The sequence below is a fragment of the Coffea arabica genome, chromosome 2e (genome assembly GCF_036785885.1).
Source record: "Coffea arabica cultivar ET-39 chromosome 2e, Coffea Arabica ET-39 HiFi, whole genome shotgun sequence".
In the NCBI taxonomy this organism is placed as follows: domain Eukaryota; kingdom Viridiplantae; phylum Streptophyta; class Magnoliopsida; order Gentianales; family Rubiaceae; genus Coffea; species Coffea arabica.
Window position 1 is genome coordinate 57,981,199 of NC_092313.1, and position 288,358 is coordinate 58,269,556.

Consider the following 288,358-nt stretch of genomic DNA (forward strand, 5'->3'; position numbering starts at 1 on the left):
CCAAATCTGCGTTTTTAGGATGGTTAAGGTTGTATTTGTGCTGATTTCCTTTAGTCGAGCAAGGTTAATGTTTTGTTTTTTGTTAATCTGCTTCTTCGTTGGAAAGCCAAGTCATAATGGTTTGTTGTGTCTTGAATGGTTTGCACTAGCTATCGGTGAGATTGTTAAAGTGTCTAAGCATCAGAAAAGCTTCAGAAAATAGCCAAAGTTTGCATATTTTTCTTCGGATTTTCTGGGTTCAAATCTAGGGTTTCATGTTGAAAAGAATGCAGAATGTTTGATGATTCTGTTGTCGGGTTTTAGATTGCGTGTGGCTGAGATTTGATGCATAAAAATCTGCTGCAACAAGCTCGAAGCTCTCGGCTTGTTGCAGCAGCGTGGACAGATCCTTTCTCTTTCCTTGGATTGCTGAAGTTTTGGCTTGCTTAAAATGCTTAATTTGTTTGATGTTTGGCTGAGATGTCATGGGCATGTTTGAGAGCTTAGTGGTAAAGGCCATCAGTGTTCATTATCTTGTTTTGGGTTTGTTTTTTCCTTGGAAGTCTGATTCGAATTTTCAGCAAAATGATCATAGCATTCCGTTGTGTTTTTATCTTCCTCTCCCCTTTATCCCAAGTTTTTTTTTTTCATTTGAGTTGAGTTATCAAAGCCGTTCGCAATTTCTTGGGTTGCTTTGCATGGATGTGTCTCGGCAAAAGGGAAAGAAAGTTGCGGCTGGAATGGTGCAGAAAGAAAGCTTCTTCTACGTAGCTTGCATGCAAATCAAAAAGAAAAACTGCCTTTTAACCCCTTGGTATGCATTTAATGCTATTATGGCCCGGAAAAATTGGGAAAACTAGTCAATTTGGTCCCATTAAAACGTTATTTTGATTGGCATGCTGTAATGTGGTCGTTGGACAAATTATTCACGAATTTTAGGATGAAACTTTGAGGTTTAATAGTTTTTGAGAGATTTATAATTTCAATTTGGATTTTTAGTGAAATTTTGACTATTTTGTTGTTTAATTGTAACAAGTGTTTTTTTTATATTTATTTTTTGTGAATTTTAGTTTAGTTTTGATAGGTTTCATCTTAAATCATTAATTTTAATTTATTTCAATTTAGACCCCTAATACTTATAATAATAATAATTTTGATCCCTTAAATTCTTTAATTCCTTCAATTGGACACTTGTTAGTTTTAATTTATTGAATATGGTTTGTTTATTGTTATTTGAATGCTTTAATTTTGTGTTTATTTCCATTTTTGTGATTATTTATTAATTAAAGTGATGCCTTGACCTTTTCTTTGTTTTTGGAGGGTAAATAAGAAAATTTCATTTCATTAGGGTACCAATCTAAGAGAGGTACACTCTATCCCTTATTTTGATTTTACTCGACCCTATGTGCTCCTATGTGACTTTATGTGTTTAATTGCATGCCTTTTGCATGTTTTCATTTTATTTATTTATTTATTCGCTTTATTTGTTTTAATTTTTCTATAGTTATTTTAGTTCAATTTTTATTATTTGAAAGGCATTTAAATACCAAGTTGTAATAGTTAGGGGGTTCAAGACCTGTATTTAGATAGAATATGTAATAGTTAGGGATTTATTTATTTATTTATTTATTTTATTCCTTTTCCCCTCTTAGATTGTAGTTAGGGCCCCAAGTGCAATAGTTAGGGCTTTATTTGCTTTAATTGCTTGTGTGTTTTGCATGTTTATGTGTTACGTGTTATCCGCTTTCTTAGAATCTTGCATCTAGATATCATGATTATGTGTTATGTGTTTATGTGATATTATGTGTTTACATGCTTTTATTATGTTTTACATGATTAGTTAGTTATAATTAATGTGTGATGTCACCACATTAGTCCAACGCTAATTGTGGCCCCTTTTCTCGACTCCACACTAGTCCAACGCTAGTTGTGGCCTCTTTTTCCGATTTCTCACTAGTTCAACGCTAGTGAGAACTCGCAGACATGGGTTAGTCCAACACTAGACCCTTAACAACCAGTCACACGCCAGATCATGTTTGTGTGACTACACTACATTTTCATGTATATTTTTCACTTTCTAGGGTGTTTTTTATCATTTTTGCATGACATCCCCCCTTATACGTATATCCCTTACCCCATGTTCCCCCTTATATGTATATCCCTTATCCCATATTCCCCCCTATATTTTTATTCCCTATCCCTATGTGTGAGATATGACATTAGACTTGTATTTCATACAAGAAAATTAGAGACAGGTTAGTGCATTTGCTTGATTAGATTAGGAAATACCCCTCTAATATGGGATATGGACGAGTGTGGCTTTTCTAACTTTAGCACGCTCATATTCCCTCTATTAAAGGAAAAATTGAAGTCACGAACATTAGATGTCCGGGCCCGTTATGATGCATTCCTTTAGATCATGTATTCGTATATAATTATTTTTAATTTTCTTTTCTTTTTACTTTTCTTTGAGTCTCATATTTCTGCACAATTCGTGACTTCTTCGAAAGTTTACTTTTGGGCATCGCAGTTGATGCGATTTGCATCAAATAGCTTCGAAGAGATATTCTGACCCCGATAATTAGGTCTAGATTTGCATTCATGTAAATACCTCCAAAATGTGATAAATTTTTAGGTTAAATTAAGAAAACTTTTGACTAAATTACGCAACTAGCTTTGGCTAGATTGAAAGGGTGCTTGTGATTTTATCCTGGCCTTCCCTTTCTTCAAATGTGACTCCCGATCCTTTTTCTCTTAATTTTCGAAGACCTGGAATCGTTTAAAAAGGGTTTTTCTACTTTTTATTCAAAATTCATTTTAGGTGACTTGGTACACTTTAACTCAATACCAAGTGGCGACTCCTATTTTTTTATTAAAAAACCTTTTTAAACTGTATTTTGGGCCAAAATTGTCGCACTTTTAAACCCCATTTTAGGCCCATTTACCTTTATTTATTTTCTCTTTAAATCAAAAACTCATTTTTTCTCAAATAAACCAAAAATTCATTTTCATAAACTCGTTATTTATTTTCCTTTAAAAATGGGGCACGACAGTCCACATATAAACTGATAAACAAGTTATAATTGTCAAACGAATGATGACAATCAATTTCTGCTTAATTATCGATAACTAAGGTACGACCGTTAGCTATTGCTCTAATTGCAAAGTAATTCTAGGTACGACCATGGAATTGAATTTCACAATTACTTTAAGATTTAGAGAAACCCTGTTCTAACCAAACAACATGCTACGAGGGTTGCTTACAAATTAGCCCGTATATTTCCCTGACATAACCCCGATTATGTCAATTGCCACTAATTTAGAACAATCAAACAATTACAGATTTAATTATTCTAATTGGCTTCAGATCATTGAATTAATTTAACAATCAGCCCCAGGATAATGAAATAATACAATAACCATACGAAAATAATGCTGGCAATATATGAATACCAGAAAATAATAGGAAAACTAAAATCAGTTAGATCTCACAATTTAAGTCAAATCAAATCTTCTGTTGTTCCTTAACTAGAAAAGGAGATTAGTTCATCCCCGTTGAGAAAAACCCATGCGTAATTGTAGAAATACTTGCGGCGTACATCGTCCCCAACCGAGATGATTCAATTCGTTGGAATCAGGAAAAGAAAAGCAAAGACGACAAAGAATGGCTAATTGTTTTCTCCTTGAGTGTCTGCCATATGATGGAAAAGCTAGCTACCAAAAAGTGCAAAAGTCAATAGTCAAGAAGGAGTCAAAATTGACGGCTACTTTTTCTCTCTAATTTCCTATATAATCTCTACTCCTATTTGGCTAGCAATAAGGAGTAAAAGGAAGACTCCTCGTCTCGTTTTACTTCCTCCTTTTTGGAAACCGCCAACAAGAAGAAGAGTGGTCTAGTCTTCCAAAATTGCCCCTGACTGCCGCATATCTTCCACTCAACAAGGAAACAAAATCGAATCAGCCTCCACCTTGTTGACTGCTACTCAAACTCTTATGCTGGTTACTGTCAGATTGACACCTTTTTATAGTATTTTGTTCCACTCCCTGCAATAATCACAAATTTTTAAAAGTGAGTGGAATCTGACAATTATAAAATAAATGACAAATTTGTGACTTATCATCAGGATCCTATTTTGCTTCTACCACTGATTTGATGTGCAAATATCTCAATGAAGAAGGCCAAATCAGCTCTTGTGCAAAATACAAAAGTTGTAGCCCATTGATTTAAATTTCCAATGCATCAAGAATCAAGTTATTTGGAGATCGTAGGCTAACAAATGATCAAAATATCCTCAACTATTTAGAAGATAAAATGTGTCAACTTTGAGGATCTTTTTGGTTTCTTCATTGCACTTCTTTTCTTCATCATTTGCACTTCATGTACACTTGAAAACCACTTCAATTCATCAAAATTCATCCAAACACATACTTTACTCCATTTGATGATTGAATCCATCAAACCTATAAAACATGAAGTTTTGATCATTTAAATTCATAAAAATGCAATGTTTCTCATTTTAATCATAAAATGCAAAACTTAACTAAAACCTAGTTGTTTAACTCCTAAAACAACTAAACATTAGTTGCCTAGTTGTTTGACTCCTAAAACAACTAAAACCTAGTTGTTTAATTCCTAAAACAACTCCAAAAACTTAGTTGTTTTGAAATTGTGTCCAAACATGGCTTGTATATTAGTCTGCCAAATTGCCAAGCTTTTTTTTTTTGTTGAACTCAAATATATTGGATTTTCTACATAAATTCCAAATTTCAAAATGAGCAAACTAAACTCAAATTGAGTTTAGAATATAATGAACTTTTTAACTAACAAAACTCAAATGATCTCTTACAAATTTGAAGCCCCGTTTGGGATTATAGTGTGTTTACAAAAAGAAAAGGCGCTTTTAAATACTAAAAGTATTTTTAAGGTGTTTCGTAACTAAATTTTTGTAATTTAAAGAACCCAATTTTTAGTAACTTAAAAGCACTTTTGTTAAGAATAATTGTGTTAGAGGTGCTTCTTTATAAACCACCCCTAAACAGGGCCAGAATCTCATTTGAACCTTAATTGTTAGGGACTATTTGGGCTTCAAACTTTAACAATCTTACACTTTTAGCCCTCTAGTTATTGTTTTTGTCTTTTAGCTCTTGAATTGTTAAAAATGTGTATTTATAATCCTATCAATCTGAACTATTAATCTTAAAGGAATTTTACTTCAACACCCAATAGATGTCAACTTTTTCAATAGTTTTAACCAATAAACTCCTCACGTTATGAAAATTTTGGAAATATAACTTATTTGGCATAATTTTTGCTGCATTAAAAATCCCAATGTTGGACTACTTCATTTAAGATTTTGATAAAATAGCTTTCTAATTTTGCTTGTATGTTGCAAATTATACTTTTCCATCAACTTTAACACCTCAAACTAATGTAACGGCTACAAGCTTATAAGTATATGTTTTCAACATCAAGGGCCAAAAAGGCTATGGCTAAAAGTATAAGATCATTAAAGTTTGAGGGCTAATTATGTTTTTCTCCTAATTTTTATTAGCTTTATTTGTGTTTCTAATCGATCAAACTGAACTATGCCAAATCATTAGGGACACCAACTAGTCTTTTCACTTCCGCAATAGTTGGTCCTGCATCTTAGTCAGACGACGGTTAACAATTTGATTAGACCGCACTTTCTAACTAAAATTACGATGTTTCAACCGCCCTTTGAAGCACAGCTCTTCTCTTCCCGACATTATTTTCCTTCTCCTTGCACTTGCTCGTTCTTGTTTTTTCCCATGCATAATTGCTCATCCGACCATCTACTGTATATTTACGCATCAGGACTTCTACTGTTATCACTTACCCATATCAATTGCACCGTGCAATATAAATAGTAGCACAATTAATGTAAATACTAATATATTTCATATTTTTTTTATTTTAAAATGTCTTAAAATATTTGTTATATTGAAAAAGTCAAAGTACCTTTTAATCTCTTTTTTTAAGATAATATTTCTTTCTAATCATATATATAAGTTATCATTTAAATTTAAATTTTAAATTTATGGGGGTAAAATTAAAAAAGAAAGTACAAACATCACAATCAAACCATTATTATTAAAAAAATTAAATTCTTCAAACACGACTAAATAAATGGGACGGAGGGAGTAATAATATAAATATTAATACAATAAAATAAAAAATACAACAAAATTTGTTATAAAATTTATATTTTATATTTAATCTTCTCCATCCAATTTCAAAGTAGTCTATCTCCCACCTTTAACTGTAACTTACAGCGCGTACGACTATAGAGGATCTCAATCCTATATATACCACCATTACTCCAAACAGATCAAACCACTATCAAATCTACCTCCAAAGTCCCATAAACAACATTTCCTCACAAATTTTCGCAATGCCGAAAGGCACTAAACCATCCCTTTTCTTTCTTCTTCTCTCTTTGCTTTTATCACCAAAAATCTTTGCCCGAAACCCTCTTCCTCTTCAGCCTCAATCACCTTACACTGCATGCAAATCCACCCTTTATCCCAAGCTATGCCGTTCCATTCTTTCATCTTTTCAGCATTCACCTACAAACTTAGATGGCTATGGAAAATTCTCTGTAAAATGGTGCCTAAAACATGCCCAGAAAATATCTGACCTTACTAACCATTTGCTATCACAGCAAAAACAAAGCAGATTTCTTAGTAGTAAAGAGCTTAATGCATTGCATGATTGTGCTCAGCTATCGGAGCTGACGGTGGATTACTTGGAATCCATATCTGTAGAGCTCAAATCAGATAATTCCTCTTCCGGGAGCGACAGTTTGGTTGGTAGAGTGCAGGCTTTGTTGAGTGCTGTTGTGACGAATCAACAAACATGCTATGATGGCCTTGTTGACAGGTAAAACGTTCCTTTTTCTTGTGGATATTTTTTTCTTTTTTTTTTTTGAAAATTTTTGTAGATATTCTTAATTAATTAATACTCATTTTTTAACCATCTGTTAAATATTGTTGGATTAATTAAACTTGTACATAGGTTGGATGCATATAGTGTAGAATTTTGATATACCATACTCACATATTAATTACAATAATATATTGTAATAACAAAAATTGATGAAAGGAGCACAACTGAGAAGTTTTGATATATTTTGGGTTATTTGTTTTAAAAGATATAGTTGATAATAAGTTTTCTACTATTTTTTTTTTTCGGGGGTTAGCAATACAGCTTACAAAAATCTTAGCAAAAAAGTCCTTTGTATTTCAAATTCATATAAAGTGCATTTAAACTTTAAAATACATTTCTGTTGCCAATGTAGAGCAAATTGATTCTACATCAAATGCATGAAAAAATTTAAACCTTATTCGCATTGTTAGTTTTCTAAAAAAATTTTATGCATTAATTTTAATTTTTATCTTAAATATTATATTAAATTTTTATAGTATATTTTTCTAAAAACAGTAATTCAAACGGGACCTAAGCTTCTGCAATGCCCTAGTGCCTTCCCTATATGCAAAAGTGTACCTAAATTTTCACAATTGACTTGTGTGCTCAAATCTCTGTTTGAGTGACACAGCGGCAGCAACTTGGTGGGTGCACTGATTGCACCGCTGTCTGCTGCCTCGGAGTTGTATAGCGTTTCGCTGGGCTTAGTAACACATGCATTGGGACGCGTTCGGAAAGCTGGAAAAGTAAGCCGACTGTCGGCCTATCGTGGGTTGTTAGAATTGGACTGGACTCGAAAATCAAGTACAAGGATTAACAGAGTAATATCCCTCGGAGGCTCCAAAAGATACCGGCTTTTGGAGTTCTCCTGGGATTAGGTTTATCTGTCAAAATTTTCGTTTCTCGAAAAAAATGCAAGAAAGAAACTTCCGCTTGGGTCGTCATTCTCTGGGCTTGTGGGGGGTATTTACTTCTTAGTAGCAGCGGTCCAATAGGCTTGGCCCCTGTCGGGGTTTCTATCCCACATCGGCTTTGGGGGGTTGGGAATTTGGGTAGTTAAGTCCCTGGGAGGCTCCAAAAGATACCGGCTTTTGGAGTTCTCCTGGAATTAGATTTATCTGTCAAAATTTTCGTTTCTCGAAAAAAAAAAAGATTAACAGAGTAATAATTGATCTTGTGCAATGCTGCAAATTTTTTAGGGATAATTTCAGAAACCTCCCTTGAGGTTACTAATCCTTTACAAATTCAGTCCAAATGATTAAAATATTGTTTTAGAGAGTGAAATTAGAATTTTGTACCTGATTTGCCCTTTGTGCTACATGTCCAATGAATGACAAAGTATTACAAATTAATTAATAATTAATAAATTTTAAGGAGCGTAGTTTATAGGCAAATACGTATTACTTATTTAAAGTACCAGCTCTTTACGGGTATTTTACTTTCAAACATTTACTTTATTACAAATATTTATTCTCAAATACAGATTTGTATTTACTCTCAAATATTTAATTTTTGTTAAATAAAAAACCTACCAGTTTTTCTTCCGTAGAAATATTAATATAACACTTTTTCAATTTTAGTTATAAATATTTATGTATTTAGCATAAATTAAATGATTCAGGATAAAATACTCATAAAGAGCTAATACTTTACTCATGCAATGGATGAAAATCATAAAAAAAATTAATACTTTATGGGCCATTTCTTTTTTTAAAAAATATTTAATTTATATGAAATAGATAACCTACTGATTTTCTTTTTGCGAGAATGTTACTGTAACACTTTTTAATTTTTAATCACAAACGTTAATATATTTAAAGTACCCGCCCTTTACAGATATTTTATTTTCAAATATTTAATTTATGATAAATATATTAACGTTTGTGATTAAAAATTAAAAAGTGTTACAGTAACATTCTCGCAAAAAGAAAATCAATAGGTTATCTATTTCATATAAATTAAATATTTTTTAAAAAAGAAATGGTTCATAAAGTATTAATTTTTTTATGATTTTCATCCATTACATGAGTAAAGTATTAGCTCTTTATGAGTATTTTATCCTGAATCATTTAATTTATACTAAATACATAAATATTTATAACTAAAATTGAAAAAGTGTTATATTAATATTTTTACGGAAGAAAAACTGGTAGGTTTTTTATTTAACAAAAATTAAATATTTGAGAGTAAATACAAATCTGTATTTGAGAATAAATATTTGTAATAAAGTAAATGTTTGAAAGTAAAATACCCGTAAAGAGCTGATACTTTAAATAAGTAATACGTATTTGCCTATAAACTACGCTCCTTAAAATTTATTAATTATTAATTAATTTGTAATACTTTGTCATTCATTGGACATGTAGCACAAAGGGCAAATCAGGTACAAAATTCTAATTTCACTCTCTAAAACAATATTTTAATCATTTGGACGGAATTTGTAAAGGATTAGTAATCTCAGGGGAGGTGAGTGTAAATGTCAGAAACCTCAAGGGAGGTTTCTGAAATTATCCCAATTTTTTATTTGGCCAATTTTTGTGTCGAAAGTTTAGACAGCCGTTTAAATTGCTTTCATTCTTTCAGCTGTAGACATTAATAGATGTAGTACTGGTAGTGATCAACATAAAATTAATAAAATTAAAATATTTGTGAAATTTAATTTTCTTCAGAATTGAAGTGTTAAAAAGTGAAATAATTGCATGGATTGAGATGATTATAAAAAAAAAGTAAAAAAAGGAAAGACGAAAAATATGTGTAATTCGAAAGTGTGTCAGCCTTATATAAACATGAAAAATTTGTACGCAAGGACGGAGAACTTTAAAATGTGAAAGACGGGAAGATAAGAAATTATGGTAAATTTTTTGGGTTTGTTTTTCTCTTTTTGGGTTAGATATTGGAAGTTTGGAACCTTTTAAACCCTTGTCATTACTCATAAGGGTGAAATGTCAAAACACAAAATTTTAGAATCTGAGTTTTTTGGGAGTTTGTCTAAAACTTTACTTTAGTGCACTGTAGAAGTTTTTGAAAAATTTTTGTAGAAGTTTTTGTAAGGTAAAAAACTTTTTTATAGAAGTTTTTGTAATGTGAAAAATTTTGTAGAAGTTTTTGTAAAGTGAAATTTTTTTTTTTCCTTTTCTTTCTTTTTCTCTTTCTCTTTCTTTTTCTTTTTCTTTATTTCCTTTTTCTTTTCTTTCCTCTCTTCTTCTTCTTCTTCTTCTTCTTCTTCTTCTTTCCCCCTCCCCCTTCCCCGTTACCTCTGCCTCCCACCTCTAGCACCTCCGCCAGCACCACCTCTCTTCTTTTTCTTTTTTTTTTCTTTTCTCCTCTTCCCCCTCCCTCTCCCTCCCCCGCTACCCCTTTCCTCCCCTCTCCCCCTCCACCCCTTTCCCACTCCCTTCCCCGTTCCTCCTCCCTTTGTCCGCCACCCTCCTGGGGCCGCCACCCCTCCCACTCCCTCCCCTGCCACCCCCTATGCCCACCATCCCTTTCCTCCCCTCTGCCCCTTCCCCCTCTCCCCCTGCCACCCTCTTTGTCCCTTCCCCCTCCCCTGTTCCCCTTCTCGCTTCTCACCTTCCCTCTGCCACTTTTTTTTTCACATTTTCCCTCTCCCTCTCCTCCCGTCTCCTCTCTTTACTCTTGTGGGCAAATGAAGCAGCAAATGAAAATTTTTTTTTTTGGGCAATTTTCCTTCTCTCCCCTCCTCCCCTTCCCCCGCCACCCTCACCCTCCCCCGTGATATCTGGTCTAGCGACCAGATGGGCCAGAGGGGAAGGGGAAGGGTGGTGGGGGAGGAGTGGGGAGACGCAGAGAGAAAAAAAAAGACAGAGGGGATGATGGTAGGGGAGAGGGAAAAAGGGCAAAAAAAAAAAAAGACCGGCACCAGAAGAGGTGATCGGCGCCGAAACCGGCGGCAGAGGTGGTGGCCGGCGACGAAGGTGGTGGTGGGGGAGGAAGAAGAAGAAGAGAAGGGGAAGGGAATTTTTTAATTTTTTTTGTGTTTTGGATATTTTAAGTGTAGGTAAAAAATTTTGAGAAGTTTTTTGGGGTTTCTGTAGCAAAAGTTGTTAAAAAACTAGTAGGTAAAAAACTTGTCAAAAAACATGGCTTCCAAACAGGCCCGTAGGAACCTTTAGTTTAGATATGGTATTGATAAAAATGAAAATGTTCGGGCAAATTGCAATGATAGTCCCTCATATTTGAGTTTTATATTTTTTAGTTTCTCACTTTTAAAATGATGCATTTTAATCTCTTATATTTGAGGTTTTTTCACTTCATAGTCATCCACTTTTGACATGCCAAGTTTGGCTACTTTGCATTGCTAGTCAAAGTACATAGTGAAGTTCTTAGTGAAGTTTCCATCTAAGTTGTGATAATCCTTAGTAAAGATACTGAATCACCAGGTTCTGCATGGATTAAATGATTCCCAAAGGTGGGGAAGAAATCTAGCCGAATTGGTGGATAAAGGACTAAAGGAGTTAATATCAGAGAGGCAGTTACAGTTAGAAATTATGGGGGTAGCAACTTCACCTCAATAGGAGATGCCATAGCATTTGCACCAGATAACTTGAGGACTGAAGATGGTTATTTTGTGATCTTTGCGAAGCAAGGATTCTATGAAGAGTACGTTGTTGTGCCTAAACACAAGAAAAGTGTAATGTTGATTGGAGATGGAATCAATCGCACTGTGATATCTGGGAATCGGAATGTCGTAGATGGCTGGACAACCTTCAATTCTTCAACATTTGGTAAGTTACTCGTTTAGCTTTCTTGTCTGAAGTTTACAGCAGTTTCATCTCGATCATCTGTAAAACCTTCAAGTGTTACTATCAAGTCTGGAATCATTTGATTCAGCTTTAGAACCTCTTGTCAAACTACTTCTATCTAACAATGATATTCTTCAAACATTAGGCATGATTAAGTTAAGTGGTTAAACTTAATTGTATCGCTACAGTATCTAGAGAAGGTATGTATTTTGAATTACTGGAAGAACCAATGTCTCGAAACTCGAAGAGAGGGCAACTCGGCCAAGTTCAGTCAGGTCAATGGATACAATTGGTAAGTTGGGACTAAAAAATAGAACTATAGAAGACCAGATTACATCATGATTATAATTTAATGTTATGAGTGTGTGTATCTCTCTCTCTCTCTCTCTATTTATACACATGCACACACACACACACACATAAAAATATTTCATATGGTATTTACAAAATTTAAATGAAATCTTTCTGCATTTATAACTAAATTTATAATATTTATTTGAAAACATATAGAAATTAAGATTGTAATTGAAATTTAAAAAATTTCATAAGAGCATTTATAATTGTTTCAAATGATACAAAATTAAAAATAAATACTATAAAAGTTTCAACAACAAATTGAAGTGAAGAGAAATTAAGAAAATTTATAAAAATAAAAAAAGAGAGCATTAAAAAGAAATAATAAAAAACTTAAGGATTCGTTCTTCTCCTCCCATCAAACTGAATTTTTTACCGGGTCAGCTGCCACATGGTGTTATTTATTAAATCATTGCTTTTCGATTCAACCCCTTCATGTGACGGCCCCACCTCCCCCTAAGGCGAACCAGAGGGTTCGGCGGGTCACCTGCCCAGCTCTCGCCGGGACTCAGTCGTTCACTACAATCCTCAAACATATTACAAGATAAGACACAAAAATTACATCAAATTCTCCAATAATTACATGTCAAAAGCAAAGCGGAAATAATTCCCAACTATACATCAAATGATTCCAAATCCAAACTGTACAAGATATAAGCCATCCAGCCACGTGAATAAGTACTACCAGCCTTCCTTTGCCACGAGCCCTGTGGAGGGGAATAAAATATTTTTGGGGTGAGCTAAAAGCTCAGCGAGTAACCAGGAAAATCATTAAACAAATATATTTCACAATGTTGCATTTCGATGATTTCGATGATGTCATGATTCAGAGATCAAATGTACGTCTTTTGCTCTCGTGAGCCAGTGAAATCATAGTACTTGAACACCCAACGCTCAAATAGATCATTTAACATTAACATTAAGAGGGAGCCCTTTTTTGAGCTCCAGATAAACATGAATTTGCTAACTTTCCCAGCCATCATGGCTTCATTATTTCCTCAGCCAGTCCCAAAGGTACACACACAACAACAAGTTCATCCAATAGTCATTCAGCAAGTTCCAAGTAGTACTAGTACAAGTCAAACTAGGGAAAAGTCCGGAAATGAAAGTTAAGTTCAAAACCAGAAAAACAGCTTTTGACGTCATTTTGTGGTAATGGAACCAAAGGCGCTACGATTGTCGGATGAAGGTGAAAGATACACCGTTTCGAAGCTAAGAGACAGCGCTACAACATCGCAGAAGGTCACTCAACCCATTTTTGAGTACAAACAGGTCAAAAATGCAAGATACTACATCAAAAACGTAAAACCGATTCACCAAAACGCATTCTAGCGGAAACATCATAACTCAGGCTCTCCAAGTCCAAATCCAGAAATTCCAAAACCAGATGAAAGCTAAGAAAAAGGGTTAAACTTCATCAGAAGGCCTCAACAACCAATTCGGAAGCAATTCCAGCCAAAACAACCCATTACAGACGTACTTCTCAATTTCGGGTGAAACCAGAACAGCAATAGTAATTTCGACTTATCTCATCCTACACTGCTCAGATTGACCTGAAATTTCGTAGGAGCCTCTAAAATGTCATTCCCTACAACTTTTATGTTTTGAGCTAAGGCCAATTCGGCCTCTATCTAGGACATAAAAATTCGGACAGAATGAAGAACATTGAAACCTAGTTTTCCATTTTCCTTCCAAAACAGAAATTGATTGTAATTAATCACTTTTTCCACCTCCTAGAGTCATTAAACATCATTTCCAATCATCATACATTACCCCATAATCATATCCATAGGAAAACAGAAAAATCCCCAATAATTATAAACTTCACCAATTCAACCAAAATCAAGATATAATCCATAAAAGTGCATCTTATACCACCACCAATCATGAATTGAACATCATTAGAGGAAGGAGAGGGGTCCTTCACAACTCACCTTAGCAATACAAGAGATAGAGCAACAAACCACCTTAGCTTTCCAAACAACTTCACAACCAAGCTCAACTCCACCAAACTAAGAGGTTTTATGGAGTAATTGGAAGATTAATCGGTTTAATTGAAAGATTGGGCAAGATTGGAGACTAGAAAATTGAGAGCTTTTATTTCTTTCTTGCTTGATAAGGGCCGGCCAAGAAGCTTGTAAAATGAAGCTTATTTTGGTCAAATTTTGGTATTTATTTAGTAAAGGTAAAGGTAAAGTTAAATGGTCAAAGTCCAAGATTAAATCACAAGGTGACACTTGTCACCTTTTTGGTTTAAAACTTATCTTTTTGTCTCTCCAATACAAATATCTTAACACCTTGTAAAATAATATCACTTAATACAAAATTCCAACAAGTTGTCAAAAATATAATGCATTTACCGCACTTGCGGGTCCCACGTTCAAAATACGCTTTTAATTTCTCAAAAACTAACCGATACTAGAAAAATCATTTTAAAACTATCTTTGCTCATAAACTTTATCTGGGAAATTTTTCTAATAAAGAAAATGTAGAAAAGGCGGACGATTAAATAAAATAAACACTAGAAAATTAGAAAATTTTCGGGTTCTCACACTCATTCTTTTCGGGGCGTCACAAACTCCCCTCCTTAAAAGAATGTCGTCCTCGACATTCCATCTTGTACCAATCAAGTCAAGACATCCCAGACATCCCGCAAGAATCACTCAAGCATTCCAAGTAAACACTAAGAGTCAAATCAAACCCACAGTCCGGCATCCTAAACTTCAAGCCTAGGATACACTACAGAGATCTGAAACCTAAGCTCTGATACCAACTGTGACAGCCCCACCTCCCCCTAAGGCGAACCAGAGGGTTCGGCGGGTCGCCTGCCCAGCTCTCGCCGGGACTCAGTCGTTCACTACAATCCTCAAACAGATTACAAGATAAGACACAAAAATTACATCAAATTCTCCAATAATTACATGTCAAAAGCAAAGCGGAAATAATTCCCAACTATACATCAAATGATTCCAAATCCAAACTGTACAAGATATAAGCCATCCAGCCACGTGAATAAGTACTACCAGCCTTCCTTTGCCACGAGCCCTGTGGAGGGGAATAAAATATTTTTGGGGTGAGCTAAAAGCTCAGCGAGTAACCAGGAAAATCATTAAACAAATATATTTCACAATGTTGCATTTCGATGATTTCGATGATGTCATGATTCAGAGATCAAATGTACGTCTTTTGCTCTCGTGAGCCAGTGAAATCATAGTACTGGAACACCCAACGCTCAAATAGATCATTTAACATTAACATTAAGAGCGAGCCCCTTTTTGAGCTCCAGATAAACATGAACATGAACCGTGAACAGAGGTGGAGACGTTGGTGTCCAGCACAAGACTTTCCCAGAACTCATTGAAGCCAAATCATGTCATGAATCCACATGCAAGCACGCATGATATGCGATCGAATAAATAAAGCAAGAAATATTTCACAAGTACTTCGGAAATAGTTTAGGGTCACTCACCTCCACGGCTCAGAAATCATCCAGCATATAACATTGCCTTGCTCAAATCCAAGTCTTAGATCACAAACTCAATGCAAACAAGTCCCTTCAAAGTTCGGACAGCACTTCCCCTGAATTTGCTAACTTTCCCAGCCATCATGGCTTCATTATTTCCTCAGCCAGTCCCAAAGGTACACACACAACAACAAGTTCATCCAATAGTCATTCAGCAAGTTCCAAGTAGTACTAGTACAAGTCAAACTAGGGAAAAGTCCGGAAATGAAAGTTAAGCTCAAAACCAGAAAAACAGCTTTTGACGTCATTTTGTGGTAATGGCACCAAAGGCGCTACGATTATCGGATGAAGGTGCAAGATACACCGTTTCGAAGCTAAGAGACAGGGTTACAACATCGTAGAAGGTCACTCAACCCAGTTTTGAGTGCAAACAGGTCAAAAATGCAAGATACTACATCAAAAATGTAAAACCGATTCACCAAAACGCATTCTAGCGGAAACATCATAACTCAGGCTCTCCGAGTCCAAATCCAGAAATTCCAAAACCAGATGAAAGCTAAGAAAAAGGGTTAAACTTCATCAGAAGGCCTCAACAACCAATTCGGAAGCAATTCCAGCCAAAACAACCCATTACAGACGCACTTCTCAATTTCGGGTGAAACCAGAACAGCAATAGTAATTTCGACTTATCTCATTCTACACTGCTCAGATTGACCTGAAATTTTGTAGGAGCCTCTAAAATGTCATTCCCTACAACTTTTATGTTTTGAGCTAAGGCCAATTCGGCCTCTATCTAGGACCTAAAAATTCGGACAGAATGAAGAACATTGAAACCTAGTTTTCCACTTTTCCTTCCAAAACAGAAATTGATTGTAATTAATCACTTTTTCCACCTCCTAGAGTCATTAAACATCATTTCCAATCATCATACATGACCCCATAATCATATCCATATGAAAACAGAAAAATCCCCAATAAATATAAACTTCACCAATTCAACCAAAATCAAGATATAATCCATAAAAGTGCATCTTATACCACCACCAATCATGAATTGAACATCATTAGAGGAAGGAGAGGGGTCCTTCACAACTCACCTTAGCAATACAAGAGATAGAGCAACAAACCACCTTAGCTTTCCAAACAACTTCACAACCAAGCTCAACTCCACCAAACTAAGAGGTTTTATGGAGTAATTGGAAGATTAATCGGTTTAATTGAAAGATTGGGCAAGATTGGAGACTAGAAAATTGAGAGCTTTTCTTTCTTTCTTGCTTGATAAGGGCCGGCCAAGAAGCTTGTAAAATGAAGCTTATTTTGGTCAAATTTTGGTATTTATTTAGTAAAGGTAAAGGTAAAGTTAAATGGTCAAAGTCCAAGATTAAATCACAAGGTGACACTTGTCACCTTTTTGGTTTAAAACTTATCTTTTTGTCTCTCCAATACAAATATCTTAACACCTTGTAAAATAATATCACTTAATACAAAATTCCAACAAGTTGTCAAAAATATAATGCATTTACCGCACTTGCGGTTCCCACGTTCAAAATACGCTTTTAATTTCTCAAAAACTAACCGATACTAGAAAAATCATTTTAAAACTATCTTTGCTCATAAACTTTATCTGGGAAATTTTTCTAATAAAGAAAATGTAGAAAATGCGGACGATTAAATAAAATAAACACTAGAAAATTAGAAAATTTTCGGGTTCTCACACTCATTCTTTTCGGGGCGTCACAAACTCCCCTCCTTAAAAGAATGTCGTCCTCGACATTCCATCTTGTACCAATCAAGTCAAGACATCCCAGACATCCCGCAAGAATCACTCAAGCATTCCAAGTAAACACTAAGAGTCAAATCAAACCCACAGTCCGGCATCCTAAACTTCAAGCCTAGGATACACTACAGAGATCTGAAACCTAAACTCTGATACCAACTGTGACAGCCCCACCTCCCCCTAAGGCGAACCAGAGGGTTCGGCGGGTCGCCTGCCCAGCTCTCGCCGGGACTCAGTCGTTCACTACAATCCTCAAACAGATTACAAGATAAGACACAAAAATTACATCAAATTCTCCAATAATTAGATGTCAAAAGCAAAGCGGAAATAATTCCCAACTATACATCAAATGATTCCAAATCCAAACTGTACAAGATATAAGCCATCCAGCCACGTGAATAAGTACTACCAGCCTTCCTTTGCCACGAGCCCTGTGGAGGGGAATAAAATATTTTTGGGGTGAGCTAAAAGCTCAGCGAGTAACCAGGAAAATCATTAAACAAATATATTTCACAATGTTGCATTTCGATGATTTCGATGATGTCATGATTCAGAGATCAAATGTACGTCTTTTGCTCTCGTGAGCCAGTGAAATCATAGTACTTGAACACCCAACGCTCAAATAGATCATTTAACATTAACATTAAGAGGGAGCCCCTTTTTGAGCTCCAGATAAACATGAACATGAACCGTGAACAGAGGTGGAGACGTTGGTGTCCAGCACAAGACTTTCCCAGAACTCATTGAAGCCAAATCATGTCATGAATCCACATGCAAGCACGCATGATATGCAATCGAATAAATAATGCAAGAAATATTTCACAAGTACTTCGGAAATAGTTTAGGATCACTCACCTCCACGGCTCAGAAATCATCCAGCATATAACATTGCCTTGCTCAAATCCAAGTCTTAGATCACAAACTCAATGCAAACAAGTCCCTTCAAAGTTCGGACAGCACTTCCCCTGAATTTGCTAACTTTCCCAGCCATCATGGCTTCATTATTTCCTCAGCCAGTCCCAAAGGTACACACACAACAACAAGTTCATCCAATAGTCATTCAGCAAGTTCCAAGTAGTACTAGTACAAGTCAAACTAGGGAAAAGTCCGGAAATGAAAGTTAAGCTCAAAACCAGAAAAACAGCTTTTGACGTCATTTTGTGGTAATGGCAACAAAGGCACTGCGATTATCGGATGAAGGTGAAAGATACACCGTTTCGAAGCTAAGAGACAGGGCTACAACATCGCAGAAGGTCACTCAACCCAGTTTTGAGTGCAAACAGGTCAAAAATGCAAGATACTACATCAAAAACGTAAAACCGATTCACCAAAACGCATTCTAGCGGAAACATCATAACTCAGGCTCTCCGAGTCAAAATCCAGAAATTCCAAAACCAGATGAAAGCTAAGAAAAAGGGTTAAACTTCATCAGAAGGCCTCAACAACCAATTCGGAAGCAATTCCAGCCAAAACAACCCATTACAGACGCACTTCTCAATTTCGGGTGAAACCAGAACAGTAATAGTAATTTTGACTTATCTCATTATACACTGCTCAGATTGACCTGAAATTTTGTAGGAGCCTCTAAAATGTCATTCCCTACAACTTTTATGTTTTGAGCTAAGGCCAATTCGGCCTCTATCTAGGACCTAAAAATTCGGACAGAATGAAGAACATTGAAACCTAGTTTTCCACTTTTCCTTCCAAAACAGAAATTGATTGTAATTAATCACTTTTTCCACCTCCTAGAGTCATTAAACATCATTTCCAATCATCATACATGACCCCATAATCATATCCATATGAAAACAGAAAAATCCCCAATAAATATAAACTTCACCAATTCAACCAAAATCAAGATATAATCCATAAAAGTGCATCTTATACCACCACCAATCATGAATTGAACATCATTAGAGGAAGGAGAGGGGTCCTTCACAACTCACCTTAGCAATACAAGAGATAGAGCAACAAACCACCTTAGCTTTCCAAACAACTTCACAACCAAGCTCAACTCCACCAAACTAAGAGGTTTTATGGAGTAATTGGAAGATTAATCGGTTTAATTGAAAGATTGGGCAAGATTGGAGACTAGAAAATTGAGAGCTTTTCTTTCTTTCTTGCTTGATAAGGGCCGGCCAAGAAGCTTGTAAAATGAAGCTTATTTTGGTCAAATTTTGGTATTTATTTAGTAAAGGTAAAGGTAAAGTTAAATGGTCAAAGTCCAAGATTAAATCACAAGGTGACACTTGTCACCTTTTTGGTTTAAAACTTATCTTTTTGTCTCTCCAATACAAATATCTTAACACCTTGTAAAATAATATCACTTAATACAAAATTCCAACAAGTTGTCAAAAATATAATGCATTTACCGCACTTGCGGGTCCCACGTTCAAAATACGCTTTTAATTTCTCAAAAACTAACCGATACTAGAAAAATCATTTTAAAACTATCTTTGCTCATAAACTTTATCTGGGAAATTTTTCTAATAAAGAAAATGTAGAAAAGGCGGACGATTAAATAAAATAAACACTAGAAAATTAGAAAATTTTCGGGTTCTCACACTCATTCTTTTCGGGGCGTCACAAACTCCCCTCCTTAAAAGAATGTCGTCCTCGACATTCCATCTTGTACCAATCAAGTCAAGACATCCCAGACATCCCGCAAGAATCACTCAAGCATTCCAAGTAAACACTAAGAGTCAAATCAAACCCACAGTCCGGCATCCTAAACTTCAAGCCTAGGATACACTACAGAGATCTGAAACCTAAGCTCTGATACCAACTGTGACAGCCCCACCTCCCCCTAAGGCGAACCAGAGGGTTCGGCGGGTCGCCTGCCCAGCTCTCGCCGGGACTCAGTCGTTCACTACAATCCTCAAACAGATTACAAGATAAGACACAAAAATTACATCAAATTCTCCAATAATTACATGTCAAAAGCAAAGCGGAAATAATTCCCAACTATACATCAAATGATTCCAAATCCAAACTGTACAAGATATAAGCCATCCAGCCACGTGAATAAGTACTACCAGCCTTCCTTTGCCACGAGCCCTGTGGAGGGGAATAAAATATTTTTGGGGTGAGCTAAAAGCTCAGCGAGTAACCAGGAAAATCATTAAACAAATATATTTCACAATGTTGCATTTCGATGATTTCGATGATGTCATGATTCAGAGATCAAATGTACGTCTTTTGCTCTCGTGAGCCAGTGAAATCATAGTACTGGAACACCCAACGCTCAAATAGATCATTTAACATTAACATTAAGAGGGAGCCCCTTTTTGAGCTCCAGATAAACATGAACATGAACCGTGAACAGAGGTGGAGACGTTGGTGTCCAGCACAAGACTTTCCCAGAACTCATTGAAGCCAAATCATGTCATGAATCCACATGCAAGCACGCATGATATGCGATCGAATAAATAAAGCAAGAAATATTTCACAAGTAATTCGGAAATAGTTTAGGGTCACTCACCTCCACGGCTCAGAAATCATCCAGCATATAACATTGCCTTGCTCAAATCCAAGTCTTAGATCACAAACTCAATGCAAACAAGTCCCTTCAAAGTTCGGACAGCACTTCCCCTGAATTTGCTAACTTTCCCAGCCATCATGGCTTCATTATTTCCTCAGCCAGTCCCAAAGGTACACACACAACAACAAGTTCATCCAATAGTCATTCAGCAAGTTCCAAGTAGTACTAGTACAAGTCAAACTAGGGAAAAGTCTGGAAATGAAAGTTAAGCTCAAAACCAGAAAAACAGCTTTTGACGTCATTTTGTGGTAATGGCACCAAAGGCGCTACGATTATCGGATGAAGGTGCAAGATACACCGTTTCGAAGCTAAGAGACAGGGTTACAACATCGTAGAAGGTCACTCAACCCAGTTTTGAGTGCAAACAGGTCAAAAATGCAAGATACTACATCAAAAATGTAAAACCGATTCACCAAAACGCATTCTAGCGGAAACATCATAACTCAGGCTCTCCGAGTCCAAATCCAGAAATTCCAAAACCAGATGAAAGCTAAGAAAAAGGGTTAAACTTCATCAGAAGGCCTCAACAACCAATTCGGAAGCAATTCCTGCCAAAACAACCCATTACAGACGCACTTCTCAATTTCGGGTGAAACCAGAACAGCAATAGTAATTTCGACTTATCTCATTCTACACTGCTCAGATTCACCTGAAATTTTGTAGGAGCCTCTAAAATGTCATTCCCTACAACTTTTATGTTTTGAGCTAAGCCCAATTCGGCCTCTATCTAGGACCTAAAAATTCGGACAGAATGACGAACATTGAAACCTAGTTTTCGACTTTTCCTTCCAAAACAGAAATTGATTGTAATTAATCACTTTTTCCACCTCCTAGAGTCATTAAACATCATTTCCAATCATCATACATGACCCCATAATCATATCCATATGAAAACAGAAAAATCCCCAATAAATATAAACTTCACCAATTCAACCAAAATCAAGATATAATCCATAAAAGTGCATCTTATACCACCACCAATCATGAATTGAACATCATTAGAGGAAGGAGAGGGGTCCTTCACAACTCACCTTAGCAATACAAGAGATAGAGCAACAAACCACCTTAGCTTTCCAAACAACTTCACAACCAAGCTCAACTCCACCAAACTAAGAGGTTTTATGGAGTAATTGGAAGATTAATCGGTTTAATTGAAAGATTGGGCAAGATTGGAGACTAGAAAATTGAGAGCTTTTATTTCTTTCTTGCTTGATAAGGGCCGGCCAAGAAGCTTGTAAAATGAAGCTTATTTTGGTCAAATTTTGGTATTTATTTAGTAAAGGTAAAGGTAAAGTTAAATGGTCAAAGTCCAAGATTAAATCACAAGGTGACACTTGTCACCTTTTTGGTTTAAAACTTATCTTTTTGTCTCTCCAATACAAATATCTTAACACCTTGTAAAATAATATCACTTAATACAAAATTCCAACAAGTTGTCAAAAATATAATGCATTTACCGCACTTGCGGGTCCCACGTTCAAAATACGCTTTTAATTTCTCAAAAACTAACCGATACTAGAAAAATCATTTTAAAACTATCTTTGCTCATAAACTTTATCTGGGAAATTTTTCTAATAAAGAAAATGTAGAAAAGGCGGACTATTAAATAAAATAAACACTAGAAAATTAGAAAATTTTCGGGTTCTCACACTCATTCTTTTCGGGGCGTCACAAACTCCCCTCCTTAAAAGAATGTCGTCCTCGACATTCCATCTTGTACCAATCAAGTCAAGACATCCCAGACATCCCGCAAGAATCACTCAAGCATTCCAAGTAAACACTAAGAGTCAAATCAAACCCACAGTCCGGCATCCTAAACTTCAAGCCTAGGATACACTACAGAGATCTGAAACCTAAGCTCTGATACCAACTGTGACAGCCCTACCTCCCCCTAAGGCGAACCAGAGGGTTCGGCGGGTCGCCTGCCCAGCTCTCGCCGGGACTCAGTCGTTCACTACAATCCTCAAACAGATTACAAGATAAGACACAAAAATTACATCAAATTCTCCAATAAATACATGTCAAAAGCAAAGCGGAAATAATTCCCAACTATACATCAAATGATTCCAAATCCAAACTGTACAAGATATAAGCCATCCAGCCACGTGAATAAGTACTACCAGCCTTCCTTTGCCACGAGCCCTGTGGAGGGGAATAAAATATTTTTGGGGTGAGCTAAAAGCTCAGCGAGTAACCAGGAAAATCATTAAACAAATATATTTCACAATGTTGCATTTCGATGATTTCGATGATGTCATGATTCAGAGATCAAATGTACGTCTTTTGCTCTCGTGAGCCAGTGAAATCATAGTACTTGAACACCCAACGCTCAAATAGATCATTTAACATTAACATTAAGAGGGAGCCCTTTTTTGAGCTCCAGATAAACATGAATTTGCTAACTTTCCCAGCCATCATGGCTTCATTATTTCCTCAGCCAGTCCCAAAGGTACACACACAACAACAAGTTCATCCAATAGTCATTCAGCAAGTTCCAAGTAGTACTAGTACAAGTCAAACTAGGGAAAAGTCCGGAAATGAAAGTTAAGTTCAAAACCAGAAAAACAGCTTTTGACGTCATTTTGTGGTAATGGAACCAAAGGCGCTACGATTGTCGGATGAAGGTGAAAGATACACCGTTTCGAAGCTAAGAGACAGCGCTACAACATCGCAGAAGGTCACTCAACCCATTTTTGAGTGCAAACAGGTCAAAAATGCAAGATACTACATCAAAAACGTAAAACCGATTCACCAAAACGCATTCTAGCGGAAACATCATAACTCAGGCTCTCCAAGTCCAAATCCAGAAATTCCAAAACCAGATGAAAGCTAAGAAAAAGGGTTAAACTTCATCAGAAGGCCTCAACAACCAATTCGGAAGCAATTCCAGCCAAAACAACCCATTACAGACGTACTTCTCAATTTCGGGTGAAACCAGAACAGCAATAGTAATTTCGACTTATCTCATCCTACACTGCTCAGATTGACCTGAAATTTCGTAGGAGCCTCTAAAATGTCATTCCCTACAACTTTTATGTTTTGAGCTAAGGCCAATTCGGCCTCTATCTAGGACATAAAAATTCGGACAGAATGAAGAACATTGAAACCTAGTTTTCCATTTTCCTTCCAAAACAGAAATTGATTGTAATTAATCACTTTTTCCACCTCCTAGAGTCATTAAACATCATTTCCAATCATCATACATTACCCCATAATCATATCCATAGGAAAACAGAAAAATCCCCAATAATTATAAACTTCACCAATTCAACCAAAATCAAGATATAATCCATAAAAGTGCATCTTATACCACCACCAATCATGAATTGAACATCATTAGAGGAAGGAGAGGGGTCCTTCACAACTCACCTTAGCAATACAAGAGATAGAGCAACAAACCACCTTAGCTTTCCAAACAACTTCACAACCAAGCTCAACTCCACCAAACTAAGAGGTTTTATGGAGTAATTGAAAGATTAATCGGTTTAATTGAAAGATTGGACAAGATTGGAGACTAGAAAATTGAGAGCTTTTCTTTCTTTCTTGCTTGATAAGGGCCGGCCAAGAAGCTTGTAAAATGAAGCTTATTTTGGTCAAATTTTGGTATTTATTTAGTAAAGGTAAAGGTAAAGTTAAATGGTCAAAGTCCAAGATTAAATCACAAGGTGACACTTCTCACCTTTTTGGTTTAAATCTTATCTTTTTGTCTCTCCAATACAAATATCTTAACACCTTGTAAAATAATATCAGTTAATACAAAATTTCAACAAGTTGTCAAAAATATAATGCATTTACCGCACTTGCGGGTCCCACGTTCAAAATACGCTTTTAATTTCTCAAAAACTAACCGATACTAGAAAAATCATTTTAAAACTATCTTTGCTCATAAACTTTATCTGGAAAATTTTTCTAATAAAGAAAATGTAGAAAAGGCGGACGATTAAATAAAATGAACACTAGAAAATTAGAAAATTTTCGGCTTCTCACACTCATTCTTTTCGGGGCGTCACAAACTCCCCTCCTTAAAAGAATGTCGTCCTCGACATTCCATCTTGTACCAATCAAGTCAAGACATCCCAGACATCCCGCAAGAATCACTCAAGCATTCCAAGTAAACACTAAGAGTCAAATCAAACCCACAGTCTGGCATCCTAAACTTCAAGCCTAGGATACACTACAGAGATCTGAAACCTAAGCTCTGATACCAACTGTGACAGCCCCACCTCCCCCTAAGGCGAACCAGAGGGTTCGACGGGTCGCCTGCCCAGCTCTCGCCGGGACTCAGTCGTTCACTACAATCCTCAAACAGATTACAAGATAAGACACAAAAATTACATCAAATTCTCCAATAATTACATGTCAAAAGCAAAGCGGAAATAATTCCCAACTATACATCAAATGATTCCAAATCCAAACTGTACAAGATATAAGCCATCCAGCCACGTGAATAAGTACTACCAGCCTTCCTTTGCCACGAGCCCTGTGGAGGGGAATAAAATATTTTTGGGGTGAGCTAAAAGCTCAGCGATTAACCAGGAAAATCATTAAACAAATATATTTCACAATGTTGCATTTCGATGATTTCGATGATGTCATGATTCAGAGATCAAATGTACGTCTTTTGCTCTCGTGAGCCAGTGAAATCATAGTACTGGAACACCCAACGCTCAAATAGATCATTTAACATTAACATTAAGAGGGAGCCCCTTTTTGAGCTCCAGATAAACATGAACATGAACCGTGAACAGAGGTGGAGACGTTGGCGTTCAGCACAAGACTTTCCCAGAACTCATTGAAGCCAAATCATGTCATGAATCCACATGCAAGCACGCATGATATGCAATCGAATAAATAATGCAAGAAATATTTCACAAGTACTTCGGAAATAGTTTAGGGTCACTCACCTCCACGGCTCAGAAATCATCCAGCATATAACATTGCTTTGCTCAAATCCAAGTCTTAGATCACAAACTCAATGCAAACAAGTCCCTTCAAAGTTCGGACAGCACTTCCCCTGAATTTGCTAACTTTCCCAGCCATCATGGCTTCATTATTTCCTCAGCCAGTCCCAAAGGTACACACACAACAACAAGTTCATCCAATAGTCATTCAGCAAGTTCCAAGTAGTACTAGTACAAGTCAAACTAGGAAAAAGTCCGGAAATGAAAGTTAAGCTCTAAACCAGAAAAACAGCTTTTGACGTCATTTTGTGGTAATGGCACCAAAGGCGCTACGATTGTCGGATGAAGGTGAAAGATACACCGTTTCGAAGCTAAGAGACAGGGCTACAACATCGCAGAAGGTCACTCAACCCAGTTTTGAGTGAAAACAGGTCAAAAATGCAAGATACTACATCAAAAACGTAAAACCGATTCACCAAAACGCATTCTAGCGGAAACATCATAACTCAGGCTCTCCGAGTCCAAATCCAGAAATTCCAAAACCAGATGAAAGCTAAGAAAAAGGGTTAAACTTCATCAGAAGGCCTCAACAACCAATTCGGAAGCAATTCCAGCCAAAATAACCCATTACAGACGCACTTCTCAATTTCGGGTGAAACCAGAACAGCAATAGTAATTTCGACTTATCTCATTCTACACTACTCAGATTGACCTGAAATTTTGTAGGAGCCTCTAAAATGTCATTCCCTACAACTTTTATGTTTTGATCTAAGGCCAATTCGGCCTCTATCTAGGACCTAAAAATTCGGACAGAATGAAGAACATTGAAACCTAGTTTTCCACTTTTCCTTCCAAAACAGAAATTGATTGTAATTAATCACTTTTTCCACCTCCTAGAGTCATTAAACATCATTTCCAATCATCATACATGACCCCATAATCATATCCATATGAAAACAGAAAAATCCCCAATAAATATAAACTTCACCAATTCAACCAAAATCAAGATATAATCCATAAAAGTGCATCTTATACCACCACCAATCATGAATTGAACATCATTAGAGGAAGGAGAGGGGTCCTTCACAACTCACCTTAGCAATACAAGAGATAGAGCAACAAACCACCTTAGCTTTCCAAACAACTTCACAACCAAGCTCAACTCCACCAAACTAAGAGGTTTTATGGAGTAATTGGAAGATTAATCGGTTTAATTGAAAGATTGGGCAAGATTGGAGACTAGAAAATTGAGAGCTTTTCTTTCTTTCTTGCTTGATAAGGGCCGGCCAAGAAGCTTGTAAAATGAAGCTTATTTTGGTCAAATTTTGGTATTTATTTAGTAAAGGTAAAGGTAAAGTTAAATGGTCAAAGTCCAAGATTAAATCACAAGGTGACACTTGTCACCTTTTTGGTTTAAAACTTATCTTTTTGTCTCTCCAATACAAATATCTTAACACCTTGTAAAATAATATCACTTAATACAAAATTCCAACAAGTTGTCAAAAATATAATGCATTTAACGCACTTGCGGGTCCCACGTTCAAAATACGCTTTTAATTTCTCAAAAACTAACCGATACTAGAAAAATCATTTTAAAACTATCTTTGCTCATAAACTTTATCTGAAAAATTTTTCTAATAAAGAAAATGTAGAAAAGGCGGACGATTAAATTAAATAAACACTAGAAAATTAGAAAATTTTCGGGTTCTCACGCTCATTCTTTTCGGGGCGTCACAAACTCCCCTCCTTAAAAGAATGTCGTCCTCGACATTCCATCTTGTACCAATCAAGTCAAGACATCCCAGACATCCCGCAAGAATCACTCAAGCATTCCAAGTAAACACTAAGAGTCAAATCAAACCCACAGTCCGGCATCCTAAACTTCAAGCCTAGGATACACTACAGAGATCTGAAACCTAAGCTCTGATACCAACTGTGACAGCCCCACCTCCCCCTAAGGCGAACCAGAGGGTTCGGCGGGTCGCCTGCCCAGCTCTCGCCGGGACTCAGTCGTTCACTACAATCCTCAAACAGATTACAAGATAAGACACAAAAATTACATCAAATTCTCCAATAATTACATGTCAAAAGCAAAGCGGAAATAATTCCCAACTATACATCAAATGATTCCAAATCCAAACTGTACAAGATATAAGCCATCCAGCCACGTGAATAAGTACTACCAGCCTTCCTTTGCCACGAGCCCTGTGGAGGGGAATAAAATATTTTTGGGGTGAGCTAAAAGCTCAGCGAGTAACCAGGAAAATCATTAAACAAATATATTTCACAATGTTGCATTTCGATGATTTCGATGATGTCATGATTCAGAGATCAAATGTACGTCTTTTGCTCTCGTGAGCCAGTGAAATCATAGTACTGGAACACCCAACGCTCAAATAGATCATTTAACATTAACATTAAGAGCGAGCCCCTTTTTGAGCTCCAGATAAACATGAACATGAACCGTGAACAGAGGTGGAGACGTTGGTGTCCAGCACAAGACTTTCCCAGAACTCATTGAAGCCAAATCATGTCATGAATCCACATGCAAGCACGCATGATATGCGATCGAATAAATAAAGCAAGAAATATTTCACAAGTACTTCGGAAATAGTTTAGGGTCACTCACCTCCACGGCTCAGAAATCATCCAGCATATAACATTGCCTTGCTCAAATCCAAGTCTTAGATCACAAACTCAATGCAAACAAGTCCCTTCAAAGTTCGGACAGCACTTCCCCTGAATTTGCTAACTTTCCCAGCCATCATGGCTTCATTATTTCCTCAGCCAGTCCCAAAGGTACACACACAACAACAAGTTCATCCAATAGTCATTCAGCAAGTTCCAAGTAGTACTAGTACAAGTCAAACTAGGGAAAAGTCCGGAAATGAAAGTTAAGCTCAAAACCAGAAAAACAGCTTTTGACGTCATTTTGTGGTAATGGCACCAAAGGCGCTACGATTATCGGATGAAGGTGAAAGATACACCGTTTCGAAGCTAAGAGACAGGGTTACAACATCGTAGAAGGTCACTCAACCCAGTTTTGAGTGCAAATAGGTCAAAAATGCAAGATACTACATCAAAAACGTAAAACCGATTCACCAAAACGCATTCTAGCGGAAACATCATAACTCAGGCTCTCCAAGTCCAAATCCAGAAATTCCAAAACCAGATGAAAGCTAAGAAAAAGGGTTAAACTTCATCAGAAGGCCTCAACAACCAATTCGGAAGCAATTCCAGCCAAAACAACCCATTACAGACGCACTTCTCAATTTCGGGTGAAACCAGAACAGCAATAGTAATTTCGACTTATCTCATTCTACACTGCTCAGATTGACCTGAAATTTTGTAGGAGCCTCTAAAATGTCATTCCCTACAACTTTTATGTTTTGAGCTAAGGCCAATTCGGCCTCTATCTAGGACCTAAAAATTCGGACAGAATGAAGAACATTGAAACCTAGTTTTCCACTTTTCCTTCCAAAACAGAAATTGATTGTAATTAATCACTTTTTCCACCTCCTAGAGTCATTAAACATCATTTCCAATCATCATACATGACCCCATAATCATATCCATATGAAAACAGAAAAATCACCAATAAATATAAACTTCACCAATTCAACCAAAATCAAGATATAATCCATAAAAGTGCATCTTATACCACCACCAATCATGAATTGAACATCATTAGAGGAAGGAGAGGGGTCCTTCACAACTCACCTTAGCAATACAAGAGATAGAGCAACAAACCACCTTAGCTTTCCAAACAACTTCACAACCAAGCTCAACTCCACCAAACTAAGAGGTTTTATGGAGTAATTGGAAGATTAATCGGTTTAATTGAAAGATTGGGCAAGATTGGAGACTAGAAAATTGAGAGCTTTTCTTTCTTTCTTGCTTGATAAGGGCCGGCCAAGAAGCTTGTAAAATGAAGCTTATTTTGGTCAAATTTTGGTATTTATTTAGTAAAGGTAAAGGTAAAGTTAAATGGTCAAAGTCCAAAATTAAATCACAAGGTGACACTTGTCACCTTTTTGGTTTAAAACTTATCTTTTTGTCTCTCCAATACAAATATCTTAACACCTTGTAAAATAATATCACTTAATACAAAATTCCAACAAGTTGTCAAAAATATAATGCATTTAACGCACTTGCGGGTCCCACGTTCAAAATACGCTTTTAATTTCTCAAAAACTAACCGATACTAGAAAAATCATTTTAAAACTATCTTTGCTCATAAACTTTATCTGAAAAATTTTTCTAATAAAGAAAATGTAGAAAAGGCGGACGATTAAATTAAATAAACACTAGAAAATTAGAAAATTTTCGGGTTCTCACACTCATTCTTTTCGGGGCGTCACAAACTCCCCTCCTTAAAAGAATGTCGTCCTCGACATTCCATCTTGTACCAATCAAGTCAAGACATCCCAGACATCCCGCAAGAATCACTCAAGCATTCCAAGTAAACACTAAGAGTCAAATCAAACCCACAGTCCGGCATCCTAAACTTCAAGCCTAGGATACACTACAGAGATCTGAAACCTAAGCTCTGATACCAACTGTGACAGCCCCACCTCCCCCTAAGGCGAACCAGAGGGTTCGGCGGGTCGCCTGCACAGCTCTCGCCGGGACTCAGTCGTTCACTACAATCCACAAACAGATTACAAGATAAGACACAAAAATTACATCAAATTCTCCAATAATTACATGTCAAAAGCAAAGCGGAAATAATTCCCAACTATACATCAAATGATTCCAAATCCAAACTGTACAAGATATAAGCCATCCAGCCACGTGAATAAGTACTACCAGCCTTCCTTTGCCACGAGCCCTGTGGAGGGGAATAAAATATTTTTGGGGTGAGCTAAAAGCTCAGCGAGTAACCAGGAAAATCATTAAACAAATATATTTCACAATGTTGCATTTCGATGATTTCGATGATGTCATGATTCAGAGATCAAATGTACGTCTTTTGCTCTCGTGAGCCAGTGAAATCATAGTACTGGAACACCCAACGCTCAAATAGATCATTTAACATTAACATTAAGAGGGAGCCCCTTTTTGAGCTCCAGATAAACATGAACATGAACCGTGAACAGAGGTGGAGACGTTGGTGTCCAGCACAAGACTTTCCCAGAACTCATTGAAGCCAAATCATGTCATGAATCCACATGCAAGCACGCATGATATGCGATCGAATAAATAATGCAAGAAATATTTCACAAGTACTTCGGAAATAGTTTAGGGTCACTCACCTCCACGGCTCAGAAATCATCCAGCATATAACATTGCCTTGCTCAAATCCAAGTCTTAGATCACAAACTCAATGCAAACAAGTCCCTTCAAAGTTCGGACAGCACTTCCCCTGAATTTGCTAACTTTCCCAGCCATCATGGCTTCATTATTTCCTCAGCCAGTCCCAAAGGTACACACACAACAACAAGTTCATCCAATAGTCATTCAGCAAGTTCCAAGTAGTACTAGTACAAGTCAAACTAGGGAAAAGTCCGGAAATGAAAGTTAAGCTCAAAACCAGAAAAACAGCTTTTGACGTCATTTTGTGGTAATGGCACCAAAGGCGCTACGATTATCGGATGAAGGTGCAAGATACACCGTTTCGAAGCTAAGAGACAGGGTTACAACATCGTAGAAGGTCACTCAACCCAGTTTTGAGTGCAAACAGGTCAAAAATGCAAGATACTACATCAAAAACGTAAAACCGATTCACCAAAACGCATTCTAGCGGAAACATCATAACTCAGGCTCTCCAAGTCCAAATCCAGAAATTCCAAAACCAGATGAAAGCTAAGAAAAAGGGTTAAACTTCATCAGAAGGCCTCAACAACCAATTCGGAAGCAATTCCAGCCAAAACAACCCATTACAGACGCACTTCTCAATTTCGGGTGAAACCAGAACAGCAATAGTAATTTCGACTTATCTCATTCTACACTGCTCAGATTGACCTGAAATTTTGTAGGAGCCTCTAAAATGTCATTCCCTACAACTTTTATGTTTTGAGCTAAGGCCAATTCGGCCTCTATCTAGGACCTAAAAATTCGGACAGAATGAAGAACATTGAAACCTAGTTTTCCACTTTTCCTTCCAAAACAGAAATTGATTGTAATTAATCACTTTTTCCACCTCCTAGAGTCATTAAACATCATTTCCAATCATCATACATGACCCCATAATCATATCCATATGAAAACAGAAAAATCCCCAATAAATATAAACTTCACCAATTCAACCAAAATCAAGATATAATCCATAAAAGTGCATCTTATACCACCACCAATCATGAATTGAACATCATTAGAGGAAGGAGAGGGGTCCTTCACAACTCACCTTAGCAATACAAGAGATAGAGCAACAAACCACCTTAGCTTTCCAAACAACTTCACAACCAAGCTCAACTCCACCAAACTAAGAGGTTTTATGGAGTAATTGGAAGATTAATCGGTTTAATTGAAAGATTGGGCAAGATTGGAGACTAGAAAATTGAGAGCTTTTCTTTCTTTCTTGCTTGATAAGGGCCGGCCAAGAAGCTTGTAAAATGAAGCTTATTTTGGTCAAATTTTGGTATTTATTTAGTAAAGGTAAAGGTAAAGTTAAATGGTCAAAGTCCAAGATTAAATCACAAGGTGACACTTGTCACCTTTTTGGTTTAAAACTTATCTTTTTGTCTCTCCAATACAAATATCTTAACACCTTGTAAAATAATATCACTTAATACAAAATTCCAACAAGTTGTCAAAAATATAATGCATTTACCGCACTTGCGGTTCCCACGTTCAAAATACGCTTTTAATTTCTCAAAAACTAACCGATACTAGAAAAATCATTTTAAAACTATCTTTGCTCATAAACTTTATTTGGGAAATTTTTCTAATAAAGAAAATGTAGAAAATGCGGACGATTAAATAAAATAAACACTAGAAAATTAGAAAATTTTCGGGTTCTCACACTCATTCTTTTCGGGGCGTCACAAACTCCCCTCCTTAAAAGAATGTCGTCCTCGACATTCCATCTTGTACCAATCAAGTCAAGACATCCCAGACATCCCGCAAGAATCACTCAAGCATTCCAAGTAAACACTAAGAGTCAAATCAAACCCACAGTCCGGCATCCTAAACTTCAAGCCTAGGATACACTACAGAGATCTGAAACCTAAACTCTGATACCAACTGTGACAGTCCCACCTCCCCCTAAGGCGAACCAGAGGGTTCGGCGGGTCGCCTGCCCAGCTCTCGCCGGGACTCAGTCGTTCACTACAATCCTCAAACAGATTACAAGATAAGACACAAAAATTACATCAAATTCTCCAATAATTAGATGTCAAAAGCAAAGCGGAAATAATTCCCAACTATACATCAAATGATTCCAAATCCAAACTGTACAAGATATAAGCCATCCAGCCACGTGAATAAGTACTACCAGCCTTCCTTTGCCACGAGCCCTGTGGAGGGGAATAAAATATTTTTGGGGTGAGCTAAAAGCTCAGCGAGTAACCAGGAAAATCATTAAACAAATATATTTCACAATGTTGCATTTCGATGATTTCGATGATGTCATGATTCAGAGATCAAATGTACGTCTTTTGCTCTCGTGAGCCAGTGAAATCATAGTACTTGAACACCCAACGCTCAAATAGATCATTTAACATTAACATTAAGAGGGAGCCCCTTTTTGAGCTCCAGATAAACATGAACATGAACCGTGAACAGAGGTGGAGACGTTGGTGTCCAGCACAAGACTTTCCCAGAACTCATTGAAGCCAAATCATGTCATGAATCCACATGCAAGCACGCATGATATGCAATCGAATAAATAATGCAAGAAATATTTCACAAGTACTTCGGAAATAGTTTAGGATCACTCACCTCCACGGCTCAGAAATCATCCAGCATATAACATTGCCTTGCTCAAATCCAAGTCTTAGATCACAAACTCAATGCAAACAAGTCCCTTCAAAGTTCGGACAGCACTTCCCCTGAATTTGCTAACTTTCCCAGCCATCATGGCTTCATTATTTCCTCAGCCAGTCCCAAAGGTACACACACAACAACAAGTTCATCCAATAGTCATTCAGCAAGTTCCAAGTAGTACTAGTACAAGTCAAACTAGGGAAAAGTCCGGAAATGAAAGTTAAGCTCAAAACCAGAAAAACAGCTTTTGACGTCATTTTGTGGTAATGGCAACAAAGGCACTGCGATTATCGGATGAAGGTGAAAGATACACCGTTTCGAAGCTAAGAGACAGGGCTACAACATCGCAGAAGGTCACTCAACCCAGTTTTGAGTGCAAACAGGTCAAAAATGCAAGATACTACATCAAAAACGTAAAACCGATTCACCAAAACGCATTCTAGCGGAAACATCATAACTCAGGCTCTCCGAGTCCAAATCCAGAAATTCCAAAACCAGATGAAAGCTAAGAAAAAGGGTTAAACTTCATCAGAAGGCCTCAACAACCAATTCGGAAGCAATTCCAGCCAAAACAACCCATTACAGACGCACTTCTCAATTTCGGGTGAAACCAGAACAGTAATAGTAATTTCGACTTATCTCATTCTACACTGCTCAGATTGACCTGAAATTTTGTAGGAGCCTCTAAAATGTCATTCCCTACAACTTTTATGTTTTGAGCTAAGGCCAATTCGGCCTCTATCTAGGACCTAAAAATTCGGACAGAATGAAGAACATTGAAACCTAGTTTTCCACTTTTCCTTCCAAAACAGAAATTGATTGTAATTAATCACTTTTTCCACCTCCTAGAGTCATTAAACATCATTTCCAATCATCATACATGACCCCATAATCATATCCATATGAAAACAGAAAAATCCCCAATAAATATAAACTTCACCAATTCAACCAAAATCAAGATATAATCCATAAAAGTGCATCTTATACCACCACCAATCATGAATTGAACATCATTAGAGGAAGGAGAGGGGTCCTTCACAACTCACCTTAGCAATACAAGAGATAGAGCAACAAACCACCTTAGCTTTCCAAACAACTTCACAACCAAGCTCAACTCCACCAAACTAAGAGGTTTTATGGAGTAATTGGAAGATTAATCGGTTTAATTGAAAGATTGGGCAAGATTGGAGACTAGAAAATTGAGAGCTTTTCTTTCTTTCTTGCTTGATAAGGGCCGGCCAAGAAGCTTGTAAAATGAAGCTTATTTTGGTCAAATTTTGGTATTTATTTAGTAAAGGTAAAGGTAAAGTTAAATGGTCAAAGTCCAAGATTAAATCACAAGGTGACACTTGTCACCTTTTTGGTTTAAAACTTATCTTTTTGTCTCTCCAATACAAATATCTTAACACCTTGTAAAATAATATCACTTAATACAAAATTCCAACAAGTTGTCAAAAATATAATGCATTTACCGCACTTGCGGGTCCCACGTTCAAAATACGCTTTTAATTTCTCAAAAACTAACCGATACTAGAAAAATCATTTTAAAACTATCTTTGCTCATAAACTTTATCTGGGAAATTTTTCTAATAAAGAAAATGTAGAAAAGGCGGACGATTAAATAAAATAAACACTAGAAAATTAGAAAATTTTCGGGTTCTCACACTCATTCTTTTCGGGGCGTCACAAACTCCCCTCCTTAAAAGAATGTCGTCCTCGACATTCCATCTTGTACCAATCAAGTCAAGACATCCCAGACATCCCGCAAGAATCACTCAAGCATTCCAAGTAAACACTAAGAGTCAAATCAAACCCACAGTCCGGCATCCTAAACTTCAAGCCTATGATACACTACAGAGATCTGAAACCTAAGCTCTGATACCAACTGTGACAGCCCCACCTCCCCCTAAGGCGAACCAGAGGGTTCGGCGGGTCGCCTGCCCAGCTCTCGCCGGGACTCAGTCGTTCACTACAATCCTCAAACAGATTACAAGATAAGACACAAAAATTACATCAAATTCTCCAATAATTACATGTCAAAAGCAAAGCGGAAATAATTCCCAACTATACATCAAATGATTCCAAATCCAAACTGTACAAGATATAAGCCATCCAGCCACGTGAATAAGTACTACCAGCCTTCCTTTGCCACGAGCCCTGTGGAGGGGAATAAAATATTTTTGGGGTGAGCTAAAAGCTCAGCGAGTAACCAGGAAAATCATTAAACAAATATATTTCACAATGTTGCATTTCGATGATTTCGATGATGTCATGATTCAGAGATCAAATGTACGTCTTTTGCTCTCGTGAGCCAGTGAAATCATAGTACTGGAACACCCAACGCTCAAATAGATCATTTAACATTAACATTAAGAGGGAGCCCCTTTTTGAGCTCCAGATAAACATGAACATGAACCGTGAACAGAGGTGGAGACGTTGGTGTCCAGCACAAGACTTTCCCAGAACTCATTGAAGCCAAATCATGTCATGAATCCACATGCAAGCACGCATGATATGCGATCGAATAAATAAAGCAAGAAATATTTCACAAGTAATTCGGAAATAGTTTAGGGTCACTCACCTCCACGGCTCAGAAATCATCCAGCATATAACATTGCCTTGCTCAAATCCAAGTCTTAGATCACAAACTCAATGCAAACAAGTCCCTTCAAAGTTCGGACAGCACTTCCCCTGAATTTGCTAACTTTCCCAGCCATCATGGCTTCATTATTTCCTCAGCCAGTCCCAAAGGTACACACACAACAACAAGTTCATCCAATAGTCATTCAGTAAGTTCCAAGTAGTACTAGTACAAGTCAAACTAGGGAAAAGTCCGGAAATGAAAGTTAAGCTCAAAACCAGAAAAACAGCTTTTGACGTCATTTTGTGGTAATGGCACCAAAGGCGCTACGATTATCGGATGAAGGTGCAAGATACACCGTTTCGAAGCTAAGAGACAGGGTTACAACATCGTAGAAGGTCACTCAACCCAGTTTTGAGTGCAAACAGGTCAAAAATGCAAGATACTACATCAAAAATGTAAAACCGATTCACCAAAACGCATTCTAGCGGAAACATCATAACTCAGGCTCTCCGAGTCCAAATCCAGAAATTCCAAAACCAGATGAAAGCTAAGAAAAAGGGTTAAACTTCATCAGAAGGCCTCAACAACCAATTCGGAAGCAATTCCTGCCAAAACAACCCATTACAGACGCACTTCTCAATTTCGGGTGAAACCAGAACAGCAATAGTAATTTCGACTTATCTCATTCTACACTGCTCAGATTCACCTGAAATTTTGTAGGAGCCTCTAAAATGTCATTCCCTACAACTTTTATGTTTTGAGCTAAGCCCAATTCGGCCTCTATCTAGGACCTAAAAATTCGGACAGAATGACGAACATTGAAACCTAGTTTTCCACTTTTCCTTCCAAAACAGAAATTGATTGTAATTAATCACTTTTTCCACCTCCTAGAGTCATTAAACATCATTTCCAATCATCATACATGACCCCATAATCATATCCATATGAAAACAGAAAAATCCCCAATAAATATAAACTTCACCAATTCAACCAAAATCAAGATATAATCCATAAAAGTGCATCTTATACCACCACCAATCATGAATTGAACATCATTAGAGGAAGGAGAGGGGTCCTTCACAACTCACCTTAGCAATACAAGAGATAGAGCAACAAACCACCTTAGCTTTCCAAACAACTTCACAACCAAGCTCAACTCCACCAAACTAAGAGGTTTTATGGAGTAATTGGAAGATTAATCGGTTTAATTGAAAGATTGGGCAAGATTGGAGACTAGAAAATTGAGAGCTTTTCTTTCTTTCTTGCTTGATAAGGGCCGGCCAAGAAGCTTGTAAAATGAAGCTTATTTTGGTCAAATTTTGGTATTTATTTAGTAAAGGTAAAGGTAAAGTTAAATGGTCAAAGTCCAAGATTAAATCACAAGGTGACACTTGTCACCTTTTTGGTTTAAAACTTATCTTTTTGTCTCTCCAATACAAATATCTTAACACCTTGTAAAATAATATCACTTAATACAAAATTCCAACAAGTTGTCAAAAATATAATGCATTTACCGCACTTGCGGGTCCCACGTTCAAAATACGCTTTTAATTTCTCAAAAACTAACCAATACTAGAAAAATCATTTTAAAACTATCTTTGCTCATAAACTTTATCTGGGAAATTTTTCTAATAAAGAAAATGTAGAAAAGGCGGACGATTAAATAAAATAAACACTAGAAAATTAGAAAATTTTCGGGTTCTCACACTCATTCTTTTCGGGGCGTCACAAACTCCCCTCCTTAAAAGAATGTCGTCTTCGACATTCCATCTTGTACCAATCAAGTCAAGACATCCCAGACATCCCGCAAGAATCACTCAAGCATTCCAAGTAAACACTAAGAGTCAAATCAAACCCACAGTCCGGCATCCTAAACTTCAAGCCTAAGATACATTACAGAGATCTGAAACCTAAGCTCTGATACCAACTGTGACAGCCCCACCTCCCCCTAAGGCGAACCAGAGGGTTCGGCGGGTTGCCTGCCCAGCTCTCGCCGGGACTCAGTCGTTCACTACAATCCTCAAACAGATTACAAGATAAGACACAAAAATTACATCAAATTCTCCAATAATTACATGTCAAAAGCAAAGCGGAAATAATTCCCAACTATACATCAAATGATTCCAAATCCAAACTGTACAAGATATAAGCCATCCAGCCACGTGAATAAGTACTACCAGCCTTCCTTTGCCACGAGCCCTGTGGAGGGGAATAAAATATTTTTGGGGTGAGCTAAAAGCTCAGCGAGTAACCAGGAAAATCATTAAACAAATATATTTCACAATGTTGCATTTCGATGATTTCGATGATGTCATGATTCAGAGATCAAATGTACGTCTTTTGCTCTCGTGAGCCAGTGAAATCATAGTACTGGAACACCCAACGCTCAAATAGATCATTTAACATTAACATTAAGAGGGAGCCCCTTTTTGAGCTCCAGATAAACATGAACATGAACCGTGAACAGAGGTGGAGACGTTGGTGTCCAGCACAAGACTTTCCCAGAACTCATTGAAGCCAAATCATGTCATGAATCCACATGCAAGCACGCATGATATGCGATCGAATAAATAATGCAAGAAATATTTCACAAGTACTTCGGAAATAGTTTAGGGTCACTCACCTCCACGGCTCAGAAATCATCCAGCATATAACATTGCCTTGCTCAAATCCAAGTCTTAGATCACAAACTCAATGCAAACAAGTCCCTTCAAAGTTCGGACAGCACTTCCCCTGAATTTGCTAACTTTCCCAGCCATCATGGCTTCATTATTTCCTCAGCCAGTCCCAAAGGTATACACACAACAACAAGTTCATCCAATAGTCATTCAGCAAGTTCCAAGTAGTACTAGTACAAGTCAAACTAGGGAAAAGTCCGGAAATGAAAGTTAAGCTCAAAACCAGAAAAATAGCTTTTGATGTCATTTTGTGGTAATGGCACCAAAGGCGCTACGATTGTCGGATGAAGGTGCAAGATACACCGTTTCGAAGCTAAGAGACAGGGCTACAACATCGTAGAAGGTTACTCAACCCAGTTTTGAGGGCAAACAGGTCAAAAATGCAAGATACTACATCAAAAACGTAAAACAGATTCACCAAAATGCATTCTAGCGGAAACATCATAACTCAGGCTCTCCAAGTCCAAATCCAGAAATTCCAAAACCAGATGAAAGCTAAGAAAAAGGGTTAAACTTCATCAGAAGGCCTCAACAACCAATTCGGAAGCAATTCCAGCCAAAACAACCCATTACAGACGCACTTCTCAATTTCGGGTGAAACCAGAACAGCAATAGTAATTTCGACTTATCTCATTCTACACTGCTCAGATTGACCTGAAATTTTGTAGGAGCCTCTAAAATGTCATTCCCTACAACTTTTATGTTTTGAGCTAAGGCCAATTCGGCCTCTATCTAGGACCTAAAAATTCGGACAGAATGAAGAACATTGAAACCTAGTTTTCCACTTTTCCTTCCAAAACAGAAATTGATTGTAATTAATCACTTTTTCCACCTCCTAGAGTCATTAAACATCATTTCCAATCATCATACATGACCCCATAATCATATCCATATGAAAACAGAAAAATCCCCAATAAATATAAACTTCACCAATTCAACCAAAATCAAGATATAATCCATAAAAGTGCATCTTATACCACCACCAATCATGAATTGAACATCATTAGAGGAAGGAGAGGGGTCCTTCACAACTCACCTTAGCAATACAAGAGATAGAGCAACAAACCACCTTAGCTTTCCAAACAACTTCACAACCAAGCTCAACTCCACCAAACTAAGAGGTTTTATGGAGTAATTGGAAGATTAATCGGTTTAATTGAAAGATTGGGCAAGATTGGAGACTAGAAAATTGAGAGCTTTTCTTTCTTTCTTGCTTGATAAGGGCCGGCCAAGAAGCTTGTAAAATGAAGCTTATTTTGGTCAAATTTTGGTATTTATTTAGTAAAGGTAAAGGTAAAGTTAAATGGTCAAAGTCCAAGATTAAATCACAAGATGACACTTGTCACCTTTTTGGTTTAAAACTTATCTTTTTGTCTCTCCAATACAAATATCTTAACACCTTGTAAAATAATATCACTTAATACAAAATTCCAACAAGTTGTCAAAAATATAATGCATTTACCGCACTTGCGGGTCCCACGTTCAAAATACGCTTTTAATTTCTCAAAAACTAACCGATACTAGAAAAATCATTTTAAAACTATCTTTGCTCATAAACTTTATCTGGGAAATTTTTCTAATAAAGAAAATGTAGAAAAGACGGACGATTAAATAAAATAAACACTAGAAAATTAGAAAATTTTCGGGTTCTCACACTCATTCTTTTCGGGGCGTCACAAACTCCCCTCCTTAAAAGAATGTCGTCCTCGACATTCCATCTTGTACCAATCAAGTCAAGACATCCCAGACATCCCGCAAGAATCACTCAAGCATTCCAAGTAAACACTAAGAGTCAAATCAAACCCACAGTCCGGCATCCTAAACTTCAAGCCTAGGATACACTACAGAGATCTGAAACCTAAGCTCTGATACCAACTGTGACAGCCCCACCTCCCCCTAAGGCGAACCAGAGGGTTCGGCGGGTCGCCTGCCCAGCTCTCGCCGGGACTCAGTCGTTCACTACAATCCTCAAACAGATTACAAGATAAGACACAAAAATTACATCAAATTCTCCAATAATTACATGTCAAAAGCAAAGCGGAAATAATTCCCAACTATACATCAAATGATTCCAAATCCAAACTGTACAAGATATAAGCCATCCAGCCACGTGAATAAGTACTACCAGCCTTCCTTTGCCACAAGCCCTGTGGAGGGGAATAAAATATTTTTGGGGTGAGCTAAAAGCTCAGCGAGTAACCAGGAAAATCATTAAACAAATATATTTCACAATGTTGCATTTCGATGATTTCGATGATGTCATGATTCAGAGATCAAATGTACGTCTTTTGCTCTCGTGAGCCAGTGAAATCATAGTACTTGAACACCCAACGCTCAAATAGATCATTTAACATTAACATTAAGAGGGAGCCCCTTTTTGAGCTCCAGATAAACATGAACATGAACCGTGAACAGAGGTGGAGACGTTGGTGTCCAGCACAAGACTTTCCCAGAACTCATTGAAGCCAAATCATGTCATGAATCCACATGCAAGCACGCATGATATGCGATCGAATAAATAATGCAAGAAATATTTCACAAGTACTTCGGAAATAGTTTAGGGTCACTCACCTCCACGGCTCAGAAATCATCCAGCATATAACATTGCCTTGCTCAAATCCAAGTCTTAGATCACAAACTCAATGCAAACAAGTCCCTTCAAAGTTCGGACAACACTTCCCCTGAATTTGCTAACTTTCCCAGCCATCATGGCTTCATTATTTCCTCAGCCAGTCCCAAAGGTACACACACAACAACAAGTTCATCCAATATTCATTCAGCAAGTTCCAAGTAGTACTAGTACAAGTCAAACTAGGGAAAAGTCCGGAAATGAAAGTTAAGCTCAAAACCAGAAAAACAGCTTTTGACGTCATTTTGTGGTAATGGCACCAAAGGCGCTACGATTGTCGGATGAAGGTGCAAGATACACCGTTTCGAAGCTAAGAGACAGGGATACAGCATCGTAGAAGGTCACTCAACCCAGTTTTGAGTGCAAACAGGTCAAAAATGCAAGATACTACTTCAAAAATGTAAAACAGATTCACCAAAACGCATTCTAGCGGAAACATCATAACTCAGGCTCTCCAAGTCCAAATCCAGAAATTCCAAAACCAGATGAAAGCTAAGAAAAAGGGTTAAACTTCATCAGAAGGCCTCAACAACCAATTCGGAAGCAATTCCAGCCAAAACAACCCATTACAGACGCACTTCTCAATTTCGGGTGAAACCAGAACAGCAATAGTAATTTCGACTTATCTCATTCTACACTTTTCAGATTCACTTGAAATTTTGTAGGAACCTCTAAAATTTCATTCCCTACAACTTTTATGTTTTGAGCTAAGGCCAATTCGGCCTCTATCTAGGACCTAAAAATTCAGACAGAATGAAGAACATTGAAACCTAGTTTTCCACTTTTCCTTCCAAAACAGAAATTGATTGTAATTAATCACTTTTTCCACCTCCCAGAGTAATTAAACATCATTTCCAATCATCATACATGACCCCATAATCATATCCATATGAAAACAGAAAAATCCCCAATAATTATAAACTTCACCAATTCAACCAAAATCAAGATATAATCCATAAAAGTGCATCTTATACCACCACCAATCATGAATTGAACATCATTAGAGGAAGGAGAGGGGTCCTTCACAACTCACCTTAGCAATACAAGAGATAGAGCAACAAACCACCTTAGCTTTCCAAACAACTTCACAACCAAGCTCAACTCCACCAAACTAAGAGGTTTTATGGAGTAATTGAAAGATTAATCGGTTTAATTGAAAGATTGGACAAGATTGGAGACTAGAAAATTGAGAGCTTTTCTTTCTTTCTTGCTTGATAAGGGCCGGCCAAGAAGCTTGTAAAATGAAGCTTATTTTGGTCAAATTTTGGTATTTATTTAGTAAAGGTAAAGGTAAAGTTAAATGGTCAAAGTCCAAGATTAAATCACAAGGTGACACTTCTCACCTTTTTGGTTTAAATCTTATCTTTTTGTCTCTCCAATACAAATATCTTAACACCTTGTAAAATAATATCAGTTAATACAAAATTTCAACAAGTTGTCAAAAATATAATGCATTTACCGCACTTGCGGGTCCCACGTTCAAAATACGCTTTTAATTTCTCAAAAACTAACCGATACTAGAAAAATCATTTTAAAACTATCTTTGCTCATAAACTTTATCTGGAAAATTTTTCTAATAAAGAAAATGTAGAAAAGGCGGACGATTAAATAAAATGAACACTAGAAAATTAGAAAATTTTCGGCTTCTCACACTCATTCTTTTCGGGGCGTCACAAACTCCCCTCCTTAAAAGAATGTCGTCCTCGACATTCCATCTTGTACCAATCAAGTCAAGACATCCCAGACATCCCGCAAGAATCACTCAAGCATTCCAAGTAAACACTAAGAGTCAAATCAAACCCACAGTCTGGCATCCTAAACTTCAAGCCTAGGATACACTACAGAGATCTGAAACCTAAGCTCTGATACCAACTGTGACAGCCCCACCTCCCCCTAAGGCGAACCAGAGGGTTCGACGGGTCGCCTGCCCAGCTCTCGCCGGGACTCAGTCGTTCACTACAATCCTCAAACAGATTACAAGATAAGACACAAAAATTACATCAAATTCTCCAATAATTACATGTCAAAAGCAAAGCGGAAATAATTCCCAACTATACATCAAATGATTCCAAATCCAAACTGTACAAGATATAAGCCATCCAGCCACGTGAATAAGTACTACCAGCCTTCCTTTGCCACGAGCCCTGTGGAGGGGAATAAAATATTTTTGGGGTGAGCTAAAAGCTCAGCGATTAACCAGGAAAATCATTAAACAAATATATTTCACAATGTTGCATTTCGATGATTTCGATGATGTCATGATTCAGAGATCAAATGTACGTATTTTGCTCTCGTGAGCCAGTGAAATCATAGTACTTGAACACCCAACGCTCAAATAGATCATTTAACATTAACATTAAGAGGGAGCCCCTTTTTGAGCTCCAGATAAACATGAACATGAACCGTGAACAGAGGTGGAGACGTTGGCGTTCAGCACAAGACTTTCCCAGAACTCATTGAAGCCAAATCATGTCATGAATCCACATGCAAGCACGCATGATATGCAATCGAATAAATAATGCAAGAAATATTTCACAAGTACTTCGGAAATAGTTTAGGGTCACTCACCTCCACGGCTCAGAAATCATCCAGCATATAACATTGCCTTGCTCAAATCCAAGTCTTAGATCACAAACTCAATGCAAACAAGTCCCTTCAAAGTTCGGACAGCACTTCCCCTGAATTTGCTAACTTTCCCAGCCATCATGGCTTCATAATTTCCTCAGCCAGTCCCAAAGGTACACACACAACAACAAGTTCATCCAATAGTCATTCAGCAAGTTCCAAGTAGTACTAGTACAAGTCAAACTAGGAAAAAGTCCGGAAATGAAAGTTAAGCTCAAAACCAGAAAAATAGCTTTTGACGTCATTTTGTGGTAATGGCACCAAAGGCGTTACGATTGTCGGATGAAGGTGAAAGATACACCGTTTCGAAGCTAAGAGACAGGGATACAACATCGTAGAAGGTCACTCAACCCAGTTTTGAGTGCAAACAGGTCAAAAATGCAAGATACTACATCATAAACGTAAAACCGATTCACCAAAACGCATTCTAGCGGAAACATCATAACTCAGGCTCTCCAAGTCCAAATCCAGAAATTCCAAAACCAGATGAAAGCTAAGAGAAAGGGTTAAACTTCATCAGAAGGCCTCAACAACCAATTCGGAAGCAATTCCTGCCAAAACAACCCATTACAGACGCACTTCTCAATTTCGGGTGAAACCAGAACAGCAATAGTAATTTCGACTTATCTCATTCTACACCACTCAGATTGACCTGAAATTTTGTAGGAACCTGTAAAATGTCATTCCCTACAACTTTTATGTTTTGAGCTAAGGCCAATTCGGCCTCTATATAGGACCTAAAAATTCGGACAGAATGAAGAACATTGAAACCTAGTTTTCCACTTTTCTTTCCAAAACAGAAATTGATTGTAATTAATCACTTTTTCCACCTCCTAGGGTCATTAAACATCATTTCCAATCATCATACATGACCCCATAATCATATCCATATGAAAACAGAAAAATCCCCAATAATTATAAACTTCACCAATTCAACCAAAATCAAGATATAATCCATAAAAGTGCATCTTATACCACCACCAATCATGAATTGAAAATCATTAGAGGAAGGAGAGGGGTCCTTCACAACTCACCTTAGCAATACAAGAGATAGAGCAACAAACCACCTTAGCTTTCCAAACAACTTCACAACGAAGCTCAACTCCACCAAACTAAGAGGTTTTATGGAGTAATTGGAAGATTAATCGGTTTAATTGAAAGATTGGGCAAGATTGGAGACTAGAAAATTGAGAGCTTTTCTTTCTTTCTTGCTTGATAAGGGCCGGCCAAGAAGCTTGTAAAATGAAGCTTATTTTGGTCAAATTTTGGTATTTATTTAGTAAAGGTAAAGGTAAAGTTAAATGGTCAAAGTCCAAGATTAAATCACAAGATGACACTTGTCACCTTTTTGGTTTAAAACTTATCTTTTTGTCTCTCCAATACAAATATCTTAACACCTTGTAAAATAATATCACTTAATACAAAATTCCAACAAGTTGTCAAAAATATAATGCATTTACCGCACTTGCGGGTCCCACGTTCAAAATACGCTTTTAATTTCTCAAAAACTAACCGATACTAGAAAAATCATTTTAAAACTATCTTTGCTCATAAACTTTATCTGGGAAATTTTTCTAATAAAGAAAATGTAGAAAAGACGGACGATTAAATAAAATAAACACTAGAAAATTAGAAAATTTTCGGGTTCTCACACTCATTCTTTTCGGGGCGTCACAAACTCCCCTCCTTAAAAGAATGTCGTCCTCGACATTCCATCTTGTACCAATCAAGTCAAGACATCCCAGACATCCCGCAAGAATCACTCAAGCATTCCAAGTAAACACTAAGAGTCAAATCAAACCCACAGTCCGGCATCCTAAACTTCAAGCCTAGGATACACTACAGAGATCTGAAACCTAAGCTCTGATACCAACTGTGACAGCCCCACCTCCCCCTAAGGCGAACCAGAGGGTTCGGCGGGTCGCCTGCCCAGCTCTCGCCGGGACTCAGTCGTTCACTACAATCCTCAAACAGATTACAAGATAAGACACAAAAATTACATCAAATTCTCCAATAATTACATGTCAAAAGCAAAGCGGAAATAATTCCCAACTATACATCAAATGATTCCAAATCCAAACTGTACAAGATATAAGCCATCCAGCCACGTGAATAAGTACTACCAGCCTTCCTTTGCCACAAGCCCTGTGGAGGGGAATAAAATATTTTTGGGGTGAGCTAAAAGCTCAGCGAGTAACCAGGAAAATCATTAAACAAATATATTTCACAATGTTGCATTTCGATGATTTCGATGATGTCATGATTCAGAGATCAAATGTACGTCTTTTGCTCTCGTGAGCCAGTGAAATCATAGTACTTGAACACCCAACGCTCAAATAGATCATTTAACATTAACATTAAGAGGGAGCCCCTTTTTGAGCTCCAGATAAACATGAACATGAACCGTGAACAGAGGTGGAGACGTTGGTGTCCAGCACAAGACTTTCCCAGAACTCATTGAAGCCAAATCATGTCATGAATCCACATGCAAGCACGCATGATATGCGATCGAATAAATAATGCAAGAAATATTTCACAAGTACTTCGGAAATAGTTTAGGGTCACTCACCTCCACGGCTCAGAAATCATCCAGCATATAACATTGCCTTGCTCAAATCCAAGTCTTAGATCACAAACTCAATGCAAACAAGTCCCTTCAAAGTTCGGACAACACTTCCCCTGAATTTGCTAACTTTCCCAGCCATCATGGCTTCATTATTTCCTCAGCCAGTCCCAAAGGTACACACACAACAACAAGTTCATCCAATATTCATTCAGCAAGTTCCAAGTAGTACTAGTACAAGTCAAACTAGGGAAAAGTCCGGAAATGAAAGTTAAGCTCAAAACCAGAAAAACAGCTTTTGACGTCATTTTGTGGTAATGGCACCAAAGGCGCTACGATTGTCGGATGAAGGTGCAAGATACACCGTTTCGAAGCTAAGAGACAGGGATACAGCATCGTAGAAGGTCACTCAACCCAGTTTTGAGTGCAAACAGGTCAAAAATGCAAGATACTACTTCAAAAATGTAAAACAGATTCACCAAAACGCATTCTAGCGGAAACATCATAACTCAGGCTCTCCAAGTCCAAATCCAGAAATTCCAAAACCAGATGAAAGCTAAGAAAAAGGGTTAAACTTCATCAGAAGGCCTCAACAACCAATTCGGAAGCAATTCCAGCCAAAACAACCCATTACAGACGCACTTCTCAATTTCGGGTGAAACCAGAACAGCAATAGTAATTTCGACTTATCTCATTCTACACTTTTCAGATTCACTTGAAATTTTGTAGGAACCTCTAAAATTTCATTCCCTACAACTTTTATGTTTTGAGCTAAGGCCAATTCGGCCTCTATCTAGGACCTAAAAATTCAGACAGAATGAAGAACATTGAAACCTAGTTTTCCACTTTTCCTTCCAAAACAGAAATTGATTGTAATTAATCACTTTTTCCACCTCCCAGAGTAATTAAACATCATTTCCAATCATCATACATGACCCCATAATCATATCCATATGAAAACAGAAAAATCCCCAATAATTATAAACTTCACCAATTCAACCAAAATCAAGATATAATCCATAAAAGTGCATCTTATACCACCACCAATCATGAATTGAACATCATTAGAGGAAGGAGAGGGGTCCTTCACAACTCACCTTAGCAATACAAGAGATAGAGCAACAAACCACCTTAGCTTTCCAAACAACTTCACAACCAAGCTCAACTCCACCAAACTAAGAGGTTTTATGGAGTAATTGAAAGATTAATCGGTTTAATTGAAAGATTGGACAAGATTGGAGACTAGAAAATTGAGAGCTTTTCTTTCTTTCTTGCTTGATAAGGGCCGGCCAAGAAGCTTGTAAAATGAAGCTTATTTTGGTCAAATTTTGGTATTTATTTAGTAAAGGTAAAGGTAAAGTTAAATGGTCAAAGTCCAAGATTAAATCACAAGGTGACACTTCTCACCTTTTTGGTTTAAATCTTATCTTTTTGTCTCTCCAATACAAATATCTTAACACCTTGTAAAATAATATCAGTTAATACAAAATTTCAACAAGTTGTCAAAAATATAATGCATTTACCGCACTTGCGGGTCCCACGTTCAAAATACGCTTTTAATTTCTCAAAAACTAACCGATACTAGAAAAATCATTTTAAAACTATCTTTGCTCATAAACTTTATCTGGAAAATTTTTCTAATAAAGAAAATGTAGAAAAGGCGGACGATTAAATAAAATGAACACTAGAAAATTAGAAAATTTTCGGCTTCTCACACTCATTCTTTTCGGGGCGTCACAAACTCCCCTCCTTAAAAGAATGTCGTCCTCGACATTCCATCTTGTACCAATCAAGTCAAGACATCCCAGACATCCCGCAAGAATCACTCAAGCATTCCAAGTAAACACTAAGAGTCAAATCAAACCCACAGTCTGGCATCCTAAACTTCAAGCCTAGGATACACTACAGAGATCTGAAACCTAAGCTCTGATACCAACTGTGACAGCCCCACCTCCCCCTAAGGCGAACCAGAGGGTTCGACGGGTCGCCTGCCCAGCTCTCGCCGGGACTCAGTCGTTCACTACAATCCTCAAACAGATTACAAGATAAGACACAAAAATTACATCAAATTCTCCAATAATTACATGTCAAAAGCAAAGCGGAAATAATTCCCAACTATACATCAAATGATTCCAAATCCAAACTGTACAAGATATAAGCCATCCAGCCACGTGAATAAGTACTACCAGCCTTCCTTTGCCACGAGCCCTGTGGAGGGGAATAAAATATTTTTGGGGTGAGCTAAAAGCTCAGCGATTAACCAGGAAAATCATTAAACAAATATATTTCACAATGTTGCATTTCGATGATTTCGATGATGTCATGATTCAGAGATCAAATGTACGTATTTTGCTCTCGTGAGCCAGTGAAATCATAGTACTTGAACACCCAACGCTCAAATAGATCATTTAACATTAACATTAAGAGGGAGCCCCTTTTTGAGCTCCAGATAAACATGAACATGAACCGTGAACAGAGGTGGAGACGTTGGCGTTCAGCACAAGACTTTCCCAGAACTCATTGAAGCCAAATCATGTCATGAATCCACATGCAAGCACGCATGATATGCAATCGAATAAATAATGCAAGAAATATTTCACAAGTACTTCGGAAATAGTTTAGGGTCACTCACCTCCACGGCTCAGAAATCATCCAGCATATAACATTGCCTTGCTCAAATCCAAGTCTTAGATCACAAACTCAATGCAAACAAGTCCCTTCAAAGTTCGGACAGCACTTCCCCTGAATTTGCTAACTTTCCCAGCCATCATGGCTTCATAATTTCCTCAGCCAGTCCCAAAGGTACACACACAACAACAAGTTCATCCAATAGTCATTCAGCAAGTTCCAAGTAGTACTAGTACAAGTCAAACTAGGAAAAAGTCCGGAAATGAAAGTTAAGCTCAAAACCAGAAAAATAGCTTTTGACGTCATTTTGTGGTAATGGCACCAAAGGCGTTACGATTGTCGGATGAAGGTGAAAGATACACCGTTTCGAAGCTAAGAGACAGGGATACAACATCGTAGAAGGTCACTCAACCCAGTTTTGAGTGCAAACAGGTCAAAAATGCAAGATACTACATCATAAACGTAAAACCGATTCACCAAAACGCATTCTAGCGGAAACATCATAACTCAGGCTCTCCAAGTCCAAATCCAGAAATTCCAAAACCAGATGAAAGCTAAGAGAAAGGGTTAAACTTCATCAGAAGGCCTCAACAACCAATTCGGAAGCAATTCCTGCCAAAACAACCCATTACAGACGCACTTCTCAATTTCGGGTGAAACCAGAACAGCAATAGTAATTTCGACTTATCTCATTCTACACCACTCAGATTGACCTGAAATTTTGTAGGAACCTGTAAAATGTCATTCCCTACAACTTTTATGTTTTGAGCTAAGGCCAATTCGGCCTCTATATAGGACCTAAAAATTCGGACAGAATGAAGAACATTGAAACCTAGTTTTCCACTTTTCTTTCCAAAACAGAAATTGATTGTAATTAATCACTTTTTCCACCTCCTAGGGTCATTAAACATCATTTCCAATCATCATACATGACCCCATAATCATATCCATATGAAAACAGAAAAATCCCCAATAATTATAAACTTCACCAATTCAACCAAAATCAAGATATAATCCATAAAAGTGCATCTTATACCACCACCAATCATGAATTGAAAATCATTAGAGGAAGGAGAGGGGTCCTTCACAACTCACCTTAGCAATACAAGAGATAGAGCAACAAACCACCTTAGCTTTCCAAACAACTTCACAACGAAGCTCAACTCCACCAAACTAAGAGGTTTTATGGAGTAATTGGAAGATTAATCGGTTTAATTGAAAGATTGGGCAAGATTGGAGACTAGAAAATTGAGAGCTTTTCTTTCTTTCTTGCTTGATAAGGGCCGGCCAAGAAGCTTGTAAAATGAAGCTTATTTTGGTCAAATTTTGGTATTTATTTAGTAAAGGTAAAGGTAAAGTTAAATGGTCAAAGTCCAAGATTAAATCACAAGATGACACTTGTCACCTTTTTGGTTTAAAACTTATCTTTTTGTCTCTCCAATACAAATATCTTAACACCTTGTAAAATAATATCACTTAATACAAAATTCCAACAAGTTGTCAAAAATATAATGCATTTACCGCACTTGCGGGTCCCACGTTCAAAATACGCTTTTAATTTCTCAAAAACTAACCGATACTAGAAAAATCATTTTAAAACTATCTTTGCTCATAAACTTTATCTGGGAAATTTTTCTAATAAAGAAAATGTAGAAAAGACGGACGATTAAATAAAATAAACACTAGAAAATTAGAAAATTTTCGGGTTCTCACACTCATTCTTTTCGGGGCGTCACAAACTCCCCTCCTTAAAAGAATGTCGTCCTCGACATTCCATCTTGTACCAATCAAGTCAAGACATCCCAGACATCCCGCAAGAATCACTCAAGCATTCCAAGTAAACACTAAGAGTCAAATCAAACCCACAGTCCGGCATCCTAAACTTCAAGCCTAGGATACACTACAGAGATCTGAAACCTAAGCTCTGATACCAACTGTGACAGCCCCACCTCCCCCTAAGGCGAACCAGAGGGTTCGGCGGGTCGCCTGCCCAGCTCTCGCCGGGACTCAGTCGTTCACTACAATCCTCAAACAGATTACAAGATAAGACACAAAAATTACATCAAATTCTCCAATAATTACATGTCAAAAGCAAAGCGGAAATAATTCCCAACTATACATCAAATGATTCCAAATCCAAACTGTACAAGATATAAGCCATCCAGCCACGTGAATAAGTACTACCAGCCTTCCTTTGCCACGAGCCCTGTGGAGGGGAATAAAATATTTTTGGGGTGAGCTAAAAGCTCAGCGATTAACCAGGAAAATCATTAAACAAATATATTTCACAATGTTGCATTTCGATGATTTCGATGATGTCATGATTCAGAGATCAAATGTACGTATTTTGCTCTCGTGAGCCAGTGAAATCATAGTACTTGAACACCCAACGCTCAAATAGATCATTTAACATTAACATTAAGAGGGAGCCCCTTTTTGAGCTCCAGATAAACATGAACATGAACCGTGAACAGAGGTGGAGACGTTGGCGTTCAGCACAAGACTTTCCCAGAACTCATTGAAGCCAAATCATGTCATGAATCCACATGCAAGCACGCATGATATGCAATCGAATAAATAATGCAAGAAATATTTCACAAGTACTTCGGAAATAGTTTAGGGTCACTCACCTCCACGGCTCAGAAATCATCCAGCATATAACATTGCCTTGCTCAAATCCAAGTCTTAGATCACAAACTCAATGCAAACAAGTCCCTTCAAAGTTCGGACAGCACTTCCCCTGAATTTGCTAACTTTCCCAGCCATCATGGCTTCATAATTTCCTCAGCCAGTCCCAAAGGTACACACACAACAACAAGTTCATCCAATAGTCATTCAGCAAGTTCCAAGTAGTACTAGTACAAGTCAAACTAGGAAAAAGTCCGGAAATGAAAGTTAAGCTCAAAACCAGAAAAATAGCTTTTGACGTCATTTTGTGGTAATGGCACCAAAGGCGTTACGATTGTCGGATGAAGGTGAAAGATACACCGTTTCGAAGCTAAGAGACAGGGATACAACATCGTAGAAGGTCACTCAACCCAGTTTTGAGTGCAAACAGGTCAAAAATGCAAGATACTACATCATAAACGTAAAACCGATTCACCAAAACGCATTCTAGCGGAAACATCATAACTCAGGCTCTCCAAGTCCAAATCCAGAAATTCCAAAACCAGATGAAAGCTAAGAGAAAGGGTTAAACTTCATCAGAAGGCCTCAACAACCAATTCGGAAGCAATTCCTGCCAAAACAACCCATTACAGACGCACTTCTCAATTTCGGGTGAAACCAGAACAGCAATAGTAATTTCGACTTATCTCATTCTACACCACTCAGATTGACCTGAAATTTTGTAGGAACCTGTAAAATGTCATTCCCTACAACTTTTATGTTTTGAGCTAAGGCCAATTCGGCCTCTATATAGGACCTAAAAATTCGGACAGAATGAAGAACATTGAAACCTAGTTTTCCACTTTTCTTTCCAAAACAGAAATTGATTGTAATTAATCACTTTTTCCACCTCCTAGGGTCATTAAACATCATTTCCAATCATCATACATGACCCCATAATCATATCCATATGAAAACAGAAAAATCCCCAATAATTATAAACTTCACCAATTCAACCAAAATCAAGATATAATCCATAAAAGTGCATCTTATACCACCACCAATCATGAATTGAAAATCATTAGAGGAAGGAGAGGGGTCCTTCACAACTCACCTTAGCAATACAAGAGATAGAGCAACAAACCACCTTAGCTTTCCAAACAACTTCACAACCAAGCTCAACTCCACCAAACTAAGAGGTTTTATGGAGTAATTGGAAGATTAATCGGTTTAATTGAAAGATTGGGCAAGATTGGAGACTAGAAAATTGAGAGCTTTTCTTTCTTTCTTGCTTGATAAGGGCCGGCCAAGAAGCTTGTAAAATGAAGCTTATTTTGGTCAAATTTTGGTATTTATTTAGTAAAGGTAAAGGTAAAGTTAAATGGTCAAAGTCCAAGATTAAATCACAAGATGACACTTGTCACCTTTTTGGTTTAAAACTTATCTTTTTGTCTCTCCAATACAAATATCTTAACACCTTGTAAAATAATATCACTTAATACAAAATTCCAACAAGTTGTCAAAAATATAATGCATTTACCGCACTTGCGGGTCCCACGTTCAAAATACGCTTTTAATTTCTCAAAAACTAACCGATACTAGAAAAATCATTTTAAAACTATCTTTGCTCATAAACTTTATCTGGGAAATTTTTCTAATAAAGAAAATGTAGAAAAGACGGACGATTAAATAAAATAAACACTAGAAAATTAGAAAATTTTCGGGTTCTCACACTCATTCTTTTCGGGGCGTCACAAACTCCCCTCCTTAAAAGAATGTCGTCCTCGACATTCCATCTTGTACCAATCAAGTCAAGACATCCCAGACATCCCGCAAGAATCACTCAAGCATTCCAAGTAAACACTAAGAGTCAAATCAAACCCACAGTCCGGCATCCTAAACTTCAAGCCTAGGATACACTACAGAGATCTGAAACCTAAGCTCTGATACCAACTGTGACAGCCCCACCTCCCCCTAAGGCGAACCAGAGGGTTCGGCGGGTCGCCTGCCCAGCTCTCGCCGGGACTCAGTCGTTCACTACAATCCTCAAACAGATTACAAGATAAGACACAAAAATTACATCAAATTCTCCAATAATTACATGTCAAAAGCAAAGCGGAAATAATTCCCAACTATACATCAAATGATTCCAAATCCAAACTGTACAAGATATAAGCCATCCAGCCACGTGAATAAGTACTACCAGCCTTCCTTTGCCACAAGCCCTGTGGAGGGGAATAAAATATTTTTGGGGTGAGCTAAAAGCTCAGCGAGTAACCAGGAAAATCATTAAACAAATATATTTCACAATGTTGCATTTCGATGATTTCGATGATGTCATGATTCAGAGATCAAATGTACGTCTTTTGCTCTCGTGAGCCAGTGAAATCATAGTACTTGAACACCCAACGCTCAAATAGATCATTTAACATTAACATTAAGAGGGAGCCCCTTTTTGAGCTCCAGATAAACATGAACATGAACCGTGAACAGAGGTGGAGACGTTGGTGTCCAGCACAAGACTTTCCCAGAACTCATTGAAGCCAAATCATGTCATGAATCCACATGCAAGCACGCATGATATGCGATCGAATAAATAATGCAAGAAATATTTCACAAGTACTTCGGAAATAGTTTAGGGTCACTCACCTCCACGGCTCAGAAATCATCCAGCATATAACATTGCCTTGCTCAAATCCAAGTCTTAGATCACAAACTCAATGCAAACAAGTCCCTTCAAAGTTCGGACAACACTTCCCCTGAATTTGCTAACTTTCCCAGCCATCATGGCTTCATTATTTCCTCAGCCAGTCCCAAAGGTACACACACAACAACAAGTTCATCCAATATTCATTCAGCAAGTTCCAAGTAGTACTAGTACAAGTCAAACTAGGGAAAAGTCCGGAAATGAAAGTTAAGCTCAAAACCAGAAAAACAGCTTTTGACGTCATTTTGTGGTAATGGCACCAAAGGCGCTACGATTGTCGGATGAAGGTGCAAGATACACCGTTTCGAAGCTAAGAGACAGGGATACAGCATCGTAGAAGGTCACTCAACCCAGTTTTGAGTGCAAACAGGTCAAAAATGCAAGATACTACTTCAAAAATGTAAAACAGATTCACCAAAACGCATTCTAGCGGAAACATCATAACTCAGGCTCTCCAAGTCCAAATCCAGAAATTCCAAAACCAGATGAAAGCTAAGAAAAAGGGTTAAACTTCATCAGAAGGCCTCAACAACCAATTCGGAAGCAATTCCAGCCAAAACAACCCATTACAGACGCACTTCTCAATTTCGGGTGAAACCAGAACAGCAATAGTAATTTCGACTTATCTCATTCTACACTTTTCAGATTCACTTGAAATTTTGTAGGAACCTCTAAAATTTCATTCCCTACAACTTTTATGTTTTGAGCTAAGGCCAATTCGGCCTCTATCTAGGACCTAAAAATTCAGACAGAATGAAGAACATTGAAACCTAGTTTTCCACTTTTCCTTCCAAAACAGAAATTGATTGTAATTAATCACTTTTTCCACCTCCCAGAGTAATTAAACATCATTTCCAATCATCATACATGACCCCATAATCATATCCATATGAAAACAGAAAAATCCCCAATAATTATAAACTTCACCAATTCAACCAAAATCAAGATATAATCCATAAAAGTGCATCTTATACCACCACCAATCATGAATTGAACATCATTAGAGGAAGGAGAGGGGTCCTTCACAACTCACCTTAGCAATACAAGAGATAGAGCAACAAACCACCTTAGCTTTCCAAACAACTTCACAACCAAGCTCAACTCCACCAAACTAAGAGGTTTTATGGAGTAATTGAAAGATTAATCGGTTTAATTGAAAGATTGGACAAGATTGGAGACTAGAAAATTGAGAGCTTTTCTTTCTTTCTTGCTTGATAAGGGCCGGCCAAGAAGCTTGTAAAATGAAGCTTATTTTGGTCAAATTTTGGTATTTATTTAGTAAAGGTAAAGGTAAAGTTAAATGGTCAAAGTCCAAGATTAAATCACAAGGTGACACTTCTCACCTTTTTGGTTTAAATCTTATCTTTTTGTCTCTCCAATACAAATATCTTAACACCTTGTAAAATAATATCAGTTAATACAAAATTTCAACAAGTTGTCAAAAATATAATGCATTTACCGCACTTGCGGGTCCCACGTTCAAAATACGCTTTTAATTTCTCAAAAACTAACCGATACTAGAAAAATCATTTTAAAACTATCTTTGCTCATAAACTTTATCTGGAAAATTTTTCTAATAAAGAAAATGTAGAAAAGGCGGACGATTAAATAAAATGAACACTAGAAAATTAGAAAATTTTCGGCTTCTCACACTCATTCTTTTCGGGGCGTCACAAACTCCCCTCCTTAAAAGAATGTCGTCCTCGACATTCCATCTTGTACCAATCAAGTCAAGACATCCCAGACATCCCGCAAGAATCACTCAAGCATTCCAAGTAAACACTAAGAGTCAAATCAAACCCACAGTCTGGCATCCTAAACTTCAAGCCTAGGATACACTACAGAGATCTGAAACCTAAGCTCTGATACCAACTGTGACAGCCCCACCTCCCCCTAAGGCGAACCAGAGGGTTCGACGGGTCGCCTGCCCAGCTCTCGCCGGGACTCAGTCGTTCACTACAATCCTCAAACAGATTACAAGATAAGACACAAAAATTACATCAAATTCTCCAATAATTACATGTCAAAAGCAAAGCGGAAATAATTCCCAACTATACATCAAATGATTCCAAATCCAAACTGTACAAGATATAAGCCATCCAGCCACGTGAATAAGTACTACCAGCCTTCCTTTGCCACGAGCCCTGTGGAGGGGAATAAAATATTTTTGGGGTGAGCTAAAAGCTCAGCGATTAACCAGGAAAATCATTAAACAAATATATTTCACAATGTTGCATTTCGATGATTTCGATGATGTCATGATTCAGAGATCAAATGTACGTATTTTGCTCTCGTGAGCCAGTGAAATCATAGTACTTGAACACCCAACGCTCAAATAGATCATTTAACATTAACATTAAGAGGGAGCCCCTTTTTGAGCTCCAGATAAACATGAACATGAACCGTGAACAGAGGTGGAGACGTTGGCGTTCAGCACAAGACTTTCCCAGAACTCATTGAAGCCAAATCATGTCATGAATCCACATGCAAGCACGCATGATATGCAATCGAATAAATAATGCAAGAAATATTTCACAAGTACTTCGGAAATAGTTTAGGGTCACTCACCTCCACGGCTCAGAAATCATCCAGCATATAACATTGCCTTGCTCAAATCCAAGTCTTAGATCACAAACTCAATGCAAACAAGTCCCTTCAAAGTTCGGACAGCACTTCCCCTGAATTTGCTAACTTTCCCAGCCATCATGGCTTCATTATTTCCTCAGCCAGTCCCAAAGGTACACACACAACAACAAGTTCATCCAATAGTCATTCAGCAAGTTCCAAGTAGTACTAGTACAAGTCAAACTAGGAAAAAGTCCGGAAATGAAAGTTAAGCTCAAAACCAGAAAAATAGCTTTTGACGTCATTTTGTGGTAATGGCACCAAAGGCGTTACGATTGTCGGATGAAGGTGAAAGATACACCGTTTCGAAGCTAAGAGACAGGGATACAACATCGTAGAAGGTCACTCAACCCAGTTTTGAGTGCAAACAGGTCAAAAATGCAAGATACTACATCATAAACGTAAAACCGATTCACCAAAACGCATTCTAGCGGAAACATCATAACTCAGGCTCTCCAAGTCCAAATCCAGAAATTCCAAAACCAGATGAAAGCTAAGAGAAAGGGTTAAACTTCATCAGAAGGCCTCAACAACCAATTCGGAAGCAATTCCTGCCAAAACAACCCATTACAGACGCACTTCTCAATTTCGGGTGAAACCAGAACAGCAATAGTAATTTCGACTTATCTCATTCTACACCACTCAGATTGACCTGAAATTTTGTAGGAACCTGTAAAATGTCATTCCCTACAACTTTTATGTTTTGAGCTAAGGCCAATTCGGCCTCTATATAGGACCTAAAAATTCGGACAGAATGAAGAACATTGAAACCTAGTTTTCCACTTTTCTTTCCAAAACAGAAATTGATTGTAATTAATCACTTTTTCCACCTCCTAGGGTCATTAAACATCAATTCCAATCATCATACATGACCCCATAATCATATCCATATGAAAACAGAAAAATCCCCAATAATTATAAACTTCACCAATTCAACCAAAATCAAGATATAATCCATAAAAGTGCATCTTATACCACCACCAATCATGAATTGAAAATCATTAGAGGAAGGAGAGGGGTCCTTCACAACTCACCTTAGCAATACAAGAGATAGAGCAACAAACCACCTTAGCTTTCCAAACAACTTCACAACCAAGCTCAACTCCACCAAACTAAGAGGTTTTATGGAGTAATTGGAAGATTAATCGGTTTAATTGAAAGATTGGGCAAGATTGGAGACTAGAAAATTGAGAGCTTTTCTTTCTTTCTTGCTTGATAAGGGCCGGCCAAGAAGCTTGTAAAATGAAGCTTATTTTGGTCAAATTTTGGTATTTATTTAGTAAAGGTAAAGGTAAAGTTAAATGGTCAAAGTCCAAGATTAAATCACAAGGTGACACTTGTCACCTTTTTGGTTTAAATCTTATCTTTTTGTCTCTCCAATACAAATATCTTAACACCTTGTAAAATAATATCACTTAATACAAAATTCCAACAAGTTGTCAAAAATATAATGCATTTACCGCACTTGCGGGTCCCACGTTCAAAATACGCTTTTAATTTCTCAAAAACTAACCAATACTAGAAAAATCATTTTAAAACTATCTTTGCTCATAAACTTTATCTGGGAAATTTTTCTAATAAAGAAAATGTAGAAAAGGCGGACGATTAAATAAAATAAACACTAGAAAATTAGAAAATTTTCGGGTTCTCACACTCATTCTTTTCGGGGCGTCACAAACTCCCCTCCTTAAAAGAATGTCGTCTTCGACATTCCATCTTATACCAATCAAGTCAAGACATCCCAGACATCCCGCAAGAATCACTCAAGCATTCCAAGTAAACACTAAGAGTCAAATCAAACCCACAGTCCGGCATCCTAAACTTCAAGCCTAGGATACATTACAGAGATCTGAAACCTAAGCTCTGATACCAACTGTGACAGCCCCACCTCCCCCTAAGGCGAACCAGAGGGTTCGGCGGGTTGCCTGCCCAGCTCTCGCCGGGACTCAGTCGTTCATTACAATCCTCAAACAGATTACAAGATAAGACACAAAAATTACATCAAATTCTCCAATAATTACATGTCAAAAGCAAAGCGGAAATAATTCCCAACTATACATCAAATGATTCCAAATCCAAACTGTACAAGATATAAGCCATCCAGCCACGTGAATAAGTACTACCAGCCTTCCTTTGCCACGAGCCCTGTGGAGGGGAATAAAATATTTTTGGGGTGAGCTAAAAGCTCAGCGAGTAACCAGGAAAATCATTAAACAAATATATTTCACAATGTTGCATTTCGATGATTTCGATGATGTCATGATTCAGAGATCAAATGTACGTCTTTTGCTCTCGTGAGCCAGTGAAATCATAGTACTGGAACACCCAACGCTCAAATAGATCATTTAACATTAACATTAAGAGGGAGCCCCTTTTTGAGCTCCAGATAAACATGAACATGAACCGTGAACAGAGGTGGAGACGTTGGTGTCCAGCACAAGACTTTCCCAGAACTCATTGAAGCCAAATCATGTCATGAATCCACATGCAAGCACGCATGATATGCGATCGAATAAATAATGCAAGAAATATTTCACAAGTACTTCGGAAATAGTTTAGGGTCACTCACCTCCACGGCTCAGAAATCATCCAGCATATAACATTGCCTTGCTCAAATCCAAGTCTTAGATCACAAACTCAATGCAAACAAGTCCCTTCAAAGTTCGGACAGCACTTCCCCTGAATTTGCTAACTTTCCCAGCCATCATGGCTTCATTATTTCCTCAGCCAGTCCCAAAGGTATACACACAACAACAAGTTCATCCAATAGTCATTCAGCAAGTTCCAAGTAGTACTAGTACAAGTCAAACTAGGGAAAAGTCCGGAAATGAAAGTTAAGCTCAAAACCAGAAAAATAGCTTTTGATGTCATTTTGTGGTAATGGCACCAAATGCGCTACGATTGTCGGATGAAGGTGCAAGATACACCGTTTCGAAGCTAAGAGACAGGGCTACAACATCGTAGAAGGTTACTCAACCCAGTTTTGAGGGCAAACAGGTCAAAAATGCAAGATACTACATCAAAAACGTAAAACAGATTCACCAAAATGCATTCTAGCGGAAACATCATAACTCAGGCTCTCCAAGTCCAAATCCAGAAATTCCAAAACCAGATGAAAGCTAAGAAAAAGGGTTAAACTTCATCAGAAGGCCTCAACAACCAATTCGGAAGCAATTCCAGCCAAAACAACCCATTACAGACGCACTTCTCAATTTCGGGTGAAACCAGAACAGCAATAGTAATTTCGACTTATCTCATTCTACACTGCTCAGATTGACCTGAAATTTTGTAGGAGCCTCTAAAATGTCATTCCCTACAACTTTTATGTTTTGAGCTAAGGTCAATTCGGCCTCTATCTAGGACCTAAAAATTCGGACAGAATGAAGAACATTGAAACCTAGTTTTCCACTTTTCCTTCCAAAACAGAAATTGATTGTAATTAATCACTTTTTCCACCTCCTAGAGTCATTAAACATCATTTCCAATCATCATACATGACCCCATAATCATATCCATATGAAAACAGAAAAATCCCCAATAAATATAAACTTCACCAATTCAACCAAAATCAAGATATAATCCATAAAAGTGCATCTTATACCACCACCAATCATGAATTGAACATCATTAGAGGAAGGAGAGGGGTCCTTCACAACTCACCTTAGCAATACAAGAGATAGAGCAACAAACCACCTTAGCTTTCCAAACAACTTCACAACCAAGCTCAACTCCACCAAACTAAGAGGTTTTATGGAGTAATTGGAAGATTAATCGGTTTAATTGAAAGATTGGGCAAGATTGGAGACTAGAAAATTGAGAGCTTTTCTTTCTTTCTTGCTTGATAAGGGCCGGCCAAGAAGCTTGTAAAATGAAGCTTATTTTGGTCAAATTTTGGTATTTATTTAGTAAAGGTAAAGGTAAAGTTAAATGGTCAAAGTCCAAGATTAAATCACAAGATGACACTTGTCACCTTTTTGGTTTAAAACTTATCTTTTTGTCTCTCCAATACAAATATCTTAACACCTTGTAAAATAATATCACTTAATACAAAATTCCAACAAGTTGTCAAAAATATAATGCATTTACCGCACTTGCGGGTCCCACGTTCAAAATACGCTTTTAATTTCTCAAAAACTAACCGATACTAGAAAAATCATTTTAAAACTATCTTTGCTCATAAACTTTATCTGGGAAATTTTTCTAATAAAGAAAATGTAGAAAAGACGGACGATTAAATAAAATAAACACTAGAAAATTAGAAAATTTTCGGGTTCTCACACTCATTCTTTTCGGGGCGTCACAAACTCCCCTCCTTAAAAGAATGTCGTCCTCGACATTCCATCTTGTACCAATCAAGTCAAGACATCCCAGACATCCCGCAAGAATCACTCAAGCATTCCAAGTAAACACTAAGAGTCAAATCAAACCCACAGTCCGGCATCCTAAACTTCAAGCCTAGGATACACTACAGAGATCTGAAACCTAAGCTCTGATACCAACTGTGACAGCCCCACCTCCCCCTAAGGCGAACCAGAGGGTTCGGCGGGTCGCCTGCCCAGCTCTCGCCGGGACTCAGTCGTTCACTACAATCCTCAAACAGATTACAAGATAAGACACAAAAATTACATCAAATTCTCCAATAATTACATGTCAAAAGCAAAGCGGAAATAATTCCCAACTATACATCAAATGATTCCAAATCCAAACTGTACAAGATATAAGCCATCCAGCCACGTGAATAAGTACTACCAGCCTTCCTTTGCCACGAGCCCTGTGGAGGGGAATAAAATATTTTTGGGGTGAGCTAAAAGCTCAGCGAGTAACCAGGAAAATCATTAAACAAATATATTTCACAATGTTGCATTTCGATGATTTCGATGATGTCATGATTCAGAGATCAAATGTACGTCTTTTGCTCTCGTGAGCCAGTGAAATCATAGTACTTGAACACCCAACGCTCAAATAGATCATTTAACATTAACATTAAGAGGGAGCCCCTTTTTGAGCTCCAGATAAACATGAACATGAACCGTGAACAGAGGTGGAGACGTTGGCGTTCAGCACAAGACTTTCCCAGAACTCATTGAAGCCAAATCATGTCATGAATCCACATGCAAGCACGCATGATATGCAATCGAATAAATAATGCAAGAAATATTTCACAAGTACTTCGGAAATAGTTTAGGGTCACTCACCTCCACGGCTCAGAAATCATCCAGCATATAACATTGCCTTGCTCAAATCCAAGTCTTAGATCACAAACTCAATGCAAACAAGTCCCTTCAAAGTTCGGACAGCACTTCCCCTGAATTTGCTAACTTTCCCAGCCATCATGGCTTCATTATTTCCTCAGCCAGTCCCAAAGGTACACACACAACAACAAGTTCATCCAATAGTCATTCAGCAAGTTCCAAGTAGTACTAGTACAAGTCAAACTAGGGAAAAGTCCGGAAATGAAAGTTAAGCTCAAAACCAGAAAAATAGCTTTTGAAGTCATTTTGTGGTAATGGCACCAAAGGCGTTACGATTGTCAGATGAAGGTGCAAGATACACCGTTTCGAAGCTAAGAGACAGGGATACAACATCGTAGAAGGTCACTCAACCCAGTTTTGAGTGCAAACAGGTCAAAAATGCAAGATACTACATCAAAAACGTAAAACAGATTCACCAAAACGCATTCTAGCGGAAACATGATAACTCAGGCTCTCCAAGTCCAAATCCAGAAATTCCAAAACCAGATGAAAGCTAAGAGAAAGGGTTAAACTTCATCAGAAGGCCTCAACAACCAATTCGGAAGCAATTCCTGCCAAAACAACCCATTACAGACGCACTTCTCAATTTCGGGTGAAACCAGAACAGCAATAGTAATTTCGACTTATCTCATTCTACACCACTCAGATTGACCTGAAATTTTGTAGGAACCTCTAAAATGTCATTCCCTACAACTTTTATTTTTTGAGCTAAGGCCAATTCGGCCTCTATCTAGGACCTAAAAATTCGGACAGAATGAAGAACATTGAAACCTAGTTTTCCACTTTTCCTTCCAAAACAGAAATTGATTGTAATTAATCACTTTTTCCACCTCCTAGGGTCATTAAACATCATTTCCAATCATCATACATGACCCCATAATCATATCCATATGAAAACAGAAAAATCCCCAATAATTATAAACTTCACCAATTCAACCAAAATCAAGATATAATCCATAAAAGTGCATCTTATACCACCACCAATCATGAATTGAACATCATTAGAGGAAGGAGAGGGGTCCTTCACAACTCACCTTAGCAATACAAGAGATAGAGCAACAAACCACCTTAGCTTTCCAAACAACTTCACAACCAAGCTCAACTCCACCAAACTAAGAGGTTTTATGGAGTAATTGGAAGATTAATCGGTTTAATTGAAAGATTGGGCAAGATTGGAGACTAGAAAATTGAGAGCTTTTCTTTCTTTCTTGCTTGATAAGGGCCGGCCAAGAAGCTTGTAAAATGAAGCTTATTTTGGTCAAATTTTGGTATTTATTTAGTAAAGGTAAAGGTAAAGTTAAATGGTCAAAGTCCAAGATTAAATCACAAGGTGACACTTGTCACCTTTTTGGTTTAAAACTTATCTTTTTGTCTCTCCAATACAAATATCTTAACACCTTGTAAAATAATATCACTTAATACAAAATTCCAACAAGTTGTCAAAAATATAATGCATTTACCGCACTTGCGGGTCCCACGTTCAAAATACGCTTTTAATTTCTCAAAAACTAACCGATACTAGAAAAATCATTTTAAAACTATCTTTGCTCATAAACTTTATCTGGGAAATTTTTCTAATAAAGAAAATGTAGAAAAGGCGGACGATTAAATAAAATAAACACTAGAAAATTAGAAAATTTTCGGGTTCTCACACTCATTATTTTCGGGGCGTCACACTTGAGCTTAGGGATGGCAACGGGGCGGGGTTGGGGCAGGGGACCCCTCCCCCATCCCCCGCCCCCCACCCCGTCCCCCGCCTCCCACTCCCCCCGCCCCGACCCGCGGGGTTAATAAAATTTTTCCCGCTGGGTTAATAAAATTTTATTATAGTTAAAATTTAATAAATAATCAAGTACTAAAATATCAACACATCATCAAGTTATTATTCATTTTAATTTTACAATTGAAACTCATAAAAACAATCAAACAAAAATTATTTGAATACAATCCAACATGATGAAATAAATACAACTAAAATAGTTAAGTTTTCACTTTTGGTACAAATACAATCACTAAGTCTTTATTGTGTTTGTGCTTTTTTTTTTGAGAAAAAAGTGTTATTCTATTAAGTGTAATTAGAAATTTAGTATAAATGTATTAGTAAATTTAGTATAACTAATTAATAAATTCTATTAGTAGACATGTCTAATTATTCGTATAATTGATAATATTAATTATATTACATACACTAATATACATTATATAATACATCTAACTAATAATATCATTATCATAAGTTTATAACTAATTAAATTACATATTATATATAATTATATATATAATTTTTTTTTTGCGGGTGGCGGGGTGGGGGTTGGGCCGGGGTATACTCCCCGGCCCCCGCCCCGTTTCTAAACGGGGGAAAAATACCCCCCCCCGCCCCCGCCCCATCCCCCGCCCCGAGAGCCCCCCGCGGGCACCCGCTCCCATTGCCATCCCTACTTGAGCTGGCTAGTCCGATTTGAGTTTCAAAACACTTGAAGAAACATCTCGAGTTATTGCACGTTGAAAGAAGCCTTATTTAGCCTGGAAAAATCAAATTGAAAGTTATATGTATCCCATTAATATCACATTACACTGTAGCCTTTCATTGTCGAAACAAATTTTGTTGGGGATAATACAGGAGAAAATGGTTAAAAGTCACAAAGCAAATGATACAAAAAGACTTCAAATCATGATTCAAAATCACTTTCCTTTAAACTTTATTTATTTGGAATTTTGCGTGCAAAAATTTTGGACAAATATCCTTTAAAATAATTTGAAGGGTGTTTGTCTTAACTTTTGCACAAAATTAGACAAACTTACTTGAGTTATGGTGTGTTTTTGTAGAGAATTCTAGTAGTAGGAAAATAATCTTGTACAGCAAACCATCTTACTAGACCTTTATAGAGTTGAAATTAAAAATGATCAAGAGTTGCAACTTTTCACCATTCATTTGTGTATTTGTGTTGGTCAAAAAGTTCCTCAATATCAATGCAAGTATTCAGATAGTTTTTGAACATCATTTGGATGGTAATTAACTGTCAAAATATTAAAAGGTGCCAAGTAGATTTGAACAACTTCTGAGCATTACAAGAATCAGGCAGTGATGCGTCTTATGTTAGGTCCTAAGACGGGACCCCATCTTGCAACTGATCAAATTTTGAAAATATTCAAAAATCCCCTGCCATTTTCAAAATTTAGAAAATAGACTTCCAAATGTCACAGAATAATTTGACATTCATATGCATAAATAATGGTGTCTTTCAATTGAACCACTATCTTAGTGAATGTTCTTTGAAACTAATCAATACAAAATAATAGACCAACTTTGAAACATTTGTACATTATATTAGTCTCATTAACACATAACACATAAATTTGTACATAACCATATGTTCTTTGATGATGCATTTTACGGCCTCGTATCACTATCTCTTCATGAATGTTTCAAAACAAAGTCCTTAACTTTGTAGTTTGTCAAGCTTACATTCATATGGGTGACATCTTAATGCTCCTGCTATTAATGGCACTTTCAAGATTCATTAAGAGACAATAACTCAATCTAACTATGATTAGGCGAGAATAAATGCACTATTTTACCTTGCGATGAAAAATGTTATAGTGCTCCAACCATTAGAATGATGTACTTTCACTCATCGAATTCAAAACTAGACGTTGTATCTAGCATTGAATTAAGATTCCATCATTAATACTCATTAAGTTTGGACTTTAAATTCATCTTTCTTGATATCTTTAACACCAAGTCTCTTGATATTCCTTTCGTTAAAGGATCACTCATGTTTTCACTAGACCTCACAAAGTCAATTGATATGACTCTATTTGTGATCAAATCTTTCACATAATTATATCTCAAATCAATATGTCTTGATTTGCCATTATACATTTGATTATATACCTTAGCAAGTGTAGCTGTATTATCGCAATGTATGGAGCTAGATGACAATGGTTTTTGCCATAATGGTATATCATAAAATAAATTTCGTAGCTACTCAATTTTTTTTCAAGCTGAAGCAAGTGCTACAAAATTCAGCTACCATTGTTGAATCAGTGATACAGTTTGCTTCTTAGATCCCCAATAAAATAAATTTCGTAGCTACTCAATTTTTTTACAAGCTGAAGCAAGTGATACAAAATTCAGCTACCATTGTTGAATCAGTGATACAGTTTGCTTCTTAGATCCCCAAGAAATCACACCACCACCTAACACAAAAATTCAACCACTCGTTGATGGGTGATCATCTCTGTTAGTGATCCAATTAGTATTTGAAAAACCTTCTAAAATCGAAGGATAATTGGTATAACATATACCATAGTTTTTAGTGGCTTTCAAGTACTTTAAAATTCTGATTACACCTTGCCAATATAATCTATTAGGATTGCTTGTAAATTTACTTAATATACCAACAGCATATGTAATATTCGGTTTAGCACATGTCATTGCATACATTAAGCATCCTATAACTTTGCCATATTCTAATTGAGAAATTGGATTCCTTCATTTTTCACATAACTTATTTTGGGATCCAACGGCATTGAAACTGGCACACAATCATTTTGATTGAACTTGTTAAAAATCTTTTCAACGTAATGTGATTCAGACAACAATATATTGTTTTTGTCTTTTGAGATTCTTATGCCAAGGATGACATCTGTCTCACCCATGTCTTTTATATCAAACTTGCTAGAAAGCAAAACTTTTGTGACTTTGACTTGCTCTAAGTCAGTCCCAAAAACTAACATGTCATCCACATATAAATAAATTATGACACCTTTACCTTCATTAAACTTGCTATAAATACACTTATCGGATTTATTAATCTTGAATCCACTACCAAGTATAATTTGGTCAAATTTCTGGTGCTATTGCTTAGGTGCTTGTTTTAATCCATATAAGGATTTAACAAATTTACACACCTTGTGCTCTTGTCCAAGTACCACCAACCCTTCGACTTGTTGCATGTACACTTCTTCATCCAAATCACCATTCAAAATTGTTGTTTTTACATCCATTTGGTATATGACTAAATTTGGATTGAAACTAGAGCAAGCAGAACCCGAATTGTAGCAATTCTTGCTACTGGAGAATATGTGTCAAAGTAGTCTACACCATGCCTTTGTGTGAATCCTTTTGCAACTAACGTGGTTTTGAACTTATCAATAGTTCCATCAACTTTCATTTTCTTTTTGAAAATTCACTTATAACCTATCGATTTTGAACCAAGTGATAAGTCTACCAATTTTCGGGTTTTAGTACCCATAATTGAGTCCATTTTATCATTTATTGCTTTCTTCCAAAAGGAAACATCTTGTGATTTCATTGTTTTTTCAAAGGTCTTAGGATCAGGTTCAGTATTGAAGTAATAACGGATTTGATTATTCAATGTATCTCTAGTTCCTTTGACTAGATACATATAAAAATCCGAGCAAAATCTTTCGACCTTGTAGCTCTTTTGCTCCTTAATTCAATGGATTTATTTCCATCATCTTTTGTTTATTCACTTGACTTTGAAATATCATCCTATATTTTAGAAATGGAGGTGAATCTATTTTCTTCAAAAATAGCATCCCTAGATTTAATTATGGTATTACTCGAAGTTGAATCATTAGGTTCAATTACCATGAACCTATAAGTTTTGCTATTATGTGCATATCCTAAGAATATGCACTCAACACCTCTTCTGCCAATTTTCTTTTTTTAAGTTCTAGGAGTTTCACAATAACCCTACAACCCCAAACTCTCAAATAGTTGAGATTAAGTTTCCTTTTATTCCAAAGTTTATAAGGGGTGATAGAATTCCTTTTATTTGGAACTCTATTTAGAATGTGACAAACTGTGAATAAAACTTCACCTCAAAACCTTTACTATGGCCAAAATTTGACAAAAGTGTATTAACCATTTCTGTTAATACATGATTTTTTTTTTCAACTATACCATTTTGTTGTGGTGTATAAGGAGCAGTAATGTCATGTTTAATCCTTTTTGACTAAAAATAGTTGATATCATTGTACTCTCGACCTCTATCGGACCTTAATCACTTCACAAATGTTTCAAGATGAAGTTCAATTTCATTTTTATATATTTTAAATTTATGCATGACTTCATCTTTTGAATGTAACAAATAGACATAACAATATCTAGAGAAATTATCTATAAATGTGACAAAATACTTATTTCCTCCTAAATTAGGTGTGCCATATAAGTCACATATATCACTATGAATCAAATCCAACACTTTGGAAGTTCTTTCAATCTTAGGAAATGGATTTCTTGTGATCTTTGTTAACATGGATGTGTTATATTTTCCTTCATTTTTATCATATTATGGCAAAATATCAAGTTTCATCATTTCATGCATTCTTTTATAATTAACATGATTAAGTTTATTATGCCATAAACTAGAGAATGATTCAACCAAATATGCAGGAATAACATTATTCTTATTATTAGTAATAACAAGTACATTCAACTTGAACATACCATTACAAAGATAATCCTTACCTACATATATACCACCCTTGGATAAAACAAACTCGTTAGTCTCAAAAACAAGTCTAAAGCCAAATTTGTTCAATAAACCACGCGACACTAAGTTCTTCCTAACTTCCGGTACATAGAGAACATTCGTTAAAGTTACAACATTTCCGAAAGTGAACTTTAATTCTACTTCACCAACTCCTTGAACCGAAATGGTGGTAGAATTTTTCATGTATACCACGGTGCCTTCATTTGCCGGCTTCATAGATTTGAAGAACTCCTTGTTGTTGCAAATGTGTCGCATTGCACCAGAATCAACATACCAAGCAAAATCATCTTTTATTAAGTTCACTTCAGAAATTATAGTAACTAGATTTTTGCTTGTATTGTTGCAAGAGTCTTGCTTCTCCTTCTTGTTTTGAAGGATTTTGCATTCGAACTTGTAGTGACCTTTCTTTTTGCAATAGAAGCATTTGCCCTTCTTCTTTTTTTTTGTTGTTTTTCGATTGACTCTTTAGTTGTTGGCTTCTCTTGCTACCTTGAGACTTGCTTGATTGTCCTTCTTCAATCACATTCACTTTTATAGTAGAGTCTTTATTCTCTTCAAAGTTCTAATTATCCTTTTTTTTCCTGCATGCGAATTCAAAGTCTAAAGATTGTTGGGGATAATATAGGAGAAAATGGCTAGAAGTTACAAAACAAATGATACAAAAAGACTTTAAAACGTGATTTAAGATCACTTTACTTTAGACTTTATTTGTCCAAAATTTTGTGTGCAAAGACTTTGGACAAATATCCTTTAGGATTATTTGAAGGGTGTTTGACTTAACTCTTGCACAAAGTTAGACAAACCTATTTGAACTATGGTGTGTTTTTACAGAGAATTCTAGTAGTAGGAAAATGATTTTCTGCTGCAAACCATCTCTACTAGACTTGAATAGAGTTGAGATTGAAAATGATCAAGAGTTGCAACCTTTCACCACTGATTTGTATATTTGCGTTGGTCAAAAGGTTCCTCAACATCAATGCGAGTGTTCAGATAGTTTTTGGATATTTAAATACCATTTAGATGGTAATTAAAAATATGAAAAGGTGCCAAGTAAATTTGAACAACTTCTCAGCATTACAGGAACCAGACAGTGATGAGTCTTATGTCGGGTCTTAAGACTGGTCCCGTCTTGCAATTGATCAAAATTTGAAAATATTCAACAAATTTATCCTATTGAGAAGTCTAAAACGTCCTTGAAATTGTCTGAAAAAGACATTAATCATTGTTGTTCCGACGTCCTCTTGTTTTTTAGCCCCTCAAAGAAATCTAGTAAAAGTATGTTGGAAAGAACTTCAAGCACGCAGGACCTTTATCAAATCAAAGGATAACTGCCATCTTGAGATATGGACTTCCAAAGTTTTGTAGACTAATATTTTAGTAGTCTCAGTAATTATACATTGCTTCTACAACATGTGATTATTAACTCATTTCAATGTATGCTGGATCATGGATGCAGCTGTTTCCGGAGAGAGATTTGTAGCCATAGGAATAACGTTCATGAATATAGCTGGTCCTGGAAAGCACCAAGCTGTTGCCGTTCGGAACAACGCAGATCTTTCCACATTCTATCGCTGTAGTTTTGAAGGCTATCAAGATACTTTATATGTACATTCTCTGAGGCAATTCTACCGAGAATGCGACATATATGGAACCGTAGATTTCATCTTTGGCAATTCTGCAGCTGTTTTTCAGAACTGCAATCTTTTTGCAAGAAAGCCAATGCCAAACCAAAAGAATGCAGTCACTGCCCAAGGTAGAACTGATCCGAACCAAAATACTGGCATATCAATTCAGAATTGCTCAGTTCAGGCAGCACCAAACTTGTCACTGGACTTGAACTCTACCTCAACTTACTTAGGTCGGCCGTGGAAAAAGTACTCAAAAACAGTTGTTATGCAGTCCTTCGTTGGTGATTTGATCAATCCTCAAGGATGGTTAGAATGGAATGCCAATATGGGATTAGACAAAATTTACTATGGTGAATATGAGAACTGTGGACCAGGTGCTAACACATCCAGGAGAGTTCGATGGCCTGGTTATAGTCATATGAACGATTTAGACGCTTTGAACTTCACAGTGTATAATTTTACAATGGGAGATACTTGGTTGCCTTACACAAACATACCTTTCTCCAGAGGTTTGCATAAATGAGATCATTATATGTCTATAGTCATTTCTGTATTATTTTGTTATCCAATCTTCATTTAGCTCCTCAACACATTTTTAGTTTCCAAAACTATTGAGGTAGCAATAATTGACCTGATTTTTTTTTATTGGGTTCCCTTCTTAGTTTTTCAATACTTGAATCCACACACACACACACACCCCCAAACACACACACACCGGATAAATTGTTTGATTTGATGGATCTGGAATTTGGATGGAATTCATACAAATTGACGGAAGTATCTAAAATCTGTACTGCCCTTTCGCTGTTATTTTTAATACAATTTATCTTTTCCTTTCGTATTAACTTTTCTTTATCATAATGATTTATTTCTTTTCTTTTTCCCTTCAATTTTTAACACTTTTTTTTTTCATTAATCTTAGCATCTCAATCACATTCTTCCTAACATTATTTTCCAATCACTTAGCCCCTTGGACTAAAAGGGACTAACCATCAATGCTTAAGGTGTGTACTTTGTGAGTAAAAAGCCACAATTGCCCTTCAATTAACAAAACTTTTTATGTTTAACCCTTAATATTTAGTGCCTCTATCACTTTAGTTGCTAGCATCATTTTCGTGTCAACTAAAGTTGAGAAAATTAAGAAAACATTATGAACGAATTGTAAATTGTGTTGGGAAAATTCAGAACCAAAGCCGATACAGCATTAAAATCCTTGCATCATGAAAAATCATTTGATATACAGATACCCAAAACTGGATTTTGAAAATCGAATCTAGATTGAAAACCCATTCAGCTTTCTATTTGCAATTTTGTCAAATTCTTTGTTAAGAGTTCGATTTTACCCTTATTTTCAATTTTTAAACCTATGAAGCCCTTCAACTTAATTTTGCCAAAAATTTTTGAGGCACCCATAATTAAAACCTCTATAAATTAATGACTTAGGACCATACAAATTCTATTAATTTAAAGAGGCATTAATGAATCAATAAATTAATAATTTATTAATGTATTGAGTGTACTTATAATTCAAAAAACACACAATTAATCAACTAAAGTTTTATTTTATTTTATAAAAATTTGAATTATTTTATTAATTAAAGGGGTTATGGAATATAAACCAATCCAAGTTTAGAGGTCTCAAATCTAGAATAAATTATTGCTAGCATTACTGAAAATCCTGCCAATGATGAAGCTGAGGATGATATAGTAGTTTTGGAGCCTATTACAAGGAAGAAAGCACTCAAAACATCAATAAATCTTCGTGATTTCTTATTGCAATAAAAGAATTCAAGTCCAGAACTTTTAGATGCAATAAGAAAAATTAGGTATGAGATTTAGGTACATTTATTTTTTAAAAAAAACAGATTTATATTTTAAAAAATATATGATATATAATTTTAGTGAATTATTAATTTATGATATGATTAGAACCAAAGCGTCATGTAAGGTTTTTAAAAAATTATTATCTTATTATTTTATCAAAATTATTAATTTAGCTCCTTAGCCCAATTTGGGATCAGGAAAAAATTATTATTTAATAAAGGTTATTAATTTATAGAGATGCTACTATTACAAAGCACAAGACCCAAGGTCAAGGCCCACTTCTAAACTGGAGGGCGTGTCTAACCTGGAACCGGTATAAGAGACTTCCTTGTGAATAGCATCAAGGGGTAATTTCAGAAACCTCCCCTAAGATTTCTAATAATTTTGTTGTCCTCCCATGAATTTTTAGAAATATTACTTACCTCTTCCATCAATCATTTGGAATCCAATACTTACCTCATTGATGGTCAAATGACTTTATTACCCTTAAAACTTAGAAAATTTTATGTAGTGATATGGAGAGAAACACTTGAGTCACTTGTACTAAATTAACTATGGAATGTAAAATCTTTGAAAATCTTGAATACTAAATTTTATAATGATAATTGTTAACATTCTAAAATTCTTTTTCTATATCTTAGTAATTCTTGTAATTATTATTTAATAAAGGTTATTAATTTATAGAGATGCTACTATTACAAAGCACAAGACCCAAGGTCAAGGCCCACTTCTAAACTGGAGGGCGTGTCTAACCTGGAACCGGTATAAGAGACTTCCTTGTGAATAGCATCAAGGGGTAATTTCAGAAACCTCCCCTAAGATTTCTAATAATTTTGTTGTCCTCCCATGAATTTTTAGAAATATTACTTACCTCTTCCATCAATCATTTGGAATCCAATACTTACCTCATTGATGGTCAAATGACTTTATTACCCTTAAAACTTAGAAAATTTTATGTAGTGATATGGAGAGAAACACTTGAGTCACTTGTACTAAATTAACTATGGAATGTAAAATCTTTGAAAATCTTGAATACTAAATTTTATAATGATAATTGTTAACATTCTAAAATTCTTTTTCTATATCTTAGTAATTCTTGTAATTTCTTCCCCCAAAAAGATTAAAATCCTATTGAGATATTATTATTTCATAAGAATAACAAGATGAATATGAAAGTACATAAAAAAGAGGGTAAAGTATTAAAATAAGTTTATAAATATATTTTATAAGTTATAGATAAAATGTAACTATACATATTAATCCAAACATTGCCCAAGACTTGTTATTTTTCTTGCAAATGATGTTAATTTCTTAGTAATCATGTGAAATAATGGATTCCATAAGTGAAAGAAATAATTCAAAAAAACATAACATATTTTAGCATATTTTATTTTTTTAAATCTATTGTGGTGTTTTTTCTTGAAGAGGCCATACGTTGTCTTGTCAAATTCTTATTCAAAATCTTCTAAAGCCCAATACTAAGAATTTAGGAATTCTATGTGTAAATCTTGATTCCAAAATAATAAAATTTCCTCTCCAATTCTTTGATTTTGCTATTTTATATAGTTCTATGGAAAGTAGCCGTTATTACTGGATTCCACTGTGGTCATGCTAGTGTTGCAATTTACCTCACTTACACGGACGCTCCCTAACTTTAGGTCTCCTTTGGATTGTAACTTTTTGAAATTTTTGTAGAAAAATATACTGTACTGATATGATATATACGAAGTCAAATGTAATTGAACAATGTGTAAGGAAAATTTTTACATGAAAAATAGCAACCCAAACATGTTTTCAATCTTTATGTTCTATTTTTAACTAATATTCATTTTTTATTCTAACTCAATCAACTAGTAACAACTTGAGGGTCACTTTTGGTATGAAATATTTTTCTCACTCTTGAAATCATTTTTTATTGTTGATTTTTTCTGAATTGGGCTAAATTGTTACAAGAAATTTAGTTTTAAAGGAAGTTAGTGATATTTTTAAAATCATAGCAAAGGACAATAAAACTGTCGGAAACCTCAAGAGAGGTATTTGAAATTATCCAAAAAAAAAAAATTAGCACCGTTGTGGTACTTTTTTAAAATGACGTAGTGTATGGTTATGTTACACTGTTATGTACATCAATTTTCTTCATGTTTAACGTAAGAACAGTACGTAAGATCACAAAATCTTGAAAGAAATACAACCACCCATTCAAGTGTATCAACGGCCAATAGTACCTATCTCCCAATATGCATTTTAGAATCTTTAAAAAGCATCTGAATGAAATACTATACTAAATCTTTAAAGAAATACAACAAATTCAAGTGTCTCAAAGGCTAGCCGTACCTATACCCGAATCCTGTTTCCAATTGTAAGAAAAAAATCTGAGTGAACTACCATTCCAACTCCTAACACCGATTGATTAATTATCCTTCATATGTCTATTTAGACGCTCTCGACTGACCACTTCCAACTCTGTTGCTACTTCCTTTGTCCCTTTTCCTCTATCCTCTTGATGGAGCTATTCTCTTTACCCTCTATATCCACTTTATCTTCCTCATATCGCTTTACCTTTACATGTTTTTTCTCAAGCCAATATGCAAACAAACCACCAAAACAGGCTTCAAAATCTACCCTCTAGTAGGTACTCTACCAAAATTCCTCCTAAACCGCCACAATTTTCGTGATTGGATCACTGAAATCCTCTCAAATTGCCCCTTCAACACCACGCCATCTGCCACCCAGGATAATAGCCAACGCACAAGTTGTTGAACACATGCTCAAAGCCAACTTTGAGAACTACCCGAAGGAAACTCGATTCATTGGCCTTATTGAAGACTTTCTTGGGAAAGGCATATTCAATTCAGATGGTGAATTATGGAAAGTTCTGTTGGTTCTGAACCAAAATAATCATATAAATAGCAATATTTTTCTAAAACAATTTGACACTGAAATTAATGAAAATCTCATACCTCAACATTGCATTAAAAAATACAAATCATTTGTACCATAAAGTTAGTTTAGCATGGGTTGAGGCTGTGAGGCCCCGAAATTTTACTTTTCTTTATAACCCTTATGTGAACTCACTTACCTTTGATTCTTGGTTGCTTTAATGGTTGAATTTGAGTCAAGGGAGTGAATTTTGTTAAGAAAAGTTTCATAATCTCAAGTTGTTAGAAAATCTAGAATTTTCGCAGGAGGCTCTGCGCAGCTTTGGGAAATTGGCTATAACTTCGTATAGGAAAGTCGGAATTGAGTTCCGTTTGTTGCGTTTGAAACTAGACTCAGAGGGCTTCCTACGGTGTAAAATTTAGAGTTTGATTCAATGTCTATAAATTCTAAAAAATTGGTAAAGTTGACTGAAAATTCTGCCCTGCACAAGTAAACATAGGAATGTTGTAGTAGCTTATGGCTCAATTTGGACAAACTTATGAACTAAATCTCTTTGAGGTGTCTTCGAAAGATTCTTAGTATTTGAAGTCTAGTTTTTAACAAGCCAAGTTATATAAATTTTTGATATTTATAACTCAAGTTATAATTTTTCAAAAGGAAGGGCATAAGTTAGGGTTTTTGTGCATACTAGTCTTTTGGTGTGTGTTTTTGTGTGCATTTTGGTAGTGTGATTGTAAGGACTTGCAAAATCCCTCATATTTTCTTAAAAATTTCCTTTTATTTGGAATCCATTATTTTACAATAGCTTTACTACTCATTCACTTCCTCAATAGTTACAATTAATCATAGAACCAAGGGTTTTCCCTTTACTTTCATCGTTAAGGTAAACTAGGGTTTTTACGTCCTTTGGTAGTGTGATTAATCGGTGTGGAGTGTGTACTCAATTTGGTGATTAAGAGTGAGTTTTAGATAAGAGAAAGTGTGTGATTAAAATTGATAATAATAAGTTAGTGAATCATAAGTTAAAACCCTAGTACGCGCGATTTACAGAAAATCGGTTTGAACCGACGGGTACCGTTCGTTACAGATTGAGTGCACCACTTGAACACTACTTTATTACCTTAATCTATTTACTTTTATTTCAGAAAAATTAGCCCTAAATATCTCCTCTAATCAGCAGAAATTATTGACTAATAAAAGAGAGGAAAAGAAAAAAATTTGGGATTGAAGCTTGAGGCGACACTTGGCAACCATCCAAGGGTTGTTTGACCAACCAATTTCCTTCATTTTTATCACCAACTTTACTTCATTTCTTCTTCATTTCTGCATCTTGTGGCCGAGCTTGAGGGAGGAGAAAAACCAAGAGAGAAAAGTTCCACTCTAACCTTGAATCCTTCTTGTTTGAGTGAAATCTCAAAACCTAAACCAATTAAACTTACCTTGTGGTGTTTGGCAAGCTTTGTGTGGAAAAATTTTTGGAAGAAAGGTGTTTGGTTCTTACTTACAAGCACTTTTGGGAAGGTATTATGGCTGCCTATCCTTTTTCTATTCCTTAATCTTGTTTAAGTTGGATAGAATCTTATATTCTTGGCTTGAGACGGTTAATTTGTTAGTTTGGCATGATATGTTGGATTGTTGAGCTAGGGTTTGGAATTTTCAGTGTGTTTATTGTTATTTATATAGTATATGATGTGGAGGAGCTTGGATAGGGACTTGGATAGTGATTCAAGATATGAATGTGACTAGTAAGCATTAAATTTCCAGCTTTAAAGAGAAATCTGTCCTGCTTCTGATCTGTTTAATTCGTTCATGTTAGAGGCCGAATCAGGCTTAGGTCAAAACATGAAAGTTGTAGGAAATGATGTTAAATAGCTGCCTGAAAAATTCAGCTCAATCGGACCTAAGCTATTTAACACCATTTGACTGCCAAATGTACTGTTTTGCGGACAGTTTTCTGTTTTCTCTGAGATTGCACCTTTTGACCTTGAAAATGAATGAAATGGCTGTCGATGTCTTCATAAGACTTGTAGTTCTCTGTCTTAGGTTCGAAACAGTATAAAGTGTACCCCAAACCGATAGGCATAGCTTCGGTTGTGACCGAAACGCCAAGAGACGTCAAACCTGTTATTGTGTTATTTGTCTTGAACATTAGTTCCGGTCGCATTGTAAACATTGATTTGTAATTGAATGACTTTGAGCCTAGTGAACGGCTATTGTGGTAAGATTATTTATGTGTGACTTTCGGGCTGAATTGAGAAAAATAATGAAGCCATAAATGGCTGGAAAAATAGCTAAATACAAAGGGCGTGTAGCCCAAATTTTCACTCGAGGATTAAGCGTGTGTACTGGCGATTTGAACGAAGATTTGACGTCGCATTGAACTTGGATTGTCCATGGTATTTGAGTCTTCTTTCATAAAGGTATATAAGCTGAATTTTGGCCGAAACTCGTACCCTTGGAAAAATGTAAGTAGTGACCACTCGGAATATGTTTTCCTTGTCTTTTGGACTTAAATGCGAATTCCAAAGTTTTAGTTGCTTCTTTAGCAACGCCAAAAGAGCGAGCATGAATTTTCTAGAGTTTGATACATAACATGAATTCTATCTAAACGAGTTTCATTTACTTGATCTGTTTAAAGCGAAACTCTTAAGTTTCGAACCCTAGTTAATTTCAAGCTTTTAAATGATATTGTATCGCAGATTTGGACTCCAACCAAGGAGTTACACCTGAATGTGATTTTGACAAGCACTAAATCTTTGGTGAGTGTTCCTTGTGTGTCTGTACAATAAGTAACTATGTGACTATTTGTGAATGTTTGCTTGAATGTTAAATGTTTTCTAAGGATTACTAAATGGATTTTCGATGGGCGAGTGTGTACTTTATCGCACTCGACTCAAGCACTTTATCGCACTCGACTCAAGCCAAAGTGAATTTTCAATGATTGAATGCTACTTGTGCATGAATGTAAGCCTTTTGGTTGAATTGGGCCCTTGCCCTTCTTTGCTAGCCGACTCGAGCCAGAAGCGGACTCGGTTGGGCGGTTGGTGACCCTGGGACAGTGTTTTGGTATACTCGAGTATGACCATGAAGATTAGTGGAGACTGGCCAGTGAATTGGCTAGTGGCGGGAAATGAAATGAATGAATGAATGTCAAGAATTGGAGGAGTTTTCACTTGCAAATGTTTTCTAATGTCGAAGGGATAAGGAAAATGATTGGCGAATGAATGAATGAATGACTTGAATGAATGGCTCCAAGTGAGCACGTATCCTTCCAATGATTGAGTGTTTATATCTTGAATGACTGGATATTACTATGCAAAATATGCAAATTATTAAAAAATGTAACGTTTCCCTGATTTCTATACCTGATTATTTGTTTGGGAACCTCACTGGGCTTTTAGCTCATTCCACGCCATTTGTTTTCCTTACAGGGGGTACGAGCGAGGCGTGAGACTGGTACAGGTTAGCATAGTCTAATTTTTGAAATTTTGCGATTGTACTTGCGCTAGTGCTCGGTTAGGGTTGAATGTATCTAGAATTCACAACTTTTGTTATATTTGGGATTGTATGAATGTTTGGGAAAGATATGAATGTAAGTACACGTTCCAAGTTTGGGAACTGTTATTTCACTTATTCTTGAGGTTATATCTTATTTTATTTGTTAAGAGTGAACGAGTCCTGGCGAGAGCTGGGCAGGCGGTCCGCCAAATCCTAAGGTACGCCCTAGGGGGAGGTGGGGTCGTCACAGAGGCATGGATTAGGTCGCTCACTTTAAAATAATTCGCACCCTTATGGAATATCCTCTACTGTAGTAAGTCTCATCATGTTGCCCTCAAGATATAACAGGTCAGTTTATATCATTGTAGTCTACTCCAATCTATACTATTGGAGTAAGACAGAAATCTCACGCAATATTATTCTTTGTCTTATAAACTCTAATAGAAGTGAGAGGAAAAAAAGTAGAAGATAGTCTAAAGATAGTAAAGTATAAATGTGACTTGTTGATAGAACCTCTATTTATAGGATGAGAAAATAGGAGTACTAAAGTATAAACATTAAGTGGAATAAATATCTCATATTTTTAGTTACAAATTGAAAAGATTTAGGTTCATTGTGTGACGATCCCACCTCCCTCCAGGGCGTACCCTAAGGGTTAGCGGACCTCCTGTCTAACTCTCGTCAGGATTCACTTACTCACATTAACTTGAGAGATAACATTTCCTATTAAACATCTCAACATTCATTCTTAAGTACATCACCAACTAGGTTGGAATATAAATTGTCCATTAAAAGAAACAAAATACAAGTTTTAACATCGAGATACACAATGGACCTTCCAAAACCATCTATCTCTACTCGACGCTTCTTCCAACCTCAACTCCTGTAAGGAAAACAAAACTAAGGGGTTGAACTAGAGGTCAGGGAGGTTCAAAAGGGACAAGTAACGAATTAGCAATATAAAACATCCACTAAACATAGCAATTCAAGATATCAATTTCAATAAAAGTAATCAATTAATTCAAAGGATATAGATTCTGCTCACTCTGCCATTCCTTCTCCTTATAACCTCCAAAACAATAAATAATCCCCAACGTTCGTTAAACAGTTCCATAATCTCCAAACTTTAGGATAAAACTCGAGTTTGTCGTACAATTGTCCAAGATGGCTGATCTAATCGACCCAGTCCATCACTAGCTCGACTAGGTCAACTTGCCAAGGGCATAGGTCCCAATTTGGCCAACATGATAAAGTACACAACGGCTTACAGCCATGCACATTCCATTTAACAATTGCTGTGATAACTATTTCAATTCAATAAGGCAAGCGGCGATAAAGTACGCCTTAGCCTTTTAACAACAATTTCAATAACATGGTAATAACCTCATCTCTCTTTCAGTCGTTACATTTACCAATATGTAAACAAATCATCAAAACCAAACAACCAAATAAACAAGTATTAGTAACTTAAGAACACTCACTCAAATCAAGTGGGCTACACCTTAGTCTTGGGGTTGCTTTCACGCCCACTAGTAGTTCCTGAGACAAATTACAAGTACTATAGTTATGGTATAATTACAGGAATAATCACTAAGTGTAGTTACTTCCATTCCCAAACCCGATTCTAAGTTGATTATACCAAGTTCAACAAAACTCCTGGCAACAAAATCGAAAATTTCAAGCTTTAGTGTTTCCTCCCAAAATCAGTCTTCTCTAACTTTTAACTCAACACATATGACATGCATGTCTAGTTTTAGATGTTAAGAGGTATATGAAGCAAAGATATATTTATTAATAACTAAAGTTATGGAGTTAAAACTGAAAATTCCCAGCTCTCTCTCTCCTCGGCCCTCAACAAAATTTCCAGCAATTTCCTTAAGTTTTCTCTTAAAACAACTAACTTTTCACTAGAACCTAAAGTGAAACACATGATACGACATATATACAACAAGGAGTAAGCACATAACAAGAATTCTCCTAGCCAAACTCCTAAAAATTTGAATATAAGTTTGGGAAACCAAACTCTCTTTCCTCTCGGCCAAAGCTGGAAAATTCCAGCAAGTAAACAGTTCGAAAATAAATTTTCTCCAATAAAACTCTTCATTTTATACTCAAATCCATCATGCATGTTAAGATTTATGTGATATAAGGCATATTGAACCATAATATGAAAGTTTGCAGCCAAAATTCACATAGGAAAAACTAGAAAATTCTTCCTCTCCCTCTCGGCCATCTCAATAGAATTCCAGCAAGGTCCTTCAACATTTTCAACCAAGTTCACCAACGTTTCACTAGTTTAAAAGATGAATATCATATAAGACAAGAGATAAAACATATATCATGCATTCCTAGTGAAATTTCCTCCAAAATTTTGAACGAAAAGCTATGAGACTCAAGCTCTCTTCCTCTTGCCCAACATAGAGAATTTCCAGCATGTAGCAGAGTTCTCCTTCAAGTTTTACACTGATCCTTCTTTGCTTCAAGTGAAATTCTACATGCATGACAAGATAGAAGAGTTGGGGTTGTGTGTGTTGCAAACAAATACAACTTAACAGATTTTTTTAGTGAAACAACCATAGCTTTACAGACCGACAACATGCAGTAGTTTCAGTGGAATATTTCTAGCTTTGAGGTATTTTTCCTTGGTTAAGCTTCTCTTTCCTTGATGGTAGTTCAAGTTAAGACATTATAGAACCAAAATGGTAACGAAATAAGGGAAATTTATCAGGTTTTGCCTCTTGCTTCCTCACAAATGAAAGCTGGAAAAATTGCAGACTGTTTCACCTTTCTTCTCCCTAGGATTCTCAAAGACAAATGCTCCAATTTTCTCCCTCAATACGGCTGGTTTGGACACCAAGAAGCTGCAATCTCGTCCTCACTCTCAATTCTCTTTCTTGTATTGAACTAATAAAAGGAAAATGGTGTAACTCTCTCCCTCACTCCCTCAATTGCAGGCTGGAGAAATAAGGGACCAGAAATGTGTTTGCTTTCTTAGTTAAAATTGCTTTTGTACGTCAAGAAACGAATGAGCTGGCATAGACTTGGTTTAGTGGTTGGACAAGTATCAAACTCATGCCAAGTGTCTAATGCATGGACAAACAAAAATTTCAACCTTGCACTTTCATTCCATCTCACTATTACCCCACTAGTTTTTTGTCAAATTCATATTAAATTTCCATGAATGTGAATCATGCATGAATTTAACATATTCTAATACACTTAAGTATAAGGCAATCAATTAAACACTCCGAGTAGTTGATAATCCAACAAGATTGCACGATCAAAATTTCTAATGGTAGGGTACGCAATTAGATTTAAAATTTTGAATTCTCACACTCTCTCTCCCTTCAAAGAATTTCATCCTCGAAATTTGTACCTTCATTTGGGAATAGTTTGGGGTCGCATCTTTTCTTCCAACTCCCACTAGAATAATATGAGCCCTGCTACTTCCCTCCTTTGCCATTCTTACGGCCTTTTCTTAAAATTTCAAACATTTTGATTTTGACCCCATGCAAGTTTTTTAAAATTTATTTTATGACAAATGATGTCCAATTGGGTTATCATTAAACATTGATCCCTTTTCAGATTGTTGGTAACTTTTTTTTAAAAAAAAATGGGTTATCGCATTGCAGATCCAAGTTTCAATTTCAGAGATGATCACCAATTATTAGGCACCACAATGAACTATTCTAAAAATTTTGAAGGATTATGATACCTAGATACTAGAAATAGTATAATATGGAATAAGATTGATGATATTAAGACTTGACTCAGGTTAAACCTTGTATGTTAGGTCATAACATCTACTTATTTGTAGTTGAATGTTTGGATTGTTTCATTTCTTTTGAGCATTTTTGAACTTGATTTGTATGGTGAATGATCTTGTTTTGTCATATACTCTTGACTAATTGTGACCTTGTTTTGTATTAATGGTACAAGTATGTTTTGGTGTTTAATTGAGTAATATTACATGAATGAATATTTAATCAATATATATGTACACATATATAGAGATTATAGTGAGAAAATATGGAACCAGGGGGAAAAATGCTGCGGATGGCCTAGGCAGGACCATAACCAAGAGAGAAATCGGGAATCTACCGCCAATCAAAATCCTGGACCAGGAACCGATGCAAGGGACCTAATAGCAAACATTTTAAATCGAATAACAAACCTTTTAGAACATATAGCCGCCTGTCAAGACTAAGAGGCGGAGCCCAGTCCTGCAAACAAATATAGAAATTGGGATATAGGAAAGGACAGAACCTTAGAACGATTTTAAAAGTTTTCTCCACCTAAGTTTACCTGATTCAAAGATAGTGAAAAATTGGTTAGAAAACATTACCAATATTTTTGAGACCCTAAGATATGTGAAAGAGAGACAATTGACTTTTCTGACGTTCTTGAGAAAGTCCAAAGGATAAAAAATGCAAAATCCTAACTTAGAACCTTTCAAGCAAGAAAAATGAGCGTACTTAATTGTAACCAAGAAAAACTTAAAGGAGATACCCTACCTTTCAAAGTTGGAAGTGGATCGGGTGGTGTGAGATTTGTACCGAGAACATAAGGTAGACTAGAGGGAGGCCCAAATGACGGGATTGATGGTTAAGGAAAGGGACATGTTAGAAAAAATTTGTAGGTGAAATACCTGTAAGCATAGTTTCAGACGTAGTTGCCTGATTTATTGGGATGAAGTAGAAGAGAGAAAATTTTTGGATCTCGAGAAAGTACTTTCGGTTGAGAAGGCATATGAAAAGTTGAAAATAATTCTCAAAGAATCCAAACAGCTCAGAGTCGGCAAAAGATTTATGTAGATAATCAGAGAAAGGATTTAAAATTTGAAGTGGGGGATAAGGTGTTTCTTAAGGTCATTCCATTAAAAGGGAGTGTCAAGCCGAGAGAAAGAAAAGAAACTCAAACCTAGATGTGGGACCCTTTAAGATTCTCCAACGAGTAGGAAGGGTGGCATATCAATTAAATTTGCCGCAAATCTGTCTAGGATCCATGACATTTTCCACGTCTCATTATTGAAAAGGTATTATCTAGATCCGACTCAAGTGCTCCAACTCGAAGAAATTGAGATAGACGAATCTTTGACCTATCAAGAGCAGCCTGTACAACTCTTAGATTGGAAGATGAAAGCATTAAGAAACAAACAAATACCTTTAGTTAAAGTTCTAAGGAAACATCAAGGATTGGGGGAAGTGATGTGGGAGCTGGAAGAAAAGATATGGAAGGAGTATCCCAAACTTTTGTAAATGAAGGTACAAATTTCAAGGATGAAATTCTTTTAAGGTGAGAGAGTGTGAGAGCTCGAAAATTTATACCTAATTGCGTACACTATCATTAGAAAATTTGATCATGCAATCTTGTTGGATTATTGACTACTTGGAGTGTTTAATTGATTGCCTTATACTTAAGTGTATTAGAATATTTTAAATTCAAGCATGATTCATATTCATGAAAATTTAATACAAATTAGACAAGAACTAGTGGGGTAATAGTGAGAGGGAATGAAAGTGCAAGGCCTAAATTTTTATTTGTTCATGCATTTGACACATGGCATGAGTTGGACACTTGTCCAACTACTAAACCAAGCCTGCACCAGCTCATTTTTCTCTTCATACAAAAGCAACTTTTGACCGAGAGAGCAAACACATTTCTGGTTCTTTTGTTTTCCAGCCTGCAACCGAGAGAGTGCGTGAGAGAGTTAGTCCATTTTCCTCTTATCACTTCAACACAAGAGAGAGAATTGAGAGTAAGGAAGAGATTGTAGCTTCTTGGTGTCCAAACCAGCTACATTGAGGGGAGAAAATTGGAGCATTTTGTCTTTGAGAAACCGAGGGAGGAGGAGTGACGAAACAAGAGTTAAAAACCTGATAAATCTCCCTTATTTCCTTTCTACCTTGGGTCTATAATGTCTTAATTTGAACTACCCTCAAGAAAAGAGAAGCTTAACCAAGGAATTCTATTGAACTTACTGCATGTTGTTCGTCTGCAATGTTGTGGTTGTTTTTCTCAAAATCTATTAAGTTGAATTTGTATACAACACACACACACCCTAGCTCTTCTACCTTGTCACGCATGCAACATTTAACTTGAAACAAAGAAGGATTAGTGTAAAACCTGAAGGAAAACTCTGTTTAAAACTGATTACCTGCTAGAAAATTCTCTGTGTGGCCGACAGGAAGAGAGCTTGAGTCTCACAGCTTTTCATTCGAAATCTTGGAAGAAATTTTACTAGGAATGCATGATATATGTTTTCTCTCTTGCCTTATATGATATATAGTATGTTTTATCTTTGAAACTAGTGAAAAGTTGGTGAACTTGGCTGAAATGTTGAAGGACCTTGTTGGAAATTCTGTTGAGATGGCTGAGAGAGAAAGAAAGAACTTTTCCAGTTTTTCTCCATGAATTTTGGCTTTAAAATTGCATATTGTTGTTCAATACACTTTATAACACATTAATCTTGACATGCATGTAGGATTTGAATGAAAAATAAAGAGTTTTATTGGAGAAAATTCATTTTTCATACTGTTTTGCTGGAATTTTTCCAGCTTTGAGCCGAAGGGAAAGATTGAATCTTCTAACTTTATCTTCCAATTCTTGGCTGAAATATTAACATATCTTTGCTCCATATGCCTCTTAATACTTAATCCTTAGCATGCATGTGGTAAATTACTCGGATTAAACAAGGAATTTGGGTAAGTTGCAAGAGAATGAGAAAATGAAATTTCTGGAAATTTATTTGCACAATTTTGGCTAAGCATGTTGTATTTCTGGCATTTCATACCCTCCAAACATATTGACCATAGAATTGCATGAGAGTTTTCACTTGATTTGAACAAGAAATTTAATGTTCTGCGCAAGGTAAATGAAAGAGGCTAACCTGGAAAATTATTTTAGCTTTAAGACCAAACTTTAGCCCTAATTATTTCTGGGTTTTAACTCGAATTGTTGGGTAGATTTTAATACAATATTGTTGTTCTTGAGCTTAACTATAATTATACTAGAATGAACGTTATATATATTTTGAGTGTCTTTTAATGATTAAACCTAGTATAATCAACTTAGAATTGGGTTGGGGATGAAAGAAATTGCACTTAGTATTTATTCCTAGAATGATATCCCTCAAAAGTAAATAACTATGGTACATGTAATACGTTTCAGGAGCCACTAGTGAGCGCAAAAGCAATCCCGAGGCTGAGGTGTAACCCGCTTGACTTGAGTGAGTGTTCTATATTTGTTTGTAATGATTGAATGCATGATGAATGATAAATGTTATGTGCTTAGTTGATTAATACTTGTTGGATTATTGATGTTGAATTGTTAGAGTGGAGTTTGACAATTTCTATTGTTTTACTGAAAGGCGAGTGCATACTTTTTTGCACTCGACCTAAGTGAAGTTTGGAAATATTATTAGTGATTTATTGTAAAGTGTACCTCAATTGTCCCTCGCCTTCTAACTTGGTGGTGTACTTTATTGCACTTGATTTAGTTGAGGTTGAAGGTTGATAATTGACTAATTGATACTGCAACTGTGCATGACGTTATTGGGTCCAAACCCCATCGACGATCGACCTATTCAAGCCAACAACGAGCTTGGTCGAGTAGGTCGATAGTTCTTGGGTATTGTTTATTAGTATACTCAAGTATTACTCCTTTACTGAGGCGCCTATTGGAGTGATGAAATGATTAATGATTGAAGGGGACTGTTTACTATTTTGGAGGATATAACGAGGAGTTTGGTGGAGTGTGAAGTGATTGCAGGGAGTTGTGCAATGAATTACTGAACGGAGCTAAGTGCTACGTCTAGAAACAAATGGGAACCACCTCTAGAGTCCATATCAATACCGTCTCCTTTGATATTGATTGTGCTATTGTTAAGAATTGTTTCACGAATTATCCTATTATTAATTGGTTTGTTATTCCTGTTATATTACTGAAAGTGTTAAATTGTATGTTTAAGGTTACCCGTTTTCTTAGAACCTCACTGGGTATAAGCTCACCTCTTTAGTTTGTTTTCCTTAACAGGGGTTGAAAACGTGGAATTAGGGAGTAGTAAGTTCGAGAGTTGAAGTCTTCGCTTTAAGTAAATTATCATCCTATTTGTACTTAGTGAATTGATTGAACAACTTATATTTTGATCCGTTTGGTTGTACATATAAGAATGGATGATTTGGAATGTTGGATGGTTTGTAATGTTTAATTGTGGGGTTTTAATGCTTACTTTAGAGTTAATGCTAGTGATTGGAAGATTTTGAATGAGTTCTGACAAGAGATAGGCAGACAGTCCACTAAATCTTGGGGTACGCCCTGAGGGGTGGGGTCATCACAGATGGTATTAGAGCTCTTGACTTAATCAGTAAGTAAAGGTTATGGTTACCTTTAAGTGATGTTTTCTAATAAACTCAGAGTATGGGGTAATAGTGGGGAAAGCTTTCTAAACATCAACCATTTAGGATACCAAGATACCACCTCACTGGCATGATACTAAATATGAAAGTTTGCATTTGAGGTATCAGTGTGTTATTGTCAGGATCAAGCGCTTACCATTACACCAAAAGCTATAGCTATTTAGCGAAGGCGCAACTTTATTTTCTTAACCACAATGGCAGCGCAAAGCACCGTACCACGCTCGGCCAGCATGAGGGGCTGCACCCCTGGGTGCCACGGGCTGGGCGGTTAGTCCCTTCGAGCCGGGATCTGAGGGATGTTGCTGATTAGGCCAACAATCCCTCCCCCAGCAACAGCCAGAGAGACTCGAACCCGCGACCTCGCTCTGATACCACTTGTCAGGATCAAGCGCTTACCATTACACCAAAAGCTATAGCTATTTAGCGAAGGCGCAACTTTATTTCCTTAACCACAATGGCAGCGCAAAGCACCGTACCACGCTCGGCCAGCATGAGGGGCTGCACCCCTGGGTGTCACGGGCTGGGCGGTTAGTCCCTTCGAGCCGGGATCTGAGGGATGTTGCTGATTAGGCCAACAGTTATAGTTTACAAGTTTTATGTCGTATACTAGAGCCCATGTAAACTACTGTCTTATTGAAACAATTACGCCTTTTGTGAGAACTCAAAAAATATTGTCATTTTACCCATTTTAATTGCATTGCATTTTATTCATTTAATTACTTATTTATTTGTTTATTGATTCGGCAATGATTTTTTTTAATTGTTACATGTAGGAGTTAGTAAGTGGGGTGACTATGACTTTGAGTGAGGTGTGTGAGGAAACTTTAGTTAAAAGAGGGAGTTTTTGTGCAAAAGACAGATTTTTGGGGACAAAGATATTTGGAGCAAGACGCCATGAGAATTGGACAAGTGGCACACTAGGAACCAAGCACTTTATAAGATTTCACCTACCAAACTCTTTTCTTTCCATTTTCAATTTCTTGTCTTCCAAGAGAGAGAGAGAGAGACCAAGAACTCTTAGGAAGAAAAGGGGAGGAAAAACTTCTCCAACTCAAGTTCCAATCTTGCTTGGAATTGTGGGAAAAATGAAGGGAAGACCTTGATTACTTCACCCATCCTTGGTTTAAGCTCAGAAGGAAGAAGGTTTGGTAGGTTTGTGGGTTGATTTCATCTTGTTTGGTGGATCAAAAAAGGTAAACATGCTAGATTACCTTTCTTTTTTTTTTTTCCTTATGTTTAAGATAAGTTGATCTTGTGGGCTTAAAGACTAGATCTTGGGAAGAATCCTAGAAGTTTCGCAAGTTGTTGATTTTGAATTTGATGTTTGACTTCTTGAGATGACAACTTAGGGTTTGGATGATTATATGTAACTTTTGTGGCTTTACTTGTTAAGATTTATGGTTATATATATCTATTAACATGATGGGGATGAAGCCTTGTGGATTTGTTAGGAATTTTTGGTTAAAAATTGAATGATTAGTTGGATAAATGTGGGAAAAAATTTGAAAAAAATTTCTGCTTGCTGGTCGAAAAAGGGATTGGAAATTTCAGCTTCAATTTTAAATTTTTCATGATGATTTTAAGCTAAATTTTTCTCAAATACTCTATAAGACTTTAAACTACAAGTGTGTGTTGGATTTGAACCAAAATCATGGACTTTAAGTGATTTAAACTCCATTTTCTCATTGTTTTCTTGGCTGAAATTCCGCTCAAGCTGGCTGAAGAGAGAGAGAGAGAGAGAGAGTGTGTGTGTGGTTTTGTGCATCTTTTCTCTTGAAGTTGTGGGGTGAAATTGTCATATTAATGCCTTATACACTTGATTATATCTTAACCCTGACATGGATGATGGATTTGAGCTAAATATGATAAGTCTAAGAGGTGAAAAGCCTCACTTTTCCCTGTTTTAAGTGCTGGATTTCTAGCCTAGAAACAAAACTATTTTGGGCAGTTTTAAGCCCTAATTGGTGGATGATGAGATATTTTTGCACTACTTTTTACTTGAATCATTGACCTAACATGTACATGGATTTCCCCCTTGAATTGAACAAGAAACCATTCGTTTTTGGGGAGAGTTTGTGAGTGAGAAAAATCCGAAAACTTGAGACTTCTTAGCTGGGTCTTGGAGGTAGTTTAGTTTAAATGTTATGGCTTGGAGTAATGGATCTTATTGTACTTTATTTACTTAATTCTAGGACTTGGAAGTGAGCTCAAAGTTGCACCCGAGACGGACATTTGAACTTTGATTTAAGTTGTGAGTGTTCTAAGTGCTTATGAAGAAGTGCTTATGTGCCATGTTTCCTTACTTGAATGACATGCTTTCTTGATGGGGATTGTGAGGACTCGTAAAAACTATTATTTTTAAGCCTAATTTATGGCTTAATAAATTATTTAATTGGATTTTTACCACAAGGAATATTTTCTAGTCTTATTAGACCTAAATACATGATAATATAACTTCGTTATATTTTCAAAGTGACTCGTCTCAAAAAATTAATTTCCTGGAGTGCGTTTAGTAAAAATAGTGAATAGTGCTCGGAGATTTTACCGCGTAGGAGCACAATAAGTTTGGAATATTGGAGACTTGTACTATGGTCCTAAAATAGGTAATCTTATGTATAAATACTCAAGTGATAGTTAGTAGTGCAATCGTTATAAGAATTTATCGGAAGTTTCGCGTTATAGCGTTAAAATTGACGGTACGCGTTTTCATACGCGCGACTTTATTTGAGGGACTTTAGACCCATATTTCGAGACAATTAAGAGTGAATAATATTTATATGAACATAAGTATATTAGAGGTTTAGTGCACTAGTGAACCAAACGCGAGAGAAATCGAGCCCTAAACGCACCAAACGAGCCCTAATAAGGGTTGACTTTGGAGTGATTGTACACCACTCATTTAATCTTCTTTTGGAAGCTAACTTTGATCAAAATTTCACTCTTCCTTCTCTCACCAACAGCCGGCCAGCCTTCCCTCTCTCTCACTCCCTTGCTTCACAAATTTCTTCATCAAATTAACCACAAAACTTCAACCAATCTTCACCAAACTTGAAGACCATCTAGCAAACTACTTGGAGGTTGGATCAAGCTAACTAAAGGGCTGCATTTCACGGTTTCTTGGAGCCTCTTGAGGACCGAAAATTTCTGGTTTAAAGCTCTAAGGAGGTATAACCTCATCTTACACCTTAAACTTGGATTATGATGGTAGAAATACATCTTTAAGCTATTGCATGTGTATGGATGGCTTGATATTGTTGGAAAATTTGAAAAGTGGGCTCTTTGAATTCCGACATTTGGGTTGTTGCTGATTAGAGGATTAATGTTGGATTTAATGGTAGTTTAGTGGTTAAAATGATGGATTTATGGAGTATTATTGTTGGAAACTCAAAGTTGAAGTCATGACAAGAAACTTCCGAAACTGCCCCTGTTTTGTTCGGCCATGATTAGGCCAATTTTTGGTGATTTATTGGTGTGAACCTGATGTTTATATGTTATGTTATATGTGTAAAAATTTTCATTGGAAAACGTTAACGTTTAGATGGGCAAATGAATTTATTCGAGAACTAGGCAAGCTGGAAATTATTTTCGGATAACCCTGTCCAGCGGTAGTATTTTGACCATAATTCTGTCCTCCGATGTCGAAATTGAGTGCCGTTGGTGGCATTCGAAACTAGACATCCATACCTTTCCAACGGTGTAAAATACGTATTCTGATTCCATGTGTAGGAGCCGAACCATTCGTTTTAAGATAGCTGTCCTGTCTCTCGGATCTGCTGGAATGGTTTGTAGAGGCAGCAACTTGAGGCTCAATTTCGAGCTGGTTGCTTGCCAAATTTCAGAACGTTTCCTTCTGTGAACTTTTAGTCCTATGAATTTATTTTCCAACGCCATAAACCATGCTCAATGCCGAGTTAAATTGACTGAGTTGTGACCAAAACAATATGACTGCCCTGTTTTGGAAAAACGTAATATTTAGACTGGTTTGGGACAAAACCCGGGAGTGATCTTATTAATTGAATTTTTGATGCTAAACCATCACCAAAAGGTATTATGGATGTATCTTAGACCTTTATTTCACAAATGCACCATGGTTGGATAGCTTTCTTGGTTAAACGATTTGAATTGGGAAAATGAAAGTCAAAAGGCAGATTGCCTTAGAAATTTTCCTGAACTTTGGATGACTAGTTAACTACCTTCCCGAGGGTATTTTTCCCTGAAATTTGGTAGAGAAATACCTTTCACCTAAGAGTAATATACTGCCAATTTTGGTACTAATCCAAGCTCGTTTCGATACCTAATTAAATTTCTAGTGTTGGAGGTTCAAATCTGGAAATTCTTCTCCAGTCTTGAATTTCCCTAACTTTGAGCTACCGTATCTCGGTACTCGAAACTCCGATTCTTGATCCGCCTGCTTTTCTATAAACCTCACTTGCAACTCTAATTGAGTTACAAATTTCAGAGGCCGGTTTGCAACGTGTGAATCGTGCCGAATTTTCAAAGTTGGCCGAAATCCAACTTAATTCTGCCTTGAAAACCAAGTCTGTACCTTCAAGCTCATTTTTGAGCACTTTCCACTTCGATTCGTGGAAAAATGTCTTCTAGGAACTTATAGTAATTTCTACGAGGTTTCCAACGGTATAAAGTTTTCCAATTCTCGACTAGTGCCGAGTGAGTTACGATTTTTCTAAGATTCATAATAAAACTGAAATTTTCCAATTTCAAGGAAAAAGAGTTTGTCAAGAACTCTTTATTCTTTTGATATTATCTAAACGTTTTATCCCCGATTTCCTAGATAAAGACTTAAATACTTTTGAACGTTATCAAACCCCACTCGAACCTCGATTTACGAGCAATTGAGGTTCATTTTCACGGAATTTCCTCGATTAATGCTAGTGAACGAATTATTCCTCGATATTTGGGATGTGAATGATAAATTCACTATTATTTGCTCAGGCACACACGAGGACCTTCAAGAGGATTCCCCGGTGGACGCTTGAACTTCCCTTGACTTTACTCACACCTAATACTTGGTGAGTGTCAGGTGTATGTAACCTTGTTACATGTTTAATTGTTATTGATAATTGGAAATCTTGAAAGTGGAGTCGAGTGTGTACTTTACCACACTCGTTCTCATTAGAAATGAAATTTTAATGATTGAAATGCATTGAATGAATGATTGAAATGCATTGAATGAATGAAATGTATTGGTATGCTAGCTGCATACGTCGTTGGAGTGAATCTCCTCGACGCAAAAGTGTACATGGGGGACGCCCAAATCTCATTGGCCGACCTTGGACTCGAGCCGGCATGGGCTTGGTCGGGAACCTTGGCGAGCCATGAGATATATAAGCTTGACCTAATGAGAGGTCTTGCTTGGCATACTCGAGTAGTATCGCCACCAACAAATGACAGGCGGGCCCGATACAGGGGTATGTAAGGTGAAAGGGGACAGGTTAAGTGGAGTTCTACGGACTAAACCTACCCAATTGACGGAGTGTCAATTCGTGGAGGTTATTGAATGTGCAAGTGGAATATAGCTCCTGAGAGCTCCAGTATCCTTGAATTGTTTCTGGTTATATTTCCAGTAAATTGTTAATTACTAAAATATGATTGCTTGACTTGTAAATTGAGATTGTTATTTGAGCAATGTGCTTGCATGTGTGTTCTTGGCCTCACGAGCGTTTTGCTCACCCTGTAGATTTGTTTTACTTAACAGGACCGAATCTCGGAGAAGTATGGAGAAACCCTTCGTTGTACTTTTATTTAAGGTTCCTACTATATTTTGGCTAGGCCCTGGTTTGGGTTGAACTTTTGGGAATTGAAATGTAAAAATTTGGGCCCTGACGTGTATTTTGAATTTAAGTCGTATTATGATTATCGATGTAATGGTTACATGTTAAGTGACTTGTTAAGCTTGAACGCTTCCGCATTATTTGTATTCATGTTGCTCTCTTCGAAATGTTTAGTTCGGTTTTAATTTGAACGGAATTGCTTGAGTCCTGGCGAGAGCTGGGCAGGCGTCCGCGGATACCCTTTGGTCCGCCTTAGGGAGATGTGGGGCGTCACAGTTGGTATCAGAGCGCTAGGTTAGCGCTAGGTTAGAGATCTACATGGGAGATATATTGGATACTCTACCCTTAGAACCTGAGACCGGATAGTTAAGTTATATTTTAAAGGGTATTTGGGACATACTAGTGATCGGGTTAGGCATGCATAAACGACGTTCGAACTAGATAGTGATTTAAATTTCTAACCCGAAAAGTGCTATTATTTTGCAGGAATGGAAAACGGAAATGGAGTTCCGGCAGCTAACGGGGATGGCCATGCGAATGGTCATGTAGTGCCTCCTAGGCCTATCTATTACCGAGCTTTAGCTGGGGGAGCTCGTGTGCGCTACTCGCCTGATCCTCGATACCCCCGATGTGCTTGTAGGGTGACTTTTGCTTACCCAAATCATGTTGTACTGGCCTTGGACGACGAGCGTCGTCAGTTGGTGACTGCCAACTTGGACTTACAGGCTGAGGTGGACGAGCTACGACAGATGGTGAGCGCTCAGGGTGAGAGGGTCGCCGAGCTTGAGGAGGTGATTGAGGGCGAGGTTGCCACATCTGCTGTGGTTAATGAGGAGCTCCGTAGCACTAGAGCTCAGCTTACTAGGCTGAGAGAGGAGGTCCGTAGTCGGGCTTCCGATATTGTAGCTGATGCCACTAGGCTAGTCGATGAGGCTATGGGGGTAGCCCAGGACTCTGAGGAGGATCCGGAGGAGGATCCTGGGGAGGAGGTTCCTCCTGATAGTCCTACTGTGGACTAGGTCTAGGCAGTTTGACTACTCTTTTGACTCTTTTGACCAGTATAGCTAGAATTAGCTGGGGTGATGCTAAGTGCTGAGGCCATTGTATTTTGCATGACTGTGTGGCTTATTTTGACGCACTTGCTCTTACTTTAGTCTTCTGTGACTAAAAGTACTTCTGCGGCACCTGTGTGCTATATTTTTGTGACTACCCCATGACTTGCTGATTGTATGAACTTGATATGTTAATGAATGTAAATTATTATTAATTTCAATATTTTCTTGATCGGCTCTTGCTCTTTACTTTGCACCGCATAATTTATTTATTTATTTCTTGCAATAGGCACGCCTAAGTTATGGAAGGGCTAAGAAGGGGTCGAGGCCGTGGGCGGGGGACTAGACCGGCCCAACCTCAGGGGAATGACCAGGGATCGGCAACTGGACCGACCCAGGGCCAGGAAAATATAGAGGGTAATCAAGTGGCTACTGCCATTAACAGGATGACAGATATCCTAGAACGTTTAGCTGATAGACAAGGACCTGGACCGTTTAACCAGCCTGGGGGTCAGGAAAGAGGAGAGGATAGAGCCCTAGAGAGATTCTTAAAATTTAACCCGCCTAAGTTCCTTGGCGAGCCTGATCCTGAGGTCGCGGAGAATTGGTTAGAAAGAATGACCAACATATTCGCTGCTTTAGATTACACTGAGGATAGGCGAGTGAACTTTGCTGCTTTCCAATTTGAGGAAGTAGCCCGTGCTTGGTGGGATTTGATAAAAGGAAAATGGGAAAGGGCTCAAACCCCTTGGACTTGGGAGAATTTCACAAGGGAGTTTAATGAAAAGTTTCTTCCGCCCTTAATCCAAGAGAAAAGGGAGGATGAATTTATTAAGTTGAAACAAGGAACCCTTACTGTAGCAGAGTATGAAGGGAAGTTCACTAAACTTTCCAAATACGCTCCCGAGTTAGTAGCCAATGAGCGGAGGAGGATTAGAAGGTTTGTACAGGGACTTAATGTGGAACTTCAGGAGGGCCTGGCTGCAGCCCAAATCTCTACCTTTACTGAGGCTTTAGAGAAAGCGCAAAGGGTTGAGAATGCAAGATCTCAAGTGAGGGATTTCCACAACAGAAAAAGGAATTTTCCTAGTCGCACTTCTGGGCAGACCAGTAAGAATGTACACCCTTCTAAAATGGGAAGAGGAGAAGGAGGAACGAGAACTGCTGGAGCTTCTAGGGGAGCTCTATCTAGAGGAGGTCGTAGCGGGACGACTCAACTTAGGGGGGCACCTTCTGTTGGATCGACTGTAACCCCTCAAGTTACATGTGGGTATTGTGGTAAACCCAACCATTCTGAGAACGATTGCTGGAGAAAGTTGGGGAAATGTTTATTTTGTGGGAGTACGGAACATCAAGTCGCCAGTTGTCCAAAATCACCAAAGACAGGGGGAAATGCTCAAAGGCCAGAAAAGTCAACTTCTAAGCAGACCAGTGCCGGAGGGAGCCGACCGAAAGTACCGGCCAGGGTTTATGCACTGGATTATCAACAAGTTTCGGAGGCAACTGAGGTGGTAGAAGGTAGAATCCCAATCTTTCATCGTTTAGCTAGGGTTTTAATTGATCCAGGTGCAACTCATTCCTTTGTAAACCCTAACTTCATGAATGGGATAGACTTGAAGCCAATTAAGTTACCATATGACTTGGAGGTTAAAACACCTACTGGAGACAAAAGCTTAATTGCTAATCTGGAGTACAGAAATAGTGAAATCTATGTAGGGGAACGGAAATTATGGGCCGATTTGATCGGTTTGACGATTAAGGGATATGATGTAATCTTGGGAATGGATTGGTTAGCCCGTTATAATGCTCAGTTAAACTGTAGGACGAAAATTGTAGAGTTGCATATTCCAGGAGAAGCAACCCTGAGACTGGATGTAAGGGGTAGATTAGCTTCGTCTGCACTTATTTCAGGAATTCGGGCTAGAAAATTATTAAGTAAAGGAGCTCAAGGGTATTTGGCTTTTCTTATTAACACTCCTAGTGATAAGGTGAATTTGGAAGACACACCAGTAGTAAAGGATTTTCCAGATGTTTTTCCGGAAGAATTGGAGTCTCTACCCCCGGAACGGGAAATAGCTTTTAAAATTGATATAGCTCCGGGAACAGCACCTATCTCAAGGACACCATATAGGATGGCTCCCGCTGAATTGAAGGAATTGAAGTTACAATTACAGGATTTGTTGGAACGGGATTTTATACGAGAGAGTGATTCCCCGTGGGGAGCCCCAGTTTTGTTTGTAAAGAAGAAAGATGGGAGTTTGAGGTTATGTATAGATTTTCGAGGCTTAAATGATATTACGATTAAGAATAAATAACCACTGCCCCACAATGATGAGTTGTTTGACCAATTGCAAGGAGCTGTAGTATTTTCAAAATTGGATTTGAGACAGGGTTATTACCAGTTAAGGATTTCGGAGAAGGACATACCCAAGACTGCTTTTAACTCGAGATATGGGCATTTTGAGTTTGCCGTAATACCATTTGGGTTAACAAATGCTCCTGTTGCTTTTATGGATTTAATGCATAGGGTTTTTAAGCCCTATTTGGATCAATTTGTAGTGGTATTCATTGATGATATTTTGGTATATTCTAAGAATGTGGAGGATCGTGAAAAGCATTTGAGAATTGTTTTGCAAACTTTAAGGAAACATCAACTATACGCTAAATTTAGTAAGTGTGAGTTCTGGTTACAAGAAGTGACTTTCTTGGGACACATAATTTCTGAGAATGGGATTAAAGTGGATCCAGCTAAAGTTGAAGCTGTTTCGAAATGGAAACGACCGGAAAACCCTACCGAGGTTCGGAGTTTTATTGGATTAGCAGGGTATTACCAGAGATTCATTCAAGATTTTTCAAAAATTGCTGGACCCATGACTGAATTGACCAAGAAAAATGGGAAGTTTATATGGAATTCTAAGTGTGAGGATAGTTTTCAGGAATTGAAAGGACGGCTGACAAGGGCACCTGTGTTAGCCTTGCCAAATGGAAAGGATAGTTTTGTGGTTTACACAGATGCTTATAAGGAAGGATTGGGGTGTGTTCTAATGCAAAATGACAGAGTGATAGCATACGTCTCTTGGAAATTGAAACCGCATGAAGGAAATTACCCGACTCATGATTTGGAGTTAGTAGCTGTGGTCTTTGCTTTAAAGAAATGGAGACATTACCTGTATGGAGTGACATTTGAGGTTTTTACAGACCACAAAAGCCTTAAGTACTTATTCTCTCAAAAGGAACTGAATTTGAGGCAGCGTAGATGGATGGAATTTTTGGAAGACTATGATTGTACGATTAAATACCATCCAGGAAAAGCTAATGTAGTGGCTGATGCTTTGAGTCGTCAAGTACAGATAGCTGGATTGATGATTAAGGAATTTGAATTGTTGAAAGAAGTTAGTCAGTGGAATCCTCGATTGGAACCGAGGAAAGTAATTCTGGGGAACATTGTATTGAATTCTCCTTTGATGGAACGTATCAAGGAATCCCAAGGAAATGACACTGAAGTACAGAAATGGTCGGAAAAGATTAAAAAGGGGGACAAATCGGATTTTAACTTGGGACCAAACGGTGTATTGAGATTTCGGAATCGGGTAGTTGTGCCAAAAGATGAAGGACTTAGAAAGGAAATTTTAGAAGAGGCACACCGATCAAAGTTTACAGTACATCCAGGAGGGAATAAAATGTACCAGGACTTGAAGAGTCTTTATTGGTGGAAAAATATGAAGAAGGAGATTGTCCAATTTGTCCAAACGTGCTTAATTTGTCAACAGGTTAAAGCCGAACATCAGAAACCATCAGGGCTTTTGCAACCTCTAGAAATACCTGAGTGGAAATGGGAGAATATCACTATGGATTTTGTATCGGGGTTACCAAGAACACAGAAAGGCCATGATGCGATTTGGGTAATCGTAGATAGATTGACCAAATTAGCTCATTTTCTGCCGATTAATATGAAATATCCATTGGAGAAGTTGGCCAGGTTGTATTTGGATGAGATCATTTGGTTGCATGGAATACCTGTCAGTATCGTATCGGATAGAGATCCAAGATTTGTTTCGAGGTTCTGGCAAAAGATGCAAGAAGTATTAGGGACTAAATTGAACTTTAGTACCACTTACCATCCCCAGACGGATGGACAGTCGGAGAGGACAATTCAAACTCTTGAGGACATGTTACGGACTTGTGTTCTGGACTTTGGAGAGAGTTGGAGTAAGTTTTTGACTTTAGTGGAATTTGCCTACAATAATAGTTTCCACTCTTCTATTCAGATGGCCCCGTATGAGGCACTTTATGGTCGGAGATGTAGGTCTCCAATTTGTTGGGATGAAGTAGGTGAACGAAAAATTTTAGACCCGACTACCGTATCTTGGATTGAGGAGGCTAATGAAAAGGTAAAATTGGTACGGCAAAGGATTCAAACTGCTCAGAGTAGACAAAAAAGTTATGCCGACAATCGGAGAAAGGATTTGGAGTTCACTGTTGGAGATATGGTATTTCTCAAGATTACGCCTTTAAAAGCAAGCTTGATGTCCGGAAAAGGGAAGAAACTACAACCAAGGTTTGTAGGGCCTTATAAGATTATTCAACGAGTTGGAAATGTAGCCTATAAGCTGGAATTACCACTGAGCTTATCTCGAATTCATAACGTGTTCCATGTGTCCATGCTTAAGAAATATCATCCAGACCCCTCTCATGTTTTACAACCGGAGAATATTGAGATCGATGAAACCCTGACCTATGAGGAGAGACCGGTAAAACTTCTGGATCGAAAGGTGAAGGAATTGAGGAACAAACAGATACCACTAGTGAAAGTTCTATGGAAGAACCACGGAGTAGAGGAAGCAACATGGGAAGTTGAAGAGACAATCAGAGAGAAGTATCCAGACTTGTTCATCAACCAAGGTAAATTTCGAGAACGAAATTTTCTTAAGGGGGAGAGGATGTGAGGACTCGTAAAAACTATTATTTTTAAGCCTAATTTATGGCTTAATAAATTATTTAATTGGATTTTTACCACAAGGAATATTTTCTAGTCTTATTAGACCTAAATACATGATAATATAACTTCGTTATATTTTCAAAGTGACTCGTCTCAAAAAATTAATTTCCTGGAGTGCGTTTAGTAAAAATAGTGAATAGTGCTCGGAGATTTTACCGCGTAGGAGCACAATAAGTTTGGAATATTGGAGACTTGTACTATGGTCCTAAAATAGGTAATCTTATGTATAAATACTCAAGTGATAGTTAGTAGTGTAATCGTTATAAGAATTTATCGGAAGTTTCGCGTTATAGCGTTAAAATTGACGGTACGCGTTTTCATACGCGCGACTTTATTTGAGGGACTTTAGACCCATATTTCGAGACAATTAAGAGTGAATAATATTTATATGAACATAAGTACATTAGAGGTTTAGTGCACTAGTGAACCAAACGCGAGAGAAATCGAGCCCTAAACGCACCAAACGAGCCCTAATAAGGGTTGACTTTGGAGTGATTGTACACCATTCATTTAATCTTCTTTTGGAAGCTAACTTTGATCAAAATTTCACTCTTCCTTCTCTCACCAACAGCCGGCCAGCCTTCCCTCTCTCTCACTCCCTTGTTTCACAAATTTCTTCATCAAATTAACCACAAAACTTCAACCAATCTTCACCAAACTTGAAGACCATCTGGCAAACTACTTGGAGGTTGGATCAAGCTAACTAAAGGGCTGCATTTCACGGTTTCTTGGAGCCTCTTGAGGACCGAAAATTTCTGGTTTAAAGCTCTAAGGAGGTATAACCTCATCTTACACCTTAAACTTGGATTATGATGGTAGAAATACATCTTTAAGCTATTGCATGTGTATGGATGGGTTGTTGCTGATTAGAGGATTAATTTTGGATTTAATGGTAGTTTAGTGGTTAAAATGATGGATTTATGGAGTATTATTGTTGGAAACTCAAAGTTGAAGTCATGACAAGAAACTTCCGAAACTGCCCCTGTTTTGTTCGGCCATGATTAGGCCAATTTTTGGTGATTTATTGGTGTGAACCTGATGTTTATATGTTATGTTATATGTGTAAAAATTTTCATTGGAAAACGTTAACGTTTAGATGGGCAAATGAATTTATTCGAGAACTAGGCAAGCTGGAAATTATTTTCGCATAACCCTGTCCAGCGGTAGCATTTTGACCATAACTCTGTCCTCCGATGTTGAAATTGAGTTCCGTTGGTGGCATTCGAAACTAGACATCCATACCTTTCCAACGGTGTAAAATACGTATTCTGATTCCATGTGTAGGAGCCGAACCATTCGTTTTAAGATAGCTGTCCTGTCTCTCGGATCTGCTGGAATGGTTTGTAGAGGCAGCAACTTGAGGCTCAATTTCGAGCTGGTTTCTTGCCCAATTTCAGAACATTTCCTTCTGTGAACTTTTAGTCCTATGAATTTATTTTCCAACGCCATAAACCATACTCAATTCCGAGCTAAATTGACTGAGTTGTGACCAAAACAATATGACTGCCCTGTTTTGGAAAAACGTAATATTTAGACTGGTTTGGGACAAAACCCGGGAGTGATCTTATTAATTGAATTTTTGATGCTAAACCATCACCAAAAGGTATTATGGATGTATCTTAGACCTTTATTTCACAAATGAACCATGGTTGGATAGCTTTCTTGGTTAAACGATTTGAATTGGGAAAATGAAAGTCAAAAGGCAGATTGCCTTAGAAATTTTCCTGAACTTTGGATGACTAGTTAACTACCTTCCCGAGGGTATTTTTCCCTGAAATTTGGTAGAGAAATACCTTTCACCTAAGAGTAATATACTACCAATTTTGGTACTAATCCAAGCTCGTTTCGATACCTAATTAAATTTCTAGTGTTGGAGGTTCAAATCTGGAAATTCTTCTCCAGTCTTGAATTTCCCTAACTTTGAGCTACCGTATCTCGGTACTCGAAACTCCGATTCTTGATCCGCCTACTTTGTTATAAACCTCACTTGTAACTCTAATTGAGTTACAAATTTCAGAGGCCGGTTTGCAACGTGTGAATCGTGCCGAATTTTCAAAGTTGGCCGAAATCCAACTTAATTCTGCCTTGAAAACCAAGTCTGTACCTTCAAGCTCATTTTTGAGCACTTTCCACTTCGATTCGTGGAAAAATGTCTTCTAGGAACTTATAGTACTTTCTACGAGGTTTCCAACGGTATAAAGTTTTCCAATTCTCGACTAGTACCGAGTGAGTTACGATTTTTCTAAGATTCATAATAAAACTGAAATTTTCCAATTTCAAGGAAAAAGAGTTTTTCAAGAACTCTTTATTCTTTTGATATTATCTAAACGTTTTATCCCCGATTTCCTAGATAAAGACTTAAATACTTTTGAACGTTATCAAACCCCACTCGAACCTCGATTTACGAGCAATTGAGGTTCATTTTCACGGAATTTCCTCGATTAATGCTAGTGAACGAATTATTCCTCGATATTTGGGATGTGAATGATAAATTCACTATTATTTGCTCAGGCACACACGAGGACCTTCAAGAGGATTCCCCGGTGGACGCTTGAACTTCCCTTGACTTTACTCACACCTAATACTTGGTGAGTGTCAGGTGTATGTAACCTTGTTACATGTTTAATTGTTATTGATAATTGGAAATCTTGAAAGTGGAGTCGAGTGTGTACTTTACCACACTCGTTCTCATTAGAAATGAAATTTTAATGATTGAAATGCATTGAATGAATGATTGAAATGCATTGAATGAATGAAATGTATTGGTATGCTAGCTGCATACGTCGTTGGAGTGAATCTCCTCGACGCAAAAGTGTACATGGGGGACGCCCAAATCTCATTGGCCGACCTTGGACTCGAGCCGGCATGGGCTTGGTCGGGAACCTTGGCGAGCCATGAGATATATAAGCTTGACCTAATGAGAGGTCTTGCTTGGCATACTCGAGTAGTATCGCCACCAACAAATGACAGGCGGGCCCGATACAGGGGTATGTAAGGTGAAAGGGGACAGGTTAAGTGGAGTTCTACGGACTAAACCTACCCGATTGACGGAGTGTCAATTCGTGGAGGTTATTGAATGTGCAAGTGGAATATAGCTCCTGAGAGCTCCAGTATCCTTGAATTGTTTCTGGTTATATTTCCAGTAAATTGTTAATTACTAAAATATGATTGCTTGACTTGTAAATTGAGATTGTTATTTGAGCAATGTGCTTGCATGTGTGTTCTTGGCCTCACGAGCGTTTTGCTCACCCTGTAGATTTGTTTTCCTTAACAGGACCGAATCTCGGAGAAGTATGGAGAAACCCTTCGTTGTACTTTTGTTTAAGGTTCCTACTATATTTTGGCTAGGCCCTGGTTTGGGGTGAACTTTTGGGAATTGAAATGTAAAAATTTGGGCCCTGACGTGTATTTTGAATTTAAGTCGTATTATGATTATCGATGTAATGGTTAACATGTTAAGTGACTTGTTAAGCTTGAACGCTTCCGCATTATTTGTATTCATGTTGCTCTCTTCTAAATGTTTAGTTCGGTTTTAATTTGAACGGAATTGCTTGAGTCCTGGCGAGAGCTGGGCAGGCGTCCGCGGATACCCTTTGGTCCGCCTTAGGGAGATGTGGGGCGTCACAGGGATACTTGTACTTGAATTGATATTGCCTGGGCGAGTATGTACCTTATCATACTCGACCCTTCTTGACTAGATTCTCGATGTTTGTATTAAATGAATTGCTTTACCTGTGCTTGACTTGATGGTCGTTTGGGTTGTTGTTATCCCATCGACTCCATTGCGTGCTTGGGGCACTAAACCCCATCGGCTAGGTGGTCGAGTCGAGTCGGCAAGGACTTGGTCGATGAAATCAATGAACCATGGGTCTTGTCACTTGGACTTGAACTTGAACTTGCACTTGAGCTCTTGAACTTGAACTTGAACCAGTATACTCGTGTATTACCCTTCTTGAATTTGACGTGAGGGCCCGGTAGGGGATTGAACGGTGGTTGGGGAATGATGTGTGAAGTGGTGAATTACTTGATAGTATTATGGAATAAAGTTGACGGAGTGTCAATGGAAATCTTGAATCTTTATCAATCTACTTGAACAAGCTCATGACAGCCCCGTATGCTTTTAAATGAATGTGCTATTCCTTAATTGAAGTGTAATTGCTCTATCTTGTGGTGGTTTACATTCTTTGTGGCTTGTGTGTTATATTATTGATTGCATGACCGTCTTGGAACCTCATTGAGTGAAAACTCACCCTTTTAGTTTGTTTTCCTTACAGGGGGCGAGAATTTGGACAATTGTTTGCTAAGGGCCGAGTTTTGTCTAAATCTTTTGCTTTTGTGTAATAGTATCAACTCTCTAGTTTTGTTTATGACTTGTAAGTTTGAAAACTCAACTTTTGTAAGTTTGAGCTAGTGATGTACCTTAAGATTGAAGTGATCACTATCTCATGTATTTATTGAAGAATGGTTCTTGTTATTGTCATTTGGAGAAGCGATTCTTGTTTTTTTTGAGGTGGTTGCACTTGTAACCAAGGTTTGTGAGTAAATTAGTGATTGAATTCTGACGAGAGTTGGATAGGCGACCCGTTAAACCCTTTGGTTTGCCTTAGGGGGAGGTGGGGTCGTCACACCTTTCAACTAGGCAAACCAGAAAAGTTCGAGTATATTACGCCTAGTGACTTATGCCCAGCGGTGTACTTTACCGAACCTCACTTATGGACATCACAGGACCTTCCCCTTATAACCTCCAAAACAATAAACAATTCCCAACATTCGTTAAACTGTTCTATAATCTCCAAACTTCAGGGTAAAATTCGAGTTTACCTCACAATTGCCCAAGGTAGTTGACCTAATTGACCAAGTCCACCACTGGCTCGACTAGGTCAACTTGCCAAGGGCTTAGGGTCCAATTTGGCCAATGTGATAAAGTACACAATGGCCTACAGTCATGCACATTCCATTCAATAATTGCGGTGATAACTATTTCAATTCAATAAGGCAAGTGTCAATAAAGTATGCCTTAGCCTTTTAACAACAATTTTAATAACATGGCAATAACCTCATATCTCTTTCATTCATATCATTCATCAACATGCAAACAAACCACCAAATAAACAAGTATTAGTAACTTAAGAACACTCACTCAAATCAAGTGGGTTACACCTCAATCTCGGAGTTACTTTCACGCCCACTTGTAGTTCCCGACACAAATTACAAGTACTATAGTTATGGTATAATTTTAGGAATAATTAGTAAGTGCAGTTACTTCCATTCCCAAACCCGATTCTAAGTTGATTATACCAAGTTCAACAAAACTCTTGGCAAGAAAACCAAAATTTTCAGTTTTAGTGTTTCCTCCCAAAATCAGTCTTCTCTAACTTTTAACTCAACACATACCACATGCATGTCTAGTTTTAGATGTTAAGAGGTATATGAAGCAAAGATATATTTATTAATAACCAAAGTTAGGGAGTTAAAGCTGAAAATTCCCAGCTTTCCCTCTCCTCGGCCCTCAACAAAATTTCCAACAATTTCCTTAAGTTTTCTCTTAAAACAACCAACTTTTAACTAGAACCAAAAGTGAAACACATGATACGACATATATACAACAAAGAGCAGGCATATAACAGGAATTCTCCGAGCCAAACTCCTAAAAATTCGAATATAACTTTGGGAAACCAAACTCCCTTTCCTCTTGGCCAAAGCTGTAAAATTCTAACAAGTAAACAGTTTGAAAATAAATTTTCTCCAATAAAACTCTTCAATTTATACTCAAATCCAACATGCATGTTAAGATTTATGTATAAGGTATATTGAACCACAATATGAAAGTTTGCAGCCAAAATTCATAGAGGAAAAATTAAAAAATTCTCCCACTCTCTCTCGACCATCTCAACAGAATTCCAGCAAGGTCCTTCAAAATTTTCAGTCAAGTTCACTAACTTTTCACTTGTTTCAAAGATGGATATCATATAAGAAAAGAGATAAAAACATATATCATGCATTCCTAGTGAAATTTCTTCCAAAATTTCGAACGAAAAGTTGTGAGACTCAAGCTCTTTTCCTCTCAACGAACATAGAGAATTTCTAGCAGGTAATCAGTTTTTAAGCAGAGTTTTCCTTCAAGTTTTACACTGATCCTTCTTTGCTTCAAGTGAAATTTTGCATGCATGACAAGATAGAAGAGATGGGGTGTAAGGACCTGAAAATTATTTTATATTTTATTTTATTTCTTTGAATACATTTTCTTTACTTTAATTTATTACCTTAATTTTGCTAATTATTTTTATAAGTGAGTCAAGATTTTTATCATTTTTCTTCTATATGCTAGTGCATGTTAAATTCGTAGTGCGTTTTAGAAGTGGGACCCACTAGTGAGGTGTGTATTAAATTTAGTGGACAAACGGGTATTTTTACAAGATAATTTACGTGATTAGAAGTGCTAAGAGTGAATTAGAGAAAAACAATATAGATTATCCACTAGAGACAAAGAAAAGACAAAGGGATAAGTTTTGAACCCTAAGCCGACACTTGTCGGCCATCCAAGAAGTCTTGCCAAGACTTTGACCAAGACTTTTCCTTAGTCTTTATCTTGCATTTTCACCAAAATTCCTTCATTTGTTCCTTCATCTTGGCCGAAAAAGAGAGAGAGAGAGAAAATGGAGGAAAACTCTTTCAATTTTACCTTGAAATCTTGCTAGATTTTGTGGAAAATCCAACCTAAAACCCTAATCCAATCCGTAGGAAGTTGCATCAAGGAAGGAGGGAAGCTTGTGTGGAGTGATTTGGGGAAAAAGAAGCTCTTGTTTGCATTTCTCCTTAGAGTTTGAAGGCATTCATGTCAAGAAACTACCTTTTTCTCTTTTATCTTGCATTTGAATGGATTTATGACTTGATTATGGTAGGTTTGATGGAGAATTTCATAGTTTTGTGAAGTACTTTGTAATTTCCACTTTATTTGTGAATTTTCAGCCTTGAAATGTTAGTTTCAGCTTTGCTATGACCTGTTAGCCTTGCCATGTGATTTTTCTAGCTTTTATATGTTCTTTTAGCTTCATTATAGAAATTTCCAGCTTGTGGTTATGAATTTAAGCTTAGGGTTTATATTTTTCCAGCCTTGGTATGATGGTATAAGAGCTAGTTTTATGTCCAATTTGGTTAGCTTTGTGGCCTAAAATAAGTACCTCTTATAGCTTATAACTCGAGGTCTTGTTTAAGATGGATTTGCCAAGAAGATAAGTGTTGAATTTGGAGGAAAATTTAAGGAGAAATAGGGGAAATGCTGTCCAATTTGGAATCATCTTGGTTTCCTTGGATTGTTGATGTGTGCACGGATGGCCGCCTTGACTCCAGGCATCCATAGGCACATTGAAGGCTTGGAAGATACTAAGCAAGTTATCTACACTTTGATTCAAGCCGACGAAGCTTAACATTCTGGTCACGCATGTTCTTCATTTGTTGAGACCGATTATTAAGTTGTTAGTAGTAGTGGTTATTTGTTTCGATTTTGTTTATTTTGGTTGATTCAATAAGTTGGTCCACTCATGACTAAGAGTGGCCCGAATACGTGTCTTAGGTTAGGAAAGAGTCGAGGCCCATCAATCCTTACTCCAATCGATTTTCTTTAGTTTGCTAGTCTACAAAAAGGCACCCTTTGTACGGTTGGAAGGGTAGACACTTTGATAATAAAATTTCCATTTGTTTCTCTTCCAATTTTCGAGAGTTACATCTTTACTTGCTTGGCAAAGATTATTTGAGCAATCTCACATGACGTCCTTGGTTGTTCATCTGGCCTATCTACTTGAGTAACCACCTCAATTGGAGTCGCCGTTCTACCACCTTGAATCGAGTTGTGTCGTCCCTCTTGGTTCTAGGTCCCGCAACATCCAAACGGTTGAGTATCCCCTCTAGATCCTTGAGCGATCGTGCTACGTGTCTCGGAACGAGTTGAGCGAGGAGCGTATCAGTTGGCTTCAGAGCTGGTTGAAGTATCAATTCGTTATATCCGTTTTCTGGTTCATCTAGTTCGTTCTAGGGTTTGTTATATCTGCTGCATTGTTACAAAAACAAAAGAAAAAAAAAATCTGTCCGTAGTGTCAAATCTGTTCGCCGTTTGTTTCTTTGTTGCTTTACAATTCAGTCGTGTGTTTGGTCAGAAATTCTGGCCGTAGTTGCTTACTTGTTGCGTCTCATAATCTATCTGAAGTTTTGTGTTTCTTGTGTCACAAATCTGTCCATAATTTTATTCCTTTGTGGCGTCAAATTCTGACCGTGTTATACCTTGTCGCAAGTCTTCAATTTCTGTCCGTCCTTGTGTTACTTCGTTGTATTGATTCTGTCCATAATAGTGTCGTCAATTCTGTCAGTGTTCCAACTAAAACTCTGTCTTTTGATCCATCATTTGCTTGTGTCTTGCTGCCCGTAATTTCTGGTACCCTTGTCCTTGTGTTATCCAACTTGTTAACTAGTTTTCAAATCTGGAATTTTGACAAACTTGTTGGTAATTTGTGAATCTTGAGAGAACCTACAAGAATCTTGAGTTTCTTGACCACAATCTTGAAAATCTTGAAGTTCTTGATAACTTTTTGGAAAGTTCTTGACGAATCTTGATGAACTTGAGGGTTTCTTGTTGGGTGGATTAGCTGAAACAAATCTATAATATTAGTCCATTCGGCCAAACTTGTGTTGTGTTTATTCGTTGTAGTCAAAAAAAAAAAAGAAACAAAAAAGAAATGAAAAAAAAAAGAAGAAGAAGAAGGAAGAATCGGTTGACAAGAAAACAAAACAAGAGAAAAAGAAAGAAAGGAAGCAATCGAGTTGTTTTGGAATTGGAACCAAATCTGATTTGTGCAATCCTTCTTGGAGTAGAATTTGGAAGTTCCTAAAAGTTGTTACAAGAAGAAAAGGTTTCCCAAAAGGTTTCCAAAAACTAACTTGTTTCCAAATTCAATTAGGAAACTAGTGGACAGCTTGGATAACTCTCCTAATTCCACTCGGATAAGTCCACTCATCTTAGGAAAATAGGGTTTGTTTGTTTCCTTTTCCATTTTCGCACACTTTCCTAATCTGTCCGCCCTAGGAAACAATCCAAACTACCCTCTATCGCGTCCACATTGCTTCCAAAATTGTGTCTTGCTCTTGGTTACTCTTGTGGGAAGTTTGGCGAACAAATTGAGGACCTTGTGCAGCATTTCTCAAACTACTCAAACCAGTAAGGTAAGGAAGCTTGGTAATGTCATTCGAGTGCTTGGGAGTGAAAACACGAGTGTGAGTGAAACACTTAGGGAGTGAAGTGGGGTTCTATTTGTATTATTTTCTTGGTCACTAACGTTGCAGGGTAAAACGAAAGACATAGAGCAAACTAACCAAACCGCCGACTACACGTTGATGTTCAATGCTATGAAATCCGAACTAAAGTGGATTAGTGAGCAACAAATGGAGGAAATGCACAACCGATTTGATGAACTCTCCAAGAGCTTCACGAGGGGCTCTCGATCCAGATCTCACAACCGAAATCACCATGGTACAAAAGGGGCAAATTATTAGGATTATTCGGCAAGTGACGATGAAGATAGAGCCGAGAGGCTTAAAAGGGACGCTACCAAAGATGCACTTAAGAGACTTAAAATCAAAATTCCCACATTCCAAGGTAGAAATGATCCTGAGGCGTACTTGGAATGGGAAGGCTGAATTGAGATGGTTTTCGATTGCTATGACTATAGCGAGGAAGAAAAGGTGACGGTCGCCACTGTTGAGTTCACCGACTATGCACTCGTTTGGTGGGAATACGGACAGGAAGGAGGAGAAATGGTAAACCACAAGTCTGAACTTGGCGTGAACTCAAGGCCATGATGCGTAAGAGGTTTGTTCCAAGCTACTACAACAGCAATCTCCATTCAAAACTGCAAACCCTCACTCAAGGCAACATGAGTGTGGAGGACTATTACAAGGAGATCGAGATGGCCATGATGAGGGCTAATGTCCAAGAAGATAGTGAGACCACAATGGCAAGATTTCTTCGGGGTTTAAACCCTGAACTTCAAGAGGTCTTGGAGCTTCAACATTATTTGGATATGAGTGACCTTCTTGAGTTAGCCGTCAAGGCCGAAAGAGGGAGGAAATTGAGGAGAGGTGGCCGACCCTACCAAACCTCAAATCTGAATGTATGGAAGGGAAACCAGCCGAGAAGAACATCACATGGAGTTGGACAATCGGTGACACCACCCACTCCTAGCCGAACACAAGGTAACTTACCTAACCGAAATTCCATTTCTATCTCTAATAAGTTTGTTGATGCATCTAGGTCCACTTCAAAGCCCGCTCAAGAGACTCCTAAGCTCAGGAGTAGGGACACTAAGTGGTTCAAATGCCAAGGATTCGGACATATCCAATCTCAATGTCCGAATCAAAGGGTCATGCTCATTACTCACAATGGAGAAGTCGTATCTGATGATGACGATTGTGAGGAGATGCCCGGATTGACCACGGAGGAAGGCGAATGAGACTCAGCCGAGGAAGAATGTTCGCCAATCCAGGGTGAAATTGGTTGCTTGGTCGCGAGAAGAGTGCTAACCGCTCGTGTTAAAGAGGATGAGCAATTACAGCGTGAAAATTTGTTTTACACTAGGTGTAAAATAAATGACAAAGTGTGTAGTCTCATCATCGATGGCGAAAGTTGCACTAATGTTGCAAGTTTGATCATGGTGGAGAGCTTACGGCTGCCCACAACCAAACATCCGCATCCCTATCAACATCAAGGGTTAAGTGAAGACGGCGAAGTCCGTGTCTACAAGCAGGTACGCCTTCCTTTCTCGATTGGTCAGTACTGTGATTAAGTCATATGCGATATTGTACCTATGCATGCTACTCATGTGATACTAGGAAGGCCATGGCAATTTGATAAGCATGTCACATTTGATGGTAGGTCTAATAAGTACACTCTATTGCACAATGGTAAACGCATGGTCCTAACACCCCTCACACCTGCACAAGTGTGTGAGGACTAACTTAAATTGCAAAGAGAATATGACTTAGACCGACAAAAGAGAAGACAAAAAGGGGCCGAATCTGGAAATTGTTCAACCTCTACGTTTGAGCAATCGGCCCAAGGGTAGAATGTTATCACTAGTGTTACAAATGAACAAGCATTAGTTAAGTCAAACACTAGGAAACAAAACATGGTAATAAAGGCTAAGCACATTAGGAAAGTTGCGCAATCTAATGAGCCTTTGTTACTTGTGCTCTGTAAACATGTGCTCTTGAATGCTGATGAACTCGACATGGCATTTTCTTTGAGTGTAGTTGCTTTGTCGCAGGTTAAACAAGGAGAGATTGTGTTGATTAAGGCATGTTCCATCCCTAAATCCATTGTTTCAAAGGGAGTTCCTTGCACTGGAATCTGGTCCTATGCCTTCTTACCATTTTGCAACAAGTGTTCCAAGTGATGATCAGTTTGATGAAGTTGAACGTGTTCAAAGTGTTCTTCATTCTCTCAGTTGCATTTTGGAAGAACCAAGAAGATATAACCTTGCTGCCAATGAACCATACATTCTACATTGCATCATGGAACTGAGGCTATATACGTTATCTTCGAGGAGTCATTGGAGTAAAGCCATGAGTTTTTCATGGCTGGTTGTTAGCATTTTCAAGCTGACCAATAGACATGTGCACCGAATTATAGTAATCATGACGTATGCAAGTATCATTCAATCTAAGAGGGCCAATATGTGGTAGCGTTACATTTGAGGTTTCAAACTACCAACTCTTGTTAGCATCATTCATTTCCATCCAGATTTCAGGACAAATCCTTCTCAAGTGGAGGGGACTGATATGTGCACGGATGGTTGCCTTAACTCCAGGCTTCCATAGGCACATTGAAGGTTTGGAAGATACTAAGCAAGTTATCTACACTTTGATTCAAGCCGATGAAGTTAAACATTCTGGTCATGCATGTTCTTCATTTGTTGAGATCGATTATTAAGTTGTTAGTAGTAGAGGTTATTTGTTTCGATTCTGTTTGTTTTGGTTGGTTCAATAAGTCAGCCCACACATGACTAAGAGTGGCCCGAATACGTGTCTTAGGTTAGGAAAGAGTCAAGGCCTATCAATCCTTATTCCAATCAATTTTCTTTAGTTTGCTAGCCTGTAAAAAGGCACCCTTTGTACGGTTGGAAGGGTAGACACTTTGATAATAAAATTTCCATTTGTTTCTCTTCCAATTTTCGAGAGTTACATCTTTACTTGCTTGGCAAGGGTTATTTGAGCAATCTCGCGTGACGTCCTTGGTTGTTCATCTGGCCTATATACTTGAGTAACCACCTCAATTGGAGTCGTTGTTCTATCACCTTGAATCGAGTTGTGTCGTCCCTCTTGGTTCTAGGTCCCGCAACATCTAAACAGTTGAGTATCCCCTCTAGATCCTTGGGCGATTGTGCTACGTGTCTCGAAACGAGTTGACTGACGAGCGTATCAGTTGACTGATGTGTGCACGGATGGCGGCCTTGACTCCATGCTTCCATAGGCACATTGAAGGCTTGAAAAATACCAAGCAAGTTATCTACACTTTGATTCAAGCCGATGAAGCTTAACATTCTGGTCACGCATGTTCTTCATTTGTTGAGATCGATTATTAAGTTGTTAGTAGTAGTGGTTATTTGTTTCGGTTCTGTTTGTTTTGGTTGGTTCAATAAGTCGGTCCACTCATAACTAAGAGTGGCCCAAATACGTGTCTTAGGTCAGGAATGAGTCGAGACCCATCAATCCTTACTCCAATCGGTTTTATTTGGTTTGCTAGCCGATAAAAAGACACCCTTTGTAAGGTTGGATGGGTAGACACTTTGATAATAAAATTTCCATTTGTTTCTCTTCCAATTTTCGAGAGTTACATCTTTACTTGCTTGGCAAGGGTTATTTGAGCAATCTCGCGTGACGTCCTTGGTTGTTCATCTGGCCTATATACTTGAGTAAACACCTCAATTGGAGTCGCCGTTCTATCACCTTGAATCGAGTTATGTCATCCCTCTTGATTCTAGGTCCCGCAACATCCAAACGGTTGAGTATCCCCTATAGATCCTTGAGCGATCGTGCTACGTGCCTCGGAACGAGTTGACCGAGGAGCGTATCAGTTGGCTTCGGAGCTGGTTGAGATATCAATTCGTTATATCCGTTTTCTTGTTCATCTAGTTCGTTCTAGGGTTTGTTTTTTCTGCTACATTGTCACAAAAACAAAACAAAAAAAAATTCTGTCTGTAGTGTCAAATCTGTCCGTCGTTTGTTTCTTCGTTGCTTTACAATTCAGTCGTGTGTTTGGTCAGAAATTCTGGCCGTAGTTGCTTACTTGTTGCGTCTCATAATCTGTCCGAAGTTTTGTGTTTCTTGTGTCACAAATCTGTCCATAATTTTGTTCCTTCGTGGCGTCAAATTCTGACCGTGTTGTACCTTGTCGCAAGTCTTCAATTTCTGTCCGTCCTTGTGTTACTTCGTTGTCTTGATTCTGTCCATAATTGTGTCGTCAATTCTGTCCGTAGTTGCAACTAAAACTCTGTCCTTTGATCCATTGTTTGCTTGTGTCTTGTTGCCCGTAATTTCTGGTACCCTTGTCCTTGTATTATCCAACTTGCAAACTAGTTTTCAAATCTGGAATTTTGGCAAACTTGTTGGTAATTTGTGAATCTTGAGAGAACCTACAAGAATCTTGAGTTTCTTGACCACAATTTTGAAAATCTTGAAGTTCTGGATAACTTTCTTGAATGTTCTTGACGAATCTTGATGATTTTGAGGGTCTCTTGTTGGGTGGATTAGCCGAAACAAATCTGGAACATAAGTCCATTCAGCCAAACTTGTGTTGTGTTATTCGTTGTAGTAAAAAAAAAAAGGAAACAAAACAGAAATGAAAAAAAAAAAAGAAGGAAGAATCGGTTGGCAGGAAAACAAAACAAGAGAAACAGAAAGAAAGGAAGCAACCGAGTTGTTTTGGAATTGGAACCAAATCTGATTTGTGCAATCCTTCTTGGAGTAGAATTTGAAAGTTCCGAAATGTTGTTACAAGAAGAAAAGGTTTCCCAAAAGGTTTCCAAAAACTAACTTGTTTTCAAATTCAATTAGGAAACTAGTGGACAGCTTGGATAACTCTCCTAATTCCACTTGGATAAGTCTACTCAAATTAGGAAACTAGGGTTTGTTTGTTTCATTTTCCATTTTCGCACACATTCCTAATCTGTCCACCCTAGGAAATAGTCCAAACTACCCTCTATCGCGTGCACATTGTTTCCAAAATTGTGTCTTGCTCTTGGTTACTCTTGTGGGAAGTTTGGCGAACAAATTGAGGACCTTGTGCGGCAATTCTCAAACTACTCAAACCAGTAAGGTAAGGAAGTTTGGTAATGTCATTCGAGTGCTTGGGAGTGAAAACATGAGTGTGAGTGAAACACATAGGGAGTGAAGTGGGGTTCTATTTGTATTATTTTCTTGGTCACTAACGTTGCAGGGCAAAACGAAAGACATAGAACAAACTAACCAAACCGCCGACTACACGTTGATGTTCAATGCTATGAAATCCGAACTAAAGTGGATTAGTGAGCAACAAATGTAGGAAATGCACAACCGATTTGATGAACTCTCCAAGAGCTTCACGAGGGGCTCTTGATCCAGATCTCACAACCGAAACCACCATGGCACAAAAGAGGCAATTTATGAGGATTATTCGACAAGTGACGATGAAGAGAGAGCCGAGAGGTCTAAAAGGGACACTACCAAAGATGCACTTAAGGGACTAAAAATCAAAATTCTCACCTTCCAAGGTAGAAATGATCCTGAGGCGTACTTGGAATGGGAAGGCCGAATTAAGATGGTTTTCGATTGCTATGACTCTAGCGAGGGACAAAAGGTGAAGGTCGCCACTGTTGAATTCACCGACTACGCACTTGTTTGGTGGGATCAAGTACGGACTGGAAGGAGGAGAAATGGTGAACCACAAGTCCGAACTTGGCGTGAACTCAAGGCCATGATGTGTAAGAGGTTTGTTCCAAGCTACTACAACCGCGATCTCCATTCAAAACTGCAAACCCTCACTCAAGGCAACATGAGTGTGGAGGACTATTACAAGGAGATCGAGATGGCCATGATGAGGGTTAAAATCCAAGAAGATAGTGAGGCCACAATGGTAAGATTTCTTCGGGGTTTAAACCCTGAACTTCAAGAGGTCTTGGAGCTTCAACATTATTTGGATATGAGTGACCTTCTTGAGTTAGCCATCAAGGCCGAAAGAGGGAGGAAATTGAGGAGAGGTGAACGACCCTACCAAACCTCAAATCCGAATGTATGGAAGGGAAACCAGCCGAGAAGAACATCACATGAAGTTGGACAATCGGTGACACCACCCACTCTTAGCCGAACACAAGGTAACTTCCCTGATCGAAATTCCATTTCTATCTCTAATAAGTTTGTTGATGCATCTAGGTCCACTTCAAAGCCCGCTCAAGAGACTCCTAAGCTCAGGAGTAGGGATATTAAGTGGTTCAAATGCCAAGGATTCGGACATATCCAATCTCAATGTCCGAATCAAAGGGTCATGCTCATTACTCACAATAGAGAAGTCGTATCTGATGATAACGATTGTGAAGAGATGCCCGGATTCACCACGGAGGAAGGCGAATGAGACTCAACCGAGGAAGAATGTTCGCCAATCCAGGGTGAAATTGGTTGCTTGGTCGGGAGAAGAGTGCTAACCGTCCGTGTTAAGGAGGATGTGCAATTACAGTGTGAAAATTTGTTTTACACTAGGTGTAAAATAAATGACAAGGTGTGTAGTCTCATCATTGATGGCGAAAGTTGCACTAATGTTGCAAGTTTGATCATGGTGGAGAGCTTAGGGCTGCCCACAACCAAACATCTGCATCCCTAACGACATCAAGGGTTAAGTGAAGACGGCGAAGTCTGTGTCTACAAGCAGGTACGCCTTTCTTTCTCGATTGGTCAGTACTATGATGAAGTCGTATGCGATATTGTACCTATGCATGTTACTCATGTGATACTAGGAAGGCTATGGCAATTTGATAAGCATGTCACATTTGATGGTAGGTCTAATAAGTACACTCTATTGCACAATGGTAAACGCATGGTCCTAACACCCCTCACACCTGCACAAGTGTATGAGGACTAACTTAAATTGCAAAGAGAATATGACTTAAACCGACAAAAAAGATGACAAAAAGGGGCCGAATCTGGAAATTGTTCAATCTCTACGTTTGAGCAATCGGCCCAAGGGAAAAATGTTATCACTAGTGTTGCAAATGAACAAGCATTGGTTAAGTCAAACACTCGGAAACAAAACATGGTAATAAAGGCTAAGGACAGTAGGAAAGTTGCGCAATCTAACGAGCCTTTGTTATTTGTGCTCCGCAAACATGTGCTCTTGAATGCTGATGAACTCGACAAGGCATTGTCTTTGAGTGTAGTTGCTTGGTCGCAGGTTAAGCAAGGAGAGATTGAGTTGATCATGGCATGTTCCATCCCTAAATCCATTGTTTTAAAGGGAGTTCTTGCACTGGAATCTGGTCCTATGCCTTCTTACCATTTTGCAACAAGTGTTCCAAGTGATGATCAGTTTGATGAAGTTAAACGTGTTCAAAGTGTTCTTCATTCTCTCAGTTGCATTTTGGAGGAACCAAGAAGATATAAACTTGCAGCCAATGAACCATACATTCTACATTGCATCATGGAACCGAGGCTATATGCGTTATCTTCGAGGAGTCATTTGAGCAAAGCCATGAGTTTTTCTTGGCTGGTTGTGAGCATTTTCAAGCTGACAAAGAGACATGTGCACCGAATTATAGTAATCATGACGTATGCAAGTATCATTCAATCTAAGAGGGCCAATATGTGGTAGCGTTACATTTGAGGTTTCATACTACCAACTCTTGTTAGTATCATTCATTTCCATCAAGATTTCAGGATAAATCCATCTCAAGTGGAGGGGACTAATGTGTGCACGGATGGCGGCCTTGACTCCAGGCTTCCATAGGCACATTGAAGGTTTGGAAGATACTAAGCAAGTTATCTACACTTTGATTCAAGCCGATGAAGCTTAACATTCTGGTCATGCATGTTCTTCATTTGTTGAGATCGATTATTAAGTTGTTAGCAATAGTGGTTATTTGTTTCGATTTTGTTTGTTTTGGTTGGTTCAATAAGTCAGCCCACTCATGACTAAGAGTGGCCCGAATACGTGTCTTAGGTTAGGAAAGAGTCAAGGCCTATCAATCCTTATTCCAATCAATTTTCTTTAGTTTGCTAGCCTGTAAAAAGGCACCCTTTGTACGGTTGGAAGGGTAGACACTTTGATAATAAAATTTTCATTTGTTTCTCTTCCAATTTTCGAAAGTTACATCTTTACTTGCTTGGCAAGGGTTATTTGAGCAATCTCATGTGACGTCCTTGGTTGTTCATCCGACCTATATACTTGAGTAACCACCTCAATTGGAGTCGCCGTTCTATCACCTTGAATCGAGTTATGTCGTCCCTCTTAATTCTAGGTCCCGCAACATCCAAACGGTTGAGTATCCCCTTTAGATCCTTGAGCGATCGTTCTACGTGCCTCGGAACGAGTTGACCGAGGAGCGTATCAGTTGGCTTCGGAGCTGGTTGAGGTATCAATTCGTTATATCCGTTTTCTTGTTCATCTAGTTCGTTCTACGGTTTGTTATTTCTGCTACATTGTTACCAAAACAGAACAAAAAAACATTCTGTCCGTAGTGTCAAATCTGTCCATCGTTTGTTTCTTCGTTGCTTTACAATTCAGTCGTGTGTTTGGTCAGAAATTCTGGCCGTAGTTGCTTACTTGTTGCGTCTCATAATCTGTCCGAAGTTTTGTGTTTCTTGTGTCACAAATCTGTCCATAATTTTGTTCCTTCGTGGCGTCAAATTCTGACCGTGTTATACCTTGTCGCAAGTCTTCAATTTCTGTCCGTCCTTGTGTTACTTCGTTGTCTTGATTCTGTCCATAATTATGTCGTCAATTCTGTCCGTAGTTGCAACTAAAACTCTGTCCTTTGATCCATTGTTTGCTTGTGTCTTGTTGCCCGTAATTTCTGGTACCCTTGTCCTTGTATTATCCAACTTGTTAACTAGTTTTCAAATCTGGAATTTTGGCAAACTTGTTGGTAATTTGTGAATCTTGAGAGAACCTACCAGAATCTTGAGTTTCTTGACCACAATTTTGAAAATCTTGAAGTTTTGGATAACTTTCTTGAATGTTCTTGACGAATCTTGATGATTTTGAGGGTCTCTTGTTGGGTGGATTAGCCGAAACAAATCTGGAACATAAGTCCATTCAGCCAAACTTGTGTTGTGTTATTCGTTGTAGTAAAAAAAAAAAAGGAAACAAAACAGAAATGAAAAAAAAAGAAGAAGGAAGAATCGGTTGGCAGGAAAACAAAACAAGAGAAAAAGAAAGAAAGGAAGCAACCGAGTTGTTTTGGAATTGGAACCAAATCTGATTCGTGCAATCCTTCTTGGAGTAGAATTTGAAAGTTCCTAAAAATTGTTACAAGAAGAAAAGGTTTCCCAAAAGGTTTCCAAAAACTAACTTGTTTCCAAATCCAATTAGAAAACTAGTGGACAGCTTGTATAACTCTCCTAATTCCACTTGGATAAGTCTACTCAAATTAGGAAACTAGGGTTTGTTTGTTTCATTTTCCATTTTCGCACACTTTCCTAATCTGTCCGCCCTAGGAAATAGTCCAAACTACCCTCTATCGTGTCCACATTGCTTCCAAAATTGTGTCTTGCTCTTGGTTACTCTTGTGGGAAGTTTGGTGAACAAATTGAGGACCTTGTGCGGCATTTCTCAAACTACTCAAACCGGTAAGGTAAGGAAGTTTGGTAATGTCATTCGAGTGCTTGGGAGTGAAAACATGAGTGTGAGTGAAACACATAGGGAGTGAAGTGGGGTTCTATTTGTATTATTTTCTTGGTCACTAACGTTGCAGGGCAAAAACGAAAGACATAGAACAAACTAACCAAACCGCCGACTACACGTTGATGTTCAATGCTATGAAATCCGAACTAAAGTGGATTAGTGAGCAACAAATGGAGGAAATGCACAACCGATTTGATGAACTCTCCAAGAACTTCACGACGGGCTCTCGATCCGGATCTCGCAACCGAAACCACCATGGTACAAAAGGGGCAAATTATGAGGATTATTCGGCAAGTGACGATGAAGAGAGAGCCGAGAGGTCTAAAAGGGACTCTACCAAAGATGCCCTTAAGGGATTTACAATCAAAATTCTCACCTTCCAAGGTAGAAATGATCCTGAGGCGTACTTGGAATGGGAAGGCCGAATTAAGATGGTTTTCGATTGCTAAGACTATATTGAGGAACAAAAGGTGAAGGTCGGTACTGTTGAGTTCACCGACTACGCACTCGTTTCGTGGGATCAAGTACGGACTGGAAGGAGGAGAAATGGTGATCCATAAGTCCGAACTTGGCGTGAACTCGAGGCCATGATGCGTAAGAGGTTTGTTCCAAACTATTACAACTGCGATCTCTACTCAAAACTGTGAACCCTCACTCAAGGCAACATGAGTGTGGAGGACTATTACAAGGAGATCGAGATGGCCATGATGATGGCTAATATCCAAGAAGATAGTGAGGCCATAATGGCAAGATTTCTTCGGGGTTTAAACCCTGAACTTCAAGAGGTCTTGGAGCTTCAACATTATTTGGATATGAGTGACCTTCTTGAGTTAGCCATCAAGGCCAAAAGAGGGAGAAAATTGAGGAGAGATGGCCGACCCAACCAAACCTCAAATCCGAATGTATGGAAGGGAAACCAGCCGAGAAGAACATCACATGAAGTTGGACAATCGGTGACACCACCCACCCCTAGCCGAACACAAGGTAACTTCCCTAACGAAAATTTCATTTCCATCTTTAATAAGTTTGTTGATGCATCTAGGTCCACTTCAAAGCCCGCTCAAGAGACTCCTAAGCTCAGGAGTAGGGACATTAAGTGGTTCAAATGCCAGGGATTCGGACATATCCAATCTCAATGTCCGAATGAAAGGGTCATGCTCATCACTCACAATGGAGAAGTCGTATCTGATGATGACGATTGTGAGGAGATGCCCGGATTGACCACGGAGGAAGGCGAATGAGACTCAGCCGAGGAAGAATGTTCGCCAATCCAGGGTGAAATTGGTTGCTTGGTCGGGAGAAGAGTCCTAACCACCCGTGTTAAGGAGGATGAGGAATTACAGCATGAAAATTTGTTTTACACTAGGTGTAAAATAAATGACAAGGTGTGTAGTCTCATCATCGATGGTGAAAGTTGCACTAATGTTGGAAGTTTGATCATGGTGGAGAGCTTAGGGCTGCCCACAACCAAACATCCGCATCCCTATCGACATCAAGGGTTAAGTGAAGACGGCGAAGTCCGTGTCTACAAGCAGGTACGCCTTCCTTTCTCGATTGGTCAGTACTGTGATGAAGTCATATGCGATATTGTTCCTATGCGCGCCATTCATGTGATACTAGAAAGGCCATGGAAATTTGATAAGCATGTCACATTTGATGGTAGGTCTAATAAGTACACTCTATTGCACAATGGTAAAGGCATGGTCCTAACACCCCTCACACCCACACATGTGTGTGGGGACTAACTTAAATTGCAAAGAGAATATAACTTAGACCGACAAAAGAGAAGACAAAAAGGGGCCGAATCTGGAAATTGTTCAACCTCTACGTTTGAGCAATCGGCCCAAGGGAAGAATGTTATCACTAGTGTTACAAATGAACAAGCATTTGTTAAATCAATCACTGGGAAGCAAAACATGGTAATAAAGACTAAGGACATTAGGAAAGTTGAGCAATCTAATGAGCCTTTGTTACGTGTGCTCTGTAAACATGTGCTCTTGAATGCTGATGAACTCGACAAGGCATTGTCTTCGAGTGTAGTTGCTTTGTCGCAGGTTAAGCAAGGAGAGATTGAGTCGATCATGGCATGTTCCATCCCTAAATCCATTGTTTTAAAGGGAGTTCTTGCACTGGAATCTGGTCCTATGCCTTCTTACCATTTTGCAACAAGTGTTCCAAGTGATGATCAGTTTGATGAAGTTGAACGTGTTCAAAGTGTTCTTCATTCTCTCAGTTGCATTTTGGAGGAACCAAGAAGATATAACCTTGCTGCCAATGAACCATACATTCTACATTGCATCATGGAACCGAGGCTATATGCGTTATCTTCGAGGAGTCATTGGAGTAAAGCCATGAGTTTTTCTTGGCTGGTTGTGAGCATTTTCATGCTGACCAAGAGACATGTGCACCGAATTATAGTAATCATGACGTATGCAAGTATCATTCAATCTAAGAGGGCCAATATGTGGTAGCGTTACATTTAAGGTTTCATACTACCAACTTTTGTTAGTATCATTCATTTCCATCCAGATTTCGGGACAAATCCTTCTCGAGTGGAGAGGACTGATTTGTGCATGGATGGCGGCCTTGACTCCAGGCTTCCATAGGCACATTGAAGGTTTGGAAGATACTAAGCAAGTTATCTACACTTTGATTCAAGCCGATGAGGCTTAACATTCTGGTCATGCATGTTCTTCATTTGTTGAGATCGATTATTAAGTTGTTAGTAGTAGTGGTTATTTGTTTCGATTCTATTTGTTTTGGATGGTTGAATAAGTCGGCCCACTCATGACTAAGAGTGGCCCGAATACGTGTCTTAGGTTAGGAAAGAGTCAAGGCCTATCAATCCTTATTCCAATCAATTTTCTTTAGTTTGCTAGCCTGTAAAAAGGCACCCTTTGTACGGTTGGAAGGGTAGATACTTTGATAATAAAATTTTCATTTGTTTCTCTTCCAATTTTCGAGAGTTACATCTTTCCTTGCTTGGCAAGGGTTATTTGAGCAATCTCGCGTGATGTCCTTGGTTGTTCATCTGGCCTATATACTTGAGTAACCACCTCAATTGGAGTCGCCGTTCTACCACTTTGAATCGAGTTGTGTCGTCCCTCTTGGTTCTAGGTCCCGCAACATCCAAACAATTGAGTATCCCCTCTAGATCCTTGGGCGATCGTGCTACGTGTCTCTGAACGAGTTGACCGACGAGCGTATCAGTGGACTGATGTGTGCACGAATGGCGGCCTTGACTCCATGCTTGTACAAATGGAGGAAATGCACAACCGATTTGATGAACTCTCCAAGAGCTTCACGAGGGGCTCTTGATCCAGATCTCGCAACCGAAACCACCATGGTACAAAAGGGGCAAATTATGAGGATTATTCGGCAAGTAACGATGAAGAGAGAGCCGAGAGGCCTAAAATGGACACTACCAAAGATGCACTTAAGGGTTTTAAAATCAAAATTCTCACCTTCCAAGGTAGAAATGATCCTGAGGTGTACTTGGAATGGGAAGGCCAAATTAAGATAGTTTTCGATTGCTATGACTATAGCGAGGAACAAAAGGTGAAGGTCGCCACTATTGAGTTCACGGACTACGCACTCGTTTGGTGGGATCAAGTACGGACTGGAAGGAGGAGAAATGGTGAACCACAAGTCCGAACTTGGCGTGAACTCAAGGCCATGATGCGTAAGAGGTTTGTTCCAAGCTACTACAACCGCGATCTCCATTCAAAACTGCAAACCCTCACTCCAGGCACCATGAGTGTGGAGGATTATTACAAGGAGATCGAGATAGCCATGATGAGGGCTAATATCCAAGAAGATAGTGAGGCCACAATGGCAAGATTTCTATGGGGTTTAAACACTGAGCTTCAAGAGGTCTTGGAGCTTCAACATTATTTGGATATGAGTGACCTTCTTGAGTTAGCCATCAAGGCCGAAAGAGGGTGGAAATTGAGGAGAGGTGGCCGACCCTACCAAACCTCAAATCCGAATGTATGGAAGGGAATCCAGCCGAGAAGAACATCACATGAAGTTGGACAATCGGTGACACCACCCACTCCTAGCCGAACACAAGATAACTTCCCTAACCGAAATTCCATTTCTATCTCTAATAAGTTTGTTGATGCATCTAGGTCCACTTCAAAGCCTGCTCAAGAGACTCCTAAACTCAGGAGTAGGGACATTAAGTGCTTCAAATGCCAAGGATTGGGACATATCCAATCTCAATGTCCGAATCAAAGGGTCATGCTCATCACTCACAATGGAGAAGTTGTATCTGATGATGACGATTGTGAGGAGATGCCCGGATTGACCACAGAGGAAGGAGAATGTGACTCAGCCGAGGAAGAATGTTCGCCAATCTAGGGTGAAATTGTTTGCTTGGTCGCGAGAAGAGTGCTAATCGCCTATGTTAAGGAGGATGAGCAGTTACAGCGTGAAAATTTGTTTTACATTAGGTGTAAAATAAATGACAAGTGTGCAGTCTCATCATCGATGGTGAAAGTTGCACTAATGTTGCATGTTTGATCATGGTGGAGAGCTTAGGGCTGCCCACAACCAAACATCCGCATCCCTATCGACATCAAGGGTTAAGTGATGACGGCGAAACCCGTGTCTACAAGCAGGTACCTCTTCCTTTCTCGATTGGTCATTACTGTGTTGAAATCATATGCGATATTGCACCTATGCATGCTACTCATGTGATACTAGGAAGGCTATGGCAATTTGATACGCATCTCACATTTGATGGTAGGTCTAATAAGTACACTCTATTGCACAATGGTAAACGCATGGTCCTAACACCCCTCACACCTGTAAACATGTGCTCTTGAATGCTGATGAACTCGACAAGGCATTGCCTTCGAATGTAGTTGCTTTGTCGCAGGTTAAGCTAAGAGAGATTGAGTTGATCATGGCATGTTCCATCCCTAAATCCATTGTTTCAAAGGGAGTTCTTGCACTGGAATCTGGTCCTATGCCTTCTTACCATTTTGCAACAAGTGTTCCAAGTGATGATCAGTTTGATGAAGTTGAACGTGTTCAAAGTGTTCTTCATTCTGTTAGTTGCATTTTGGAGGAACCAAGAAGATGTCACCTTGTTGCCAATGAACCATACATGCTACATTGCATCAAGGAACCGTGGCTATATGTGTTATGTTCGAGGAGTCATTGGAGTAAAGGCATGAGTTTTTCTTGGCTGGTTGTGAGCATTTTCAAGCTGACCAAGAGACATGTGCACCGAATTATAGTAATCATGACGTATGCAAGTATCATTCAATCTAAGAGGGCCAATATGTGGTGGCGTTACATTTGAGGTTTCATACTATCAACTCTTGTTAGTATCATTCATTTCCATCCAGATTTGAGGACAAATCCTTCTCAAGTGGAGGGGACTGATATGTGCACGGATGGCGGCCTTGACTCCAGGCTTCCATAGGCACATTGAAGGCTTGGAAGTTACTAAGCAAGTTATCTACACTTTGATTCAAGCCGATGAAGTTTAACATTCTGGTCACGTATGTTCTTCATTTGTTGAGACCGATTATTAAGTTGTTAGTAGTAGTGGTTATTTGTTTCGATTCTGTTTGTTTTGGTTGGTTCAATAAGTCGGTCCACTTATGACTAAGAGTGGCCCGAATATGTGTCTTAGGTTAGGAAAGAGTCAAGGCCCATCAATCGTTACTCCAATCGATTTTCTTTAGTTTGCTAGCCTGTAAAAAGGCACCCTTTGTACGGTTGGAAGGGCAGACACTTTGATAATAAAATTTCAATTTGTTTCTCTTCCAATTTTCGAGAGTTACATCTTAACTTGCTTGGCAAGGGTTATTTGAGCAATCTCGCGTGATGTCCTTGGTTGTTCATCCGGCCTATCTACTTGAGTAACCACCTCAATTGGAGTCGCCGTTCTACCACCTTGAATCGAGTTGTGTCGTCCCTCTTGATTCTAGGTCCCGCAACATCCAAACGGTTGAGTATCCCCTCTAGATCCTTGGGCAATCATGCTATGTGTCTCGGAACGAGTTGACCGATGAGCGTATCAGTGGACTGATGTGTGCACGGATGGTTGCCTTGACTCCAACTTCCATAGGCACGTTGAAAGCTTGGAAAATACTAAGCAAGTTATCTACACTTTGATTCAAGCCGATGAAACTTAACATTCTGGTCATGCATGTTCTTCATTTGTTGAGACCGATTATTAAGTTGTTAGTAGTAGTGGTTATTTGTTTCGGTTCTGTTTGTTTTGGTTGGTTCAATAAGTCGGTCCACTCATGACTAAGAGTGGCCTGAATACATGTCTTAGGTTAGGAAAGAGTCGAGACCTATCAATCCCTACTTCAATCGGTTTTCTTTGGTTTGCTAGCCTATAAAAAGACACCCTTTGTAAGGTTGGAAGGGTAGACACTTTGATAATAAAATTTTCATTTGTTTCTCTTCCAATTTTCGAGAGTTACATCTTTACTTGCTTGGCAAGGCTTATTTGAGTAATCTCACGTGACGTCCTTGGTTGTTCATCCGGCCTATCTACTTGAGTAATCACCTCAATTGGAGTCATCGTTCTACCACCTTCTACCAAGTTGAGTCGTCCCTCTTAGTTCTAGGTTCCGCCAATCCAAACGGTTGATCGTGCTTCTAGATCCTTGGACAAACGTGCTACGTGTCTCGGAACAAGTTGACCGAGGAGCGTATCAATTGTAGAGTGACTCGAGGTCTTGTTTAAGATGGATTTGCCATGAAGTTAAGTGTTGAATTTGGAGGAAAATTTAAGGAGAAATAGGGAAAATGCTGTCCAATTTGGAATCATCTTGGTTTCCTTTGATTGTGGAGTGATTTTGTGGTAAATTTGCCTAAGATACTTGGTAAACCTTTAACCTTTACTTATGCGTTGAATTTTAGATGAAATGGAGGGCTTTCGTTGGTGATTTTCTCCAATTTTTAGGGTTGCAATTTTGCTTGTTGGCCGACTTGATAGTGATGCAATTTACCTTGTTTTTCCTCAATCTTTTCATGATGAGTTTTGGCCAAATCTTGTCCAAACACTGGTTAAGACTTTTGTATGTTGAACTTGGGTAAAAACCATGCTTTTTGGAAGGTGAAAACCTCATGATTGTGCTTGTTTCAAAGCTGGAAATTTTTGGTAGGTAGGGTAGTTGTATACCCTACTGTCTTTTAGCCTTAAAGTCCTTTGGTTTGGTGGTCTTTTGGACTCAATTTTGCTCATTTCACTTGCTAAAACCTTGAACTGCAATAGAGGGTTGAATTGGAGCAAATATCATAACTTAAAGAGGTGAACTACCTTGTTTTTCTTCACTATTTTGTTGCTGGTATTTCCCAGCACTGAAATGAAATGTGTAACTCTTTGGTTGCCCATGTTTTTTGGTCCAAATGTTTTCCTTTCGCTCCAAAACCATACTTGAATCACTGCCCTAGTATGTACTTGGATTTTCCTTGAATTGCACTTTCAAATTTGTCTTTAAACCCTTGTGATTTTAGGAGGCTTACTTGGATAGGTGTATGGATCATAGCTAAGTCTAAAATGTGAATTTGGTTCACCTAAGCTTTGGATGGTTGGACATAATATTTTTGTCTTGGTTGCTCTTAGGGTTTGGCAGTGAACACGAGCATAATTCGGAGACGAGCGTTTAACATGCTCTGCTTTGAACTGGTGAGTGTTCCAACTACATGTTCCATGCTACTTGTTGCTAAAATTGCTAGACGCTTGATTTGTCATTTCTTAGACAAGTGTGTACTTTAACGCACTTGATCTAACTCGACTAAACTTTTGATATCTTGTTCATGCATGTACAAACAATTTGATTTACAAGTGACCTGTATCTTGAATTTGAAATACTTGATCTTGTGTGCGGACTGGCATGTACATGTGCATGATTGTAGATCGGCTGTATATCTTCTTGCAGCGGTTGAACTAGACCCTTGGACCCTTACCCGAGATGTCGGCTATGTGGGAACTTGGGTTATTTATGCGTATGCGTGAATGTAGGTCGGTAATGGCTGAACTAAGCCCTCATTGGACCTCTTACTTGAGACCAGCCTTAGAGCAGTCGGGTAAGTTGGGCAACCTTGGGTAAAGAACGAAATTCCTAACCTGTTTACTCGTAGCTTGAATTAATGACTTGAACTCAAGACATGCTTGAATACGGAGCGTTAGGTAATAACCAACGTCTCCAATCTTTACTTGCATGAGCGTTGGGTCACAGCCAACGACTCCACTTGTGAATACTTGAATACTTGGAGTTTTAAACCCAAATCATGGATACTTGACTACTTAGGGTTGTAAGCCCAACCCAGGGCTAGTTGGTCGAATCGAGCCGGCAAGGTTTTGGTCGAGGAGATTGACGAACACTGGGTACTTGATTGGTGTTTGGGCCTGATAGGGGAATGATTGGTGGACGGAGATCGATGTTTAATGGTGATCTACCGACATTATAATTCCATGCTTGATGGTGTGAGACCCCATAAATTTTCTTATTTTCTAGGTTTTATTCTATTTAATTGCATGCTTTTCTGCATTTTCTTTATTAGGAAAATTTTTCAGATAATTTTTATGAGTAAATATAGTTTTTAAGTGATTTTTCTAGTATCGGTTCGTTTTTGAGAAATTAAGAGCGTATACCGAACATGGGACCTGCTAGTGCGGAAAGTTCGGTAAAATTCGGCCAGTTAAGTTAAGTGTTGGATACCGGGTTTATTTTAGCAGGTGTTAAGAGATAATTAGAGGATACCCAATGGATGAGAGTTGGAGAGACAAAAGGATAGCCAAGCATTAATGGTAGTGACAAGTGTCATTTGGTGGTTAATTCTTGACTTTGACCACTATTCACTACTTTACCAATTAAATAAGAAATTACCCAAAAATCATCCTCATTTGCAAGCTTCTTGGCCGGCTATCTTCAAGGGGAAAAGAAGAAAAAACTCCAAACTTTCTTGCTTCTAATCTTGCTCAATCCTCAAGTTCAACCGATTAAACTTGGATTTCCTCCATAAAACCTCTTAGTTTAGTGGTATTAAGGTTGGTTGTGAAGTGGTTTGGGAGACCAAGGTACTAAGTGCTTCCTTTCTTGAGTTGGTAAGGTGAGTAGCTAAGGAACCTCTCTTTTCTTCTCAATAATGTGTAATTAGTGGCTTATGTGAGTTAAAGAGATGGTTTGAGGTGCTATTTCTTGACTTTTGGTAGAAATTGGTGAATTTTATATTTATCCATGATTTTTTCTATTTTTATATGTTTAGTATTGGTTGTCCATGGATGATGGTTGGGAATGGTTTAGAATGAAGCTATAGTGCGTAAATTGTGGCTATTTGCGGAAAATTTCCGCTTTGAAAGGAAATTTCGAAATTAGGGTTTCAATTAATCCCATTCTGTCCAGTACTGTTTCTCCTAGTTAGAGGCCGAATTAGCCTTGGGTTAAAACATGAAAGTTGTATATAATGATGTTTTATAGTTGCCTACAAAATTTCAACTCAATCGGAGTAGTGTAGTCTATGAAAAGACCGAAATACCCCAGCTGCCCTGTTTCTGTCCGAAACTGATAATCCGCTTCTGTAATTGGTTAGTTTGACCAGGAATACTACTGATTTGGTTGTCGATGTCTTCTTAAGAAATATAGCCTGGTATCTTAGCTTTCAGATGGCTTTGGAAAAACTTGAATTGGAGTTGTATATGATTGAATGAATCAGGACTGCTAGATGAATTTCGCCGTAAACTTCGAACTAGAAAATCTGGGGTTGTTTTGGTAAATTTGACCTAGATACATTGTAAACTGGACTGAGTAGCCTTCATCAAAGTTGTAGCCCTCTGTCTTAGGTTCGAAGCAGTATAAATTTCACATCCATCCGATAATCGTAACGCCGGTTGTGTCCAATACGCTAAACGACGTCAAAACAGTTTTTGGGCTTTAGGGCTTAACTTTCATTTCCGGACTTTCCCTAGCTTACTTTGGTATTTATATGTTCTAATGGAGCCTTATTTTTGGTAGTATGTGGATTCGGTTTATGACTCGTATTCGAGTCTCATTGTGCTTGTTTGAATGTTTTAGGGCGTGACGGTGATTCAAGACGCTCTTTGGGCGGAAGTGTATGAAATTTCATTTGCTTGCTTGGTGAGTGTACCACTCACTTGCTTGTTACTATGTGGCTTTGTTACACTTGAAATTGATGCCTTGAATGCTTATTTGCAACGTTGAAATTGGTTCAAGCGAGGGTGTACTTGATCACTCTCACCCTTTATGTCTTACACACGACTGTTTACTGTGTTACTTGAATGGTATATGAAATATTGGAATTGGTGTCGTTTGGACGAGTATCCAACGGCCATCACTGTTCTCACTGAGCTCAACCCCATTGGTGGTCAATTGAATCGAGCCGGCAAGGGCTTGGTCGTGAAAATTGACGAGCCATGGGAACTGTTATATGGAATCTTGTAGTATGAGACTCTCGATTCCGGTATACTCGAGTATTACCAATTTTTCACTTTTTGGAGTTCGAGCCCGGTAGGGGTATGTTGGGTGGAAGGAATGGAAGTAAAGTGGAGTCTACGTTTGGTTATACTTTGTACATTGACGGAGGGTCAATGAGATACGATCAAGTATGGCGAGCGAGGAAAGGGGCTCTTGAGAGCCGTCCGTATCCTTTTACCATTGTTATTGATATGTGACTTTATTTAGCTTTCTTCTTGAATGATTTGGGATTGATCAACTCCATGCATAATTGAACTTCCTTGCTTGAGTGAAAGTATCTCACTGGGCGTAAGCTCACTCCATTATATTTTGTTTTCCTTACAGGGAACCACTTTTGAGGACTATGATGTTTTGAAGCACGAGTTGAGCTAGTTTTAATATATTTTGTAAAGCTCCTCGATAGTTGGAAAAACCCTAAATGTATTTTGATCTAATTATCTTTTTTTTTTGTAAACTACAAACGTATGTGTATAACACTGTTTAACCCTGTTTATGTGTCCTATTTGGTTTGGAAATATTTTTCCGAGTTATATGACATGGCACCCACTATTCATCGACGATTTTGATTTTCGTTTGGCTATTTTACGATTTTGACTTGTTTGAGCGCATTTTTATTTTTCCGGAACGTTTTAGATCGTGTTTAACTGCACCATTAGTCCTGGCGAGTGTTGGGCAGGCAGTCCGCTAACCTCTTTAGTTCGCCTTAGGGGAAGGTGGGGCTGTCACAGGTGGTATCAGAGCCTAGGTTTGAATTGGTCTGGACGTGTTAGAAATGCTCGACTTGAGGATTATTTTGATTGTGTCCCTTAAGATTATTTATGATTATTTACTCTTTTGGTGTAGGATGGACGGGCATAGTGGGCCTAGTGGTAGCCCTACTGGTAAGCGACCCCGTGGAGTGCTTCCGATGATTAAGTACCAGATTCGGCCAAGAGGGGCCGTCGTACGTTGGAGTCCGGCTAACCGCCTCCGACGTTGTGAGTGCCGTCACACTTACGCCTACCCTAACACCTTAGTGTTGGCTGTGGTAGAGGAACGAAAGGAGTTGGCGAAGGATAACGCTAGGCTTGAGGCCGAAGTGAACCAACTAAGAGCAGCTAACGAGAAACAAGCCGAGCAAATCAAGGAGCTAGAGTACGACGTGATCGAAGGTCAAGATAGGGTGGACGACCTTTGCGCCCAACTTGGAGAGGCACGTGAGCGTATGACTAAGAGAGCTAGGAAGGTTAGGGTTCGAGCCGAGTCGATCTTGAACCTTTGCGACGATTTGCTCGAGGAGGAGAGTGACGAGGCTTCGTGTGCGGGGGGCGAGGTTGGAGGTGAATCCACCCCGTCGGATGAGTCCACTAGCCCGACGACGGACTGAGCCGTTAGTCTTAGGGTTTTGGATGGTTTTGACTATTGTGTATAGGATGGATAGGGAATGGTAGACCTGGAAAAGAACTTTAGCTAGCCATTTTTGTACGTTTGGACTAGCGATGTATATACTACTGTTGATGATGCCGTTCCCTTGTGGATTGTCTTTGTTGTACTTGACTGACTGTTATTATGTGCCTTGTTTGACTTTGTTTTGGTGACTTTACTTTGGAATGCGTATATGCTTTATTGTAAAAGCTTTTGGTTTCTTATGTACATGTATTGTTATTTTATTGTTCTAGTTACATTTGTCTAGATTGAATAGATTCTATGGAAGGCACACGTAGTGGAAGGGGACGTGGGCGCGGGAGTAGGCAACCCACGTCGGATGGGGGCACTGGGGAAACTTCGTTTGGGCCCAACCCTGAACCTAGGGTTGACCCCAACGTTCAAATAGCTGCTGCTATGCAGCAAATGACTAATTTATTGGCCCAAGTGGTACAACAACAGGGTCAAAACCCTAACCCCAACCCTGGGAACCCTGGCAACCACGTGGAGAGCGAGGACAGGGCTCTCGAGAGATTTCAGAAGTTTGCCCCACCAAAGTTCATTGGGGGGCCCGATCCAGATATAGCCGAAAGATGATTAGAGAAAATGGTGGATATTTTTGCTGCCTTGCACTACACCGAGGAAAGGCAGGTGACCTTCGCCGTCTTCCAGCTAGAAGGGGCGGCCCGTTCCTGGTGGAACGTCATCCGGCAGAAGTGGGAACCGGAGCAAACGCCCCGGACTTGGGTCAATTTCATGCGAGAGTTCAACGCTAAATTCTTCCCTCCTCCAGTCCAGGAACAGAAGGAAGATGAGTTTATCCGATTTCGCCAAGGGGCCCAGTCTGTAGCGGAATACGAGAGTCAGTTCACCCGCCTATCCAAATTTGCCCCCGAGCTGATCATGATCGAGCAGCGGCGAATAAGGTGTTTTATCCAGGGCTTGAACGTAGAAATTCAGAAGGACCTCGCGGTGGCCCAAATTAATGCTTTTAGCGAGGCCGTGGAGAAAACCCAACGGGTGGAGAGCGTTAGGCTCCAAGTAAGGAACTTCAGGCAAAGAAGCAAGGCTTTCCTGGGAGCAGTTCAGGACAGGGGGATAAGGGTACCCCTCCCAAGTTCAGGACGGGGAGCCGGAGGTGGACGACAGTCGGGAGTAGGCAGAGGGGCTCCGTCCAGGGGTGGCCCAGCTGGGAGAGGCCAGGGAGGAAATTTCCAGAGGGGTTCAGGTTCGGCGTCCCGTGGACCTTGTGGGTACTGCGGGAAGCCAAATCATTCTAAGGACAACTGCTGGAAGAAAGATGGGAAATGTCTGCGTTGCGGAAGTGCAGACCACCAGCTTGCCACCTGCCCAATCCTAAAGCAAGATGGAAAGGGAAGTCAACCACCGTCAAAGACCAACGCTGGACCAGCTAAAGGAGATGGGACGAAACCCAAGGTGCCTGCTCGAGTGTACTCGTTAGAGCCTCAACAGGTCCCAGATTCCTTTGAGGTCGTAGAAGGTACGATCCCTGTATTCCACCGCTTTGCAAAGGTTTTAGTAGATCCCGGTGCCACCCATTCCTTTGTTAACCCTAATTTCATGTGTGGCATTGACGTAAAACCTGCTAGTTTACCTTACGACCTAGAAGTTAGTATGCCTACGGGGGATCATTGCTTGGTTACTAGTATGGTGTATAAGGACTGCGAGGTTTGGGTAGGAGAGAGGAAGTTGTTAGGGGATTTGATTAGCCTGTCCATTAAGGGGTATGATGTAATCTTGGGCATGGACTGGTTAGCCAGGTATAATGCGCAACTGGATTGTAAGAAGAAGGTGGTAGAATTCCGCATTCCTGGGGAGGCGACCCTAAGGTTAGATATAAGGGGAAGGTTAGCTTCATCTGCCCTGATCTCAGGCATTCGGGCTAGAAAACTGCTAAATAGAGGGGCGCAAGGATTTTTAGCCTTTCTAATCAACACCCCCACGGATAAATTGAAGGTAGAGGATGTGCACATAGTACGGGAATTTTCGGATGTATTCCCTGATGAGTTAGTAGCCCTACCTCCGGAGAGAGAGATAGAATTCAAGATCGACATGTTACCGGGAACCTCGCCTATCTCAAAAACTCCGTATCGGATGGCCCCTGCTGAACTTAAGGAATTGAAATTATAGTTACAAGACCTTTTGGAGAGGGGGTTCATTCAAGAGAGTTGGTCTCCTTGGGGAGCCCTTGTGTTCTTTGTAAAGAAAAAGGACGGACGTTTGAGGATGTGTATCGACTATCGGGGCCTGAACAATATCACGGTTAAAAATAAGTATCCACTGCCCCACATTGATGAGTTGTTCGACCAGTTGCAAGGAGCAGTGGTCTTTTCGAAACTAGACTTTCACCAAGGGTATTATCAGTTGTTGATTAGGAAAGAGGATATTCCGAAAACTGCTTTCAATTCGAGATATGGGCATTACGAGTTCGCAGTTATGCCCTTTGGACTAACCAATGCTCCTGCCGCCTTCATGGACTTAATGCATAAGGTTTTCAAGCCCTACTTGGATCGATTTGTCGTAGTCTTTATCGATGACATTCTGGTTTACTCCAAGACACGTGAGGAGCATGAGCAGCACCTAAGAATTGTTTTGCAAACCCTAAGACAGCATCGGTTATACGCCAAGTTCAGTAAGTGCGAGTTTTGGCTGGAGAAAATGTGACAGCCCCACCTCCCCCTAGGGCGTACCCCAGGGTTCGGCGGACCGCCTGCCCAGCTCTCGCCGAGACTCAGTCGTTCACTACAACCCTCAATTAAAAATCGAAATAAATCACGAGAATAAATATAACGACGATCCAAAACTTAACGCAAAACTTATGTACATTACTATCTCAAAAGGGAGTACAAACATCGAATATACAAAGGTTCTCAGTTCACCACACATCCAGCCCGTGCCAAGCACTAGGGCGAGAACCATTACAAAACCAAAAACTAGTCTAGGCTAGTCTAAACTGAGCTCTCGTCCTTGCTCGCCTTCCCCTGTTAAGGAAAACAAACTAAAGGGGTGAGCTAAAAGCTCAGTGAGATTCTATATACAAAAACAAGTAATTGAACAAGGACATTAATCATGTAATAACAAATAATCCAGAAAACATGTCCAATATAAAGCAATCATAATACATTCATTAAAAGGATACAGGCTCACAAGGAGCAATTCGTTGTTCGTTTCCCATTCATTTCCTTATTCCTCCAATTATTTAAAATTGCATCTTTGTAAGTAAACCCCTCATTTTTTTTTGACGTTCGTTTGTTTATTCTTGTTTACCTCCTCCTGGACGTTGGCCAGGCTTTTCCCCCCATCCGGACGTTGACCGGACTACAAGGTAATACTCAAGTATACCAAATGTGCACCCAGGTTACCAAATCGCCCGACCGAGTCCGCTTCTGGCTCGAGTCGATCGGTAACAAAGGCAAGGGCCCAGTTCAGCCAAAAGGCTTACATTCATGCGCAACTAATATTTCAACATTTAAACACCAAAAATCTCATATTTATTTAGGTCGAGTGCGATAAAGTACACACTTACCTAGCAAAAGTTCATTTTAGAAATCGTAGAAAACAATTAACATTTAATCAAATGTTCACAAATAACCACATAGTCACAAAAATCCACATAGTCATAGAAACAAAACATATATAGAACACTCACTAAGCTCGCAAATGTGGTTTCATTCACTTCCGTCAAAAGAACGTTGTGCACAACGGTCACGTCTTAAAACATGCAAACAAATACCATGAGACTCGATAACGAGTCATAAACCAAGGCCAAACATGACCCCAATAGGGTTCCGTAAGTATATACAACCATTAAAGGAAACCAGAAATTTCGGAAATGTAACTAGCTTTGGCCCTGAAAAGAAAAGAGTTTTTGTCCTCATTTTGCGGTAATGGCACCAATTTCACTACGATTATCGGATGAGGGTGAAAGACCCACCATTTCGAAGCTAAGAGACAGGGCTACAATATCACAGAAGGTCACTCAACCCAGTTTTGAGTGAACACAGGTCGAAAATGCAAGATACTACATCAAAAACGTAAAACAGATTCACCAAAACGCATTCTAGCGGAAACATCATAACTCAGGTTCTACAAGTCCAAATCCAGAAATTCCAAAACCAGCTAAAAGCTAAGAAACAGGGATAAATTTCATCAGAAGGCCTCAACAACCAATTTGGAAGCAATTCCAGCCAAAACAACCAATTACAGGCGCAATTCTTACATTCGGGTAAAACCAGAACAGCAATAGTAATTTCGACTTATATCATTCTACACTACTCCGATTTACATGAAATTTTGTAGAAACCTATAAAATGTCATTCCCTACAACTTTAATGTTTTAAGACAAGGCCAATTCGGCCTCTATCTAGGACCTAAAATTTCAGACAGAATGCTCCCTCAAGAACCCTAGTTTTCTGAAATTTCTTCCAAACCAGAAATTTGTTGCAATTAATCACTTTTCCCACCTCCTTAAGTCATTATAGACCATTTCCAATCATCATAGATAGCCACACAATCATGCTTATATTAAAACAGAAAAATCCCCAAAAATAATAAAACTTGATCATTTCAACCACAAATCAAGAATTAATCCATAAACTTGCATCTTCTACTACCACTAAGCATGATTTAAGCATCAATTAAGGGAGGAGTGTGGTTCTTCACAACTTACCTTAAAACAAGAGAGAGAGAGCTATTGGTCACCTTAGCTTTCCAAATAATTCCACACAACAACTCACCAACACTTCCTTAAGTGGTTTTATGGAGCAAAATCAAGGTTGGATGGTTGAGTAAGTTGATTGAAGCAAGATGGAAGCCAAAATCTTGAAGAGTTTTCTTTCTTTCCTTGCTTAAGAGATTCGACCAAGAGGAAGAGAAGAATGAGGAATTTTTGGTGAATTTTAAGATATTTAAGTCAATTGGTAAGACATGCAATAGTAGTCAAATGGTCCAACCAATAGCCAAGTGACACTTGTCACCTTTTATTAAATACCTACCTAACTTGTCTCTCTCATATCAATCCAAATTGCAACCTCTACTTATCTCTTAACACCCGATAAATTAACTCCAGTATCTAAAACTTAACCTAGTTGGTCGAATTTTTCTGAACTTTTCGCACTAGTGGGTCCCACGTCCGGTATACGCTCTTAATTTCTCAAAATCCATTCGATACTAGAAAAAACATCTAAAAATTATATCTGCTCCTTAAATTCATCTAGAATTTTTTCTAATCACGAAAATGCAGAAAACAAGCCATGAAAAATATATAACCTAGAAAATGAAAAATACGGGTTCTCACAGAAAATTTCTTTCTTAGGGCACGTAATTTCTCATGAGGGCATCTCGGTTGACCCGGCGAAAGTAGAGGCCGTGACGAATTGGAAACGACCAGAAAACCCCACGGAGATTCGTAGTTTTCTAGGGCTGGCTGGGTACTACCGGCGTTTCATTAAAGATTTCTCCAAACTAGCCGATCCTTTAACCGACTTGACAAAGAAGCATGGACGGTTTGTGTGGGATGCCAAATGCGAAATGAGTTTTCAGGAGTTAAAGAAAAGATTAACTATGGCACCAGTTCTTGTCTTGCCCAACGGAGTAGACAGGTTTACCGTCTATACCGACGTGTCGCAGGAAGGTCTGGGGTGTGTGCTGATGCAGAACCAGAATGTGAAATCTTTTGCCTCTAGGAAATTGAAACCCTACGAGCAGAACTACCCAACCCACGATCTTGAGTTAGCCGCGGTTGTTTTCGCTCTGAAGAAGTGGAGACACTACCTTTACGGGGTGACCTTCGAGGTTTACTCAGACCACAAGAGCCTTAGGTATCTCTTTTCACAAAAGGAATTGAATATGAGGCAGCGACGGTGGATGGAATTTCTAGAGGATTACGACTGCACTATCAACTACCATCCGAGGAAGGCAAACGTGGTGGCTGATGCCTTAAGTCGCAAGGTTCATGTAGCAGGGTTAATGATCAAAGAGTGGGATTTGTTAGAATCCGTTTGCGAGTGGAAACCCTGCCTTGGGAGTTATAAGGTGGTTTTTGGTAATATTAAGGTAACATCCACCCTACTGGAGCGAATTAAAGAAGTACAAAAAGAGGATTCGATGGTGCGAAAGTGGGGAGTGAATGTGAAAAAGGGGGAATCAACCGACTTCAACTTCAGTCCCGAGGGTATTCTAAAATACCGAAACCGAGTGGTGTTGCCTAAAGATGAAGCGGTGAGAACGGAGATCTTAGAGGAAGCTCATCGATCCAGATACACAATCCATCCGGGTAGTAGCAAGATGTATCAAGACCTAAAAGGAACATATTGGTGGGATAACATGAAGAAGGAAATCGCTCTGTACGTGCAAAAATGTCTCGTTTGCCAACAAGTTAAGACGGAGCATCAAAAACCATCGGGTTTGTTACAACCCCTTGAGATACCCGAGTGGAAGTGGGAAAACATCACAATGGACTTCGTTTCAGGTTTGCTGCTAACGCAACGAGGACACGATGCCGTTTGGGTGATCGTCGATCGATTAACCAAATCGGCCCATTTCTTACCGGTAAACATGAAGTACTCCATGGAGAAATTGGCTCAGGTGTACATGGACGAGATCGTAAGGCTACACAGCGTTCCTGTGAGCATCGTTTCAGACAGAGATCCCCGCTTCGTATCTAGGTTTTGGCAGAAATTCCAAGAGACTCTGGGGACCAAACTCAACTTAAGCACCACCTATCACCCGCAGACGGATGGACAATCGGAGCGAACAATCCAAACTCTTGAGGACATGTTAAGGACCTGTATTCTGGATTTTGGGGGTAACTGGGGTCAATACATGACCTTAGTGGAGTTTGCGTACAATAACAGCTACCATTCATCAATTCAAATGGCTCCATACGAAGCACTCTATGGGAGGAAATGTCGGTCACCGATCTACTGGGATGAAGTCGGCGAGAGGAAAGCCCTAGATCCAACGACTATCCCATGGATGGAGGAGGCACGAGAAAAAGTCAAGTTGATACGACAAAGGCTCCAAACAGCTCAAAACCGGCAAAAGAGCTATGCGGACAATCGAAGGAAAGACTTGGAGTTCGAAGTCGGGGACCGTATTTTCCTCAAGATCACACCGTTACGGAGCGTCACAGCAGGTAGAGGAAAGAAGCTCCAACCGAGGTTCGTTGGACCTTTCAAGATTCTCCAAAGGGTTGGTAAAGTAGCGTATCGCCTGGAACTACCGTCCAGTCTCTCTCGAATTCACGACGTCTTCCACATCTCGATGCTTAAGAAGTACTATCCCGACGCATCCCATATCTTATAGCCAGAGGAAATCGAAATAGATGAATCGCTAACTTACGAAGAGAAACATGTACAATTGCTTGACCGGAAAGTTAAAGAGCTGAGAAACAAGCAGATTTCGTTGGTTAAGATACTGTGGAGGAATCATGGGGTGGAGGAAGCTACCTGGGAGGTGGAGGAAGAAATGCAAAAGAAATACCCTGAATTTTTCGTGAGTCAAGGTGAGAAATTTCGAGGGTGAAATTCTTCTAAGGGGGAGAGGGTGTGAGACCCCATAAATTTTCTTATTTTCTAGGTTTTATTCTATTTAATTGCATGCTTTTCTGCATTTTCTTTATTAGGAAAATTTTTCAGATAATTTTTATGAGTAAATATAGTTTTTAAATGATTTTTCTAGTATCGGTTAGTTTTTGAGAAATTAAGAGCGTATACCAAACGTGGGACCCGCTAGTGCGGAAAATTCGGTAAAATTCGGCCAGTTAGGTTAAGTGTTGGATACCGGGTTTATTTTAGCAGGTGTTAAGAGATAATTAGAGGATACCCAATGGATGAGAGTTGGAGAGACAAAAGGATAGCCATGCATTAATGGTAGTGACAAGTGTCACTTGGTGGTTAATTCTTGACTTTGACCACTATTCACTACTTTACCAATTAAATCAAAAATTACCCAAAAATCATCCTCATTTGCAAGCTTCTTGGCCGGCTATCTTCAAGGGGAAAAGAAGAAAAAACTCCCAACTTTCTTGCTTCTAATCTTGCTCAATCCTCAAGTTCAACCGACTAAACTTGGATTTACTCCATAAAACCTCTTAGTTTAGTGGTATTAAGGTTGGTTGTGAAGTGGTTTGGGAGACCAAGGTGCTAAGTGCTTCCTTTCTTGAGTTGGTAAGGTGAGTAGCTAAGGAACCTCTCTTTTCTTCTCAATAATGTGTAATTAGTGGCTTATGTGAGTTAAAGAGATGGTTTGAGGTGTTATTTCTTGACTTTTGGTAGAAATTGGTGAATTTTATATTTATCCATGATTTTTTCTGTTTTCATATGTTTAGTATTGGTTGGCCATGGATGATGGTTGGGAATGGTTTAGAATGAAGCTATAGTGCGTAAATTGTGGCTATTTGCGGAAAATTTCTGCTTTGAAAGGAAATTTCGGAATTAGGGTTTCAATTAACCCCATTCTGCCTGGTACTGTTTCTCCTAGTTAGAGGCTGAATTAGCTTTGGGTTAAAACATGAAAGTTGTATAGAATAATTTTTTATAGTTTCCTAAAAAATTTTAGCTCCATCGGAGTAGCGTAACCTGTGAAACGACCGAAATACCCCTGCTGCCCTGTTTCTGTCGAAACTGATAATCCGCTTCTGTAATTGGTTAGTTTGACCGGGAATACTACTGATTTGGTTGTCGATGTCTTCTTAAGAAATATAGCCTGGTATCTTAGCTTTCAGATGGCTTTGGAATCACTTGAATTGGAGTTGTATATGATTGAATGAATCAGGACTGCTAGATGAATTTCGCCGTAAACTTCGAACTAGAAAATCTGGGGTTGTTTTGGTAAATTTGACCTAGATACATTGTAAACTGGACTGAGTATCCTTCATCAAAGTTGTAGCCCTCTGTCTTAGCTTCGAAGCGGTATAAATTTCACATCCATCCGATAATCGTAACACCGGTTGTGTCCAATACGCTAAATGACGTCAAAACAGTTTTTGGGCTTTAGGGCTTAACTTTCATTTCCGGACTTTCCCTAGCTTACTTTGGTATTTATATGTTCTAATGGAGCCTTATTTTTGGTAGTATGTGGATTCGGTTTATGACTCGTATTCGAGTCTCATTGTGCTTGTTTGAATGTTTTAGGGCGTGACGGTGATTCAAGACGCTCTTTGGGCGGAAGTGTATGAAATTTCATTTGCTTGCTTGGTGAGTGTACCACTCACTTGCTTGTTACTATGTGGCCTTGTTACACTTGAAATTGATGCCTTGAATGCTTATTTGCAACGTTGAAATTGGTTCAAGCGAGGGTGTACTTGATCACTCTCACCCTTTATGTCTTACATATGACTGTTTACTGTGTTACTTGAATGGTATATGAAATATTGGAATTGGTGTCGTTTGGACGAGTATCCAACGGCCATCACTTTTCTCACTGAGCTCAACCCCATTGGTGGTCAATTGAATCGAGCCGGCAAGGGCTTGGTCGTGAAAATTGACGAGCCATGGGGACTGTTATATGGAATCTTGTAGTATGAGACTCTCGATTCCGGTATACTCGAGTATTACCAATTTTTCACTGTTTGGAGTTCGAGCCCGGTAGGGGTATGTTGGGTGGAAGGAATGGAAGTAAAGTGGAGTCTACGTTCGATTATACTTTGTACATTGACGGAGGGTCAATGAGATACGATCAAGTATGGCGAGCGAGGAAAGGGACTCTTGAGAGCCGTCCGTATCCTTTTACCATTGTTATTGATATGTGACTTTATTTAGCTTTCTTCTTGAATGATTTGGGATTGATCAACTCCATGCATAATTGAACTTCCTTGCTTGAGTGAACCACTGGGCGTAAGCTCACTCCATTATATTTTGTTTTCCTTACAGGGAACCACTTTTGGGGACTATGATGTTTTGAAGCACGAGTTGAGCTAGTTTTAATATATTTTGTAAAGCTCCTCGATAGTTGGAAAAACCCTAAATGTATTTTGATCTAATTATCTTTCTTTTGTTTTGTAAACTACAAACGTATGTGTATAACACTGTTTAACCCTGTTTATGTGTCCTATTTGGTTTGGAAATGTTTTTCCGAGTTATATGACATGGCGCCCACTATTCATCGACGGTTTTGATTTTCGTTTGGCTATTTTGCGATTTTGACTTGTTTGAGCGCGCTTTTATTTTTCCGGAACGTTTTAGATCGTGTTTAACTGCACCGTTAGTCCTGGCGAGAGTTGGGCAGGCAGTCCGCTAACATCTTTGGTTCGCCTTAGGGGAAGGTGGGGCTGTCACAGATGGAGAGCCAACGGACCCTGGACAAGCTGCCGTGGAACCTGCTCCTGAGAATAGACTATATCCTTTGATATGAACGTGTTCCTTATCGCACACTATTGCATGATCTATCTGGTTACCTACTTTACTATACATTTGGTCATGATCGATTTAGGTTTGACTTGTTTTTTGATATCCTGTGAATGGTATCATGCTGCTAATTTACCTGCCTGTTTACTTGGAACCACACTGGGTTTCTTGCTCATTCCATAAACTTGTTTTCCTTACAAGGGTAAGAACGTGAGAGTGGGAATTAGAGAAGACATAGACTTTGTCTAGGTTTTGTTAGTTGCTCGCGTAGACACTCCTTAGCTCTCTAGCGGACTTGTTTGATTTTATTTTGTAAGTTTAACTCCTCGGCTGTATTTAGAGATTGTATGGGCATTTGATGTCCACGATTGTATATGTTTAGGGTTGTAATTGATATTGCCCTTATTATTGACGTTGTTACTTTGTAAATTTCGTGACGGCGTGATAGTTGGGCAGATAGTCCGCCAAACTCTTGGGTACGCCCTAGGGAGAGGTGGTGTCATCACATGGAGTGTGTGTGTGTTGCATAAAAATGCAACTTAATAGATTTTTGAGTGAAACAACCATAGCTTTGCAGATGGACAACATGCAGTAGGTTCAACAGAATATTTCCAGCTTTGAGGCATTTTTCCTTGGTTAAATTTCTCTTTTCTTGATGGTAGTTCAAGTTAGGACATTATAGAACCAAAGTAGAAAGGAAATAAGGGAAATTTATCAGGTTTTAGCTCTTGCTTTCTCACGAATAGAAGCTGGAAAAATTGCAGAATGTTTCACCTTTCTTCTTCCTTAGTTTCTCAAAGACAAATGTTCCAATTTTCTCCCTCAATACGACTGGTTTGGACACCAAGAAGCTGCAATCTCCTCCTCACTCTTAACTCTCTTTCTTGTGTTGAAGTGACAAAAGGAAAATGGTTTAACTCTCTCCCTCACTCTCTCAGTTGCATGCTGGAGAAATAAGGAACCAGAAATGTGTTTGCTTTCTTGGTCAAAATTGCTTTTGTATGTCAAGAAACAAATGAGCTGGCATAGACTTGGTTTAGTGGTTGGACAAGTGTTGAACTCATGCCAAGTGTCTAATGCATGGACAAATAAAAATTTAGGTCTTATACTTTCATTCCATCTCACTATTACTCCACTAGTTTTTTGTCGAATTCGTATTAAATTTACATGAATGTGAATCATGCATGAATTAAAAATATTCTAATACACTTAATTATAAGGCAATCAATTAAACACTCCAAGTAGTCAATAATCCAACAAGATTGCATGATCAAAATTTCTAATGGTAGTGTATGCAATTAGAATTAAAATTTCGAGCTCTCACACATTGTATAACGTTAAAAAATTCACTAAATGAATTCATAACCTAATCATTACATAGGTTACACAATTCAAGATATAAATCTCATTCTAAAGACATAAGTTATGCTTTTGAATGATTAAATTTGTAACTGAAAATTCATTAAAGAATTTGCAATTTATTGCGTTTGAATTCATAATGAACGTTGTTTATTAAAATATCCAACAATCTCTCACTTATTTTAATAAAAAATATAATATTCAAAACTTAACACTTAATAGGGCAAAGATCAAAAGTTCATGCATAATGAAGGTGGCAATGTTCTTAAACCTTCACTTAGTGTTCAACAATTTCTATACTAGAGTCAATGTGGAATTTGCCTTTAAACGTTGACTACATGAGAGCACGTGGATTTGTGTTACACACATGAATCTTTCAGTGTTCTAAAACAGATTTCATAAACCAGCATATTTATGGCCTTGTGTTTTATCTTGGTTTTCATGAGTGCTCTAAAGAATCAGCCCAAATTCTCATTGGAAGTGACCCAACTTCCACACTCATATAGGTGAGTCTATTAAGGATGCTCCCATGATTTAGACATCCTACCCATAAAGGTTATAGAACTCATTAAGGGATTAAAAATCCCAACCTCACTTAGCGTCGTAGGATCACAAATGCACTTACACCATATGGATAGAGAATATAATCAAAGTATTGCATATTAATCAATCAAACCACTCCATGATTCTTTTGTTTCCAACCTAGCTCTTGGGATCTCTAGTCCATAGGCGGTTGTATCCTCATAGGTGATTTTTAACATGTATTGGATTTTTGTCTTACCCCCCTCAAAGTATATCATATCCTTGACTCAAACTTGAGATTTATCTTTTACACAAATAAAATAGCAAAGATATGACGTTCTCAAAATTTTTCAAATAAACTCTCTTAGTGGTCCAAATATATTGAACCAATCTTTGGTGAGAAAATTTCTCATCCACTTATATTTGCCAAATAGTATAGGCATATATTTCCTCATATTCAATTTTTTTAATTTTTTCTCAATGGCCAGTAGTCTAATAGCGCACTAGAAGCCATTCTCAAAAAACTCCATGATTATTTTTGCTTTTGCAAAAGTACTAAGAAAATATTTCAAATACCTTCACATTAGGTCATGCTTTTCAGTGAGTGCTAGTCTGCACAACTCAAAATAAGAGTTAAAATAAATCCAAAAACAATAATAATATTTTACACATAGATTAAGCAAATAAAATAACATCACACTATTTTTTCACCACTTCCACTACCAGGGTGTTTTGTTTCAAAACACATTTATTAAGAGTTGCACATGAGACATCAAAATCAACTTGCATCAAAATATGCGATGTGACTCGAAAATGTATTGAGCAAATTTACGGATGGGTTCTTTTTTTCTTTCTCATCTATTGATTAGGCATTTTAACAGTTACAAAACATCGGTATACTTCATCTGAAGCTGCGAATGAATGCAAGGTAAAATTAGCTTCATTTGAAGTTAATGCATCTTTACCTACAAAAAACCACTAACCCCCACTATTTATCATACTTATATGATATATATTTTCGCCTAGTACCAAATTTAGGGATTCAAATAAATTAGACAAGCCTATGCCTTCCGTGATATCATACTAATAGCGATTATAGATCTAACAATATTAGACAAAATGTAATTCAGAAATGAATGCATCAAAATGTTGAAACGTTCCTTGGAAGCTAGAGATAAACCAACCGCAATGCAATTTATACCATCTGAGCTAACCATATGATACAAGTGCCATTTCTATTAAGATTATCAACTACTGATAATAGATATTTTTATCACTAAATTATAAAAATTGAACATGCAACATTATTAGCTACCAATTAACTAAAGCAATTGTGAATCAATTCATTATGTTGAAGGAAAGCTCCTGTCCACTTTTGTCACAAGTTCATACAAATAAACTAAGATAAACCACATCCTACAAATCAATGAATTTTGTTCCAGACTTACCACCCCTCAAATATGATATTAATCTCCATAAATATTTGACGTAATAAAGTGTGACACCTTGGCCTTTTGGCATGTTGTCAGAAGATAATGAATATATATGTCTCATGCTATGCCTTTCGTACGAATTCAAAACTCTCAAGCATGAAGTTTCAGTGCTTCAAATAATAAAAGATCCATGCACTTGTTCTTAAGTCCATATAGTATTAACAGGTTCCTTCACTATAACCTTTTGGCTTACGGGTAATTCGGCGAAAGGCCACGGTCCAAGTATCAACCAATAAACACTAGTGTATTAAGCAGTGGATAAAATGCACACCCTAGAACAAGTAAGAAAATTTCATACTAAAAGTCAACCATCCAATTAGTTTGAACCATATTAATTAAACTTGACTAGGTCCGGGGGTTGAACCGATCGGCCCGATGACCCGGGCATTAGATCGGTTGCCGATCGGTTCAGGACTCTAGTTTGATCGGACAAGAAATTGACTTGATCAAATTCGGACAACCCCGGTTGATCCGGTGGTTTAATCGGGAATCCGCCCTGTTTTCCAATTGACCTGGTTTACCTTTTTTTTAAAATTGTGGATCTTTGTTTTTGAAATATATATATATATATATATATATATATATATATATATGTTTTTGATAAGATTTGTACATTAGATCTTCATTTAAATAAATATAGACTTTACCACTTGCTTAGTTTTATTTGATAACTAAATACTTTTTTAATAAACTTATTTTTTTTATTATACAATTAATCCTTTTAACTTTTAAACTGACAATATTTGATTAGTTAGAAAATTACTTGTTTTTAAATAAAAAATAAAATAATGCTATATTTTTTAAAACAAGCCATATAAATTTTGTTTTATACTTGACTATATTAGTTATTTATTTAAAAGTACGATAAATGAAATCAAATCTTCTATTAATATTTATATATTATTATATATCTTTCTAAGTATAATAATTAGTATCTAAAAGCACTTTATTATATATTTTATGTCTATTAAAATTATATTTATAAATATTAAATTAATACTCACTGGTTTAACCAGTGACCCAATCCCTCCGTTGGGTACCCTACTGGGCCGGGTTCAATAACTCTATAGTTAAAATATTGACAAAAGCTGGTCTCACAGTATAGCAAATTCCATATCTTCATATTCATACAATATGGTAGATGGCGATAATATTTTTTTTCTTAACAAGAGACTAATCGTCTTAAAATTGTTGGTTTTGAGCCAAAAAAAATCATATAAATAACAATAATTTTAACAATGAAATTAACGAAAATCTCGTACCTCAATATTGCATTAAAAATGCAAATAATTTGTACCATAAAGTTAGTTTGGCATGAGTTGAGGTGCAAACTAGGTCGCTTTCTTTAAAACAATTCATGTCCCTACGGAGTATCCTCCAGTGTAGTAGGTCTCGGCACGTTGCCTCTAGGATACAACAACCAACCTATCTTACTGTAGTTTACTCCAATCTACACTACTGGAGTAAGACGGAAACCTCACACAACACCGTTATTTGCCTTATAAACTCTAATAGTAGTGAGAGGAAGAAAAGTAGGAGATAGTCTAGAGATAGCAAAGTATATATGTGATTTGGTTGATTGAAGCCTCTATTTATAGAATAAGGAAATATGAGTACTAAAATATCTCATATTTTCAGCTACAAATTAAAAAGATTTAGGTTCATTGCATAACGGTAAAAAAATTCACTAAATGAATTGGTAAACCTAATCATTACATCGGTTACACAATTCAAGACATAAATCCCATTTAAAGACATAAGTTACATTTATGAATGATTGAATTTGTAGCTGAAAATTCATTAAAAAATTTGTAATTTATTGTGTTTGTATTCAAAATAAACATGTGACATTTTTTTATTAAAATATCCAGCAAATTCAAAGGAAAACTGCTAGCTACGAGTTCAACACGATATCCCTCGTAAATGTCATTATTGAAAACGTTAAAGTCAAGCCGCAAGCTGATTTAATTCCATTATTTGAAGAGGCAACCAAAGTTGATAGGGTTTTTATTTGCAAGACGTTCTGGAACGTTTTGCATTTGATAATATCTGCAAACTTGCATTCAATGTTGATCCAGGATGTCTAGGAGGGGATGGAACCAGTAGCAGCGAGTTCATGCAAGCTTTTGCGGATGCTGCAACTCTTAACTCAGGTAGATTCTTGTATGCTTTTCCAGCTTTTTATTATTTCAAGAAATTCTTCAACATAGGATCAAAGAAAAGGTTTTAGAAATCAATTGCTATGGTCCATGAATTTGCTGATAAGATCATAAAATCAAGACTTGAAGAGAAAATTGAGAGAAAAGGCAGAAATTTGCTGTCAAGATTTATTGGGAATTCTAAAAATTCAGCTGAATTTCTCAGGTATATTATAATAGTTTATTTTAGTTAGATGAGATACAACTTCATCAGCTTTTAGTTGGTTCTTTTGGCTGCTATCTACATGGCCGGAAATTGAGAGAAAAATACTTCAAGAATTGGATTTGAGTCAAAATCGGAATGGTAAAAAAATTGGTAATGATTATTGATTTTGATGAATTAAAGGAAATGCATTATCTTCATGCGGCATTATCAGAGACAATGCGACTATACCTGTTAAGAAGGAGGAGTTTTGGTGGAAATATTTTCTCTACATTTCACATACAAATGTTATAATGGTATGAGGCCAATATATAGGCTTACAACAAGGTAAGACATAGTGAATCTAGACAATCATCTTGATAGCAACTATCCTAATCAAATCTATAATTGATATACATCAAAACCAAGAAGTTATTCACAACTACCTCCTAGCAGCCAATAGCCAACAATTCACTCTAACACTCTCTCTCAAGTTGGTGCAAAAACATTATGCATGCCCAACTTGCCAAGTGAGTTGTAAAATCTTTTAGTTAGCATCGCCTTCATAAGTATATTTGCCTGTTTATCTTCAATTTAACAAATGGGAACTATATCACTCTATTTTCAAGATTTTGTTTGATAAAGTGCTAATCCACTTCAATGTGTTTTGTGTGATCATATTGAATGGGATTATGACTAATATTGATAGCAATTTTATTATCACAAAACACAATCATTTCTGACTTTGTAGTAAAGCCAATATCGGTCATCAGCCTCTTAAATCATAGACGTTCGCATACATGCTTAGCCATTCCCCTAAACTTAGCCTCCATACTCAATAATGCCACATTCTCTTACTCCTCCAAATAATCAAATTACCGTCAACAAAGGTGAAGTAGCCTAAAGTTGATTTTCAATTGGTAGTGTTTCCTACCCAATTAGCATTAGTGTAACCATCAAGAAAGGATGGGCAAGGGAAAGTCTGAGTCATTGTGCTATCTCTATGATTCTATTACCTAAAAAGGATGGTCATTGAGGATGTGCACATATTGCAAATCTGTTAGCGCCATCACGGTAAAGTATTGTCATCCTATCCCTAGGTTAGATGATATGCTTGATGAGTTACGTGGTGTTGTAATTTTTACAAAGATTTATTTTAAAAGTGATTACCATCAAATTAGAATGAAAGAAGATAATGAATGGTAAACTGCACTTAAAACTAAACATGGATTGTATGAATGGTTGGTTATGCCTTTTGAATTATCTGATGCACCTAGTACATTTATGAGATTGATGAACCATATGTTATGGCCTTTCTTGGGAAAATTTGGAAAATTTGTTGTTGCGTATTTTGATGACATTTTGATTTATAGTAGAAACTTTGAAGAGCAAGTTGAACACTTGCAATGTTTTTGATATACTTCGTTGAGAGAGATTATACACAAATATCAAGAAGTACAATTTTGGTACTAACTAACTTGTGTTTTTAGGATTTGTTGTAAGTGCACGGGGCATATAGGTTGATGAAAATAAGGTGAAATCAATCCAAGAGTGGCCTACACCAAGGACAGTTGGAGAAGTTAGAAACTTCCATGAGTTAGCTAGTTTCTATCATCGATTTAGTAAGGATTTTAGCACTATTGCAGCCCCATTAACTGCTATAATTAAGAAGAATGAGTCATTTAAGTTGGGAGATGAGCAAGATAAGGCATTCCAATTGCTTAAACACAAGCTCACACATGAACCTCTACTTTCTTTACCTAATTTTGATAAGACTCTTGACATTGAGTATGATGCTTCAGGTGTAGGAATCGGTATTGTTCTAATTCAAGATGGAAGCCTATTGCATACTTTAGTGAGAAATTGAGTGAAGCTGCCTTGAACTATTTGACATGCGACAAGGAGTTGTATGTATTGGGTAAGTGCTTTGGAGACATGGCATCATTACTTGAGATCTTGTGAGTTTGTTATCAACACTGATCATGAGTCCTTAAAGTACTTGTGTAACAGCCCCACCTTTCCCTATGGCGAACCAAAGGGGTTAGCGGACTGCCTGCCCAGCTCTCGCCAGGACTACGGATCCGTTTACGTCAATCTAATACGTTCCGGAACTTACCAATGCGCGCAACCAAGTCAAAATGGCAACATAACCCAAAATAAGAAAATGAAATCCGGAGTCGGCCATGATAGTAACCGACCCGTCAGAACCCAACCGAAAGAGCACGCAAACATTCACATCTGAACTTTAGCGATTACAATCCAAAATGACATACAAAAGTTTTCAAAAGTTAATACATATACACGGTTTGCCAAATCAAAAGAGAAAACGCCCCAAAAGTACACTTAGGGTTTTACTACATGAGCTATACAAAAGATATGTTCAACTAGCTCAATTTGGCAGCCATTTGTCAAATCCAGACCAAAAGGGTTTATTTTCCTGTAAGGAAAACAAAAGGGAACAGAAAGGGGTGAGCTTGCGCTCAATGAGGTACCAAACAGATAGCAATAAAATCATGGCATTTCACGTTTAGCAAATCAAGTACACATGCCAGATGTAAAGCAAAGGAACCAATGATTCAAATCAGAAGGATACGGGTGGCTCTCAGGAGCCAAATTTCCAGCGCAGTACTTGATCCAAACCGGTTGACTCTCCGTCAACGTATATAGAACCAACGCGTCCGTAGACCCCTCTTTACACCGAATTCCGTCCACCAAACACCCCTTTATCGGGCCCGCTCACCGTAACAGAACAGAAATGGTAATACTCGAGTATACCCGAAATCAAGGGTCTCAATACCCAAAATCCCCGAACAGACTACCGTGGTTCGTTATCTAATCGTCCAGGCCCTTGCCGGCCCGACTCGAATAACTTAGCCATAGGACTGAGCTCATAGGTCATAGAAATCCGAACAGATGCAGACACAGATAACAGATTCAAATTTTGCATAGTAAATTGGCATATGAACAGACAAGAGAACGAGTGTGATAAAGTACACCCTCGTCTCAAACAAATAAACAGATTGCAGAGCAGAAATCAAGTTAAACAGCAATGGAGGGGAGTGGTACACTCACCGGCTCAACTTCAAAAGTTTTCACTTCAGATTGGCCTTAATCGCCAAGAAACCCTAAAATAATCAAAGTAAACTAATTGAAGGTTTCATATCCAAAATCGAGTAAACGGAATGCACAAGTGAGGCTCGACTACACGTCGTATGCCTTGCCAAATAAATACTAATGCAAGGGTGGAAAACATGATTTTCTTGGAAACGAAAAGGTAACATGGAGACCTAGGCGCAAACAACCCAAAAGCCCTTTGCTCAAATCACAAGTAAATCCAACTAGCCTTCAAGTAAAATTTCGACAGCATATCCCTTGTTTTTACCTATTTTCCAGCCATTATGGCTTCATTATTTCCTCAAATCAGTCCCAACATCTCACACAAAATTCATCTCATTTCCCAAAAGCCGTTCACTAGGCTCAAAGTAGTACAAGTACAAAAGTTAGCTAGGAAATGACCGGAATAAGAGTAAGTCTTAAAACATGTAAACAAGTACAATGAGACTCGATAACTAATCATAAATCAGTGCCAAATATGACCCCAATAGGGTTCCATAAGCATATATAATCATTAGAGAAAACCAGAAATTCAGAAATGCAATTAGCTTTGGCCCTGAAAAAAAACAGTTTTTGACTTCTTTTTGCGGTAATGGCACCGAATGCCCTAGAATTATCGTATGAAGGTGTAAGACCCACCATCTCGAAGCTAAAAGACAGGGCTACAACATTACAGAAGGTCACTCAACCCAGTTTTGAGTGCAAACAGGTCAAAAATACAAGATACTATATCAAAAACGTAAAACAGATTCACCAAAACGCATTCTAGCGGAAACATCATAAATCAGGCTCTCCAAGTCCAAATCCAGAAATTCCAAAACCAGCTGAAATTTAAGAAACAGGGCTAAATTTCATCAGAAGGCCTCAACAACCAATTCGGAAGCATTCCAGACCAAAACAACCAATTACAGTCGCAATTCCCAACTTCGGGTAAAACCAGAACAGCAATAGTAATTTCAACTTATCTCACTATACACTACTCCGATTGACCTGAACTTTTGTAGGCACCTCTAAAATGTCATTCCCTACAACTTTCATGTTTTAATCCAAGGCCAATTCGGCCTCTAACTAGGACCTAAAATTTCGGACAGAATGAAGAACAAGGAACCCTAGTTTTTTCAATTTTCTTCCAAAACAGAAATTTCTTGCAATTAATCACTTTTTCCACCTCCTAGCTTCCTCAAATATCATTTCCAAACATCATACATAACCACATAATAATAATCATATGAAAACAGAAAAATCCTAATTAAATAGAAAGTGTCATCAATCTCAACCAAAATCATGAAATAACACCAAAGATCATCACTTTAACTCACTTAGGTTGCTCATTAAGCATTATTGGAAAGAGAAAAGGAGTTTCTTCACTACTCACCTTGATACCCAAAGGAATGGAGCAACCTTGCACTTAAATCTTCCAAATTACTTCACAAAACAACTCACTATCACTCCCTTAAGGGTTTCTATGGAACAAAAACAAGATTAAACGGTTGATTGGTTGAATTTGAGCAAGATTGAAGCAAGAGTTTGGAGAGTTTTCTTTCCCTTTTGTTGCTTGAAGAGAATCGGCCAAGGAGAGAAGAAAATAAGGAAATTTTTGGTCAATTTTGATATTAATTTGGTAAAGACATGAATAGTGGTCATACAAGTCAATCCAACCAAATGGTGACACTTGTCACCTAATTAATGAATCTCTATCTCTTTGTTCCCTCTCACACCAATCCAAATAACATCCTCTACTTATCCCTTAACACCTGGTAAATTAAATCCAGTATCCAAAACTTAACCTAGTTGGCCGAAAATTGCCGAACTTTTCGCACTAGTGGGTCCCACGTCCGGTATTCACTCTTAATTTCTCAAAACCTAGTCAATACTAGAAAAATCATCTAAAAATTATATTTACTCATAAAATTCACCAGAAAAATTTCCTAAGCCAGAAAATACAGAAAACATGCCATTAAAGGGGATAAACCCTAGGAAAATTATTAAGAGGAATTTACGGGTTCTCACAACTTGAAAGTTCAACACAAGCTTAGCAAACACCATGCTAGGTAGTTTGCATTCATAGAGACTTTTCCATATGTAATCAAGTACAAAATAGATAAGATCAATGTTACTGCTGATGCATTGTCTCACAGGTATATTTTACTTACAATTTTAGATGTTAAATTACTTGGTTTTGAGCTTATTAAAGAACTTTATTCTAATAATTTTGATTTTGGAGATAAATTTCATTCTTGTGAAAAATCCGCTCAAGGTAAGTTTTACATTCATGATGATTTCTTGTTTTACCTTGATAAGTTATGTGTTTCTAATTGCTCTATTCGAGACCTATCGATTAAGGAATCACATGGAGAAGATCATATGGGATACTTTAGTGTTGCAAAAACCTTTGCTATTTTGCAAGAGTATTTTCATTGGCCACACATGAAGAAGGATGTGGAACGTGTAGTGCAGGGATGTGGAACTTGCAATTGAGCAAAATCAAAGGTTAACCCTTATGGTTTGTATACTCCTTTGCGTATACCTAGTGCACCTTGGGTTGACTTGTCTATGAATTTTGTTTTAGGTTTGCCTAGATCTAGGAAAAACAATGATTCAATGGCACACTTTATACCATGTCATAAAACTAACAATGTATCTCATGTTGTTCATTTGTTTTTTAGAGAAATTGTTTGTTTACATGGTATGGTTAGAACTATTGTGTTTGATAAAGATGTCAAGTTTTAAATTACTTTTAAAAGATCTTATGGGGTAAGTTAGGTACTAAATTGTTATTTTCTACTGTTAGCCACTCCCAAATCGAAGTCATGAATCGAATTTTGTTTACTTTGTTGCAAGTTATAATTAAAAATAATCTTAAAATTTGAGAAGATTACTTGCCACATTTAGAGTTTGCTTATAATGGAACTGTGTGCAGTGCTACTCAATTTTCGCCCTTTAAGATTGTATATGATTTTAACCCACTAACTCCTTTGAATTTGTTGCCTTTGTGTTTGAATGAAAGAGTTAACATGGATGGTACGAAAAGGCTGATTTTGTGCAAAAATTGCATAAGCAAGTTCATTTAAACATTGAGAAAAGAACTACTCAATATGTTAAGCATGCCAACAAAGGGCGTCGACAAATGATTTTTGAACTAGGTGATTGGGTTTGGTTGCATCTCTACAAAGAAAGATTCCTAGCATAATATCGCAACAACTTGTCACCAAGAGGTGATGGTCCTTTTCAAATTATGAAGCGAGTGAATGATAATGTTTACCAAGCTTGGTCTACGGAGTGAGTATAATGGTAGTGTTACTTTTTAATATGACTGATTTAAATCCCTTTTTACAAATGATGAACATGATTTGAGTGCAATCCTTCTCAAGAGGAGGGAAATGATGTGGTTGATCAAGTTGATGTTCCGAATTTAAGTGTTGAGTCAGTGAAAGTTCCAACAGGTCCAGTTACGCATGCGAGATCTAAGAAGTTTAAAGAATCACATCAAACCTTGGTTCGTGCCATTCAAGATCAATTTGGACCATACTAAATGCATAGAAGGTGTTGGACTTGCTTGGAATAAGCATTACATGAAGATTTAGGTCGAGGAAGAGCATCGTTGACGAATCTGCGCTTGAATCTGCCTACAGATCAGGTTGCAGATCCACTTTCTATGTGCGAATCAAATTGGTTTTTCTTTTGTTGCTTTTTGCCTCGAATCCACGCGGGAATCTGGTCAGAAATCCTACACAAATTCGAGTCGGATCAATTTTTAATTTTTTCCTTTTTTTACATATTTTGTTAGATTTTTACATAATTAGTTAATTGTTGGTTATTAAAAATAAATGACAAGCTAAATTAGCTAGTTGTGCCATTACATTAGTCGTTTTATTGCAATAAGTGATGTAATCCACATCTAATTCAGATTTGGACTAGTTTAGAACTTTGACTATAAATAGCCAACTTTTACATTGCAATGGTTAGACAATTCTTTCCAGCAAATAATAATGAGAGAGAGTTCATTTTGACTTTTTTCATGAGCTACCTTTTTTTTTTGGTTGCCTGCCACGGTATCCAGGGTTTTGCCCTGACTAATCCGTTGGTCGACCCGGGTCGCACACCTGGCTGTGGTGGGTGAGTCTCCCAACAAAGGTAGCTGCATATGCCAGGTTTCGAACCCGAGACCTGCTTAAGCGGAACCAAGCTGCTTACCACTTGGCCCAACCCCAGTTGGTCATGAGCTACCTTTGAACACCTTAGTGTTGTTTCTAAGGTATTTCTTGACTTATTAATCAAGAATCACTTTGTAGAGTCATTATACCTATTTCTACTGTCCAAACTTGAGTGCCATTAATCTAGATTCTTTGGAGCTTGTCAAATTATGGGTTACATTTGAAATAGCGCGTAGATTGTATCATAGTCATAGCTTCCTCTACAGGGTGACTTTAAAGCTTTGCGGCGTTCCACGTCCATCCATTCCGTTGTATCTCAATTCAATCCATAATTTCCTGCCGCTTGGACCACATTTTTATGATCACACATCTAGCAACGACACCACCGCATAATTAATACATTGCACCTTAACACTTTGATAAACAGTTACCAATTTTTTTATTCACACCACTAGAGGCGGGGTTGGGGCGGGGGATCCTTCCCCCAGCCCCGCCCCGTTGTCAAATAACTCCCCCCTCCCCACCCCCGCCCCTACGGTCCCCCGCGGGAAAAGAAATCAACTTATCATAAATATTTATTTGCAATAATATAATTATAAACAATATTAAATAAGATTAAAAAACTGTCAAGATGGAAATAAAGCATAATAAGTCAAGTTACATTTAGTGCGGAGGAAAGGAACCGATCGAAATCAAAAAAAAGGTTAGGAGCAAAACAAGTTGGAATTCGATAGCTTAGTCTTTGGGGGAGGGGGCGTTACTAACAAATCAACAATAGTCCAAGAAATTTCTTCAATTGTTGCGGCGGCCGTTGACGCTGACTAACGTTGTACTTGCAAGTAAGGGTGCAACTTTAAGAAATTTAAGATTGCATTATATATGTATATATCTATTTATTTATTTATTGTATGCGGGGGACGGGGCAAGAGATGGGGCGGGTATATATTTCCCCACCCCCCACCCCGTTTTAAGGCGGGAGGACATATTTTGCCCCCGCCCTCCCTCCCCCCATTTCTACCCCTGCAGTGCGGGTGCCTGTGCCCCATTGCCATCCTTACACACCACTAAATGCTGTACGCACTTGAGAAGCTTCCATAAATACAATGGAGAGCAACAATGATTCGTATACCATATAAATGATAAGTTGTATGAAATTTAAACCTTGACCGTCAGTTGAGCATCAAATTTAAATTTATTCAGAAAATCATAATGTTGTCAGATATTCTTTCTGCCCCCTGTAGACACCAAATTTTGGGTAATTTTATGTGGCATCTATTTCATGATTTTCATTTTAGATTGCTTGCATTCGTTGTTTACTTTTAGTTTTAATTTTTAGTTTTAGCTTTTAAGTTTAAAATTAGCGTAGAGTTTTTAGAAAAAAAAAAGAAGAAAAGGAAAACATCAAAAATATGTTGTAGTCATTTTGTTTTTATTCAATGCTTTCTTGAAAAGAAAAATTCAAAAAAAGAGGAAAGGAAAGAAAAATCATTAAAAAAAAAAAAGGGAAATTTGTTCATTTCTTTAAATTCAACCCTTTTGCATTTTAGTTATTTTTATTAAGTTATTTTGAGGAAAAGAAAATGATGGAAAAATGAAAAATTGGAAATTTTTAAAATAGCCATTTTTGTTTAGTTTCTTTTGTTTAAAATTATTTTTGTTTTGTTATTATTATTATTACCTGGTTTGTGTAATTTTGTTATTATTGTTATTGTTATTTTATTATTCATATTTTCTGTAATCTTCAAGTTGTTTTCAAAAAAAAAAAAAAAACAAAAACAAAAAACAAAAAACAAAAAACAAAAGAGAATGATCGCAGCCTGCAAGCTGCATTTTTGGCAGCTTGCAAAGGGCTAGTTTCGTGCGTGCCACTGAAGGGCAGGATGAAGGCAGAGGTTGGCCTTCATCCTGACCATTCAGTGGAGGGTTTAAGGATCTTTGGGTTCCATATAAAAGGGGACAAGAAGCAGCAGCCGGAAGGAGAGGGTTTTTGGAAGAGAAACAACGGCTGAAAGCTAGAAAGAGAGTCGGGGGGGGGGAGTGAATGAAAAGAGAACAAAAAAGAGAGAGAGCAGGGAGAGTTTGAGAGCTTCCTGAACGGCAAAAGAAAAACCAGAAAAGGCTAGGTAGCGACTAGGATACGAGAGTTGGCGGCTGGGCTAGGTAGAAGGAGAACAGAGGAAAGAAACGAGCGCGGAGGGGTTTCCATCGGAGAGTTTGAGAAAGCTAAAGGAGAAAGAAAAAACTGAAAAGGGGAGCACTGGAAAAGGCGAGGAAGACGCAAGGGAGGATCTGGAATCGCAAAAAGGTGACGGGCTGAAAGAAAGGAAGAAGGGACTGCAACGGGAAGGAAGAGTAGCAAAATTTTTCCAGAAAATTCGCTAAAAGGCCGATTGTTCAGCCATCTTCGGGAAGGGTTTTCTCCTTTGTTACGGGTTCTTTTGAGGACCTTTTGATTGCTGCATCTTTTCTACTATTAGGAGAGCAATTTTGGTTTTTGAACCTTTTGGGAAAGAACGATGAAATAGCCTTCAAATTCGGGTCTAAAGTTCGAGTCTTCAAAGTTCTTCATCAAAAGTTGCGACCTGGATTTTGATGTTTTGCGAATCTGGTTCATCTGCGGATGTTCACGCTGATTTGACCACCCAAAGCAGCGAAGAAAGGTTAGAAATGGCTCTAACTTGGTTTACTTTCCTTGACCAGTTTCTTCTTTGTTTTGTTCATGGATCTTGTGGCTGCAACTTCTTTGCTCTTCCTCAGCTTCTTTGCGATTGTTTTGTTTCATGTTTCACTGGTGTTAGGTTCCTTTCTTTTTTTGTGTTTCTCTCGTGTTGGGTTATAAAATGCATAAATTATGAGATCTTGCTTGGTTGGAATGGTATTTTCTGGTGGTTTCTGGGAATGAAAGCTCAAATGGCCGAAGAATTTCCAAATTGCCGCACGCTTTCTCTTTCCAAATTTCGGTTTCTGGAAATGTTTTTTTTAGTTTTTGCGAATCTGTTGAGGAGAAAGGATTTTGATCTTGTGTCATTGTATGATTCGCAGCCGGCATTCTAGCTGCAGAAAGCTTTAAAATGCAGAAATTCAGAAATTATGGTCATTTGATGCTTGCTAGATTTCTGTTTCGTATGAATTTCTGGAGCTTAAACGTAAACTTTTATGTTGAAAAGTTAAAAGAAAGCTTGGTTATCTTGTTACTTTGATCTATAGAGACGTGAGTTGCATTTGAATGAAAAGGAGATTGCATCTAGAACTTAGTCGCAGAAAATTCTGGAATGAATGTTGCAACAGAAATTTTGTTTCAGTCACTTGGCAGAATCCATATTGGTTTTGACTGATTTAGTTGCATCAAGAAAGCTGCGTTCCATCTTTACGTTTGCTGTCTCCCATGCTCCCCGCGGCAGTTCACCAAGACTGATTTAGGCATCTATCTTGCTAGTTTCAGTTTGACAACATGAGTTAGGAAGAATAAACCAAAGTTGCTGGATTTTGTTTTAGCATTTGAATGTTCTTGTTTTTCTGATTTTTGTGTTCCGAAGAGGGGGGGGGAAGAATGTTTGATCCCCTTACAAATTTCCTTGCTTGTTTGGATTGTGTTAGCTTAGGTGTTTCATTGCTTGGCCTGGAAATATGAAAATGCATCGAGTTTGTTGCAGAAATGTTTTGAAAGCTTGGCATGAAGTTGTTTGAGTTGTTCAGATTTGCATCTACGAGTTTCATTATGCAAAGTGAGAGGGTTGTGTGATTTTTTGCTTGGATTTAATTATGTTTAAAAGCTGATTTTGGTGAAGTGCGGATTGCAGAAGCCTTGTCTGTCTAAAATTGCAGAAGTTAAAACTCCTACGTATGCATGCATGAAACTATTTTCTAAAATTGCATTTTGACCCCTTGGCTTCTAACCAATGCTACTATGACCCAACCGATTGAATGATGTCTTCAAATTGGTCCTTGACATTTTTAATTTGGGCAACTTCATTGCTTGTTTGTTTCAATTAACTACCATGCTTTGTTTCAATTGCACTTAATTCATGATTTTAGGGACTTTATGACTAAGTGAGCCTTGTTTTGCCCATTTCTTCTAATTTTTCTTAAATAAAGTGGTGCCTTGACCCTTTTATTATTTTGGAGGGTAATTGAGTAATTTCATTTCATTGGGACGTCAATTCAAGGGAGGTACACTCTATCCCTCATTTGCATTATATTTGACCTTACGTGCTCCTACGTGTTATGTGAACATGCATGTCTACTTCGCTTCCCTTACCTCCTTGCATGCGTTTACTTGCTTTTACTTTTATTTAAGTTTTATGGGGTATGTGTACACCTCTTGGCTTGTAATAGATAGGGCTCGGAGAGCATCTGGTCCATTTCCCTTTCCCCTTTATGCTTTCATGGGGTATGTGTACACCTCTTGGCTTGTAATAGATAGGGCTCGGAGAGCATCTGGTCCACTTCCCCTTCCCCTTGTTTGTTTTTGTTGCTACATGTTTAATTGCTTTATTAGGCTCTTGCATCTAGTCGAGCATGCTAAGTGCTATGTGCTATGTGTTTACGAGTATTTTGGCATGTCTACTTGCTTTCATAGCCATGAATGAATGGAATGGATGAATGTACGTTTCCGCTAGTCCAACGCTAGTCGGAATTCATAGAATGGGCTAGTCCAACGCTAGACCCTTAGGGATTTCCCCTCATTAGCATATCATTTGCTTGTTCACCACATATCATGCATTTTTCTTAGTTTTATCACTTGGCATGCTCCTCGAACCCCCTTTCCCTTCACTTTAGGTTTTGCATCCCATACTAGTTATAGGGTTCATTTTGCTTGAGTGTCCCCCTCCGATAAGGGAAACGAGCGAGTGTGGCTACTCGATAGCCTTAGCACGCTAGTTTCGCCTTCTAATCAAAGGGAAAATCAAGTCACGATTTAGGTCTCCCCGTACCCGTCTTGCTTGCATTCCCTAGGCTCATGCATTCTCACTCCACTCTATCATTACACTTTCACTTTTGTCTCATTTGCACACATGCACCTTTTTCTCACTTTCATTTGCACACGAACACTCTTTTGTCTCCACTTGCACACGAACCCTTTTATCTTCACTTGCACACGAACACTTTTATCTTCACTCGCACACGAGTACTTTCATCTTCATTTGCACACCGACACTTTTGCACTTTTCTTTAAATTTCATACATGCATTTTTGCCCACTTGCACTTGGAGTATATATTTGCATTCAAAGACATTTGCACACCCTCACTTGTATTTTATTACTTTTATCATTTTTCTCACTTCACACAAACTCACACTTTCACATGGCATGCATTCCACTCATTTTTTTTACGTCATTTAGGTCTAGGTGTGACCTCTCCAAAAGGGTCATTATTGGGCTTCACAATTAATGTGATTGGCACCACTCAACTTTTGAAGAGAAATTTCCCCCAATCCCCCTAGGTCTAGGTTTTTGCATTCATATAGACATATCCAATACGCGATACATACCTTGGGTAGAAAAATTAGGAAAAATTGGTTTGAGTCGCGCAACTAGCCTTGGCTAGGTCAAAGGGGTGCCTTGGATTCTATCCTTGCCTTCCCCTTTGTCAAACGTGACCCCCGAACCTTTTTCTTTGGCTTACGTGGACTAGGAGTCGTTTTAAAAAGGGTTTTACTACTTTGTCTTTAAAAAAACACTTTTTGGGTGACTTGGTACACCCCAAATCTATACCAAGTGGCGACTCCGTTTTCATATTTAAAAAAACCCTTTTTAAAATTTCATTTGGCCAAATCGTCGCTTTCCAAAGTCCCATGGCCTTTTTACTTTTCATTTTGCACACGTTCACACCACACTTCACACACATCACATTCACACATTTATTTTTCCATTCGAAAAGTGGGGCGCGACAGTTGGCGACTCCACTGGGGATTTTTCCTAAGTGGGTCCGAGCATTTGACTTAGCCATTCGTTTCCTTTTTCTACCCTTTTTATGCATTGCATTTGGATATTAGGGTTGCATTTTCCATTTTTAGGGCCTTTTGCCTCGCGCGCGTATCCAACTAGTCCCTCACTCACGTACGTGTGATTGGTTGATTGGATGTATGTTTACTTGTTTATCTCGCGCTTGCATTGCATTTGGGGTGTGTCACCTTTAGAGCCTCGCGTGGTTCTCAACCCCTTCCCTCAAATTAGGGGAACACTTCATACGTGCATATTTACTTGCTTTATCCCATTTTATTTGTATTTTCGTGGGCGCCATCCCACACCGCCTTGTAGGATTAGGATCGATTGCCTTGGGTAGGCGGCTGGTGTGCTCTGCGCCCATAGCGCTACCTAAGGGATCACTCGAGCCACCGATCGAAGGCCCTGGGAGTGATGACCCTTCGCCTTTAGGTCTGAAGGCTTGGGAACCGAAGCTTTATCGAGTCTAGGCATTAGTGAACCCCAGCCTCATGCATCCATATTAGCATTTTCCTAGGCTAGAGTCAGCCTCACCCTATTTTAAGCACATTAGGCACGAGGGAGAGGGTTCCACCCCTTTTACCTGCTTTATTGTTTTTCTTTTCTTAATTGCTCCCAATGTGTTATGTGTACTATCAACTGCACTAACCATTTCTTTTGTTTTCTTGGCTTGCATTCATGTGCCTTAGCAATAAGAGGCCTCTTGGGCACTCTTTTAGTGACTCACCCACTAGATAGCTCACATGTCTAAATTTCAGTCTTTGCACTTACTTTTCAGTGAATACATTTCATGTTTAGACCTTTTCCCCCGTTGCATTATTTATGTCCTTTAGCTCACATTTCGTGTTTGTCACATATTTACATAGCTTTAATAAATGGCATCATGCATAAACCCTAGAAAGGGAATGCCATTTAGGGGATCCCGTGTTAGGAATAAACCACCCCATGTCTCGGATATATAATCCAAATGAGACTTGCACGTTTACCTTTCTCGTACCGTCCGAAGGGGTAGTGCACAAGGTAAGGTAAAGATCCGATCATTTTCATGAAGCAATTTTTTGGAATATGAGCATCTAATAATCACTTTTTGGCCATTTTCTCAAAATTGGTAAAATTCCCTTGCGTAAAAGGACGTTAATTCGAAGAAATGATTCCTCATTGTTGAGACGATAAATATAGAGGCCAAATTTTGATTTTAGAAGCTCATAGACCAAGGCATTGTAATGATTTCTTGAAACCACCCAGTGGGCGAATAATTCAATCGATTTTTGAACAAATCATTTTCCAATTCATTCAATTTTAGTTCAATCTAGTCATTTTTGAATAAATTCATTTCATCTAATCCATTTGACCAATGTACCCTTTTTAGGGTCATCCGGTCGATTCATTCAATAAATCATCAATGCATTTAACCAATTTACCCTTCTTAGGGTCATCCGGTCGATTTTGAATAAATCATTAATTCATTTGACCAATTTACCCTTCTTAGGGTCATCCGGTCGATTTTGAATGAATCGTCAATTCATTTGACCAAATTACCCTTTTTAGGGTCTTTTGACCAATTTACCCTTTTTAGGGTCATTCGGCCGATTTTTGAATAAATCCCTAATTCAATTTCATGCATTTGACCAATTTACCCATTTTTAGGGCAACCGAGCCGATTTTGAATAAAACAAGTTTCGTTCAATCTATTTGATCAATTTACCCTTTTTAGGGTGATCTGATTAATTTCGGATAAATTTCATTCAATTCATTTGACTTTGATAGGAAGTTCGTCAAGGTCAAACCCGTGCGTTTTTGCAAAATCTTGTTTCGATCAAAAGTGACCAATCCCTGCGGACGAGGTCCTTATTTTGACAAACGTCCCTTCTCATTCCAATTGACCAAATTTTTTCAAATTATTTTTCACTCAATGAGTTGATCGGATCCGTCAGGTATGGTATAGTGCCTACCCTAGAGGATTGCATTTTCATGCTAGGCCTACCCTTGGCATAAAAGGGTTCCCCCATAGGACATGCATACCGATTTTTTTATTCTTACTTACTGACTCTGGGTATTTTTCTTTTTGTTTTCCCCTCCCCTGCATTCATAAAAATGGTTCAATAAGGCGAGAATATTCTTCTATATCTGATAATTTTGATCCAATAAAGCTTGAAGATTACAAGTATTACTTGATTCTTGGGCAGACATTGCCGCGAAAGCAAAAAGGGGAAATTCTATTTATTTGATTTGGTAATACATTTTGTTCCAAAAGAAAAGGAGACAAAAGGTGTATGTGTTGAGCTCTTTACGAGTTTCTCTCTTCTCATTTGTATCATAATTGATTGAGAAATTTTGTTTCAAACTTTTCACCAATAAAATTTTTTGGATAATTTTTGTTTTGTGTATATTTATGTACATTTCATTCTTTATTCTTACTCATTGGAGATTTCATGATGAATTTTGAGAAATAAGACCCAATTTGAGATTTTTCAACCTATAGCCTGAATTTCACAAGTGTATGCTTCCTAAAATCCTTACACTCGATTGGTGTTCCAACCTGTACAATAAGAGTGCTCAGAAAGAAAGAGAGTGAACGGTCACTCAAAAGGCCCTATGAGATACCTTTCTCTTCACTTAATTCCAAAATAAAATCAGTCACATTGATTGATAAATTGTAAATTGGGGCAACTTTTGCTTGAAAATGTTCAAGGTGTCCAATCTGGTTCAATCACATCTAAGTGAAAGCAAAAATGTGCATTGTCCTTATTTGTTTGGGAAAATTGGAATGATACTTCAAGCATTCGTTTCATTACCTATACAGATTTTTATCATTTGCTCTCCCATTTGAGCCTCTAAAAGAATAATTTCGTTTCAAATAAGGGTCTTAATGATCACTACCCTTCATTGGAAAGTTTTCAAATATCTAAAAGGGGAATGGATTTTTAATAACCATTTCGTTACTCTGGTTGTCATGAAGTGTAAGAATGATACTTTGGCCATCGCTTCTACAATCCTAAACACTGTTTATCCCTTGCATCCCCATTTGAGCAAAAATTGGAGGTTCTTTTCAAAGCATCTATGATCGCACCCCACATTGGGGAGGGAGATTGGAAAATTTTTCAAAAAAAAAAAAAAAAAAAAAAAAAAAAGCAAAAATGCCAAAAGAAAAGAAAAGAGGGAATCACAAATTGGAGAAATTTGAATCTATCTGGGTTTCCATTTTTGGAAAAAGAAAGGGAAGAGATTTGTCCGCGTGGATCGCCAACGTTTCACAAATATGGATGAACAAGGGTCCTCCTCAATCAGTTAATTCAGATACATGCCAAAATTTCCCATTAATAAAAGTTTCCTTTCGGAGTTATTGTAAGGAACGGAATAACGGTCAGGCCCCCTTCTTTTCCGATCAAGCATCTATCCCTAGTTATCCCTTTTGAGCCATCAGAATGGATAATTTCGTTTGACAACCCCTGAGAATCGCAAACCCCACACTAGGGGCGAGTTTGTGTTGAAAAGAAAAAGTTTCAAGAAGTGAAAAGTGAAAAGCAACAAAATCCAAATCAAAAGAAGAAAAGAGAACCTCAGTTCAAAAATAAACTGGGGCAAATTTCAAAGAATGGCAAAAAGCCGAAAAGTCAAAAGAAGAAAGAAAATGAAAGTGAAAAGCCTCAGTTGAGCATAAACTGGGGCAAATTCTGATTTAACCCTAAAATAGGGTTGACGCAACAATGCGATCTCAGATTTTTCAAACCGCTTTTGAAATCCGTTTTCAAGCCTTAACTTTTCTAAGCACCCCACCTGACCCCATTACAAAAGCCGAAAGCCCTGACTTCTGTTCTTTGCACTGGCTTTGTCAAGGAAATCTCTGATGTCGAAAATTTTAGCTGTATTCTGAATTGATTAGGTGTGAGGTTGACACTGCTCTTCATGTGAAACCCCGCGAGGGCATTTTTGGGGAAAAGGAAAAACGAGCGAAATGAATGCAAAAGAAAGATGCAAAAAAGATTTGATGCTGAAAGTCCCTGCTGGGTGATGATAAAAAGTCAAACAAAGTCCAAGAATCTGAAGTCCAGATGAGGGCAATGTTGAAAAATGCGATCTTTGGTGCAATGTCCTTTGGAAATTATTTCTTTAACTATCGTCTTCAAGTCACATTACAAGCTAATAAAGTCCATCGTTGACTTATTCCTTCATGACAATCCAAAGTGAGGATTATGCTCATAAAAATCCATCGATCACTCATGATCATAAGGGTATAACCAGATTTCGCATGTTTAGCTATCATTTCTACCCAAAATTTTGCAAACCCTTGAGCTTATACGTTGACTAAGTTTTCTTAAGAAATAAGGGTGACAAACTCTTTGCTTTCACTGAGATGTGGTATTGAAGGGATTACATACCATCTGAGCACGAAATGAGGCAAATCTTGACCTCCCATTTTCCTTTAGCCATTTCCAAATCAAAAATAAAGTCACTTGATTGGTCCTGACAGATGAGCCAATTGGAAAGGGTGACCCATTACCCAAAGCATCGATGCCAAGGTGAGGAAGAATTCTTTTGTAATTTGGCATTATTTTAAAAAAATTCATCATGAAATTTTCTGTGTAATTCTAAGCAAGACGTTCAATTTTCTTCACATTATACAGAAAACACAGTTTCTTACTTTGTTCAAATAAATGGAAGGGCATCCAAACCAATTTTTGCAATCAAATGGGCCCATACTGGGGCAAAATTTTTATTAGCCAGATTTCGCAAAACAAGCCCACACTGGGGCAAATTTTTTATAGCTTGTTTGAGGAATTCATCAAAGGGTCAAGCAAGACTTTCAAATCAATCACGCTGCCCTTTTCATGAAAAGTTAGGTGCATGTAAGCCCCTGTGCAGGTATTCACAGTTGAAGTCGACGAAAAGCTTCTGAGTTGTGGAAGGCCGATGCCGAAGAGAAAGAAGAAAGAAGGGGAAAAGGGCCCTACACTGGGGCAAATTATTCTTGAAAAGGATTCTCTTGAAAAATCAGAAAAATTCAGAAGTCAAAAATCAAAAAATCAAAGGTCAAACTCTTGCTTCTTGGAAAATCAAATTCAATTTCTTGTATCTTGACAAATCAAAACCAAATTTCTTGACCATTGGATGGCAGGATTGGGTCTTATCCCACTGAACATTCCAAAAATCTCGTTGGGCCTGAGTTTCGTGCCGCCAACAGTTCAAATGTCACGTTGGGCCTGGATTTAGTGCCGCCAACATCACATTATCACGTTGGGCCTGAGTTTCGTGCCGCCAACAGTTCAAATGTCACGTTGGGCCTGGATTTAGTGCCGCCAACATCACATTATCACGTTGGGCCTGATTTCGTGCCGCCAACAGTTCAAATGTCACGTTGGGCCTGGATTTAGTGCCGCCAACATCACATTATCACGTTGGGCCTGGACTAGGTGCCGCCAACCTCACATCATCACGTTGGGCCTGGATTTTGTGCCGCCAACTTCACTTTATCACGTTGGGCTTGGTTTTCGTGCCACCAACTTCACTTCATCACGTTGGGCCTGGACTTGGTGCCGCCAACATCAATCACGTTGGGCCTGGACTAGGTGCCGCCAACATCACAAATGTCACGTTGGGCTTGGTTTTCGTGCCACCAACTTCACATCACCACGTTGGGCTTGGATTTAGTGCCACCAACATCACAAAAATCACGTTGGGCCTGGATTTCGTGCCGCCAACATTCTAAAAATCAGTTGGGCCTGGATTTCGTGCCGCCAACCTCACAAATGTCACGTTGGGCTTGGTTTTCGTGCCTGGATTTCGTGCCGCCAACTTCACATCACCACGTTGGGCCTGGATTTTGTGCCGCCAACATTTCAAACATCAAGTTGGGCCTGGATTTCGTGCCGCCAACATTCTAAAAATCAAGTTGGGCCTGGATTTCGTGCCGCCAACATTCCAAAAATTCTGTTGGGCCTGGATTTTGTGCCGCCAACGTTCCAAACATCAAGTTGGGCCTGGATTTCGTGCCGCCAACCTCACAAACATCAAGTTGGGCCTGGGTTTCGTGCCGCCAACATTCCAAAAATCACGTTGGGCCTGGATTTCGTGCCGCCAACTTCACAACATCCCGCGGGTCTATCCCAATTTTAAATTTCTGTTCGGGTCTATCCCGTGGGTCTATCCCAATTTTAAATTTCTGTTCGGGTCAGTCCCGATTTTAAATTTTCTGTTTGGGTCAATCCCATTTTAAATTTTGTCAAAGGGGTCAGTCCCCATTTCTAAAGCGTCCATCATTCGAGACGCTCGCAGCCGAATAACACAGGTAAGTATTTGGTGTCCACTTCTTTGTCTCAAGTTTTTTCAAAACTCGGACAAAGAGGGGCAAACTGTAGACACCAAATTTTGGGTAATTTTATGTGGCATCTATTTCATGATTTTCATTTTAGATTGCTTGCATTCGTTGTTTACTTTTAGTTTTAATTTTTAGTTTTAGCTTTTAAGTTTAAAATTAGCGTAGAGTTTTTAGAAAAAAAAAAGAAGAAAAGGAAAACATCAAAAATATGTTGTAGTCATTTTGTTTTTATTCAATGCTTTCTTGAAAAGAAAAATTCAAAAAAAGAGGAAAGGAAAGAAAAATCATTAAAAAAAAAAGAAAAGGGAAATTTGTTCACAAAAATATTTTTTATTTCTTTAAATTCAACCCTTTTGCATTTTAGTTATTTTTATTAAGTTATTTTGAGGAAAAGAAAATGATGGAAAAATGAAAAATTGGAAATTTTTAAAATAGCCATTTTTGTTTAGTTTCTTTTGTTTAAAATTATTTTTGTTTTGTTATTATTATTATTACCTGGTTTGTGTAATTTTGTTATTATTGTTATTGTTATTTTATTATTCATATTTTCTGTAATCTTCAAGTTGTTTTCAAAAAAAAAAAAAAAAAAAAAAAAAAAAAAAAAAAAAAAAACAAAAGAGAATGATCGCAGCCTGCAAGCTGCATTTTTGGCAGCTTGCAAAGGGCTAGTTTCGTGCGTGCCACTGAAGGGCAGGATGAAGGCAGAGGCTGGCCTTCATCCTGACCATTCAGTGGAGGGTTTAAGGATCTTTGGGTTCCATATAAAAGGGGACAAGAAGCAGCAGCCGGAAGGAGAGGGTTTTTGGAAGAGAAACAACGGCTGAAAGCTAGAAAGAGAGTCGGGGGGGGAGTGAATGAAAAGAGAACAAAAAAGAGAGAGAGCAGGGAGAGTTTGAGAGCTTCCTGAACGGCAAAAGAAAAACCAGGAAAGGCTAGGTAGCGACTAGGATACGAGAGTTGGCGGCTGGGCTAGGTAGAAGGAGAACAGAGGAAAGAAACGAGCGCGGAGGGGTTTCCATCGGAGAGTTTGAGAAAGCTAAAGGAGAAAGAAAAAACTGAAAAGGGGAGCACTGGAAAAGGCGAGGAAGACGCAAGGGAGGATCTGGAATCGCAAAAAGGTGACGGGCTGAAAGAAAGGAAGAAGGGACTGCAACGGGAAGGAAGAGTAGCAAAATTTTTCCAGAAAATTCGCTAAAAGGCCGATTGTTCAGCCATCTTCGGGAAGGGTTTTCTCCTTTGTTACGGGTTCTTTTGAGGACCTTTTGATTGCTGCATCTTTTCTACTATTAGGAGAGCAATTTTGGTTTTTGAACCTTTTGGGAAAGAACGATGAAATAGCCTTCAAATTCGGGTCTAAAGTTCGAGTCTTCAAAGTTCTTCATCAAAAGTTGCGACCTGGATTTTGATGTTTTGCGAATCTGGTTCATCTGCGGATGTTCACGCTGATTTGACCACCCAAAGCAGCGAAGAAAGGTTAGAAATGGCTCTAACTTGGTTTACTTTCCTTGACCAGTTTCTTCTTTGTTTTGTTCATGGATCTTGTGGCTGCAACTTCTTTGCTCTTCCTCAGCTTCTTTGCGATTGTTTTGTTTCATGTTTCACTGGTGTTAGGTTCCTTTCTTTTTTTGTGTTTCTCTCGTGTTGGGTTATAAAATGCATAAATTATGAGATCTTGCTTGGTTGGAATGGTATTTTCTGGTGGTTTCTGAGAATGAAAGCTCAAATGGCCGAAGAATTTCCAAATTGCCGCACGCTTTCTCTTTCCAAATTTCGGTTTCTGGAAATGTTTTTTTAGTTTTTGCGAATCTGTTGAGGAGAAAGGATTTTGATCTTGTGTCATTGTATGATTCGCAGCCGGCATTCTAGCTGCAGAAAGCTTTAAAATGCAGAAATTCAGAAATTATGGTCATTTGATGCTTGCTAGATTTCTGTTTCGTATGAATTTCTGGAGCTTAAACGTAAACTTTTATGTTGAAAAGTTAAAAGAAAGCTTGGTTATCTTGTTACTTTGATCTATAGAGACGTGAGTTGCATTTGAATGAAAAGGAGATTGCATCTAGAACTTAGTCGCAGAAAATTCTGGAATGAATGTTGCAACAGAAATTTTGTTTCAGTCACTTGGCAGAATCCATATTGGTTTTGACTGATTTAGTTGCATCAAGAAAGCTGCGTTCCATCTTTACGTTTGCTGTCTCCCATGCTCCCCGCGGCAGTTCACCAAGACTGATTTAGGCATCTATCTTGCTAGTTTCAGTTTGACAACATGAGTTAGGAAGAATAAACCAAAGTTGCTGGATTTTGTTTTAGCATTTGAATGTTCTTGTTTTTCTGATTTTTGTGTTCCGAAGAGGGGGGGGAAGAATGTTTGATCCCCTTACAAATTTCCTTGCTTGTTTGGATTGTGTTAGCTTAGGTGTTTCATTGCTTGGCCTGGAAATATGAAAATGCATCGAGTTTGTTGCAGAAATGTTTTGAAAGCTTGGCATGAAGTTGTTTGAGTTGTTCAGATTTGCATCTACGAGTTTCATTATGCAAAGTGAGAGGGTTGTGTGATTTTTTGCTTGGATTTAATTATGTTTAAAAGCTGATTTTGGTGAAGTGCGGATTGCAGAAGCCTTGTCTGTCTAAAATTGCAGAAGTTAAAACTCCTACGTATGCATGCATGAAACTATTTTCTAAAATTGCATTTTGACCCCTTGGCTTCTAACCAATGCTACTATGACCCAACCGATTGAATGATGTCTTCAAATTGGTCCGTGACATTTTTAATTTGGGCAACTTCATTGCTTGTTTGTTTCAATTAACTACCATGCTTTGTTTCAATTGCACTTAATTCATGATTTTAGGGACTTTATGACTAAGTGAGCCTTGTTTTGCCCATTTCTTCTAATTTTTCTTAAATAAAGTGGTGCCTTGACCCTTTTATTATTTTGGAGGGTAATTGAGTAATTTCATTTCATTGGGACGTCAATTCAAGGGAGGTACACTCTATCCCTCATTTGCATTATATTTGACCTTACGTGCTCCTACGTGTTATGTGAACATGCATGTCTACTTCGCTTCCCTTACCTCCTTGCATGCGTTTACTTGCTTTTACTTTTATTTAAGTTTTATGGGGTATGTGTACACCTCTTGGCTTGTAATAGATAGGGCTCGGAGAGCATCTGGTCCATTTCCCTTTCCCCTTTATGCTTTCATGGGGTATGTGTACACCTCTTGGCTTGTAATAGATAGGGCTCGGAGAGCATCTGGTCCACTTCCCCTTCCCCTTGTTTGTTTTTGTTGCTACATGTTTAATTGCTTTATTAGGCTCTTGCATCTAGTCGAGCATGCTAAGTGCTATGTGCTATGTGTTTACGAGTATTTTGGCATGTCTACTTGCTTTCATAGCCATGAATGAATGGAATGGATGAATGTACGTTTCCGCTAGTCCAACGCTAGTCGGAATTCATAGAATGGGCTAGTCCAACGCTAGACCCTTAGGGATTTCCCCTCATTAGCATATCATTTGCTTGTTCACCACATATCATGCATTTTTCTTAGTTTTATCACTTGGCATGCTCCTCGAACCCCCTTTCCCTTCACTTTAGGTTTTGCATCCCATACTAGTTATAGGGTTCATTTTGCTTGAGTGTCCCCCTCCGATAAGGGAAACGAGCGAGTGTGGCTACTCGATAGCCTTAGCACGCTAGTTTCGCCTTCTAATCAAAGGGAAAATCAAGTCACGATTTAGGTCTCCCCGTACCCGTCTTGCTTGCATTCCCTAGGCTCATGCATTCTCACTCCACTCTATCATTACACTTTCACTTTTGTCTCATTTGCACACATGCACCTTTTTCTCACTTTCATTTGCACACGAACACTCTTTTGTCTCCACTTGCACACGAACCCTTTTATCTTCACTTGCACACGAACACTTTTATCTTCACTCGCACACGAGTACTTTCATCTTCATTTGCACACCGACACTTTTGCACTTTTCTTTAAATTTCATACATGCATTTTTGCCCACTTGCACTTGGAGTATATATTTGCATTCAAAGACATTTGCACACCCTCACTTGTATTTTATTACTTTTATCATTTTTCTCACTTCACACAAACTCACACTTTCACATGGCATGCATTCCACTCATTTTTTTACGTCATTTAGGTCTAGGTGTGACCTCTCCAAAAGGGTCATTATTGGGCTTCACAATTAATGTGATTGGCACCACTCAACTTTTGAAGAGAAATTTCCCCCAATCCCCCTAGGTCTAGGTTTTTGCATTCATATAGACATATCCAATACGCGATACATACCTTGGGTAGAAAAATTAGGAAAAATTGGTTTGAGTCGCGCAACTAGCCTTGGCTAGGTCAAAGGGGTGCCTTGGATTCTATCCTTGCCTTCCCCTTTGTCAAACGTGACCCCCGAACCTTTTTCTTTGGCTTACGTGGACTAGGAGTCGTTTTAAAAAGGGTTTTACTACTTTGTCTTTAAAAAAACACTTTTTGGGTGACTTGGTACACCCCAAATCTATACCAAGTGGCGACTCCGTTTTCATATTTAAAAAAACCCTTTTTAAAATTTCATTTGGCCAAATCGTCGCTTTCCAAAGTCCCATGGCCTTTTTACTTTTCATTTTGCACACGTTCACACCACACTTCACACACATCACATTCACACATTTATTTTTCCATTCGAAAAGTGGGGCGCGACACCCCCAAAGTACAGGTTGGCCCTCATTGTCCTTTGGGAGACCATCCATTAATAGGATCAAACTTCTATGGAGAATTGAGTCCACTCCACATAGATGGAGAATAAACTTGAGAAGGACACGTGTTGATGCTGACATCAGCGTATTTATGGTATTAACATGACAACTAGACAAAGAGTTGTTGAACGCGGAGGTAATAACCGGTGCACACGGTCAAAAGAAAAGGCACTTGCCTTGACAGACAACGCGCCTAATAGGTGTTTATCTCTCTGGCATGCATAAATGTTTTCAAAATAAAGAATAATATGCTCTTATGACAGGATTTTAAAATAAATATGGAGAAAAAATTACAAGGGAATTGTAGACAATTACACAAAAGTGTTTCCAATTTATTTGGATAAATTTAATTATTTCATATAACTAAAATTTATTTATATTGGTTATATTAAAATTTACTAATTTATAAGTTGATTTGCATTGAAACCTAATGATTTGTTCAATTATTTGCACTAAATACCTCGCTTTCTGAATATATATATATATATATATATATATATATATATATATATATGTATGATCCTCATATCATTTCGGAACATATTTAATAAGAGGGAAAAGCTAGCCAATAACATACTTGTATTTAGGTTACTTATATTAATGCATGTTAACGGGTAAGATTTGATTAGATTCCTTTAATCCAAATTTAGGCCCATTATATTTAATTAGATATAGAAACCCTTGTGAGCCTGTAAAAGTAAATCTAGACAGGTATCCTCATGGGTTTAGGCATTCTTGGATACTTTTTTGAACATACAATAAAGAACTAAAGTAAAAATATTTTACAAATATATAGAGTTTAAAAATAACATAAATACTATATAATTTTTATTTTCAAATAATAAAATTAACATTCAATAAGTTGAATGCAATATTATGAACTCAAAGAAAGAACTAGTATCAACTACTTTTTTTTATTTTCAAAACTTCATCTATGTCCATTGAGTCACACAATAGATGGGCGGGATTAGGCGATTTTTTTTATATTAAAAGCATATCTTTTAATTTAACAGTCATAAAATCTTAATATATTTGATCCAATGACTATAGAATATTAGATTTTATATACATGTATGTATATGTTTGTGTGTGTATATATATATATATATATGTAATTTATACATAAATCTGAGTAGAGTCTAGTTTGGATATGGATTTGGGTATAGATAGTAAAAAATTAGATTCTACTAGACCCATGACTCTCTAATAGGGGTTTGGGTCTAGGTAAAGGTTGGATTTGAGAAATTAAATCCAAACTTTACCCAAGTATATTGGGTCTGAATTGGATCTAGATAAGATTTACTAATTAACATGCCTACTTATATCCAAATTTAAAATTTTATTCTAATAGGCCCGTTCTTGTATCATTGATTAATATTCATTTTCATACCAAATATAAATGTATTTCTAAAACATGTAATGCGAGGCAAACCAAATGAAACTTCACACTATGTACTTTTACTAGAATCGTTTCTTTAAGTACCCATGATATTAATCTTTTAACTATTATAAAAAATTTTAAAAATTAGTTATAGTAGTTTTGCACTTGGCAACATAACATTTAAAAAAATATGATGGGCATTTTAGGTGTAATTAAGGGTGTAAATAAGCGTAACTCAATAGAGTTACTTGCAAGTTTGAGTTCTTAATGATCGAGTTCAAATAGATCGAACAACTTGAAGAGCTCAAGTTTGAACCCAATATGTGAGTCTCGAAAATTCGTCGAGTATAAATGAGCTCAATTGAGCTTCAATATATATATATATATATATATATATCAAAATTTTTATATTTATTAGTATAAAATATCTATCGTGTCCTTTGTTTAAAATTGTATAAAATATTAGTTTATATTACTTAAACTTGATTGGGCTCGATTAAACTCAATTGAACTGAATTGAGCTTAATGAAACTTGATTGGGTTGACTAAGCTCAATTAATTGAGCTTGATTGTGTTGGATCTGATTGAACTCAAACAAGGTAAAATAAATTCGATTCAAATTCAAACTCAACTTTCAAGAACAAAACAAACTAGAGTTCAACTTCAAGTTTTTTCTACATGTTGATGCATCATTTTTGGCAACAAGTAACATTTAAGCATTAGTATAAATTTCCATAAATATTAGTTACAATTCTATTATCATAATTTTCATCACTTGTTTATTAATTTTATAACAAGTGTTCCGTAATTAAATAGATAATTCAAAACATTTTTTGTACTTGCGATATTTAGTTATCATACTTTTTCAAAAGTGATATAAATAATCAAATATTAAATATCATACTGAACTATTTACTTGATGTTTAGAAATTTTAACAATGAATACTTAAATTTTTGTATCTGTATATATAGTTGACAATAGAAAAGATTTATATATGCTTGAGAGGGTAAAACTAGTAAAAAAGTCATGAAGAGACGTCCTTACATTTTTATAAAGGCTTTCACAAGTAAAGTCTAATATTCACAAGGAACATTTCAAGAGGACATAAAACAATTCTGAAAATCCTGCTGGCAAGGTTTATTTTCCGAGGATATAAGCACTAATTTTTAATATTTTGAGGAACTATGAAAAATTTTCTGAAATCTTGGATTTATTTATGTTCCTCAGTCCTACCATTTCACCCCACTGGCGCGTAGTTATGCGGAGTTAGCGACGTGGAATATTGTGGACCACAAAACCACCAAGATTTGACAGCACCGCTGTGACGCCCCGAAAAAAAAGAGTTTGAGAACCCGGAAATTTTCTAATTTTCTAGGGTTTATTTTATTTAATCGCCCGCCTTTTCTACATTTTCTTTATTAGAAAAATTCTCCAGATAAAGTTTATGAGCAAAGATAGTTTTAAAATGATTTTTCTAGTATCGGTTAGTTTTTGAGAAATTAAGAACGTATTTTGAACGTGGGACCCGCAAGTGCGGTAAATGCATTATATTTTTGACAACTTGTTGGAATTTTGTATTAAGTGATATTATTTTACAAAGTGTTAAGATATTTGTATTGGAGAGACAAAAAAATAAGTTTTAAACCTAAAGGGTGACAAGTGCCACCTTCCTATTCAACCTTGACTTTGACCATTATTTCTTACCTTTACTAATACTCAATTTTGACCCAAAAAGCACCTAAATTTCTGCAAGCTTGGCTGAATGTTCTTGCTCAAGAAAGAAAGAAAAGCTCTCAATTTCTTCCTTCTATTTCTTGCTCAACCTTCAAATCCAACCAATAAAACTCCAAATCATTCCATAAAATCTCTTTGCTAAGTGGTCTTGAGGTGTTTTGTGGAGTTGTTTGGAAAGCTAAGGTGGCTAGTTGCTCTATCTCTTGTATTGCTAAGGTGAGTTGTGAATGACCCCTCTCCTTGCTCTAATGATGTTCAATTCATGATTAGTGGTGATATAAGGTGCAACTTTATGGATTATTTCTTGATTTTGGTTGAATTGGTGAAGTTTTATAATTATTGGGGATTTTTCTGTTTTCATATGAATATGATTATGGGGTCATGTATGATGATTGGAAATGATGTTTAATGATTCTAGAAGGTGGAAAAAGTGGAAGATTGCAAGTAAATTCTGTTTTGGAAGAAATCTGGAAAATTAGGGTTCTTGGTTCTTCATTCTGTCCGAAATTTTTGGTCCTATATAGAGGCCGAATTGGCCTTAGATCAAAACATGAAAGTTGTAGGGAATTACATTTTAAAGGTGCCTACAAAATTTCAGGTCAATCGGAGTTGTGTAGAGTGAGATAAGTCGAAATTACTATTGCTATTCTGGGTTCATCAGGATGTTAGAACTGCGCCTGTAATCGGCTGTTTTGACTGGAATTGCTTTGGATTTGGTTGTTGAGGTCTTCTGATGAAATGTAGCTTGATGTCCTAGCTATTATATGCCTTTGGAATTTCTGCATTCGGACCAGTATAGACTGAGTTGGACTAATTACAGCATAGTGTAATTTGTAAACCTGCAATTACGGTTCTGGTTTGTTATTTGGCATATTTGACTTAGTTGTGCTGGGATTTGGACTGAGTGACCTTCTACAATGTTGTAGCCCTGTCTTTTAGCTTCGAAACGGTGTATCTTGCACCTTCATCTGACCATCGTAGTACCTTTGGTGCCATTACTGCAAAATGACGTCAAAACTGTTTTTCTGGTTTTGAGCTTAACTTTCATTTCCGAACTTTTCCCTAGTTTGACTTGTACTAGTACTACTTGGAGCTTGCTGAATGGCTATTGGATGAACTTGTTGTTGTGTGTGTACCTTTGGGTTGGAATGAGGAAATAATGAAGCCATGATGGCTGGAAAAGTAAGCAAATTCAGGGGAAGTGCTGTCCAAACTTTGAAGGAACTTGTTTGCATTGAGTTTGTGATTTAAGACTTGGATTTGAGCAAGGCAATGATATTTAATGGATGATTTCTGAGCCATGGAGGTGAGTGACCTCAAACTATTTCTAAAATTATTTATGAACCGTTTCTTGCATTATTTACTTTTGAACTGTTTCCAAATTTACTTTTGAACCGCTTTCCCGCATTATTTACTTTTGAACTGTTTTCAAAGTTAATTTTGGAACTGTTTTCTTACATATCATGCGTGCTTGCATATCAGTGTCTTGTTATTATTGATTTTGCTTTCAATGATTGTTAAAACGAGTTTTCTAGGCGAGTGTGTACTTTATCGCACTCGACCTAAATAAATATGAAATTTTCAATGATTAATGATTAAATGCTACTTGCGCATGAATGTAAGCCTTTTGGGCTGAACTGGCCATTGCCCCTTGTTACCGGTCGTCTCGAGCCAGAAGCGGACTCGGTCGGGGCGACTAGGAACTTGGGTGAACGTTTCGGTATACTCGAGTATTACCTTGTAGGTTGGTGGAGCCTGGCCAAAAGCCAGGGACGGGGTGAATGAATGCACGAATGAAACCAAAAATGCAATGAAATGACAGGAGAACGAACGTATCCTTTTCATGAATGTTAGTATCGCTTTCTATTGTAAATGTTTCTTGAATTATTGATACTCCATATTTAATGTTTTGTAAACGTTGTAATTGTTTCTAGACTTATCATTTGATTTACGACATCATTGAAATGAACCATTGTTAAACAAATTTGATTACTGATTTTCTGGTTACTCGCTGAGCTTCTAGCTCACCCTAAAAATATTTTATTCCCCTCCACAGGGCTCAAGGCGAAGGAAGGGCTTGTAGTACTTGTGCACGTGATTGGATGGCCTATGTTTTGTACAATTTGGATTTGGAATCATTTTATGTATAGTTTGGGGAATTATTTCCGCTTGGGGAATTAGTTTCCGCTGCATTTGTGACATGTAATTATTGGAGAATTTGATGCAATATTTGAGTTTTATATTGTAATTCACTTGAGGATTGTAGTGAACGACTGAGTCCCGGCGAGAGCTGGGCAGGCGGTCCGCCGAACCCTCTGGTTCGCCTTAGGGGGAGGTGTGGCTGTTACAACCGCAGTCCGTCCAACCAACCCATTTCAGACTGACATCGCCGGTTGCCAATTTACAGACTAGTTCATAGGGTCAGCTACAAAAGACACCTTAATTTCAGTGATTGTTTGTTGTCAGCTTCACGTTTTATATCCCTATATAAGGAGTTGACCTGATTCTCCGCCATAGAATTGTCCTCCATTAATATTGTTCGCGCCTCTCCATCTTTAATCTTCTACAAATTTCTCGCCATTTCTTTTTTTTTTTTTTGGATTTTACATACTTTCTCCCCATTTCTTGATTTTGAAAAGTTCAACTGTTCGTTTGCTAACATAATCAACGGCAATACATCAAAATTCGATTATTGAAGTCCAAAAAAGCCAAAAGATTTTCAAGCAAAAAATAAAATATTGAGAAATCCAAATCCTTTCCTCAAACGAAAGGGAAAAAAATCTAAAGCCTTGATAAATCAATCTTGATTTGCTCTCAGTAGCATCTTCCAAGGCTGTTATTAGACCAGATTTTATCAGAATTTAAGGTGGTAGGTCATACAATATAGAGTGATGAATGTATCCTCTCCTATGACTGACCACTCCACAGCAAAAGGAGCCCAGAACAGGGAAGAGAGACTTTCTCAATTTCAGTCCATTAGCATTCAAAGCTTAACATCTCCAAATATTTGGTTTTCAAGCTTTGCCAAGATGGACTCCCTACGCACCAAAACCATACAACTTCTCTGTCTCAGTGGGGGAGGGAAGGAAGGGGTTTGTTGGGGGGGAGAAAAATTTTGCTGCATAGTCAATAAAAAAGGCCAAAGTTATACAAATTAACTCAATACTAACTTAACCAAGATTTTGAAACCAACCAAGTGCACAAATCAGAGTACAAAATATAGGGCTCTTGAAGCTTCGAGGAAAGGTTTTGAGCAGTGGAAAAATACAGAACGGTGGATGCTAGGCTTCAGTGTCTTTGCTTCTTAATCATGATACTTATATAGCAGGAATTTTAGGTTTAACCGGATACCATGGGAATTTAAGTTATTTAACATGGTTCCTGGGACCTTTCTGTCCTCCCAGGATAAAAGTATCGTATAAGATAATTATATGGGCTAAGATTGTACACCCTCTGATGCAACGCTAGCTGATGAAACCCAATCTTTACGGGTAAAGGATGGCCCGTTTTGTGTGGGGTATATGATGAAAACCCACCTTGTTTAATTTGCATTAGGCCTGTTTAGTACTTTGGGTTTCTAGAGTTTAAAAGGCCCAAGGTTTAATAAATGAAGATTAATATACTGAAATGGAAGAAAGAAAAGAAGAGGATTTATATGTTGAAATTTAGGAAGGCGGAAGAGATATCCGACTCTTTGATTGGTTTTCAACTAATTGAGAATGCCTACAAGATCACAGTAATTTCAATTTTGTATGGAAAGCTAGAGAGTTATTGAATCAAAGATTTGGAAAAGCCGTTGAGTCATTTTATTGAGAAAGCGAGCAAGGCTTATAGTCATTTCAATTTTGTATAGAAGTTATAACATTACCGAATGAACGATTGGGAAATTGATTAAGCCATATTTAGCGGGAAGGCAATATGTTTTGGGTTATTCTTGCAAAGATCAATTTCAATCTCCAATTGGGAATTACACTCTTTCTCAATCTTCCTAGTATAATCAATTTTAGACGAGGTAGAAGCTTTGGCAAGTCTAAGTGGAAGCAAACTAAACATCCTGAGAAAAATAGTCGGCGGGAAGGTGGTGAATTTCTATGGAGTGAAGAATTTTGCGAACCAAAGGTGGGGCTTCCTAAAGAACCTGAAAATGAGAGAACTGGGGTTTAATTTTTATCAATTCATCTTCTCCAATTCGCATGGGCTTGAAAGAGTAATGGGTGGTTGCCATGGGTCCATGACAATGAAGAGATTTACTCTAAATTGCCCATGTGGATCCAGGTGTAGAGCTTACCAATTCATTTAGGGTGCATTTGATAAAATTAAAGTTTGAAAACTAAAATTTGAAAATTAAAATCTAAAATCTAAAATTTGAAATACGAAATTTGAATTCATTAAATTATTGAATTGTTGAGTATTAAATCTAATACATTTGAGTACATATCATATTCAGTGATAAGTAAATAGCTTATCATTTAATTTTGGGAGCATGTTTTGTCTAGAAAATTCAGTATCACTTAATTAATTCAAATGTTCAATTTTTTATTATCAACTGGTTTGAATATGTTAAAACATGAATTCATTAAGTTTATGTGTTCAACTAGGTTATCAAACAGTTCCTTCCAGAATAAGAAGGCTATGAAGAGAGTTGGTATTGTTTTGGGCAGTGTGAAAGAGGCTTTTGTGCCACTAGGAGGAAGCAAGAAAGGGCGGTGTCTGAAAATCCTTATTGAGGTTGATATTTCATAGCCTCTTTTGAGGGGAATGACGGTTAAAGTAAATGGTATCCTCCGATATTGGATCGAATTCCAGTACGAGTACGGTTCGACCTTTTTTGTATTGCTATGGAATTATAGGCGATAATGATAAAACTATACTGCAAAAGGCAACTCCTAAAATGGAACGTCCGATAGCCAATATGGCTCATGGATAAAAGCAAGTTTCCCAAAGTCATCCCCAAGAAGAGGAGCTGATGGGAGGAAGGAAAGGGCCACAGAGACGAAAGAGAATCCAAGTACAGTTACCCCTAAGAGCATGGGACCAAAGAGAAGACTATCAATGCAGAATGATAACATGCCACAGCAAATGAATAAAGTGAGAAGCGGAAATAAACAGTCAATTATGCCTATTGAACGCTTAGGACAATTACCATCATCTCAATAGCAATAGCTTCACACTCTCCAGTCCAAGTAGACAATTAAACATTCATGACAACGCCAATGTCATAGGCCCCCAAAGCTGACTGACTCTGCTCAAGGCAGTGATATAGTTTGGGAGCAAGTTGACACGATGCAGGAATACGAAGGCAACAAGAAGGAGAACATGGTGCTTGATGTCGATAGGGATAAAGTAAGTAGTGATAGAAACATGGAGATCGAGCTAGAAACTATTGATCAAGGTTCCAAAATGATAAAGGACAAAACGAACAATGGAGTATTAATAAGGAGGACAAAACAATAGCTGATAAAGAGTTGGAGGAGGCTTGTACAGGAAGTGGGCAAGAGGAAACCTCTAAGAAAGAAACAAGCAAGTACATCACTGAACATTATGGACACCAAGGGAAAATTTAGGCTGGTAGATGAAGAGTATGATAAAGAAAATTTGCTATGTGATCAAAATAAAATGAACAAGAAAGAATTCAATGGAAGGAGCAAAACCAACGAGATCAAGGTGCTAGAGTCTACCTTTGTTAGAGCTTTCCAAGCCCAATGAGAGTTGTGGCATGGAATTGCCATGGAGTGGGGAGCTCCTGAACAATTCACTAGACTATGGAGGTATCAATACTCCACTTTCCAAGTTTATTGTTTCTTGTTGAGCCAAAAAAAAATGATCATGGCTAAGTTTAAAAATAGAATTCGGTTTGATGAATTATTTGTTATAGATCCTATAGGTAAGTCTGGGGGCTTGGCTGTGATCTGGACAAATAATATTAAGGTTGAGAAAATTTTATGTACACTCTTCACTATTGGCCTGCTTCTTTATGAAAATAATCTTAATGATACTTGATGGTACGTGTGTATATATGCCAGTATTGGTTATAGGGTAAAGAAGGAGCAATTGTAGCTGTTGTCTAATAGGAAATATTTGTGGGGTGGGAGATGGATGACAATAGGGGATTTAAATGACATTATATCTAACGAGAAAAAATGGGAGGAGAAGGGAAGGTAAAGACTTGAGAGTAGTTTTAGAGAGTTGAGGAGGTACTTCATTCAAACTAATCAACTCACAGATATTTGGTTTGAAGGTGCCCCGTGGACTTGGTGTAAAAATAGGAGCCTGAGAGTTAGGTAAATGAGTGGTTAGATAGAATCCTAGCCAGTAGCTGCTAGCTAGAAGTTTTTGATAGAGCAAAGTGTCTCCAAATTGTCAAAAAGGTCTCGGACCACTGTGTTCTGGTTTTGGATACTACGTCGAGTGATAGGAAGAGAAAGAGAAGATTCCCTTTTGACAAGAAGTGGCTATAGTATAGATAGATAGAGGATGTGGTAACCAAAGTATGGAAAATAAACCAAATAGGATATTTAGAGTTAAGTAGATAATTAAGTAGTGCAAAATGTGGTTGCTTATATGGAATAGGTCATTAAACATGAATGCTAGCAAAAGAATTCAAAAAATAAAAAAAAAAAATTAAGCTGAGGCAACAACATTAGGAGCCTAATAGGAAAAAAGAGTTGAATGAGTTGAACAAGGAATTGAAAGAATCTAACAAACCAGAAGAGAGCTACTAGTGTCAAAAAATCTAGAAAACAGTGGTTGAAAGACGAGGACAAGAATACAACATTCTTCCATGCAAGTGTAAACAATAGGAAAAGGTGGAACCAATATTCATACACTCTAGAGAGAATCCGGGACCTAATGCAACACTGAAACAGAGGTTGAAGAGAAGATCAGTCAATATTTCAACAAGATCTTCACAACCACAAATACTAGAGATTTTGATGAGATATTACAAAACATATCTCAAACTATCACCGCTTAGATGAACTTAATGTCTAGACTTGTCATAGAGAAGGGGATTAAAAAAGGCATTTTTCTCAATGCACCTTGAAGAAGCACGGAACTTCCCCGGACCGAGCTGACCTGATGAGCTCGGCGTGCTGATGAGAAGAGTGTGTCCCAAGCCTGCAAAGCGAACAAGAGAGTGATCTAATAGGGGAGCCCCGAGGTCGTCCCCGAGGGCGCTCCGACGGTCAAGTTAATTTTTTGGTGAGTGAGATTCACGGGGAGTAAAACGGTCGGGAGTGATTGTCGAATAGTGAGCGTACCTTGCGCAGTCGGTGTGCGTTATGATTTATACCTGCTGAGAGAGTCCGACCTCCGTACGTTTCGGGACCTGCCCAGAATAGTCTCAATCCCGCACTGAGGGGGATCAATCCCGACCTATGCGGGATTGTTCTCTGGAGCCCCTTGGAGCCCTAGCGGCGGAGGGCCACGGAACGGTTCCCATGGGCCCGGGGTCTAAGCCCAGCTCAGGCCTCCCTGGGCTGCCACGTGTATAGGCTCAGGACGGGGCCTCTGCACTAGCCCCCTAGATTAGGTAGGGCTTCCAGGCAGACCTAATCTATATCCTTGCCACGTGGGAGCCCAGCGTCGCACCGTTCTGCCGTGGTCACCTCTGGCACAGTGCTGTCAATGAAAAGCTGCACCCGCGTCCTTTCAGTTGTCGCGTCTCTTCGGTCTCCATACCGCTCTTAAATGCGTTCACATGGGGCAGTTCAAATTCAAGCAGCCGTTTCCCCCCATTTCGCTCCCTATAAATAGGGATTCCCAGATTTTCTCAGACTCTATTTGCCATTTTCCTTTCTTCACGTATTTTTCTACTTCCAAAAGTTCTCGCGGCGAGACTTCCGGCCATCAGTACCCAGATTCCGGCGGTTTCTTCATCATCTCCTATTCCATTTACCAGTAAGTTCTTTTTCTTCCTCCTTCGCATTTTCTTTTCCTCTTTTGCCACCTTCTGCATTTTATGTCGGATCGTTCCGGCGTTACCTCCACCGCATCCCAAACTCCGGCCCGTCGTAGAGCCCTCAGAATCCTCATTTCCTCCTCGTCTTCGTCCTCATCTTCATCTTCATCCTCTCCTCCTCCTCTCACTTCTTCCTCTGCTTCTAATTCCAACTTCCACATTCCTGATCTGCTCGAGCCCATTGATATCATGAGCTCTCCATCTGCCCATTCTCTTTCCGCCCGCACCTTGGAGGAGGCGGCCGAGCTTGATGCTTTCATCGATCAGCAGGCCACTTCCATTCCTTCCCCCAAGTCCCCACATGACTCCCCTGGCGGAGTCCAGGGTGGGGCAGGTAAGGATAGAGATTCCTCAGAGAGGACCCCTACTCCTGAGTAGGGGGATGATCCTAAAATCGACTACGGTCAGCCTGACCAGCAAGAGGACACCCTCTCACCCGGGGTAGTGGCCGAGCTGGTTAGGTCCTTTTCCATTCTCCGGCCTTCAAGCCGAGGGCTGCCGGGCCCAGCGACTGAGCTAGCCGACCTCCCCCTGGCTTCGTAGCCATCTATAGGGAGCAGCTGGTCGCGGGGCTCCGACTCCCCATCCCCTCGGCCCTAGCCGAGGTTCTGAGCTACTGGGGGCTCAGAATCACCCAAGTCCACCCCAACTCGATCAGGATCATCACTGCGTTCCTGATCTATTGCCAAATCTGCTCCATTCCCTATTCTCTTTCTCTTTTCCGAGCCTCTTACACCCTCAAGCTCTCCCTTCTTGGGTGGTACTACTTCTCCCGCCGAACTGTTGGCAAGGTTCGGGGTGGGAAGGGAATCCAGGACCTGTTCTACGGGATCCCTTCTTCCGTGAAGAACTGGAAGGGGGACTTCCTCTTTGTTAAGTCCACACATTTTCTCCCTGATGTGTGGAAGGTCGGGGAGGTCGAATCCGACCCCTACCAGGAGGACCTGGACCCCGAAGCTCTCAGCCAACTGGTGTGCTCCAAGATGAAGCTCTATGCGGGCAAGTTTTCCACCGAGCAGATATCCGCGGCCGGGCTAATGGGGACTTTGTCCGGGTCCCCCGAAGGAGTGTAGCCATCCCCTACCAACTACGACACTTGTAATGCCGTCTCTAGGATCCCGTAGTCTATTGCTTCCTTCTTTCTTTTACCGACCTGTTTTTACTGACCTGGTGATGTCTGCTGCAGTGCGGAAGCTTTCCAGGCTACTGGGTGCGCCACCCGAGCAGGTCGCTCCCACCACGCAGCTAGAGGAGGCGAAGAAGGCCTCTGAGGCCTCTCCGACTCCTGGGGGCAGCTCGGCTCCCCAGAAGGAGGCCTCCCAATCTCGGTCCCCTTCCAAGCAGGTTGCCAGCAAGAAGAAGGCGACGGGGCAGAAGAGGGGCCGAAAGGATGAGCCTTCCCAACCCGGGAAGAAGCCTACGCCAGCCCCAGCACAGCGCCCTCTCCTGTTGACGTCGGGGGGCCCTGTCCACCTGAGGGTTGGTTCCGCGGAGGAGCACGCCGAGGAGACGCCTCCCCCGAGCTTGTGGCACTTCCGCCATGTCGCCTGTGACGACCCCACTTCTCCCAAGGGCGAACTCGAGGGTATTAGCGGGTCGCCTGCCTAGCTCGCACTAGGACTCGAAAGTTAAAGCAATAAAACTAGATAAACCGAAAGAGCACTATATACACAATATATACAATCCCAAAAGTGTTCTAATCATCCCATTACATCCTTATGAATATAACCAAAACCAAAGAGTAGACCCTAAGGAGGGTCCTTATACAAACCACCAAAACTAAAACAAACATTCTAATTGTTCAACTATTACATACAAATCTAACTATACTGTGTATGTATCAAAAGTCCGCGTCGGCCCCTGCTAAGGAAAACAAAAAAAGAAAGGAGTAAGCTATATGCTTAGTAAGTAATCAGGGGCAAAAGTATAAATCTCACATATTAACAATTACACAGTAAGAGTAAAGCAAAAGCAGAAAAATAACATCACATAATAAGGATACGGGTGGCTCCAAAGCCAATGCATGTGCCATGTATGATCTTCTACCGACACTCCGTCGACCACAAATAATGGTCCGTAGAACTCCACTTGTTCTCCCACCGTACACCTTATCACCCTCTCTGGCCAGACACCTCACAAACTTGCTCGAGCAAACGAAATTGAGCTTGGTTCACAAGCTCGGATCACAAACTTGGTCCACATACTCGGTGAACCGGATTCACAAACTTGGTGAGCTCAATCCAGGTTGGAATGACTTCGACCAACCCCTAACTGGCTCGAATAGTCCATCTAGGTATTGAGATCGGGCCCCAAACTCACAAACTTCACAAAATTATTCAAAAGTCACCCCGAGCCACAAGTTCAAGGGTTTTAGTTCCAAAATTGCTCATATACACAAGCCATGTACAAATATGTGCGCAAGTTAGGGTTTAGGTCGAGTGCGATAAAGTACACCCTCGCCTAGGTACCCTCTTCATATATATCGAAACACATAAGCAACTAACACACAAGCGCGGCCTGAATACTTACCCAACAAACAAAAGAGCAAAAGTACGAAATTCGTGCCGCGAGGAGTAGCTAGTAGTCCCTTCGGGTCAGTCCCGATTTTAATTTCATGTTGGGGTCAGTCCCCTCGGGTCAGTCCCGATTTTAAATTTTATGTTGGGGTCAGTCCCGATTTTAAATTTCTGCCTCGGGTCAGTCCCGATTTTAATTTTCTATTGCGGGTCAGTCCTGATTTACATTTTCTATCTCGGGTCAGTCCCAATTTAAATCCCTATGTTCGGGCCAGTCCCATGTTTAAAATTCCTTGTTTAGGTCAGTCATCTGAGTAGTTTACAGCCGAATAACACAGGTAAGTATTTGGTGTCTACTTTTTTGTCTCAAGTTTTTCCAAAACTCAGACAAAGAGGGGCAAACTGTAGACACCAAATTTTTAAGGTATTTTTGTTTACTGGTATTTTTATTTTTGATTAATTTCATTTACTTTTAGTCTTTTATTTTTAAGTCATTTTATCATTTAATTAAACTTTAATCATTTAATCATTTTATTTTGTTTGTTTCGATTCTAGGTTTTTATTTTATTTTTTGTTTTGATTCGTGTCTCTTGTCTTACTTTAATTGAATTAAGAGTTTTTTGCACTAAATTTTCAAAAAAAAGGAAAAAAAAGGAAAAAAGAAAAAGTCAATCAAAGGGACAAGAATAAGACACATAAGCCTATTTTGGGGTTTGAAATCTTGGCCTTTCATATTAGGTTTAGTTTTTTGGGGTGCCTTTAAAAATGCAAACAGCCGCAAGCCAAAAGGGGGTAACAAAAAGGGCGGAACAATTAGAGAAGGGGAGTTTCGTTTGGAGGCTAGAAGAAACAGAAGGAAAAAAAAGGAGCTTGGTCTGAGAGCTTGAGAAACAGGGGAGGCTTGCGGCTAAAAAATAGAGTAACAGAGGAAGGAGCGACGGGGAAAATGAAAGGGACAGAGTTGAGGGGAGCAAGAGAAAAAGCTTCGGCCTTGAGAGAAAAAGACAGAGGGCGGCGACGGGAGCTTGAAAGAAAAGGGGGGCTTCGAGTAAAGCAGAAAAACAGAGAGGGAGTCTTCAGCAAGAGCAGAGGAAAAATCTGAAAATTGGGGAAGTTCTTCCGGTAGAGAGAAATGAGCGAGAGAGAGTAAAAACAGGAAAGAAATGGCGACGGATGAAGAGGTCCTGGGCTGAGGGAAGGAGAGGAAGGAAAACAGAGGGGCGGCGGACAAAGGACTGCGCCACGGACAAGCGGAGCAGCAAGAGCTAAATGAAGGCAGAACAGAAAAGGGAAAAGCCGAGCGGAGGAGTTGCAATTTGCTGTCGGCTCCGGAAATTCCCACCATCACCGGCGAACATTCACCAAGAAGGAGTACGGTAAGTAACCATTTTACTTTAAATTTCAGCTTCCATTCAAGAATAAATGCTGGAAATCCCAACCCCAAAATCTGTCTCTGGTGAATTTGTTTCTTGCAATTTTTCGGTGATTGTTCATAAATATTTGACCGCGCACGCTCTGTGTATTGATTGGTCTGCGTTCTTTTGTGTTGCTGATAATTTTTGGGCTCTGATTTCCATCCCTTGAGCGAAAAATTGCTAAAATCCTCCATGCCTATGTAATGTTTGACAAAATGCCCAAATGGAAATTTTGAACTAAAAGGAGGAGATTTTATCCTTTTTCTGTTTACGTTCAAGAGGGACTCTGGCCAGATCAAAGCTGGCCAGAACCTGGGAGTTTGTTAGTAAGGGGAAGGGAACCAAGGAATTTTAGAGTTGGTTCTTTCATTAATTTTGCTGTCATTGATGTCGGATGATGGTGTGGTGTGTTGTTGCCGTGTAAAATTGCCGAAATGTGGGAGCATCAGGGGTTGCAGAAGCTTTCCTCTGAGTCACGCTGAAGAAGAAAGCTTCAGCGAACCATTTGTTTGCAAATGTTTGGAAATTCGCGAATTGGCCCCTGAACCATAAGTAATTTCATAACGGCCCGAATAATTTGATTTTTTCTTTCAATTGGGTCCTGAATTAATTTCAAATTGACCCCTGGGTTTAGTTCTCTTCATGTTTTGTACATATTGGCCTTTGTTCCTTGGCTTTTGCCTAATTTCTGATAGGACTTGAAAGTTGGAAAAGTTGAACTTATTTTGCCCTTTTAGACTTTAATTATCCTTTCTTTTTTTAAGTAGTCTTTTGGGTGGATTAATTCTTGATTTTTAGGTCATAATTGTGGTTTAATAATTTTAGTTGATTTTATCATGTTGGGTTTTAGTGAAACAAGTGATTTTGGGTTGAGAGATTATTTTGCCTGGGTTTAAAGGAATGGGTTGAGTCTTTTATTTTTGGGTTTTGATTTGGGCTAGAGGGTAGAAGCCCATTGACTCTATTGGTTATTCTTGGGGTTATAAATGACAGATTGGTCCTTTCTTTTGCTATGGGTCTCGGTTGGGTTGGGGGAGGTTTTCAGCCCAAACAAATAAATAAAATGGCCCAGTGCTGATCCATTAAGAAACCAAAGAACAAATTTACAGAGCAGTCCCTATACTTCTCTTTAATTTCACTATGACCCTACAAACTTTCAATGCTTTCCATTGGGTCCCTAATTTAATTGCAAAGAGGTCCCTAAACTTTATTTTTCTTTATTTTTGACCCCAAAACTTTGTTAATTTTTGCAATTAAGCCCCTTCTTCTTTTACCCTTTTTAAATGTGGGTTGTTTACATGATTTAATTGATTCAATTTCATGTTCATTTTTATCTTTTGTGATTATTTGTTAATTAAAGTGATGCCTTCACCTTTTCTTTTATTTTGGAGGGTAAATAAGTAATTTCACACTATTAGGGCATCAATTCAAGGGAGGTACACTCTATCCTTTATTCTTGACTTTATTTGACCTTATGTGCCTTATGTGACTTTATGTGCTCAATTGCATGCCATTTGAATGCTTTCATTTTATTTATTTATTTAGGAAACCAAAGAACGAATTTACAGAGCAGTCCCTATACTTCTCTTTAATTTCACTATGACCCTACAAACTTTCAATGCTTTCAATTGGGTCCCTAATTTAATTGCAAAGAGGTCCCTAAATTTATTTTTCTTTAATTTTGACCCCAAAACTTTGTTAATTTTTGCAATTAAGCCCCTTCTTCTTTTACCCTTTTTAAATGTGGGTTGTTTACATGATTTAATTGATTCAATTTCATGTTCATTTTTATCTTTTGTGATTATTTGTTAATTAAAGTGATGCCTTGACCTTTTCTTGTATTTTGGAGGGTAAATAAGTAATTTCACCCTATTAGGGCATCAACTCAAGTGAGGTACACTCTATCCTTTATTCTTGACTTTATTTGACCTTATGTGCCTTATGTGACTTTATGTGCTCAATTGCATGCCATTCGAATGCTTTCATTTTATTTATTTATTTATTCGCTTTATTTGTTTTAATTTAGTATTTTTATTTTATTTTAGTTCAATTTTTGATCATTTGAAAGGCACTTGAATGCCACAATTGTAATAGTTAGGCTATTATATCATTTCATTTAATTCCTTCCCTCTTAGATTGTAGTAGGCTTCCCCCCCGAATGTAATAATTAGGGCTTTATTTGATTTACTTGCCTTATGCGTGTTTTGCATGTCTATGTGCTATGTGTTACCGCTTTCTTAGGACGTGCATCTAGATATCATGCCTATGTGTTGTGTGCCTTATGTGATCTATGTGTTTATTTGCTTTATTATGCTTCATCTGATTTTCTTAGACTGTAATAAATGCATGTTATCACACTAGTCCAATGCTAGCTGTGATTCCTTTCCCGTCACCACACTAGTCCAACGCTAGTTGTGGCTCTTTGTTCCGATTTCCCACTAGTCCAATGCTAGTGAGGATTCGTAGATATGGGCTAGTCCAATGCTAAACTCTTAGGGACCTCCCTCGTTAGATCATGTTTGTATGATTACATTACACTTCATGCATATTTTTTCATTTTTTAGGATCTTTATCATTTTCACATAATATTTCCCCTAATAAAATATCCCTTACCCCTACGTATATATAACATTTATATTTGCATCTCATTTAGGAAATTAGGGGGGTAGATTAGTGCATTTTGCCTGATTAGACTAGAGATAGCCCCTTAGATATGTGATACTGACGAGTTTGGCTTTCTAGTTTTAGCACGCTCGTATTCCCTCTATTAAAGGGAAAATTGAGTCACGAACATTAGTCCCCCGTACCCGACATGATGCACTCCTTTAACACATGTATATTTCTATAATTATTTTATCCCTTTTCTTTTCTTAGAGTCTCATATTTTTGCATTATTCGTGACCTCTCCAAAGAGTCATTATTGGGCATCACAATTAATGTGATTGGCACCATTCAAGTTTTGAAGAGAAATTTTGCCCCCCGATACCCCCTATGTCTAGGGTTTGCATCCATATAGTACATCCAAATGTGATAAATTCTTTTGTTAAAACAAGAAAATCTTTGACTAAATCACGCAACTAGCCTTGGTTAAGTCGAAGGGGTGCCTTGGATTTCATCCTTGCTTTCCCCTTCGTCAAATGTGACTCCCGAACCTTTTTCGTTGGCTTACGTAGACTAGGAGTCGTTTAAAAGGGGTTTCTTTTCTATCTTTTTCCTTTAAAAAAATTCATTTTAGGTGACTTGGTACACCTTAACTCCATACCAAGTGGCGACTCCGATTTTTATTTCAAAAACCCTTTTTTAAACTATATTTTGGGTCAAATCGTCGCATTTTCAAGTCCCATTAAGACCCATATTTTTCATTTTCTTTTTTAATCAAAATTCATTTTTTCAAATAAAAATTCACTTTTCAAAACCATTTATTTATTTTTCTTGTAAAAAATGGGGCGCGACACCCTCTATGCACGACCCCCGTTACTTCTGCCCGTCCTGGGGGCTCTCCCTCAATGACCGAGCCCAGTTCCCCGAGGTGGCTCGCGAGTTGGTCACAGGCTCGATCCTCCCGCGTGACAGGAGGTGGATGGACCTGGCGAGTCCGTCCGAGCTCCAGGACATGTACTTCACCGCCCAGGCCCAAGTAAGTCTTCTTTCACTTAGGCCACTTGGGTCCCTGTTCTTTCCTTAGGGATGTGCTAAGTTTTACTTTTCTTTCCTCAGGCCAATGCCTCCGGCGCTGCCTTGGTGACTCGCTTCTTCGAACTGTCTCCTGACTTGGAGAAATTGCAAAAGGAGAATCGGGAGGCAGAGCAGAGGCTTGCCCAGGCCCTTCAGGAGGCAGACTCTCTTAAGGCCAGGTTGGGCAAGGTCGAGAAGGAGCTGGAAACGGCCCAAGTCCAGCTCGCCTCCACCCGGTCCGAGCTGGACCAGGAGAAGAAGGGCGTGGCAAAGCTGAGGGAGGACCACGCCATTGAGCTCACCGGCACCGTCAGGCTGGAGCGCAAGAAGGCTGTTCGGGAGTTCATCTCCTCTGAACAGTTTGCCGAGGACGTCGCTCTCCTCAACCAGCCCATCCTTCAGGTCGGCTTCACGCGTGCCCTGGACCAGGTGAAGGGTCTCAACCCGCCTGGCTTCAACTTGGCTGACTTCAAGGATTACAACCCCGCAGCTGATGGGAAGCTGGACTGGCTCTTCGATGGGTACTGCAAGGGGCATGCCCTGAAGGACCTGGTGGGCAGGAGCGATGTGGGGGCCGAGCTGACGGAGGTTCCCTTGGAGGAGTACGAGGCTCCCGGCAGGACTTCCGAGAAGGAGCTGGTGGCTTAGGGTAACGGTCACTCCAGAAATCCTTTCCATCTTCTTATAAGGATGTGACTGTGCTCCAGTAATGATTGAGCCTCAATGCCCCGTAGTTCATGATTTTCATAGATATCTTTTTGAATAGCCTTCACCATACGCCTCTCAGCATGCTTAAGGTGTACCCTCAGTTCCCACCTCAAGCAGGTCGCCAGCAAGAAGAAGGCATAGCTAGGTTTTCCTTTCATTTTATAGCTCGGTAGGCTTTGTAATAGATAGGATCGGAATGCATATATGAAACGATGTTTGAATGAAACTATCTGATTTTGACTTTCAATCCTTGCTAACGCCGAACTTTAGTAACCGAAAAGGCATACCGACCTCTCGGGTTGAGCACTAAATAGGTCCACCAAGGCAGCGTGCCGGCCTCTTGGGTCGAGCATCTATCACACTTTAAACTAACAACTAAGTTGTCAGGGACACCAAACCATCAAATTATCAGGCTGATTTAGCAGTCGAATTCTAATAACCGGAGCGACGAGCCGGCCTCCTGGGCTGAACACCAAACCTCTGGGCTTTAAGTTACGCCGACCTCCTGGGTCGAACGTCAAATCTGATTTTATTGAAGCAGCGTGCCGTCCTCTCGGGCCGAGCATCCGCCAAACTATAAGCCAACAACAAAATTTTCAAAGGACGACAAACTGGGGTCCCATCAAATGATCAAACTAAATTAACAACCAAATTCCAACAACCTGGGCGGCATGCCGACCTCCTGGGCCGAGCATCGGACCCTAAGGTTTTTTTTTTTTTTTTAAGCTGCTCCGATCTCCTGGGTCGAGCGGCAAAATTTTAAAGACGGTCTTGCCGACCTCCTGGGCCGAACATCAAACTCTCAGACTTTAAAGCTTTGAGCCCTGTCGGCCTCCTGGGTCGAGCGTCGATCTCTCAGACTTGAAAGGCATTCCATCCGTTACCTTTCAAAATTTTAAAGATAATCATGCCGACCTCCTGGGTCGAGCGTCGATCTTTACCATTCAGGGCCCCCTACTAGGACACTTAGCATTATCTGAGTGTGCTAGTGTAGAAGTGAAAAGTTAAACGGCATTGATAATGAGAATGGACTTAAAACTTGAAAGTCGAACATTTATTTAATGATGAACTTGTATGAGAATTCCAGAGAATACAGTAAGATACCCTGGACCAATCTATCCTACGAACAACCGCAAATTCGAGAAGTGTCAAGTGCGGGGTACCTCTACTCCGTCTAATTTCGCAAGCTTACAGTACCCAGCACGGCTCGCTTCCAGGACTTTGTACGGCCCCTCCCAGTTTGGGTCAAGCTTGTGGGGGCTATGAGCTCGACTGACTGAGTTCTTTCTTAAGACGAGGTCACCCGGCTGGTACTGCTTGTTCCTCACCTTCGCGTTGTGGTAGCGGGCGAGCTGGCTTTTATACTTAACCATCCGTATCGCCGCCTCCTCGCGCTTGGCCTCCAGCAAGTCCAAATTGCACCTCAACTCCTCTTCGTTGGCTGATGTAACGAAGTTTTGTGTTCGAGGCGAGGAGAGGCCGACCTCCGCGGGCACCACCGCCTCCGCCCCATAAGTCAGGAAAAACGGGGTCTCATGAGTGGCTATCCTCGGCGTAGTGCGTTAAGCCCATAGGACGCTAGGGAGTTCATCTAGCCAGTTAGACTGGGCTAGTTCCAACCTGGTCTTCAGCCCTCGCAGAATGGTTCGATTAACATTCTCTACCTGACCGTTGGCTTGGGGATGTCCGACCGAGGTGAAGTGTTGGCTAATCCCGAGCTGGGCGCACCAGCTCCTGAAGGGATTTTCAGCAAACTGTCGCCCGTTGTCGGATATCAAGACATGCGGGATCCCGAAGCAGCAAACTATGTTCTTTCAGAAGATCTTCTGAATTGCCCTTCCGGAGATAGTGGTCAGGGGTCCGGCCTCCATCGACTTTGTGAAATAGTCGATGGCCACCACGAGGTGTTCGTACCTTCCAGGAGCTCGGGGAAAGGGACCCAGGAGGTCTATTCCCCACTGGGCAAAGGGTCAAGGACTGTGGATGGGGACCATTTCCCTAGTGGGTTGGTGGCGCAGCGGGGCGTGCACCTGGCAAACTCGGCATTTCTGAACAAGAGCTGCGGCATCTCGAAACACCGAGGGCCAGTAGTAGCCTAGGAGCAGGCATTTTTTGGCCAACACTCGGGACCCCACATGTGCCGGGCACAGGCCTTCGTGAACTTCTTGGAGAACATAGTCGCCCTCCTCAGGAGTTACGCACTTTAGCCAGGGAGACAAATACGACCTCCTGTAGAGGATCCCCCCAGCGTAGGCGTACTTAGCAACTCTGAGCTGGAGTCGGCGAGTCTCGGTTTTATCCTCGGAGAGGACACCCGAACTGAGGAAGTCCACGAGAGGAGTCATCCAAGTGGTCGGGCTGTCTATGGCCAAGACTTGGATCTGGTCAATGCTTTTTTGTTTGACTACCTCCACCAAAACTTCCTTGCTCAGGTGGGCAAACGAGGAGGACGCCTGTTTCGACAGTGCGTCCGCCCGCTTGTTCTGCGACCTCGGCACCCGCTCGATCTCAAAAGTGTCAAACAGGGCTATCGCCTCTCGCACCTTAGTCAAATACTTCTTCATGACGTCCTCCTTGGCCTCGTACTCCCCGCGGACTTGGTAGACTACGAGCTGAGAGTCGCTCCGAACCCTGATCGCGGTTATGCCCATCTGGTGGGCTATCCGCAATCCTGTCAACAGGGTCTCGTACTCTGCCTCATTGTTAGATGCCGGGAAGTCGTATTTGAGTGCGTAGGTCAGCTCCTCCTCGGTGGGCGAGGTGAGCAGCAGGCCGGCTCCGCTCCCTTCCTTACTCGAGGCTCCGTCCACAAATAGTACCCACGGCTCCTCCAGCCGTGTCTCCTCGGGCAAAGAGCTCGGCTCAGTCACTGACAAGCTAGCTCCCTCGGCGAGGAAGTCGGCCAGAGCCTGAGTTTTGATAGCTGTGCGAGGCTGATAGCCGATGTCATGCTCGACCAGTTCGACGGCCCATTTGGTCATTCTGCCCGAGACCTCAGGTTTTGTGAATATCTGTCGTAAGGGTTGATCCGTCAGGACAGTAATGCTGTGGGCCTGAAAATAAGGTCGGAGCTTCCGGGCGGCGTGCCTCAAGGCGAGGACCAATTTTTCCGCCAGCGTGTACCGCGTTTTCGGCCCTTGTAGAGCACGGCTAACGTAGTATATTGGCCTTTGAGCCCCCCTATCCTCCCGTACCAAAACCGCGCTAACGGTCTCGTTGCAAGCAGACAAGTATAGGAACAGGGTTTCTCCCTGCTCCGGGGCAGTCAGAGCAGGTAGCTCAGCTAGGTATGCTTTTAGGTCGGTGAAATCTTTCTGGCATTCTTCCGTCCATTGAAAGTCCTTTGGCGCTTTCAGGATTCGAAAGAAGGGTAGCCCCCTTACCGCGGAGCGCGAGAGGAATCTATTCAGGGCGGCCATCCTTCCCGTGAGCCGTTGGACCTCCTTGATGCTCATCGGGGGACCATGTCCACGATGGCTGGAGCTTATCCGCGTTGGCCCGGATCCCCTCTCGGGAGACCAGGAAGCCCAAGAACTTTCCTGACCTGATCCCGAAGGTACATTTCTTTAGGTTCAGCCGCATCCGGCTTTCCCACAGGATGTTCAGGATTTCCCTCAGGTCGGGAACGAGCTGCCGGTCAGTTCGACTCTTGACGATCATATCGTCCACATAGACCTCCATACTCCTGCCGATCTGACTCTGGAATAGTTTGTTGACCAGGCGCTGGTAGGTAGCTCCAGCGTTTTTCAATCCAAACGGCATTGTCCGGTAGCACTACGTCCCTTTCTCGGTGATGAAGGAAGTCTTTTTCCGATCTTCCTCGGCCATCTCTATCTGGTGGTATCCCTTGAAGGCATCTAGGAAACACAAAATGTCAAAACCCACAGTAGAGTTTATTAACCTGTCGATCCTTGGTAAGGGGAAGCAGTCCTTTGGGCAGGCCTTGTTAAGATCTGTGAAATCCACGCACATCCTACAAGACTGGTCCTCCTTCTTCACCAGGACGGGATTGGCTAACCAGGTCGGGTAATATACCTCCAAGATGATCTTGGATTCCAGCAGCTTGCTGACCTCCTTCCTGATCACCTCATTCCTGTCGCACCCCATTTTTTATAAGAAAAATAAACGAATTGTTTGAAAAGTGAATTTTAGTTTGATTTTTTGGTTGGAAAATGAATTTGTGATTTAAAAAGAAAATGAAAAATATGGGTCTAAATGGGACTTGAAAATGCGACGATTTGACCCAAAATATAGTTTAAAAGGGGTTTTGAAATAAAAATCGGAGTCGCCACTTGGTATAGAGTTAAGGTGTACCAAGTCATCAAAAATGAGTTTTCAAAGGAAAATGTAGAAAAACCCCTTTTAAACGACTTATAGTCTACGAAAATCAAAGGAAAGGTTCGGGAGTCACATTTGATGAAGGGGAAGGCAAGGATAAAAATCCAAGGCACCCCTTCGACCTAGCCAAGGCTAGTTGCGTGATTTAGTCAAAAATTTTCTTGTTTTTGTCGCGCCCCACTTTTTGAGTGTGTGAAAGTAGTGTGTGAGATATGTATGCGAACGTGTGTGAAAATGAAGATAAAAGGCCGTGGGATTGTGAAATGCGACGGTTTGGCCAAACATATAGTTTAAAAAGGGTTTTTTTGAATGAAAAATGGAGTCACCACTTGGTATAGAGTTAGGGTGTACCAAGTCACCCAAAAATGAATTTTTGGAAAGAAAAGCGAACAAACCCTTTTTAAAGAATTTTAGGTCTATGTAACCAAAGAAAGGGATCGGGGGTCACATTTGATGAGGGAGAAGGCAAAGGCAAAGCCTAAGGCACTCCCTTACCCTAGTCAAAGCTAGTTGCGTGATTTAGCCCTTCTTTTCCTAATTCTTCTACCCAAAGTATACGTTGCATGTTGGATGTGACTAATGGATATGACAAAAATGCAATCCTAAATCTAAAATGTCTCTTATGAGGCTTTTTGGTCCCAATCGCATGAGTTGTGATGGCCAATAAGGAAAACTCTCATAGAGGTCATGGGTAATGCAAATGAAGACTCAAATATGAGTGCAAGTATGAAAAATGTAAGAAAAGTGCAAAATAAAAATACAAATGTATGTGCAAGTGTGCAAATGTAAGAAAAGTGCATGTGTGCCAATTGAGAAAATAAAGGTGTTTGTGTGCAAGTGGATGAAAATAGGGTATAATAGTAGTAAATGCATATAAGTGCGATTGGGTGCAATTCGTGAGGTAAAAAATAAATAAGTGATAGAGAAAGAAGAGAAATGTGTGAACATGGCATGTGGAGTGAGAAAAATATAAGTAGTGAGAGAGTGTGGATAAAGAAAGTGAGGAAGTGATGCAATAAAAATGAGAGTGTATGAACCTAGAGGAATGTATCAAGTCGGGTACGGGGATGACTTCTAACTTCATGATTTTTAATTTTCCCTTTGATTAGAAGGAAGAACTAGCGTGCTAAGGCTATTTTGTAGCCACACTCGCTCGTTTCCCTTATCGAAAGGGGACTCTCAAACAAATGTACCCTATAACTAGCATAAGGATGCAAAAACCTAAAATGAAGGGGAAAGGATTAGAGGAGCATGCCAAATGCTAGAAAACTAAGAAAAATGTATGAAATGTAGTGAAACATGCAAGTATGTACTAACGAGAGGGGGCGGCCTATTGGGTCTAGCATTGGACTAACCCTTTTCTAAAATTCTCTCACAAGCATTGGACTTGCGAGAGCTCGAGGGGAAAGACCATGACCAGCGTTGGACTAGCCACGGTGACGTCACACATTCATTATAAACCAAATAAATCATGTAAAGTCTAATAAAGCAAATAAATACATAAATCACATATTGCACATAACACATAAGCATGGTATCTAGATGCAAGACCCTAAGAAAGCAAGTAACACGTAGCACGTAAGCATGCAAATCACAAAAGGCAATTAAGGCCCTAACTATTACATTTTTAGGGGGGAAGGCCTACTACAATCTAAAAGGGGAAGCGGAATAAGATAAATAAAATAACCTAACTATTACAACTTTGGCATTCAAGTGCCTTCAAATGACTTGCTAATTAAAACGAAATAAAAAGAAAGCGAAATAGGCAGTTAAACATAAAATGAAAAACGAATTAAGCATGCATATTCACACATAACACGTAGGAGCACGTAGGAGAAATAAAATCAAGAAAATATTTGCTCGACGGTGCTAGAAACCATAATAGCATCTTTGGCATTAATATTTCCAGATCCAATCCTATGGTTTCCATTCTTTTCTTTGCTAATGATTCCTTAGTCTTTTGTAAGCCTAATGTGCAAGAAGCAAATCATATAATGGAGATCCTTTATAGAGTTGGGAAAGCTTCTGATAAGTGTTTATTGTGAGAACCTGAAAATTTTCACATTTTGCAGGCATTATTTCATTTCTTTGCCTACATTTTTATTCCTTTCTTTTAAAATAATACATTTTCTATATATTTTATAAGTAAATACAGTTTTTGAATCATTTTCTGGTATAAGTTAGTGTACGTTCAATTTGGCAGGGTATTAAGGACGTGGGACCCGCTAGTGCGGTAAGTGTGATAAAATTTTGACGACTACGTTAAGTTTTGTATTGAGAGATATTATTTTACAAGGTACTAGGGGATGATTAGAGGTTAGTTATCTAGGTTAAGCTTGGTACATAAAGGGATAAGAATAAACTTAAGAAAGGACAAGTGTCATGAAACCATTGGAGGGAAATTTTGACCAAATTTCTTTACCTTTACTAAATATCAAATCTTGACCAAGATCATCTTCATTTTTCTTATGCCTTGGCCGAATATAGAGAGGAGAGAAGAGAGAAAAAACTATCATCTTGTTCTTCAAATCCAAGCCCAAATCTTGAGTTCCAACCATTAGTATCTCAAATTACTCCATAGAAACTTCTTGCTAGGAAGGATTAAGGAGGTTGGTGGAGTTGTTTTGAAAAGGGAAGCACTAAGCTATCATTTTTCTTTGGATTTCAAGGTATTTTGCCAAGAACTTCCTCTTTACTTCTATTAATTGGTAATTAGTGGCTTACAGTTGTTATAGATGCTACTTTGTGGAAGATTGCATGATTTTAAGTAGAGTTTGATAAATTTTGGATTTATTAGTGAATTTTCTGATTTTATATGATAGCTTGATATGGTGTGAAATGGAGTTTTTGTGTGTTAGTTGTAGTTGTTTGCGGAAAATTTCAGAATTTGTGCGGAAATTTCAGGTTTAGGGTTTCAAATCTGCCCTGTTTTGCACTGTACGTTTGTCCTTGAGGAAGGCCAAATCAGCCCTTACCCAAAACATGAAAGTTGTTGATAATTGAGTTAGCTAGCTACTGGTAAAATTTCAGCTCAATCGGAGCACTGTAGCCCATGAAATAACTGAAATACCCTTGACTGCCACAAACTTGTTTCACGGACAGTTTTCTGTCCTCACTAAAATTTCGATTTTTGACTATGAAAATGCATGATTTTGCTTTGGAGATCTTCATAAGAAATGTAGGTATATGTTTTGGCTTCGAAACGCCATAAGATTCGTTTCAATCCGATAAGTCTAGCTTCAGTTGTGGTTGTTGTGCCGAAAGGTGTGTTTTATAGTCTATGATTTGTATATGGTTGTTTTGAGATGAATTGGTGTTAATTGTAGGATGAAAAAGTAAGGAAATGTAGGGGATATGCTGTCCAATTTTTGGGAATGTTGGATTTCTTCGAGTTTGGTTTGGTTTGGGATATGTAAGAAGGGCTTTTGGGGTTGTTCGAGCCCTAGGTCTTCATGTTACCTTTTCGTTCCAAAAATCATGTTTTGCACCCTTGCATTTGTAATTATTTGGAGAGGTATACGACTTATAGTCGAGCCTCATTTGTGCATTTTATTTACTGGATTTGTGGCTGTAGGAACCATAATTGTTTTCCTTGGTTATTCTAGGATTTCTTGGTGACTAAAGCCATACGTTGGTTGAAAACTTTTGAAGTATCTTTACGTGAATTGGTGAGTGTACCACTCCTCTGAATTATTACTAAACTGGTTATCTGTACTTGCAAATTGCTGTTTGAATGTCTTTACCGACTATTTATTTTGTATGAGACAAGGGTGTACTTTATTACACTCGTTTCGTTTCACTTGCTTGTCTTCTAGTTCCTGTATCAATTTGAACTTGTTATCTGAGCTTGTTATGATGTCGTTTGGAAGTGTATCCAACGACCATCTTGTTAAACCTGAGCTCAACCTCATGGAGAGTCAATTGAATCGAGCCAGCAAGGACTTGGTCGAGGAAAATTGATAATCCATGGGTGCCTGTTCTTGGGAAATCTTTGGGTATTGGAGACTCTGGATTTCCGGTATACTGGAGTATTATCATTCCTGTTCCTGTTTGGCGTTCGGGCCCGGTTAAGGGGTATGTTTGGTGAACGGGATTTTGGCGTAAGCGGGGTCTACGGACATGTGTGTTTCATTAAACGTTGACGGAGGGTCAACGAGGTTGGGATCAAGTATTGTAACAGAAAGTTGGCTCCTGAGAGCCACTTGTATCCTTTAATTTGTGGTGTTCATTCATTTCTCTTATTTGATGTGTATATGTGCCCTAAACGTGATTCCTCATGATTTCTACTGTTTATACTTTTGGTACCTCATTGAGTTTCTAGCTCACCCCGTTCCGTTATCCTTGTTTTCCTTACAGGGAACAATCTTTTGGAACTTCGATGTTTTGAAGAATGAGTTGAGCTAGTTAGAAATTCTTTTGTTCTTCTGGTATAGCTCCTCGACAATTTGGAAACCCTAAATGTATCTTAATACAATGTTTTCTTTTGGTTTGTAAACTTACTAATATGTATATTTTAAAGTGTTTTCTCATGGTTATGTGGCATATGTATTTGGGAACGTACATTCTCTCATGTTAGACAAATTTTACTTGTTTTGGTTGGATTTTGGACGAGTGCGAAGGTTGATCGAGGAAAGTAGAAAATTTTTGGGGGTACTGTTCATAGAATTCGGCCGAGTATCCGGCCAGTTCTTGGCCAGATATCTAGCTGGATATGCAGGAGAAATTTTGAAATTTTTGGGTTGAGCTACTGCCTCCAATCCGGCTGGGTATCAGGCCAGAATCCGACCGGATTGTGATGTGGCAGTCACTGTTCATCCGCGGCTTGTTTTCGTTCTTCGTTTTGTTTTTTTTTTTATTGGTCGTAGTAGCGCTCGAGCACTGTATTATCTTTCGGAACAAGTATTTCAGGGTGTGATTAGCTTAGTAATCCTGGCGGCACTTCCATTTCGTTTGGATTTTTCGTGGGAACGTTGTACCCAAGATTGACTGTATCTTTTAGTTCGGCTCAATTGGGTTCTGAATGTTTCTCTTCTCGAAGTTCCTTTGAACGTTTGGTAGGGTTTTCGTTTGTTCCAGATCCGTAGACCAGGCAAGAGTTGGGCAGACGGTCCGCCGAATCCTTTGGTTCGCTTTAGGGTGAGGTGGGGCTGTCACATTTATTTTACATATTTTTGTGTTGTTAAGTATGTAGACACCAAAAATTTTATCATTTTATTCCTATTTTTTGCTCATTTTTAGTTTATTTTTGTTATATTTAGTTATATTTATTTTATTTTATTTTATGTCTATTTATTACTTTTTCTAAACAAGAAAATCATTTCAAATCATTTTTAGAAAAATATGAAAAGAAAAAAACCCGAAAAAGTAGTTTTTGTTAAAAAAAAAAGGAGCCCACGCGCGCTGTTTTTCTTCCTTCTTCGTACGTAGCCAGAAGCCATGAACGAAGTCATGGTACAAAATTGCAGCAGCCATTCTCCGCTCATTTCCACTTGTTTTTGTTTTTTTCTTTTTTCCCAATCTTTCGCCACCTCATCCCCTTGATCTCTATCAAGATTTTTCTAGAATAGAAGCTATCTAATGGCTACAAAGAATCCAACAAAATCTAGTTCTCATCCACTGTTGAAGCAAGGGTTTAGGAGAAGAGTTTCATTTAGAGAAGGGTTGAAAGAAAGGGGGAGGAGACGACGGACAAAGGGAAAAGAGAGAAAAAAAAAGAGAGAAAACAGAGAGAAAATAGAGAGAAAAGAGGAAGAAAAAGTGCAGAAATTTTTTGTGAAAGAACTTGAGTCAAAGTTGGGGAGATGCCCATTTTTTAATCAAAATTTGATCCCAAATCTAGGTCTTTAGGCGTTTTTTTTTTTTTTTTTTGCATATGCACTATTTACACTTGTAGAAGTGTAACTTTTGTTCAGAAAAGTCTTGAACAAACTGCTCCAAGTCCATCGAATTTAGCCCCCAAGTTGCGAGGTCATCAGCCCTTGGAAGAAATTTTGTAGCAAAAACTTAGCTTCCCCCTGCAATTTCTTACGTCTGGGTCCATTTCTTTGTCCATCTCACGCGTTGTTTCACCTTTCAAAGTGCCAAAGGTGATGTATTTCATCTATCCCTTGCCATCTAAGCTTGAATCTGTGCCAAACATTCGAATTCTGCCTGCATTTTTTCCTTTCTTTTTCTTTCCTCTTTTTACTGCATTTTTCTTGCTCATCTGATGGAACAACAGCTTAGATTTGCTGCACAACATTATGTTAAACATTGCATTTGGATCTCAGGCCACTGTCTTGTGTATTTGGGTTTGAATTTTTGGCAGACGTTTGGGTCATTTTGCTGTGTTTTGGAGAAGTATGAAAAGTTGCAGAAGAAGAAAGCTTTCTTCGAACGTAGCTGCATGCTTTTTAATCCTCTTTGAACCATTTTAAGAAATTGAACCATTTTTTTGCGCCTTTTAAGTTTAATCCTCTTTTTCATATTTTAAGTAGGTTTTTGGGCAGATTATTTTTGGGTTTTAGGGCATTATTAAACCTTAATTTTTTTTAGAAGATTTTTGTCTTGCTGGGTTTAATAAAGTAATTCAATGCTTGGGTTAATGTTGTTTTCTTTGGGCTTTCGGTAAATGGATATGGTGCATCTTTGATTGGGTTATGGCATTGGCTGAGGAGCTTAAAGCCCTTTTTTTAGTTGGGTTTGTTTGGCAAAAAGAATGGGTTGGATTGTGTTTTTCTGTTGGACTTTCATTGGGCCTACTGGCCTTTGGCCCAATTGAGAAATAAGGAATGGCCCAATGGCCAGTTTTTCTTATGCAATCTGACATGGAATTGCAATCTACTCCCTAGACGTTTGAGTAATTTTACTATGGCCCTGAAAACTTTGGATTTTTTAATTAGGTCCCTAATTTAATTGTAATTTGGTCCTTGAACTTTATTTTTCTTTGATATTGACCTTGATTTTATAATAATTTAGGGCCTGTTTGGAAGGTGAGTTTTTTGGGTGTTTGTATAAAATTTTACTGTAGATCACTGTAGAAGTTGTAGAAAAACTTTTGGGTTGTAAGATGAAAAAACTTTTTTTCTTTTCCTTTTTCTTTCTTTCTTTTTTCTTTCTTTCTTTCTTTCTTTCTTTTCCTTCCTCCCTTCCCCTTCCCCCTCTCCTATACCCTCTCCCGAAACTGCCTCTGCAAACACATACAAACTTTTTTTTTTTTTTTTTGCTTTTCTCCTCTCCCCCCTCCCTCTCCCTCCCCCGCCACCCCTTTCCTCCCCTCTCTCCTTCCACTGCCCTCTGCCCACCATCCCTTTCCTCCCCTCTGCCCTTTCCCCCTCCCCCCGCCACCCCCATTGCCCCCTTCCCCCTCCCCTGTTCCCCTTCCCGCTTCTCACCATGCCTAATTTCTTTCTTTTTTTTCACATTTTCCCTCTCCCTCTTCTCTCCTTGCTCTTGCCGGCAGATGAAACAGCGAAATGATTTTTTTTGGGCAATTTTCCTTCTCCCCCTCTCTCCCCTTCCCTCGCCACCCTCACCCTCCCCCGGTGCAATCTGGTCTCGTGACCAGATTGGCCAGAGGGGAAGGGGAAGGAGTGGGGGAGACGCAGAGAGAAAAAAAAAAGACAGAGGGGAGGAAGAGGGGGAGAGGGAAAAAGGAAAAAAAAAAAAAAAGACCGACACCGAAAGAGGTGATTGGCTCCGGAACCGGCGGCAAAGGTGGTGGCCGGCGATGGAGGTGGTGGTGGGGAAGGAAGACGAAGAAAAGGGGAAGGGAATTTTTTTTTTTGTGTGTTGGATATTTTAATTGTGTAGGTTAAAAACTTTGATAAGTTTTTGGGGTTCCTGTAGCAAAAGTTGTTAAAAAACTAGTATAATACAAACTTGCTAAAAAACTAGACTTCCAAACAGGCCCTTAATTGTACCCCAAAAACTTTCTTAATTTTTGTAATTAGGTCCCTAATAGTTTTAATTTCTTAAATATAACTTGTTTATCTTCTTTAATTGTTAATTATACTTCATTTAAATGCTTTAATTTGTAGATTTCATGGTTATCTCCACTTTTTTTATCATTTATTTGTTAATTAAATTGATGCCTTGACCATTTTGTTGATTTTGGAGTATAAATAGGACAAATCCAACCTCATTTAACCACTACTTTAAGGAAAGTACCTTCTTTTATTATTTTAAATCCTCTTATGTGCTCCTATGTATTTTTTTATGTGTAATTACATGTTTTGAGTGCTTTTTCTTTTAATTGCTCATTTTATTCATTTTAAGTTTCCTTTATTTTTATTTAATTTTAATGATTATTTGAGAGACATTTAAATGTCAAATTGTAATAGATAATGCTTAAGACATGTATTTAGCTAGGATATGTAATAGATAGGTTTTAATTTTGCCAAAAGTGTAATTAGTTAGATAAATGTAATAGTTAACTTATTATATTTTCAAATTCCCCCCTTAAATTGTAGTTAGAGCCCCAAATGTAATAGTTAGGTCTTCATGTGCGTTTCTTTGCTTGTGTGCTTGCATGCTTGTGTGTTTATATGTTTATTCGCTTTCTTTAGGATCGCTACATCTAAATATTATGCTTATATGCTGTGTTCTATGTGCTTTGTGTGTTTATTCGCTTTAATTATGTTTTATATGATTTATTTAGTTATAATAAATGCATGACATCACCACACTAGTCCAATGCTAGTTGTAGTATGTGCTCTATGTGCTTTGTGTGTTTATTCATTTTAATTGTGTTTTATATGATTTATTTAGTTATAATAAATGCATGACGTCACCACACTAGTTGTAGTCTTTCTCCCCGAGTTCTCACTAGTCCAATGCTAGTGAAAACTTGTAAAAATAGACTAGTCCAATGCTAGACCTTTTAGGCCGTTTTTGACTAGATTTGTGAGAACCCAAAAAAAAAAAAAATTCACATTTCCTCAGCATTATTTTATTTCTTTGCCTATATTTTATACTTTCCTTGGACATATTAAAATTTCTATGCATTTTTACAAGCAAGTACAGTTTTAAATCATTTTCCTAGTATGAGTTAGTGTACGTTAAATTTGGAATGCATTATCGATGTGGGACCCACTAGTGTGATAAATGTGGTGATTAAGAGTGAGTTTTAGATGATATTAAGGGTGTGATTAGAAGTGATGATAATAAGTTAGGAAATTATAAGATAAAACCCTAGTATACGCGATTTAAGAAAAAACGGGTTGAACCGACGGGTACCGTTTGTTACCGGGTAAACACACCACTTGACCCATACTTTGTTACCTTAATTTTCTCATTTTATTTCAGCTAATTAACCCTCAAAATATCTCATACATCAGCCACAATATTTGACCAAAAAAACAAGAGAAAAGAAAAAAAAATTGACTTCCAATCACAAGGTGACACTTGTCACCTTTGACCCAAATTCATTTCTATCATTTTTAACCTTCTTGATGCTTCATTGAGCCTTCATTTTCTGCCTACCAGCCGAGAGAGAGGAAGAAAAGCCAAGAGAAAGAAACCACAATCCATCTTGAGTTTGATCCACTTAAGTGAGAAAACAAGAAATCTAAACCGATTAATCAATAGTTTGAGAGTTTGGGAATGTTAAGGAACCAAAAATTTCAAAGAGAGGTGGAGGATATCCTTTGAAAGCTTGTTCTTGAGATATTTTGGCTGCCCCTTATCTTTGGTTCTTTTACTTTTGTTTAAATTGTTATATAACTCATGATTTGGTTAAATTGGTAGCTATGGAAGTAGTTGTGGTAATTTTGGGAGAATTGGTGAGTTAGGGTTTGTATTGATCAGCCATATTTCTTCTTGTTTAGATGGATTATGATGGGAATTAGTGTAGATAAGGAGGTGAGGTAGTGTTTTAAGCTAGAATTATGAAGATTAGCACTTGTAGGCATAAATTCCAGATTTCCGGTTTTGCACCTCCCCTGTTCTGACCGGCACTGTTTGACCATGTTAGAAGCATAATTAGGCTTAGTACAAAACATAAAAGTTGTAGAGAATGATGTTTTATATCTGCATATAAAATTTCAGCTCAATCTGACAACCGTAGCTTGATAAAAGACAAATATACCCCTGAGACTGCCCTAGGTAGCGTCCAGCAGACAGTTTTAGCATTTCCTCATATTGGCTGCATTTTTCACCTTGATCCGTACCAAATCAGTATTTGCCCAAAACATGAACCTTTTAACCCTATGTTTCAGCTTTCCAACGCAACTGAAAACACCTCAACCGGACTTCGGCAACCTGAGTGATTATCGTTTACGTATAATGCGGTTAACTAGCCCGAATGTGAGATTTTGGTTCTGTAATCCGGACTTTTGACCTAGATACACTATGAACTGGACTGAGTAGTTTTCATCAAAGTTGTAGCACTCTGTCTTAGCTTCGAAACGGTATAAATTTCACCCCAATCCGATAAGCGTAACTTCGGTTGTACCCGTTATGCTAAGTGACGGCAAATCTGTCTTTTGTTTCTTGACTCAAACTTTATTTCCGCACATGTTCCTAACTTGATTTTTTACTTGTATGACTTTGAGCCTATGGAATGGCTATTGAAATGATATGATTTTCTGTGTGACTTTGGGATTGATTGAGGAAAAGAATGAAGCCATATATGGTTGGAAAATAGGTAAATACAAAGGGCGTGCTGCCCAACTTTACGCTCGAGGACTAGGTAGACCTACTTGCGACTTGAGTAAGGCTTGAGAGCGAATACCACGTGAACCATCCAGGGTATTTACGTTTTCTTTGCCACTTCCACTCAAATAGCGATTTTAAAGGTTTACATGCGAGCATAAATTTTACAAATATTTTACTTATGTCATTTTTTCACTACCAAAACCATATTTATACCTAGTACTAGTACGTATTCGAATTTTCTTTGAATCACTTACATCTTTGATGGTTGAAACATAATGTGTTTGTTTGATTATATTAGGATTCCTTGGTGATTAAGGGTAATAACCGGAAGAACACTTTGGACGTTATTTTGCGTAAATAGGTGAGTGTTCCTTGTTTGTTATATTTTCAGTGACTATGTGGCTTGTTCTTGATTATATGACTTGTTATGAACGAATGACAACATGTTAAATGTTTTCACTGATTGCTTAAAATGAGTTTTCTAGGCGAGTGTGTACTTTATCGCACTCGACCTAAATGAATGTGAAATTTTCAATGATTAAATAATTAAATGCTAATTGCGCATGAATGTAAGCCGTTTGGCTGAACTGGGCTCTTGCCCTTTGTTGCCGGTCGACTCGAGCTAGAAGCGGATTCGGTCGGGTGATTTGGTGACCCTGGGTGAACATTTGGTATACTCGAGTATAACCTTGTTGTCGGGTGGAGCCTGGCCAACGTCCAGGAGAGGGTGAATGAAATGAACGAACGAATGTCAATGCAAATGAGGAGTTTTACTTATCAAAATGCATTTTTAAATGATTGGAGGAATAAGGGAATGACAGGAGAATGAATGAACGAATGAACGAATGGCTCCCTGTGAGCCCGTATCCTTTTAATGAATGTGTTATTATCGCTTTCCATTGTAAATGTTTCTTGTGACAGCCCCACCTTCCCCTAAGGCGAACCAGAGGGGTTAGCGGATTGCCTGCCCAGCTCTCGCCAGGACTAACGGTGCAGTTTAGAGCGATCTATTGCGTTCCGGAACTTATAACGCGCGTAAACGAGTCAAAATGGCAAAATAACCCAAAATAAAAAAAATGAAATCCGGAGTCGGTCATGAATAGTAACCGACCCGTCAGAATCCAACCAAATAGCAAGCAAACATTCACATCTTGAACTTGAGCAATTACAATCCAAAGTGACATACAAAAGTTCTCAAAAGTTAATATATACACGGTTTGCCAACTTGAAAGTGAAAACGGCCCTAAAGATACATTTAGGGTTTCACTTCATATACAAAACAAAAGAGATATACATCTAGTTCATTCGGCAACCATCTATCAAGATTCATTCCAAAAAGAGTCATATTCCTGTAAGGAAAACAAAAGGAACGGTGTGAGCTAATTGCCCAGTGAGATACTATCACTTACGCACCCAACTGCATATAAGCATCAAGCTTTCATTCAATATAGTAAAAATAAGCAAAGGCACACGTCAAATATGATGATAAAAGGATACGGATGGCTCTCAAGAGCCCTTTCCTCGTTTGCATTTCTTGATCGGACGTCATTGACTCTCCGTCAATGTTCAAAAGTACCAACCGTAGACTCCACTTTACTTCCACTCCTTCCACCTAACATACCCCTACCGGGCCCGAAATCCAAACACGTGCACTTTGGTATTACTCGAGTAAACCGGAATCGAGAGTCTCTCATACTACAAGATTCCAAAACATTTCCCCAAGGCACATCAATTGGCAAGACCAAGCCCTCGCCGGCTCGATTCAATCAACTACCAATGGGGTTGAGCTCATTGATAACAATTGTAGTCGTTGGATACTCGTCCAAACGACACCAAGTCATGTATTTTCATTTCAAGTAACACTTCGTGTAACGTTTCAATCACATGATAGCAAGGATATAAGGCACATAGTGAGAGTGATAAAGTACACTTTCACTTCAAGCAATTAACATTCAAAGCACCAAATTCAAGTATCAAAGCCATATATTAACATACAAGTGAGTAGTACACTCACCAATCTCGCAAATGTGGTTTCATGCACTTCCGTCAAAAGAACGTTGTGCACCGCGGTCACGCCCTAAAACATGCAAACAAATACAATGAGACTCGATAACGAGTCATAAACCAAGGCCAAACATGAGCCCAATAGGATTCCATAAGCATATACAAACATTAAAAGAAACCAGAAAATTCGGAAATGCAATTAGCTTTGGCCCTGAAAAAAAACAGTTTTTGTCCTCGTTTTGCGGTAATGGCACCAATTTCACTACGATTATCGGATGAAGGTGTACGGCCCACCGATTCGAAGCTAAAAGACAGGGATACAACATCACAGAAGGTCACTCAACCCATTTTTGAGTGTAAACAGGTCAAAAATGCAAGATACTACATCAAAACCGTAAAAACAGATTCCCAAAACGCATTCTAGAGGAAACATCATAACTCAGGCTCTCCAAGTCCAAATCCAGAAATTCCAGAACCATATGAAAGCTAAGAAACAGGGATAAATTTCATCAGAAGGCCTCAACAACCAGTTCGGAAGAAATTCCAGCCAAATCAACCAATTACAGGCGCAATTCTTACATTCGGGTAAAACCAGAACAGCAATAGTAATTTCGACTTTTCTCATTATAAACTACTCTGATTGACCTAAAATTTTGTAGGCACATCTAAAATATCATTCCCTACAACTTTCATGTTTTAAGTCAAGGCCAATTCGGCCTCTATCTAGGAGCTAAAAATTCGGGCAGAATGCTCCCACAAGAACCCTAATTTTCTGAAATTTCTTCCAAACCAGAAATTGGCTGCAATTAATCACTTTTTTCACCTCCTAGAGTCATTATATACCATTGCCAATCATCATAGATATCCACACAATCACGCTTATATTAAAACAGAAAAATCCCCAAAAATAATAAAACTTCATCACTTCAACCACAAATCAAGAAATAATCCATAAACTTGCATCTCATACTACCACTAAGCATGATTTAAGCATCAATTAAGGGAGGAGGATGGTTCTTCACAACTCACCTTAAAAACAAGAGAGAGAGAGCAATTGGTCACCTTAACTTTCCAAATAACTTCACACAACAACTCACCAACACTTCCTTAAGTGGTTTTATGGAGCAAAATCAAGGTTGGATGGTTGGTTTTGATGATTTGGAGCAAGCTTGAAGAGTTTTCTTCCTTGTGCTTAGAGTAAGAGAGAGAGAAAGAGAGAAAGAGAGGGCCGGCCACTTATGGAGGATTTTTGATGATTTTTGGTCATTTTTGATTTATTTAAGTCAAATGGTAAGACCATGAATAGTGGTCTTAAAGGTAGACCACTCAAATGGTAACACTTGTCACCTTTTATTAAATACCTACCTAACTTGTCTCTCTCATATCAATCCAAATTGCAACCTCTACTTATCTCTTAACACCCGATAAATTAATTCTAGTATCCAAAACTTAACCTAATTGGCCGAATTTTTCTGAACTTTTCGCACTAGTGGGTCCCACGTCCGGTATACGCTCTTAATTTCTCAAAACCTATTCGATACTAGAAAAAGCATCTAAAAATTATATCTACTCCTTAAAATTATCTGGAAATTTTCCTAAGCACGAAAATGCAGAAAACAAGCCATGAAAGATTCTAAAACCTAGGAAATGGAAAATTACGGGTTCTCACACTCTCTCCCCCTTAAACGAATTTCGCCCTCGAAATTTCTCACCTTAACTCACGAAAAGGTTAGGGTATTTCGTTCGCATTTCTTCTTCCACTTCTCAGGTAACTTCCTCTACCCCATGGTTTCTCCACAGTATCTTCACCAATGGAATCTGCTTGTTTCTTAGCTCTTTGACTTTCCGGTCAAGCACTTGGACAGGTTTTTCTTCTTAAGCAAGCGATTCGTCCACGTCGATCTCCTCTGGTTGTAAGACATGGGAGGGGTCAGGATAGTACTTCTTGAGCATCAAGACGTGGAAAACGTCGTGAATTCGAGAGAGACTTGACGGCAGTTCTAGTCTATACGCTACCGCACCTATCCTCTGCAAGATCTTATAAGGTCCGACAAACCTCGGTTAAAGCTTATTTCCTTTGCCTGCCGTGACACTCCGTAAAGGGGTGACTTTAAGAAATACATGGTCTCCAACCTCGAACTCCAAATCTTTCCTTCTATTGTCTGCGTAGCTCTTTTGTCGGCTTTGAGCTGTTTGGAGTCGTTGCCGTATCAACTTGACCTTTTCTTGAGCTTCCTCCATCCAAGGAATAGTTGCTGGATCCAGTGTCTTCCTCTCGCCAACTTCATCCCAATAAATTGGTGATCGGCATTTTCGTCCATATAGTGCTTCATATGGAGCCATTTGAATCGACGAATGGTAGCTATTGTTGTATGCAAACTCTACTAAGGTCATGTGTTGACCCCAGTTGCCTCCAAAATCCAGAATGCAAGTTCGTAGCATGTCCTCGAGAGTTTGAATGGTTCGTTCCGATTGTCCATCCGTCTGAGGGTGATAGGTTGTGCTCAAGGTGAGTTTCGTCCCTAGAGTCTCCTGGAACTTTTGCCAAAACCGAGATACGAAACGTGGATCTCGATCAGAGACGATGCTCACCGGAACACCGTGTAGCTTTACAATCTCGTCCATGTACAGTTGAGCCAACTTATCCATGGAATACTTCATGTTCACCGGCAAGAAATGGACCGACTTGGTTAATCGATCGACGATCACCCAAACGGCATCGTGTCCTCGCTGCGTTCGCGGCAAACCTGAAACGAAGTCCATGGTGATGTTTTCCCACTTCCATTCAGGTATCTCAAGGGGTTGTAACAAGCCCGATGGTTTTTGATGCTCTGCTTTAACTTGTTGGCAAACGAGACATTTTTGCACGTACAAAGCAATTTCCTTCTTCATATTGTCCCACCAATAATTTCCTTTCAGGTCTTGATACATCTTACTAATACCCGGATGGATTGTATACTTGGATCGATAGGCTTCCTCTAGAATTTCTGTTTTCAACGATTCATCCTTCGACACCACTATTCGGTTTCGGTATTTTGAAATACCCTCAGGTCCAAAATTGAAATCAGTGGTTTCTCCTTTTTCCACTTTCTCTCCCCACTTCCGTACTATCTGATCCTCCTTTTGAGCTTCTTTAATTCTCTCTAAGAGAGTGGAAGTCATTTGAATATTGCCAAAAATCACCTTATGGCTCCCAGGGCAGGGTTTCCATTCACACACGGCGTCTAACAATTCCCACTCTTTGATCATTAGACTCGCGACCTGAGCTTTGCGACTTAGGGCATCAGCCACCACGTTCGCCTTTCCTGGATGGTAGTTGATGGTACAGTCGTAATCTTCCAGAAATTCCATCCACCGTCGCTGCCTCATGTTTAATTCCTTCTGTGAGAAAAGGTACCTCAAACTTTTGTGATCGGAGTAAACCTCGAAGGTTACCCCATATAGGTAGTGTCTCCACTTTTTAAGAGCGAAAACAACGGCAGCTAGCTCCAGATCGTGGGTCGGGTAATTTTGCTCGTGGGGTTTTAACTTCCTCGAGGCAAAAGAGATCACATTTCGGTTTTGCATTAGTACACAACCCAGACCTTCTCGTGACGCGTCAGTATACACAACAAACCCGTCACCTCCATTTGGCAAGACGAGAACTGGGGCCATAGTCAATCTCTTCTTTAATTCTTGAAAACTTGTCTCACTTCGGGCGTTCCATAAGAACCGACCATGTTTCTTCGTTAAATCGGTTAGAGGACCGGCTAGTTTGGAGAAGTCCTTGATAAAACGCCGGTAATATCCAGCCAGTCCTAGAAAGCTGCGGACCTCTGTGGGAGTTTCTGGCCTCTTCCAATTAGTCACAGCCTCTACTTTCGCCGGGTCAACTGAAATACCCTCTTGAGAAATTACGTGCCCCAGAAAAGCAATTTTCTCCAGCCAAAATTCGCACTTGCTGAACTTGGCATACAGTTGATGGTCTCTCAGGGTTTGCAAGACAGTCTCCAAGTGTTGCTCATGCTCTTTACGGGTCTTGGAATAGACCAGGATGTCATCGATGAAGACCACTACAAATCGATCCAGGTAGGGCTTAAAAACCCTATGCATTAGGTCCATGAAGGCGGCAGGAGCATTGGTTAGTCCAAAGGGCATCACTGCGAACTCGTAATGCCCATATCTCGAGTTGAAGGCGGTCTTTGGAATATCCTCCTTCCTGATTAGTAACTGGTAGTACCCTTGGCGGAGGTCCAGTTTCGAGAAAACCACCGCTCCTTGAAACTGATCAAATAACTCATCGATATGGGGCAGTGGATACTTATTTTTAATTGTAATATTATTCAGGCCCCGATAATCAATACACATCCTCAAACCACCATCTTTTTTCTTCACAAACAGTACAGGAGCTCCCCAAGGAGACCCACTCTCTTGAATGAATCCCCGCTCCAGAAGGTCCTGTAATTGCAACTTTAGCTCCTTGAGCTCGGCAGGAGCCATTCGGTATGGTGTTTTTGAGATAGGTGAGAATCCCGGTAGCAGGTCTATTTTGAATTCAATTTCTCTTTCCGGAGGTAAGGCTACTAATTCATCAGGAAACACGTCCGAAAATTCCTTCACTATGGGCACATCCTCCACTTTCAACTTATCTGTGGGGGTGTTAATCAAAATGGCCAAAAATCCTTGCGCCCCTCGACTTAGCAATTTCCTAACACGAATGCCCGAAATCAAAGCAGATGAGGCTAACTGACCCCTTATATCCAACCTTAAGGTCGCCTCACCAGGAATGCGGAATTCAACCACTTTTGTTTTACAATCCAGTTGGGCATTGTACCTGGCTAGCCAATCCATACCCAATATCACATCATAGCCCTTAATGACCAAGCTTATCAAGTCCCCTAGCAATTTCCTTTCTCCTACCCACACTTCACAATTCCTATAAACCATACTAGTAACCAACCGTTGATTCCCCGTAGGTGTACTAACTTCTAGGTCGTATGGTAAACTAGCAGGTTTTATATCGATGCCACACATGAAATCAGGGTTAACAAAGGAATGAGTGGCACCAGGATCAATTAAAACTTTGGTAAAACGGTGAAAAATAGGGATCGTACCTTCTGTCGCGCCCCACTTTTTGAATGAGTGATGTGTGTGTGTAGTGTGGTGTGAACGTGTGCAAAATGAAAATAAAGGCCATGGGACTTGATAAAGCGACGGTTTGGCCATATAAAGTTCAAAAAGGGTTTTTTGAAAAATGGAGTCGCCACTTGGTATAGAGTTAGGGTGTACCAAGTCACCCAAAAATGATTTTTGTTTTTGAATGGAAAAAGTAAATAAACCCTTTTAGAGAACTTTTGGGTCTGCGTAACCAAAAGAGGGATCGGGGGTCACATTTGACGAAGGGGAAGGCAAGGATAAAAATCCAAGGCACCCCTTCGACCTAGCCAAGGCTAGTTGCGTGACTTAAACCAATTTTTCCTAATTTTTCTACTCAAGATATGTATCGCGTGTTGGATATGTCTATATGAATGCAAAAACCTAGACCTAGGGGGACATGGGGGAAATTTCTCTTCAAAGGTTGAGTGGTGCCAATCACATTAATTGTGAAGCCCAATAATGATCCTTTGGAGAGGTCACATAATCCTAAATGACATAAAAATGAGTGGAATGCATGCCATGTGAAAGTGTGAGTTTGTGTGAAGTGAGAAAAATGATAAAAATACGATATAAGTGGAGGTGTGCAAATGTCTTTGAATGCAAATATATACTCCAAGTGCAAGTGGGCAAAAATGCATGTATGCAATTTAAAGAAAAGTGCGAAAGTGTCGGTGTGCAAATGAAGATGAAAGTACTCGTGTGCGAGTGAAGATAAAAGTGTTCGTGTGCAAGTGAAAGTGATAAAAAGGTGCATGTGTGCAAATGAGACAAAAGTGAAAGTGTGATGATAGAGTGGATTGAGAATGCATGAGCCTAGGGAATTCATGCATATTGGGTACGGGGAGACCTAAATCGTGACTCAATTTGCCCTTTTATAGAGAGGATACAAGCGTGCTAAGGCTTTAGAAAAAGCCACACTCGTCTATATCCCATATTTAAGGGGACTCTCCAGGCAAATGAACCCTATAACTAGTATGAGATGCAAAAATCCTAAAATGAGGGGAAAAGGGGTTCGAGGAACATGCCAAATGATAAAACTAAGAAAAATGCATGACATGTAGTGAACATGCAAATATGCACTATCGAAAGGGAAATCCTAAGGGTCTAGCGTTGGACTAGCCCATCTATGAATTCCGACTAGCGTTGGACTAGCGGAAATGTACATTCATCCATCACATTCATTCATGGCTATGAAAGCAAGTAGACATGCCAAAACACTCGTAAACACGTAGCACATAACATTTAGCATGTTCGACTAGATGCAAGGCCCTAACAAAGCAAATTAACATGTAACAACTAAGCAGGCAAGACACATAAGGCAATTAAAGCCCTAACTATTACATTTGCTAGCTAGGCACACGTCTTCGATAGGTCTTCATCGAATGCTCCTCCAAGCCCTATCTATTACAAGCCAAGAGGTGTACACATACCCCATAATGAATACCTCAGAAAAGGGGGAAAGGGAAAATGGACAAGAAAGCTCGCCAAGCCCTATCTATTACAAGCCAAGAGGTGTACACATACCCCATAAAAACTTAAATAAAAGTAAAGTAAATGAAATAAACGCAAGGAATTAAAGGGAAGCAAGTAAAGCGAAGTAGACATGCATATTCATATAACACGTAGGAGCACGTAGGAAAAAATGAAGTGCAAATGAGGGATAGAGTGTACCTCCCTTGAATTGACGCCCTAATGAGGTGAAGTTACTAATTTACCCTCCAAAATAATAAAAAGGTCAAGGTACCAATTTATTTGGGAAAATTAAAGAAAATAGGCAAACACAAGCTCACTTGGTCATAAAGCCCCTAAAGTCATGAATTAAGTGCAATTGAAACAAAGCATGGTAGACAATTGAAACAAACAAGCAATGAAGTTGCACAAATTAAAATTATCAAGGACCAATTTGATGAAATTATTTATTTGATTGGGCCATAGTAGGACAAGGAGAGACTTGGGGGGCCAAAGTGTAAAATCTGGAAATTATTTCCATGCATGCAAACGAAATCTTCCAGCACCAACGCTTTCTTTGCTTCATTTTCTGCTGCGAGATTCGCAGCTTGTGGGCAACCAAAGAAGTGTCAAAATTCATCAAATGCTTTACAACTATTATTGGCACAAGATTCGGCATGCAAACAAGGTAAGAAAATCCAGCTTGTGGATTGTCATGGGAAGGAAATAAAACAGCAAATGAGGAAGATAAAATACAGCAAAAGGAAGGACGACGCGAGCGGCTTCCTGTTGCAGCCCTGCGGCTTTACTCACACGAACTTCACACAAGAACATGCACCAAGCCCATGGATTTACCAACCCAAAACCAGTAAATGTCTCAAACGTTTAGTTAGCGTAATCTGGACAAAGTTCTTGATTTTTGCATGCAAGCAAACAAATGCCAAAGACTTCTTTACTTTCTGCAAATTCTGCTGCTACTTCCGCAGCTTATAGCAACCCAGAAAACATACCAGGTTCATTGTTTGCCAACCCAACTCACATGAGTCCTAAATCGTTAACTTAAAGCAATAACCATCTATCAATGGTGGTCCCCAACAAAGAGTGCTTAAGCGAGAAAAACAGGACAGAGAACAGCAGAGGTTTTCAACCTTTGTTCAAAACTTTAAACCAGAACGTTCAATAAAACATGCTGAAAAACTGAATCACAAAGCAACCAAAATACTAGACCTCTGTACAAGGATTTTTCAAGGCAATCATCATACAATCCATGAAGATGCTTAGTGCAGATTCCTACAACTGATTCATGCAAAGTTACGATGGAAATTTCTGCAGTAACCCTCGGCAATTGTTAGAGAGATCTGCAACAAACTAGCTGCAAATCCTCATTTTACAAGCATGGATTTGAAACTCAAAACACCATCTCAAACGGAAATAAATTCAATCAAAACTTTGACATGAGCCCAAAACTCACAAGATCTAGCTTTAGTTCCTTTTCCCCACCGACAGATTCATAAGCAAAACATTCATGGTGGAGGGCAAACAGATGCAAGCATCGCAGCAAAGTTTCAACCTTTCTAAGATGATTTTATGACCTACGGACAGTAAAGCAAATGAAAGGTGTTACCTCTATCCCTTTCAAGGGAAAAAATCGGGGCCTGAGATGATGAACAGGATGTCCTTGCTCAGCCCAAAAGCTTGATCTTTCCGGCTACCAAACGTTGCTCCTCTGGTTCCTTCGTTCCCTGACTTCCGCCGCCTCCTTTTTCCTGTTTTTGTTTAGCCTCTCACCCCCTCTGTTTTCTTTTCTGCATTTTTGCTCTTGCCCAGCCACCAGCTAGCTTTCCAAAAACCTCCTTTCTCTCTCACGGCAACTCTCCACTCCCGTAGCTGCCTTTTTGTTTTGGTTTGGCTTGAAGCCCTCAAGCTCTTGCCAGAGCCTAGCGTTTTTCCCTTTTCTCGGCTCCCCCAATGATCTCGTTCGCTGCTGGTTTCTCTTCTCCCCCCAGACCTCTCTATCTCTCTCCCCTTCTGTTTTCTGTTACGCCGTGAACTTCCTCTCTCATTTTCGTTCACCTCCCCCCCTGCCTTCTCAGATGTTGTTTCTCCCAATTTTCAGTTCAGCCGCTACTTCCCTCTTTCAGACTCTCTCTTTCAGGTTTACAGCCGTCCCTCTCTTTTTCTCTCGGTGGGTTTCTTTTCTTTTGCTTATGTTTCTCTGCTCATCTAGCCGCTGTCTCCCTCTCTGTTTCCTCCCCCCGTTTGCTAGCTCTCCCCACGATCAAGCTCCCTCTCTTGCGGCTGCCCTTAGATGAAAACCCCCTCTCCTAACCCTTCATCCTACGGCCCCCCTTCTTCTAGATTCATCTCCCCCTTCCAGGTGTCCTAGGCACCTGGCCTTTGTAGCTAAATTTTACCCCCCAAGAACTCCCTGCAATTTCTTCTTGCAAGCTGCGGCGACACTCAACTTTTGGCATGCGTGACTTTTCCTTTTTTTTTTTTTTAATAATAATAATTTTAACAAAAACAAAAATAAAACTAAATAATAACAACTAATTAACAGAATTGACAAAAAATCAAGTAATAATAATAATAACAAATGAAAACAATTTAAAAAAAAAAAATCTAAACAACTAAAAACAACAAAAATGGCCATTTTTCAATCTTTTCCTACATTTTCCATTGTTTTCTTTTTCGTTTGAGAAATTCCATGCTAAAAGCTTAAAAATAAAATAATAACATGAAAACTAAAAGAAGACTAAAACTAAAAATGAATAAAACAAACATGACAAAAACAAAAACTAAGAAATAAAGAGTAAATGAACTTGAGCTAAAATTTGGTGTCTACAGTTTGCCCCTCTTTGTCTGAGTTTTGAAAAAACTTGAGACAAAGAAATAGACACCAAATACCTACCTGCATTCTTCGGCTGCGAATTACGCAAACGATGGGGATTGACCCCAGACAGGAAATTTTAAAATTGGGATAGACCCATGGGATAGACCCGGACAGAAATGTAAAATTGGGATAGACCCACAGGATAGACCCGAACAGAAATATAAAATTGGGATGGACCCACGGGATAGACCCGGACAGAAATTTAAATTGGGATAGACCCACGGGATAGACCCGGACAGAAATAAAAATTTGGGATAGACCCACGGGATAGACCCGGACAGAAATGTAAATTTGGGATAGACCCACGGGATAGACCCGGACAGAAATTTAAAATTGGGATAGACCCACGGGATAGACCCGAACAGAAATGTAAAGTTGGGATAGACCCGAACAGAAATTTAAAATTGGGATAGACCCACGGGATAGACCCGGGCAGAAATTTAAAATTGGGATAGACCCACGGGATAGAGCCGGACAGAAATTTAAAATGGGATAGACCCACGGGATAGACCCGGACAGAAATTTAAATTGGGATAGACCCACGGGATAGACCCGGACAGAAATATAAATTTGGGATAGACCCACGGGATAGACCCGGATAGAAATGTAAAGTTGGGATAGACCCACGGGATTTTTAAACAATGAATTGAGTTCTTACCTGAGAGTAGTTCAAACTTTTGTACCAAGAGGGAGATTTGGATCTTTATGGCTGGAACGATAGCTGATGTTGTTCCTTATGACCCAACCTTTGCCAAATTATCATTTCGTCTTTGCTTACTGGAGAGCTTTTTCTGACGTCGATTCAGGTGCGAAAAGAAGTGTGGTTGTTTGTATTTGTAAATGCAACGTTCCTGGAAGAAAAGAAGAAATAATGGACTTGCCACCATCATTCGATCCGGCTTGCCTTTAGAATCGTGTAAACATGAGTCTTTTGATGCCTTTGCCAACTTTTGCTGCGGCATCTGCCTTGGTTGAATTTGTAATTTTGAAACTTTTCGATTCCGGAGACCAATAAAGTGCGCATTTACCATGTCACCAAATCCATGTAGCAGCTTGGTTGCATTTTACTCACTTTAAAAGATGATTGAATCCCATATTCTTGCACAAACCTTAGGGTTTATCATTCATCCGAATCCAATGGTAAAAGAAAAAATCAATGCAAAATGATTTCCTATGTTATGCAGGAATGCCAAAGAATGTAAAACACCACCAACTGTGCTTAATCCTACAAAATACCATGAATACAAGCAAATGAGGAAAGATGAATTTCATAAGAATGTATTTAGAAAAGAATATTTTTACAAAGCGACACAGTTTTGGCCAACAGATGTCATATTCAAATCTCTGGATATCTTTGTTCTGGAATTTAATATTGGCAGAAGTATGACAAAAATGAGAAGAAATCCAAATGAACCAAGTCACCAGCTGTTCCTCCTCGTGCTTGCTCGTTGCAAAAAACTTGCCTTGGCGCCCTTTCGGGTTTTCACCAAGGTTGCCCCCACCCTTTTTGTTTTTGTTTTTTTTTTGTTTCGTTTGTTTCGTTTGTTTTTTGTTTTTTGTTTTTTTTTTTTTTGTTTTTTTTTTTTGAGGTGCCCTTTCGGGCTTTCACCTAAGTAAGCAATGGAAGAGCTCGTCCATAATCGACTCAGAAATGTAAGTTGAAGATTGCTGGCATCAGCAAAATGCACTTCCCTTGTAAGATTAGGCGAAGGCATTATGGACATCACTTGCCAGTTGATTAGCAAACTTTCCAATAGAAATACAACAAGTGACGAAAGTCAGGACTTTGGGCTTTTGTAATGAGGTCAGGTGGGGTGTTTTCAAGAAAAGTTGAGGCTTGAAAGCAAATTTGATGAGAGGTGTGAAATAACCTGAGATTGCATCATTTTGAGATCATCTCCAAATTTTGAACAAAACTGAGGAAATTTGCCCCAGTTTAATTGAATTCTTCTCTTTGTGCTTTTCATTGCATTTTTCACTTTTGCATTTTTCTTCAAAAACTAAATTTGCCCCAGTGTGGGGTTCTCTTTTTCTTTCTGATCATCTCTTTTCATAATGAATTTGCCCCAGTGTAGGGTTTTCCTTTTCTTTCCGACCATCTCTTTTCATAATGAATTTGCCCCAGTGTGGGGTTGGCAATTCTCAGGGGCTGCCAAACGAAAATTTGTCAATTCTGATGGCTCAAAGGGGACAAGTAGGGATAAAATGCTTTAAATGTAAAAGAAGAGGGCCTGACTTGCATTTCGCCATTTGCATGAATTTCTAAGGAAAATTTGCATGATCAAAATGAAAATCTTCTTGCACATATCTGATTTGATGGGTTGAGGGAATGTTTGACCATCTATTTCCGCCAAAATGAGTATTCCGCCAGGTAATACCTTTTGGACAACGAACGGCCCTTTCTTGATTTTGGGCGAATTTGTCTCTGCCTTCGTCTTGTATTGGCAAAATTCGCTTGAGTGCTTTGTCGCCTTCCTCAAAATGTATGCTGATGAAACTTCTTGTCGTAGGCTCAGGCCAGGCGTGTTTGTAACATTTCATGACAAACGGCATTCTTGGCTGAACTCCCATTAGAGTGTGCAAAGATTGAATTTCTGCTACTGCAAACGAGACTGCCTCCAACCATCTGTACACCTTGACACATGGTCAAACTCTTAATCATCTCCTTTTCTGCTTTTGTCCAAACGAATGCTGATTTATGTCCTTTTGACCTTATTCTCAGTGCCAATGTGAACAATTGCTATGGCTTCTAGGTTTGGTTCGAATTTCTCCTCGTTTTTGTTCAAGATTTTTTTTTTTGAAAAAGAATCAAATACTTTCTCATTATCACTCTCGCTTTGAAATTTGGGTTCCAAAATTCTCAAGTCGTGAGTGAGATAGAGATTGCCATTATTGAATTCCAGAAAAGTGATATCCAAAGGGTCAAATAGCTTTATCTTTGGTCATTTGAAAGAATTAACGAATTTAGAATAATAAGCAAACAAATATACAACAAACAAATGAACAAGCAATATGATCGAAATATAAACAAACGAATAAACAAAATAACCTGACAAGAATGACTTGTGCATTTTCATAAAACCTTTGATTGAAAGCAAATGAAATAAAACTTAAAAAAAATATTTACATGCGCAAATTTTAGTCAAAAGTAAAGATGTTTTCATTACAGGTGCAAGAGTTTTTTCCCCATGAATTTGCATGAATGACAAACCCCTTTAGGTTTACCGAAATTCCTTTTGAATGGGTAGAAATTCAGCTGTTCAATTGGAAATTGATCCTTCAGGGATGTAGGAGAATTCTGCATCATTTCCAAACACCTCAGCCTCACTTGACAGGTTTTTAGCAGGCTCCTTAAATTCTGTATTGTCTATAATAACCCCAATGGTGTTATCATACTCTGACAGGGGGTTCTTATCCACATTTGGCGCTTGTGCCTCTTTTCTTCTAATCACAATCTCTCCAGCTTCAATCATGTCTTGAATTTTATGCTTGAGTGCTTTACACTCAGCAATAGGATGGCCGGGTGCCCCTGAATGATAAGCACAGACAACTTGTGGGTTATACCCAACGGGTATGCCATACGGATAGGTTGGAGGGGGAATGACACCTATTTTCCCGGCAGCCTTCAATTGGTCATATAATTGATCCAAAGGCCTGTCGAGATTGGTGAACGTGCGGTTACGTCCTGGGTTGCTAGCTTTAGGGAGCTGAGGATAGTTGTAAACGGGTCTGTTTGGCGGAGGCATTCTTGGATTGAATGGAGGCCGATGACGATTTTGGTGAGGATTTGGTTGAGAAATTTGAAAAGGAGCTAAAGGTGGGTTAGGATAGCTTGGGCGAGGTCGAGGATAATTGGTGTTGGTGTGATAAACAGGATGAATGTTTGAATAGTAAGGGTAAGGGTTGGAGTATGTGGGGTATTGTCGAGGTCTGGGCTTTGAGACAGGGTTTCGATCCCAGGCAAAAGCGATTTCCCCCTCTTTCTTTTGGAATTGCTTCTTCCCATTACTACCTTGGCTTTGCAAAGCATCCAACTGCGATTTGAGGGCAGACACATTAACAATCTTTCCAGCCTTCACGAAATCATCAAATTCCTCAAGCTTATTAACAATTGCGGCAAATGAGCATCCAGTCATGCGAAAAATTTCTTCAAAGTACGGCGGATCATGTGCCTTAATGAAAGTGCGTATGATTTCGTCCTCCGTCATTGGTGGCTCGACTTTTGCAGCCATTTTCCTCCACCTCTTGGCATAAGTCTTGTGATCTTCAGGTGGCTTCCTCTTTGTCCCTTCCAACGTGGTTCGTGTTGGAGCCAGCTCGCAATTATACTCGTACTGCTTTACAAAAGCGTTGGACAGGTCCAGCCAGGTCTTTGCTTCTTCGGGTTTCAGCTTGGAATACCAGTCGAGGGCATCCCCCTCCAGACTTTCTGGGAATAGCCTCAAAGGCAGATTTTCATCATCTGTTGGCCTACCCAACTTGTTAGCGAACAATCGGAGGTGTGTCTTGGGATTGCCCGTTCCATCATACTTGCTGAATTTCGGGGTTTTGAACCCTTCAGGCAATTGCACATTTGGGAAAAGACAAAGTTCATCGTAATCCAGGACTCCTTGCTTGTTCAACCCCTGACTCTTTCTCATAAACTCATCAAAACGGTCAAGGCGTTTGAGCAGCTTTATATCAACGGGAGCAGAGGATTCCCCCATTTCTGGCTTGGCTTGAATGGTATGGTCTGGTAAGAAAGGCTCAGCTGTATCGTGATAAAAGGTATGCGGCTTAGGAGGTATATTCGAAGTGATTTGGGGTTGTGGGCCTTGCATGTAAGTAGGGAAGAATGAAGGATCAGGAGGGCAAGTGTATGGCAAATGTATGGTGGGATATGTGAAAATTCCTTCGGGTGGAATGATGAAGGGTGGAGTAAAAGTGGTTTGGGTCGTGGGCATGACCAATGATTCTGGCCCCGATTGACTAACGGGTACAGGCTCGGGTTGAATTCCGCTACTGATAAGCTCATCGATTAATTTCTTTTGGGCGGCCATTTCAGTTGCCATCTCACCAAACTTCGTAAGCATCTCGGTCAGTTGGACCCCCAAACTTGCAGTCTCAGGTTGGGCAGAAGTAGCAGACCTATCCGACTGTTCCGGTTGTGAACTCATGTTTACACGATTCCTCTGGGCTCGACTACGGGATCGCGTTATGATGGGGCTTCGACGAGAAGCTATGTTTAAATATTACCTGAAAATTTTAAAAGGAATTGCCTTTAGATTTAGCCCTCGCTTAATTATTCAAAAGAAAATAAAGAAAAGGAAAAGAAAAAGGCAAGAGTTAGTAGATATCCAGAAAATTCGGATGCATGTCCTATGAGGGAACCCTTTTTGTGCCAAGGGTAGGCCTAGAATGAAAATGCAATCCTCCAAAGCAGGCACTATACAATACCTGATGGATCCAATCAGCTTATGGAGTGAAAAATAATTTGAAAAAATTTGGCCCATTGGAATGAGAAGAGACGTTTGCCAAAATGAGGACCTCGTCCAAAGGGATTGATCACTTTTGATCGATACAAGAACTTGCAAAAACGCACGGATTTGACCTTGACGAACTTCCTATCGAAGAGATTGGAATTCGTCTTGACAAACTTTTCCCAGTGAAGCACGGGTCAAAACTCCAACTGATCAAATGACTGGATGCAATGGATGCTTTTCTCAAAATCGACTAGGTTTTTCATTTTGAAATTCGACATTGAAATCCTAATTGGTCAAATGAAATTGACAATTTATTAAAAATCGACCGGATTACCCTAAAAGGGAAACAGGTCAAATGAATTGAATGAAATTTAATTTATCCAAAATTAATCAGATCACCCTAAGAAGGGTAAATTGATCAAATAGATTGAATGAAACTTGATTTACTCAAAATCGGCTCGGTTGCCCTAAAAATGGGTAAATTGGCCAAATGAATGATTTATTCAAAAATCGGCCGAATGACCCTAAAAAGGGTAAATCAGTCAAATGAATTGACGATTTATTCAAAATCGACCAGGTGACCCTAAAAAGGGTAAATTGGTCAAATGAATTGATAATTTATTCAAAATCGACCAGGTGACCCTAAAAAGGGTAAATTGGTCAAATGAATTGATGATTTATTGAATGAATTGGCAAAATGGATCGGTTGAATTGTTCGGCCATTGATTATTTCAAAATTATTGAGGTGCATTAGTCTATGACCTTCTAAAAATCAAATTTCAGCCTCAATTTATTTATCGTCTCAATAGGAGGAATCATTTGTGAATTTCTTCAAATTAATGTCCTTCACGCAAGGGATTTTTACCAATTTTTGATAAAATGGCCAAAAAGTGATTATTAGATGCTCATATTCCAAGGATCACTCTATGAAAATGATCGGATCCTACCTTACCTTGTGCACTACCCCTTTGGATGGTACAAAATGTAAACGTGCAAGTCTCACTGGATTAAGTATCCGAGACACAAGGTGGCTTATTCCTAACACGGGATCCCCTAAATGGCATTCCCTTCTAGGGTTTATGCATGATGCCAGTTTATTAAAGCAGTAAAACATGCAATTTGAAATGAAATCATGACCTAAAAGGACCTTTTATACGCCAAGGTAGGCCTATAATGCTATGCAATTATTGATCTATGAATGCAATATACCAAAATCTTTAAACGTGCAATAACCTATCTACGAGGGTAGGTTCTAAAAGAAGGTCATGCCAGACCTCTTATTTGCTAGGGTTTGTGAATGCAATGGGGACACAAAACCAAGAAAGGTTAGCTCAGCCAGATAAATACACATTGTGGCAACGAAATCAGCACAAAGAAATAAAGCAATAAAAGGAGAAAGGGGTTGGACCCCTCCCCTCGTGAATAGTGTCCCTAATAGGGTAAGGCAGATGCTATCCCAGGTAAAACTAAAATGGATGCATGAGGTTAGGGTTCGCTAATGCATCTAGACTCGATAAGTCATAGGTCCCCGAGCCTTCAGACTTGGAAACCAAGGGTCATCACTCCCAAGGTTCCTTGTCGGTGGCTCGAGCGATTCCCCAGACGTTGCTACGCACACGTCGTGTTACGGCTACCCGTCTGGGCGAATCTAAAAAAAATCCTCAACCTTCGACTAAAAACTAATAGGTTATCAACCTAAAGTTTAAAGCGGAAGATCGAGTGACCCCTCGGATCATGCTACGCACACGTCGTGATACGATCACATGTCCAAGTGGGTCGCCTAAAATCCTAATAGGGTGGAGTGGCGTGACAAGCCACTAAAAGAAAAATAATGAGGGGTAAAAATAATTAAAGCGTATGCGCGTATGCTAGTGCTCGTTTGGAGGGGAGGGATCAAGAACCAACGCGAGGCTCTAGGGTACATCCCCCACCCAAATGCAATGCAAAGTGCGAGATAAAACGAGTAAAATATACATCCAAACAACCAATCATACATACGTGAGTGGGGAGTAGTTTGGTACGTGCGCGAGGCAAAAAGTCCTAAAATAGAAAATGCAACCCTAATATCCAAATGCAATGCATAAAAAGGGTAGAAAAAGGAAACGAATGGTTAAGTCAAAATGCTTGGACCCACTTAGGAATTCCCCAGTGGAGTCGCCAACTGTCGCGCCCCACTTTTTGAATGAGTGATGTGTGTGTGTAGTGTGGTGTGAACGTGTGCAAAATGAAAATAAAGGCCATGGGACTTGATAAAGCGACGGTTTGGCCATATAAAGTTCAAAAAGGGTTTTTTGAAAAATGGAGTCGCCACTTGGTATAAAGTTAGGGTGTACCAAGTCACCCAAAAATGATTTTTGTTTTTGAATGGAAAAAGTAAATAAACCCTTTTAGAGAACTTTTGGGTCTGCGTAACCAAAAGAGGGATCGGGGGTCACATTTGACGAAGGGGAAGGCAAGGATAAAAATCCAAGGCACCCCTTCGACCTAGCCAAGGCTAGTTGCGTGACTTAAACCAATTTTTCCTAATTTTTCTACCCAAGGTATGTATCGCGTGTTGGATATGTCTATATGAATGCAAAAACCTAGACCTAGGGGGACATGGGGGAAATTTCTCTTCAAAGGTTGAGTGGTGCCAATCACATTAATTGTGAAGCCCAATAATGATCCTTTGGAGAGGTCACATAATCCTAAATGACATAAAAATGAGTGGAATGCATGCCATGTGAAAGTGTGAGTTTGTGTGAAGTGAGAAAAATGATAAAAATACGATATAAGTGGAGGTGTGCAAATGTCTTTGAATGCAAATATATACTCCAAGTGCAAGTGGGCAAAAATGCATGTATGCAATTTAAAGAAAAGTGCGAAAGTGTCGGTGTGCAAATGAAGATGAAAGTACTCGTGTGCGAGTGAAGATAAAAGTGTTCGTGTGCAAGTGAAAGTGATAAAAAGGTGCATGTGTGCAAATGAGACAAAAGTGAAAGTGTGATGATAGAGTGGATTGAGAATGCATGAGCCTAGGGAATTCATGCATATTGGGTACGGGGAGACCTAAATCGTGACTCAATTTGCCCTTTTATAGAGAGGATACAAGCGTGCTAAGGCTTTAGAAAAAGCCACACTCGTCTATATCCCATATTTAAGGGGACTCTCCAGGCAAATGAACCCTATAACTAGTATGAGATGCAAAAATCCTAAAATGAGGGGAAAAGGGGTTCGAGGAACATGCCAAATGATAAAACTAAGAAAAATGCATGACATGTAGTGAACATGCAAATATGCACTATCGAAAGGGAAATCCTAAGGGTCTAGCGTTGGACTAGCCCATCTATGAATTCCGACTAGCGTTGGACTAGCGGAAACGTACATTCATCCATCACATTCATTCATGGCTATGAAAGCAAGTAGACATGCCAAAACACTCGTAAACACGTAGCACATAACATTTAGCATGTTCGACTAGATGCAAGGCCCTAACAAAGCAAATTAACATGTAACAACTAAGCAGGCAAGACACATAAGGCAATTAAAGCCCTAACTATTACATTTGCTAGCTAGGCACACGTCTTCGATAGGTCTTCATCGAATGCTCCTCCAAGCCCTATCTATTACAAGCCAAGAGGTGTACACATACCCCATAATGAATACCTCAGAAAAGGGGGAAAGGGAAAATGGACAAGAAAGCTCGCCAAGCCCTATCTATTACAAGCCAAGAGGTGTACACATACCCCATAAAAACTTAAATAAAAGTAAAGTAAATGAAATAAACGCAAGGAATTAAAGGGAAGCAAGTAAAGCGAAGTAGACATGCATATTCACATAACACGTAGGAGCACGTAGGAAAAAATGAAGTGCAAATGAGGGATAGAGTGTACCTCCCTTGAATTGACGCCCTAATGAGGTGAAGTTACTAATTTACCCTCCAAAATAATAAAAAGGTCAAGGTACCAATTTATTTGGGAAAATTAAAGAAAATAGGCAAACACAAGCTCACTTGGTCATAAAGCCCCTAAAGTCATGAATTAAGTGCAATTGAAACAAAGCATGGTAGACAATTGAAACAAACAAGCAATGAAGTTGCACAAATTAAAATTATCAAGGACCAATTTGATGAAATTATTTATTTGATTGGGCCATAGTAGGACAAGGAGAGACTTGGGGGGCCAAAGTGTAAAATCTGGAAATTATTTCCATGCATGCAAACGAAATCTTCCAGCACCAACGCTTTCTTTGCTTCATTTTCTGCTGCGAGATTCGCAGCTTGTGGGCAACCAAAGAAGTGTCAAAATTCATCAAATGCTTTACAACTATTATTGGCACAAGATTCGGCATGCAAACAAGGTAAGAAAATCCAGCTTGTGGATTGTCATGGGAAGGAAATAAAACAGCAAATGAGGAAGATAAAATACAGCAAAAGGAAGGACGACGCGAGCGGCTTCCTGTTGCAGCCCTGCGGCTTTACTCACACGAACTTCACACAAGAACATGCACCAAGCCCATGGATTTACCAACCCAAAACCAGTAAATGTCTCAAACGTTTAGTTAGCGTAATCTGGACAAAGTTCTTGATTTTTGCATGCAAGCAAACAAATGCCAAAGACTTCTTTACTTTCTGCAAATTCTGCTGCTACTTCCGCAGCTTATAGCAACCCAGAAAACATACCAGGTTCATTGTTTGCCAACCCAACTCACATGAGTCCTAAATCGTTAACTTAAAGCAATAACCATCTATCAATGGTGGTCCCCAACAAAGAGTGCTTAAACGAGAAAAACAGGACAGAGAACAGCAGAGGTTTTCAACCTTTGTTCAAAACTTTAAACCAGAACGTTCAATAAAACATGCTGAAAAACTGAATCACAAAGCAACCAAAATACTAGACCTCTGTACAAGGATTTTTCAAGGCAATCATCATACAATCCATGAAGATGCTTAGTGCAGATTCCTACAACTGATTCATGCAAAGTTACGATGGAAATTTCTGCAGTAACCCTCGGCAATTGTTAGAGAGATCTGCAACAAACTAGCTGCAAATCCTCATTTTACAAGCATGGATTTGAAACTCAAAACACCATCTCAAACGGAAATAAATTCAATCAAAACTTTGACATGAGCCCAAAACTCACAAGATCTAGCTTTAGTTCCTTTTCCCCACCGACAGATTCATAAGCAAAACATTCATGGTGGAGGGCAAACAGATGCAAGCATCGCAGCAAAGTTTCAACCTTTCTAAGATGATTTTATGACCTACGGACAGTAAAGCAAATGAAAGGTGTTACCTCTATCCCTTTCAAGGGAAAAAATCGGGGCCTGAGATGATGAACAGGATGTCCTTGCTCAGCCCAAAAGCTTGATCTTTCCGGCTACCAAACGTTGCTCCTCTGGTTCCTTCGTTCCCTGACTTCCGCCGCCTCCTTTTTCCTGTTTTTGTTTAGCCTCTCACCCCCTCTGTTTTCTTTTCTGCATTTTTGCTCTTGCCCAGCCACCAGCTAGCTTTCCAAAAACCTCCTTTCTCTCTCACGGCAACTCTCCACTCCCGTAGCTGCCTTTTTGTTTTGGTTTGGCTTGAAGCCCTCAAGCTCTTGCCAGAGCCTAGCGTTTTTCCCTTTTCTCGGCTCCCCCAATGATCTCGTTCGCTGCTGGTTTCTCTTCTCCCCCCAGACCTCTCTATCTCTCTCCCCTTCTGTTTTCTGTTACGCCGTGAACTTCCTCTCTCATTTTCGTTCACCTCCCCCCCTGCCTTCTCAGATGTTGTTTCTCCCAATTTTCAGTTCAGCCGCTACTTCCCTCTTTCAGACTCTCTCTTTCAGGTTTACAGCCGTCCCTCTCTTTTTCTCTCGGTGGGTTTCTTTTCTTTTGCTTATGTTTCTCTGCTCATCTAGCCGCTGTCTCCCTCTCTGTTTCCTCCCCCCGTTTGCTAGCTCTCCCCACGATCAAGCTCCCTCTCTTGCGGCTGCCCTTAGATGAAAACCCCCTCTCCTAACCCTTCATCCTACGGCCCCCCTTCTTCTAGATTCATCTCCCCCTTCCAGGTGTCCTAGGCACCTGGCCTTTGTAGCTAAATTTTACCCCCCAAGGACTCCCTGCAATTTCTTCTTGCAAGCTGCGGCAACACTCAACTTTTGGCATGCGTGACTTTTCCTTTTTTTTTTTTTTAATAATAATAATTTTAACAAAAACAAAAATAAAACTAAATAATAACAACTAATTAACAGAATTGACAAAAAATCAAGTAATAATAATAATAACAAATGAAAACAATTTAAAAAAAAAATCTAAACAACTAAAAACAACAAAAATGGCCATTTTTCAATCTTTTCCTACATTTTCCATTGTTTTCTTTTTCGTTTGAGAAATTCCATGCTAAAAGCTTAAAAATAAAATAATAACATGAAAACTAAAAGAAGACTAAAACTAAAAATGAATAAAACAAACATGACAAAAACAAAAACTAAGAAATAAAGAGTAAATGAACTTGAGCTAAAATTTGGTGTCTACACTTTCTACGACCTCTGAGGAATCTGGGACCTGTCGAGGTTCTAAGGAATAGACTCGAGCTGGCACCTTAGGTTTCGCGTCATTCCCCTTATTCGGTCCCGTATTGGTCTTTGGCGTGGTTTGAGTTCCCCTTCCGTCTTACGTTATGAGTGGGCAGGTAGCAAGCTGGTGGTCTGCGCTTCCGCAACGCAGACATTTACCTCCCTTCTTCCAGCAATTGTCTTCAGAGTGATTCGGCTTTCCGCAGTACCCGCAAGGTCCACGAGACGCCGAACCTGAGCCCTTCTGGAAGTTTCCACCTTGGCCTCTCCCGGCTGGGCCGCCCCTAGACTGAGCCCCTCTGCCGGAACCTAACTGTCACCCACCTCCAGCTCCGCGTCCAAACTTGGAGGGAGTACCTTTGTCCCCTTGTCCAGAACTGCTTCCAGGAAAGCCCCGCTTTTTCGCCTGGAAGTTCCGGACCTGCAATCGAGCACTCTCTACCCTTTGGGCCTTTTCTACGACCTCGCTAAAAGCATTGATTTGAGCCACTGCGAGGTCCTTTTGGATTTCGACGTTCAAGCCCTGAATGAAACGCCTAATTCGCCGTTGCTCCTTCATGATCAACTCAGGCGCGAATTTGGACAAACGGGTGAACTGGCTCTCGTATTCAGCCACCGATTGAGTTCCTTGGTGGAATCGGATGAACTCATCTTCCTTCCTCTCCTGAACTAGAGGAGGAAAGAATTTCGCGTTAAATTCCCTGATAAAATTCACCCAAGTCCTGGGCGTTTGTTCCCGTTCCCATTTTTGGCGTATGACGTTCCACCAGGAACGGGCCGCCCCTTCTAACTGGAATACGACAAAAGTTACCTGCCGTTCATCGATGTAGTGCAAGGCCGCAAAAATATCGACCATCTTCTCGAGCCATCGCTCGGCAACATCCGGATCTGGCCCCCCAACAAACTTGGGTGGAGCAAACTTTTGAAAGCGTTCGAGAGCTCTGTCTTCGCTCTCGACATGGTTGCCAGGGTTTCCAGGGTTTCCAGGATTAGGGTTTGGATTCTGGCCTTGTTGCTGCACCACTTGTGCCAGCAAGTTAGTCATTTGATGCATAGCGGCAGCGATTTGCACATTGGTGTCAGGGTTAGGTCCAGTAGAGGTTTCCTCAGTACCCCTATCTGGTGTGGGTTGTCTATGTCCGCGCCCACGTCCCCGTCCACTACGTGTTCCTTCCATAACTTTACTTGGTCTAGACAATGGTACTAAACCAATATAAAACAATGCATGTAAGTAAACTCAAAACTTTCCAAACAAATATATACATTCCAAACAAGGCAAACAACACACATATATACAATCAGTCAAGTCAAGTACAAGCATGGACAATCCCCAAGGGAATGGCCTCATCAAAAGAAATATACACGTAGCTAATCTAGCCGTACAAAACGATTAGCTAAGGCCCTTCTCTCTATCCGCCCTATATACAAAACCAAAACTATCCAAAACAACTCTAGGAGTCATAACCTAAACCGATGACGAGCTATGAGACCCACCCGACGGAGTGGATCCAACCCCAGCCTCAGGACCCGCGCATGAGTCCTCGTCACTCACGCCCTCAACCACGTCAGCGCAAAGATTCAGGATCGATGCAGCTCGAACCTTCACCTTGCGAGCTCGCTTACTCTCGCGCTCTTGGACCTCCTTCAGCTGAGCGCAGAGGTCATCAACCCTATCCTCGGCCTCAAGTACATCATCCTTCAGGCCCTCAATGCGCTCGGCCTGTCTCTCATTGGCCGCCCTAAGTTGGGTCACCTCGGCCTCCAGTTGAGCATTCTCTCCGGCCAACTCCTTACGCTCCTTGTCCACTGCAAACACGAGAGCGTTTGGATAGGCATACTTATGTTTACACTCACACCGTCAGAGACGGTTAGACGGGCTCCAGCGCACGACGGCCCCTCCTGGCCGTATCTGGTACGGGATCACTGGGAGCGCTACACGAGGTCGCTCGCCTGCAGGGTCACCACTCGGTCCACTAGATCCGTCCATCCTACACCAAAAGAGCAATTAACCATAAATAATCTTAAAGGCCATAAACAATAAACCCTCAAATCAAGCATTCCTATAACACCCAGGCTAATTCAAACCTAGGCTCTGATACCACCTGTGACAGCCCCACCTTCCCCTAAGGCGAACCAGAGGGGTTAGCAGACTGCCTGCCCAACTCTCGCCAGGACTAACGGTGCAGTTTAGAGCGATCTATTGCGTTCCGAAACATATAACGCGCGTAAACGAGTCAAAATGGCAAAATAACCCAAAATAAAAAAAAATGAAATCCGGAGTCGGTCATGAATAGTAACCGACCCGTCAGAATCCAACCAAATAGCAAGCAAACATTCACATCTTGAACTTGAGTAATTACAATCCAAAGTGACATACAAAAGTTCTCAAAAGTTAATATATACACGGTTTGCCAACTTGAAAGTGAAAACGGCCCTAAAGATACATTTAGGGTTTCACTTCATATACAAAACAAAAGAGATATACATCTAGTTCATTCGGCAACCATCTATCAAGATTCATTCCAAAAAGAGTCATATTCCTGTAAGGAAAACAAAAGGAACGGTGTGAGCTAATTGCCCAGTGAGATACTATCACTTACGCACCCAAGTGCATATAAGCATCAAGCTTTCATTCAATATAGTAAAAATAAGCAAAGGCACACGTCAAATATGATGATAAAAGGATACGGATGGCTCTCAAGAGCCCTTTCCTCGTTTGCATTTCTTGATCGGACGTCATTGACTCTCCGTCAATGTTCAAAAGTACCAACCGTAGACTCCACTTTACTTCCACTCCTTCCACCTAACATACCCCTACCGGGCCCGAAATCCAAACACGTGCACTTTGGTATTACTCGAGTAAACCGGAATCGAGAGTCTCTCATACTACAAGATTCCAAAACATTTCCCCAAGGCACATCAATTGGCACGACCAAGCCCTCGCCGGCTCGATTCAATCAACTACCAATGGGGTTGAGCTCATTGATAACAATTGTAGTCGTTGGATACTCGTCCAAACGACACCAAGTCATGTATTTTCATTTCAAGTAACACTTCGTGTAACGTTTCAATCACATGATAGCAAGGATATAAGGCACATAGTGAGAGTGATAAAGTACACTTTCACTTCAAGCAATTAACATTCAAAGCACCAAATTCAAGTATCAAAGCCATATATTAACATACAAGTGAGTAGTACACTCACCAAGCTCGCAAATGTGGTTTCATGCACTTCCGTCAAAAGAACGTTGTGCACCACGGTCACGCCCTAAAACATGCAAACAAATACAATGAGACTCGATAACGAGTCATAAACCAAGGCCAAACATGACCCCAATAGGATTCCATAAGCATATACAAACATTAAAGGAAACCAGAAAATTCGGAAATGCAATTAGCTTTGGCCCTGAAAAAAAATAGTTTTTGTCCTCGTTTTGCGGTAATGGCATCAATTTCACTACGATTATCGGATGAAGGTGTACGGCCCACCGATTCGAACCTAAAAGACAGGGATACAACATCACAGAAGGTCACTCAACCCAGTTTTGAGTGCAAATAGGTCAAAAATGCAAGATACTACATCAAAACCGTAAAAACAGATTCCCAAAACGCATTCTAGAGGAAACATCATAACTCAGGCTCTCCAAGTCCAAATCCAGAAATTCCAGAACCATATGAAAGCTAAGAAACAGGGATAAATTTCATCAGAAGGCCTCAACAACCAGTTCGGAAGAAATTCCAGCCAAATCAACCAATTACAGGCGCAATTCTTACATTCGGGTAAAACCAGAATAGCAATAGTAATTTCGACTTTTCTCATTATAAACTACTCTGATTGACCTAAAATTTTGTAGGCACATCTAAAATATCATTCCCTACAACTTTCATGTTTTAAGTCAAGGCCAATTCGGCCTCTATCTAGGAGCTAAAAATTCGGGCAGAATGCTCCCACAAGAACCCTAATTTTCTGAAATTTCTTCCAAACCAGAAATTGGCTGCAATTAATCACTTTTTTCACCTCCTAGAGTCATTATATACCATTGCCAATCATCATAGATATCCACACAATCACGCTTATATTAAAACAGAAAAATCCCCAAAAATAATAAAACTTCATCACTTCAACCACAAATCAAGAAATAATCCATAAACTTGCATCTCATACTACCACTAAGCATGATTTAAGCATCAATTAAGGGAGGAGGATGGTTCTTCACAACTCACCTTAAAAACAAGAGAGAGAGAGCAATTGGTCACCTTAACTTTCCAAATAACTTCACACAACAACTCACCAACACTTCCTTAAGTGGTTTTATGGAGCAAAATCAAGGTTGGATGGTTGGTTTTGATGATTTGGAGCAAGCTTGAAGAGTTTTCTTCCTTGTGCTTAGAGTAAGAGAGAGAGAAAGAGAGAAAGAGAGGGCCGGCCACTTAATGAGGATTTTTGATGATTTTTGGTCATTTTTGGTTTATTTAAGTCAAATGGTAAGACCATGAATAGTGGTCTTAAAGGTAGACCACTCAAATGGTGACACTTGTCACCTTTTATTAAATACCTACCTAACTTGTCTCTCTCATATCAATCCAAATTGCAACCTCTACTTATCTCTTAACACCCGGTAAATTAATTCCAGTATCCAAAACTTAACCTAGTTGGCCGAATTTTTCCGAACCTTTCGCACTAGTGGTTCCCACGTCCGGTATACGCTCTTAATTTCTCAAAACCTATTCGATACTAGAAAAAGCATCTAAAAATTATATCTGCTCCTTAAAATTATCTAGAAATTTTCCTAAGCACGAAAATGCAGAAAACAAGCCATGAAAAATTCTAAAACCTAGGAAATGGAAAATTACGGGTTCTCACATTTCTTGAATTATTGGTTATCTATGGTTAATGCATTGGCTTTATTGTTTGATTATGTGTTTGGAACCTTACTGAGCTTTTAGCTCATCCCTTTAGTTGTTTTCCTTAACAGGGGAAGGCGAGCCAGAATGGGAGCTCTGTATAGACTAGCCTAGTCTAGTTTTCTGATTTCTTTTGTAATGGTTCTTGCCCTAGTGCTTGGCACGGGTTGGATGTATGAAGAATTGAGAACCTTTGTATATTCGATATTTGTACTCCCTTTTGAGATAGAAATGTATATAAGTTCACTTTAAGTTTTGGATTGTTATTTCGTTTGATCTTGTGGTTTTATTTCAGATTTGATTGAGGTTTGACTGAGTCCCGACGAGAGCTGGGCAGGCGGTCCGCCGAACCCTTTGGTTCGCCTTAGGGTGAGGTGGGGCTGTCACAAGATTCACATTCTTTGCGTGACATTCATCGCATTTCATACATGTTTTTTTTTCTTTTAGGCCCTTTTCTCATCTTGCATGATATTTCCTCTATATATTATCTCCCTTACCGCTATGTACGCGAAACATGACATTTAGACTTGCATTCCATTTAGAAAAATAGAAATAGGTTAGTCCATTTGCTTGATTAGATTAGGAGAGTCACCTTTTAAATATGGAAAATGAACGAGTATGGATTCTTACCCTTAACATACTCTCCCTCTCTATAAAAAGGAAAATTAAAGTCACGAATCTTAGTCCTCCGTACCCGTTATGTTGCATTCCTCTCTTTTAGGTCATGTATATTTGCATATCATAATTCTTCTTTTTTCGAATCTCATCTTTTGCATATTTGTGATTTCTTTTAAAAATCATTTTGGGTATCACAATCAATGTGATTTGCACAATTAAACTTTGAAGGATATTTCGACCCTCTCGATATCCTTTAGGTCTAAATTTGCATTCATATAGAAGCATCCAAATGTGATAAGTTTTATAGGTTAGACTAGGAAAATTTTAGACTAAATCTGGTAACTAGCCTTGGTTAGGTTGAAAGGGTGCCTTAGGTTTAATTCTATCAAATCTTTGCCTTCCCTTTTTTCAATTGTGACTCCCGAACCCTTTTCTCTTGTTTTCAAAGACCTAGAGTCGTCTAAAAGGGTTTTATTTTTTTGTTTAAAAATATATTTTGGGCGACTTGGTACACCTAAACTCAATACTAAGTGGTGACTCCTATTTTTTTTAAAAACCCTTTTCAGACTATTATTTTGGGTTCAAATTGTCGCACTTTTTAAGTCCCACTTTAGGCCTTTTTTCCTTATTTATTCTCTAAAATAAAAAACTAATTTCAAAATAAAAATTTTCAAATGAATACATTTTTTCTAACTCCTTATCTTTATTTTAAAAAATGGAGTGCGACAAAGTATATGTGTTTTAGTGTGTTTTTAGTTAATTTAAAGTTAAATGTGTAGGCTTCTAGTCAAAAGTTGCATTTTGTGGTATAAATGAGAAAGTACATTTTTATGGCATCAAGTGGAGAAAATTCATATTTTTGTAGATTTTAATGTTTGAATCATCAAATGGAATTACCCGCAGAGCATTAGAGCAATTCTTATTGATTTCAAGTGACATAAAGTGTAAAAGGATCAAAGGGTGAAGATATGAATATTGAAACGAGGAAAAGGATGAGTGGAAGTGACACATTTTGGTATTTTGACTATAACTTGAACTATAGAGATTGGATTGAAACTATTCTTAATTCAGTTTGAAGCTAGGAGAATGTTCTACAATTGTTATGGGACATAAAAGTCCAATTTTTTACATTTTCATAGCTAAAAGTCCAAATTACTGAAGTACTTTTCTGCTGCAATGCTCGTCTAACCAGTTATCACTTTTTTGGGAATATCTCAGCATCCAGACCTCTAAATGGCTTGATTCTTGAACCATTGGCAAATTACTCAAAGAACTTTCATGTTTTGTAGAAAAGCTAATTCATCTTCCTTCATAAAGATTTTTTATGTCGAAACTAGCGCCTGTTACTAGGGCAATTACTGACATGAGCAAAATGCGAAAACATAGCAAGATGTAACTGGTCGTCAAACTGGTTGTACTCATGGTTGGTACTAGAGCTAGTTTATCAGCCAAAAGCTTTCTTGCAAGTTGTACAACTTATATAACTTGATCCTTTTGAGACATTATCCCTTGCTTGTGTTGGGATGTTTGAAAAGACATGTTAGTGGGTAGAGCAAAAATCAAGACATCATCTTTCGGCCTCATTTAGTTATTCATCATTTGGATTCAACTTTTAGCAACTTTTATTGACTTTTAGATCTACTTTTGCCAAGAGTTCACATTAGAGAAAACACAAAGAGACTTAGAGGATTCTCTATAAATAAGAGCTTGTTCTTTTAATTGGAAGCTAAGCTTAGAGCTTGGAGGAAAGAAGAAAATCACTAAAAATGTAGCTCTTAAGCTACAAAACTCCTAATTGCAATTAGTGTAGGTTAGTTTAAATGTTAGTTTAAATGTTAGTTAGTCCATCCTTTCTTTTGTAATAGCTAAACAATGTTGAAGTTGGAGGATAAAAAAGGCAAGGAAAGATCTCATATGACAAGGATTTTTCTTTCTTTCCAACTCTTTCTCTTCTATAATTGATTCTAAATTTGGTTATTTTACAAATTTGGATTTATTCATTATGTGTTTCTAAAGTTTATTGTTTAGAGTTATGGTTGAACTCTCTATGACTTATTAATGATGTTTACTTGGTTTGTTGATACTGTTATTTTGAACAAGCTATTTAGCACTTTTGCTCTACTAATCATGATTAATTGGCTATTAATTATGATAGTCTCAAAGGTGTTAAATTTGCAATGAGAAATGGGATTTAACATTAGTTTAAGCAAGTGCTAAATCTAGAGAGTACACTCATGAGAGTAGAGGTGCACCTTTATGGCGTTGGTGGCTTGTTCCATGTAATTTCATAGAATTTAATGAAATTGTAGTTAATTTCAGAACCATGAGAGTAAGTATGAATTAAATATAGGTATAATTGATTCACTATGAGAGTATGTTTTACATACAATAGGAAACTATGCTATAATTTAGCCAAGGTAACGATACTCAATTAACCAGTAATTTTACTCGCAAGAGTAGTTAAGAATTTCGTACGTCTAGGATCTTTTTATTGTTACTTTAACTTCCCTTTATTATATGTTTGTATTGCAGATTTAATTTCTTGCACTTGTGATTGTCTAAATAATAAAAGAGTTTGAAAACTATTGATAATTGATCACCATTCGATACTTAAAATCCCCCATACTTGATAGATGATTTGTATGCTTGCAAAAAATAGGGTATTTCCGTTTTCAAAATTTGAAGTGAAGGGAAAAAACCTCGTCAAGTTTTTGCTGCTGTTCCTAAGGAAGATTCAGTTCAATATTGGTGTAAAAAGCAACTTTATTAGTTTAGACATTTTCCTTATTTTTCGTCTATTTGTCGTCTTATGTTTGTGATGTCATTTTGAGTGTCATGTTGAGTCTTTTCTTTTGTGTTTAGTATCTTGTTTGTTTGTGTCCTTTAAATTGATACTTCTTGAGTAATCTTGCTTTTGAAATATTTTGAAAGCATGTTTAGGAGCTAAAAAAGGATAGCAAATATGGGTAGACAATGCATGAGAAATAGAAGTTTGGCAATGGACCTTTACAATTTTCACTACTTCAACAGTGGAGGTAACCAAAGAATGCCCGAAGGTTTGTCATTTGAAGATGACGTGAAAGCTTTAAATGTTAAACTTGATCACTCGATACTTTATACTAAATTGGACAATATCATGAATATGATTGAGCAAAATAGCAATGTTAATACTTATAATACTAATAATGTGATTTGTGACTTGGGTGCAGGATATCATGCTTCTTATACATGTATACTGTAAGACCCAAAGACAACCTAAGAGGGGGTTGAATTAGGTTGATTAACTTTATTGAGTTTATGCACTTTTTCTTTAATAAAAACTTACCTTCTTTTCTAGTAGTGATCAGCCAAGTAAATTTAAAGAAGAGAGCAATGTTGATCAGAAATAAGAGTGTATATAAGCAATGAGAATTTTATTAAACAAAAGGAATAAGATAGAGTATCAAACCGATTGTCTACCAAACTTTCCTCAAACTTGAAAACCAATCACAAAGATGAGCACCTTCTTTTTGATGAAAAATAATCAACTCAATGTACAATGGAGGGATCACTTCCTCCTTGCCCCAAGCCTCACTTAGTCAAGTTAGGAAGTTTTACTATCACACAGATAACTCTCAACAAAGCTACACTATTGAAAATTTCAAACTCAAGAGAAGTGCTTACAAGAACTTCACACTACTTGGAGAACAAATCTTGCTTAGGAGACTATTTTCTAGCTAAAATATCTCTTGAGATCTTGTAAACGAAGTGTGCAAAAGTCCCTCCCTGGTTCAGAATCGTTTGTATTTAAAGGGGACAAAAAATGGGCTTCATTAATGCTTCCAACGGATAGAAGGCAGATGAAGAGTCAGCTAGCTGTTGGGGCTGTCGGACGTCCGACAGCTTAATCATCGTCCGATCCCATCGTCCGAAAATCAGCCAAGTTGTCGTTCGGACGTCCGATGGGATTTTATCCTCCGACAGCTTCTGCGTCCGAACGTCGTCAGAGAGTCATCAAAACTTTGCGAAATTTTTTGGACGTCCAACGCGATCGATGTGCGTCCAAAGCGTGCGTCCGATCCTCCCGAACGTCCGATGCTTCCTCACGAGCGTCCGACAGAGTTTCCTTCTTGATGTTCTTCATCCTTTCGGACGTCCGACAGTTTCCTTTCGGACGTCCGACATGAGTGCCTTGTTTTTGCTTCTTCTTTTGGTTGATTTTCTTTCCTTGACACCTTTATACCTGATTCTCTAAAAAGCAAAACACTTATATTTGAAGAGAATTAGATGAACATTTCAAAATGCTTTGTGATCATCAAAATCAAGAATAACATTCTCCCCCTTTTTGATGATGACAAAACAATGGTTTGAAATGAAATTTGATGATTACAAATAGGCACCCCCTTTCTCATTTGACAAAAGCTCCCCCTTAGTTAGTCAATCGAAGAACAAAAATTGAAAAACTCCCCCTCACTTGATTACTTCACAGATTTATTCAATCATCCAAAAATAGTTAAGCAACCGACATTTTACCAACTGTCCAGCCAATTCAACGCATCCCGCACATATCCATATTCATATCTTCATATCTCTTCCCCTTTTTGTCATCACAAAAGTCAAAAGGCAAAGAGACATTACAAGAACCAGTAACATGAAAAAGAACTAAACATTCATAACAAAATAGCTTACGAGCATCACAAACATTACATCCACATATCTAGTTTTGAACATTACTAGCACCAGAATCAAAGAAACAAAAAAAAAAAAGTCCAAGGCAGCCATCTAACATCCAGCAAATAGAAAACAGTCAAACAGAATGCAAATGATCCTAATAGGGATAGTGATCCTAAATGGTAAACTAAGTGGACCCAGGCGTCCTTCGAGTAAGCAGATACTGAGAGAGATCCTCCTCCTCAGTGTCTTCATCATCTTCAGCATCTTCACCAACTGGTTTCTTGCCTTTGTCAGATGTGGAAGGATCATGAGGTGCCACGGGAGTAGAGGTGAGGTCGATGGGAGCAGGACTCATAGAGCGAATAAGAGCTGATGAACTGGGATCAGTAGAGCGTGACTCTTTGCCATGAGGAACTTCCTCAACCACAGGTGGGGGAAAGAGAAGATTCTTTTTATCCAAGAAGTCTGCTTGTTGCTCGGATGACATGGTGAGCATGAGACCATGTTCAAGAAGTAGAACATGTTGTTTAAGATCTCGAAGGAGTTCAACCACTTCAGAATTTGAAGAAGAAGATGCCTTAGTGGCAATCTTCCTAGGATGAATAGAAGTCAGTGCAACAGAGGATGGAGTATGAAAGGGATCATGTGCAGCCTTAGATCTAGGTTCATTAGACGTGGCCCCCTTATAAGCCCACATATTATCCCTAAAGACAAGATTCTTGCGCTCAAAATAAACCTTAGTAAAGGCAGAAGAAAACGTTTCTTTGGGACAAACACCAAGAATGGGTACTTTGTAAAACTCAAAAATCTTCTGAAGAAATTTTCCATAAGACAGTTTTCTACGAGAATCAGTCGTAAAGCGAAGTAAAAACTTGCACAAGACAAAACCAAAGTCAATGCGAATTTTTTCTCGAAAATAATAAAAAAGATACAGCTCTATTTTATTGGCATCTGTCCTATGACCATCGGTAGGCACAAGTAAATTTGAAATGATTGAGAAAGCAATGAGATTCACAGGAGCAAGGTCATTTAGTTTTGCATCAGCAGGGGCAGAAAACTTCTTTGAAAATAAGACAATATCTTAGCACTATCAAAGTGATTATCAGCAGTGAGATTCTCTTCATAAGAAAAGAAATTGGCAATTTTACTTTTGCATCCTGGTTCAATAGCAGTATTTAAAACAGCATTCACAATCTCAGGATCAAACACTAAATCTACCCCATTTACCCTGGACATAATTTCAGTGTGGTCAGTGCCTTTCCTAAGATTGGCAAAGAATTGATATAGCGTTCCAGGGTAATAAACGTTAGGCATGGAAATGATATGTGACCATTTCTAGAATTCAAAGAGACACAGAATGGACTCTAAACCTATCTTGCGAAATTCAGAGGGATTTATGGTACGTTGAGGAATGAAACCTTTTTGGGATATCCAGGAGTGTTTTTCTTTGGCAGCATCATCAAAGAATGGGGAGACTGTGGTTGATTGGGAGGGCGGTTGAGATGTAGTCCCTTATCCGGATTTAGGCTGAGCAGAAGGCTGTGAAGTTTGAGCCTTTACTGCTCCCTTTTTGACACGTTTGGAGGATCTTTTGGCCCTAGGAGAATTAGCATCCTCATCCCTGAGTGTGTGTTTGCGTCCGTCAGGCACTTTTCCTCCTCTTAGATTTACCATTGTGTAAAATGCGTGAGATGTATGATGCTAATGATGCACACAGTAGTATGGGAGTGAATCACACAAGAATTTTGGGGTAAACGAGCCTTGAAGATGATTGAACAGAATGGCTATGGGAAAATAGGGTTTTGAGGAAAATTTGGGAACTGTCGAAATGTGATGAGATTTGGTGAAAAAATCAGGAAGATGAACTCGCAATGATCAGGAAAAGTTTTTGGTTGAGTCAATTTTGGAATAAGTGCTTCAAAATAGCATGAATTGAGAGTGAAAATGAGAGACAGTTTTCGTCCGAGAGAGAAGAGAAGAAGAAGGGTCTAAAGCAAATGAGGAGGGAAGTTACTTTAAAAAGTGTACCGTTGCACTGTCGGTCCGACAGTTTTGTCCGAACAGGTGCTTTCTGGGAAAATGGCTGAAGAACATTATCAGACGTCGATTCATCTGCTTTCGGACGTCCGGAAGCTTAGAACAGAAAAATTTTTAAGATGATTTTTCCATTATCCCTAATTTTGATCTTAGATGAATGAATTGATCCAATGGCAAAGCTTTTGTAAAAATATCAGCAATTTGATCTTTAGAACAAACATAATTCACACAAACTTCACCTTTTTGAACAAGATCGCGAATAAAGTGGTGCTTTATATCTATATGTTTTGTCCTAGAATGCTGAATTGGATTTTTGGTCAAATTGATAGCACTAGTATTATCACAGAATATAGGCATGCAGTCATATAACAATCCAAAATCATTCAAGGTATGCTTCATCCATAAAAGTTGAGCACAACATGCATTAGCGGCAATATATTCCGCTTCGGTTGTAGATAAAGAGATTGCATTTTGTTTTTTGCTAAACCAAGAAACTAAGCAATTACCAAGAAAGTGACAAGTTCCACTAGTACTTTTTCTGTCCACACGACAACCACCAAAATCCGCATCCGAATATCCATATAGAGCAAATTCACAAGATCTAGCATACCAAAGACCATAGTCTAATGTACCTTTCAAATACCTAAAAATCCTTTTAACAGCGTTCAAATGTGATTCTTTTGGACAAGATTGAAATCTAGCACACAAGCAAACAGCAAACATAATATCGGGTCTACTTGCGGTTAAATAGAGTAGGCTTCCAATCATACCTCTATAGTACTTTTCATGCACAGGTTTACCTTCTTCATCTTTGTCAAGTTTTGTAGAAGTGCACATTGGAGTTCCAACTTGCTTTGAGTCCTCCATGCCAAATCTTTTCAGCAATTTCTTGGTGTATTTTGCTTGATTTATAAAAATTCCCTCTAGGGCTTGATGTATTTGAAGTCTAAGAAAGAAATTTAATTCTCCCATCATACTCATTTCAAATTCACTTTGCATAATGGTGGAAAAAATCCTTGTATAGATACTCATTAGTAGCACCAAAAATAATATCATCTACATATATTTGCACAATAAGAAGATCATTTAACACTTGCTTAGTAAAAAATGTGGTGTCCACAATACCTTTTTTGAAACCATTTTTAATCAAGAAACCACTCAATCTTTCATACCAAACTCTTGGAGTTTGTTTTAGTCCATATAATGCTTTTGAGAGTTTAAACACATGACTTGGAAATATTGTATTTTCAAAATCGGGGGGTTGATCCACATATACTTCTTGATCAATAAAATTATTTAAGAAGGCACTTTTAACATCCATTTGAAACAATTTGAAACCTTTGAAGCAAGCAAAAGCAAAAAGCATTCTAATCGATTCTAATCTAGCTACGGGAGCAAATGTTTCATCAAAATCAATTCTTTCTTCTTGTGCATATCCTTTAACAACTAATCTAGCTTTATTTCTTACAACTACACCTTTATCATCCAACTTATTTCTAAATACCCACTTCGTGCCAATGATAGGTTGATTTTGAGGTCTATCAACAAGTGTCCAAACCTTATTTCTCTCAAATTGATTAAGTTCCTCTTGCATTGCCAAAATCCAGTTTTCATCCTTTAAGGTATCATTGATATTTTTAGGTTCAAAAAGAGAGACTAAAGCAAAATTGTCTATCAACTTCTTAGATGAGGAACGAGTCTTTACCTTCTCGGATGGATCACCAATTATAAGCTCTCTTGGATGATTTTGACTAAATTTCCAAGCTTTGGGAAGGTCTTTGAATGAATCATCATTCTTGTCTTCATCTTCCTTTTCTTGAACTTCATGAGTTTCATCCTCCATTTCCTTTGCTTCCGGTTTAGAGTTTCCTTCATCTCCAATTGTTAGCTTTTTCATTCCTTCACGAACACCTACATCATCATCCTCACACGAACCTTTGGAATTATCATCATTAGTTTCATCAAATGTTATATGTATAGTTTCTTCTATCACAAGAGTTCTTCTATTAAAGACTCTATATCCTCTTTTGTTCTCACAATACCCCAAAAATATTCCTTCATTAGATTTTTTTTCAAACTTACCAAGATGTTCCTTTAAATTCAAAATAAAACATTTACAACCAAAAACTTTGAAATATCTAACCGTAGGTTTCTTATCAAAAATCAGTTCATAAGATGTTTTATTCAAAATAGGTCTCAAGAGGATTCTATTCATCACATAACATGCGGTGTTCACCGCTTCAGCCCAAAGATATTTTGGCAAACTACATTCACTCAACATAGTTCTAGCAGCCTCTTGGAGTGTCCTATTTTTCCTTTCTACAATACCATTTTGTTGTGGAGTCCTTGCAATAGAAAACTCATGTGTTATGCCATTATGATCACAAAATTCTGGAAAACCACAAAACTTGAATTCCGTCCCATTATCACTTCTAATCCTAACAATTTTTAAACCAAGCAGATTTTACACTTTAGCAAACAATGAAGTAAAATTCTTGAAGGCATCATCTTTATGAGTAAGGAATATCACCCAAGTATATTGAGAATAATCATCAACAATCACAAAATAATATCTCTTACCTCCCAAGCTAGAAATTTGAGTAGGACCAAATAAATCAAGATGCAAGAGTTCCAAAGGTTTAGAAGTTGATACACACTTCTTTGGTTTAAAGGAAATTTTTGTTTGCTTCCCAAATTGATATGCATTAAAATTTTATCCTTTTCAAAACTGATTTTTGGCAAGCCTCTAACCAACACCTTTTTCAAAATTTCCTTTAGTAATTCCATGTTAAAATGACAAAATCTCCTATGCCACAACCAAGGATTTTCATTTGAAGTTTTAAGACATTGAAAACTAGATGAATCAAGTTTATCAAGAACAACAATATAAATATCGTTAAATCTCTTACTTTTGAACACAACATTATATTTAGAGTCAAGCACAATGCATTCATGCTTTTTGAACAACACATTCAAGTCTTTATCACATAATTGACTAACACTAAGCAAGTTATAACCTAAGTTATCAACTAAGAGCACATTATGAACAAAAGTTTCACCATCCTTACCATCCTTACCAACATCACCTATTCCAATTGTCTTAGCTTTCACGTCATCACCAAATGTCACCTTTCCACTTGATTTTGATTTTAGCTTTATGAACAACGAAGGATCACCGGTCATATGCCTTGAACAGCCACTGTCAATGAACCATTTGGACTTGTTTGAGCCTTTTCCCTGAAAAGAGAGAGTGTTTTGTACCCTTTAACTTTTGGGTCCACAATAGTTAGCATTGTGTCTAACTAACCACATGCATCTCATTCCTTTGTTCAAATTTCTTTTCACATAACAATCTCCTTTCAAATGCCCTCTTTGACAACAAAAACTACACATAATGAAAGAGTCTTTAACATGTAATGGTTTGATAAATCTCAATCCACTCCTTCAATATGTAGTGAAACCATGTGCATTTTTGTTGTGTGCTAATGTTCTTTCATGAGCAGTAAGAAAGGTGGTTGACATGTTCACAAACACTTGTCTTTCTATCAAGTTCATTTTGAACATCAAATCCGGCTCTTACAAGGCACTCATTGTCAGCCTTTAGTTGTTTATTTTGTTGAAAAAGTCTTGCATTTTCTTGAATGAGAAAACAATTTTCTGTTTTAGCTGCTTGTTTTTATCATAAAATTCCTTCAAGGCATTATGCAATTTTTCAACAAAGGATTCAAGATCATCATCATCTTCATCATCACTTTCAGATTGAGAGTGTATGGAAGTTACTTCATTATCTCCAATAGCCATGAAGGCCATTTGAGCTGATTCTTCTTCTTCTTCAACTTCGCCTTCGGAGTTACATTCATTCCATGTAATCTGGAAGTTGTTGAACCTTGGCTTTCGATCAGCTTTTCCATCTTTCTTTTTCTTTAGGGAGCATTCGTTTGCGTAGTGTCCAGGCTGTCCACATTCGTAGCATTTGTCTAATTGTTTCTTGTTGAATTCTTGTTTTCCTTTGTTCCTTGCGTTTGAAAACTGATTCTGGAATTGATTGCTAGGTCCTCCCCTTCTAAACTTCCTTTTATTCAAGATTCTCTTGAAACTTTTTGTGATGAGAGCAAGATTGTTGTCATCACCATCCGAGTCTTCATCATCCAACTGAGTTGGATCATCTTCATCTTGAGCTGCCTTTAGAGCTATGTTTCTCTTTGCTCTCGCGTCCTCTTCCTCCTGCACTTTAGTTTTCAACTTCAACTCATAGGAGGTTAGTGAGTTAATGAGAGATTCAATAGGCACAGAATTCAAATCCTTAGCCTCCTCTATTACAGTCACTTTACTTTCCCATTCTTTGCCCAACGCATTGAGAATTTTCCTGTTTTTCTCTCCCAAGGTGTACTCTTTGCCCAACACCTCAAGATCTTTGATCAAGTCATTGAACCTGCAATACATTTTGTCAATATCCTCAAGGGGTTCTATTTTAAATGATTCATACTTTGTGACCACGATAGATTTTTTCTGTTCTCTCACGTTGTCACTACCCTCATGAATTTCTCTTAGCTTATCCCACATTTCTTTGACAGATTTACATTCTTTTACTCTAATTGATTCATTTGAGTCTAAGGCACTATAAAAAACATTCATGACTTTGGCATTCAATGTGAGATTGGTTCTATCTTGAGCATTCAACTCAGCTCTTGTTTTTGGCCGAAACAAACCTGTATCTGCATCAAGAACGTTAGCATCATGCGGTCCTTCATTCACAATAAACCATAACTCAATATCAATGGATTGTAAAAAGATAATCATTCTTTCTTTCCAACTAACATAATTGGAACCAGTAAACATGGGAGGCCTAGTGACAGATTGCCCCTCAACAAACATGGCATGATTGGTTGTCATCTTTACTCCAAGCCGCTTGAGCTTAATCTCTAGGAGACCAAGCTCTGATACCAATTGTAAGGCCCAAAGACAACCTAAGAGGGGGGTGAATTAGGTTGATTAAAAATACTTTATTGAGTTTATGCACTTTTTCTTTAATAAAAATTTACTTTCTTTTCTAGTAGTGATCAGCCAAGTAAATTTAAAGAAGAGAGCAATGTTGATCAGAAATAAGAGTGTATATAAGCAATGAGAATTTTATTAAACAAAAGAAATAAGATAGAGTATCAAACCGATTGTCTACCAAGCTTTCCTCAAACTTGAAGACCAATCACAAAGATGAGCACCTTCTCTTTGATGAAAAATAATCAACTCAATGTACAATGGAGGGATCACTTCCTCCTTAGCCCAAGCCTCACTTAGTCAAGTTAGAAAGTTTTACTATCACACAGATAACTCTCAACAAAGCTACACTATTGAAAATTTCAAACTCAAGAGAAGTGCTTACAAGAACTTCACACTACTTGGAGAACAAATCTTGCTTAGGAGACTATTTTCTAGCTAAAATATCTCTTGAGATCTTGTAAACGAAGTGTGCAAAAGTCTCTCCCTGGTTCAGAATCGTTTGTATTTAAAGGGGACCAAAAATGGGCTTCATTAATGCTTCCAACGGATAGAAGGCAGATGAAAAGTCAGCAAGCCGTTGGGGCTGTCGGACGTCCGACAACTTAATCATCGTCCAATCCCATCGTCCGAAAATCAGTCAAGTTGTCGTTCGGACGTCCAATGGGATTTTATCGTCCGACAGCTTCTGCGTCCGAACGTCGTCAGAGAGTCATCAAAACTTTGCGAAATTTTTCAGACGTCCAACGCGATCGATGTGCGTCCGAAACGTGCGTCCGATCCTCCCGGACGTCCGATGCTTCCTCACGAGCGTCCGACAGAGTTTCCTTCTTGATGTTCTTCATCCTTTCGGACGTCCGACAGTTTCCTTTCGGACGTCCGACAGTTTCCTTTCGGACGTCCGACATGAGTGCCCTGTTTTTGCTTCTTCTTTTGGTTGATTTTCTTTTCTTGACACCTTTGTACCTGATTCTCTAAAAAGCAAAACACTTATATTTGAAGAGAATTAGATAAACATTTCAAAGTGCTTTGTGATCATCAAAATCAAGAATAACATATACAAGTATAAAATATGGTATTATGATAAATTTGGGTATCATAATTCTAATTTTTATCAATATAACCTTAGTTGGAAGGATTCTCATGATCATGGTTAGAATAAACAATATGCTTATAATGATTTTCCATGTGTTTGTGATTACCAATTCGAATATATCCAATTTGAATCAAAGCCATCTTGGAAGCTAGCTATAGAAAGGTTAGCTAACAATTTTCATTTAAATTTAGAAAGGATAGCTAACAAAGTTGACTCACATTTAGAAACAATAGCTAATCATATGAATTCAAATTTTGGAAAGCTTAAAAATGAGACTTCCAACTGTTTTGAGCAAGGTGATGCTATACTTGATAGGGTTGATGATAAAATGGATGAATTGATAAAGTGCCAATGCAGAGAACAAAAACATTTGCATGTTATATGGAGCCTAATTCATCCCATGATATTGAATTTAATTCTAACATGAATGGTAGGACTATCTCATGCGAAGTGGATTGAACTTTGATGACAATGATACATCTAATTTGAGCTTTAATGAGCAAATGTCCATTTCACTAACCTCGAACTTCAAGAGGGAAACATGAAGGATGTATGTTTAACTCCTCTTGAATAGTGTGTTGAAAGTATAGGTTCTAAAGATACTATTGCCCAAGAAATGCTCATAGCATCTCCTTTGGTGAATTCTCGAGTGATGCATATATAAGGTAATATCAATGATGCACTTGGGATGGGTAAGTCACTTCCTATTGTCACATCTTTAGAGTATGTGACTTTTGCTATCAAGCTACTTTTTATTGATCCACCACGACATGAGTTGGTGGACTATTTGTTGACGAAGCTGCCTTAACCAAGAGTTCAAAAGTTGAGCTAACAACTCTAAACAAAAGCGTTTATCGTGAGGGAATCCAACATTTTTGTGAAGTTATCTCATTTTGGTGTGTTTTACAATTTTCATATGTTTTGAAACTTGTTTGCTATGTTTGTCATGTAGGGCTCGAGAAAAAAGAGGCAAAGTAAGCATTGAGGCATTTGGCGAGGAAATGAAGAGTGAAAGGGAAGTTGTCATACTTATGTTGTGTATTTAAGTTCTAACTTAGAATCATTGAAATGAACATGTTTCCATTGTATTTAAATGTGTTTTTGGATTGAGAATTAAGTTGGAAGTGAATTTTTACATACAAGTGAGCTTTGAAATAGGGGAGCCAAACTGGCTATGCAACCGGTTCACTCTTCCACGGATAGAGGGCTGGTTTGCTTTGCAAATATTTTCAACGTTGATGAGCAATAGGTCTGCCCACAAACTGGCTATGTAACCTCAAGAAATCTGTGCTAGTTTCTCACAAGAAGCTGAACAACAAAGTAGACCTGTGGTAGGATCCGCGCTCTATGCTCGCGAATCCATCTACTCATCCTGCTCTTGCTTCTTTAAAAACACATTCAAATCATTCTTTTTCATTTCATCTTCTTCTACCTCACACAACACCTCATGCACCTGCACCTTCTCTTTATACCATCTCCTCAAATCTCCAATTTCACTTGTTTTTCTAGCCAAAAATATCACCATAGAAACACCTTGAACATCCTAAAGGGCAACCCCATCAATTTAAACTCAATAAAAACAACTTGCGTGGGATTTTTGCCCAAGAAATTATGGTCTTCAAAACCTAAAAATCTTGAGTTTGGAGTTGTTTTTTAATCAATTTTTGAGACTTTTTGCAACATTAGCATCTCACAGCATCACTTTATGGGTTGGAGGTAACCTCTTTCAACTTAACTCCATATTTTAATTTTTGCTATTGTTGCATTTCTTGAGTTTTTGTCAAAATTACAATTGTGAATATATGATAATTCATGTTGATGTTTTTGGACTTCCTTGAATTTATTTGCACCTATGAACATGTCAAAAGCATAGATTAGGAAAGTTGTTGAAGAAGTTGAATTTTTGAATTTGTCAAGTTCCTGATTTGTTGATCATTGTAAATATTTGATATGTGATGATGCTTATTGATGTTTGTGGAGATAAATAGACACAATTGGATTTTATGAATGTTCTTAGTTGCTTAACTTTAGAAATAGAGTGTAAAATGTGAAAGTACCAAATTGTTGTTTTCCCAAATATTGGCAAAAATGGATATTGAAAAGAGTTGCTAAGTTTCATTGTGCTTTTCGGTTAACTCCATATAACCTCATTATCATGTTTAAATATCTACTTGGGAACATATGGAGAATTTTTGGTGAAATTTGCAACTCGAGGGATTATGTTGAACAAACTTTGGAAATGATTAACGTGATTCAATTTTTGCTCTTTAGTGTTCCTTTGTGAAATGGTGATTCTTTTGAAATACCTACATGAGTTTATATGTCTCATATTTGATATTTTAGGAATTTTTGAGTTGGAGCTGATCATGAAGGAGATGGAGCATCGATAGCTCTTATTCATTTGTTGGTTCTGTAGACACCAAATTTTTATTTATTTATTCATTTATTTTATTTTATTTTATTTTTACTATTTATTATTTGCTATTAATGTTTATTTTATTTTATTTTAAGTGATTAAATGACAGTTAATGTTTCATTTTGTTCATTTTATGAGTGGGGCTTATCATTTTCATTTTTTAAGCTATTTTTGAAAAAAAAAAAATTCCCACGAAAATGCAAAATTTGTTTTTAGCCCATTAGTTTTTTTTTTATTTAATCACTTTAATGGCAATAAATTTTTGACTTTTGTTGTTTAAAGCTGATTGAAAAGAAAAATAAAAAAAGGAAAAAGGGGACCCGTTATATTTCTTCATTTGGCGTGGCTTTGGATAGTACAAGAAGCTCATCCAATGGATCACAACTAACCATGAAGAATCAACGGCACTATTGAGATGAGGTTTAGGGTTGGTCATTTGGTATAAAAGGGAGCACCTGACGACTAAAATGGGGGAGGTCGAATGAAGTTGGCGGCTGGAGAGAAAAAACAAGAAAAAAGGAGCTGAGGAGAGTGGGCGGCGGGTCTAAGGTAGGAAAAAGCAAAGGAAGAGAAAACAGAGGGAAGGTCGGCTGTGGGAAAAAGGCTAGGGTTTTGAGAGAGGTAAGAGCAAAAAGAAAGAAACAGAAGAGAGAGTGGCGGCTGGGTTTTTGAGAACAAAAAAAAACGCAGCTTAGAGAGTGAGGGAGAGATAACGAAAAGGAAACTGGGGAAAGGAGTTCAAAAGTGAGAGAGAGAGAGCTACGACTGAGAGAGAGCTGGGGGGGTTGCGGCTGAAGGCTGAAGGAAGTTACGGGCTTGAGTAAAGAAAATAGAGCGAGGAAAAGCAAACAAAAGATTGAGGGAGGCGATCGGTTGAACAAAAGAGAGAAAACCAAGAAAGCTTCGTGAAAGGAGGAGGAACCAGATTTGAAGTTTCAAGTTGCGGCCCGTCAAATCTCAAGAGAAAATCTCGCAGCTTTCCACCAGTAGCTTGTTTGCGTTTGAATCTGCTCATCTTACCAGAGGTAATCTCCGAACTCTCTTCTGTCATACAAGTTCTGGCTTTAGGACAGATATTTTTTTTCTTTTTCTTTCGCTCTCGGCATTTCATGTTCGTCTTATCTTGCATTAGAGTGTAGCACCCAATCTGTTTGACGTCGGGGGTTGAATGAGGGTTTGTTTTGATTCAAAAGATTGCTGCTTTGGGGGATTTTGTTAGTCACATATGCCCAGAATGCCATGTTTGTGAAGTTGCAGAAATTTTTCCAGATTTCGCACACTCCTTTTCTCGATTTGTTTTTATGTTTGAACACAAGGCTTTGTGGCTGAAAAATGAAATGATTACTGGATAATCCTGTTGTGTTGATCCAAGCCTGTTGGTTTGGCCACTAGTTATTTTTGGATTGCACTCAAGAAACCAGCGAATACGATGAAGTTCTCAACTAGGCTGTTTGGAATATCTGGAAAATGCATTTTTCTGGTTTTGCCATCCTTTTGCATGCATAACTGAGCATAGGAATGAGAGTTTTGATATGATTTTGATTTGAGATGGTTGTGCTGTGAGAACCCTGAAATATATATATATACAAATATCATTGCATATTTTAATTGCATTTATTATTCTTTAATAAATTTTAGCACCATTTCTTTGTACTTTATTTATTTATCTATTTGCCCTCAAATAAATGCGTGACCATAATTTTAAGTGAAAAATAATACATTTCCGCTGAGCTAATAAGCTACTTGGTCCTGTTATGCTAAAATGAATACTTCGTAGGTAAAATTATATCATTGATTTAACAATTAATTTCTTTAATTTCCGATAGCTAAACTTAATTTGTCATTAACGATTAAATGTTAGTAGAAACTTTCACGTTAAGACAAAGTCGATAAATTTTAGATAAATATAATACAAGTATGCTAATCATACTTAAGGCATGAAGTTTCGATAATTAAAGTCTTGCATGACTAGTGTATAAATAGGCGTTCAAATCACACTTGGGGATAATTTTTGGAATTAAGTTAGAATTGAGAATTTAAGTAGAGGTTAGGAAGAAAGTGTAAAGACTAAAATGCCCCATACAACCACAACACTTCCATGCAAAGACCAAACAATCCCTCGGACAGCATCATAAGCACCGCACCATCCGGCCAATAGAATTTTCTACCATCTAAACACTCAACCTCCTCCTCAAAACAGCGGCACCATCTCTCTTCCTCTTCATTCCTATATCACAAACCACCACTGCACTCCACCTTCATCGTGAGTATCGATTGAGAAGAGAGAGTGAGCTGCATCCGAGAGCAAGGGGGGAGAAAACCGCGAGCTGCCGAAATTTTTCGAGTTCCGTCCGTGAGCTGGAGTGAAACTATGGAGAAACCGTGAGTAAGCTTCACCATTATGCACTTCCATTTCCACCAGCTGCATCCAGTTTCCCAGCCGCAACTACTGCAACTGGAACCAACACTTCAAGCTGTGCGTGAGAGCCGAGAGGAAGAAAGAAATTTCAGATTTCTTGTGCGTAGGCTTAGCTTGTATCTGAGGTAATTTCTGGGCTAAATTAAGTTAAGTACTAGTAGATGAAGTCATATCAGAGCTTGCATGTCTTGCTTGTGCAGTCGGTTGATGAAATCAAGACACTAGAAAAATTCTGTTTCGATGAAATGTTTCAGCCGAGGAGCTGAGGTGAAAATGCTGCTTCATTTTCTTCCCCTGCGGCAACTTGAACTTAAAGATGTGTTTCCCTAACTTAAGACAAGATGAATAAGTTAGTTCCAACTTTGCATGTTGATTTTAAACCATCGGATGAAGAAAAAAAATTTTGCTGACATGCGCTGAAATCTTGAACTTGCCGAGACTGTTTTGGGTTAGAATGCTTGCGTGAGTCCTGGCGAGAGCTGGGCAGACGGCCCCGCCAACCCTTTGGTTCGCCTTAGGGGGAAGTGGGATCGCCACAGGTGGTATCAGAGCCTAGGTTAGAAAAGTTATTTGAGAGATATATTAGACAAGTTAGAAACCCTAATTCTTTTCAAAAGTAAGAATTGAGACCATTAGATATATCTTAAGTAATATCCGATCCAGTTAGTTATTTAAGTTCTAACCTCTAAGTTTTTAATTCTTCTGCAGGTATGGAGAACGGTAATGGACATGCTAATGGTAATGGGGCGTCTAATGGACATATAGAGCCTTTTAGGTCCATCTCCTATAGGCCACGAGGCGAAGGAGCTCATATACGCTACTCCCCAGCTGATAGGCATCCTCGGTGTCAGTGTAGGGCCACCCATGCCTACCCCAATGAGCTAGTACTATCTCTAGATGATGAGCGTCGCCAGTTGAGGGACGCTAAGTTTACTTTGACTCAGGATGTAGAGGAGCTGAGTATCATGGTGGACACTCAGTTTGACCGTATAGATGAGTTAGAGCAGAGGGTAGCAGCTGAGCATGCTAGGCTGGAGGCTGCTCGCGTGGAGATAGCACGACAGAGATCGAGGATGACTCGATTGGCCGAGAGGATACGTGATAGGAGTGCCGGTATCAGGGCTGATGCCGTGATGATGATAGATGAGGCCACGAGTATCCTTCAGGGTGTCGAGCAGGAGGACCCGGAGGAGGATCCAGAGGAGGACCCGGAGGAGGACGTAGCTCCTGATAGCCCTGCTGAGGGTTAGGTTGGGTTAGGACTGACGTGATTATGCTTGATAGGTAGGGTTAGAAAATAGGGGACATTTGTTAAGTCATCAAATTTTGTCTAGGTGGATGACTTGCTTTCGAGGCACCATATCCCTAATTTTTGTTTAAGGGATTATCTGTATGTATTTTTTCTAGCCTTTGTGCCTTACTTTTGGGAATGTCCCAACCCGTTACTTGTATGACTTTCACGTGAAAATATATGTTAAGTGCTTTATTTTCCCTTTTCCTCCATTTCCATATTGATTTTTAATCACAAAGAGAATAATAATAATTATAAATAAATAACATTCTCGCTTAATTGTCTTATCCTCCCGTAATAGGCATAATTTAGCAATGGATCGTCAAGTGATAGGAAGGAGCCGTGGGAGACCCACTAGACAACACCTGGAAGCGGGTGGTGATAGGGAACCCGAGGTCAACCAAGACCAAGGGCAAGAGGGTGTGGCCGGAGATCGAGTGGCCACTGCAATTAATCGTATCACTGATGTCTTAGAGCGCTTGACTGAACACCAAGCCTCTGGACCAGTGCATCACCAAGGAGGTCCAGCCGATTCTGATGATCGGGCACTAGAGAGATTTCTGAAGTTTGGACCTCCCAAATTTATGGAGGACCTGAACCGGAGGTAGCTGAAGGATGGTGGGAGAGAATCTCCGATATCTTTGTAGCTTTAAACTATTCGGAAGAGCGACAAGTGACGTTTGCCGCATTCCAGTTTGAGGGAGCTGCTCTGTGACGCCCCGAAAAGAATGAGAGTGAGAACCCGGAAATTTTCTAATTTTCTAGGGTTTATTTTATTTAATCGCCCGCCTTTCTACATTTTCTTTATTAGAAAAATTCCCCAGATAAAGTTTATGAGCAAAGATAGTTTGAAAATGATTTTTCTAGTATCGGTTAGTTTTTGAGAAATTAAAAGCGTATTTTGAACGTGGGACCCGCAAGTGCGGTAAATGCATTATATTTTTGACAACTTGTTGGCATTTTGTATTAAGTGATATTATTTTACAAAGTGTTAAGATATTTGTATTGGAGAGACAAAAAGATAAGTTTTAAACCTAAAGGTGACAAGTGTCACCATTTGATTGGGCTTACCTTAAGACCTTTCTTACCATTGACTTAAATAACCAAAAATGACCCAAAATATCTTCATTTCTAAGCTTCATATGGCTGACCACCTTCAAGCAATAAGGGAAGAAAAGCTCTCCAATTTCTTTGCTCCAAGCTTGCTTAATCTTCACTTTTAACCGTTTAATTTTAGTTTTACTCCATAAAACCTCTTCACTTAGTGTTTGTGAGTTGTTTGGTGGAGTTGTTTGGAAAGTTAAGGTGACCAATAGCTCTCTCTCTCTTGTGTTCAAGGTAAGTTGTGAAGAACCACCCTCCTCCCTTAATTGATGCTTAAATCATGCTTAGAGGTTGTATGTGATGCAATTTTATGGATTAAATCTTGAGTTTTGGTTGAATGATGAAGTTTTATTATTTTTGGGGATTTTTCTGTTTTAATATAAGCATGATTGTATGGCTATCTATGATGATTGGAAATGGTATATAATGATTCTAAAAGGTGGAAAAAGTGGAAGATTGCAAGTAAATTCTGTTTTGGAAGAAATCTGGAAAATTAGGGTTCTTGGTTCTTCATTCTGTCCAAATTTTTAGCTCCTAGTTAGAGGCCTAATTGGCCTTGTCTTAAAACATGAAAGTTGTAGGGAATTATATTTTAAATGTGCCTACAAAATTTCAGGTCAATCGGAGTAGTGTAGAATGAGATAAGTCGAAATTACTATTGCTGTTCTGGTTTTACCCGAAATTGAGAACTGCGCCTGTAATTGGTTGTTTTGGCTGGAATTTCTTCCGAATTGGTTGTTGAGGCCTTCTGATGAAATTTATCCCTGTTTCTTATCTTTCATCTGGTTTTGGAATTTCTAGATTTGGACTTGGAAAGCCTGAGTTATTATATTTCCGCTAGAATGCGTTCTGTGAATCTATTTTTGTGATTCTGGAATAGTTTCTTGCATTTTTGACCTGGTTACACTCGAAACTGGGTTGAGTGACCTTCTGCAATATTGTAGCCCTGTCTTTTAGCTTCGAAACGGTGTAAGTCACCTTCATCCGACAATCGTAGCGCCTTTGGTACCATTACCGCAAAATGACGTCAAAACTGTTTTTCTGGTTTTGAGCTTAACTTTCATTTCCGGACTTTTCCCTAGCTTGACTTGTACTAGTACTACTTGGAGCTTGCTGAATGGCTATTGGATGAACTTCTTGTTGTGTGTGTACCTTTGGGACTGGATGAGGAAATAATGAAGCCATGATGGCTGGAAAAGTTAGCAAATTCAGGGGAAGTGCTGTCCGAACTTTGAAGGGACTTGTTGCATTGGGTTTGTGATTTAAGACTTGGATTTGAGCAAGGCAATGATACATGATGGATGGTTTCGGAGCCGTGGAGGAGAGTGACCCTAAACTATTTCCAAAGTACTTGTGAAATGTTTCTTACATTGTTTACTTTTGAACTGTTTCCAAAGCTACTTTTGAACTGTTTTCTTGCATATCATGCGTGCTTATATGAAAGTGTTCCTTGTTTGATATATTTCCTTGACTTCATGACTTGTATTATTGATTGATAACGTGTTACGTGCTTTGAATGATTTCCAAAACGAGCTTTCTAGGCGAGTGTGTATTTTATCGCACTCGACCTAAATCAATGTGAAATTTTCATGCTAAATGATTAAATGCTACTTGCGCATGAATGTAAGCCTTTTGGGCTGAACTGGCCATTGCCCCTTGTTACCGGTCGTCTCGAGCCAGAAACGGACTCGGTCGGGCGATTAGGGACCTGGGTGAACGTTTGGTATACTCGAGTATTACCTTTGTAGGTTGGTGGAGGTTGGTGGAAAATGATGCAATTTCAAATGAAAAAAAAAGGAAATGACAGGAGAACGAACGTATCTTTTCATGAATGTTACTATCGCTTTCCATTGTACATGTTTCTTGAATTATTGATACTCCATATTTAATGTTTTGTAAATGTCGTAATTGTTTCTGGACTTATCATTTGATTTATGACATCATTGAAAAGAAATATTGTTAAATCGATTTGATTACTGATTTTCTGGTTACTCGCTGAGCTTCTAGCTCACCCCAAAAATATTTTATTCCCCTCCACAGGGCTCAAAGCGAAGGAAGGCTTGTAGTACTTGTGCGCGTGATTGGATGGCCTATATTTTGTACAATTTGGATTTACTAATCATTTTATGTATAGTTGAGAATTGTTTCCGCTGCATTTGTGACATGTAATTATTGGAGACTTGGATGTATATTTGTGGACCATGTGATGTATATTTGAGGTTTATTATTGTAATCTGTTTGAGGAATATAGTGAACGACTGAGTCCCGGCGAGAGCCGGGCAGGCGACCCGCCGAACCCTCTGGTTCGCCTTAGGGGGAGGTGGGGCCGTCACATGCTCGCTCCTGGTGGAACCTGGTAAGGGGTACCTGGGACAGGAACCATACTCCAAGGACTTGGGCGAACTTCACAAGGGAGTTCAATGCCAAATTTCTTCCACCTCTCATTCAAGAGAAGAGAGAGGACGACTTCATAAAATGTAAGCAAGGGGCGATGAGTGTCGCCGAATATGAGGTCCAATTTACGAAGCTGTCCCGCTTTGCTCCTGAATTGATAGCCACGGAGCAAAGGCGTGTCAGAAGGTTTGTGCAGGGGCTGAATGTGGAAATATAGGAAGGTTTAGCTGCCGTGAGGATAGACACTTTCGCAGATGCCATCGAGAGAGCCCAGGGAGTTGAAGTAGCTAGAGGCCAAGTGAAATCCTTTCAGGCCAAGAAAAGATTTGCTCCTAGTAGTGGTCGGGAGCCGATGTATGGGAATGCTCCACCGGCCAAAGTGGGCCGAGGAACCAGCGGAATGACTAGTTCTGGAGCACCACGAGGCGCACTAGCGAGAGGAACCGGGATAAGGAATGCAGGGGGAAGAAATAATGGAGCTAGAGGGGGATCGAATGGAAGGGGACAATCTAGGAATACCTCGTCGGGGGGCCGAGCAATAATTCCCCAAGTGACTTGCGCCTATTGTAAGAAACCTAGTCATACTATAGACGGTTGCTGGAAGAAGCAAGGAAAGTGCTTGAGGTGCGGAAGTAGTGAGCACCAAATTTCTGGATGTCCAAAAATGCAGGAAGGGACTACTCCAAACGCTAGACCAAACACTTCTGGAGGGAGCCGGCCGACAGTTCCTGCCAGAGTGTATGCTATAGAGGACCAACCTGTACCTGATTCCTCGGAAGTTGTGGAAGGTACACTTCCGATTTTTCATCGATTAGCTAAAGTGTTAATTGACCCTGGTGCAACTCATTCATTCGTAAATCCATCTTTTATGTCTAGAATCGACGTGAAACCCGTTAGATTACCCTTTGACCTTGAAGTTAGGACACCAATGGGTAATAAGAAGACAACCACTAGCCTAGCCTATAAGAATTGTGAGTTCTGGATTGGAGAGCGTAAAATGCTAGTGGATCTAATCAGTCTGGACATAAAAGGTTACGACGTTATAATAGGAATGGATTTTCTAGGCCATTATCATGCTAAGCTTGACTGCCGAGCAAAAGTGGTGGAATTTTGTATACCTGGAGAAGCAACCCTGAGATTAGATGTTAAGGGTAGGTTAGCATCGTCTGCTATGATCTCAGGAATTCGGGCAAGGAAGATGTTGTCTAGAGGAGCGCAAGGTTTCTTAGCCTTCTTGATTAACGCTCCCAGTGATCAAGTGAAGTTGGAGGATGTACCAGTGGTACGGGAATTTCTGGATGTTTTTCCCGAAGAGCTAAAGACTTTACTGCCGGAAAGAGAAGTGGAGTTCAAGATTGACTTGGTGCCTGGAACGGCTCCAATTTCTAAGACTCCGTACCGAATGGCTCCTGCCGAGCTAAAGGAGTTAAAAATTCAACTGCAGGACTTGTTGGAGAAAGGTTTCGTGAAAGAGAGTGACTCACCATGGGGAGCACCCGTTCTTTTTGTCAAGAAAAAGGACGGAAGATTGAGACTATGTATCGACTACCGAGGGTTAAATGAGGTTACAATTAAGAATAAATACCCTTTACCGTTGATTGATAGCTTGTTCGACCAACTGCAAGGATCAGTGGTCTTCTCTAAGCTGGATTTAAGGCAAGGGTATTATCAGTTGAAGATTAAGAAGGAGGATATACCCAAGACTGCTTTTAGTACAAGATATGGACATTTTGAGTTTGCAGTCATGCCTTTTGGACTAACCAACGCACCAGCTGCTTTTATGGATTTGATGCAGAGAATTTTTAAGAAATATCTGGACCAGTTTGTAGTGGTTTTCATAGATGATATCCTGATTTACTCCAAGACTCGAGAGGAGCATGCTAAGCACTTAGAGGTGGTTTTGCAGATACTAAGAGAACATAAGCTGTATGCCAAATTCAGTAAGTGTGAGTTTTGACTGAATGAAATATCTTTTCTAGGGCACAGAGTTTCTAAAGATGGAATTGCCGTGGATCCAGCAAAAGTTGAGGCCGTTATGAATTGGAAACAGCCAGAAACTCCAACTGAAGTTAGAAGCTTCTTGGGATTAGCAGGTTATTATAGGCGGTATATCCAAGATTTCTCGAAGATTGCAGGACCTATGACCGAGCTAACCAAGAAAGGGAATAGGTTCACTTGGACTCCGAAGTGCGAGTCAAGTTTTCAGGAACTAAAGAAGCGTTTAACATCCGCTCCTGTTTTGGTGTTACCTGACGGAGGAGAAGGTTATGCCGTGTACTCCGATGCTTCTGGAGAAGGTCTAGGATGTGTTTTAATGCAAAATGGTAAAGTGGTTGCCTACGCTTCCAGAAGACTGAAGCCTCACGAACAAAACTACCCAACTCATGACCTAGAGTTAGCAGCAGTGATTTTCGCCTTAAAGAAATGGAGACATTACTTGTATGGCGTGACTTTTGAGGTTTATGCGGACCATAAGAGCCTCAAGTATTTGTTCTCCCAAAAGGAACTAAATTTGAGACAAAGGCGATGGGTAGAATTTCTGGAAGACTATGACTGTTCGATTAACTACCACCCAGGAAAAGCCAATGTGGTAGCTGACGCTCTAAGTAGAAAGGCCCAAGTAGCAGGGTTAATGGTTAAAGAGTGGGACATGTTAGAAGAAATAAGCGGTTCGAACCCTCGCTTGGAGAAATTGAAGGTTTTATTTGGGAACTTATCGTTGAAGTCACCATTACTAGAGCGTATTAAGGAGGCCCAGAAAACGGACCCTATGATTCAGAAGAATTTGGAGAAAGTGCAAAAAGGGGAAACCCTAGACTTTAAATTAGGGTCTGAAGGTGTATTGAGGTTCCGAGATCGAATTGTGATTCCGGTAGATGAAGAGATAAGGAAAGGAATTCTAAAAGAATCACATCGATCGAAGTATACTATACACCCAGGTGTGACCAAGATGTATCATGATGTGAAGGGATTATACTGGTGGGAAGGTTTGAAAAAGGACGTGGCAGAGTTTGTACAGAGATGCTTGATCTGCCAACAAGTAAAAGCTGAATATCAGAAGCCCTCTGGTTTATTGCAACCGTTAGAAATCCCTGAATGGAAATGGGAACATATAACAATGGATTTTGTAACGGGATTGCCTAGAAGTCAAAAAGGATTTGATGCAATTTGGGTAATAGTTGACCGACTTACTAAGTCTGCACATTTCGTACCCGTAAGCATGAGCTTTCCTTTGGAAAAACTGGTCAAGTTGTACACAGAAGAGATCCTAAGATTACATGGTATCCCTGTAAGTATCGTGTCTGATCGAGACCCAAGGTTTGTCTCGCGTTTTTGGCAGAAATTTCAGGAGTCTTTGGGGACCAAGTTGAAATTTAGTACTGCGTACCATCCCCAAACCGACGGGCAGTCGGAAAGGACAATTCAAACCTTGGAGGATCTGCTGAGATCGTGTATACTAGATTTTGGAGGTAAATGGAGCCAATACATGACCTTAGTAGAATTTGCATATAATAACAGCTATCAGGTTTCAATTCGAATGGCACCTTATGAAGCTTTGTACGGGAGAAGGTGTCGATCTCCGATTCATTGGGATGAAGTTGGAGAAAAGAAAGTTGTAGATCCTACAGCTATACCTTGGATAGTAGAAGCCCAGGAGAAGGTGAAACTAAGTAGAGAAAGGCTTCAAGTTGCCCAGAGTAGACAAAAGAGCTACGCCGACACAAGGAGGAGAGATTTGGAATTTGAAGTAGGAGACAAGGTTTTCCTAAGAGTTAGACCCTTGAAGAGCGGAGTAGTATCCAAGAAGGGTAAGAAGCTAAAACCAAGGTATATCGGACCTTTTGAGATCTTGAAGCGAATTGGGAATGTAGCATATCAGCTGAAGCTGCCTGCGAGCATGGCCAAGGTTCACGATGTATTTTATGTCTCCATGCTTAGGAAATATCACCCCGACCCAAGCCATGTGCTGCAATTGAAAGGAATTGAGGTAGATGAGACATTAACGTATGAAGAAAGACCAGTCAAGATTTTGGGAAGAGAAGTGAAGGAGCTGAGAAATAAGAAAATTCCTCTGGTAAAGATTCTTTGGAAAAATCACGGACTTGAGGAAGCAACTTGGGAATTAGAAGAAGAAATGCAGAAAAAGCACCCCGATTTATTTCTCTAGAAAGTGTGAATTTTGAGGACAAAATTCATTGTAAGGAGGGGAGGATGTGAGAACCCTGAAATATATATATATACAAATATCATTGCATATTTTAATTGCATTTATTATTCTTTAATAAATTTTAGCACCATTTCTTTGTACTTTATTTATTTATCTATTTGCCCTCAAATAAATGCGTGACCATAATTTTAAGTGAAAAATAATACATTTCTGCTAAGCTAATAAGCTACTTGGTCCTGTTATGCTAAAATGAATACTTCGTAGGTAAAATTATATCATTGATTTAACAATTAATTTCTTTAATTTCCGATAGCTAAACTTAATTCGTCATTAACGATTAAATGTTAGTAGAAACTTTCATGTTAAGACAAAGTCGATAAATTTTAGATAAATATAATACAAGTATGCTAATCATACTTAAGGCATGAAGTTTCGATAATTAAAGTCTTGCATGACTAGTGTATAAATAGGCGTTCAAATCACACTTGGGGATAATTTTTGGAATTAAGTTAGAATTGAGAATTTAAGTAGAGGTTAGGAAGAAAGTGTAAAGACTAAAATGCCCCATACAACCACAACACTTCCATGCAAAGACCAAACAATCCCTCGGACAGCATCATAAGCACCGCACCATCCGGCCAATAGAATTTTCTACCATCTAAACACACAACCTCCTCCTCAAAACAGCGGCACCATCTCTCTTCCTCTTCATTCCTATATCACAAACCACCACTGCACTCCACCTTCATCGTGAGTATCGATTGAGAAGAGAGAGTGAGCTGCATCCGAGAGCAAGGGGGGAGAAAACCGCGAGCTGCCGAAATTTTTCGGGTTCCGTCCGTGAGTTGGAGTGAAACTAGGGAGAAACCATGAGTAAGCTTCACCATTATGCACTTCCATTTCCACTAGCTGCATCCAGTTTCCCAGCCGCAACTACTGCAACTGGAACCAACACTTCAAGCTGTGCGTGAGAGCCGAGAGGAAGAAAGAAATTTCAGATTTCTTGTGCGTAGGCTTAGCTTGTATCTGAGGTAATTTCTGGGCTAAATTAAGTTAAGTACTAGTAGATGAAGTCATATCAGAGCTTGCATGTGTTGCTTGTGCAGTCGGTTGATGAAATCAAGACACTAGAAAAATTCTGTTTCGATGAAATGTTTCAGCCGAGGAGCTGAGGTGAAAATGCTGCTTCATTTTCTTTCCCTGCGGCAACCTGAACTTAAAGATGTGTTTCCCTAACTTAAGACAAGATGAATAAGTTAGTTCCAGCTTTGCATGTTGATTTTAAACCATCGGATGAAGAAAAAAAATTTTGCTGACATGCGCTGAAATCTTGAACTTGCCGAGACTGTTTTGGGTTAGAATGCTTGCGTGAGTTCTGGCGAGAGCTGGGCAGACGGCCCGCCAACCCTTTGGTTCGCCTTAGGGGGAAGTGGGGTCGCCACATGTGCAGATTTTGCTGCATGGTTTTGCTGATAGTTAAAAGCATGAGAAAAGTTGCAGAGACCTTTTGCTGTATTTTTCCCTTTCCTGTCGGTCCATTCAAGTTTTTGCCTGAATCCTGCAACAAGAATTTTGTGTTTGATTTAGTTGGCGTTTGATAGTTAGAATCTCTCATTGTGCCTCCGCTGCATTTCACATTTAGTTGCATCATGGAGCTGCTGATGTTTGTAGTATTTTCCTGATGCATGTAATCTCATGCGTCTCTCCTGCTGTATGTATTTTGGGTTATCTCTATCGCCTTAATCGCACCCATGGAGTGTTTTATCATTGAGTTTTGTTAAGAGAGAGTCTGAGTTCTTGGTATTGATGAATCAATGGGTTTTGGTTAAATGAGAAAAGATGCAGAAGGAATGGTAGCTGAAAATAGCAGAAGCATGAGAAAGCTTCGTAACATGCATGTAAAAATTTTCAGAAAATTGCATGTTTAACCCCAGACTTTGGCGTAATGTTACTATGGCCCATAAGATTGGAAAAGTTAAACAATTTTGTCCCTTTGACATGTTGTTTTCTCTTGGTATGCTTTAATTTGATTCTTGGACAATATATTTCATGAGTGGTGGAGTGAATTTTCGGAGATTTAATGATTTATGACAGTTTCATAGTTTTGGTACAAATTTGGGAATTTGATGGTTTAAATATAGAGATTTGTTTCTTATTCTTCTTCTTGTGAAATTTTGGCATTTGGTTTTAATACATCTCATTTTAAGCCATCAATTCTAAAAGTTTATCTTAAACCCTTTTCAAATTTGTTAGTTATCTTAATTAGGTCCCTATTGCTCTAATTTCTTGCGTATAGATGATTTTCATTTTTATAAAATACTTTAAGTGATTACGTTTTGTGTTTGATTTTTCATTTCGTGTTTAATTTCCATTTTTATGCTTAATTCTCGTTTCATGTAATTATTTGTTAAATTAAAGTGGTACCTTGACCCTTTTATTGTTTTGAAGCCATTTTTTCCTTCCTTTGATTACCGTTGCGAGGGAGGTACATTCTGTCCTTCATTTCTTGACTTATTTGACCCTACATGCATATATGTGGCTTATGTGTGCAATTGCATGACTTTAAGTGTTTATTTCATTTTTACCTTATTTATTGCTTTAGTTGCTTAGTTTTGCTTTAATTTTAGTTCAATTTCATCATTTGGGAGGCACTCGAATGCCAAAATTGTAATAGTTAGGGATTTAATCGTTTCATTCCTTCTATTTCCCCTTTTAGATTGTAGTAGGCCTTCCCCCTAAAAATGTAATAGTTAGGGCCTTAATTGCCTTGTGTGTTTTGCATGTCTATGTGTTATGTGTTTAATCGCTTTCTTAGGTTTTGGCATCTAGATATGCATGCTTATGTGTTATGTGAATTACGTGCTCACATGTCTACTTGCTTTAATTATGCACATTACTTATATATGTGTATGATCGATGCAAATGCACGTAACCGTGGCTAGTCCAATGCTAGTCATGGTTGTCCCCTCGAGCTCTTGCAAGTCCAATGCTTGTGAGAGAGCGTAGATGTGGGCTAGTCCAATGCTAGACCCTTAGGAGCCCTTCGCGCGTTAGATCATGATTGCGTGATAAAATCACTCCATCTCACGCATGTTTTCACTTTTTAGGACATTACCATGTTGCATGACACTTTCTTATATATGTACATCCTTTATCCCATATTCCTTTCTATTTATATCTCCTATTCCCTAATTTCCCTATTTATATATGCCCCTTTGTATGTTACATAACATTAGACTTGCATTTCATTTTAGATTTAGGCTTAGGGTAGTGCATTTGCTTGATTAGATTAGGGAAACCCCTTGAGTATGGGATATGGACGAGTTTGGCTTGTCTAGCCTTAGCACGCTCGTATTCCCTCTATCAAAGGGAAAATTGAGTCACGAACATTAGTCCCCCGTATCCGACATGATGCATTCCTTTAAGACATGTATATTTCTATGATTATTTTATCCTTTTCCTCTTCTAGAGTCTCATATTTTTGCATTATTCGTGACCTCTCCAAAGAGTCATTATTGAGCATCACAATTAATGTGATTGGCACCGTTCAAGCTTTGAAGAGAAATTTTGCCCCCCGATGCCCCCCTAGGTCTAGGGTTTGCATTCATATAGTACATCCAAATGCGATAAATTCTTTGGTTAAAACAAGAAAATCCTTGACTAAATCACGCAACTAGCCTTGGCTAGGTCGAAGGGGTGCCTTGGATTTTATCCTTGCCTTCCCCTTCGTCAAATGTGACTCCCGAACCTTTCCTCGTTGATTTACGTAGACTAGGAGTCGTTTAAAAGGGGTTTCTTTCTACCTTTTCCTCTAAAAATTCATTTTTAGGTGACTTGGTACACCTTAACTCAATACCAAGTGGCGACTCCGATATTTTGGGTCAAATCGTCGCATTTTTAAGTCCCATTTAGACCCATATTTTTCTTTATTTTCTTTTTTGATAAAAAATTCATTTTCCAACCAAAGTTGAATCAAAAATTCACTTTTTAAACCATTCATTTATTTATTTTTTTCTCGTAAAAAATGGGGCGCGACAGCTGGCAACTCCACTGGGGACTTAGAGAGTCCGAGCATTTGATTTAGTCGATTATTTTCTTCTTTTAACCTTCTTATCTATTACATTTGGATGTTTAGGATTGTTTTCCTCTTTCCTTTTTGCCCTTTTTCTCTTTTTAGGGATTTTGCATCTATCGCGCGCATAATTGCTCCTCGCACACTATGTATGTGATGAATGGATGGTTCATTTATTTGTTTACTTTCACTTGTTTCGCGATTGCATTTTGGGATGGGGGGTAGTTACCCTAGAACCTTCGACCGCATCTAATGGTACAATCTCTCCCCTCAATAAGAAAAGCACTTCATACGTGCATGCATAGTTTGGTTTATCCTATTTTTCTTTATCGTGGGCGCCATCCCACATTTCCCTGTAGGATTAGAATCGATTGCCTTGGGTAGGCGGATGGTGTGCCCTGCGCCCATAGCGCTACCTAAGGGATCACTCGAGCCACCGATCAAAGGCCCTGGGAGTGATGACCCTTCGCCTTTAGGTCTGAAGGCTTGGGAGCCGAAACCCTATCGAGTCTAGATGCATTAGTGAGCCAAACCTCATGCATCCATATTAGAATTGCCTAGGAGAGAGTCGACCTTATCCTGAATTAGGGACACTAGGCACGAGGGGAGGGATCCCACCCCTGTTTTATTTATCTTTTTGCTTTTAATTGCCCAACGTGTTATGTGATTATGTGTTGAACTAACGTTTCTTTGTCTTCTTGTCTTTTGCATTCACAAACGTTAGGAATAAGAGGTCTGGCATGATCTTCTTTTAGGACCTACCCTTGTAGATAGGCTATTGCACCTGTAGAAATTTTGGTATATTTCATTCAATGGTATATTATTTTGGGCCTACCCCGGCAAATAAAGGGTCCCTTAGGTCATGTTTCATTTCAAATTGCATATTTTATCGCTTTAATAAACTGGCATCATGCATAAACCCTAGAAAGGAATGCCATTTAGGGGATCCCGTGTTAGGAATAAGCCACCTTGTGTCTCGGACACTTAATCCAAGGAGACTTGCACGTTTACATTTTGTACCATCCAAAGGGGTAGTGCACAAGGTAAGGTAGGATCCGATCATTTTCATAGAGCGATCTTTGGAATATGAGCGTCTAATAATCATTTTTTGGCCATTTTATCAAAATTGGTAAAAATCCCTTGCATGAAGGACATTAATTTGAAGATATTTACAAATAATTCTTCACTATTGAGATGATAAATAAATTGAGGCCAAAATTTGATTTTAGAAGGTTCATAGACTAATGCATCGCAATAAATTTTTTGAAACTACCAGTGGGTAGATTGATTTTCAAATAAGCTGCCAATTCGATTCAATCCATTGGACCATCTTATTCATCAATCTCATCCAGTCCATTTTATCAATTTGTTCATTTTTAGGGCAACCTAGTCGATTTTGAATTCATTTGACTAATTTGTCCATTTTAGGGCAATCTAGTCGATTTTGAATAGGCCACCAATTTCATTTCATTCATTTGATTTAGTTTACCCATTCTTAGATCAATTCAATCGATTTTGAATAAATCATCAGTTTCGTTCAATTTCATTTGACCAGTTTACCCTTTTTAGGGTGATCTAGTCAATTTTGAATAAATCATCCGACCCATTTGACTAGGTTACCTATTTTTAGGGCAATTCGGTCGATTTTGAATAAATCATCATTTCACTTAATCAATTGATTTCATTCACTTCATTTGATTAGTTTAATTCATTTTTAGGGTTATCCGTTCAATTTTGAATAAATAATCAAATTTCATGCAATGCATTTGACCCTTTTACCCTTCTAAGGTAATCTAGTCAATTTTGAATAAATTATCAATTTCATCCTATCCTCTTGATCCGCTTATTCCTTTTTAGGGTTTAAGTCTAAAATTCACTGAATAAATTAGTCAAGGCATTGCAATCCTTTCAAGAGTAAGCTCTCTTTCACATCTCATGATCAAAATAAGCAATCCATTCGGGCTTTGTCCTCATTTTTTAGGACGAATGTTTCTTTTCACTCCAATTGGACAATTTTTATTTTTTTCACTCAATAAGTTGATTGGATCCATCAGGTATTGTATAGTGCCTGCTCTGGAGGATTGCATTCTCATTCTAGGCCTACCCTTGGCACAAAAAGGGTTCCCCCATAGGACATGCATCCAAATTACTTTAATTTTTACTAACTCGCGTCTTTTTCTCTTTCTTTTTCTTTCTTTTAATAGCAGTTAAGCCAGAAAGGGAGTCTAAATAAGGATTTTTCCTAAATTTTCAGGTGTTTTTCAAATATAGCTACACAAAAGGCCCCATCGTTATACGATCTCGGGCTTTGAGAAATTGTGTAAACATGGGTACACACCCGGAATCATCCGACAGGCCTGTAACGGCCCCGTTAGCTGATTTGGCAAACCGAGGAGCTCAACTGAGTGAAGTTTTGAATAAATTCAATGAGCTGAATATGGAAATGACCACACAACGACGCGTGATCCACCAGTTGGTTGCTGGTAGTGGTAGCGGTGGTCAACCTGAGCCTTTACCTACTAACCAACCTGAACCGCAACCAATACTTTTACCCTATACTCAAACCCCCTTTACCCTGCATTTTGCAAATCCGCATGAAGAAACTTTTATCTATCCCACTCATAGCCTACCCCATACCCAGGCACCCGCTATCCAAACCAATCCTCCTCACACATAAATTCCCCAAATTTATCCACACATTAGTTCGAATATGACACTCGAACCTCATGGACTACATTATTACTCTATCGCTGAGCCATTTAACACGGATACCACCACCCAGGGGAAAGCAGAAGCTGGGAAGTCGTCTGCGTCGATAGATAAGAATTTGCTAAAGCGATTGGATCGGTTTGAGGAGTTCATAAGGAAAAGCCAAGGTTTGAACAAACAAGGAGGTCTGGACTACAACGAGCTGTGCCTATTTCCGGATATGCAATTGCCCATGGGTTTCAAAACGCCCAAGTTTAGCAAGTATGACGGAACGGGCAACCCGAAGACGCATCTCCGAATGTTCGCCAACAAGTTGGGCAAGCCAATAGATGACGAGAATCTACCAGTTCGTTTGTTTCCGGAAAGCTTAGAAGGCGATGCACTGGACTGGTATTCCAATTTAAAGCCCGAAGATATGAGGACATGGATGGACTTATCAACCGCTTTTGTAAGGCAATACGAATACAATTGCGAGCTGGCTCCAACGAGGACCACATTGGAGGGAACCAAGAGGAAACCATCCGAGGACCACAAGACATATGCGAAGAGATGGAGGAAATTGGCCGCCAAGGTGGAGCCTCCCATGACTGAAGATGAGATTGTTCGTACGTTTATCAAATCTCATGACCCGCCCTATTTTGAGGAGATTTTTCGCATGACCGGGTGTTCATTTGCAGCAATTATCAATAAGTTGGAGGAATATGACGAATACGTCAAAGCAGGGAACATTGTCAGTGTATCAGCTTTAAAATCACAATTGGACGCCTTGCAAGGCCAGAGTAATAATGGAAGGGAGCCTCAACGTAAGAAGAAAGAGGAGGAAACAACTTTTGTATGGGGCAAAGGACCGTTGTCAAGACCCAGATCCCAACGTTACCACACATATTCATCTCGCTACCCAAACCCACGCCCTGTTTACCATACTACTACCAATCACCCTCGACCTCAGCCAAACTATGCAAGCCCACCTACAATGCCCTTCCCAATATCTCAAAACAATCCTCAAATTCGACTTCGTCTACCTTATAATCCCAGATCTACTCCACCAAACCAACAGACTTACAACCCTCCTCAAACCAATAAAATACAAAAACCTGGTCGATCTCGAACTTTTACCAACTTAGGCCGACCCATTGACCAACTGTACGAACAGCTTAAGGCCGCCGGTGAAATCGATGACATACCTCCTCCAAACTACTCTCGTCGAGGTCTCTCTGCTGGGTACGACCCTCAAGCCGCTTGTGCCTACCATTCTGGAGCGCCCGGTCACTCGACCAGTAATTGTTGGGTACTAAAACATAAGATCCAGGACATGATCGAAGCAGGAGATATAGTGTTAAGGAAAAGGGAAGAACAAGGACTGAGCATAAGTACGAATCCCTTTCCAAAACACAAGGACATCTCTGAGGCATTTACCCCCCAATGAAGAAATTTGAAAATCCAGGAAATGGCTGAATTAGTGAGATTCCTCCTTCTTGAAGGGAAGTTTCGATATATTTGGGGATTTGTTTTGGTTAAAACCAATGAAAATCGTTCATACATGTGCCTTTTGTTTAACTATGTTTTTTGTAAATAGTTTTCAATCAAGTGACTACTAAAGACACGTTTCATGATATCAAGTGTGGTTTTGTCTGGAAATTCAATAAAATGTACAGTTTTATATTGTGACTTATACATTCTTTTCAGATGGCCCAGAATAAAACCGCCCGACCCTTTGGATATCACTGTTCAGAAATTTGATGGCAGCGATCTCACGAATGTGAATTTGAATTGCAAAATGAGAGGAGTGGCGAAGAGACATCCGAAAATGTTTCAAAGAAGCCCGAATGGAAAAAAAGAAAAAAAAAGTTCAAGCCGAGTCGGGATCAAGATTAGGAACAAGAAGCAGTTAAACACAGTCCATCATGGTCAATATGATCAAAAGGATTGGTCCGTGATTACCATTAAAGGGTCAAATCATGACCATTCAGACGAGGAAGCAAAGCATTAAGGTGGTTTTCGTCAGTACAAAATGAAGCCAAAAAGAAGAGTTCGCCGCGAATTGGCAAGGTGCTCTTATTATCAAAAAGATGCTGCTTGGTGGAGCACTTGTTCCCTCAGCCAATCAATTCGGAGATGTGTAAGAAATTTTCATCTGATAAATGGAAGTTTCGTTTTAGGGTTAATGCAAGAATGGAATGAAAGTTAGGCCCTCTTCCTTTCCAATTAAACATTTTATCCCTAGTTATCCTTTTTGAACCTTCAGAATAAATCATTTCGTTTGACAACCCCTGAGAATCGCAAACCCCACACTGGGTAAGTTTGAGCCGAAAGAAAGGGAAATAAAAGAAAAGAAAAAGAGTGAACCTCAATTAAAAAATAAATTGGGGCAAATTTTGAAAAGTTCAAAGGAATGGCAGAAGGCCAAAAGAAAGGAAATGAAAGAAAAGAGAACCTTGGCTAAGCATGAACTGGGGCAAATTTTGAAAATTTCAATGAAATGGCAGAAGGCCGAAAACGAAAAAGGAAGAAAAGAAAAATGAAAGAAAAGACAGCCTCAATCAAGAATAAACTGGGGCAAGTTTTGATTTAACCCTAAAATAGGGTTGGCGCAACAATGCGATCTCAGATCATTTAAACCATTCATAAAATCTGCCTTCAAGCCTTAACCTTTTCTTATCACCCCACCGGACCCCATTACAAAAGCCAAAAGTCCTGACTTCCGTTCTTTGCACCACCTCTTTAAGGAAATTTTCTTAATCAAATGACAAATGATGTCAATACATCTTCGTCAATTTGCAAGGGAAGGTTTGTCGTACTGATGCCATCATTTCTTAAACACATTTTGAGTTGATGAAGGCTATCAGCAGGATTGGTTCATTAGTGAAAACCGGAGTACTACCCAAGAAGAAAAAGGAAAAGAAAAGAAGAAAAAGAAAGGGAAGAAAAATAAAAAGGTGAGGATAGCCTTAGTGAAAACCCGAAAGGGCACTAGGGTAGGATTTTATAAAGAGAAGTAAGCTTGGATTGGAAAGGCTAGTGACTCAGTTCGTTGAAATTTCTATTCACCTTGTGGTTCGGTTGCCGACATTGAATTTTGGAAGGATGATATCCAAAGAGTCAACGGTGATAATTTGTTTGAGATTAAAGGGTTTTGGATTACCCAATACAAATTGTTAAATTTACAGATTCATTTTTCTTAAATTAATTTTTGTTTTCAAATCACGGAGATTTTCATCATTGATTGTGTAAATATAATATTCTTTCATTTGTTTCATGATCTCATCTATCTTTTGGATTTATCCAATGGCAATCCCTGTGATTTATTGGAATTACCTGGATACCAAGTGTCTTATTAGCATTGGAAGTCAAGAAGCTGGAATGTGATTCGAGAATCGAAGTTGGGTCGACAACTTATCAAATGGCAACCCATATGATTGACTGGATACCAAGGGTCTTGTTAGCATTGGAAGTTGAGGAATCTTGACACAGTTCACAAAGCAAAGTGAAGTTTTCGCTATATCGGAAAAACGTCCAAGTACTCATGTTTACACATTTCTTGAAAGTAAGATGGATCGGATGGTGGTGGCATTATCTATCATTGCCATTATTTTTACCTTTTGTAGGCCCAATGGTCCAATAACAACACACTGGGGCAATTTTTATATGACTATGGAGTATCACCCAAGAATTGAAAGGTTCGGACCAAAGAAGAGATGAATCAAAGTTTTGAGGAGGAGCAACCCTGCCATAATGCAAATCAAATGATCGGTTGCACAATAAGTGGTGGAGACTGGGGCAAAATTATTCCTTGAAAAGTTTCTCCCAAACGAAAAGGGAAAAAACGGAAAAATTAAAAATTAGGTTTAACTTCTTATTTCTTGAAGAAATCAATTTCACTCTCAAATTTTAATTTCTTGTTGGCGAGTCTCAGCGTTCGCCGCGCACCCTTCTACCTCCTTTCTTGACAACCACATTGAATTCACTGACTTCAACCACCGTTAGCATCGAGTCTATCTCACTAACGTGTGCGTTTCTATTCAACCACCGTTAGTATCGAGTCTATCTCACTAACGTGTGCGTTTCTATTCTACCACCGTTAGCATCGAGTCTATCTCACTAACGGGTGCGTTTTGTTCAACCACCGTTAGTATCGAGTCTATCTCACTAACGTGTGCGTTTTTGTTCAACCACCGTTAGCATCGAGTCTATCTCACTAACGGGTGCGTTTTGTTCAACCACCGTTAGCATCGAGTCTATCTCACTAACGTGTGCGTTTCTATTCTACCACCGTTAGCATCGAGTCTATCTCACTAACGTGTGCGTTTTTGTTCAACCACCGTTAGCATCGAGTCTATCCCACTAACGTGTGCGTTTCTATTCTACCACCGTTAGCATCGAGTCTATCTCACTAACGTGTGCGTTTTTGTTCAACCACCGTTAGCATCGAGTCCGTTAGCATCGAGTCTATCTCACTAACGTGTGCGTTTTGTTCAACCACCGTTAGCATCGAGTCTATCTCACTAACGTGTGTGTTTCTATTCTACCACCGTTAGCATCGAGTCTATCTCACTAACGTGTGCGTTTTTGTTCAACCACCGTTAGCATCGAGACCGTTAGCATCGAGTCTATCTCACTAACGTGTGCGTTTCTATTCTACCACCGTTAGCATCGAGTCTATCTCACTAACGGGTGCGTTTTGTTCAACCACCGTTAGCATCGAGTCTATCTCACTAACGTGTGCGTTTTTGCTCAACCACCGTTAGCATCGAGTCTATCTCACTAACGTGTGCGTTTTTATTCTACCACCATTAGCACCGAGTTTATCTCACTAACGTGTGTGTTGTTTTTAGTCTATCTCCGTTAGCATTGGGTTCATCCCACTAACGTGCCTTTCAATTTCCGATTCTCAAGGCAGGCTCGGGTTTAATCCCACTGACCAATTCATCACACTGGGGCAAATCTTTGGATAATTTTTCGAGCAAGTCTTATACAGTCTCTTCATACATACCAGCATTTCTTTTATACTGCCACTAGCCGTGGGTCTGTCCCACTAGTGAGCATTTCATGTTGCATCGCCACTAGCCGTGGGTCAGTCCCACTAGTGAGCATTTCATTTACACCGCCACTAGCCGTTGGGTCAGTCTTACTAGTGAGCATTTCTTTTATTTTGCCACTGGCCGTTGGGTCAGTCCCACTGGTGTGTATTTCATTTCATTGTCACTAGCCGTTGGGTCAGTCCCACTAGTGCGCATTTCTTTTATTTTGCCATTAACCGTTGGGTCAGTCCCACTAGTAAGCCTTTCATTTCACTGCCACTGAACATGGGTCAGTCCCACCAGTGAGCACTTCATTTGTATTGCCACTAAACATGGGTCAGTCCCACTAGTGTGCATCCCATGATTTAAAGTTTGTTCGGGTCAGTCCTATGATTTTAAACTTTATTCGGGTCAGTCCCATGATTTTAAATTTTATTCGGGTCAGTCCCATGATTTTAGATTTTATTCGGGTCAGTCCCATGATTTAAATTTCTTGTCAGTCCCGTTTAAATTTCTGTTTGGGTCAGTCCCGTTTTAAATTTCTCATTTGGGTCAGTCCCATTTAAAATTTTTTAAAGAGGTCAGTCCTTATTTCAAAGGCGTCAGTTGTTCGAGTAGTTTGCAGCTGAATAACACAGGTGAGTATTTGGTGTCTACTTCTTTGTCTCAAGTTTTTCCAAAACTCAGACAAAGAGGGGCAAACTGTAGACACCAAATTTTTATTTATTTATTATTATTTTTTACTATTTATTATTTGCTATTTATGTTTATTTTATTTTATTTTAAGTGATTAAATGACAGTTAATGTTTCATTTTGTTCATTTTATGAGTGGGGCTTATCATTTTCATTTTTTAAGCTATTTTTGAAAAAAAAAAATTCCCACAAAAATGCAAAATTTGGTTTTAGCCCATTAGTTTTTTTTATTTAATCACTTTAATGGCAATAAATTTTTTGGCAATAAATTTTTGACTTTTGTTGTTTAAAGCTGATTGAAAAGAAAAAGAAAAAAAAGGAAAAAGGGGACCCGTTATATTTCTTCATTTGGCGTGGCTTCGGATAGTACAAGAAGCTCATCCAATGGATCACAACTAACCATGAAGAATCAACGGCACTATTGAGATGAGGTTTAGGGTTGGTCATTTGGTATAAAAGGGAGCACCTGACGACTAAAATGGGGGAGGTCGAATGAAGTTGGCGGCTGGAGAGAAAAAACAAGAAAAAAGGAGCTGAGGAGAGTGGGCGGCGGGTCTAAGGTAGGAAAAAGCAAAGGAAGAGAAAACAGAGGGAAGGTCGGCTGTGGGAAAAAGGCTAGGGTTTTGAGAGAGGTAAGAGCAAAAAGAAAGAAACAGAAGAGAGAGTGGCGGCTGGGTTTTTGAGAACAAAAAAAAAACGCAGCTTAGAGAGTGAGGGAGAGATACCGAAAAGGAAACTGGGGAAAGGAGTTCAAAAGTGAGAGAGAGAGAGCTACGACTGAGAGAGAGCTGGGGGGGGTTGCGGCTGAAGGCTGAAGGAAGTTACGGGCTTGAGTAAAGAAAATAGAGCGAGGAAAAGCAAACAAAAGATTGAGGGAGGCGCTCGGCTGAACAAAAGAGAGAAAACCAAGAAAGCTTCGTGAAAGGAGGAGGAACCAGATTTGAAGTTTCAAGTTGCGGCCCGTCAAATCTCAAGAGAAAATCTCGCAGCTTTCCACCAGTAGCTTGTTTGCGTTTGAATATGCTCATCTTACCAGAGGTAATCTCCGAACTCTCTTCTGTCATACAAGTTCTGGCTTTAGGACAGATATTTTTTTTTCTTTTTCTTTCGCTCTCGGCATTTCATGTTCGTCTTATCTTGCATTAGAGTGTAGCACGCGATCTGTTTGACGTCGGGGGTTGAATGAGGGTTTGTTTTGATTCAAAAGATTGCTGCTTTGGGGGTTTTTGTTAGTCACATATGCCCAGAATGCCATGTTTGTGAAGTTGCAGAAATTTTTCCAGATTTCGCACACTCCTTCTCTCGATTTGTTTTTATGTTTGAACACAAGGCTTTGTGGCTGAAAAATGAAATGATTACTGGATAATCCTGTTGTGTTGATCCAAGCCTGTTGGTTTGGCCACTAGTTATTTTTGGATTGCACTCAAGAAACTAGCGAATACGATGAAGTTCTCGACTAGGCTGTTTGGAATATCTGGAAAATGCATTTTTCTGGTTTTGCCATCCTTTTGCATGCATAACAGAGCATAGGAATGAGAGTTTTGATATGATTTTGATTTGAGATGGTTGTGCAGATTTTGCTGCATGATTTTGCTGATAGTTAAAAGCATGAGAAAAGTTGCAGAGACCTTTTGCTGTATTTTTCCCTTTCCTGTCGGTCCATTCAAGTTTTTGCCTGAATCCTGCAACAAGAATTTTGTGTTTGATTTAGTTGGCGTTTGATAGTTAGAATCTTGGTGTTTGGGGAATTCGTTTGCATGACAAGATTGCTAAGAAAATTGCAGCAATAAGGTTGGAACTCTCTGTCTTGTTGCTGCAACAGAACCGAGAGCGGCTTTTCTACTAAAGCTCTTGGTTGCTTGAAGCTTATGATTTCTTTGGTATTCGGTTGATCTACTGTGTGCATGTTTGTCACGAGTTTCTCTCTTTGTGCCTCCGCTGCATTTCACATTTAGTTGCATCATGGAGCTGCTGATGTTTGTAGTATTTTCCTGATGCATGTAATCTCATGCGTCTCTCCTGCTCTATGTATTTTGGGTTATCTCTATCGCCTTAATCGCACCCATGGAGTGTTTTATCATTGAGTTTTATTAAGAGAGAGTCTGAGTTCTTGGTATTGATGAATCAATGGGTTTTGGTTAAATGAGAAAAGATGCAGAAGGAATGGTAGCTGAAAATAGCAGCAGCATGAGAAAGCTTCGTAACATGCATGTAAAAATTTTCAGAAAATTGCATGTTTAACCCCAGACTTTGGCGTAATGTTACTATGGCCCATAAGATTGGAAAAGTTAAACAATTTTGTCCCTTTGACATGTTGTTTTCTCTTGGTATGCTTTAATTTGATTCTTGGACAATATATTTCATGAGTGGTGGAGTGAATTTTCGGAGATTTAATGATTTATGACAGTTTCATAGTTTTGGTACAAATTTGGGAATTTGATGGTTTAAATATAGAGATTTGTTTCTTATTCTTCTTCTTGTGAAATTTTGGCATTTGGTTTTAATACATCTCATTTTAAGCCATCAATTCTAAAAGTTTATCTTAAACCCTTTTCAAATTTGTTAGTTATCTTAATTAGGTCCCTATTGCTCTAATTTCTGGCGTATAGATGATTTTCATTTTTATAAAATACTTTAAGTGATTACGTTTTGTGTTTGATTTTTAATTTCGTGTTTAATTTCCATTTTTATACTTAATTCTCGTTTCATGTAATTATTTGTTAAATTAAAGTGGTACCTTGACCCTTTTATTGTTTTGAAGCCATTTTTTCCTTCCTTTGATTACCGTTGCGAGGGAGGTACATTCTATCCTTCATTTCTTGACTTATTTGACCCTACATGCATATATGTGGCTTATGTGTGCAATTGCATGACTTTAAGTGTTTATTTCATTTTTACCTTATTTATTGCTTTAGTTGCTTAGTTTTGCTTTAATTTTAGTTCAATTTCATCATTTGGGAGGCACTCGAATGCCAAAATTGTAATAGTTAGGGATTTAATCGTTTTATTCCTTCTATTTCCCCTTTTAGATTGTAGTAGGCCTTCCCCCTAAAAATGTAATAGTTAGGGCCTTAATTGCCTTGTGTGTTTTGCATGTCTATGTGTTATGTGTTTAATCGCTTTCTTAGGTTTTGGCATCTAGATATGCATGCTTATGTGTTATGTGAATTACGTGCTCACATGTCTACTTGCTTTAATTATGCACATTACTTATATATGTGTATGATCGATGCAAATGCACGTAACCGTAGCTAGTCCAATGCTAGTCATGGTTGTCCCCTCGAGCTCTTGCAAGTCCAATGCTTGTGAGAGAGCGTAGATGTGGGCTAGTCCAATGCTAGACCCTTAGGAGCCCTTCGTGCGTTAGATCATGATTGCGTGATAAAATCACTCCATCTCACGCATGTTTTCACTTTTTAGGACATTACCATGTTGCATGACACTTTCTTATATATGTACATCCTTTATCCCATATTCCTTTCTATTTATATCCCATATTCCCTAATTTCCCTATTTATATATGCCCCTTTGTATGTTACATAACATTAGACTTGCATTTCATTTTAGATTTAGGCTTAGGGTAGTGCATTTGCTTGATTAGATTAGGGAAACCCCTTGAGTATGGGATATGGACGAGTTTGGCTTGTCTAGCCTTAGCACGCTCGTATTCCCTCTATCAAAGGGAAAATTGAGTCACGAACATTAGTCCCCCGTATCCGACATGATGCATTCCTTTAAGACATGTATATTTCTATGATTATTTTATCCTTTTTCTCTTCTTAGAGTCTCATATTTTTGCATTATTCGTGACCTCTCCAAAGAGTCATTATTGAGCATCACAATTAATGTGATTGGCACCGTTCAAGCTTTGAAGAGAAATTTTGCCCCCCGATGCCCCCCTAGGTCTAGGGTTTGCATTCATATAGTACATCCAAATGCGATAAATTCTTTGGTTAAAACAAGAAAATCCTTGACTAAATCACGCAACTAGCCTTGGCTAGGTCGAAGGGGTGCCTTGGATTTTATCCTTGCCTTCCCCTTCGTCAAATGTGACTCCCGAACCTTTCCTCGTTGATTTACGTAGACTAGGAGTCGTTTAAAAGGGGTTTCTTTCTACCTTTTCCTCTAAAAATTCATTTTTAGGTGACTTGGTACACCTTAACTCAATACCAAGTGGCGACTCCGATATTTTGGGTCAAATCGTCGCATTTTTAAGTCCCATTTAGACCCATATTTTTCTTTATTTTCTTTTTTGATCAAAAATTCATTTTCCAACCAAAGTTGAATAAAAAATTCACTTTTTAAACCATTCATTTATTTATTTTTTTCTCGTAAAAAATGGGGTGCGACAGGTTCTTGCTCTCTTACTCAACTCAAACTTTTGTAGTTTATTTTTAATTTTAATTTTAAAATTTTTATTACTAATGGTCACCTATTGGACTTATGAAGTTTACGGCTTAGATTTAGTAGATTTTGGCTTAAAGGCTCGTGAATTTCGTGCTCTTATAGTATCAATCGCTACCTAGGGGAGTATTTATTTCTATTTTTTATTTTCCTTCTTACTTGTTGAGGATAATGTGTGTTTTAAATATGGAGGGGGGGAAGAATTGAGGTTATATATGTGTTGTTGTGATTGATTTTGTTTAGAAAATATTTCTTGTACATTAAATTGTTCAAAAATTGGGTTTGTTGACAAGGAATTTTGTCCAATTATAAGGAGAGACTCTGCTGAAATTTTTTTAAAAAGTTATCCTAAATTGTAGAATTGTCCAACATTTTTTTGAAAAAAATTTCAAATTTGGTATAAGGGGAATAAGTTCCAAAGCCATTAGTATTCAAATTCTCTTACTTATTGAACTAAGTACATGTGACTAGACAATTCATTTCTCAATTAACTTGAAAATAGCTATTATGTGATTAGAATTTTTGCTTTCTAGGAAAGTATATCTAGTAAAATGGGAAAAATTGCTCCTAATTTGTTTTACATATTTATTGAAATTTCCTATCTTTTCTTAATTTTACAAAGTCTAGTGATAAATTTGGTCGATAAGTGCAATACTTTGCCTATGATTATTTCTATGCGTATTACTAAGACAGAATATGTATATGCTTTCAAAAAGAGAAGGAAAAAAAAAAAGAAAAGGAAAGAGTGAAGAGAGGTTGTAGCTCTACTCTAATGATTCATGTGCTTAGAAACCGTGAGTTTTTATCTAAAAATATTGACTTTTATAAAAAAAATGGTGCTTGAATTAAAGTAGGCGAAGCAACTTGAGTAGGTGGAGTGTTAAGTAACCGGGGATCTTCGTTTAAAAATGTCAATCTTCGCATCAGAAGGTAACTTCATGACTTGAGTTGTTATTTAGATATATAATATGAATAAATCCCTTTTTTGAGTTTGAGAAAAAGATGATCAAAGGTTTAAAAAGCATTTTATTGACCTTGTGAATTTCTTGTGAAATTGGGTTTGGATGAGATATTGAGATAATATATTGAAATTATGGTATAATCACCTTTCCTTTACTTGATATTATGAGTACTTGAGAAAATGAATAATTGCATAATGCTTGTTTACTTGGTTTTATGGAGTTGAATTTAAAATGTGCATATGTGTTATATCCAACTTTTGAATCATTATTTTAAATTGTAGTTCTTATTACTTGAAAACAAGTAATGATTCAAGTGTGGGAGAGTTTGATAAGTATTTATTTACGTACTTTTGTGTGGTTAAGTATGTGCGTTTTAGTGTGTTTTTAGTTAATTTAGAGTTAAATATTTAGGTTTCTAGTCAAAAGTTGCATTTTGTGGTATAAATGATAGAGTTACATTTTTGGGCACTAAGTGGAGAAAACTTCATGTTTTTATAGATTTTAATGTTTGAATCATCAAATGGAGTTACATGCGGAGTATTGGAACAATTCTTGATGATTTGAAGTGACATGAATTTTAAAAGGATCAAACATTATTTTTGTATTTTGGCTATCACTTGAGCAATAGAGATCAAATTGAGATGATTTTTGATTCATTTTGAAGTTAAGAGAATTCTCTACAATTGTTATGGGACATAAACTTCCACTTTTTACATTTTCATAGCAAAAAGTCTAAATTACTGAAGCACTTTTCTGCTACAATGCTTGTTTGACCAGTTATCATTTTTTTGGATATATCTTAGCATCGAGACCTGCAAATGACTTGATTCTTGAGCCATTGGAAAGCCACTTCTAGATTACAACTTTCATGTCTTGCAAAAGAACTGATAAAGAACAACATGATTTATAGATATTTTTGGCTTCAAAGCCAGTGCCAATTACGGGGCCGGTTACTAATCTGAGGAAAATGCGAAAACATAGCAAGATGTAACTAGCCCTCAAACTGGTTGTGCACATTGCCGACTCTTGGGCTAGTTCCTCAATCAAAAAACTTCCTTGCAAGTTGTACAACTTGTGTAAATTGATCCTTTTTGAGCCATTATTCCTTGTTTATGTTTGGAGGTTTGAAATGACATTTTGGTGGCTAGAACAATGTCCAACACATCATCTTTTAATGCCATTTAGCAACTTTCATCATTTGGATTCAACTTTTAGCAACTTTTATTGAATTTTGGAGCTACTTTTATCAAGAGTTCATATTGGAAAAGACACAAAGAGGATTGGGAAATTCTCTACCGGATTGTTCTTCTCATTGGAAGCTAAGCTTAGAGCTTAGAGGAAAGAATAAAAATCACTAAAAATGTAGCTCTTAAGCTAAAATTAAGCTCCTAGTTTAGGTTAGTGAAAGTTAGTTTAGCTTTTAGTTAGTTCATCCTTTCTTGTATAATAGCTAAACAATGATGAAGTTGGATGATGAAGAAGGCAAGGAGACAGCTGGTGTGATAAAAGTTTGTCTTCCTTCCCAACTCTTTAACTTTTGTAATTGATTCTAAGTTTGGTTATTATACAAGTTTGGATTTATTCATTATATGTTTCTAAAGTTTATAGCCTAGACTTATGGAAGAACTTTTTATGACTTGTTAGTGATTTTTACTTGGTTAGACGATGCTATTATTTTGAGCATCCATATTTGGAGTTGAATCAACCAAGTAGTTTCTTCAATTGATGGTGACAGTAGCCAACTTGTACAAGTGAAGGCTCACTCCTTTCTCACCCTAAAAACCTTTAGTTGTGTGACGGCCCCACCTCCTCCTAAGGCGAACCAAAGGGTCGGCGGATCACCTGCCCAACTCTTGCCAGGACTACGGATCAAATCATTCATAAACCTTACCAAACTGTCCAAAGAACTTCGGGAAAATGAATCATTGGAAAGAGCAAAGGACCACAACCACGTCAAAATCCAACCAAATTTTTCTTCCTCATTCAAGCTTCACACTCGCTCGATTTCCCCAATGGATACAAGAAAGTTCACATAACCATAGAAACATACAATCTCAAACGAATATGCTTGAAACACTTGATTACACACTTATATACATATATACATCAGAGTCTTCAACAAATTAAATTGAAATACAAGCCATAGTAACCATACGAATACAAAAGACAATTAAGGTTTCGGTTACAGAGGAGCATGATCAAAAGAATGTCTACACTAGGTCGACTCTTTCTTCAAAAATCATAGCTCTCAAAATATTGAACCCTGTAAGGAAAACAAAGATAACGGGAACGGAGTGAGCTTACGCTCAATGAGGTACCACAAGTACAAGTAGTCAAGAATCATGGCATTTCACTTTTAAGGCACATATACACATCATATAAGGAAATGAACAAACACCTCAGATAGAAAGGATACAGGTGGCTCTCAAGAGCCAAATTTCCGTTGCAGTACTTGATCCCAACTCGTTGACGCTCCGTCAACATTCGAGGAAACAAACATGACCGTAGACCCCATTTGACATCAAATTCCGTCCACCGAACATACCTCTTGTTGGGCCCGAACACCACACACAGAACAGAGGTGGTAATACTCGAGTATACCGGAAATCCAGAGTCTCCAATACCCAAAGATTTCCCAGAAACAGACTACCGTGGCTCGTTATCTAATCGATCAGGCCCTTGCCGGCTCGACTTGAGTAACTAGCCACAGGATTTGAGCTCAGAGGTCACAGAAGGGTCGTTGGATACAAGCTTTCAAACGACGTCAGAACAGACACAAATAACAGATTCAAATTCACACACTAAACGATCACACAGGCAAGAGAACGAGTGTGATAAAGTACACCCTCGTCTCATTCAGAATAAACAGAGTTCATAGTCATTCAAGTCACAGATTTCAAGTACAAATAAACTAGTTAAGCAACAAATCAGGGGAGTGGTACACTCACCAGTTCAAGCAAAAATAACTTCAAAAGTTTCCTCCCAAAGGATGGCTTTGGTCACCGTCACGTTCTAATAACAACCAAGGTAAAACAATTATAGTTTCCCCATCCACGAACCCAGGAAACGGAATGCACAAATGAGGCTCGACTACAAGTCGTAAGCCGAGTCAAGTTAACTACTAGGGCAAAGAGAAAACAATGTGGCTTTGGAGTAAAAGGTAGCGGTTGGTCTTAAAAATATGAACAACCCTAAAACCTTTCGCTCAAGTCGCGAGTACATCCAACTAGCCCTCGAGTGAAAATTTGGGCAGCACGCCCTTTGTATTTACCTATTTTCCAGCCATATGGCTTCATTATTTTTCTCAATTCAGCCCCAAAACCTCACACAAATAATCTTACCAGAATACCCTTTCAATAGGCTCAATGTCATTCAGTTACAAAACAATGCTAGCAAATTGACCGGAACGAATGTTTAAGGCAAATAATAAAATAACAGGTTTGACATCTCTTGGCGTTTCGGTCACAATCAAAGCTACGCTTATCGGATTGGGGTACACTTTATACCGTTTTGAAGATAAGATAGAGAACTACATTTCTAATGAAGATATCAACACCCAATTCGTTCATTTTCAAGGTCAAAATATGCAATCTCAGAGAAAACAGAACACTGTCCACAAAACAGTACATTTGGCAGTCAAGGATATTTTTGTCCTCTCACATGCTACAATGCTCCGATTGAGCTAAAATTTTGCAGGAAGCTAGTTAACACCATTTCTTACAACTTTTATGTTTCTACCTAAGCCTGATTCAGCCTCTAACATGGATGAATTAAACAGGTCAGAACAAGGCAGTTTCAACCTTAAAGCTGGAAATTTTCTTTAGGCAAGTCCATCTAGCACATAATACACTAATTTATCACATAACAAAACTATCAAACCATGGCCAATCATTAATCATCACATGAGGGAAAAAAATTCACCATAAAAACTGAAATTTATCATAACACTACTTCAACCCATGAAATTCTCACAAAACTACATATTTAACAACTCTAATCCACCAATTTACAATTATTAAGAGCAAAGAGGGATTTCTAGACAAGTTACCTTGGAACCTTACGAAAGATGGTAGCTTAGGGTTTCTTCTTCCAAAATCACTCCACCAAAAGCTCTAAACCTTCTTAGTGAGTAACTTTTATGGAGTAGTTTGCAATTTTAACGGTTGGAACTCAAGATTTGAGGAAAAATTTGAAGATGCAAGATGAAGTTTCTCTCTTTTTTTCTCTCCCTATTTTCGGCCAAGAAGACAAGAAAGTGAAGGAAATTTTGGTCAAATTTTGAGTTTTAGTGAAGGTAAGAAACTTGGGTCAAAGTTGGGTAGATTTTCGACAAGTGTCGCTGTAGGATCAAAGCTCAATTTTTTCTTTTTTTCCTTTTTCTTTGGTCAAACATTGTAGCTGGTTTAAGAGATATTTTAGGGTTAATTAGCTGAAATAAAACCAAGGATATTAAGGTAATAAAGTAGTGTTCAAATGGTGTAGTCACTCGGTAACAAAAGGTATACGTCGGTTCACACCGTTTTTCTTTAACTCGCACGTACTAGGGTTTTCACTTATAATTCACTAATTTATTATTAACACTTCTAATAATACACTTTTTCTTATATAAAACTCATTCTTAACCACTAAATTGAGTACACACTCCACACCAATTATTCACTCTACCAAAAGACGCAAAAACCCTAATTTACGATAACAAGAAAACGAAAGGAAAACCCTTGATTCTATGTTTAATTGCAATTATTAAGGGGGTGAATGAGTAGTAAAGCTATTGTAAAATAATGGATTCCAAATAAAAGTGAATTTTTAAGAAAATATGAGGGATTTTACAAGTCCTCACAATCACACTACCAAAATGCACAAAAAAAACACACCAAAACCCTAGTATGCACAAAAACCTTAACTTATGCCCTTCATTTAGAAAAATCATAACTTGAGTTATAATTATCAAAAATTCATACAACTTGGCTTGTTCAAAACTAGATTTCAAATATTAATAATCTTTAGAAGACACCTCAATTAGATTTAGTTCATAAGTTGGTCCAAATTGAGCCATAAGCTACTACAACATTCCTATGTTTACTTGTGCAGGGCAGAATTTTCAGTCAAATTTGCCAATTTCGTAGAATTTATTGACATTGAATCAAACTCTGAATTTTACACTGTAGGAAGCGCTATGAGTCTAGTTTCAAACGCAACAAACGGAACTCAATTCCGATTTTCCTATACGAAGTTATAGCCAATTTCCCAAAGCTGCGCAGAACCTCCTACGAAAATTTCTAGATTTTCTAACTTGAGATTATGAAACTTTTCTTAACAAAATTCACTCCCTTGGCTCAAATTCAACCATTAAAACAAGCAAGAATCTAAGGTAAGTAAGTTCACATAAGGGTTATAAAGACAAGTAAAATTTCGGGGTCTCACAAGTTGAGCCAAGGAGTTTTATATGTGACGCCCCCACTTCTCCCAAGGGCGAACCCAAGGGTATCCGCGGAACGCCTGCCTAGCTCTCGCCAGGACTCGAGACAAATCAATTCAAACTTAACAATATATAACAATTTATACCAGTCTAATAAGGAAAAATCGCTTCCATAAACGAATATCCAAGTCTTGTACCACGTGTTCAAAATACATCCGTTATCCAATTCTTACGTCAGGATCCAAAAGATACATCAATTCCCAAATATATACAATAGCCAAAATGTCTAGTCAATTACAATTGAAACCCTAATACAAAAGTACATCAAAAGGGTTCCAACGAGTTTCACTCCATCCATTCCTGTTAAGGAAAACAAATCTACGGGGTGAGCGAAACGCTCGTGAGGCCAAGAAAACACACATGCAAGCACGTTGTCCAAATAACAATCCCAATATTCAAGTAATTTACAATTCAAGCGAGAAAAAAATAAACAGAAACAATTCAAGGATATAGGAGCTCTCAGGAGCTATTTTCCTCTTGCTTCGCCACGGCTCGATCCGATACCCCCTCGTGATGACACTCCGTTATCCGGGTGGGTATTTTATCCGTAGAAACTTCACTTATTACTTCCACCGACCAACATTCCGCCCTCTCGGATCCGAAACCAAACACGCACGAAAAAGGTAATACTCGTCGAGTATGCCACACGAGATCTAAAGAGATCAAGTTTTGATTTTTGAACACGCACGAAAAGGGCGATACTCCACGAGTATGCCGAACAAGATCTCAAAAGATCAAGTTGTGTTTTGTTACTCTCTTGGTTTATCAAACTTCTCGACCAAGCCCATGCCGGCTCGAGTTGCAAGATTGGTTAAGAGAATTGGGCGTCCCCATAAGTCGAGGAGGTTCACTCCACCCGACAACAAGACACGCACGACATACACGACATGCATGGCAACACGACACGCACACGAAAACGGGTATATTTTAGTCGACGAGATTCACTCAATCGACTTTGAAAACCAAGTTAATACAAGTAAAGTTCAAGTAAAGGAGAGCGAGTGCGATAAAGTACACACTCGTCTCATCAAGTGATATTCACGTATATAAGCAGGTAAATCAAGTAAACACGACAAGTCAGGCACTTGACACTCACCAATTCAAAAGTAATTGAGCGAGAAAATCTTTAGTTGTCCCCTCCGGGATTCTTTTCAAGACTCGCTTGAGCACCTGAAGCAATTAACAAGTATTTTTCACTCACAATCACGTATTAATCAAGAAAGGAGTTACGCTCATTTGGACTAGTCAATACCTCAAACCAAGAACCTTAGCCACTCAAAATAAAGGTTCAAAAGTGAGGTTTTATTAACACAAGAAAAACTGATTTCCTTCATGAAATAAAGTTTAAAGCGATCAATTATCATCAAGAAGGAGTAACAAGTTTTCAAATTTTCATTTTCTAAGAAATCAGCAAATTTCAGCTTTGCGCGTCAAATTTAGAAAAATCAGATCTTGCACTCAGTAGGTCCAAAATTATAAAAATTGGTACCGTTGGAAACCTCTTAGAAAGTACTAAAAGTTCTTAGAAGACACTTTTCCATGAATCTAAGTGGAAGGTATTCAAAAATGGGCATGAAGTTTCTGTTCCAGAACATTCAGAATTAAGCCGGGGTTGGTTTTTCGCTAACTTTGGAAATTCGGAAAAATTCACTCGTTGCAAACTAGCCCTTGAAATTTATAACTCAATTAGAGGTGTAAGTAAGGTTTAGGGCAGAACAAACGGATTGAAAATTGGAGTTTCGAGCACAGAGATACGGTAGCTCAAAGTTAGGAAAATTCTAGTCTGGTGAACAATTTCCAGATTAGAGTTTTCAAAATTGGAACCTTAGCTAAGAGTCAAAACGAACTTGGATTGGTATAAAATTTTGCAATATGTTACTCCTATATGAAAGGCATCTCTCTATCAAATTTAAGGGAAAAAAATACCTTCGAAAAGATAGTTAATTAATCATCCAATGTTCAGGAAAATTTCTAAAGCAACCTGTCTTTTGACTTCATTTCCCAATTCAAATCGTTTAATCAAGAAAGCTATCCAACCATGGTTCATTGGTGAAATAAAGGTCTAAGATACATCCATGATACCTTTGGTAATGGTTTAGCATCAAAATTTCAATTAATAAGATCACTCCCAAGTTTGTTTTTGTCCCACATCAGTCCAAATACTACGTTTTTCCAAAACAGTGCAGTCCACTTGTTTTAATCACAACTCAACCAATTTAACTCGGAATGAGGCATGGTTTATGGCGTTAGAAAATAGATTCACGGGACTAAAAGTTCACAGAAGGAAATGTTCTGAAATTCGGCAAGAAACCAGCTCAAAATTGAGCCTCAAGTTGCTGCCTCTACAAGCCATTCCAGCAAATCCGAGAGACAGGACAGCTATATTAAAACGTTTGGTTCTGCTCACTCACAAAGAATCAGAACGTGCATTTTATCTCAAATTAAATCCAGGAATGTCTAGTTTCAAACGCCACCAACGGCACTTGATTTCGACACCCGATGGCAGAGTTATGGTCAAAATGCTACCGCTGGACAGGGTTACCCGAAAATAATTTTCCAGCTTGCCTAGTCCACGAATAAATTCATTTGCCTATCCAAACGTTAATGTTTTCCAACGAAAATTTTTACACATATCATATAACATATAAACATCAGGTTCATGCCAATAAATCACCAAAAGTGGGCCTTATCATGGCCGAACAAAACAGGGGCAGATTCAGCAATTTCTGGTCATGACCTCTACTTTGAGTTTCCAACAATAACACTCCACAAATCCATCATTATAACCATTAAACTACCATTAAATCCAACATTAATCCTCCAATCAGCAACAACAACCCAAGTGTGGGAATACAAAGAGCCCACTAGAACATTTTACAACCATATCAAGCCACCCATACACATGCAATAGCTTAAAGATGCATTTTTACCATCATAGTCCAAGTTTAAAGTGTAGGATGAAATTATACCTCCTTAGTGCCTTAACCCAGAAATTTTCGGCCCTCAAGAGCTCCAAGAAACCGTGAAAATGCAGCCCTTTTTGTTAGCTAAATCCAACCTCCAAGTAGTATGCTAGATGATCTTCAAGTTTGGTGAAGATTGGTTGAGGTTTTGGGTTGATTTAGTGAAGAAATTTGTGAAGCAAGAGTGAGAGAGAGAGAGAGATGTTGGCCGGCTGTCTTGGGAGGAAGAGAGAGTGAAGTGTGATCAAAATTAGCTTCCAGGAGAAGATTAAATGGGTGGTGCACAATCACACCAAAGTCAACTCTTAGTAGGGTGCGTTTGGCGCGATTAGGTTCGATTTTCTCGCGCGTTTGGTTCACTAGTGCACTGAACCTCCAATACATTTATATTCATGTAAGTATTATTCACACTTAATTGTTCCGATATAAGGGTCTAAAATCCCTCAAATAAAGTCGCGCGTGTGAAAACGCGTACCGTCAATTTTAACGATATAACGCGAAACTTCCGAGAAATTCTTATAACGATTGTACTACTAACTATCACTTGAGTATTTATTCATAAGATTACCTATTTTAGGACCATAGTACAAGTCCTCAATATTCCAAGCTTATTGTGCTACTACGCGGATAAAATCTCCAAGTACTATTCACTATTTTTACTAAACGTACTCCAGGAAATTAATTTTCAGAACGAGTCACTTTAAAAATATAACGAAGTTATATTTCCATGTATTTAGGTCTAATAAGGCTAGAAAATATTCCTCGTGGCAAAAATCCAATTAAATAGTTTATTAAGCCATAAATTAGGCATAAAATAATAGTTTTTACGAGTCCTCACATTATAACTCTCCCATTTAACTCTCAACTAGTTATAATTGAAAGTTCATCCAACCAATTAAGAACTACTTTACAAGTGAGGGTCACGTCACCTTCACAAAGGTTTTACTTCTCCTCTTTGAAAAATCTCACGAACCCAACTTTTCCCATACCTATACAATAATCAAAGTATATTTCTATCCAAATATCACTCTTGAAAGTTTGTATTTTGCGTAGACAAAAGTCACTCTTCTTCTCATTGTTGAGGGTATTTATAGGTGTGAAATTTTGCTCCAAAAGCCACTCCAATAGTCAAAAAACTAGCCGTTAAAACTGTATGATATTTATAGGTGGTGAAGTTTTACTGCAAAAGTCTCTCCAACAATCAAAAAACTAACTGTTGAAAAATCAGACGTTGGAGCTGTTGGACATCCGATAGGAACTCTCTACATCTGAACCTTGTGTCTGATCGGATGTCCAATCCAAAATGTCTAAGTTCGATAGATGTGTCTGAAAGGAGGTCAAAATGTTCCAATTTTTGCTCTCAATTTTATGGATTTCCTATAGATGAGGTGCATTCGATCCTCGCGTCCAATAGATGCCGAAATGTTCTATTTCTTCTTGACTTTTTTTCCTTCTTATTCCAATTGACTAAGAACCCGTCCTAAATCATTTTTTATGTAAAAACATTAGTCCAATGCTAAGTGAAAATCTTCATTTCTTCTTATTTTTCATCCTTTCTTTCCCAAATGTTTGAGCATCTATTCTAATAAAATTCTAACTAAAAGCATTAGTCCAAATTATCATTTTGGTTTGTTAATCATCAAAACTAAGGATTGATTAATCTAAATCTTCAATGTTTGAATAACTTTTTAGGCATAACCAAATTGAATATGTAGAATAAGAAGACATAAATAAAAGAAAATAATGCTCTTAAAATATTTGAATTTGTAGAGGAGGAAAACTAAAATCTTAGCATTCAATGCTT

The 288,358-nt window shown here is 38.6% G+C and overlaps 2 protein-coding genes and 2 pseudogenes across 2 annotated transcripts; 3 read left to right on the plus strand and 1 right to left on the minus strand.

Moving 5' to 3' along the window:
- The first annotated feature begins 6,370 nt into the window (after window positions 1-6,370).
- Window positions 6,371-71,343, plus strand: LOC113729204 (pectinesterase-like; annotated as a pseudogene).
- A 3,746-nt stretch (window positions 71,344-75,089) lies between these two features.
- Window positions 75,090-146,344, plus strand: LOC140036357 (cytochrome P450 CYP94D108-like; annotated as a pseudogene).
- Window positions 146,345-191,676: 45,332 nt separating this feature from the next.
- On the minus strand, window positions 191,677-193,125 carry LOC113709993 (uncharacterized). Its single transcript, XM_027232842.2, has one exon. It carries the CDS (start codon window positions 193,123-193,125, stop codon window positions 191,677-191,679), a length of 1,449 nt encoding a protein of 482 aa, XP_027088643.2.
- Window positions 193,126-267,035: 73,910 nt separating this feature from the next.
- LOC113729205 (uncharacterized) lies at window positions 267,036-268,460 on the plus strand. Its single transcript, XM_027253528.1, has one exon. The coding sequence runs from the start codon at window positions 267,036-267,038 to the stop codon at window positions 268,458-268,460; it is 1,425 nt and encodes a 474-aa protein (XP_027109329.1).
- Window positions 268,461-288,358: the final 19,898 nt, after the last annotated feature.

Bases quoted from the DNA above. Each gene is read 5' to 3' on its own strand.
- LOC113709993 (XM_027232842.2), bottom strand. From the start codon at position 193,125: ATGGCCGCCCTGAATAGATTCCTCTCGCGCTCCGCGGTAAGGGGGCTA.
- LOC113729205 (XM_027253528.1), top strand. From the start codon at position 267,036: ATGACACTCGAACCTCATGGACTACATTATTACTCTATCGCTGAGCCA.